We start from the raw sequence: 276581 nt of genomic DNA, 5'->3' as shown, positions 1-276581 counted from the left end.
AAGCTGTGAAGTCCTGTTTGGTGTGCCTGGTCTCTTACTGTGAGCAGCACCTTCAGCCTCATTATGATGTGGCTCTTTTAAAGAAACACAAACTGGCAGACCCCTTCAAGAGGCTCCAGGAGAACATCTGCTCTCGTCACAGTGAGGTGATGAAAATTTTCTGCCGTACTGATCAGCAGAGTATTTGTTATGTCTGCTCTTTAGATGAACATAAAGGCCATGAAACGGTTTCAGCTGTAGCAGAAAGGTCTGAGAGGCAAAGAGCGCTTGAGGTGAGTCGACTACAAATCCAGCAAAGAATCCAGAACCGAGAGAAAGAAGTGAATGTGCTTCAGCTGGAGGTCAGGGCAATGAGTTTTTCCGCTGATAAAGCAGTAGAGGACAGTGAGAAGATATTCACTGAGCTGATTCGTCTCATCTGGAAAAGAAGCTCTGATGTAAAACGGCAGATCAGATCCCAGCAGGAAACTGAAGTGAGTCGAGTCAAAGAGCTTCAGGAGAAGCTGGAGCAGGAGATTGCTGAGCTGAAGAACAAAGATGCTGAGCTGAAGCAGCTCATAGACACAGAGGATCACAATCTGTTTCTGCACAACCACCCCTTACTGTCACCACTCAGACAACCTATAGACTCCTCCAGCATCAATATCCGTCCTCTGAGGTACTTTGAGGATGTGACAGCAGCTGTGTCAGAAACCAGAAATAAGCTACAGGATATCCTGAGTGAGACATGGGCAAACATCTCACTCATAGTCACTCAAGTGGATGTTTTGCTGTCAGTTCCAAAACCAGAGCCAAGGACCAGAGCTGGATTCTTAAACTATTCACGTGCAATCACCTTGGACCCAAACACAGCAAACAAATGGCTGCTCTTATCAGAGGGGAACAGAAAGGCGACATTAATGAAACAACAGCAGTCTTATTCTAATAATCCACATCGATTCACTGCATGGTCTCAGGTCCTGAGCAGAGAGAGTCTGACTGGACGGTGTTACTGGGAGGTGGAGTGGATAGGGATAGGATTTCACATTGCAGTCGCCTACAAAAATATTGGCAGAGCAGGGTGGGGGGATGAATGTAAATTTGGACGCAATGAGAAAAGTTGGGCTTTGAATTGTCACAAAAAAGCATATGAATTTTGGCATAACAACAGCCACACTTCCATCTCAGGTCCTCACTTCTCCAAAATAGGAGTGTACCTGGATCACAGTGCGGGCATCCTGTCCTTCTACAGTGTATCTGAAACTATGACCCTTCTCCACAGAGTCCACACCACGTTCACTCAGCCGCTCTATGCTGGATTTTGGCTTTTCTCAGATGTGAAAACCACTAAATTCTGCAAACTCAAGTAGAGAGGAATCTTTCATGTTGTGGTGGCTTTAAAGCTGTATTTTATCATTACGGGACCTTTCATACTTCATAAAGATCAAACATAAGAGCTCTTGTGTGCAATTAGCCATTAGGCTACTATGGAAGGTTGTTTCTGCCACTGAAAAACAACATCCATAAAATAAAAGATTGGGTCATGTATATTTCCTCAGTGGCAGAAACAACCTCCCATAGACTGCTGCTCTTCATGATGATTTTTATTTACAAAACTATTTCTGCACATGACATTGTAAACTGCTTTGCATATTTGCTAAAAAATTCATTTATGTATTTTTACGTTATTTCACTTTTGCCTTGAAAATAAAAAGCACAGTGTTATATGAGAGCAACACATTTACAAGAATAAAAACACAAATGTTAAGTGAAACTTACTCAAAATCAAAAATGTAACTGGATGTTTGTTGCAATTTTCATTTTTGAATTTGTCTCCACATATGTTGTATTTCTTAATGTTTTTTCAGTCCTGTATACATGTTGTCTTTGTCGCCCTCTTAAAGGTTAACTTAAAACCAAACATAGCCTTTCTATTTTTTTTCTCTAACATTAGTTTGACATAAATGGTAGTGTTTTCTTTATGATCTTTCAGTGCTTACACCACACTGTACATGTCTACTTTAGAGACATTTCTGAGACTGAGCTGCTTGAGAACATTTTAGCCGTGCATGCAAAAGCACATGGACTGTGCTTTTTCATGCACAGACTTTTTCATATGATGGACTGAACACAGGCGGTATCTGCTTTTGACTATGCAGAGATGAATCTGATCCCATTTCTACCTGTGTCTACTGTTTCAAGATTTCACTGACGTTTGCTCAACTTTAATTGTCAGGATATATATTTACTCCAGTTCTCATGGTGCAAAGGAATGAAACAGACTTATCAAATGTGCTTGGATTAGGTGCACAATGTGAAGTTCATCATTTTCTTACAAATAAACGCGTAATGACAAACATGAACAGCTGTGCTTATTTGGGAGACACATAATAATTGTAAACAACTTTATTTTGTATAAAACAATATTGAAGTCATGTCTTGACCCTGTGCAGTGTGTGGACGCTGTGCACACAATCGCCTCATTCACTGTAGTAAACATGCACGCTAGCTCACATGACTTACTCTGTCTCCATGGTTACATCATATTGTATATTATTAGTTATATAAACAGATTCAAAAGAGCCCTCTGCAGCTGTAACAGTTTTAATCTTTGCAAATTATTTCATATTTTTGACAGTTGTGAAGAAAGGACATGTTTTTTAAGGTCATACACTAGGCGGTTGCTATGGTGGTTGCTGTGGACTAGGGTGGACGGCGCGTTCAATTCCTCTTGTTGTCTGCAGTAGGAGGGCTGCGTTCCACTTCAAAGTGGCGACGGTCTGCTGTAACTCAAATTCAAATCCCACTTTGCTCTTTAAGAAAAGGCCTTTCATAGGCATTCACCACACACACACACACACACACACACACATACACACACACACACACACACACACACAGACACACACAAACACAAAAGCACTTTGCCCCACCATGGCAATGCAGCTTTACTAAAACCTTTAAAGTATCTGATATAAAACAACAAAATGAAGCAACCAGAGGTTTAATGATGAAGACTTGGGGTTCTGCAGTTCTCCTTTTACAGTCCTGAATGAGTCTTTGCACATTTATAGAACTGACTCAAGTGGAGTTTAGAATGCACTTCTTAGACTGTTACGGTTTCATTGTTGACCTTGTTACCTTGTTATATCATGAATAAGGTTTACCTGTGTAAGTTTGGTGAGCTTTGTTGGTGAGGGCAAAAAAGCAAAAGAAAAAAGCAAGAAAAGACGGAAAGATTATATTGATGAATAATTGTAAAGCATGCAAAGATTGTGGTGGTGCATTTTTCCAGTGTTAGTTCTGCTCGCTATTGTACAGGTAGAATATAGTAAGTGTTCATAGTAATTCAAAAGCCGGCTCTACCTGAATGCCTTCAATATTTGATAAAGTCACTGAGTCTACAGTTTCTAAAGTTTGTTTTCTTAATTGCAGTCAGAGTGTGGCTGGTACAGGTGAAAACACATACAGAATGTAAACTGTGTGAGATTGGTGACCTTTGTTAATAACAAATGAGGCCAAAAAAGACAAAACAAAAAGAAAAAGAGACAAAACAAACAAACATGATATTCATTAATAATTAGAAACCATCTAAACATTATGGTGGTGTATTTTTATAATCTTAGTTCCGCTCGCTGTCATCTTCATAATCATTATGATCAATACATGACTTGTTGAGGTTCTGAGGAGGCGGGCTGTCTATGGTGATGCTGCCGTGATAGGCAGGAACATCGTCTGGCACGTGTTGGGGAAACATCCCAGTGCATTGGTGTAGTTTCCTTTCCAGCTGTTTTGACACTTCAACATTAAGGGGAAAAAGAAGAGGCAGTGTTAGGTCAGGTGACCACATGGTTTCTAAAATAATTGACAGGAAGTAACCAGGTAGTTAGAACTGGATGGCGGCATGTGTTTAGAGTGACTGCTTTATAGTTACTGTAGTTAGGTAACTATACTTACCAAAAGCAGAAGCACACAGATGAACAAGAATCAGATGCTGAATGTTGCAGGAATATGCTCATGTGTCGTGGTCACTGAATGCTGCTCTATTCTTTTGTCGTTTGTCTCAGTCCTTCTTGAAGTTGGCAGGTTAGACAGTCCAATAGTGATATCCTGCCCATCTGAGGAACACACATGCAATGCTTTGTTTGTCTTACAGTCAAAGGTGGATGTCCTTTAAACATGTTCCTGTATTTAAAAGTACTCTAATTTAAGGCTCAAATGGCTCTCTAAGCCATTTAAGTAAATGTAGTTTGTTTTCTGAGCGCAGAGCTGCTGCAGCTTGTGTTTCCCTCAGAGTGACTGACCTGGGTTCAAGATGACAAACGGTATTTAAACGGAGAGCGATGGACACTTAGAAAACTGCACAGCACTTTATAGGCGAACCCACTTTATGAGCAGCTGATATCCAATCACCGGCACACAGCTTTAAAACCTCTGCTGAGTTTTAGCTCTCAGTAGAGGTTAAACACTGGACATAATTCACTTAGGTTCTGTCTGTCAGGTCACATTTACTTCACTGTTTTATTTACAACTGAGAAAATCAGTTTGGCTCAGATTACAGTTAAGTTTCATAACTGCATAATTTTACTGAAGTTTAATGTCTCACTGGAGCACATGTTAGACTGAGCCATTTTATTTTCCTTATTATGTGGTGCTCATAAGTGTTGGATTTTTTTAACCGTGAATTTTGAGTTAAAACTAAGATTAAAAAAATTTTTTATGCAAGGAGGAAAGAGAAGGCGAAGTTCCACCGAGAGGAGCAGCCTTGGATACTGAAAGACTCCAGTCTGTCCAGAAATATTACATCATCTGTTTGTTAATAGTTATTCAACTGTATTCTAAGCACCAGCTGTCTATTAGAACTTTCAGAGTTTACTAAAATAAAAATAAATGAGGTTAATATATGATTTGTGTGAGGGGTTTTGTTTTGTTTTTTGATGTTGGTGTTTCGGTCATGTTACCTTTAACTCACAAAGGCTTGTCAGAAACTATGAAACACATCGTGCAGACTTCTGGATGTTAGAAGAGAACTAATACTGCTCATGAATGAGACTAAAGGCAGGAAGCTGTCCTTTATAACTAAACATGTTAATCACACCTTCACATGTATATCATAGTTTATTATATAGCAGGTGTATTTCAGTAATAGCTGATTTATTTCAGTATAGTGGTGTACAGTCACACACCTCACATGGGTGTTATGTATGATACTCCGAAACTATAATTTAAACAACAATTTTACATATATGATCTTAAAACAGGACACAGACAGTGTAATTGCTGACCTCATATCAAGTGTGTATGTAGACTGAGTCTATGTTTGACGTTTGTTTTATATCCAATCTTTACTCTCAAACATTTGAACAGCAGCGAGTCTGCAGCTGAGAGAATACAAACTTAAACTTTCTGTTTAAAATCAGCAGGAAGCGCCACATTTTCACTCAGTCTTTTATTTGCTGCATGTTTTAAGTGTTTAAAAGGGGGAATGATGGAAGAATGTGTTGTAAATGAGCATCGTGCTGTAAATCTCTGTGCAAACAGTCTGTTGCATTGTCAGTTTGGTTATTGATTATTCACAAAATCACCAGATGTATAAATGTTATTATACTTGATTCTAATCTGCTGCTGAGTCTCCTACGCTGATGGAAATGCAGATAGCACAGAACACACATCACGAACACCTGTTCAACCAATCACATTCATTCATTCATTCAACCAATCCGAAATCATCAAAGCACTTTTGCAAAGAGGCTCTATCTTGACAATCCGACCAGATATCTGAAGATTAAACCACTACATTCTCGGCTAAAAAAATATTAAAAGTGTATTTGCTGACACACAAACAGTTTTTTTTTTTTTGCAAAGTACAGTTCAGTCAGTTTCTACATGCCAGGGTTGCTGGTGTGGAGAAACGGGGCCACCAAGCCAAGGTTTTGACTCGATCAGCGATAACCCCGCCCCCTGAGTTTGACGATAATTGTCAATAAATGTCAATAATTAATGTGGCATAAATACTTATTCAATTAATTAATTCCAATTTAATTTAATTAATGACACATTTAACTAATTATTTGATGGTGTATCATTTAGTCACTCCTGGCCCTCCATAGAACTCAGTATCGATTTTAAATCTTTCTTATACAATTTCCAGTGGGTAAATTAAATGTAATATTTTTTAAAGAGACTCCCTTTTTAGCTTTCACGACAAATACTGAGCTGCTCATCTTTCCTCCAGCATCCTCCCCGTCGTGCACGCGCACGTCGGGTCGCCGTGTGGTGGTGGGGGGGCGGAGCCAGCGGACTGCTGCACTGTCCATGGTTGTGTAGTGGGAGCCAGAGAGGGTCCGGGTACGTGCGAGGAGATGCGGCCATAGTCACGCTGCACTGTCTAAAATCATAACCTGCTGGGATCGTTAGTTTCGCAGCGCATTAGAGTCGACTGAAAGGTGAGCCTCATGCTACATTTCCATTATTTCCTTTCTTCCTCGACACTCTGGCCCTTGTCCTTGAAAATAACTGCTGACGATCTATTCCTGTCTTGCATCAAGAGCAGGCCGGGGAAGCGAACCAACATGGATGCTGTGCGCTATAGCAGTGCTGCTGATGATGCTTGCACGGAGATTATGCTCCCAGCATCGTACCCAGAGTCTAATCCTTCCTATAGACATCTTTTTGAGCGGGATGCGATTCGTGACTAGGGGAAATTTGACAGCCGCTTGACTGAACATGTAGTTTTTGGTGAAAATGTAAGAAATCAGGCATAAGAGGGCTTTAAACAGAGTAGTAGCTGTTGATTTGTGTCGAGATGACACCCATTTGGAGGCTTCTGTCTTCTTAAAAGAGTAGGTTTTCTGGTCTTCACTTGATAAAGCCTGTGTTGTTGCAGTGCGTTGTCTCTATGGGTGTCAGCTGCTGATTTACTTAAAGCAGCGTATGCATCAGGGGTCCTGCCAAGATGTCACACCTTCAAAAATCAATAAGGAGAATTTATCTCCTGCTGAAAATCTAAAGTTTATATCATCAAAATAAAAAAAAAGGAGAAAAATCCACTATTTTTCCCCCCCCTTTCCTGGACCTATTTTCCATATATTTCCCACACAGCTGGGTGTTTCTAGTAAGTACTGGACATCTGTATTTCATCCAGACAGCACAGAACCAGCTGTTGCCTGCCTGCAGCAGAAAGCACTGAATCACAAGGGCCTCACTTTAGTTGAATGAATGTACGTCCTGGTAAAACAGTCCAAGCAGTGCCTCTTAATTTTGTGCATTTCTGTGTGCAGCCTGTGGACGTGAGGCATCATGAGTGAGCAGCAGAGGCAGCGCTCTCTGTCCACCGCGGGTGAGTCTCTCTACCATGTGTTGGGAGTTGACAAGATGGCCACGACGGATGATATAAAGAGATCTTACAGGTGAGGCTTTACTCTGGTCACCTGGCTTAGCTCACAGAAAGGTCTGATCACCTGTAAAGCTGACTGTGATGCATTCTGCAGGAAACTGGCGTTAAAGTTCCACCCTGACAAGAATCCCGACAATCCAGAGGCCGCAGATAAGTTCAAGGAGATAAACAACGCCCACGCCATCCTGAATGACCCCACGAAGCGTAACATTTACGATAAATATGGCTCTCTAGGGCTATATGTGGCCGAGCAGTTTGGAGAGGAGAATGTTAACACTTACTTTGTCCTTTCTAGCTGGTGGGCAAAGGTAAGACAGGATCGTTTACTGTTTGCTCTTTTACAACCTTTTACACCTCCTGTCTTAACCCTTATTTCATGAATCGGTTTCCTACAGGCTCTGTTTGTATTGTGTGGCCTGGCCACTGGCTGTTACTTCTGTTGCTGCCTGTGTTGCTGCTGTAACTGCTGCTGTGGAAGATGTAAACCACGGCCTCGAGAGGGCCAGGAGCAGGACTTTTATGTGTCCCCTGAGGACCTGGAGGCTCAGCTGCAATCTGATGAGAGAGGTGAGAACGAGCACCATTTTTTTTTTCTTCTCACAAGTACGTTTTTTTGTATAGCACTTATAAAAAACAGTGCTACAAAGAGTGTCACAAAAACACATAAATCACACACTCAGAATCCAAGAATTTAACATTATATGGGTGAAATATATCAACAATTACCATATGAGTGTGAAATAGTTCCTCAGGCATGTTGTTTCAGAAATTGAGGAACCCTAGCTGGAAACAGGTGGGAACAGTCTGCAGTTTCCTGCCTGAGGATCTCAGACTACACTTGGGGTGGTACGGGTACAACAGCTCCAATATGTTTTCTAGATCGAGGCCACAAAGAGCTTTAAATGTAATAAGCAAAATCTTAAAATCTCTTCTAAAGCAAACAGGAAGCCAGTGCAAAGGCATTCAGGCTGGTGTATTATGTTTGCTTTTCCTGTAAGAAGTCTTGCTGCTGGCTTTTGAATCATTTGTATTTAAGTATTTTAATTAATAGCATTGTACATTTTACACCTTGCTAGTATTTGATTGGACCCCTTTTTTGCCTTCAGAACTGCCTTACTTCTCTTTGGTATAGATTCCACAACGTGCCGGAAACATTCCTCAGAGATTTTTGGCCATATTGATATGATAGCATTACATAGTTGCTGCAAATTTGCTGGCTGCACACTGGGTACACTGAACACACTATCATATTCAAGAAAACCATATATTTTGAGATGATTTGGGTTTTGTGATTCCTGGTGAACTAAGCCAGTTGAAGACGAGTTCACTGTGGTCATAGAGTCAGCAGCACTCAGGTAGGCTGAACTACAAGGCAGGATGGAGCTACGCTTTTACATTGTTTATGCCAAATACTGACTCATTAGACCAGACAATGTTTTTCAGTTTTCTATTGTCCAAGCTTGGTGATCTTGTGTGAATTGTAGCCTCAGTTTCCTGTTCTTAGCTGACAGGATTGTAACCCAGTGTGTTCTTTTGCTGCTGTAGCACATCTGCTTCAAGATTCATCATGTTATGCTCTTCTGTATACCTTGTAAAAGTGTTTATTTGAGTTACTGTTGGCTTCCTATCACCTCAAAACAGTCTGACAATTCTTCTTTGACATCAGAGAATACAGAGAACTGCTGCTCACTGGATTTTTTCTCTTTTCAGACTCTTCACTCTAAACTATAGAGATGGTTGTGTGGGGAATCATAGTAGATTAGCAGTTCCTGAAATACACTTAAACAGGTGTACCTAACAATGTGTCCGGTGAGTGATTTTTCATCTGACAAGCACTTGAAATATTCCTTGTGCTTCTCGTACAGAGGCTGGTGGTGAACCTATAGTGCTGCAGCCGTCAGCGACAGAGACAACCCAGTTAACATCAGATGGGCACCACTCCTACCGCACCGACACCGGCTTCAACTAACCCTCCGTTCCCATCGATCCTGGCCTGTGGTCCTGCCTGCTTCCCTGCTCCACCTCAGTGAGATGAACGAAAGGGCCAAAACATCTTTCCACTTCAGAAAGAGAGCCATGTGGAGGTGAAGGGGACTAGTAAGCATGGCCCATGAAAGGAACTAATGAATTCACATCCCTTACACCTCCCTCCCTGATCGGTCCGCTGCGTATTTCCCCGCCAGTACGAGAAGAAATCCCTTTTATTTCTTCTTTTGTATCTCTCAGCCTTTACTCACACAGGTCGCCTGCCCTACCTTACCTTTCCCATAGTTTGCATCATGGTGTAGCATGCACTGTTTGGAAAAAAAGGTCTCCACATTTTCTTTAATCCTTTGCAACATTTTTACTTTGCAAAACCCATCATGCAGGTGCAGTTTTTTCAAATGAGTGCAGTACATGAGGAGGGGGTAAAGTTTACCAGATGTTTTATGCTAAAGGAACAGAGAGCCATGGCTCAGGGAGGTGTTGGTTGGAGAAGTGCTTGCTGGCTTAGGTGGTCGGTGCCATCATTAAACCTCCAAGAACTAAGTTTTCATACATATTTACACTTTTCTCTTGTGATTCGCAATCGATATTCTTTCAGTTGAAAATGCCACCTGCTGTTGTCAGACCTACAGCGTGGTCTTTAGTGTGCCCTCCACCAGAGTGTTTTTAATGTCAATCATGAGGTCATTAAGGCACAGAGCTTTATTTGCAGACAGTTTGCTATAAATTTCTGCTGATATTAGAGTTTCTGCTTTAGTTAGTAATTAGCTTTTGCATTTTCCTTCCTTCTGAAAGCCCCTCATCGCAGGACAGACTACTTCCCCCTGTTTTTCCTGCAGCACTGAGCAGGTTGTTATAATTGTTGTTTTACATTAATGCATATTGTCTTTTAATGTATTTTAAATCAAATATGGCACATTTCAACCCCATGGTACAGTTCACTGTTGTTTCATCATATCACCAGCTACAAATTGACGATGACACTAGATACATAAATTTCAAAAAAATAAAAAATCATACATAACCAAGACGTTCTCATCTCAAGGAGTGATATAATGTTGTTTTGTCAGATGCCATAAATGTTTCCAGGTTAAACATAAAATGTCCTTTGGTGACAGTGCCTTAATGCAGTGGCCATAGTTAGTCCGTGAAAGTTAATAGTCTGGTTTTAGACACCTATGAAGTCTCTGTTAGGAGGCTGAAGCGGTGGTGGTGCATAAGTTGTAGCTTTGTCAGGGAGGAGACCCTGGTTTGATTCTTGTTTGAACTTATGTGTCATGATTTACCAAGTTGAAAACCAAAAAGCAGATTCGGAGAGTTTTAATTTTAACATAAATGTCAGCAGTCCAACAGAGAGCAGCGATTAGAGCACAGGGAGTCAGGTGATGTCCAGCACAGGTAAATCTGCTTATCTCATAGAGACGAGTGCACAGAGAAAGTCTGTAACCAAACTGGAGCACTGGAGAGAGCACTTTGGCAATGAATTCATGTTAAATGGGCTCTTTTATGTGCAGGAGGTCATGAGTTGACGGGAAACAGGTACACCAACCTGCCGCTCAGCAAACAGGGGAGAGGACACACCTCTAGCTTGCTCATGCACGCAATCCTACCAGGGACTGAGAGAGGCCATTGCACTTTGTGTTTTTCCTCTTTTTATTTGTGGTTTCACACGGTTAGGTTTAAGGCCTAAAAACTGCTTGGTTGGCTTGAAGTAAAATGCCTCCCTTTAAAATAGTAGCCTTACATGATGAAGTTGGAAGTGACAGTTCTGTGTCACCAGTGCCATAACCCGGTGCATCATGAGCTGCCACCAAAGGACACCTTGTGCATAAATGAGCCTCGGCTTTGACAAAACAACGTTATCTGACACCCGACTAATGAGAATGGGCAGATGAAACAATAACATTTCAATAGATTTTGTTTATTTTACGGTGACACATCCGGACTCTTCTTCTATTCTGTTTTCCTGTCCTTACTTAAGATTTGTACTAATAGTAAAACTATTTTTTAGAGCTACTGCAGCTCACTAAGACTGAGAGACATTTATTTTATGTTAGTTTTATTTTTCTGCTACATGAAGCCAAGGAGCTCCAGGTAATCCAGCTGGCTCTGATGAGAACTGCTAAAAGGTAGAAATAACAGATATTTATCAGCAGCAGTGCTGGTTAGGAGGGTGACATGTTTTTAACTTTAGATAAGAAGATTTAGGGAAAAAAAAACATGTTACACTCTTCAGAGTTATTATAAAAAAAAAGGTGAGAACAGAATATCAGCATGGAGGATTTTTATTTTCAACTCATTCCTGTGTTTTGAACTGTCCGATGACTTTGATATTTTGTCCGATGCTGTGTGATCGTTCCTCATTGTTGACTTTTCTGAATCCACGTAGAGAAAGATGCTCATCAGGCATATCATCTGTGAGCCAGTGCTACAGGCAGCTCAGAGTAAAAGAATTTTACATACTACTGAATTTGCATATATTGCCACACATTTTTGCCATAAATCGCCATGAACATCTTCGCCACTTTGTCAGTTTCATGACTGCTAATGATGTGTTTTTAATGGTTTACAATTGGTGAGCTCCCGTTGCCCACCCTCTGCTATTAACGGTATGGATGTTGACCTCTGTGGCCCTTGTATGATGTTTCCTGTAACCCTTGATGAAACGTAGATGTTCCTGTCATGGCTTTTTCATTGAGATACTGAAAAATGCTACTGTAAATGTTCTAAGTTGAATGCACTGTGTGTTTAAAAAAATTATAATGGATCAATGATCAGGAAATGACTCCATAAAAAGACAATACAGTATATAGTGTAACTATAGTGAAATGGTTATATGATGCATTTTTGGAATTTTATTTATTTCATACTTGGTCACGTTTTAGATGATGATCGATTATGATTTTAACTGGTATGGTGTTGTAATGTAGCCATTAAATTTAGCAAGGAATGGTTTAATGGTTAAGGTCGCTTGTACATACACTTGGCCCATATAAAGTATAAACCTTAACATTTATGTTGTAGCATGGTAACTGTGTGTCTGGAAGAAAACAAGTGGATCATTGATCTCATTTGCTCTTGTTGAATAAATGTTCCTCAACATTTTGACTCGTGTTTTTATCAAATTAAGTTACATACAGGTTTTTCGTTTTGACTGGGATTTCAGATACTTACAGTAGTAGTAATGATATTACTCAGGTAATGTTTTAAGCCAAGTAATCAACAAATTAATGTCAAGTCTTGAACCACCCTTCATTTCTTTATATTTTGTTTCCAGAGAGCCAGATTTGTAATTTTTTAAGTGGTCTTGAGCCATTGTTGTCCAGGCTTTTGAAGGTATGGCTGCTTTTTCACCAATTTTCCATCCAGTCGGTGTATATGACCATTTTCAGAGGATTTTTTTTTAAACCCAGAAAAGACCAGATACAGGACATGAGGGATGCATCTGGAACTTGGCCACTGGCCCATCTAGCCTCATCAGAAATGGTGTCAGTGGAAGGGAAACAAGAAGAAAAGGCTGAAGTATGCCAAACTGGACTGAAAATTAGCAACAGCAGGTCTTATGGTGCAATGAAATTAAAAAAATTTGGCCCAGATCACTGTCATTTTTTATGAAGGAGGTCAGGAAAGAGGTACAGCTGTGAGTGTCTACAGCCAACTGTAAACTCTGCGGGATCAGTTTGGAGCTGCAGTTCAGCTGATGGTGTCTTGGTGGTTTTTCACAGTTGCTGTAATTATGAACACATGAAAGTACTGTCAAATTTTCAGTCACCATGCAGAAAAGTAAGCATCAGAATGACAACAATAAATAAATAAATGTCATATGAAATATAAAAAATTAAGAAGCATGAACAATGTTGAAATCCTTTACACCACTTTGTCTTGAAAATTATTATTATATTATTGCCTTTTAATTTAAAATATACTGCACATATATAAAAAGAATAATAAATCATTTTAATAATTAATTTTGACAATGAAATGCTAATGCTAAATGCTAACATAACAGCTGTCAGTTATCACATTTTTGCTCACATGCGAAGGTATTTGTTAGATAAACAAATGTATCTAACTTTAATCAAAAATCAAGTTTTTTTTAAGCAAAAGGATATTAACTAAAAAACAAAGTAATCTGACTTCCAAATAAATCATCCTTTACCTTCATAGTGTGGTGGATTGTTTTACCAGCAGATGGAGACAAGTCATTCTTCCAACTTACCTCAGGATCCTTATACTAAAACATCTCTCAACTGTTCAAACTAGCAATTTGAATTGATTTGAAACTTTGATTTGATGTGCATGAGTATAGATTTTATTCATTATTTTACCCATGTTTTTAGAAGCTATACTGTGCAGAGGATAAGGATAGATGCAGCATGTTTTTAGTGAAACTAATTTAAAGGACATAGTAGGCATGTGATGTGAACATCTTGCTCCTCTTCTTTGCATGAGTTTTAATCTGCATGTATGGTTGTCTTGCTCAACCATGTTCACAGATAATGATTTCTGGAAGTGTTCCTGAGCCCAGTGATTTCCATAATAGAATCATGCCTGTTTTAATGCAGTGCCACCTGTGGGCCTGAAGATCTCTGAATCTTTTGATGATATCATGAAGCATAAATGGATATATATTTAAAGTCTTCACAATTTTATGTTGAGGAATATTATCACAAATTGTTCCACAATTTGCAGATGCAGCTTTTGCGGACTGATGATCTTTTTGAGATCATCTGACTGATGATCTTTTTGAGATGTGTTACTGCCATCAAATTCAATAGGAGTTAAATATGAGCTACTATTTTTCTTACAATGGAGCATTTTCTCAGTTTAAATATTTTATATCATCCTGAGAACCAAGGAAAAAAATATATTTCAGTTTAGCTGTTGTCCACTACAGTGAATAGGCTGGGTCTCAGGAGGATAAGCTTTCTATGATCTGTTGATACCATATGGGTTTATGACATTTACACAATGACGCAAGTTATTTTAGAATTGGGGATGTATGTTATTGTACAACATAAGTACTTTTACTTTATAATAATTATCTTTCTCTTTTGTCGTTTTAAGTATGTTTTGATGGTTAAACCTTTGACTTCAGTTAAAAAACTCTAAATACTTGTGTCACCAATTTGCAAGACAACGTTCAATGCTACTTTATGTAATAAAGTCATATTAGATAGGACACTTCTTTGTCCTTTGCGTGAGTTTAAAGAAAGGTTTAATTGTGCTATAAGTTTCTTCATCATTGTTCCTGTGGTGTGTATGTGTGTGGGTGTAAGCCCATTAACAGCCTCGATGATCCTGGCTGCCTGCCTCCTGCTGAGCTCAGTGGGGACAGTTGGCAGCAGCTAGCCAGTCAAACACTTGCGAGGTGAAACTGGCAGCAATGAGCAGACAAGGTAAGACCGTCTCGCCATGTCTGTATGGGACCATGTGTGAAATTAGCACCGACATGCATTTACTTTAAAGGTTTATTCGTTGAAATTGTGCGGTTAATGTTATCAGCTAACAGCAACAAATGTGCAACAGGTGAGGTTAGCTGTTAGCCGAGCAGCTACTTATTAGCAAGTTATTTGTACAGGAAGAGGGAGAGGAGAGTTCAGCACTGAGGACAGCTCCAGTGTCTGTTTATATATGTCTACAAAAAGTGTGTTTAAAAGTATGCAGAAGTTTCATATGTATCCATAAAAGGCTTTTCTGTGGCTTTTTGTACATAGCATCTATATTAGCTGTAGCATTAGCTGTGTATATATGCTATACTGAGTATCTATAACTACATTTTGGTGTATTTTGTTGTTGTTTTATGCATTTTAAAGGCATTTCTAAGTTAGATGAGGTTCAGAAGGCTAATGATATTCATGTCTGGTACGTGCTATGTATTTATCCGTAAAAATAAACAGGAACTAAACAGTTATGTAATAGGTGTTTCCATTTTACATGGCTTTATCTAACAGTTCATTGCCCTCATTGTTCTTGATGGGGGTTTTTTTTATTCTCACTGAATATGTTCTGTTCTGTGTTTTTAATTAAATATGAACACTTAATCCAGTGCGCATTTTGTTGTTAGTTTTCATGTTTTTCAAAGGCCCGTCTACTTCGCAATTAAAGCGTTAAATACTGTGGTTTGTAGCTTTGGTTAATGCAGCATACCTTTCCTATTAAAATATATATTAAATCAGATACAAATACATTATATATATTTAAGAGCCAGCTAAGTTAACTTGGGGTTCAGTTACACCACAATAGCCAATATTTTGTTAATAAAATAGTCAAAGATAATAGGAAAGTATCTATATGATTTTTTTTATTTATCCGGTCTTTTCCTCTTTGCTGTTTCTAAGGTTTTGGTGGAGCTTCTGTGCACTTCTCTCCGATCATACTGGGAAATGGATCTTCACCCACAGATCTAACAGAGGAGGACTTAGATGCTCTACGTTTTGAACTTACCAAGGTAAAGTTATTCATGGGGGGATTTGGGACAATGTGGGATAGAAACCCTGCTCTAAAGAAAAATTGATATGTATAACATCAGCTTGTTCTTTTTCTTTCTTTCTCGCAGACAGAGGATGAAATTCAGGCCTTGAGGCAGGTGCTTTTGGCCAAAGAACAATATGCAGCAGACATCAGAAGGCAACTAGGAATGAGTCCACTCGGTAACATCAAACAGAGCTTATCCAAAGGATGGCAAGAGGTCCAGACCTCAGCCCCGTATGTGCACTTTGGTCCTCACAAACATAGTAATGTTTGCTAATTGTTTGAAAACCATTGATAGTTTAACTGGTTTAAGACACCTAAACCACTGTCGTGATAGATCACTTACCACACATGGTCTTAGTGCACTTCTGTTACGTAACGATGGAAAGTACTCTAATGACTGTCATAGGCTCTCTATTGTGTCAGTGCAATAATCTGTCAACCTGTGCTTGTTCTGTCCGTTCAGATATCTCACAGCCTCTGCAACTCTGGATGACATCAGCCACTCCAGCGTGTGAGTGTTCCTCATTATATGCACAAAATAATAAAGGTTTGTGCTATGTTTTATGACACAGGGATTTTCCAAAGTTTTGTCCTGCACTCACATGCTAAAGAGGGATCTCTTCAAAGAAGCAAGGGATGGGATTTTCCGTGTCAAATAGGATTGGTGCCCCGTTAATAGCCTCACAGCCTGACTTAGCACAAGGAGCAGCAGTATTAACAGGAAACAGGAGGACCAGCCTGAGGTGTTCATTAGAGACAGAGTGAGGGATCTGCTTCAGCCAGATGGACTGTCGCCAGTGACGTCTATGAGCTTATTGTTAACTACGTCTGAATTAATACCTTTGTGCTCCCTGTATGCACCTGCCTGTTATGTAATATATTACAATAGCGAGGGACTTTTCTTAATTCAGATCCTGACTTCTACTGCTAATTTCTCCTTGTAGATATGTGAGGACACGGGACAGTCTCTCTCATGCAGGCCAGGTGACATCTGCTGCAATGTCTAGTGTGGGCGTGGTCATCACCAGGAGGCTGGCACAGATGAGGTACACCCATAGTCAGTTCCTCCACTTAATCTTCAAAATAAAAGGCTATTTTTTTTAACTTTTTAAATTAGCTTTGTTCAAAATTGACTCGGTAGTGAGTCAAAATAAATAGGATAAATGTCATTAAGATTCTACTTCCTGTGAGTCCCCTTTAGCTTAAAAATCAAATGCCAGGCTTTGCTTGCGCATAATGAAAGAGGACTAAGAGTTCACAGTGCAAAGGCTATCATCGGGGTGTTGGAAAAGCTGTCTTTGGCTAGTTCAGCTGGACAGATGGATGGATAGGAGGCCAACAGAGAGGCATGACAAGTGGACAGCATGTCGAAAGGGTGATTTGAAGTGTAAACTGTGGCTTTTTCTTTCAGCTGCTCCCATATTCACGAGATGTCGCCACAGCGGGTGGCTCTGCATATTTGATTTGGCAGATTTACATGTTAGAAAACACTATCAAAGACTGCAAGTTACAAGCATTGCAATTAGGTGTCGAGAGGAGCCAAATGCAGGACACTGAGGCAGACATAGTGAACAGAAAAACAAGCCTTACTCTGATTCTGCAGAAACAAAAATGATAGTAATAATAATAATAACTTTGTTTGTATAGCACTTTTCAAAACACAGGGTAAAACTCGAGAGGAAACACAGGAGAGCAAACAGGAGAATGAAAAATAAGTGGGAAATGATGCACATGTGAAACAAATAAAACACAGCTAAAAACAATCAAAGCAATAAATAAAAGTAGGACTGGAAAATGAAATAAAACTGAAATTAAAAGGCGTAAAAAAAGATCAATACTAACACAAAACATGGAATTAGGCCCCTAATGTAGATCTACAGGAGACAGAATGAGTGAACCAAAGGCAACCCACTCAGTCACACCAATACGCCAAGTCCAAAACAAAATTCATTGTTAAAGTGGCAAAATCCAAAGTGCCGCAGGCATACACAGCCTGAAATACACAAGGAAACAGGACACAATGGGGTAACGAGATGAAGGTGAAGATAATCAAAGACACTTAAGAAAAGTAATTCTAAAAATTAAAAAAGTGAGACCTGTATCTAGACAGGGAAACACGGAGACATAAAGGAGTTCACACAAGAGAATAGGAGAGGAAAGATACCGGGAATAAAATAAACACTAATACAAACTGAAACTATGAGCCCAAAGAGAGGTTAAAGGCTCCTTAATTTGTGATTATGTTAGTTTTATTTTTGTATTCACATCCTAACTCTCGCATTAGGATTCACTATTTTGTCTTTCAGTTTAACAACTAAAACAGCTTGTATAATTTCACAGCAGACATTGGTACTGATAATGTTAAGTGCACATATAAACTTTCAAATTATGGTACCGAGTACTGACTAAACAGACTCAGACGGAAGCAATCCTTATACATGCTGCTAACATGTAAACCTGCATTAGTCACAGTTAAAGCTACTCTAAACTCCACAGGGAAAAAACATCAATACTAACAAAATCCTTCACTGTCGTAACCCTTAGGATTTGCTTTCAAAACCATCCTTTCCAAAAATGACAAGGATTTCTTCTGTTACTAACTTTTCCATTTGAGTCTGTCAGATTTGTAGAAATTCAATAAAAATAGCTGATCGCTAACAGGTTAATGTCAGTTAGACCTTCACTAATCTGGGAGTCTTTCATCAGTCATCTTACAAGCCTCTGGGTGCAGTAGGGAGTATGTCATGGTTTCATGGTGGTTTCATTTATGAGCAAATTGTATTTTATTTTATATCCAAATACCTTTTAATGGCTCTATATGTGTTTCTTATTTATTTTCCTTCATCAGTGGCAGGAATTCACAAATTTTATAATTGTATTAATTATCATTTTAATGCAAAAAATAGTCAAAAATACAAATTATATAAACTAAATTACATTTGCATTGTTACTTTTTGCCAGATAAATTTTCCTTGTTTTATCAATACTAGAAGAAGATTAAAACTTTAAAACTGATGGTATGTTTGAGTGAGGTATGTCTTTACAGTGTGCTGGTATTGGTTTAAAACCCAGATCAGATGAACAAGAGATTGCTTGAGGGATTCTAGTCAGGGTGGGGCTTTTTCATCCTTTGTTACTTCCAAACTTATTTTTGCAACAGAATTTCTACAAACATCTTGTTTTTGAAATATTTTATGCAGAAAAATTCAAAACCAAAGCTTCTCCAGCAGTAGATCTTAAAATTCAAGGTCTGTTAACCGTGGCTCAATGCAAAATAGTTACAATACATTCAAAGCCTGTGATGTTAAAAAAAATACATATAACAATTATATAACATGACCCCATACCACAGCACTGGGCCAGTTCCTGAAGAAAACTATTAAAAGATGTAAAACAAGTAGATTTAGAACTTCCTGACAGGCTCAAAATTTTGGTTGAAGTACCTCTTGTGTTTATGTTCAACCACTAAACAGCTGTAATCCAATCACCGTGGAGCACCTGGCCATCAGCAGCAGTAGCTGATAAGTCTGTTGTTGTAATCCTTGTGGAAACAGAAGCTGATGTGACGCTATCTGTGTCTGTCTGTTTACCTTCATGCTGCGAACTCAACAGAGCTCTGCCTCTTCCAAGCCCACCACGGTAAGATCTGTGAGCGGTAAGACTGAAGTGAGCTGCATGAGAGGGTGTGACCTAAAAAAATAAAGAAAAGTGGAAAGTGGTGATTTAGAGTGTTAGAACATCACACAGTTCACATCATGCAGTAACTGAAATGGAACTGAAATAATCAGCGTGATTTATAGAAGATATTAAATTGTTTTGGGGTTTTCTTCATTTCTATCTTTTTAGATCCAGATGTTTGACATGTCAAGTGTTTTTTAAAGAAAAATTATTGTTTTCCCTCTTTTTTCTCTGAATTTTTGACTAATTCAAGAATTTTAAAAACAAGACTTAAATTAATTTATAGTTTAAGAAGGAGAAATTGTTTGAAAGAAAAGAACAAATTTGTTGCATGCAAAATGTAAGCATTTCTAGCAGTTATTCTATGATGAGAGGCATCATCATGGAGCATCCTGTTGGAGCAGATTCCCAGATAAAGGAGACAGTAACTTCACCACCCAGTGTCTAGACCAGAGATCTGGAGCCTGTGGATCTGTTGCCCAGCTTTAGCAACTCCCTGTGATTTTGACAGAAAAATAAATGAGTATAAAATAATTAATATACTGTTATAAAAATGTGTAATATGTGCCTACATCTAGATATCAACTGGTGCCGTATCTGGTTAATTTTGCTGGATGTCAGTAGCAGTGGTTTCCATGAATGCAGACACATAAACAGCTCATCATTTTCTAAATGTGCTCCAGCTTCTTTCTCATTTCCTAACGAGTCACCACATGAGAAGTATCAGCATGCTTGTGATGCCCCAGAGGCTGGGTTTGGATCCTCTACTAGTCTTAAGCCTCAGATCTTTTAATATAAGGTCAACTCTACCCTCTACACCATGGAGCTACCGAGCTACTGACTCCAAAAATGTGTCATGAACAGATTTGTTTGCTTCCACTGCCCACGCTGATGGTTTACCAGTATACCTCATCTACAGCTGGACTTTCAAATTAAACTAAAACTGGTCTTCTTTTTTATTTTTAAAGCTTTTGAAAGCTGTTAATCTGCTATATGTTAAACTTTATATTATCAAAGTGGTCTCCATAGTGCTGTAGCCACTCACAATGATGGCCTAAACATGCTAATGGATATTTTCTAGACACTTTGGATGAGGTGGAAAACTGGGAGGAGAATGATTGGCTGGGAGATCAGGGGCAGGTAGATTATTGGACAAGAGGTGAATCTGACAAGGTGGAAAGTGATGAAGAGAAAGAATAGCTCATGTGATAAAATGCAGTGAAAAACAGATCTTCCTTACTGAACTTATGTGAAACTTTTATTATAAAAGTTTTAACCCTTAGTATACAAATCTACAAAATCTGCAGCAAAATAAAAAAAAATTTTGTTGTAATTTTAAGGTTTGTTTTTGAAGCTTATTTGTCTTTTTTAATGCTTAAACTTCCTCTTTTCTGTTTCCCAGCACACTGAGCCACACCATAAGTGTGCCGAGTATGAGGTAAAACACCACGTCTCTTTGTCTCTATAGATCTTTTCATATATGCATGGCTTGGACATTAACTTTGCTCATCTTTTAATTTGTCCTTTGTCTCTCCTCAGGCATTCCTCTACATTCAGATCTTTTGAGGAAATGGTTGGCAATATGAAGGTAAACAGCAGGCAGATGGATAAAACAGTTAGCTCTGTGCTTCTTGTTTTGAATACTGTCACTTGTTTCATAGGATAAGGTGACTGGCAGCACATCAACTAATGGAAACACGTCCGGGTTTGAAAGAAGATCCCATCGCCACAGTCAATGAGAAGAACCAGTCTAATGTCAATAATTATTTTCATTACTTCTAAAGCTATGAAAAAAAATAATTTTGCTCCCTGTCTGTGTGAATTTGTTTTTTGACTGTAATCTAAAACTGATTGTCTGATAGAATATGTTAAATTTGTAACTTAAGCTCATTTTGACATAAAACATTTTTAATATTCAATACTCAGTTTCATTAATGTAATTTATTTGGACACGTGTGCAGAGACTCAAGCAGAAATCAGCTGTATTATAAATTATAAGTATTTTTGTTATTGAACATTTTTCAATTAAAGTCAATAGAATGGTGTGCAGTCTTTTGAAATGGATGTTGAAATACATTGTCCATATTTTTTGATCATGGACAATATAAGATGATTTCACTTCACGGGTATGAACCTTTAGGTGGTGGAAGAGATATGCAAGGGATATCAAAGCCATTTTAATTCTAGGGTCTCATACAGCCTCATAGATGGAAATCAAGTGGGACAGACTTTGCTTAAGAAACTATTAAAACATTTATCTAATATTTCTAATAACATAAACAAGTTAAATTATATTTATTATCTGCAATGTTCACACTTAGCAAATTTATTGATACCCCCAGTTTATGCTATGCTGCCTACCTACTTTGTCTCCATTCTACTTTACTTAATCAGCTTTTACTTAAATCAAAAGCTGCAATCCCAAAAATTAAATCCTACAGAGAAGGACCCAATATTTATAGATCATAGATCAATAGGTCATTATAAATATGTATACCTGGCTTATCATAATGGAACATTTATTAAAGTGTTGAAAATAAAAAGCCATAAAAGTGACAACCCCAAATGTTAGCAAGCCTTAATGACATTAACCAAAAGCGTTATTGACTGACCAACGCGTTTCGGCTTGTGGCCTTCATCAGCGTCACAGTAACACATAGTAAAAGTGTGCTTAAATAAAAGGCAGGAAACAGAAAAAAAATCCAAATTAACCAATCACATCTTCATAGATAAACCAGCTGACATATAACAGGTTGATATTGGTTAATTGGTTAAATCACACCCAAGTAAATACTGGACTAGATCATTAATGATGAAGGGGGGGGGGCATAAGTCCCACCTGTCTGAAAATAATACATGCATGAAATACATAAGAAGAATATTACAAATATACAAAAAAAAACTATAAAATGATTACGAAGGAAAACATTTCATTAAAAAAGAAGTCAGTGCAGCAGTTAGATTAAAAAACAAGAGTACATCATAACATGGAACCCCATTTTCGGTAAGGTCCTCAATTATGTCAATAAAATGTAAAATCTCTAAAATGTATACTTAAAATGTAGACTTAAAACGAGATGTCTAGAAAGCTACTCTTTCTTTTGTTGATAAAATTAATTAATCAATTAATTACTAAACATTACTCACGCGAGAATAATTGACAAAATAAAGTAACTGGTAAAAAAAGAATAAAAACATTAAAAAGGGTGCAGTTCACAAAAAGTCATTGATAGAAAAATCCTCATTCATACCTCTAGGGTGCAGACTCTATCCAAAATGCTTCTCTTTTTTTCCGGATAAAATTAATATTACCACCGCTTTGGTTTAGTTTAATGGCTTCAATGCCTAGAAAGAATAAAGGTGAATTTGGATGTTTATCATTGAAGTGTCTTGCAACAGGGCTGGTTAGATCATTCCTCTTGATTGAACTTCTGTGTTCATTAATTCGAGCTTTCAGAGGGCGGGATGTTTCTCCTATATATTTTATTGCATGGGCACTGTATCATGTAAATTACATTTTTAGTTCTGCATGTGATAAAGCCCTCAATGGCAATGGTTTTGTCACTTATAGGATCTTTGAATGATTTAACATTTTTGGTGTATTGACAATTTATGCATGACCCACATTTGAAATTACCTTGTAGATTATGGCTTATCAGGGTTTTATCTGGTGTATTAGGGTCCTGGGGAGCTCTAACAAGCCTATCTTTAATATTTCTTCCTCTCCTATAGGTTATCATTGGTGGTTCTTTAAAGATACCTATTAAGTTTGGGTCATTTTGAAGGATATGCCAGTGTTTTAAAATTATTTCTTTAGTGTTCCTGGTTTTTGGTGTAAAGGTTGTACAAAAGACAAGGTTAGGTTTAAGTTTTGGAGATTTCTTAGTTGCTAAATAGAAATCCCTGCTTATTGAATTCATCTTCTCTTCTGCAGATCTTAACCAGTCCTCTTTGTTGGCTACTTTCTTTCTTTAAATTTGTTCAACATCTCTTCTTTGTTCTTATTATATTCATCCGGAATTTCACAGATACGTTTGAGTCTAATCAACTGGCTTACAGGGAGGCTTAACCAATTAACCAATACCAACTTGTTATATGGGAGCTGGTTTATCTATGAAGATGTGATGTGGTCAATAAAGTTGTTCCTCTTTCCTTGAAGTGTTGCTGGAGTCCGTGCATTGTGAATTTTTTCATCCTCCCCACGCACCTTGGAAGCAGGTGAAGTTGTGCCAAAAATTTTTGCTGTGATTGACCGAAAGCTCAAAAAGTTGTGTTCCCTGACCGGGAATCGAACCCGGGCCGCGGCGGTGAGAGCGCCGAATCCTAACCACTAGACCACCAGGGAGCGGTAGTCACACGGTTGAGTCCAGCCTCTTTGAAAGAGACCGTCAGCCTTACGAACTCAAAGAAATGCTACATTTTAACTGAGACAAATAGTAAAAAATTATGCTGCATTGTTGTCTCATGTGATTTCCACTACGGGAAGGGTAAGCTCAGTTACCATCTCTACTTAGATACATGCTCTGAGTTAAGAACTTTATGAATGAGTCTTTACAAACGAACTGCTTTTACAATGCCTTTCAACTCAATGTAAGGTCGAAAAACCCTTTAAAAACTCGTCCGCTACCTTGTTACTAACTCAAATGTCACCTGCTATTGAAAACGGCTTGGCACTGTCTGCCTGTTCCCATTTCACCTCTAAACTGGCTGGCTAATGTGGATTATCCCACGAGTCTGTGCCAGCAGCGGGTTAACATAAGCCGCTCCAAGCCTGCTTCTCCTCCTTCTCAGTCTGGTGTCACCGATTAGAACGTTCCGCACGTTCAGTGGCCTCGAGTTACCACAGGCCACACCCCGTGGTTCCACAGTGGCACGCGCCAAACCCAGCTCGTATAAAAAGCCCTCAGTGATTCTGCGTGAACCAAAAGCGCAGCAGCGTAGTGACCGAAGTGGTCATCAGGGATAGTTTCTTTACAAATGGGCCATAAAAACAACTAGTACCTTTTCTAGTTCCAGCCATCCGCACCTTACAACCGCACCTGGTGACAACGACACCACCCCACTCTTGCAGGTGAGTCAAATAACATCACTAGAAAAGCGTTAAAATATCAGCAGCTAATTATTTGTATGTTAATTGTAACCTTGATATGTAAACTTAGTGAAAACAAAAAATGTTAATTGAGAAATATAGAATATTAGTTCATTATTTGTAAGTTAAAGGTGGTGTTCTCCAAGTCTTTTCAAGTTGCCTACAAACCATCTCACATCACTGGACATGCACATTTTTATTCTAATTACTCCAGAGCACACTCTGGCTTTCTCTGTGTACAAAGCAACACAAATATGATGGCCATTAAGGCACCAAAGTCAAGAGGAAAAACAAACTAAACTATTGTTGAAGGTATACCCATGATCCTTCAGCTTACCGCAGAAGGCTGTGAAGTTCATAATTACACCAATATTTTTGTGGTATTTTTTAATGTAAATCTGTATCTCGTGCATTTTTGTCTACAAATGCAGTAAATGTTAATATTTACTGCAGAAGGCAGGTGAAACTGCCTTCTGGACTGCTGGTGCGTCTGTGCCTCAGCTCAGGTGTTAATCTGGGTTATCAGGTGCAGACCTGTACCTGGTTCATGAAATCCCCACAGCCATCTGCTGCTCACCTGGTATTAAGCTCTACAGCCTTCAGCTGGTTCTCTGAGCTGTTAATACGTGTTTTTCAAAAGGAGTCATTTTAAATAAATAAATAAATGTAAAACTACAAATATTATTAGTATACTGTATGTAGTAATTAACTACCACTAATAGTAAGTTCATTTGGTGGAATAAAACAAACAGAAACAAAAATGCACTTACAAAATAAACTTAAATGCGAAGAAATATCTTTAGTTAGCCTGCAGATGCTTATTGTGACTGAGCTGCCTCAATCAATGGGAAAGTGTTGCATTTGTCATAATATCATAGTACTTTTACAAAGTTAAACCTTTCAAAGCACTAAAAATGAACTGAAATGTGTAACGGTATGCTGACCTGGCATCTAAAAGTAAAAGATAAATATATATGTATATATATATATATATATATATATATATATATATATATATATATATATATAGATATAGATATATATATATATATATATATATATATATATGTGTATAATATAGGAAGCTATAATAAGTCTGGATGCAGGCCTCTGTTGTGACCTGGCAGAACAACCTGATTTTTCTGTGTCAGTGGTCACGCAGCCAGCTCATGTAGGTCGTGCTGACATGTCCTTACACATGTTTTGGTTATTTGAGTCATGGGAAACCAGACTCCCTGAAGCAGCTGTTTCTGTTTTAGCAACCTGCACTCGAGGCCCTTAAACTAAGCACAGAGGGAAACGTGCAGCGCAGATGTGCAGTATCTCTGTGGTACAACATGAAGAGAATAAAATTATAAAGAAACTTTTTTTTTCTGTGTTTGCCTTTAGGTTACCATTTTCCATCTTTGAGCGGTTTTCCACCTAAGGTCGGCAACAATGGCAGCAATTCCATCAAGTGGCTCCCTCATCGCCACCCATGATTATTACAGAAGTGAGTCCCATGTGGTTTATGTGCATTTCATTTTTGTGAAAGTAAATTTTTTTATGAATTTTTTCCTCGAGAATAAGACTTGAATAAAAAGCCAAACTGTGTTTTCTCCAGGGCGCATCGGGTCCACATCGAGTAACAGCTCTTGCAGCAGTGCCGAGTACACAGGAGAGGCCATTCCACACCATCCAGGTATTCAGCATGACCTGATTTTATATGCAAAATGTTTAAAAAGGAAAATCTTCCTCTCTCCGCATCAGATAACGTTCAGTTTTGCTCCTTGCAGCACTTCCACGGCAAGACTCTGACCACTGGTGGACTTCCTTTTTCTTTGCTAAACAGAACCAGCCCGGCATGCAGAACGGCTCTGAAAATCAAAAGTGAGCATTGTAATATTTGTGGAGGGCAGTTACCTTTGATTTTTTTCCCTTGTAGTTGTTGGTTTTTAAACTGTGGCTTTTTCTGTGTTGCAGGAACAGTACCTACACAGTGGCTAACGGTCAGGTGACCTGCATCGCCAGGCAAATGGTGCTGAACAGACAGATCAGCGAGAGCAGTGAAAACGGGAAGTCTGAACCAATGAGCCCTCCTCCAGTTTCCTCCTAGACCCCATTCGCACCTTCCTCACCCTCAGCTTGACCATCCATCACCATAGTCCAAGCAATGGAGATGGAGATGACGGTGGTGATGGCAACGAGGGTGTTTTTTCTTACTTTTAGTTGGTAGAGTTTGCTTTTCCTGTTTGCCTGTATAAATTATTACATTTTTGTTAAGACCAAAAGTTAAAAAAAAAACAGAATATGTAATATGTTTTTTCATATATTTCTTCTTATGACTTGACAGTGTTATTATTAATACTATTACCAGTACTACTAATAAAATGCTTACAGGGAGCACTTATGTGTCACATTTTCTTTCTGTTATTGACATTTACAGACTGGTTGTCAAAAGAAACTAAGCTTTTATTTAGGAAACATGACAAATCCTCAGATTTGCAGCGGTTCATGGGATGTTTTTCTGTAATGGGAGAGAGAGGCACTCTGCTTACCAAACAACCTTAATCTCTTTAACTTCAATATGATTAGAAACGATTATTACAAGGGGTATTACAGTTTATATAACACTTCACCTTAGCTTGAATGTGGGTCACCAAGCTCCTGAAAGACACACTGCTGTGGAGAGTAACGGTTAGGATGGTCGGGCATGATTAACAGTTAAATAAAAATGCAGAGGGTTTATTCATGTTTTGTTCTGTAGATGCATAAATTCACTGAAAACAAATCACTGTTTAGACACCTACTACAGCAGCCATGCACCCGCTGCTGTTTGCCACCATAAAACCCACTCAGCATGAATGTAAAGCACTCCTGTTAAAGCTCATGCTGCCATTGTTTTCAGAGACGGGCACATTATTGTAAAATATTCAAGCTGTTCATTCTCTAAATGCTGCAACGGGAGAGATTTTAAAGCTCCCCTGTCATCCTTTTAGACTTAAAATTCTACATGTGTTCTCAGTTTGTGAATAAATGTTGATTTCTTTTATATTTGAAAGCACCTAAATACCACATTAAAAGACAAAGATATGTGCTTATAATCAAATAAAATTAACAATCACATTTTATTAGAAATGTGATTGTAGGATTAGTAAGTGATTAGTAAGAGAAGAAGTTCAAGGAGGTGATTAGATCCTGATATGCCGGCAAGGATTTAAGAAAATAATGTTCTGAAGTTTAGTGCAACACATGTTCAAAGGGTGTAATGAGCTGCATTTTAGCTTTTCTTTATTGGTTCTTGTTGAATCCAGAATTGGGTTAAAATTCTGCTTCTCACATGCAGTGCACTGAATGATCCAGGCCTCTTAGTACCACATCCTCCCACCAGAGAACTCATGCTGAGTCCAGGCTTATTTGTGGTTCTTAGAATGGAGACAGACCTCCTCTACTCTTTCAAGATATTAAGATTAAACTTTCCTTTTTGACAAAACATACAGTTTGGGCTGGACTGGGTGACTCTGAACTATCCTTTAAAAATGTAGTCAGCTGGGAGAAATCCTGTGATGCACTCAATATTCCTTCTCCACTCTCCTCTTCCCTTTTATTTCTTTTCTTTTCCTTTCACGTTCATATGTCACTACTGCATTTTATTAACTTTTATCTACTCTCGTATATAGTTGTATAACTGTGCATTTATTCCAGCTGTTTCACAAACATTAGAGTGTTCTGTGAAAGCGAATATTACAGAAATTAATTAATTTGGTCTTAAATATACACAACATTTTTCTGTGCACCACGAGAGGAACATTATTCTTCACAAACAAAATCCTTAATGCATTCATCGTCTACCCAATGACATGTTGTTCCACAGCTCAACCACAAATGTGCTGGACTGTACGCTTTAAAAAGAGCTACTTTGACATCTTGTGTACACATGCTGAACTTGCTTATGCATGCAGTGCTGCACAGCATTATCATCATCACAGAAATCATTCCTGGCAGAGTATCTTTCATAGTCACCGCGTTTAGTAACTGCTCTCCGAAACAGAATGAGGGGAAAATTTGGAATTTGATCCTCATTGGTTGTCGTGTGCATTGTTACATTCTTCTTAGTGTTAATTTAAGAATCAGGGTCAGCTCATGCAACCTGAGCTACACAGTGAAAAGAACAGGTGCCAGTATCCAACCATACTTTAATTGAACTGAACTAATTACTGAACTATCACCACAGCACATTTCCTTTAGAACCATAGTCTTGTGTAGCTCTCTTATTAAGACTATCATCGTAAAATAATTATATAACAGATTAATGATAACAGGAGGATCAATACATTTTCTAGTTCTATGAAAAGGTTTTTCCTTGAACTACAAGTCAGAAAAGCTTTTGCAAACTATAGACTGACAACTAAGAATAAACTGACCAAAGTCTACGTGCAGTACTGTCCTGTTCACAAGATAATCTATCTGGACAAACCAGAAAATCAAACAGTTCCAGAATCTATGCTAATCATTTACAGCCATGTCAGAAATGATTCATGCAGTCAGAACTTTAAGTTATACAACTGATTTAAAAATGGTACAACCTGTTCTTAATGCCCTCCAGAGCTGACCTATTCCTGGTGGCGTGTCAGGGAGGTGCTCAGGTCTAAAAATGTCTCGTGATCCCAGCTGAGTGCAAGCAAACCTGTGGCAATGCACTATCGTGGGACTGTCCCCTCATGCCGGTCTTTTGAGTTTCTCTGTACAAAGTTTACAGACCAGAGTGAAGCTTCGAGCCCTGTGTACAGGAGCTGCATGCAAAAGATTTTTTGTTAAAAGGGTTGGCATAATAAGCAAATGCTTCAGCCAATACCTTTTGATTAGCCTTGTCTCATGATTTTTTGCTTTGTGGTAATCTTTATTTTGTATTCTGTATTCACTGAGATATTTAAATGCTAATCAATAAAATCAATCAATCAAAATCAATCAATCAAAAGGACAAATACAGAGATTAAAGAAAAACAACACAGACCAAAACAAAAAGTGCCGTGAGGCCATCCAGGAGCAGCAAATACAAGAAACACCAGGGTGTCCAGATCCTCTTTTGTCTCCAGTGTGTTCCTACTTGTCTCCAGTGTTTCTCAGACTTTGCCTCTGTCTGTCTTGTCTTTGTTTTAGTGTCTTTGTGCTCCTTATGTCCACTGTCATTTTTATTTTGGTTAATACATTTCCTTGCATGTCTGCTGTGCCTTGAGTTCCCTCCTTTGTGATTGTTTTCCTTACCTTAATTTTCCCTTATCTGGATTCCCTGTTTGGTTTATGCCTATTGAACATTAAACATCTTTAGTTCTAGATCAGCTGAAAAAGGCTGGTTTATTGTTGATAACATTGCCAGCATGAGCTTACTGAACTTGGGTCCTTTCTCCAGTAACCAATAAAAGTATAAACCCAAAGCTTTTGTGCAAATAGATGCAAAACAATTAATTTAAGTTTTGAAAATGCCTCATGGTGGTGGTTTGGTTCCCTGCCTATCCTCTCACTCCTTTAATTTGCAAAGGTGAACTTTGAAGGATGAATGAGAACTGTCTGTTGAAATGGGTCAAAAACATTATGTTAGCTCTTCTTTTCATCCAAAAATCCTAAAGCAGGCTAATTTACAATATAAAATGTGCTGTCATTTTAAAATGGACTCATAACACTTATAATACCTCTGGTTACATGACTTTTTAATATCAAACTATATCATTATTTCTATTTATAAAGATGCTTTTTAATCACAGTTTAGTGTATTATTAACAGTATTTGTGTCATGTTTACCAAAGGAGTCACATGACTAATGACCATTGCTACTGTAGTGGAGCTTCCTGTATATATATGTATATATATATGTATATTTCTGGGTGCTTTCTTTAACTGTGTAGCATTTTGAAGAGTCATTACAGCTTTTAAAGGATCTGTTGTGCGATTCTTTATTTTATTAGGCAGCTTTTTCTCCCTCAGGTACACCTCTCTGGCTGTAAGACCAGAAACTCTACCCACATGCTGTTTAAATCTTCTGTATGTGAAGGGCAGCCAATCAGAAGAAAGCGGGCTTGTTTTGGACAGAGGATGAACTGAGGAGCTGCACCAAAGAATGTGTGAGACACTTTTCTTTACTTCCACCATCAGTAGCATAAAATATATACTCAATATAGTATAAATTTTGTTAATATCGTGACCTTCAGTGCAGCCGCCATATTGTCAGCCAGGTCTTGTGATGCATGTTTAATATTTCCGCTGCAGAGGCCTAACTGGTTTTTGGTTTCCCATTTAAAAAATCCTAAAGATGTCCCTCCATCTAAGGATTTATTACATAAGTACACTACTGCAGGTTTGTGTTATTCTTTAGGGTATGTTGTTATTAGACAAACTTTTTCTCTATATGATGCATGTCAGTGAAATAGTTTAGGAAATCATATCTTTTCTGAATGCTGACTCTGTGCAGTGAAAGAGACTGGCATGGCCACAGAGCTCCCATCCAGATCAGACAGTCTAAAGATAAATGGGGAATGTGGGGCAAAGGTATCTGGCTCATGAATCGATGCATCCCCAAAGTCCAGCCACTGACTCCCACCAAATGTACAACTATACACTGCTTCGATAAGATAACAGGAATAACAGGAATCATCTTTGTTTGACTTTTGAGGTAAAAGGGTTTATACTGTTTGCAGGGGCACTGCTCGCATCCTTTTTTATGTCTATGTTTGACTGGCAGCATGACCTAAGAACGTGGGTTCATCTGTCACTGAGGGACATTTCATGTTGAAATCCAATCCTGATTGATTTTCTCCACAGGCCACGGATGTTTGTTTGTGTTTTTTGTTTGTATTTCTTCACAGGATCAAGTTTAGCAAACTGAAAAAAATCTGTTTTGATTTGAAGCAACACTCAGAAAAATGCATTTCGAAACACTGTGATTTCAAAGGCTTTGCAGTAGCATCTTTTATCTAGCAATGTCTGAGTGAAGTTTATTCTTAACTCTATTAAAAAAAAACCAATAAAGTGTTTGGAAATAAAATTAACATAAAAAAATGGTGGTGAAATAGACCTTGAATCCAAAACGCTCATGTCAGATTGTAGCTTGCACTTCACATGGCCTCTTTTCACTGTCTAAAGCAGTGATGCTACATTCACCTTGATTAGACTATTTCATGCTTTACTTCACCACACTCATTGAACTTCACAGCAGCTACATATCAGCCATCTACAGTGTGTGTGTGTTACCTTTTGATTGGCCCCATTTAAGCAAATAAGACTCAGGTGATGAGGCTATACTATTATGTATGTTTGACTTTACTAGAGGATTTAAATGCCTCATTAACTGTTTTACTGGAGATGATTTGAAATAGTTCAAATGATCAGTTTGATTGTTATAGACTCAACGACCACCATTTTACTTTCAATATTAAAACAAACAAAAACACATTCACGCACTTAGATACGCCAGTTCAGCTGCTACTAGCAGAAACTCAGAAAGTTTAAATGTGGCATAGTTGTTAGTTGGACAGGCTGGTCTGAGTAGTTCAGAAACTGCTTATTTACTGGGATTTTCCCCAAAACAACCATCTGTAGGATTTTCAGAGGATGGTCTGAAAAAGAGAAAAGTGTGCAGCAGTTGTCTGGGTGAAAATGTCTTGTTGATGTCAGAGGTCAAAGAAAAATGATCCGACTAACTCAAGCTGATTAGAAGCGAGGAGTTAGACTGGAAAAATGTTTCCTGGTCTTGTGAGTTCTGTAGGTAGGATCAGAAATCAGAGAAATCAGTGTAAAACAAAATCAGGCTGCTGTGTGTGGGTTAATTATGTGGGGGATATTTTCTTGGCACACTTTGGGTCCCAACTGCAGAAGCCTGCAGCCTACATGAGTATTGCTGCTTGACCATCCTTTTGTACCCACAGTGTTCCCAGCTTCTGATGACTGCTTCCAGCAGGATAACACACCATGTCACAAAATCATCTCAAACTGGTGTCTGGAACATGACGGTGAGTTCACTTCACTCCACAGTCTTCAGATCTCAATCCAATAAAGCACGTTTGCAATGTGATAGAAGACATTTACATCATAATACTGGCTTTCGATTGTTAAATGATTGTTTTTAATTCCTAATTGAACCATTTTAAGCCAGTTAAAGCCTGTAAATACAAATAAGTGTTGAATAAGCTGACATGTATAATGATGTAAACAGACTTTTATTTTGTTTTGTGGGAATATTTACTTGTTCTGAGTCAGTGTACTCACTAGTACAAAGTCAATAACAGAGCGCGTGTGTCAATAGTCTGTCATGTGATTGCTGATTATTGGAACATTCACGCTTTACCCGTGCAGCACTCGCTGCACACTGAGTGTTTCCAGCAGCGAGCACCCTACGTCTCTGACACTCACGATATCCTGATGTCACAGCACTGATTATTTTTCCATTTTCTCGTTGATGTACTTTCACGTTTTTCTGATTTGCAGTCTTTTTCATAAAAATGGTGTTCAAATACAATTCATCAAAGTATCAGCTCCTGCTCTTTGTTTTTTTTTGTGTGTGTGTTTATTTGCCTCAGTGCTTATCTGTTCCTATCTCTGGCTCTCCGTGTTCACTCCTGAATGACTTCATTCAAGTTTAGTATTTGGGTTTTTTTGTGCTTCAGTGTAGGTTGATGGATCATTTCGTTTTTATTTAGATAAAGAAATTTTTTGTGTACTTTTTGGTTTTCCTTCTTCCCACCATGTCTTGTTGTCCTCAACTAGACTGGAGAATATGAGCTTCTGAGTATCTAAAGTCCTTTCCTTCTCTTGTTTCTGCTTGATTGTTGATCCATCTGCTTTCTGTGGTTCTTGCTTGTCCCTTCTATTTCACATTATTAGCTCCTAGAGATGCTGTCATCTTTTCTCAATTGGATTATTGTAGTGAACTGTTTCTTGTCTAACTAAAACATCTGTAAGGTTTCTGTTTGCAATTTCAAAGAAATCTCAAAAAGTCTTGGTTCTCACTTTTACAACCTTAGAAACTGAGGCCCCCACCTGTGTCATGGAACTGCTCCACCTCTTTTCTCCAATCTGGGGTTCTCAGGTCCTCAGATAGAGGCCTTCTCATGATCAGAAGATTAAAAAGGGATTCTGCCTTCTCTGTATTTGCTCCTTTGACTCTTGGCATCCTTTAAAAAGCAGCTCAAAACTCATCTGTTCAAACAGGCATTTAAGTGTTTGTAATTTGTACTGTTATGTTTGGTTCCTGTCCGTCCACTTTGCCTTTGGCATGGGCAGATTTGTATTTGTTTACCTATGAAAAGCACCATAAATAAACTTTAATTATTTACAATTTTGTTTTGTTGTAGTGCATTTTATTGAACTGTTTTGCTTTATTTCTATTTTCCTATAGATTGTGTTTAAACTTTTGCGAAAAAGAAAACATTTACACATTGAACTACTGTCTGTAAGGCTTTGCTACATGCAGGATTTCTTTGGTTCCTTTGCAAACATTAACATTACACAAACATTACTTTTCCATCTGCTTTCTGTGGCTCTGCTGCCCTCTTGTGCACAATACACTTAATACTGAATAAATTGAGTAAGTGTTGAAGCAGCTCTGTGTTTAATTTTTTTTATTTGAGCCTTCAGTTGATTTAAAATGGTGCAGCGAGAGTACTGCCAGGGAGTAGAAAGAGAGAGCATATTTCTCCCATACTGGCTTCTCTTCATTGACTCAGAATTTAAAATCCTTCTCCTTACCCACAAGGTCTTAAATAATCAGGCCCTGTCTTATCTTAATGACCTCATGGTACTATATCACCTCAACAGAGCACTTCACTGTCAGGCTGCTCATTTGCTTGTGGTTCCTAGAGTATTTAAAAGATGAATGGGAGGCAGAGCCTTCAGCTTTCAGGGCCCTTGTTTGTGGAACCAGCTCGAGAGACAGACACCATCTCTACTTTTAAGATAAGGCTTCAAATTTTCCTTTTTGATAAAGAATATATTTAGGATCGGATCAGGTGAGCCTGAATCCACTCTTAGTTACGCTGCAATAGGTGCAGACTGCTGAGTGCTTCTTCCCATGATGCACTGTTTCTTTTTTGCTTGCTATGTGTTTATTCACCACTCCGCATTTAATCATTACTTATTAATAATCTCTGGCTCTCTTCCATAGCATGTCTTTGTTCTGTCTTCCTCCCCTCACTCCGAATCGGTCGCCACAGATGGCTCTCCTCCCTGACCCTGGTTCTGCTGGAGGTTTCTTCCTGTTAAAAGGGAGTTTTTCCTTTCCACTCTTGTCTGGTGCTTGCTCATAGGAGGTCTTTTGATTGTTAGGATTACAACAATCTCACAATATAAATATAATACAATACATTTACAATATAAAGTCCCTTGAGGCAACTGTTCTTGTGATTTGGTGCTATATAAATAAACTGAACTGAGACTCTTTATTTTTGCAGAAATTAAAGAAAAAAAGTAAAACACCACGAGCCGAGGTCTCAGTTTGATAGCTCATCGCACTGTTTTATTCAATTACTGACATCTCAGGAGAAGAGGAGAGCCTTGCAACTCTGCTGTTGGTAAACCACTGGTGTTTTTTTTTTTCATAGCGTTGATGCAACACTGAAAAAGCGCTATTTCCAAACAAACACAGGTCCCTCATTAGTGATATGTAAGAGGCAGAGAGAATCTCACCTGGACAGTTTTGCATGAAACATACAAATGAAACAGGTTCAACCTTTTTCTTTTGTCTTTTTGTAGTTTCACATATAATAATAAATATCCATACCTATAAACACTCCAAAAAATTAAGTCACAGGTACTGGAAAAAGCTCCACTTTTAAATCACAATGATAAATGTACAAAACAATAGACATCTCATATAAATGTTAATGGTTTTCGTTAAGAGATTTAAATCTCATTTCAGAGGAAATCAGCGGATAAAAACTAAACTTGGAGATTCAGTATTACCTGAGGTTTATGGGTTCCCCTTAAAAGGCCAGGAGAGGGGAATGGCTTTTATGTTACCAAGGAGATATTACAACAGGTCAAAGTGTACCTTTCAGGACACCAGTCGGGTTAAGGACAAGGAGTTTTCCCTGACAACGCGGCCGGGATATTAAAAGATTATGAGCACTTCATGTAGCAAAATAAATGTACCTACACTCCATCGTCCTCTGTTTAGGCCACAATAGTAGTTTAAAACAGCTGATTAAAGTAATCGAAATCCTTAATTAATCTTTGCTGGTCCACTTTGAGAAGTTGCGAAGCTCCCGTTTTACTTAATATTAACTTTTATAATGCTGGAAGCCACCACAACGCCGAGCCGACCGCAGCCAGTTGTCACGGCACACTCTGACCATGTGACCAGGTAGTCAAAGAGGTCACGTCTGCACTTGATGCAATGAAACAACAAAAGGAAAATACCTGGGCAAATGTACACAGATTAGAAGGAGAGGAATAAGTGTGAGAGGCAAAAATATGTCGGAATAAAACGCGAAAAACAAACAAAAGCAAAATATTCTGAAAAACTGTACATGTAAACATCACACTTTCACTGAGTCCAAAACCAGAGGGGAAAAATACAAAGCTTCACACAGGTTTACAGTACAACCTCCTGCACAGAGCTACAGTCACTTATCCGTGCAGAAGAGGCAACAATTGAAATAATATAAATAACAATAGAAGTAATACAGACCACCACCAAATGATAAGTTAAAACAGGCAAGGGCTAAACCACTTTGATTTTTTTTAAACAGCGCTGTACCCACAGAAAAAAGAAAAGGTTTAAAACATCTTTTATCACTCTTTGTACAGCTATACAGTACATTTATCAGACCACTTTAGCAATCCACAAGCTACCAGGGCATTTTAATCAACACCAATAGATTACATTGTCCAGTCAATACAAAGAGAAAATCCATTGGGCATTATCAAAAGAAACCAAAACGGAACAAAACAAAAACAACAACATGACAACTAATGGTTGTCGTTGATCACAGTAACTCTAGCACAGCTAAAATGTTGCTCAGCGTAGACTTGAGACAGAATATCGATCTGCAAGCAAATGTTTGGTTGTGAAGATGGGACGAGGTTCAACAAGGCGTCACATGTGGAGGATCTGCTATGGCTACAGTAACAAACAAGCAGGTTGGAGGAGACGAGGAAGACGTGTGTGAGGACTCAGGTCCCGTACATCTATGATTATGTCTGTGTGAGGCCAGAGGGGTGTTTCATAAAGTGAGATGACCAGTTAAACCAAGGCTGTTTCAGCAACATCACAAATTCACCTTTAGGAAAGAGGCTTAAACCATAAACTGCATATAAAAGATGGCTCTCATTTGAATAACTGGTTTGTGAAGCCTCAGTTCAAGCATTTTGGCTGAGATATGTTGGAATTTTTGGAGCTAGAAGTGATCGTATGTGGATAAGAAGGCAGAGTGCTGAGAAATCAGCAAGCCTGGGACACAAACTGCATCCAAATAAGTCCAAGCATAAACACACTTTTCATCTAGTTAATAAAACGCTAGAATTTAACGTGCCAATCAAAAACTTTCTGGATATGTGCACTGCACAGCAAAAAATAAAATGTCTCAGATATTCCCAATAAAAATTCTACAAAAGGCACGAACAGCAAAAACACGGTGGTAACACAAATTAGTCAGGGTGAGGCCTAGCACACTCTGATTATGTCCCCTAACTTTGAGCTTTACAGCCTCAAGTGGTCACTAGAGGAACTGCAGTTTTTGGCACTTCTGCTATTTTTGCCACTTGGTTAAAATGTTTCCATTTCTGCCTGTGCCGGCCAGTCATGACCATCTAATCCGTAAAAAGCAGGTTTAGCTCAGCACTGAAGCTGTAGCCCAGCTTCAGTGCTGTATAACCAATTTCATTGCTCTGGCCAGCTGTAGGTCTAACTAATTAAGTCTGAAAGCTATTTGGCTCCTTGGTTACATGTCTAGGAAAAACCAAAACTAAAGTATATAAAAGTTGAAAACATTATATATAATGTTACATATAAATACATATAAAAGTTGAAGACATTTCTCTGCTAATTTCAGGCTGCTGAGTGTGATTAGCTTTGATGTTTTTTCAGTCATTTTTTAAAGTGTTTGCTATACTTTGGCAAAAGACAGAACAGCTCTTGAACTGCGACTTCATTCTTCAGCCCCAGAGGCCACTGCTAACCTTTTTTTTTTCAACTTTACTGAAATTTTTCTTTTAAATCTCTTTATTATATCTTTCACAGTTATTCAGCCACGAACGTTACAGCTACTTTTCTGTTTTCTTATCTATGAACTAATCAAACTAAAATTTGAAGTCAGACTTTACCAAAGCTAAGACTTTACTAGGTGCAGCACAGTGGTTAGCACTGTATGACACTTCAAACAGGCTCCAGCACCCTGGGGACCTTAACTGAATAAGTGAAAGAAATCTGACTGATCATTATTAGCTATAGGGATGGTCTCCAACAAGGCTTATTCAGGCCGTTCATAACAAGCCCTGCTTCTCTCCTCTGTTATGAAACACCGCTCAGATGGACCAAACACACTGATGAGTTTAAACTCCGATAAAGGAGCTGTCTGCTGTTTTGTTTTTTGATGAAAACTACCTCTGATTGTGAGTTATGTCAGATTATCCTTTGTTATAATCATTTGTCAGAACTGAAGCTAATTATTCAAATGAGGTAAAAACACACTCAAATCATTGTGTTACCTTAATCCTGAGCTATAAAGTGCTTCCAAACTTGCAATAGATAATAGAATTTAAATGTGAATGTAAATGTGAATGCAGCCCAATCATGACATGGTAATAAAGCGCAGGTCCCGAATCACTAGCCAGGCCTGCAGGTGGTGAGAAAGAGGTGAATGACCCCGAAGAGACTGATTAATGATACATGTGATAGGATTTGTGATACATACAGAAATATAGCTCTCTAAACTTTGACAAATCAGTAAGGTGCGAGCCGCTTTCGGCTGCTCGAAGAGTCTTTGTCTGGAATGTTTCAGCCTACTGAATTAAATCGTCACAGATTGATGCTGTTTACAAACTGGGTCACTCCACTTATACACAAACAGGAAATCAACACACTGTCAACATCGACAGAAAGGATTAAAAGAAACGCACACACAAACACACACACACACATACAGAACTGTCTTTGTGCTGAGTGACTCACCATTAAAAGTTGTGAGGCTGTGCTCTTGATCGGCTTTGAGTACTCGTTTGTGTCCTCAGTCCACACACACATGCACAAACATAAACACACACACACACCATAGCAGAGAGCTGGGAGAGTAAACTGTGATGTGATTACATCTTTTTCAAAGATTGTCTCTTGCTTCTTTTCAAACTGTGTGTTTTCAGACGTGTTTTTAATGAGACTGTGATGCAGGGTCAGAGGGGACGATTCAGACGGACGCGCGCCCAGACGAAGGACTTTCTTTTTGTCTGAACATCCCGCCCGCTCGTGCGCTCACACGGCCTCCGCCGCAGTCTCTAATGGATGCGTGTGAGCTCTATGTGCCCTTTCTAAACTTAAGAATAGTCACTGAACACTTCTTCCACGAAACAACCCGACCCTCCCCTGAAAAAGACGTGCAACATAAAGTCCCGTTTTTTTCTGCCAGGTCCCTTTTTTCCTTTTTTGTCACTGACTGATCCCAGTACACGAAAGTGCCTCAGTTATGAGGTTAGCGATAAAGATCAGTAATCACAACAAACAACAACATTGAAATTGGCTACAATGCTGCATGGGATATCATTACTTTTTACAACTTGACAGTTATAGCAAGAGGGAAGGGTAGTTAACCCTCTTAGAACGCCTCATCAAGTCATTTCAGCAACCATTACCGATTATCTTCAATATTGCACCTTTTTCCACTTTTCTGGTTATAACACCAAGAGTCTAAACAATAAATTAATCTCCTTTCTCTCCCTGACAGGAGTCTGTGACCTCAATTTGCATACCCAGGCTTCCGAAAAGCCTCCTTCCCTTTGAGTAATGAGAAACTGCCCGTGATAGAAATATTCATAGTAGGATAAGTGAAAACAAAAAGGTGCGCTGGGTAATGAGTCTTTGTCTCGTAGTCTGGAAATCACTCCGACCGAGCAGAACAGAGGTATAATATTGACCACGCACTGATGGATCTGCTTGTTCTGGTCAAACTTTACAGGTGAAAACTGTCAAACACTGTCACTGCTGATATTTTCGTGCTCTACTTTGTAACATTTTTTAATCTTATTATTTTTTTGGAGTATATATATATATATTTATATATATATGAAAGTCAGCATATCCGACAGTAGCTGTTGAGGTTAACAGGTCAAGTGGCAGGTCGCCACATCTTTTAGCAGCAATTCATCTGTGGACTTTCAGTTATCCGGTTATCATTTAGAAACAACTCGATTCACATGACCCAATCAAATCATGCCACTGTACAGCATATTTTACACACAAATAGAAAGAAATAACGATGCTAATTCACTGCTAGGAAACTATTCATTTGTCCAAACGTCTGCACAAATGAGCTGACTTGGCGTTACGGTGGTTAAGCTGATTCAACACCTCAGTCTGTGCACCACTTTTTCCTTTTTTTCTTTTTTTTTCCACATAGATCATCGCTTCCTGAGACAAATGGAGGTTGAGGTGCTAAGATGAATTGAATGGGATGAATGGCTACAGATAACAGGGCACTATAAGGTCAAAGTGAACCAAATGCATAAATAAACATCTTTCAGCCTGTGATATGTTCTGGCCCGCCCAAAGACATAAACATGTGGGGATAAGTGTCATACCTACAGGGCCCACTGTGCGCTGCAGTATCACTCGTGTACAACTGTGTCTTTGTATGTGAGAGTCTGCCCCGAGACGGACAGGCCGAGGAGGGGGCAGGGAGCTGGCACGGTGTGGCTCGGACTCAGTTCTGCTGCAGGATCAGGTTTTCCAGCTCGTCTGCTGAGCGGAGCAGGAAGGCCGCGGACTCCCGGTACCCCGCGATGAGCTGCCTCACCGCCGTCACCTCTGGAGGGCTGAGCTGAGCCGAAGCGCCGCCTCCGCCACCTCCCTGACCGTGACTGTTGGCGCTGGAGGAGGAGGAGTTTGGGCCGACAGATTTCATACTCAGATCTGTGGGACCTGCGGAGGCAAACGGAATATTTTAGGGAAGTCAGACAATACAGGAAATACATTTAAGTGGCTCTATGTTCATTTCTAGCCTCATCTTTGTATTTTTAAATCGTACTAAAGTGGCTTTGGATGGTTCACAGTCCAAAGAAATCTGTAATCCCCAACTGTTCACGACAGAAAGCGGCCCCTCCCTGAGCATGGTTCTGCTGGAGGTTTCTTCTTGTTAAAAGAAAGTTCTTCCTTCCCACTGTCACCAGTGGGAGGTTGGTCATTTGACTGTGGGGTTTTCTCTGTATTACTGCGGGGTCTTTACCTTACAATATAAATCACTGAAAAAAATCAGTCTATTCTATTATATAAGCAAAAATGATGCTTTAAACGGGCTAACCATGGAAACTGGTGAAGTGGCAGTTAAAGTGTAAAGACGTCGAAGTAAAGTACAGTGAGAGCTGGGGGCGTCAACAAGTGATGATTTGAAGACGTAAAGAAGCCGTCCTCCCCCAGATATAATTGTTTAGTCAGAGGGCTGGTTGAAAGTCACATGTAAGCAAGAAAAAGAAATCTCAGTTAAGGAGATAAGAATAAAATGGATGAATGAAATGATGAAGATGTGGCCTGAGAACTGCTGACAGTGAGTTCTCAAATGGGAAATACTGCAGATTATAGCCTGCGTGATTTGGTGTAAATGTAAGTTTTGTGTGTATGCTTTTGTACTGACACATTATGTCCCAATATAAACCTGTAGATCTAAGGCATGGCTGTCAAAGATAAGGCTCGGGGGCCAGAATCGAACACCCAAAGACTCCAATACGGCCCACAAGATGACTTTGGAAAATATGAAGAAGGGCACAGATTTTGGACTTTTAAGTGTATTTTCATGAATTTTACAGCTTTTCCTACTGATGAAAACCTCCAGAGTCATTCATACTACATCAAAGTAATGAAGTAATACATAAACATTTAAATGACTGAGAAGTTTCATATTTTTCAATACCTACAATAGAAATTTCTATTTTGTGGCTCCACACAATTTAAAAAGAAAAAGAAAAAACAGAGGTTAAAAAAACAAGAAAAAACTTTGTTTCATTATTAGATCCGATCGGGCAGTTATTACTTACAATTTAGTCCCAAAAGTCACGCTGCCAGATTTCATATATACTATAAAAGTATTTCTTTATCATGTAGAAAAACTGAAACATGCTGTTGAAGTACTTTTTTCTTATTTGTCGATAACTGAGGGATTCAATGCACAGTTAAAGTTCTTTATACTGACAAAAAGAGGAGCTTCAATGGTCCAGCTCACTTAAGGTCAAAATGGGCTATATGTGGCCCACAATGTAAAATTAGTTTGACATCGCTGGTCTAAGGGAAGAAGAAGTGACCTTTAGAGTATCAGGGTGGAATCACTTCAGTGTATTTAACAGAGAAATTAAAGAGAAAATTATGGGAGTATGTTATGTATCAATGCATATCAATGCACAGATTATTATTATTAGCTTTTTTAAATGTATCTGAGTCCATGTGACTGGAAGAGGAAGTCTTTATCTAGATATCCTCTGGCTAACTGGAAGCTCCTGGTGAAAGGCGTTATCACCAGAATAACTCACCAGGTCTCAGATTATCTATATGCTAATCTTACCAAGTCACACTGTTTTATTTCAGGCAGGGTGGTGAACATTAAAAGAAGTCACAAAGCAGGCTTCTGAGCTGCTGCTTATTTCACAAAGGACGAAAGTAAAAGTACAAATGTTAGGTAGTTTTGGTAAATCTTAGCAAATGTGTTGCAGAAGTCTTTTTGCCATTGATTACCAAGGATTCCATTAATGACAGAATACAGATAGCCATACAAAAATTCAGCCTCATTACCACAAAGTCTACAAAATGTGGAATATGTGTTTTTCAGTGTGAATGGACCAGCCATGCAGCATATAAAAAAGTTTGTTTTTTTAATTTGTTTTTGGCTGTTTGTTTGTTTGTTTGTTTGTTTGTTTAAAACCTGGTGAGAGAAACCAAAGTCGATGAACTCTTATATGGTAACATTTGATTGTAAGAAGGCCACACCCAAACCACATCAAACTCTATTGTCTATTTTACTGTAAAGTAAACCCCAGTTTACAAAATGAAGATTATGTTTTATCAAACAAGACTTGGAACTAATGATTGAGACTATAAATTTACTGGTAAAGTGTTTATGAGGCTCATAAATAAAGTGAGAAGTAGGGTAATTTTTCCCAAAGGCCTCTATACAATGTGAGCTCCTTTTGCTAACCAGAGGTGATGCCCCCTGCTGGCCATAACAAAGAATACATGTATTTTTACACTAGCTTTTATATCTAGATCAATAAATACAGTCTCTTAAATACTGTGGGTTTCCTTTCGACCCTTTCTTTTACACGTTATCGAGGCAGATGATGTAATCCAATGAAAGCGACTCACCGTTGGTTTGCGCAGCATCAGAGTTCTGCTGGGTGCTGCCGACCGTCCCATATCCCCGCAGGTTATAATTGAGGCCTCCGTTGGTGTAGAGCTGGTCTTGGGCAAAAGCTGCACTGGAAATGGAAAATCCCGAAGGAGCCACGGGGGCTGGGTCCCTCAAGATGGGTTTGTCAATAGAGGCTGGCTCATCCTACAAGAAATTAAATATTTTCAGTTTAGGCAGAACATTGGATTTTGTGTTGTGCAGTCTGCTGTTAATGACGCATGGCCAGCCGAGCACATTCCCAAATCCCTGCTGGGCAGATTCACAAACACCAACTGCCAAGACATTTACCGTCGCTTGGTAGACATCGAGCCGCATCCTCTTGGCAGCATTTCGGGTTTCGCTCTCGCAGGCGGCAGCGAGGATGTTCTCGGCCATGGCAGAGGTGAGGTGGGGAGGTGTTGGTCGTATCTGGCAGTGGGGCGAGTGAGAGGTTTTCATTATGAATGTGAATAGTTATGAGCTGAGTAGAAAACACTTAATCTGGGGGCACTTTGTACCTCAAAACCGCCTTTTTTCATGCGGCGACAGGATTTGAGGTAGGTGCGGATGCGCTTGCGGGAGCGCTCCTGGAATTCTGGGAACTGGCGGCTACAGGACTCAATAATGGCCTGGATCTTCTCCTTGGGCTGTTTGGAGATGGGCACCATGCGGTCCAGATTCTCATCCACGAACAGACGCACAAACATCTGACAGAGAGAGAGATATAGAGAAGGGGGAGGGGAGGCAAGGGATGTAGAGCAGAAAAAATTGTGGGGGTGCAGGGTAGAGAGAGAGAGAGGGGTGTGAGAGTCAAACAAAAGAGGGAAGGAAAGGCAGGGGAGGAGGTTGGGGGGCAGTAGAGGTAGAGTGGAAGAAGAGAGGATAAAGAGGGAGGGGGAGGTGATGACAACAGGAGGGATGGAAATTGAGTCACTGCTCAAATCCAGGGCAATATTTCTGGTTGTGTTGGCATATTTGGAAGTCTACTTTTGCTATTCTACTGGTTTCTTTTCAAACCAGAAATGCACAGAAAATGGATTTCACAGAGTAAATAGGATAGTTTGGAACAAGCTTGTATATGCAAATTCTTCCCATCTAGAAAACTTGTAAATATTATGCCCCACACCCACCTCCACCGCACCAGTAGAAACTGTGGTGTAATGAGCTCCAAACCCTGCAGAGACCCCTCTGTATCACATAAAATTGCATTTCAAAATATCAATTGTCAGTCTATTTCTTCTTTGATACCTTTATCAACCCTTCTTACTACCACCACATTATTATTTACTTAACAAGCTACTTTTAGCTGCTCCCTTATTCACAAGGCATTACCACAGCAGGTAGCTCCACATATTTGAGTTTTTAGAGACTTTTGTCTCCTCCTGAGATCAAACCAGGGGTCTTTTGCTTGTTAAGAAAATGTGAAAAACTACTACACCACGAAGCCACTTAATAAGAGTACTAATACAAATATTTTGGGTCATGATTATCATGATTCATCTTTTGTTATTTGTTTGTTTTCACAATAAAAAGAGCAAATACAGAACATATATTACAAATAAATTTATATAGCTGAAAACAAGATTATTATTGGTAACTAAATCCTCTAAACTCCACCTCTGTCACAAGTGAGATAACAATATCAAGTGAAAGCTTTCAGCATGTAGTTGAAGATAATCAGACCCTCCACACAGAGCCTCTTCCTAAAACTTGATTTGCTGGCAAAAACCCCTAAAAGCAAAAGCCACTGTGTCCATAACACCACCAATCAGAAGACACACACCAGATCACGTGACATTTAAACAGGTCAAATTATCATTATGTTGTTTGTACATACCTGATATGACGAGTACAGTCAAATTATTTATTTCATATTCATCTTTATTTATTCTGAGAACAGTTTATGGTGTAGTTATTGTGTAAGGTCTCCTGTTATTGTTAAGCAATAAGGTGTTCTGTTTTACTGCTGATCAGTTTGTTCCAAGTGCATCTTTGCTGATCTTTGTCCTCAGAGGCAGACTTTGAGGTTTAAAAAGTGCACATGGACCTAATGAGTTTTTGTTGCAAAAGACAAATTTGCTACCAATCAGTGAACTGACGTAAGTTCCATATCTGAAAAATTCATTTAATTACTAAAATCCCTGTCATTTAAATTAAAGAGAAGGTACCGAACCTGAATGTGGGAAATAAAATAAAATATTATTCTTCTGATGTTCTTAAATCTCTGTCTGACAAATACTGCCCATATCACAAAAACAAAAATAAAAAACAATGATTAAAACTAAACATTATTTACCTCACTTCAAACTAAACTAAGCTGAAAGCAAAAATTATTAAACTGAATAAAAATAAAACCTACTGAAAAAAATACAAAAACTAGAACCCGTCGGGCTGGAAACACATCATTAAACCATAGGCTGTCGTCTAGTGAGACTGATTCAATATGTAGCGAAGCAATAAAGAATAGCATGTGCGCAGAGTAATAATACATATGATTTAACATCTGTGCTGACAGGCTGATGAACAGCTCTGCGCTGTATTTTCCGTCTATATTAATTTAGGTCTGCTGCAAATATTACTTACATTGAAGGCTTTAAGTCTCTCAGGGTCCAGCCCCTCAGCGTCATTAATCTTGTCGCTGTCATCATGGTCATCGTGATCGTCGTCATCGTCGTCAATTATCTGTGCTCGACCAGAGGTCAGGTCCTCTGCGCTCATGCTCAGTTCAGTTTTCACAGAGTCATAGCTTCCTGAGCTGTACGGAGGGGACTAAACACAGAGAAACACACAAAGAAATCCATTGTTGTGGATTACACAGACACACAGGAGTTTATCATGATCAGTGCAGATCATGTTTCTGCTGTTACCTTGTTGGTGTACTCTGTTTTTATGGGGTACTTCCTGTTGGGGTCTGCAGGGTAGGAGTTTGGTGGCGAGCTCCCCGCTGGCAGCAGTCTGTCGCTCAGATTCACCGGCTGCTGATCCTCCGAGGAGGATGAAGATGAAGTGGTGCTGAAGTCCAGGGGAGCGCTCACCCCGTTCTCCGCCACCTCCCCATACGATGCCCCACCATCTGGGACGTTCCCACCCATGGCTAGCACCTCCGGGGAGGTCAGAGCCGGCAGCCCGTTGGCGCTGCCGCTCTCTGAGGAGTCGTCATCTGGCAGAGGGGAGGGAAAGGGACACAGACGCAGACACGAAGATGAGCTGTGCAGATGTTTTCATAATTTAGCATTAATGTGGGGCTGTTTACTGGAATAGATTTTAGAGTGGGAGTTGGAGTAGGAGAGGGGACTTCCTGCCTCGTGCTGTGCATAATGAAATTGTGAAGGAAGTGTGTAATGGGGTCAACTGTCACCACAAATGAAAGTTAAGGTAAAAGGAGGGAATCTTAAGAGTTTTGCAGGGGGAAAAAACTGAAAGAGATGAGGACGAGGAGGGACCAATGGGGGGAGGGCGAGCCTTCTCTTCCTGCTGTGTGTGCAGCTTTTAAAGCAAGTTACTGCTAAGATCCCTGCACGTGTCACACCTAGGTTTGGCGAAACACAGAATCAATCCCTTTCAGTGACTTGCCCCAATTTTTTCTCCCTCCTAATCTGTGAAGGTTAACATCGGCCTTTGTCCTACTTCTGTAAGCTCTGAGGGAGAGGGGTGACGAGTGGATTGGGGCTGCGGTGGTGTCCCACCCCCTGTAAAACTGGATTTATGTGGATTAGTCCGCTAAGAACAAGGCAAGCTGTTTCCTGCATAACACCAATCTGTAGCCTTCCAGATGTAAATAAAGCTAAAAGGGAAAAAAATCACAGCGCACAGTATGATGCTGAGATAAGAGAGGACTGTGCTGCGACGGTTTGTAGACACTTACCGTCTTCTTCTTTAATGGTGGCTGCCGGGTTGCTGACCCTGTCTCCATTCGGTGGGCTCGACTCAGGCACTGGGGGCTGCTCAGCTGCGACCCATGTGGGCTCAGCGTTGTTCATGTCCTCGCTGCTCACCGAACTATCATCCTGAAGGGAGGCGGCGTGAAAGAAAGACGGCGTGAGAGTGGAAAAGCGAAGTGAACAGGAGGGAAGAGGGCGTGGAGTGATTCCTCACAGTTCTGACAACTTTGATTACAGTTTTTGCTGCTAAGGGACAGGTTGACACCGACCGAGTTTATCACAAACCGATATGTGCTTCGCCCTGTGTTAGCCCTTCCTTCAGTTTCTATATGAAGCTAATGTTAGGCTTTATATTTATGTTGGGGGGGGGGGGGGTTTCACAGATAATATCCTTGTTTTTGCAAAATGATGGCCATTTAAATTGCTTAATGCTTAATGCTTAAAGCTTAAAGCTTAAAGCGTTGAAAATGACTGAGTGGAGTCATTTATGACCCCATTATATTTTATACAGGAATACCTTTTAATGGCTTTATTTGTGTTTATCATACCTATACCATTTCCTTTATCCAGTACAGAGATCCAAAAATATTCCAGCGTCATTAATCACAGTTTGTAAACATGCTTGTACAAAAGGGAACTGAATGCGGAAAATTATACAAACAAATTATATCTAGTATGTTTAGAGCTTACAAAACAAATGTTTTTTTATTTAATATTATAAAAGCTGCACTTATAGTGTCTCCATAGTGCAGAGGTTAACGCATTCACTTGAGAACAAAAAAGTCTCAGGTTCATTTCCAGCTGGAGGAAAAAAATTCCCATTAGGGTGGCGTTAGGAATTATTTTTGGTGAAATCTAACAGCTAAAAGTAGCTATACTGTGAAAAAAAAGATGCTTAAAGTGTGAATTTATCACAGTATAATTTAATGGGATAAATGGGTGTTATCATGTTACATCATACTGTTTTTGTCATTTGTTGCTTCCATGTTTCTGTTCCAAACTAAATCTGAACAAACGCCTTATTATATTTAAAAAATTCGAAATATTTTTTTGCAGAAATATATCAACAGTGCTTAGGAAGTCTTATTATCAAATAATTACCAACACTTGACTAATTCCAATAACATCAGAGTTGTACGTATGTTAAAATAAAATATACGTACAACATGTATAAATGATCCCACACAACCTTTTATTATCACTGCTGCACCAATTCCTGTAAACATTCCTGTAGGAAGCGTTTTTATGATTAAAAATACTAGAATTGCACATATAAATACATAAATTTGTTCACTTGAAGGATAAATTCTTTCAGCGAGGTCTCACTGAGCCCAGAATATTCAGAGGAAACATCACAGCCACCAGTTTCCAGTTCATACGTTTTTGGTGGATATTTTTTGGCTAAAAAGTGATGACATCAAAGAGAAGAATAAAGCAGGAGACTCTCTCTCTTTTAACTAATATGTTTCTTGGAGCACTGCTATTTTTAACTGTGTTATGCAGAAATCCTGAAGAAGCTTGTTCTAGCGTAAGACAAACATGAGTAAGCCACGAGGGTGAGGATTAAGCGAAGGAGAGCTAAATAATCTCTCAAACTATTCACAGACTGTCCTGAGTTTTGGCTCCAAACTAAATGCATGAATCCTATTTACATTTCATACCAAAGCTGCGCTTCAAAGAGCGACCCAGGCCGGTTTAATTCATGTTCGCATAAATGACCTGCATGCACGCTGTCGTGTGTCTCACTCAGAGGGAGCACAACTACCAATGTGTGTCGTGAACGGAGCAGAAGCGCATCTCGTCATCTCATTCCCCCCCACACGAGTACACAAATAGGCCTAAACTCCTGGGAATACGCAGCCTTCCCTCTGTTAGGGGGTTCGTGGAGGACCAAAATGCTCAGTGACAGCTCTATTAGGCACCAAGTGAGCCGTGGAGCATCAAAGAGAGAGGGGGGGGTGGGAGAAAGGGTTCCTAATTACATGTTTCTAAGTAGCTGAATGTGTAGCATCATTAATGTCTGTGCTTAGAAATAGATACATAATTTAAAGAGAGGCAAGGTTAACTTTTAAAACTGAGGCTCACTTCACGAGTTGTAGATAAGATGCATCACTCTTTGAAGATAGTAAAGCTTACAGTACAGATGAAAGCTTGCAGATATGTTTGTCTTAAGATGGACAGAAATCTGCAGAGATCTGCAAAAAAAAAATCAAAATTGTCTTTGGTGCAAATATCTCAACCTCAATCCAAAATATCTTGTATTTTACCAACTTAACAATTAAGAAACACACCTAGAATACTATTTAATGGCAGACCATTGAGTTTCTGTTTATATTTGGAGGCCTGTGACAAACCAAAATGGCCTCTTTAAGAGCACAACAGTAAGATAAAAAGGGTGGAAAACAAACCAAAGACTCGGGTTTGCCGCATGTTTTTTCACTCATTATGTCTGCCGTTTGTTTCTTTACCAGACAGAAAGTGAGGGATGAATGTTAGCAGCCAACAAAGTTCTGCAAAACAGCGTGCAGGCAGCTGAGAAGTGAAGCTCCAACAGACTAAACACACAGTCGTGAATTTACTTGTGATCTGCTGCATTATGGAACAGCTGCTGCTCTGAGCTCCAAAACCCGTGCTGCACAGATATGGAACAAATTACTACAATGCTGAAATAAACCTCTGTGATGGTTAATAATTAAATTATTGGCCTGCTCACACTCTTGTCTGCGCACAGATGCGACCAACAGTCTGAGCGTTTGTTAATTTGTACTCACCTGCGAATCACAGTCTGGGTCATTGTTCCGGATAATCCTAATTATGCGTGAGTGAGGTCTACATTATCAGCATCAAGTGCCGCTCCCTGCACTTTAGTGGCAGCAGTTCCTGAGTGTTTCTGTCACAGCTACACATGGGAGTGGTCTCTCACATGACGTCACCACAGATTTACTAATCCTCATTTCACACTGGGCTGCTCCCCCCCTCTGATGTTTTGTATTACGTCCCATTTTCCCCATACAGAGCATCTCTCCCTGCAGCCTCTAAAGGAAATAACGAGGTGACTCGTGCAGTCGGCGCAATTATACCTGGGGTGGAAAAGCTTTTATCTCTCCCCACACCTCACAAAGATCCACTTAGAGAGAGAGGCACTTACCCTTTCAGTGGCAGTCATGCACTGCAGTTTCATTTGTTTCAGGTAGGTGGCAGTCAGAGGCATGTTGTAATCGATGAGGTCCGGGACCAGCGAGGTCGGTCTGTCGTTCTCTGGTGAAGGAAAGCATAACAAACATACAGTTTATTGTGTAATTACAGTACAAGCATGAATTAAGGTAACCTAGTCATTATTATAATTGTGTTGCTGCTGTAATGATAATATTGAGGTGCTTTAATATTTATACTATTTAATATTTATACACTAATTATTAGTTATTCCACTACATTTACTTACTTGCTACTTTGAAATATAAAATATGTGATCACACTATAAAATATTCATTAATGAGTTACTACTGAGCCCATATTAATACATCACTCTTACATGGGGTACTTGAAGTATATTTACTTTGCTATTTTAGTTCCCCACTCCTTTAAACTAGCTTTCTTCTGATTGGTTGCCCCTCGCAAAAGTTTGTTTTGAACACTGGGTGGGTGGAGCTTCTGCATTCACAGGCAGACCTGTTGTTGCGTTTCATTTCACTCAGAGGTTTGATTTCAGAGCTGGAAATGACGTTACTCCCTAGTTGAGAGCATTCCAGCAGCAAATTTGAAAAAGCAAATGCTGCTTAGCAAGGTTCAGCCATTCATGCATCACTAGCAAAACAGCACAATGTTTTTTTGTGTTTAAAAACACAGATAAAGTACAGTCATGGGTAGAGCCTTATCAGTGCTCTGTGTATGGCTTATTTAGTGAGTCACAAACACACAACAGTGGCTGTACAGATGACTTCTTTTAGAGTTTTACCGCTGTTCATGTGAATTGCTGCCATCTTACATTTTTGAGTTCGGGTTGGTGGGACTGCTCTGACTTTCTGAGTCGGAAGTCTGACTTAAGGGGTGTTTCAGTTCAAAGCTACAACTGGGAAGTCAGAAATTTGCACCATGTGGCGCTGAGATGACCATATTAGGGATCTTCCCTCTCAATGACATCATAGAGAGCCAAGAGTAGAAAAAACTGTGAGTAACAGAGTGTTTAAAGGAGCCTGAAACCTTAGCTTCTTGCTCACAGAGATTACTTGTGCATACAGCATACTTAATATTTAAAATTTCTGCCATATTTAATATGAACATCTACCATTCTAACTGTATCAGAGAAAAGCGCGATAGATCCATGCTTTTACACTGGGTCAGCTCAGATTCTGTGATTTTATATCTCTGTCTGTGATGCTCTAAGGTGGACGTCAAAGCAGAAAAACCTCACGGTGTAATGCAGTCAGCTGTAACGATACCACATTCTCAAAAACTACAACAGAAATAAGATCAGCACATAAACAACTGCAGTTTGCAGCACTAGCAGTTAGTGTCTGTCTCTTGACAGAATATTTACTTAGCTAAACAACTATAAAACATGGGAAAGAAAAATAAAACACAACAAAACTGCACGGTTTCCAAAAAAACAACTCACCTGCTGGAATTTAGAATATTTTAAAACAGAAAACTACTGTCTTTCTGTACACGAGTTAGTTTTAGCATCATTTGTTATATTCAGTGACAGCTTTCTGGGACTTAAAAAATAAAGTTTATTGGTTTTATTAATATTCATTTTCATTGCAAATATGCTATTCTGGCTAGAAACAGCCTCAGGTCTTGTTGAATTTCTTTTAATACAATTTGTCACCTTTCACTCTGACCCCTTCTTAAAGTCTTTTCATTTTATACACTGTCAAACACAGTGAACCCCCCTCTTTTATCTTTCTATCATCTCTTTTTCTTATAGTTTTGAAGAACTAGCACAAAGACTGGACTGGCTTTTCACCCTTTACTGAATCCCTCTGTGGAGAAGTTCTAAAAGCTCTCAGTTAATCGTGCAGACAAATGCTTTGTGTACAGCAGAGTTGCTTCAATACCCTGCAAAAGAAATCCAAGTCTCTGCTGTGTTTAACACCAGAAACCAAACAATGTGTCTGGCAAGCTGCCTGCAGTCTCCACACCAACCACTAGAGGAACTCTGTGATCATTTTAGAGGCTGTGTATGGTCCCAGAGAGCCGGCCCTCTTGAGTCTTTGTTACATCATGTCAGTGATGGATACACACATATGTTTTATTAATGAGGGTTTGATTCAAAACTCTTCAAAGTACAAATCCCTCAGATCATATCGGCTCATATTTAGTGTCTGACAGGACAATGTAGCATAATTTCTGTCATCCAGATGCCAACCCCCTCTATCTTATCTCTGTCCTATGTGATAAACCACAGTATATCTAAGAATATCATGATCACATGATAGTAATTAGCTCTTTTCCATGTCAGTGTGTCAAAGCGTCTGAGCATTAACAACTCTTAAAGGTTGATCTCAAAAATAGTGCATCAGTTAATGATGTCTCTGGGTTAGTGTGTGCCTTTACCTTTGAACTCAGCAGTGCTGGGGTTAATGTGCATCCTCTTCTGACACTCTCCACAGCTCATTAGGAACCGAGTCACCGCCTCTCTGGGCAGGAAGGCGTAGGTCTCTGCGATCTGTGCCGGGGTAGCGAGCGGAGGAGACCGGGTTAGCAGATTTGGCTCAGGCTGTGGCTGAACTCAAACTGTGTGCAGGTGTTTTTTTTGTTTTTGTTTTTTTAAATTCCTCCGTGCATGTGTGAAAGCATGGGGTCAGTGATTATGTGTTATCTCGACATGGCATGAGGAGGAATCCTCCCTCTAGGCGATCGCTGGTGCTTTTGGATGGCCTAATTCCAGCTGCAGCCCCCCTCCGTACTCCTGCTTTGATACCATAAAACACAAGTGGTGCTCATCTTTTCCGATTCCCTTTCTCTTCTTGTTCTCTGGGGAGCGGCTAACTCATATCTACACCTCTCCTCTCATGTTCAGCCTTCCTTCCCTGTTTGTCCCCACTGCCATGCCACCCTCCCCTCCTCGCCCCCTCTGGCGTTTCCCTGTAAAATGCGACCTTCACGTGACCATGGAGAGGCAGTGGGGGTGCCCACCACCCCTCACGGCCCCTAGAGGCAGCTGAGAGGGAAAGGCCACCCAGAGGAGCGTGCACGTCCCAGAAGGCCACAGTGACAGTTCCATATTATGCCCAGCCCCAGTGATGCTGCCTGCTCAAAAGGGTACACTCTATGAGACATGACAGGACCTCTCTACGGGGCAAGAGGAACTGGCTTTGTGACTTTTTTTTATTCCTGGGGGGGATGGCAGAAGAGGAGGGGTACCAGCGTCCTGCTAACCCCCCATCCACCCACCCAGCCACAAATGCTGCCGCTGCACCTCTATGGCTGCAGACAAAGCCCCTCATTTTGTCAGGACAGCTTACACGGCCCGAGACCACACCTCAGTCTGCAACAGAAACTAACAGAAGCTCTTTGTTCTAAAAGGATGAATAATGTGGTAGAAAAAAAACATTTGTGGTTTGATCCCCGCATCGACTTTGTTTACTTAAAGCCAAAATATATATATATATATTATGATTCCCAAACTCACAAAATTTGGCCTTCTTTGATTCTCCTGCCTTTAGCCATGTGGATGATCAGAGTCTGGGACCCCCTACAAAGACTTCACTTGTTGCCTCTTCTTTTCAAATCCACTAATCACATTGGGATTATTTTAAGCTCTCTGCAACTCTGGGCCACATTTCACACAAAGGAAAAGAGAGGTTGTCAACACGCTTTTTATAGTCTCCCAAAAAAATATGTTTTTAGTTATGCAATATTTCCAAGAGCTTCCACAGGCAAATATTCAGGTGAGAAACAGATGATTCTTCACTTTGGATAAAAATTACAGCTGCTAGAGCTAGCGTAATGCACAATATTTCTGCATTAGGCACAGATTTATTTTGTCCTTTGAAGAAACTTTATTATGAATTGTGCATTTTCATACTTTTCACGCACAAATGAGTTCGCATTACCCAGCACTACATGAAGTGCTCTACATCTTCCCAAGTAGTTTAATCACAATGGTGGAAAAGTTACACTGTACACTTGCAGGCCTCACAGTTTTTCACCAGTGGAGGGAGATTATATCTAGATTTTAGATTTTTATTTGTATTGTTTTCTCAGAATCACAACGGGTTTCAAATGTTAAAAAAACGCTGTGGCTAGCACAACAATCACAGTCAGATATTGCAAACTAAATGCAGGCAGGCTTGAGTGAAAATTTGTGCGTTTCCACTCAGAAATCATGGATGTGCAGTGCATTACGACTACGTCGATGCTATAAAAGAAAAAACAAGTTTGTAACGCTTTACGGACGCCTACTTGGCTACAGTTTAGAGAGTATATCAATCGCTATGCCAGTGCCTGCTAGCTGCAGGTTTTTAGAAGGCACTGATGTTACATGTTGATTGGTTTTATTTAGTATTTTCTTTTACTTTTACTTAGTGTGCTGTACAATGATGCAGAAACAGGAGTGACTCTCTGAAACTACAAATACTTGTACAAAATTTCATGAATTAAAGTGACATTGGATGTATATTGGATATATATCATATAAGCTTCTTTATGTTTTATATGTTCATAAACAACAACATGAAAGGGTCGTTTTAACATGTCCACCCACGGAAACACAAGCAATTTGTTAAGGTAATTATCTCTGACAGCGTTGTGAATAAATTTATGTAAAATGTGCAGTGTCGTCATCTCGCGATGGGTCAAAACCCTCAGAAAACTGAGCTGCTTAATGTGTGTTTAATTCTGCAGAAAAACTCTTTTTTTAAGTGAACAGATTCCTTTTAAACCCTAATCCTGATCAAACAATAAATAAAAACAAAAAGTATACAGGAGACAAAGCAGTGTATCAGTTACATGTAAAAGTGCCTAAATGAATGCACCTCGACCAGCCTCAGCATTAAAATTTGGATTTTTTGGCTCTGCACAGTGGCAAATTCTTCACTTCATGCATTTGCACAAGAACCAGCTGCCATGAGACTCTGTTGTTTGTGCATTTGGTGTAAGGTTCGTTGATGTGGGATCTTTTAGTCCCAGGACATGTTGGAAGATGTAATCTATTACTCCTGTTACAGCTAGTGAAAGGAATGTTGCATGTCTCAGCATAATTTTTCCCCAGAGGATGAATCTTGTTGATGTTGGTGGTCAAAACTTGAATCATCCAAAACTCACTGACCAAATATTTAAAATAAAAACTAAACACACTCACACTGGCCTCAGCTGCACTTTGTCTTTACAGCTTTTAAAATACCTTTAAAGACAAGCACGGGGAATCTGATAAACATATTTCTGTTAATAAAATTTTTTAGGAGCTTGCAAACTTCAACATGTGCACAACCCCTCATTTTTCTGAGCTGAATATGCTCACTCTCCTGTTTCCCACCACCGACAGCAGCACTACTGCTCGTCGTAAGGAAACGGAGGAGACAAGAGGAAATAAAATATGATGTTAATACTGCCGAGTTTATATTGACTTCATATAATATTTGGCTGCTGTTACTGTCAGCCCACACACTATCAGCAAGGAGCAGCATGATTACTTGCACCTTGCAGGCACCTGGTTGTGTTTACTCACCGCTTTGTAGGTCTTCTTTTGGCCTGCATGTTTGGGTGCTCTGCCGGGATCGGCGCCCATCTCCACATGCATGGCATAGATTATGTCAAAGAAGTCTTCAACCACGGCTACGCGCTTCAGGGAGGAGTTCTCCTGGGTTGAATTTCCATCAGAACACTAAAACACAGAGAGACAGGAGTTTATTACGTAGTCTAGCTTCAGGACTTCTTATTTTACATTTTATTGTCTTCACAGCACACAAGGAACTTAAATGAAAGACGGTGTGATTTGAGCATTGTCCAAGGGACAACTAGGGCTGCACTGCACCCTTGTGTTTAACGTCACAGAAAAAGGTGTTTCAAGTCTTCAAAATCCACTTGACAGTTTAATAGCGGGACATGCTGAGCCCTCCTGGATTTAGGAAGAATGCTGAAAGTTTGTGAGTGTGGATATCAGCATTTGACCCATCTACGTCCTTAGATGAAGCATCCACACTGTTGAAACCAGAGCACATGATGAGAATTGCTAGCCGAAGCATGTTTACCCCAATGACCCCAAGAATTTTACATTTATGAACTGCAGCGCCATACAGCCCCATTCCTTCTGGAGAGTCCCCTACATAGCTGGAAGTGTGCAGAGTTGTGGCTATGAACGAGGATACCTTGGGTGGCTCTAAACCTCCTGAAATTTGATAGGCCGACCTAAGGCCCACCACACATTTGTGTTCTTGCATGAAAGCAACCAATTATGGATATTGTTGGAGAAAAAGCGGGTCTGACGCCTATACAGTAGATCCATAAAGTTTAAAGTTCAGTACATTCTCTACGTTCTAAGTCCTCACAAAGCTGAACTTATAACAAAGGAAGTGCGAGACACTGATTTTAAGTCATTGCCATCTCCATCACTCCGAGGTTAAAACCTGTGCTTTAATTTGGCCAAGATATTGTTAACGAGGCAGCCACGTCTCCTAATAAACGGTTATGGAGGCAGGAGGTCTGCCCACAATTAAAACCATCAGAACAATTAAAATGTTTTCGAAGTGTCGCCGGGCTTTGGAAAAGAATATTCATAGGAATTTAATTTAATGAACATGGGTGGGAAGCTTTGAGCAAAGGTGAAAACTGGGATTAAAAGGATTTTTCCTTCTTGTCATCTATAGTTTTGAATAAAAGATAAATTAGGTAAGTTGGCTATAAAATTGTGTGCATACATGTTTTGTTTTGTTTTTTTTAATGCGATACATAGGCTGTTTATAAAAAGATGGGTTTATGACATATGTGCAATAGCACTTAACCGATTTTCTTTTCAGATTTTACTTATTTTCCCACATAACTGTAAATAATGAAAAATCATTCAAACCTACAAATGTTCCATTTTGTTAAACACATTGGTTTGCTATTTATTTCAGATTTCTGATGGGCCCACTCTGACTTGCTTTCTGTCCCCAGTTTAAAAAAAGATCCTGTCCAGCTCACCTCCTGCAGTCTTTAAATGTCTCCGTTAGGTGGAGAAGTCTGGGCCCCGGCTGGGTCTGCAACCATCACCTCATCTCTGCTATGTTTAAAAATAACACTGTACAAGACCAACAGTCCCTCCTACCACCACCTCTGGCAGCCATCCTGCCTCCCGTACTGCTGACCCTGTCGCCATAGAAACTGCCACTGATTTCTCTCGGGCAGGTGTGCTGGGCAAAGGGTCATGTGACACACCATAGAAGTAGGATCGCCAGGACAACGGCCTCCATCCGCAGCACCACATGGGGCTTTCCTCTCCTTCCCACCCCCCACCCCTTCCTCCTTATCTTCCCCTCTAAACAACACCTTCATACAGAACTGTCAACACTTTGCATTTTCACCAGATTTTGTCGTAACAGCCGAGCACCTGCTGATATTTTTGAACGCAAAGTCCTCCAGCGAGCGTAAAATGGAACAAATGGATCTGGACGTTTAATTAGGTTTTTTTTTTTTTCTCCACCTCTTCCAGGCAAATACGAGACGGGCTCTCTGACATTTCCTGGAGATTGGGTTCTAGCTGGGGAGTGATCTTTTCGTGTTTGAGTGAGAGGAGGGTCCCGAGTTCAAAAAGTTGTCCCCCTGGCATCGAGGAATCACACTCCCCCGCACACCCCATCTCCTCCTCCTCCTCCCTCTCTTCTGTGACATTTCTGCACACTTCCTGGGATCTGACATTTCCTCTTTTTTTCTTTTTTTTGTTTTCCCCCAACTGCGTCCTCTCTCCTGCTTGCATCTCTTCATCCCATACCTCCGTCCCGTCTCCCCTCCTCCTCATCCTCTCTCTCCTTGCTCCTGCTCTCCCAAGTGCGAGGTAATGATCGTTGCCATGGCAACTAAAACCAGCTCACAGAGCGGGTTTGTTTTAATCCGGCCCTCCTCTCCCTCTCGCTCTCTCTCTCTCTCCCTCCACTCTCCCCTGTCAGCATGGGCTAAATGTAATGATAATAAATGAAATAATAGCGACCCTCCGCCTCATCATCACAGCTGTAATCTATCGCACTTGGAGGTATCATCATCTTTCCCCTGGTGACATCACCACCACCACCGCCACCACTGAAGCTGCTGCTGCTGCTGCTGTTTGGGACAATGGTGTCGGCCCATTCACGCTGGATTTGGATAATCTCACACAACTGTGGGGTGTGCAGTGCACCCACACCACTGCTGCATCCTGCATTGAATTCTGCTACTGCAAAATATCCACAGCACACACCGGATATTCTGCTGGGAGCGTTTTCTCTGACCTGAAAGAATCACACGCAGAAAATATTGCAGATCATCACTGCTAGACCTGCTGCATGAGCCTGAACCATAAGCAACATTTCTTTTTTGGTTGTTTTTTTGCATCTTTTATTTTCTCTCTTTCTGATCTGTTTGCTAAACTTTGCACTCTAAAATAAATATGGAGACATTTTTAATTTGTTGTGTTTATTTTATATTATATGTTGAGCTAGTTTTATTTGTTTCTTCGCTTTTATTGAAATATTCTACTTTTTACTTTCAAAGCTTTTGTTGTTGTTATTGAAAGTGTGTCTATTTTAAAGCGGCTGTAATGTCGTAATTTACTTAATATTCCCATACATTAAGTCTATCTGTCTATGTATAAAAATAGATAAGTACGAAACTGTACCTGGGGGCCTGTGCTTTCAGCCTCATCATGAAAAACTAGGTGTATTTTTGATATACAGTCCAAAGACTGAATGTCAAAAATACATCAAGTCTGCAAAGTGAAACACATTCTTTTTAATGGCCACCAGGGGGCGACTCATGTAGTAAAAAATAAATAAATGACTGCAGAAGTCTATGAGAAAAATAACCTACTGCTCACATGATCTATGATCTCAGTTGTTGCTTAGTTTGAGTTTATTCATTCTTTCCCGTGTTTAAGTTTACGTGAATGTTCATCTTGTAAAAAGTGGTGTCCATTAGAGTCCAAATGGGAAATAAAGCGGCTGTGCTAGATGGCAGGACTACGTCAGCCCTCGTCATCACCTCTGATTTCAAAGAACCAAAACGGTGACAGCCAAAACGCCAAAATTTAGGCAGAAGGATGAAAAAGAGATTACTTGATAAAAAAAAATCTGCTGGCTCAGACCTGCAGAGATATCCACTGTGAAGAGCTGTTGTGAATAATAGAGCTGCTGAAAGTAACTTTAACTACAAAATGTTAAAAGGTAAAAAAAATAGATTAATGAATAAATGAAATCAACATAAAAACTGCGGTCCCTCTAGTGGCCACTTGAGGCTGGTGTCAACCCTCAAAGAGACCCATGGTAAAACTAAATAAACCAGTTTACAGCCTGGTATCAAAGCATCTCCACAGCTCTATTACTGAGTTTATAACAAATAAAGTAAGGTAACTGTTTTTATATCTCCTGCATTTGACTTGCCTTAAACGTTAAGTTTGCTTAGTTAGTGCTGCGGACATTTTTAGCAGCCTGCTTGGAGTCACCTCTACTAACCTGAATCCCTGAACTGGACTTGTTTACCATCTTTGTGGTTTTGCTGCCTATATATGCCAAATAATCTGGCCTCCTCTATGGTTTATTGTCCCAAAAGCCATTCCAAGAAGTCTGTGCTCCAGTTTGGTGAGTTAAACTGGATTTTTTTTTTTTTTTTTTAATGCTGTTTAGTGTTTATTAGCAGGCATCTGCGTCTCTGCTTTGCATCTGTACAGTTTATGGCTGTTTAATTACTAACCAAGCTGATAACGGCACACTCCACCTTCTTCCCCAAATGTGTCTCATTCGAGTTTTAAAAAAACAACATGACGTTGGCCAAAGTACTAAAACTGAGGCTTCAAAGCTGGGCTTCAGAAACCAAAGGATCCCACAGTGGCTGTGTCTCTCTTTTATATACAGTTTTTGGTGAGAGCACTGAGCTAAAAGTGCATTTCCTGCTTCATGAAGGCCCCTTCTCGGGGCTTCCCTGCGTCAATGAGTTGGGTTTTTTTTAGTCAACAGAGAGTTAAACATTCACCTCTAACCACAGCCTGCTCTCAGTGTGTGTTTAAGCGCAGTATATATGTCTACCGGGCAGAGCTGAAGCATCTCTGAGGAGAACAGCTGTTGAGCAGAGCTGTAGATATTTGGTCTCTTCAGCAACACGCCGCTCTAAAGCGCAAAGGAGACATGTCAGCATCCCTAATCGGCAACAACACAGCAAAACTCTCACCCTCCTTCTTCGCCTTTCCTCCTTCCCTCCATCTTTCTAATCCCATAGGACTTTGCTCTCCCCAGTCACTGTACAACCAGCCCCCATCCCCTGCGCCTCCCCCTGTCCCGCACCAAACCGCTCTGTTGCTAGGAGACTGGAGGGGTTGAGTCGACTGCCCCCACCCCGCTGGCAGTCGCGCGCACACACACACACGCACACACACACACACTGTAGCCTAGAGTCGCCGAGGGGAGAGAGGAGCTGTCCTGCACACAGGCAGGTCAGGAGGAGGAGGAGGAAGAGAGGAGGAGGTGGGGGGAGGTTCACGGGAAGCAGCTGGGTCACAAAGACAGGCCGCCAAAGATAGAAGAGATGTATCACACAAGAAATTAGCTCCATGGCCGACCAGATAAACACGAGTGGGACAGGCCGAAATCTGAAAATCAGAAATCTAATTAACGTGAACCTGCAGGTTTTCAGCTCTGTGCAGCTTTCCATGATTCACAGTTTAAAATAAGGCTTATTCATCTCAGTCCGGGTCCTGGTGTCGCTGGGTTTAACCACTGCCTGAGACAATAGACTGTATATAAAAGACAGATGTAGCTGCTGTGATGTTCTCCACTGTTTTCTCTTCTCTCATGTTATCACTTTGGCAACCACCATGTTGTTTTTCTGAGCTAAAAGTGACCTTGCTTGGATAAAATGGTGGGGTGCTAATTTAACAGACTAATAAAACACAAAAAGAGACTTTGATGATTGTATACACTGCACACTAAGTCATACTATTAGATTTATAATTTGATTAAAATGCTTCAAAAGGCGCCAAAGGTCGCATTCAGTGATTAAACTTGGCTAAAACCTGTTAAAATAGCCAAACAGCCCCTATCTTTAAGGCTTACGACTCTCCAGCTGGCTGACTTTTTTCTTAAAAAAAGGGATAACTATCCACAAAGTCCAAAATATTTTTCACCAGTCTGTAAACATGGGTTTTAATGCTTTAAAGTTGCGTATTTTAACATTGAAGTCTATGCATATTGACTCACTTTTGGAATTAAGCCTCAAGTGGCCACCAGAAGAATTGCAGCTTTTGCCTCTCCACTCCTTTTAAGTCATCTTTCTTCTAATTGGCTGCCCCTCTCAAGCAGAATATTACAGTGTAAACAGCAGGTGGGTGGGGCATCTCTGAAAACTGCCAAAAGCCTGAGTGTTTAAAGCTTTTGGCTCACGGGAGGGTTGCACATACGCTGACCTCCTTATTTAAAACTCATTATTTAAAAAAGAAATCCACTTTAGCGACAGGCAAAAAGGGAACTGCATAATAGGTCCCATTTAAAGTGAAATGCAACTTCTATTTTGCAGGATTGTTGCACAATTAGTAGCGTAAATTGATGGTGCAGGGTTGTCTGCTCAGGTGCTTTTATGTGTGTGTGTGTTTACATGTGTGTACACCCAGAACGCAGGGAGATGGCTGTGTCAACAGTACTCATGACTCAGATGATCTTAAGGCAGATGTGACAACAGGTCATCTTTTAAAGTCCCATCTCCCCTCTGTAAATCTATCAGCTGGCTAATGGGTACGTAAATGGGCCAATCCTTGTTCCTCCTGCGCCTGTATGTGTGTCATGGGGACAACACCGCAAGACAAAGGTTTGTCATGGAAAAAAACTGGGATAAAAGAAACTCTTACCTCAACACTGTCCCCATTTTTATAATATAAAACAACCCCCCCTCCCCTTCTATTTCTTTTCTTTCCACTATCATCTTCTCCTGTCTGCTTCATTTCATAAAGGCCCGTCATTAAATCCACATTAGGTGCACCGAGCTCAACCCCTCTGTCCGACGTCTCCGTGTGTGTGGGTGTGTGTGTGTGTGTCTCCGTGTGTGCTCGTCCCTCTCGGCTGCTCCCATGATGAACATTATTTGATAGAGTGTGTGACATCCCCAATATCCCACCGAGCCGGAGACACAGACGGTCCCTCTGGCCCACAGCAGACTGGCACTGTTGACGTTTCAGTCACTGACTTAAAATGGTATGTAAATGACTCGCACATACATCATCACATCCCAGAGTCCATTTCACCGTTTTCAGGCTATTATCATGCTGTCCCAGTTCGTTAAACGTTGGCCTTGCAAAGGTATTAAAAATGACAGCAACGGTGTGGTAGGGAGATTATTGCCGTCTTTAAGGCTGTGTGTGTGCGCGGAGCACAACTCAGACTATCTCCCACACAGGGGGGAGGCCCCTGGGCCAGTTAAAAATGGTGTTAATTTCTCCTCCTATGGGAAAGCAAAGAACGGTCTCTCCATGGCAACAGAGAGGGTGCTGAAGGGAGGAAACATAGAGCATGCGATCAGCGACCCCCTCTTTGTACGAGCACACACGCTCGCGCACAGTATGGATTTCGTCACCCGTTTACAGTAAGTCACAGTAACACAGCAAAGTCTGAGATGACCACATTAACAAATGCTGACATAAATATATTCTTTATGGATCTTTAATTGACTCCAGTTTAACAAAGAAGACCCCAATGAGACACATCTCCAGCTCTGAGGGCAGCTTTTTTTGTTCAGCCCCTCTTAGGAGCAACACATGGGCTCGGAGGTTCAAATGCTCAGCAGCTAAAAGAAGAATCACCTCAGCTCTTCTCATCTCACTCATCATCAGAGAATTTACCTCTTCACTGGTGATTGACTGGTTCCCATCATTTCTGGAGCTCTTAAAGGGACAGTTCGCTCTGGCCTGTTGTGTTATTTTATGCATGCAGACGATCTGCGTTTTCTTGGCTATAATGGTACTAAATGGGAATCGAAACACTCAGCAGTAACGTCTCTTCCCAGAAATCATGACCCAGTGTGACTATCTTGTACAACAGTTGACTTAAGCGGGTTTACAGCTGATGCATTCGTCATTTCTGGTTCACATTATGACACCGTAACTATAATCTTCCTTTTTTGCCTTGTTATCTTTTCTAAACGTTCAAGCAATTTCCCTCTCCGTCATCTGATTGATATATTGTAGAAATGCCTCCAGCCTGGTGCACAACAATCAAAATGTCACTAAAGTGCACCATGCCAGCAGTTGTGACGTCTCGTTTGGCGCTCCAACAGGAAAGAACAGTGACATGAAATGCTCGGAGGGTCGTCAGCTATTGCAGCTAATGCCTAGGCCTTCCTGGAGTGATAAAATCTGTCCCAGGATCTCTCTCCTCCTTCCACCTTCTACCAACCATCTTTGGTCTTTGTGTTTTGTCAGTTTATTTTTAATAAATCGTTTTTTATTTTCAAAAATCGCCAGTTTGGACTTCCTCCCTGTCTCTTAGCTTGAGCCAGCAGTTTCATGTAGGAACTACTTTCTTTCGAACTTCACCCACGAACAATAGGATGTTTGCAGCCAGCTAATGGGTGCAGGTCTAGCGAGGAGCAACCATGACATCTCGATCAGTGCAATACACAGGGTGTCCTTGGACGTCTGCGCTCTGATTTAGTCATTTTTCAACATGCAGAGATGCATTTTACCCCAAACTTGGATCTTTTACACAACGTAACCAAGTAGTTTCCAGTCTCTAAACATAACCTGTGAGTCAAAGTGAAAGTTCAAGGCTGTGAAAAACAGAACAACAATCACCAAGTGAAAAAAGGAAAAAGTGCAAAACAGAAAGGAGCCGATAGGACAAAAAGCCCAGTCTCCTAATGACTTATGAGACTGCTCCCACCCTCCTATTGCAGACTTTGTGTGTCCCTGCTGCCAATATTGCCCTGGACACCTTGTTTTTAATAATAAGACTCAGGGTGACATGTGACAAAAATGCATTATATTACACCCAGGGAGGAGAACATGTTGCACTTCCTGTCACAAGCAGGAGCCTGTTATCAGTGTTACGATTGGTGGGGATAGTTTAGTACAAAGAAAGTAGTCCCAAAATGAAACTACCCACCTCACAAAGGTTTCTTGATTTTTTTTATTGTTTTTTTGGTTTTTCTTAGTCACCAGGTTGTGATTTCTGAAAAGAGACATTGCTGTTTTTTTATGTATATATTCAAACTGTTTGAACACCACAGAGCAACTGCCATTTCCTTTCATTATATTCAAGACAAGGCAGACATCTATACTGTTCAATATCTCCAATACTGGGCAGATGAGTCTAAAACAGTCTAGATGGATAAATAACAAAACAGGCCACAGGACAAATAATGATATTTGATTTGGGGGTAAACAGCCACTTTAAAACCTTTAAAAAAATAAATAAAAGGAACAGGTCAATCACTATTAGAGGTGCTCGGGTAATTTCTCTGCAGCTCTGATGAAGGACGAGACGTGAACAACTGCGTTGATTCTTGTTTGGGCTGCTGAGCATTTTGCCATTTGAACCCATGAGCGTGAGCCCATGTGTTGCTCCTAATAGGCGCTGCCAGAGAAGGATGAAACAAAAAAGGCTGGACAAAAGCGCTGGAGATTCGCTATGCAAAAAATAGCATTAATGCAAATGCTGCTGAATAATAGGGCCAGTATTCTTTTGACTCCGTGGCCCATCCACAAAAGACGGGCTCTCAGGGGAAACGCGGACTAATTAATCAGATAATAATGATGATGTTCCTCATCCCATCTGACGTGGGCGAGGAGCAAACATTTAGTGCCCATTTTCCGAGACATGGATAAGGACTAACAATGTGGGGACGTCCCGAGACAAACCCTTATTTTAGGAATTAAAGCTTCATTCAGTTCTTCAGTCTGGAAACCTCTTTCTGTGGCAATCATGTCTTCCTTTGATCATGTGCTGTCACTTTGTGGCTGTAACTAATGTTTATTGTCATTGTCAGCTATTGATTGATGTGGGATTTTGTCAATAAAATGTCAGAAGATCCTGAAAGGGGCTCGAGGTTGTGTCCCTTTAAATTCTTTCTTTTATCAGAGCAAAGCCCAACATGAGTGGAATAAGAACAAAAGCAGGAAATTCTCATATTTAAGAAGCCCAAAGCAGAAAAACAAAGACAAGTATTCAATTCTGTAAAAGAAAAGGCGAAAAGGCTGATTGACAGACAATAATCTGTTGCTATATTGATCAGAAGTCAACTGCTTTGGACAAAAAAAAAGAAAGAAGAATCCTGACTATGATGATGTTTCACTGCTTTCTGCTTGTTTAGATGCTGATTTCTGCTGATAGGCTCTTAGTCTTTACATCGTTTGTTTCTCTTTTGTCTAATAAACGGTTAAATGGGCTTAAATGAAGACTTACATGAGCTTATTTTGTCTGGGTTCACAGTCTGTGCCAGCACGTCCTGTGCGCACAGTTCAAGCCCCTTTCATGTGAAGTACTTCTGTGTGTCTCTGTGTGAGAGCATGTCCACCAAAGCCGTGAGACATGAACAGAGATATTTACAGCTTTCAGTAGGCATGGCAACAAAAAGCAACAGCTCGCAGTTTTTCAAAAATTTTCTTCAGTACAATGCTCATGTCAGCTGAAAGGAAATGCACAGGGCGATTAAGCCCCGTTTCTTCACTCGGGAAGACGCTTGTGCTCATGTTGTGTAAAATTCTGTGGTGCATCTCTGTGTCTGTTTCTGGTCCTATCCCCCTCCTCCTCTGTAGCGTCCTCTAATCAGGACATAATGAGAGCTAAACGAGGTTGCATCTCCACACTGAGGGCTGCTGGATTCTCCGAGCAGTGGCAGGGCTCTGAGTTGTGCAGAAAGAGGGCGAGACAACAAGAGCAGGAGGACAGAAAATAATTCTGTGTCCCGGCTTGAAAAGAGGCATCAGCGCTGAGTCTGTGCTACTGTGCCCTGTCTTTCTGTCCTGCCACACACTGAAGCCGCCTTGTATGCTTCGCTGACACACAGAAGAGACCTTCTCTGTCTGCACATCAGCCACCAACCATCCCTACCCCCACCCAGCCTCCCGTCATTTAGCCCCATGCCTGCTCCCACACAGAAACTTGGCACACCCTGGGAGCAGCTGCAGAGGGGCTTCCAGTGCTCGCGCTCCAGAGACACGCCCCCGGCCCTGCAGCCCTGCGAGCAGGCACTGACCATTGTGTGTGCGTGTTTGTACATGTGTGTGCATGTTCCTTTTCCAGTGGCACCGGACAGCCTATTTATAAAGCCCAGCTGAATCAAAAATCGGGCTTTCTATTGCAGTCACATGCACATGAATTGGTTGATTTGTGGCTTCTGACTCATCATCAGAAGCAGCTTTTGTTGGCTGATGTTTTGTTTGTTGTTTAAATTTCCCAAGTGCAGCTGAGTCAGGGGGAGGTTTCCCCCTGCCTTCTGATATTAGCTACAAAAGTGTGCGCACTCCTCTCCAGTAAACATTAAGCTACCCTGTTTTTTTGTTTTTTTTTAAACACACTTTTAAGGCCTTCCTCGGGTTTTATTTCAGCTCATCTGCTTTTCACATGGATTTTTTTTTAAAGCTGATCAGGTTATATTGATCAATATATTGAAATGGTATCAACCAGAAATGGCCAAAAAAAAAGACAGACAAAAGCTCATCAACATCACATTTCAGGCACCATCTGCACCTGCGGAGTCAGATCACACCTGCCCTCCTGCCCAGGGGGGAAACACAATATTGAGCCGAGATTAGAGGAGTTTTGTAGTCTAAATCGTCCATTCACACAGGTAAAACACCTGTAGAGGGATCAGTGCTATTCAGCTAAAAGTCAAAGGACTCTGTCTCTGATTGGGGCCAGAATCTTCTCCGGTTAGTTCGCAGGAAATGTGTTTCTGCTCTTTGAGGTCCGGAGAGACTCTGTCCCAGCAGGCCGGGTGGGGGAGATTATTCCTGAAGGCGCTTATTTAAAATGGTGGTTGTCTCCGTGCTGGCACAGCAGGCCCAAACACCATACATAGACATGGGTGCGCGCGCGTGAGCACAGCCCGCGTGCGTGTTTGTTTTCCGCGTGCACGGGAAAAGCTGCTGGGGCACTGGCTGACAGTTCATCACGCACATGTTTATCTCGCCAGTCCGACAAATAGGCCTAATAAAACTTAACCCTTGAAGCACCTGCAGCTTCACTGACCTGACTACCATTTTACAAGCGAAACATCGCCACACATCATCCAGGAGAACGGAGAAGTGAAGTCTGAGTACTAACTGTGGGCGTATGTCGCTATCAGCCCAGAGCAGACCCTTTTGTTTCCGCCACAGCCCCTCACGTGGTCACCAATTACGCACCGCTTATACTCTCCGCTAAAATGTGGAAATTACCTGCAGTGTGTTTCTCTTGGAGATAATCTTAGACGAGCTTACAGAGCTTAATGTCGGATCGTAGCCTACAGAATAAAATGCGGCAGAGGCAGGCTATCCTGGGCTGCACAGGTGTTGCCAGAGCAACGAGTGCCTACTAGCCGATCCGCATCCTGCCCAGGACAATGAAAAGTGGGGACTAAACACTCGGGCTGTCTGCCACTCCGTGCCATTTCATTACAATGCCCCCTCTTTCAGTACTTTAGAAGCCTATCTTTGCCCTCCCGAAGAAAGAAAAATCAGCCCCGTCGACGCACGGACACAGCGCGTGCTTCTTGGTTTAGATGGGACAGTGAGTGCGTGTGTCCTTTGAATCGCTGACAATGAAACCTGCTGAGCTACTCGGCATGAAAAAAGCTGAACGTGATCATCTTAAGTTTGCATTTAAAAAAAAGAAGCCGTGCAGCTTCTCAGCTGGTAACACCAGTGCAGTCTGACACAGACCCGCCAACATGCCGCTGCATCCACGTGCGCGCGCACAGCATCACCATACCGGGCTACACGAGACCCGAACTGCAAGGTTCACGCAAAATGCTGTCAATAAGTCAATTATCTCGTGCTTTGCACCCGACAGCGCTGACAGGACTTAAACCTCGCTGGTGAGATGCTTTTGCGTGATAGCCTCGACTCACTGATTTTTTATTTTTTTTTTTTTGCAATTGCGATTGCCAGGAGGCACCGGCGTTGCTATGGCAGCAAGGGATGACAGTAGGGCTGTTCTGGTTGGGATGTGGACAAAGTGAAGCTTCATCGGCAGAGATGAGGGCGAGACGGGACGACAAAACATTTCAAGTTAGCGTTTTATCCGTGTGACAGGTGCATGTGTGCACTCTGAAATAATGACAACTTATAGGCGGCGACGGGACACCTCGTGCTCATGTACACGCACGTTCCCTCTCTGTGCCACACACACATATGCACAAGCATGCACACGCGCACACACACACACTTTACCGTTGACTTGACCGGGACGTATAAAACGGGCTTCCCTGGAGCTCCTTTCTTGTTGTGCTCTCCCAAAACGTTGGTCCCGACCTGAAATCCTTTAGACTTCACCCAGAATTTGAATTTGGCGTTGATGTGGCTGTTGTCGACATAAACGCCATCCGACTCGTCGTTCTGCAACAGTGTCTGCATGATTTTGTTGTATTTTCGCCGGGTGACGGTCTTTGTTTTACCGGAGTCTCCATAAGTCCGGAGACACCAGTCCTGAAATTCACTGAACATCTCCGCCTCCAAAACGACCGGACTCCGGCTCCTTTTGGGTGCCTCCACGCACGCCTTTTTCGTTGCCATTGCTCCCCCTCTCCCTCTCTCTCTCTGTCTGAACCCGTTCAAACAGCCCAGGCTAATAAAGAACAGACTTGAACGGGTGGATTTCTTTCTCCTTTGGTTCCCGCTGTCCCGCGTCCAGGAGGCTCGGTTCAGGTTTTGGGACGCTACCTCTCTGTGGCTTCTCAGTCAAACTGACCCGGACAGCAGCACACCTGTTTGCAGAGGAGCAGTGCTGTCCCGAACCGCAGCGGTGAAAAATGTCACTTCCTCACATCATCCGCTGAGGAGCAGAAAGGGGGGCTGTCCTATGCTGAGCGGGTATCTCCCACCTGTGCGTAAAACGCTCCACACAAGGGTAGGCTATGAAAAAAAGCCCACAGTCCTCGCTAAACAACAAAGAACACAGACAAAAGCGTGGAAACAAACGTCTCTCTCAGTTCCTATCGACCTACTTTCTAACAGACAACACTATTTTCGGATGCGGGTTGCTCAACCCCTCGAAAAAAGCGCAAAGATGCTCAGAGTGTACCCCTGTATGGCCATGCATCCGATCAACATGCGCCACCTGGGACTGTTTCTGCTCCTAACACCTGTTTGAATGGGATTAGCTTTTGCATTGTGGGCTTTTTCTACCACGTAAAGAAAAAAAAAAAACAACACACACTCAAATCTGCATTACACTGGTAATTTGCTGCAAAGCCTGCGGTTTACAAGTAGCTTTATGTTGCCCAGGCGCAGAGAAAATGTCCGATTTGGAGACACGGAGGGTGGAAGAGGGTGGAGGCAGAAATCATCCTTTAAAAAAACACCGATGAAGGATTTTAAATAGGAAATACTTTACGCAGAGAGAGATTCCAATAATGTATAAAGTGCTTTTTCTTCTTTCTTTCTTTCTTTTTTTTTAAAAAAAAATGGGCGTTAAATCTGAATAAAATATCAATGTATGCTGGAAGTCATCTTAAGAAGATTATTTATATTCACGATAACATCTTCAAAAACAATAAAAAGAAAGAAAAATGTGTTCCGAACAAAGAATAATGAGATTATTTGTGACTTTTATGTTTAGGGACAGTGTTTGAACAACCCAGCTTGCGTGTGTGTACAGATGTTAGAGGAAAAACAGGCTCATTTAGGATCAGTGGTTTCCTCCTCGGTGCAGTTTTCTACCCGTGTGTCGTGCTCTCTTTGTGTGTGTGTCTGTGTGTGTGCGCTTGTGTGTGACTCCTCCTGGCCTGTGCATTACAGGCCCATGCTGGCGGTGGTGACTGCTGCTGTTGCCATGACAGCAGCGCAGCAGTGTCTCCGGCCGTGCAGAGGGTGAGTGGGATGCCCCGTCCTCATCTTTCCATCCTGACTCAGACAACGGTGTGCTGCATGGGCCGAGAAGCCACACCACGACTGAATGACGAGAAGCTCAGATTGTCAGATACAGGGAAAGAAAGAAAAACGAGCTCACTCACATGTTGTGTGTGTGTGTGTGTGTGTGTGTGTGTGTGTGTGTGTGTGTGTGTGTGTGTGTGTGTGTGTGTGTGTGTGTGTGTGTGTGTTTGTGAGTGAATGCATGCGTGTTGAATGACCAAAGCTTTCGCCAGCTATTTCATTTCGTTTCATCATGTGGTCTCATGCTGTGTCTTCTATCGGGACTGGCCTGCATGCAGGATACGCTCTGGGAGCTGCCCATCCATCCATCCCTCAGGGGAGACGCCACATCTCAACACAGGCTTTTATTTTGAAAGGCTGAGTTTAGGACAGAAACGTTCAGTTTGTTATTACTTAAAACTTGCACTCAGGGAGCAAATTGGTGTTCTCCAGGAGTGGACGTACTTTCAGTGTTCTTATGTGCAACTTTCTGAGAAATTCTGCGGCACTTCTTCAGCACAGTTTTTATGTATATATATAGCACAGGTTCATAGCAACAGTGGCGTGATTGTGCTTTAAGTTGCAAAGGAAAGACCCAGCAACATTAGAGAGAGTTGTGAGAGGGGACACAGGAGTGAAACCTCTCTGTCCCCATCACAAGGAGTGTGTTTTGAGAAACTCCAGCAAAAAGTGTAATTTGTACTTCATCCTAATCAGAACTGAGAGAGTAAAATCTTTATAAATGATCTTATCAGCAGGCTGTGATGTTATTAAACCTGCTTGAAACAGACACAAAAGAAAAGAAGCATAGCAGAGGTATGCTTTTTTCAGTTACCAAGTCAATGAACACCTGGTGGTGTTCTACAGGTGAGTTTAATGTGGAAAACTATGTTATTCCCCATTTTTATGCTGTTTCATGAGACTGCAACAGTCACTTTAATCTGCCACAATCTGATTTTTTTCAATTAATCATTCTGTCTATAAAATAGTCATTTTTTATAGAATAGTGAGACTTTTAGATTTTCACTGTTTAGGTGAAAATCTTCAAATATATTTATTCTGGAGAATCGGAGGTCACAAAGGAAATATTTTTTCCTATCATGAGAGACAAACGAGCACAGGTATTTTTTTTTATTTATCTGCTTAAAAATTACTAAAACAATTACTGAGTTATCAAAATATCAGCATTCATTTTCTTTTGATTCATTTAAACTTAATGTTTTTGCACCACTTTTAATATGGTAATGTTTTATATTTTACCCGAGGTGTTGAGATAAAACACTTTCAAAATGTTTCCCTTCATTTAATGTCAACAAGCAAAGACAAATTCTCACACACTGCTGTCATCACAAAGAAAACTTTTATTTCTGTGTCACATGTCTGGCTTTAGGTAATGTCTGTAAAACTGACAATAATTCAGATCTCTGGCTTTTATGAAAAGAACAAACTGGAAGACAAACCGTCCTTAACTGCAAAATAGAGTGAAAGACAAAAAATTCTCCCCACTTTCCTTTCATCACACTTCACAAAACCATCAGTGGCACAATTTGTCCCTGCAGGCCATGTGTTTGTCTTCTGTTTATGCTATCAAATGTGATGCTTTAGTACATACATTAGTAAGAATCTGGGTCATCTTGATCCCAGTAACATAACTGGTTCCAACACTTCATATTATCATGCATTAGACTAACCTGGGTCGAAAGTGGCTCAGGCAACAAGGCTGGTTTACCTGTGGATAAAAAACAGGGACATGTGGTTGCTTTGCCTGTGTGTTATTCTCTGCTTTATCTCTGAATGTTGTCTTATGTGTCCTTCAAAGATTTTAGTTCCACATCTGCACATATTTGCAGAACTTTATCATAAATTTTATTGTTTTGAGGTTAAACTCGAGCTTCTATTGTAGAAACAGCTGACCGGTTGTTAACCCATAAATCACATTGGTGTTGTGCTAAGCTACACAGGGCATGTTATTACCCTGTGATTTTACCATATTGAATTTTTCTTATCTGAAGGATGTTTTGAGCCCTGGAGAGCTGAAATCATCTAGTATGAAACATACTTTAAAGATTCTTGGAAACTGAAAGGGTGAAAGAGCAAACAGTGACATGTTCCTGTGATAAACACGTAGATTTATCTCACATGAAGTCCAAACGAGTATTTTAACTGTTTATACCTTGAGCTGTTTTGGTAAAACTGTTGGTAGATCTGTACTCATATGTAACATAATGAATGCACAGCTTGTAATTTTACAGCGTGACAAAAAGGACTGCAGAATTCGCACATATTAAAGGATTCAGGACTCAGATTGCCCTCATAGCTTCCTGTGAGCCGAGAACATCTCTCAGCGCCACCATCCGTGCGCGTCAGCTGTTGGACCTCTGGGCAGGGTCACGCCTCCTCACTCCTAATGAGGCAAAACTGCTGTAATTATGCTCACAATCTCCCACTGAGCGCTTTCTGTTCACCATGAGGTGGACTGCTGCTGTCCTGGGGGGCCACAGCAAGGGCTGTCTCGCGCTGAGATACCTCACGTTCAAAAATAAAACCCAAGTTTTCGACACACAGGCAGGATGACAGCATTTTCACACCCTGGCTTGAACCTCAATAACTGCTGCTTCAACTCGACTCTTTTATCGACCTCACTGTCCACACGCAGCGCTGTCTCTATTAAATTAGTCTTTCCTGCTAATGCCCCTCGCGATGTTGTCAGCATGCTATCCGCTGGTGGAGGCAGTATTCACAATCAGAGACATTATAATAGAAAGAAATGGCACTCAAAGAACCATGAATTGAAATCTATGTGAGAGGTATGTAACTGCTGAGGCGGTGGTCGAATTACAGCCTCAATTCCAAAAGTATGGTGGCAGCAACACCAAGTAAAATTCCCTCTTCTTTTAACAACAGTCCGTAGACATCTGGGAACTGAGGAGACCAGCTGCTGGACATTTGGGAGAGGAATGTAGTCCCATTATTGTCTGATAGATAATTCCAGCCTCTCAACAGTCCTGAGTCTTCTTTGTGATGTTTTTGGTTTCCAAATGCTGGTAAGAGGACTAACTGCAGGCAGGCCAGTTGAGCAGCAGTCTTCTAATATGAAGCCATGCTGTAGTAACAGCAGCAGTATGCAGTTTAGCGTTCTTCTGCTCAAACATGGGACACCTTCCCTGAAAAAGACATTGTCTGGATGGGAGCATATGTTGCTCTGAAACCTGTTTATACGTTTCGGCACCTTGCTTTTCTGGTGCAAGTCCAGATGTGCAAGCTAAAGATTTTTTGGGCACTAATGCACCTCCACAGCATCAAAGATGCAGGCTTTTGAACTGAGTGCTGATAACAATCTGAATGGTTGCTGTCCTCTTTATTTGGATGCAGCATCCTTGTTTTCCAAAAGAATGTCAGATTTTGAGTCTTCAAACCCCAAACAGTTTTCCACTTTGCTTTGGCCCAGAGGACTGCGGCATTTCTGGATCATATTCACATATGGATTTTTCTTTGCATCACAGAGATTTAATCTGCATTTGTGAATGAATCATGTTCACAGACAGTGATTTCTGGACATGTTCCTGAGACCATGCAGTGATTAAATGACTGTTTACCATGCAGGGCCACCTCAGGGCCCAAAGATCACAGGCATCCAGTACTGAATTTCACACTTGTCCCTCGCACACAGAGATTTCTCCAGATTGTCTAAATCTTTTGATCATATCATGAACTGTAGGTGATGAAATATTCAAAGTCTTTGCACCTTTATGTAGAGGAAATTGTTCCACAGTTTGCAGATGCATTTTTTTTCCAGATTGGTGAACCTCTGCCCAACTTTACTTCTGAGAAAGTCTGCTTCTCTAAGATTCTGTTTTTATACCCAGCAATGTTACCGACCTGTTGCAAATTAACCTGTTTAGTTGCAAAATACTTCTCCCGCTGTTTCTTTTTAGTACCACTTACTTTTCCAGCCTTTTGTTGCCCCCTATCTTAAATTTCTTAAAAGATTTTGCTGGCATGAAATTTATAATGAGCTAACATTTTTCATGAAATAGTAAAAAGTCTCGATTTGAACATTTGGCATGTCTTTTATGCTCTGTTGTGAATAAACTATGGGTTTATGAAATTTGAAATCCATTGCATCCATGTTTTTTTACACACTTTTTTAAAAATTGGGGTCCTCTAATTTTCAAGGGGAAAAGCTTTTTAAAACCTTATTTTGGAGTAAGGTCAGCAAACTGTTTAAAGCAGTTTTTATCTGATGTGACTGGTGATTCCGTAAATCCAGCTTTTCTGTATCCAGCTGTGTGACCAACATGGCTGTAAGTGGTAAGAACTGATTCTAGAAGACGTTTGTCAGAATTTATAGGAGGGTCATTGGTCTAGTCATTTGTTTTTCATAAGAAAACATAACACTACAGATCCAGTCGATATTGTAATCTCATCATGTCATGAACAGAGCTCCATGGCACTGGTCTGTGAGCACAGGTCCCGCTAAAGTACGTCAGGCCCTTATTCCACCCTCATGGAGTCTGTTCCTGACAGTTTGACTAGAAACATGCACGTTGCCTGCTGGAGGTCATTTAGTATGCTCCTCCTCTTCCTTCTCACACAAAGGAGCAGATCCCGGTCCTGCTGCTGGGTTCATGACCTTTCCAGCTCTCTTCGTGTAATGGCCCCTCTCGTGATATCTCCTCCATATTCTCGAGACTGTGCTGGAAGACACAGCAAGACACATGTAGATGTGCCACCATGGAGGAGCTGGGCTACCTGAGACAAGGACACTAGCAAAAAGTAAAACTAAAGGCAAATTGCTCAAGCGGGATAAGGAGAGAGCAGTTGTCCTTAGCCACCACCTTGTTGCCTCTCCAGTGCACCTGCTCTCATTTTCATTTGCACTAAAAGACGTGAAGATAATTCCTAAAGATTTACTGACTTTGTGTTATACTGTGAGAATTGAGTGTTTCCTTAATTTCTCTGTGCAGAAGTAGAGTTTAAATAAAAAGGTTAAAAAAGTCATAGTTAAGCTATTTCTGGTATGTCAGTCTTGAAGGAGACCATTGATTTTCAAAGAGCAGATATGCTTCAGGTGTAAGTACTTTTAGACTTTCAACAAGCAGATCCTTATTTTTAATAAAAGTGTGTTTACTGTATCCAGGGATTTCTTATCTTTTCTGTTGTTTTCATATAACAAAATGCTTCATCTGGGTTTTTCTTGAGTAAAAACGGGGTATGTGACTGTTGAGGTGTTACAGCTTCTTCAGATGTGCCACTAGATGTATTTAAAAAAGAAGGGAGCCCACTCAGGCAGCCCGGATTTTCACGCTACACCACTCATATAAATATTCAAGTTGAGAACATGAAAACTCTAATTCACTACAACATGTAAGCAGAGGTATCGCAAGCACTGATGGTATCTCTGAATGCTACACTCAAGGTTTTCTCCTCGGGGGTATTTGCACTGCTAACAAGATTTCTTGTGTAGTTGTAGCGTAAACAAACAAAATCTGTCTTGGATGAACCTGAGCAGAGCTTAAGGGAGGACATACAGGGGGCGGCCTCACAGTAAACAGAGACGGGGAGACAGCGGCACAGAGCTGAGAGTGTGAGACTGAATAAGAGGATGAGAGGCAGGCGCACTGAGGGGGAGTGATGGTGAATCAGCCTCAGTTAGGATGACAAGTTTACCCTGCTCCGCCGGTGTTGATCTGCGAGCGTGATTAAGTCTGAGTGACAATTTGATGGCTAGTGCCTCCTGATGGAGGAGCTGAAAACTGCACCTCCTTTGTGTCGCCCATTCTGAAGTGGACCTGTCCTACATAAGACGCATACATTAACTGCATCATTTGTGTGTCTTATATTGTTTTTGTTTTGAAATCCTCTAATGTATGTTTTATGTTCCTTTCAGAATAAATGGTTAGCGTTTCCACTCATACACAATAAACTGAAGGAAATAATTAATATGTTATTTCATTTTTGTCATTTTCGGTGGTTTAAATAGTGAAAATAGCTTGGATTGTGTCAGTTTTACCAAGACTAGTTTATACACATTCCACCTATTTTATTAGGTCAACCTTGCTAATACTGGGTTGGACCCCTTGACCCTTCAGAGCTCACTTTAGTCTTCATGGCACAAATTTATCATTCTTCTAAGATTTTGATCATATTGACATGATTGCATCACACAGTTGCTGGAGATTTGTATTTGCCAGCTCCACATCCATGATGTGAATCTCCCACTCCACCACATCCCAAAGGTGCTCTGTTGGACTGAGATCCGGTGGCTGTGGAGGCCATTTGAGTACAGTGGACTCATTTTCATGTCTGGGAAACCAGCTTGAGATGAACTGAGCTTTGTGATATGGTGTTATTCATCTGAATGTCGCAAAGTCATCAGTTTTTTCAGTCTCCTGTTGTCCAGTTTTGATGAGCTCCTGTGAATTGTAGCCTCACTTTCCTGTTCTCAGCTGATGTTAGTGGCACTCGGTGCAGTCTTCTGCTGCTGTAGGCTGTTTGCACGCTCACAGAAACTCATCTGGTTGTAATGAGGTTGTACCACACCTTGCAGACAGGTTAGTGTAATACAAAGCAAGATTGGTGGTTAACTAAAACTAAACTTCTTCTAACAATAAAAGCTAATGTGAATAGAAACCCCACCCTAGAAAATAAAAAACTAAACCGGAAAGAAAACTAAATTGTAAAACTAAATAGGAAGAAATTTGATGAAAAATAGAAAATAACTCTGATTCAAAGTGCATTAAAAAGTAAGAATAAGCCAGCACAAGAAGAACAGTGAGATAAACGCGCACGAGGAATCACAACGATGAAGCTGTAATAATAAAACCAATAAAACAGGATAAAACTCATATCTATTGTAATGAGGTGGAACAATTAAACTGCATTTTTACATTAGCAGCAAGTGAGAATGTCCCAAATTATTGTGTTGATGATCAAATCAAATTAAACATTTCCAAAATTGTTTGAGATCCACAATACAATATATACCATGAACTTTACAGTTATAGGACTCTAACTGCACAGATGTGATAATCAAATGTTTGGATCATTTATTCCTCTGGATTTAAACATTTGCACTGTAAATGTTTTGTAATTTTATGTTATTGTAAAAATATTTTCTGTTAGATGTATTATGAATATCATGCATGGATATATTTTTAAAGCTCCACCAAAGCTGGTGGAGTCTGAGCCAAAAGAAAATCACTGTCTTTCTTAATTAAAGTTTCCTTTACTCTAGCATAAGATTGATTTCTGATGATCCAACTAAAGCCTGGCACAACACAAACTGAGCTCATAAAACAGGACAACGATCCTAAGCACGGCAGCACATCTACAGCAGAACGTCTCAAAAAGAAATAATCAAGTCTTGCAGTGATCAAGTCAAAGTCTAGAACTCAACCTGACTGTTATTGCTGTGGTGGCACCTGAAGAGAACTGTACATAAACAAACGCCTACAAACCCCAATGAACTGAAGCAACATTGTAAAGAAGAGTGGGCCAAAACTCTGCCAAAATTATGTTAGAGAGCGATAAAATCATACAGAAAACAATGACTTCAGATTATTACTGCTGAAAATGGTTCCATAAGCTTTTGGATCATCGTCTGTACACTTCTTCTAGGCCCACTTACATGATGTACTTGGGGATTTATACTTCTGCATTAAACACTGTAGGGGCATACTTACTTATAATTTCATAGTTTTTAAAATATAAATCTTTTTAACTATTATGCACGCTTTATTATTATAAATAAATCTAACCCAAATTATAAAAGAATCAAAATAATCTCCAAAAGCAACATTAAAGCAATGCATTAACGAATCAATAACTTTGATCTGCATTAAAATAAACAGCTGCTCTCTGGGGTCTTTGCAGTTTCACTGACCACTGCACAGTCTGACCTTGGAGTGAATTTGCTCGGACGTCCACTTCTGGGAAGATTGGCAACTGTCTTGAGTGTTTTCCACTTGTGGATAATTTCTCCCTTTAGAAAGATGAACTTCAAATTGTTTGGAAGTGACCTTATAACCCTTCCCAGACTGATGGACAGCAGCAGCTGCTTTAAGATGCTGTTGATGTCTTTACTCCACAGCACTGTGTTAACACACACCTGAATGCTCCAGACCTGACTACCAGACTTTACTTTTAAAGAGGTACTCGTGCTGGCTGATGATTAGTTAATCAATCATTAGCAGCGCCTGGCTGCTACTTACCCAGTTAATTCCTATGGTAGCAGTAAGAGTGTATGAAGTTTTTCATACACTGCTTCTGAGTTATAATTTTTGTTAAATAACTAATGATATCGCTTATTATACCCTTAAATGTAAAACCTTAGAAATGGAAAATGGTGTACTTTCTCTTTAGACAACTCAATATGACTCTGCATGTGTACTTTTACTGTAAAGTAATTTTAATGTTAGTAAACATGGTTAAAAGATCGATGTTGTTTCACAGTTCATCCTTTTTTCCACATACCACAGAGATCCAGTGAGGCCCTCTCTACAAAGTAAGAAATATTATCACAATTAAGAAGGGAATTGCTCACATATATTTAATGCACTTAATTGACAACTCATTTGATTACGCAATGCTTGTGACCACACAGCCACGTAATATCCTCTCCACATGTCATGGTTCAGTGAGAAACAGGACACAGATGCAGGATTATCAGGCAGAACAGGTAAACATATAACTGATCTTTAATTTAAACTGGAAACCAAAATCCGTAAGGTGAGAAAAAATAATCCACAGAGAAAGCAACTACAATCCACTGAATCAAAGACATAAACTGGGAAACACAAGGGCAGACAAACAGAATCCAGAAACAGGCTGGTAACACACACAAGGAGGGATAACAGACACTCTGACAAAGACTGAAGGAAAAGTAAGGCTATAAATACATGTAAGAGGCAAGCAGGGAAACACCAGGGAAACGAGATGCAGCTGAAATTAATCAGGGCAATGACAAAACGAAGTTAAACTAAACACAAGATTCAAGAAACAAATGATAAAATATAATAAAATAAAACACAAAGTAACTAAACAGGGAAACATCTAACGACTTGACATGGGAGAGTGAAAGGGAGCAAAATCTCACAGATAACTATCTCAAATAAACTCAAATAAACACCAGGGAGTACAAAACCATAGAGAATAATGAATAAAGGAAAAAATAAACACTGAGGAAATCCCAATAATAACCAGAAAACTCAATATAAGCTGATCATGACACCACATACACAGATCATACCAGTCGCTTCCTAAATAAACAGCAGGTTTTTTACTTTACCTATTTTAACTTCAGTCTCATTGTGTGTTGCATGCTGAATGTAATTGTTTGAAATGTCACAGCCATCAGCGCTCTACCCCCCTGCAGTGTTAGCATCATAAACCTGTGGTGCAAACGGTTTATGGAGTAGATTTAAAAGTAAAAAGTAGGGTTGAAACTCTACTGTCATTTTTATTCTTCTCACAACAACTGAGGTAAAAGGATAATATTAAAAAACCCTTGTGCTAGAAAGATGCCCGGGAGCTGTGCAAGACTGATGATTTTGGTGTGGACCTGGTGTGGTCTTCTGCTGCTCTAGCGCATCTTTTTCAGTGTTGTGCAGAGATGCTCTTATGCATACCTTGTGTCTAATGAATGGTTATTTGAGTTACTGTTCCCTTAGTATGAGCCTGAAGCAGTCTGTCAATTCTCCTCTGGCTTTTTCAGACATGCTCATGGGCTTTTTCCAGTGAGTGGCAGTATTTACTGAAATACTCAGACCAGCCATCACTAACAACCATCATGTTTAAAGTCACATAAATTACCTTTCTTTCCCATCCTGATGCTCAGTTTGAACATCAGAATGTCATCTTGACATGCATAGACTGAGCTGCTTCCATATGATTAGCTGATTGGATGTTTCTAATGCTTTCTATTGGTTGCGTTTTTCAAAAAAAGAAAAGAAAGAAAAAAAAGCCTAGACTAAAAGAATGATCAAATGGAAATATTTTCTGGGTGTATTTATTTGAGGGATGGGGGAATCCAGGAAACACACCTGCATGACAAAAATCACAAAACCAAACAAAAAAACCTAAACCAAGTTTCTCACAATATTTTACATTGAGATGGATTCCTGGGACAAGTAGTGCTACTATAAAAAGTATTATTCAAACCAAAAAAATAGGGATCTCAGAAGGGATTTTATTGAAAGCGGATAAGACTAAGATTTATTTATTCCTTCAGTCATTATACTTTTTGAGTGTTTTGTCTCTAATTCTTCTCATACGCTGCTGAGATGGGATGAGATTAAGCTGTGTAAAGGAGAGAGGGAGCCGGCTGTCTGCACATGTACTCGCTATTATATCAATTCCCTCTTTGTCTGCTCAGTGTGCCGCCACATGGAGCAGAAGCCAGAAGTTGCATTACCAGCCTGGCGTGGTGACTGTCACACTGACAGTCCTTATGGGACCATGAGGCGGTGAGGCAGGGAGCTGTGGGTCGGGGGCCCGGGGTGGCGGCGGGCCATCGGACAGCGCAGCCGCGAGGCAGCCAGGAGACGGCAGAACGGGCACCATGGAAACACAGGCGGCCCCGGCAAATCATGGCAACTGGTAACTAAGTAACAGGAAACGATGGGCCATGCGGGGTGGATGATTGTGGCTAATCATGAGGGGAGGAGGGAGGGACAATGACGGGCCCTGGCTCTCTGCAGACCTCTCTGCTCTGAAGTGCGAGCTCGCTCCCTCCCCACGTGCGCCGGGTTGACACGGGATTAGAGAGCTGGAGGGGAGCGGGATGGGGTGGGGGGGTGTCCACACTTTCCTCACTGTCATTTTCTGTGCAAATCCATGAGGGGGTGTGGATGAGCACACTGCACGAGGAGAGGAGAAATGAGGCGAGCAGCAGCCATTAAACTTCCTTTTCTCTGTGTGTGTGTGTGTGTGTGTGTGTGGCGGCGTTCATGTTTAAACAGCTATAGTCAATAACAGGCTAACAGAGAATTGAAAACTCTTGTTCTGCACCAAAACTTATTGTCTTTTCCAGATAGACCCATACGTTTTTGGACAATTATAGTGGGCTTTTAATGTTTCTTTGTAATTTTGTCAGTAGATCAGTCAGGATGGGACTGAATCCAGGCTTTTAGCATTAAATGAGGGTAAACAAAGCCACTGCATAAATAATGTTTAGGAAGAACATCCATTTTTACACACAGGCCACTACATTACAACATGCTACCACCCATCTACGAGCTAAAGAGTCAGATATTTCATCAGGGGGTGGTTGAGACCAAAAACAGACTAAAAGAAGAGTTTGTTCTGGAGTTATTACTCTTTTCTTGTTTCTGCTGCCCCCAAGTGGCCCCACCCAAAATATTCTCACTGCAGGTTTAAATGTGGCAGTTAATAGGAAGTAAAAGTTAACTGTGTATTTATGACTTGCTCCCTTTTACACAACAGTCTTTAAGCTATGTGCCCGCTGTCCCTCCCTTTCAGGCGACTTCCCTGTCTGCTGCGAGGGGCCCCAGAGGAAGCCTGTTATCACCTCACAAAGCCACATTGTGTGCATGACCTAACCACTGCTCATAAACTAAAGCTTTATCTGTGACACAACATCTGCTTACTAAATTGACAGGAACGAACAAAGTGGCTTCAAAGTCTGCAAGTCGAGCCATAAACAAGCACAGGGTGTCAAAAAGCCAACAGTCATCACAGCAAAGCCCCCAAAGCGTGATCTGAACAGTCAAAAACCTCGATTTTCATGTGGCCGAGGCACTCAACCACTACCCTCTAACATGTGTGGGATCCATCAGCACCACCTGGATTTGGTTCCTTGATCACGCTGATACTTCTCAGCTGTAATAGGCTCAATGTGGAGAGGTACAAACACTCCCTGTTGCCCAGACACTCCACAGCTCTTATTCAGCCATCTTGATTGGTTGTGACATGCTTACGGCGGCCCCCTGTAGCTCCACTGACATCCACTTTACAACGGCTGTGTGGCACATCTGATTGCACCTGTCAGGCTCTGTCCTTTTAAGCCTTATCCCCTAAATGCTCCCGCTGACCTTTGTCTCTGTTTTCTTCCCCTTTCAGATTTTTCCTCCTCGTTCTCAGACCACTTGTTACTCCCTGTTCTCTGCCCACATTCTTCTGAGAGATCTTTTGAGCATCACCCCCTGAAACATGTTGATATTAAGTGATTATTATTGTAATGACTGTTGATTGCATGTAATAGTTCATGCGCTCTGTCGGTATTGTTATTTTATTCACGAAACAGCAGGAATCCATTTCTACGGCGCAAATCGTCACAGTATGGTGTCTGAAATTCCTTCACCTACTGTGTTTTTCGCATTGAAATTCAACTATTTAACTACAGATGCTAACAAACTGAAGTAAAAAAATCCAATATAAATTAGCTTAAAGTCAATCTATTACGCTTGCTTGTTTTTTTTCTGCATATGATTACGATGGTAGCTGCTCATGGACAAAATCTGAAATAATGTAGATGGCATAGTAGAGTCATGTGAAAAAGAAAGTGCACACTGTTTTTATTCTGGGGTTTTTCATATCAGGACAAAATGAAAAAAATATCTGGTCATTTGGAAGTCTTCAAATTGTTTAACCTACAAAAGACATATTACACCATGCCGTTATTTTTCTAACAATAACTAAGGCAAAAAAAAAAATGCTTGAGCTAATTGTTTTCTGTATGACTTTATCAGTCTCCCACTTTGTTACAGCTGTTTCAGTTCACTGAGGTTTGTAGGCATTGATCTTAAGGTCCCACCACTGCATTTCAGTCGGGTTAGGGTTTGGACTTTGACACCTTGACTCTTTTCCTTTTCAGCCATTGTGTTACAGATTTACCACTGAGCCCAGTTTGAGCCAAGCTTCAAGTGTCAGACAGACAGCCTTATATCTGACTCTACAATACTTTGGTACACAGAGGTGTTCACGGGCAACTCAGTGCCTGCAAGGTGCCCAAAACAAGCCCAAATCACTGTGCTTCACAGTTTGTACAAGGTGTCTGTACTCATATGATTTGCTCTGTGTTTTATTTGTTGTTGCTTTGGGTTGTTTTTTGGGGGTTTTTTACCAAATATGGTGCTGTATATTAATGGTCAAATTTCCACTTTTTTCCTTTTTGTTTTGTTTTTTAAAACTGGATCATTAAAGAAGTGATCATTTTTTCTGTTATGACTATAAATAATCGGTATGAGCTAAAAGCTCACACTTCAGACTGCTCTAAAAAAGTTTTTTTTTTTTAGACTTCTAACTTTGCATGATGTCAGCGAGATCCCTAATATGCTCATCTCAGACAGTCAGAGCAATGCTGGCTTAAGGGAGGAGCTAAAACATTATGAATTTCCAGCCTGGGTAAAACAGAGAGCAGACCAGACAAGACACCCATTCACTCGCTCTGAATTCTCCAAACAATGATCTGCACTCTTCTCACATGGGACAAATCTTACATTACAGATTTTGTATTAGTCAGGTTAAAGACCCTTTAATGCACTGGTAATGTCTGAAACTCATAGCTACAGTGAATAGGCTTTAGTAAGGTGCTGGGCTCCCATATGCCATCAGAACAGCTCCAGTAATCTTTGGCATTGATTGGGTAGAAATGTTTTACCGTAGGATAAACCAAGAGATAAATTCACTTTGACCCACAGCTATTACTGACTGAATTTAGAATTTTTTTTCAGGGTTCAAAGGCTTTAAATCATTCAGTCCAACAGTTTAACTAGTTTGTCCCACAGTACTGGCCTAGTCCTTTAACCTCATCTGTGGCACTCACACCCAAACTTTCTTTCTAAAGACTCCTTTAAAACAGCTGTATAATTTATCTGTTAATAATTGATCCCATAATTATCTTATATGCATATTAAAGGTGTAACTCTAACAGACTCACAGTAGAGTATTTCTCTAGTTCACTTTTGCTCTACAGAGCTTGTTGCTTTTGGGTTTTCATGTTTTGGTTTTTAATCTCAGTGCATGATTTCCAGATCATTCCTGACAAACCTACTGAATGCTACCTGAAAATTACCTCCACAACTGAAATTTCATCACACAATTTAGCTGCAAATTTAATATTTTGCTGTTATTTTCTCATAGTGTTGTTTTCAGCGGCAGTAGGTGTGATAACATTAGACATAAAGATATTAGGTGACCAGAAACGCAACAGCATTGTAATGCTAATGTTTCTACATGAATGTATACATTTTTAAAAAGATCATGATGTGTTAGTGTTGTGTGTACAGCCTGTACAAAGTGCCCTACCTGGCCAAAATAAAATAATAAAGAGCACAGATTTGTATATTACTATGACAGGATTATGGACATAATGATGTTTGTAAATGTAAAAGGTGATTTAAAGCAATAAAATAAATATAAGATAATTATTTACCACCCTACAATAATCTATATACATGATTAATGACATTAATATGACATGATGTTCCGTATATGTGTGAATATGGGTACAATGTATAGACTGAAGATAAAAAGGGCTGTATTTCCTGGGCCAGTGAAAATTAAATGTGAATTTTAGAAATGTTAGAAATTGAAGTTTTTTAAAGTTTAACTTCATACAGCAGCACTAAAATAAAAAACAACTAAACTCTGTGATTGTATTTACGTGTCATATTAAAATGTTATTTTTTAAAGAAAACATTTTCTTAAATGCAAAAATATATGAACAATCTCAAGTACAGTCAAAGTTCGGCGTAAAATAAAATAAGATGTATATGCAGTCTAAACAAAGGCATAAAAAAGCACATTTACTCTTCTTGGAAGGTTTACTGACATTAATAGGAGGCAAAAAAAGAATTCTGACAGTGTTTTATCTCCTGGATGAGGTACATTTGGTGTGTGTTCATGTTTTTGTGCATGTGTGTGTGTCTGCATGTGTAAGTGTACACATGAATGAGTGAGGTTCTGTCTATAAGCCTTTAAAGGAGTATGTGGTGGCTGCAATGAAGAAAAGCGAGCAGATCAGGATTGTGAAGTTTGCTCTTTTTATTTGGTCAAAAATAGAATAAGTCAGGGAACCTGACCTTTGAGTTATTTCATGGGAAAAAGATACTTTTCAAAAATTAAAACCTATACTGAAAGCGATAACCAATCCTTCTCTTCTTCCGTTCCTACACCACTTCCTTTTTCCACATGTGCTGTTTTGCTTTTTTACAATTACTCTTGTCACGAAACAGTTGCAGCAGGGACATTTTTTCCTTTTGAGGGCCAAAATAAATTAGCTGGAACAGTGTGAAGAAACAGAAATGCCAGAATGTTATTCAGGTAAGAGCTGCTGTTAGCATACATCTGTTATATCATATAAGCGAATCTATCGCCTCTGATCATGCATCCCATGAAATATTTGAGTAGTTTTTGTTGGGTTTGTGGTACGTTTTGCTCCTTTTGTGGGCACGGTTATAATCAACACTCTTGAATTCCTTTGTTTTGACCCAACAAACAGTGAATAATATAAAGAAATCTCCAAATGATCTCATCTTTAACTCACATTTTATCATTCTTCTCATTCAACACATTGCTAAGACATTAACCACACAAAGAAAAGTGAAAATGCCGTGATTTCTTTCTCTCCACTGCGATAACCCCCGACTTTGGGGGGATGGGCTAGCCGTGAGGTTGTAAGACAAACAAAGCCTACCCTGACCCCTGTGACCCCACTGTGGGATACAGCTCACCACAGATGGTGCAACAAAGACCTTCAAAAAAAGCCCTTCAGGGGTAATTTCTTGTTTTCACTTATTAAAACAATATTTCACATTTTAAGAGCGTTTTACATTAGGAGTTTTAATAGATTTTATAGTAGAGAGCCATGGCACTCAAAGAATCATGAATTTAAATCTGTGGGAGAAATATGTAACAGCAAAGGTGGTGCTGGGAGTATTTTAAGGTGGAAAAAATGTGCTTTTTAGCGGAACTATTTCTGCTTTCTTTAAATCTAATTTGACAGGTGACCCTAGACATGGACTTTTTATGTCTCTGTGACCAATGAAATACAAATTAATATAGAAAAAGCCTCAAAATAACTACACAAGTAAGTATTAAGTTAGCTCTCGAGTGGCAAGACATGCTACTAGGAGCATTTTGTTGCTCCACGGAAAACATGGCATGGGCACACTGCCTTAGCTTTATGCCTTTTACTTTATTTATATTTATTGCAACAAAAAATCAGACACAGAAATTAACCTCTGGACAAAATTTCCACCTTAAACAACCTCCAAAAACTCAGTCAGTTACAGTCTAAAAGTCTAAAAAGGCAATACAGAATAAACTATGATCATGGAAGCACCAGATCAACTTTTCATTGACGGAACTATAATGGACATTTTAGAAAAACAATGCATCATGGTAATGATGTGAACGTCCTACTCTACCAGACACCAAGTGGTGTCACCTGACCATTCCACTGACAGCCTTTTTTTAGTCTTTAAGCAGTAAAAATTCTCATTAAATGCAGTTTTTAATCCTAATCCCTATTTTGTTTATTACCTTCTGTCACAATGTGGCTCATAAGGCTTTAACAAAAGGGCAAGACAAATTGTTTTTCCTTTATTTTATCAATAATCAGTTAATAAAAAAGCAAAAGCAACTTACAGGTATGTGAAAAAGAAAATGCTCTCTTTGAAGTATAAGGTTTTAGGTTTTTAAGGGGTTTCGCCCCCTTTTTTATCAGGATAAGGTAAAAAAAAAAAAAAAAAAATCAGCCGGTCCTTAGCAAGTTCTAAAATGATTGGTCTCTCACATTGTTGTGGAGGAAGCCTGGCAGCATTGCTTCAGTTTATTGAGGTTTGCTGACATTTGTTTATGCACTGCTCTCTTGAGGTCTCACCATAGCATTTATGGACTTTGGCTGGGGCATTGCAACACTTTGGTTCTTTTGTTTTTCAGCCATTCTGTTGTAGATTTACTCATCTGCCTGGGATGACCTGAAAACTCAAAGCACTTTATGCAACTTGCCTCATTCACCTATTCATACAAGCACTTTTTTTCTATTCACATGTGTAAGTGCTTTCTATCTAACATTCACACATATTCATACTCTGGTGGATGGATCAGAGAGCAACTTGGGGCTAGTATCTTGACAAAAGCTATTTGACATGCAGCCTGGAGCAGCCGGGGATCAAACCACCAACCTTCCAGTTAGTAGATGACCTGCTCAGCCACCTCGTATAGATGCCCTCACATTTAAGTCTTGAGTACTTAGGTGTTCAAGAAGTCTTGTGGTTTGCTCAGATGCAATGTTGCTAATCTAAGACATGTTGCCATGTTCCCTTTAAGGTGAGGTGGCTTTTTCCTGGCAACCCTTGCAAACAAAGCCACACTTGTTCTGAGTTTTTCTGATTTTACTATCATGGATTTTAACATTTAACATGGTCATTGAGGCCTGTAGACTTTTCTCAGTTTCTCTGAGCATTGCAGTCTAATCTTGGGGTGGAGTTGTTGGGTCATCCACTCCTGGGAAGACTGGAACTGTGGACTTGCAGTTGTTTGGAAATGACCTTATACCTTCTCACATTTATGAGCAGCAACATTTTCTTGTCTTTCATCCTTGTCAAGGTGTTAAGACTCACCTGACTGCTCCAGACCAGCAAACTGACAAAACGTCTTCTTCCTGTTGATCAAGTTCAGCAATGTCTGGCTGCTGCTTACCGTCGTTTGGTATAAGTAAGGGTGTACTTAGTTTTTCACACTCCTATTGCACTTTGCCTCCATATTTTTGTGAAATGAATAATGCCACCTTGTAATATGTCATGTGTTGTAAAACCTTTGTCTGAGGTTTTATTTGCCTAATTTTAGAACCTGCTGAGTTCCAGATTATATTTTGTTTCCTGAGAGCGTGCTTTCTTGTTCACATTATTGTAAATACACGAGCAAAAACAAAACAAAAATAAAACTAATGGTGCAAGGAAACAACATGAAGGAACGAGAAACTAAGAGGTCAAGTGACACAGCAGCAAGAGAGGAAGTGAGGCCAACCGATTTCTCCGGTGGCGCTGATAATTCCTGTTTAACTCACCATGTACCACATGAAGCACACGCACTGGGGTAACTCTGAGATATTTCCTCCTGAGCATTGTTTTAAAATTGTTTGAAATCTATAAGAATCCAACAGTAACATAGTTAAATTGAGATTATTTCCTCAGATTCTCCATCTTTGTTTGGAAGTTGATTTAAATGTGTTAGTTTAGGTTAGACAGTTTGTTCGTAAGAGGGATCTAAAACGCCTCAACCACACATCACAGAGTGGGTGAAAGCACTGTGGATGTGTATTTCTTTGTCATTTAATCACTGTTTAAAAAACAAAGACATTATATTTGTTGACAATATATTTTGTGTAAGAAATAAAGCACTCAAATTGACCAATTTGACATCATTTAAATGCACAATGGTGCATCATGTAGTTAACATACTGGCAGATAATGAGAGAGACATTTGCACTATTACTTAGCATGAACACACTCATTAATCACCACAATATTGTATCCAAACAGTACATACTAGTGTGAGAGTCTATTAAAATTGGGACTTTCATTTCAATTCTACAAAGTGCATTTGTAATATTTAAACTGTGAATATAAGAATAATGTAAGAATAAAAGAACTCTTTCACTCATTATTGTGTCATATCGATGCCTTTTATTATACAATATTCAGTAACAGTGCATCAGTTATAACAGAGGGAAAACTCTATTTTAATCTTAAGTTTTTCATTTAAGCTCTGTTACAAAGCAGGGAAACAGGGTTGTTACATCAACTCATTTGATTGTACTCATGTCCTTTTCTGCTAATTGCTGGGAGTAAAGTGTATTAACATTTTCTGCTTCACCAATATGCAAACTATCCTGGTGATAACAGCAGAATTCAGTGGTTGCATGTGTTTATCCTGGATTTAGAAACCTTGTTTTGTTAGGTGGACACCTTTTCTTCATGCTGTGCTTTAAATGTCAATTACATTTCATCTTAACATAGTTATGTTGAATCTATATGTTTCCATGGTTTGTGTGCCCCAATGGTGGGACATGGGATAAAAACAGAAAAGCTACAACCAAGCTCTCTAAAGTCTCTTACAGTCATTTTAAAATGACGAGGATCATCCTGAGCAGTCTATATTTCTTTGCTCTACTCGTGATGGATACCATGGTCCTTTTGCTCACCTGTCTATAAATGCAACGAAACATATATTGTTATTTTGGAAAGTCTGTTAGCTTTTAGTCTTGTTGTGGCAGACTACACTGTGGTATAACGCAAGTATTACATGTACCAGGACATTTCGGCTGTGAGAAGTAAACAACTGTGCAACTTGATTTAAAAAACAAATAAAAGAGAGAGAGAGAAACTAATATGTAACAGAACAAAAGACCAAATGTGAGCTTAATGCAGCAGAGGTCAGTGTTCATTTTCTTACCTGAGGTCACAGATGACAAATGACAGACACTGCTTTTGTATCATTTTAATTTTTTTACTTGTTTATTTTCTGTAAAGATTTTGCCCATAATAATTATAAATAATGATGACTAAAAGATATCAACATGTACATCAAGCATTGCTTTTGTTTTTAATTAATTTATTATTTTTTACTTTTTGATGCTTTTGCCACTTTTGCCAGAAAGGACAAAAGAGAGATTCTTGTTAGTATCAACCGTTATGTTTGACTGAACAAAACTATGACTAAATATCAGTATGTATCATTTAATATTGGCATCTGTAGCTTTAGCTGGCTATATTTGAATTTATTTTGCATTTGGCATGCTTAGCTTTAGAGTTTAGCATTCGTAACTATAATGGGAATAAACTTGGATTAACAATTATCTGGAGCGCTAATGTTAGCTTCTGACACAATTAATCCCCAAATATGTTAACTAGTATTATTTTATTTGAAGTTGGATAAAATTACAGGCAGGCTTTAGGACCACCTTCAGGCACAAAGGCTTTTTTTTCTTTACACAAAAAAATAGCACAAAGGCTTTTAATTGTAATCCCACAGTCTTCCCCTTTCTCAGATCCTGCAGTGGTTGCTGGTGTGCTGCTCCTGGGAGCTGCAGTCACTCTTGCTGTTAGCTGCTCAGCCTGTGCCTGTTAGCCGGTCAGTTGGAGTCAGCCGTTACTGTTGACTGGTCAGCCAGTACTCTCAGAGGGTTACTCACTGAAAGCTGGGCAGTCAGATGATGCTGTTAGGACTGTATGCCTCTGCTCTATAGAAGGTCTATAACATGTGTTTTGTGATTGAAATAGTTCAGCCACATTATTTATTTTTTTTACCAGGGAAATCATGCAATGACACACTGAATCTGATTCATGTGAAACAATTTATTTTTTAAAGGAATACAGAAAAACAGCTCTCTTTTCCTCTTCAGACATCTTTTAATCAGCTACGAAACTTGCTGGTCTAGTTTGTAGTCGCAAATTATTCAGACATGCAGATTTAATTAATTAACTTTATTTATCATGAAACTGCAACTTGTGTGATGTCATGGTCTGTGAATGTTGTTGTTTTTAGTCCTCATGTTTTCATATTTGAGATTTTCTATAGTTTTTTTTATTGCAGCTAGAGTTAGCTCTTGATATTTTGGAATCCTAATTTCTGTGTAGCATCATTACCTTTGGTAGCATTTGCGTGTGTGCTTGTCATTCTGTCTGTAAACAGGATAGTTTTAAAAGTTTTTAATGAATTCTAATGAATTTTGAATGAACTGTAGAGTGGGGTCATGTTAGCAATCCATTAAAACGTCCACCGGTGTCTTCACCGTCAACTGAATGATTAACTGGTTGAAAGTTGAAAAAAGCCTTATTACTTAGAAACTATGATTATTACAACAAATAGTAAGTACCAAAAAATATTTAAAATATAATTTCATACTTGACCTCCCACCTCTCCTTCAAGGTCAATAGATTCATCTGAAGGCTAAAATGGTAATAATGCTATAAAGGCCGATTAAAAACTATATTAATTAGAAATATCCTGTCTCAGACTGACACTGAAAAACTAGTTTATGCATTTATTACTTCTAAGCTGGACTACTGTAATTCATTATTATCAGGATGCCCTAAAACTCCCTGAAAAGCCTTCAGTTAATTCAAAATGCTGCAGCAAGAGTACAAGGTGCTTGACAAAATAAGATAGGAAAAAGGAGATGGGAGAGGGAAAAGAGAAAGAGAAAGGGCCCGGCACATATTAAATATAAAACCATGACAATCATAATACATAAAAGTAGTTAACAAAGCATAACAGATAAAAATGTGTCAAAACACACCAAATATTAGCTAGATGGAAAAGCAAGATTAAATAAATAAGTCTTTAACCGTGATTTAAACAATGCCATAGAGTCAGACCACCGGATAGCGGGGCGACCGTGGCTCAGGGGGTTGGGAAGCTCATCTGTAACCGGAAGGTTGCCAGTTCGATCCCCCTGCTCTCTCTGTCCTGGTCGTTGCGTCCTTGGCCAAGACACTTCACCCTACCGCCTACTGTTGGCCAGAGGGGCCGATGGCGCGATATGACAGCCTCGCTTCTGTCAGTCTGCCCCAGGACAGCTGTGGATACAACTATAGCTTGCCTCCACCAGTGTGTGAGAGTGAATGAATAGTGGAATTGTAAAGCGCTTTGGGTGCCTAGAAAAGCGCTATATAAATACAATCCATTAATATTATTATTACTATAGCAACAGAAAGATTGTTCCATAAGACTGGGGCAGCTACAGCAAAGGCACGGTCGCCCTGAGACTTCAGCCGAGAACCTGGTTGCTCCAAAAGAAGTTGGGTAGCAGATCTAAGTGCTCTGACAGGAGTGTGTAACCTAAGAAATTCATTGAGATAACTCGGTGCTAAATTATTGATAATTTTGTATGTGAGGATTAGTATTATCCCAGATATACATATCGCGGAATACATCAAGGTGTTCCCAGGCCAGTCGAGAGATAGTATCTTTCCATCTTGTCTTGGTCTATCCTGGGTCCTCCTCCCAGTAGGATGTGCCCGGCCGGAACACCATCCCCAGCCACTATCACCATAGTAAATAAGCACAAAAACAATTGAAACTGCTTAGCTACTCCATACTGTCACCGTCAATTATTATGCTGCTATTCTTACTGTCATTATATTAATGCTGCTATCCTGTATATATTGTACTTACTATTGTTTGTTTTATTGCACCTTTTATATTTTACATTTATATTTATTATTGTATTTTTGCACCAAGGGAGTGGCACTCCAATTTCGTTGTACCCTGTACAATGACAATAAAGGCTATTCTATTCTATTCAGCTGGCTCCTTTTGATGTGGAAAAGCAGCGGCTCAACTCTGAGCCCCTCCCAAATGACTCAACTTTTCACCCTATGGGAAAGCCCATCCACCCCTCAGAGAAAGTTCATTTCCACCACTTGTATCCACGATCTTTAAAAGAACTAATTATAATAGTGTTAACATTATATTTAGATTAACAGATTTATGGTGTTTCTCAACATGGATGCTCGATCTGGTGGCAGTTGGCTGCATAGGATTTAGGACACAACAATTTAGCGGCATTGGATATCAATTAAAATGTAAAACAATCAGATTAAGGGAAAGGCCAAGCAAGCAATTTCATGTAATATTCCGAGTTTCTAGTAGCGGCCTTTGATGGCTTACCACACTCCAATGGACCAAAATAATGAAACAATTTTGACATAGGTTTGATCTTAAGGATCTAATAGTTTGTGTTTGTGCATGACATTGCCGCACAAACATGTATTTGCAAGATAGACTGGAATAAATAATGATGCATCAAACATTACATAGGCTGCAGTGAATTTCTGTTGATGCAGGCTATTGAGCTTTGAGGTTCCCAGTGAAACTTAGCTTTGAAGCACATGTTAAAAGCACTTTTACTCTTGTATTTTTCATAAAAAGATACCATACCCAAAATATTAACTCTAGAAACAAAAACAAAAACAAAAAAAACCCAATCACAGGACATTTTGCAGAGTTCAAACCTGCAGCTGCAGTGCAAACAACAACAAACACTGTTTGTAAACGTGTCCTGGAGTTTATGCAGGTGCAGACAGTGCTACTGCTGTAAGTAAGCCTAACAGCTTCCAGATCATTTATTCTGGCAATATGGCAAGAAGGTCATCACTGCTTCAAGCACTGTCTATATGATCTGGTGAGAGAGCAAGGACAACAAGCAGTCCTCTGAAGAAAAGACATCTGCCCAAGATGAAGAAACTTCCTCTCCAGAAGATGAGGGGACAATCTCCAAAGAAGCTGACTGCATCACCACTGATGAAGGGTACTAGCCAGTGCCTGAATCCTCTTCTTTGGGGGAGGATTGGGGTTGGGGGGCATGGAGGTGGAGGCCGAGCAACTGATGGAAAAGAACATAGGAGCATTTTCTGAGACCGAGGAGCCGGCAACTGAGTAGATCCCTCATGAAAGGAAAACCATGTGGGTCCCACTACTGAAGACAGACTGCTCTACAGTCCAGTACCCACTGGTCTCAAATCAGGGGTCACCCTGTATGCAGTTCCCTGCAATAGCAGCCTGAGATCTACTTTTGACTTTTTTATAACAAAGAGATCTTTTAGCTGCTGTGCACCCTTACAAACCTGCACGGGAGGCGAAGGTGTGAGGATTGGAGGATTATAGATGAAGTGGAGATAAAGCCTACACCAGAATAAAGCAATACATAGCATGTTGGATGACAACACTGGAAGTTCTCAGGAAGTAAAAAATGGCATGGGGTTCAGACTCCAGCTGACGGAGGAGCTCAGAGGACAACGTCTTTCCTTCGGTCACCTTGGCAGAGGAACTTCTCAGATGAAAACTCGCACAGGGGAAACCACCCAGAGCTTCCTCCCCAGCTCCTCCAGTTGCAACAGAGGAAGATTTTGTTGTCTGTCTTTGGCTTCACCAAAACTACCACAGCGATATCCCACATGCCAAAGCAACAGAGGAATGTGCTTCTTTTGACAGCAACACACAGGGAACCAGCAGGCAGTGATGGGGAATAGAGGACGCCTGGAAGCAAGAAGCAATCCTGGACTACAATAGGCACAAATACAGCTTGGATAACTTAGAGAGGATGTTGGCACCTCGAGTTGTAGAAGGAAAACTAACTGATGGCTGCTGGCTCTTTTCTCCAATTTCCTGGATGTCTTGGGAAACGATGCCTTTGTCCCGCCGGAAACAACTTCACTGAAGTGGGGGAGTCCTCTACAACCTACAAATGAAAAGTGATCCTGGGAGAGCTGGGGCACATGCTGGTGACCTCAACAACTGCAAGACACCCTTGTCCCTGATTCTCAGCCACTTCTGCCATTGATCTCAAGATACAGTAGTCTGAACCAGAGTGTGGCCCACACCCCACCAACAAAATGAGAAGAAGGTGCAAAAGGCGCACCTCCAGGATTGGAACAGCAGCCCCTTGCACCAGGTGTAGAAAGTGTGCCTACAAAAACCACTCTACTGTGGTTAGTACATCTTGCTGCTAATGAGGATGCACACAGAAGCACACTGGAATACAAATTTTGATCATTTTATTGGCCATTTCAGTGGTTATTTGGTCATTAAATGGCCTTTCTGGCCACTAACACACCATTTGTGATCTTCTTTCTGGCCATTCACCCCCCCCCCAAAGAAAAAAATTAAAAAAAATAAAGTAAAAATAAATCATTGTTACTGTTACTGACCTGCAATGATGATAAAAAAATATTAGGTTTCATCATTCATATGCTAAAAAATGTGAACTTTATTACTATTTTCCCCCAAAAGTGTAGTAATAATACATAATCTGACTGGTATTCAAAGGGTATAATATCTGAATTTGAATTATATTTTGGTTTTCATGACTAGGACCGGTGCTGATCTAAAAAATCAAGTCAATGAAAGTAGAAAAATGTTTTAATATATATTAATTTTATAGTATTTTGTAAACATAAACAGGGGGTGGCCATTTATGGCCGAGAACAAGCTGAGAGGGATTTTTTTTGGTTTTCTGTCACTGCAAAAAAACCCAAAGATGCATAAAACTCATTGATACTTTTAATTATTGCTACGCATCTAACCTCCATCATGGTTAGAAAATAAATCAGTTTGCATGTATTATTTAGAAAAAAAATGGGGATTTTATGCTTTTATCCCTATGTAAATCATTAAAATTGTGATTTAACTGGTATTTAAAGGGTTAAAATTATGGATTTGATTGAAATTTTGGTCTTGATGAACAGCACTGATGCTAATCTAAAAAATCAAGTCAAAAAAAGTGGAAATTTTTCTTAATATATATGAATTTTATAGCATTTTGTAAACGTAAACAGGGGGTGGCCATTTTTGGCCACGAACAAGCTGAGAGGGAGTTTTTTTGTTTTTCTGTCACTGCACAAAAAAACAAAGATGCATAAAACTCATTGAGACTGTTAATTATTGCTATACATCTAACCTCCATCATGGTTAGAAAATAAATCAGATGGCATGTTTTATTTGGAAAAAATTCAGGTTTTATGATTTTTATCATTCATGAGTTCCGAGGATTATGTGATCTAACTGGTATTTAAAGGGTTAAAATTCTGAATTTGAATGAAATTTTGATTTTCATGAAAAGCACTGATGCTAATCTAAAAAATCAAGTCAAAAAAAGTGGAAATTTTTCTTACTATATATGAATTTTATAGCATTTTGTAAATGTAAGCAAGGGGTGGCCATTTTTGGCCACGAACAAGCTGAGAGGGAGTTTTTATGTTTTTGCTCTACCAGCACAAAAATAACAATGCATTATAATCAATGTTGATGTGAATCAATTACATGCCCCAGACTCTACTATTAATAATACAAGAAATTTCAGTAGCAATGCAATTATATAAAATTGCGAGATTTGAGGTTGTCTTCCAGCTAGTGCAGTGGACAAACAAACTGGTGTTTAAAGGGTTAAAATTTAAAAAGTAATAATTATTTTATATTTATGAAAAGAACTGAAGTTACTTAAAAGCTTTATGCAGAAAAAATGGCAACCCCCCCCATAAAAATAATAAAAACTACAGACCTAATCTGCTGGTGGCCACTTTTGGCCACGAACAAGCTAAAAGGGTAGTGATTTTGAACAAACCCAGGGGGTTAAAGAGTGTTAGAAAGATCAACAACAAAACTGAGCTATTCCCTAAACTGTTTGTGTGGTGTTTGCACACATGAAGGGTTTGGGAACCACTGATGTAGAGGAGAGAGCATGCACAATAGTCATACTGTGTAAATAAGTATATTTATTTTTCATTAATGAAAAATAATTAGCTCTGTCCTATTAACACAAATATGACTTGATGAGGATGAAACAAAACGGCCACTACCATTTTTGTTTTTGGCGTATATACCATCAAACTGGTAATTAGGACTAGCAGAGATGGTGTAATGACTTCACATCTGCCACCGGGAAGAAACAAAATGGCCACACACGTTGTTAGTGGAAGGTATTTTAAGTCTGCTATATCTGTCAAACACAGATACGCCTGGTGATGTTAGACTGCTTTGTACAGGCAGATACTTGCAGAACTCATGTACAGCGTGTCTTATGGCTGATTGTTACATTCTCACTGTGGAGGTTAGGTGAGCCGAGCAGAGCCATATTTAATGTTCCTACCTTTGTGAGTGCAGAAACAAAGCGCCTGTGCCATTATGGTTGGTGTATTAGTATGTCGGGCGGTTAAAATGCGCGTTCGGCTTTTTCCCCCTGGGTTGTTCAGGTTAAAAAAAATGTTTTGGGGGTTAAAATACTTGATTTAAAAAAATGGCTTAACCACATCTCGCAGTGCCTATGCTCTTCCATCTGCTGGGCCGCCATTACTCAGTCATTCAACACGGTGAAAAGAGACCCGATAGGCAAACCGCGATTAAACATCCGCCATTGCTTTATGTTTAGAGTCATATTAGATTCGAACCAACTCGCTGTCGAGCTAGCCCTACCGGCCATGTAGAAGAAAGCACCTTTATCCCAAATTTAGTGTTATGTTTCAGATATTTTTTAAACCTCTGTTACAGTTGTTATTTATTTTAAAAGGAACAATACAAATTTTAAAAGGAGCGTCGTCAAATAGGTACATGTAATAGTTCACGACATTTCCCCGGTCACTGCAGTTATAAATGAAAATAATGAAAACTTCACCGTTGATGTTTGCTAGCATACACATTTTGTCGGTCACATCGACTTTTTCGGACAGCTCGTTGGCTTTTGATCTTGAGGATGGTTATTCCTAAATTGACCTAGAGTTGTATGGAAATTGTGCTACTTTTAAGTAGGGTTCAGTGATGTTGGCCTGAATGCCGGTTACAGTATGTTTGGTTACACTGGCCAGTATAGCTAACGAGCCTTAATTTGACGAAGCAACAAAGGAGATCGAAGAGTCGAGACCAGCAGTTTTGTTTTTTATCTTACTTTATTTTCCTGTGGGGAAGGGTAGGTCTAATTTTTATTTTTATTGTAAGTTTAACTTTAGGTGGGGATAATTATTTTAGCGCACAGGGCGGAGTTCGCTACTTAGAGATATGGCGACCAATTTCGAACAATTATAGTCCTCCGTGCTTTGCTCGGCCTGTGCTAGGCGCTAGTGTTTACGTTAAAGTCGAAAAACACTATCGAGACCCGTTGATAGGGTCTAGCCGGGACTCCTCCCTGTGGCTGGCCAATGGACGACTAACAGGGCAGGTCTACATATGGAGAATATGCTGAAGCAAGCGCTGTGAGTCTGTGCTTACGGGGAACAGTGGAGGTAAGTTACCCATAATTTGTTTTATTTATACAAAAACACGCCGTTTCTGTTCATTTCGGACCTTACCGAACAAAGAGGTTAGGGCTCTTAGTGTCTTTATTGTTTCGGTTTTTGGAAATCCAGCACTCTGGCTCCTCACAACACAAAGACCGGCTTGTGCCATCCCGAGGAAACACCAGCTTGGAGGTTTTTGACTTACTATCAGAGCTCAAATTTCCTTCGATTAGATTTTCTTAATTCCGGTTAATGTAGTCACACTCGGTTGTAATTGCATTTTCCTTACACCTGTGTGTGATTTTAACTTATTTCATAACCATTTGCTATAATGTAACAAAACAATGAGCCAGGCTTTAGGTGCAGTACGATGCATGCTTAGCCAAAATGTTAGAAAACAAATCCAGACTACTGAACGGAAAACCGGTCAGCCTGTTAGTCACTACACGAACATATTTGCTTTCCGAGTGCATAAAGCGAAAGTAAGAGGATTGCACGTTAAAGCTCAAGTTTCTCAGACAGTGAAAGTTTTCTGCACTGGGTCGTTCGCGGGAAAAAAAAATGGATAACAACGCGAGACTTCTATACATTGAAGGAAAGAAGGGGGGTTATCAGCAGCAACATGGCTCAAATATCCAGCAGCACTCAGCTTGTACATCGTTTACCGTTTGAATGTACACACGACAAGATGAAAACAATTAAATGTAAATGTCAGGAAAGCATCAGCTTCTATCTTCCACAGACAGACAAACAATAGATTAGAAAGCTAATCAAGTAGCCTGGTCTCACTCACTGCCCCCTCCTTCCCTGTCTGTCATCAAGGGTTAAACACCAGCTATGGCACTAACATGACATGATGAAAGTTTTCTTTTTTAAAGAAGAACAAACCTGAGATCACTGCACAGACCATATGTTAGTAGTATATAAATAATTTAGCTGAAAAGTATACATGGTGTACAAATACAAATACAAACAAAAACAGTGTTACAAATAATATATTACAGAGTATATACTACAAAGAATCAACGATAAAGAAAATAGGCTGTTGTTCTCTCTGTATTGCTTTGTTGCATTTTTTTATATATGCATTAAAAAGCAGTGGATTAAAACAACAAAGGTGTTACTAGGTTCCGCACTTGTTTAGATAGTAAACAAGGGCCGCATATAACTTTCCAGGAATTTTTATTATGGTATGATAGTTTCAGGTAAAACTAAGCTGCGGCTTGTGAGTTAACATCAGCGATGGATTTACGGTTATTAATTTGAAAAAGGGATTCTGTACTTATATTTACACAATATGTATATTTATATCTTCCAACATGCAGTCAAAACTTATAATTAATGGTAAATGGTATGTCAGTATCACTGTCATTGGTCACTAGTGAGCTTCTGACTCACTGACCTGTGTCTGATTCCTTTCACCAAGTTTTATAGCCTCCTATTGAGTAAATAAGAGTGGAGACCTTTATCCCAACATTGTCAGCTGAGGTAAACAGTGGACTGAGCCCATACTTTAATGGAAACAAGATGGGCATAGACACAGTCTAAAATCATTTTTAAAAAATCTCTTGTCCTACAACAGCCACTGTAGCTAGGATTATGCACTTTAATTTGGAAGGGTAAGAAAAGAGAACTGTTGACTGCAATTTGCAATCTACTGACATCTGGCAGAGTGCTTTCACTCCAGTGTTCTGACATCAGGCCTCCGATTTAACTAGAACCTAGCATGATCTTGGGCTCATGATGTCACCAATGCAGTCCATTATTCAACAGAGAAACTACTTATGCACCAGACAATGAAGTGTCATAGTAAAAAAAATACGGCATTAAAATTACTTAATGTCTGAATCGCTTTTATTTTTTAAGATTCAATGTGTAATTAAGTACAAGGTAGAGCATGCAAGTATATTAATTAAATATTAAATACTGCGTACAACTTTATGCTTTATAAATGTGTATGCAGTGTTATGTTATGAAATAAAAATGTAAACTGATTTACATAACTGAAAGACCAAAATCTTCATAATCTGTTTGCATCTACCTTTGTTTTGGTTTTGCGTGAACAACATCATGGCGGCGGGCGACGTCCCAGAATGCATTGCGATTTCCGAATTCCAGTAGTAGATTGTAGGATCATCACAAGATCATCGTCTTGTGTGCTCAAGTTGTAAAACCACTATCTTGGGCTCAACACATATGCGTAGTTCGTTCATTTTAGTTGAGGTTAGGTTTCGTTCATAACACGTTTGTTCTAATGATGTGTGAAGTGGCCCTAGTTTTTTTGTGTTTTTGTTTTTCCCAAAAGTCTAAGCTCATTAGCGTCAGCGGTCCGTCAAGGTGGGAGTAGGTTATCACTTTTTAGCAATGATTGAAAGCCACCCTGGCACTTGATTGCGCGTGTGGCACCGTCACCCTCTCACCCTTGTGTGTAGATGACGTTGTTGCTCGCTGGCCCAGTATTGTGTGTGATTGTATTGTAGGTAAGAAAACGAGTCAGTTGTATAAAGTGTTATTGTGCATACCTGCTGCTGTCAAAGCACGCGCAGTCTTTTTACATGAATATTAAATATTGTGCGCCGTGTTTCTTGTTATGACCGGGTCATTCAGACTTTCGCCTTGTTGAAAGTGGAGGGTCGGACTTTGAGGGGAAAGTGAGCTCATTCAAACACGAAGCCGACATGTTCAGGTGCAGTCAGATTAAATCAAATGACTGCATCTTCGGAGAGGCTTAAGATTGACTTAACAGTGTGCTCCAACAGACACGTCTCTGCAATCGAGACGTCCTACCGATAAAAACACGGAGAGAAGCAAAGCATTCACGAAACATCTGTGCGGCTTCTGTCGCAGCGGCTACCCCCACTAACGGCTAACTTGCTAATTTAGCTAGCGGCTAAGTTATCCGGTAGCCCAATTGAGGCAAACAGCCTCTAACAAAATAGCTTAAGTAGGATAAAGTGCAATAAATTAAAGTGCAGTCTGACAACACATATATTTTAAAAATTGAAGGTAAAATAAACACGAAATGAAAGAATACATTTAAATAATTATAAAGTAATATAGTTATGATATAATGAAGCAAAATAAATCATAAAGCAATGGAAATTTAAAATAAATATTGTACTTTTGGAATCAACAGTAAAGTCAGAAGATTAAAAAAACACGTCTGTATCACATTGTGCCTATTAATATGTTGTTGTTGTTGTTTTTAAGAAATCTTATTCTCTGGAAGGAATACTTCTGCTAAACTCTCCTGTAGCTTTAAGCTCAAGATTCTTTGAGTTCCATGTCTCTGTTTATGTCTCTGGTTTTACTTATGGTATATGGTAAATGTGTATATAGAAAGAATATAAGTATTATAGCCATGAAATACTATAACAGTTTTAATGTTAATATTTTCTCTGGCGTAATCCAAATGTATTTTGTGTTTTTTGTTTTGTTTTTCTAGAGAGCTGCAAGATGGAGAGCACAGTGGTCAGGACCTCAGACTCCTTCACTGATGAAAATTTTTATTTGAAATGGATCAACAGTCTCCTGAAGACAAACTTCAAAAATGTGGAGGAGATGGGTTCAGGTGATTCATTAGTATGAATAGTCCAATGCATTTCTATGCATTTGGCTTAGCCCACTTTAATAACATTCAACTCGATATCACAGCAAAATGTAATAGACGTGCCGGTCCACCATGTCCATTCCACGCTTTGCCTTTCCAAAAAACATGCATGCAGAAATTGCGTTACCAGCAGGTGGAGAGAAAAGCCTCGAAGTCAGTAATGAGCAAAAAATGTGTTAAGTACATTCCAGGGTCCTTAATCACTGGAAACAATTAAGCTCGGCAGCTTATATATTTACATGTAAGTGTGTTAATAATGGACTGGCATGTCTCCTACACATTTTGCCGCTGTACTGGGTTGTAACATTAATTTTAGACTTTAGTGAGTTGCAAATGAGAGACTGAACAGCTCTGTAACCCCGCCAACCCAAGCTTTTACTGGCCTTAATGTGTCTGTTAAGTTAAACTGTTTATGTCATATTTTGAAGCAGCTCCGGAGAACACAGTGTACATGTATTGGTTACTGAGATGCTGATGATAAAGTGTTGTTCAATAAATAAAAATAGCCTGTTTTTGCTAGAATAACTGGTGTGGACCATGTAGTTTTTTAAAAAAAAAAACAACAACAATGATTCTCCCTCAGTTAACATAACTTGTCTATGTGTGTGATCTGATAGGTGCGTGCCACTGTCAGATGATGGACTGTGTTTTTCCTGGATCTGTTGACATGACCAAGGTGAAGTTTGATGCACAAAGTGAGGACGACTGTAAGCACAATTTCAGTATACTCCATGAGGCCTTCAGCACAAATGGTATCACAAAGGTAGATATGCATTAGTTGTCTACTGGAATAGCATTAAAGTTTCTTAGCTCGTGCATTTGTTTTAATACATTTTGTTATTAATTTCTCATTGTCATTACCTATTAATGTCTTTACACTGTGTCTACAAATCAGCAGGTCATCACTACTTTCTTACCTAAATTTGTTTGCACTCTGCTTACAAATTTAAAATTTATATATGCAGAAATATTGAAGGTCTAACTTTCCAAAAATGTAAAGATACACATTTACTAAATGCTTAGCATGTTATATCAGTAACATAAAATAATTTTTAAAACTGTTTATTTGTTTATGCTTATGCCACAAACATCAATATTTTTAATAATAATAATAATAATAATAATAATTACTAGGTATGAAAGAAAATGTGAATTTCCTTGTAAGTATAACAGTGGATATCCATCTTTTGAAGAAAACTTTATTCAGTAATGAGTTACAATGAGTGTTTATAAATGTTATTTTGTCTTCTTTGTCCTGATACAGAAAATTCCAGTTGAGAAGCTCATAAAAGGGGATTTTAACAGCAACTTTAAGTTCCTCAAGTGGTTCAAGAGCTTCTACACAGAAAATGTGAAAAGTAATGATTACGACCCTGTGAAAGCTCGTGACAGCTGTGATATCAGCCCTATTTTGGTGTCTCCTAAGTCAGGTAATTGTCATGCAAGATTTTCTTTCACTTTGGTAAAGGAATAATTCGCTGTAATGTGTTTTGAGGACCACAGTTATAGCACATCTGCTGTGATGTTTTTGTTTTCTCTTATTTTACCAGAGAGATCTAAAGAGTCTGACACGGAAGAAAACAGCAAAACGACTAAAAGGTTTCCTTACAGCGAGAAGTGGAAAGATGTTTTTGCTTGGGCTGACCGCAGTCCTCGCGGAGACAACTATACCTACTGTTCCTCTTGTGGTACTGACCTTAGCACTATTAACAAAGGCTTTTTTGAACTTAAGCGCCACGTGGAAACAACCAAACACAGGAAAAGGGCTGCGAAGAAAAGATGTGGTCCAAGAACACAGGTCACTGAGTCGCTGCCTTGCAGTGATGAAGCTCTCCAGTTTATTTACAATCACTGTTACACTGGATCTGCTAAAGGTCAGCAGGGATCTAGACATTTTGCACGCTGTAAGCTGGGATCACAGTACCCCAAAGATATCATATCTGCCTGTGAAAACACTCCTTATTGTTTATACATTTATGGAGGGGTACCTGTAGGAAAAGATGAAGCAGTCTCTGTGTTGCTTGTTGGGTTTTTTGATGTTGAAGCCTCTAGTCGCCGCATCAGATTTCTGGATGCTCTTCAGGCAGGGGACAGTGCAGGAGATCAGTATGCAGCAGCAGTTGTGGATAGCTTGAAGAAATTTGGGCTATCCACAGATAATCTCGCTGCCGTTTATCTAACTGGCAATGGTTCAGCCACAGAGGAAATCTGTTCTAAACTCAGGGAATTCAACGCAAACATCGTAGCCTTAGGAGGCCTGTACACCATCGCTGATGCTGCTTGTCGTGCTGCCATCAAGGAGCTCTCCAATCAGGCTCAAGAACTGATGGTAGACCTCCATGAACACTACTCCGCCTGCTCTACAAAGAATGAAAACCTCAAAGATCTTTTTGACTCAGATGTCAGCAATGACAGCGCATCACTTCACACCAACACCAGCTGCTTTAGAGTTTGTCTGTTGGTCACAAAAATATTGGAAATGTGGACCGATCTCACACTGTACTTTAGTTCTTGCAATGAAGATGAGAAGACCAAGTCCATCTGTTCTCAGCTTAAGGATCCCAGAGTTAAGGCAATGTTTATGTTCCTGCAGCAGGCCTTAGAGCCTCTGCACAGTTTTCAAAGGAAAACACAGGAAGCTTCTGGTACTAATATTGAGCTTATTCTAGCAGAAGCCAATAGTCTGATTTCCATTTACACCTCCTACTTCCTCAGTCCACAGGCTGCTGATCGTTTCCTCATTGAACGTGATGTCCAAATTCTTAAGAACAAGAACTTTCACCTGCCAACCTCTGAACTCTGTCTGGGTAAAAAAACTGTGGAAGACTTTCTGAAAACATCTGAAGCTGCTGAGGCACTGCCACTATTACAGGAGGACGTATTATCATTTTATATTGCACTCACTGGTTGTATCGCAGAGGAGCTGCCTTTAAATGACTCAGTGCTGAAGAGCATCGCTCAGCTGCTGAACCCACAGAGCAGGCTGAAAGTGACAGAGGAAACAGTCGGGGAGCTGGGCACCAAGCTGGGAATCTGCAACTCCCCTGAGGAAGTCAAACAGCTCACGAATGAATTCCTTGAGTATCAGAAGGCTCAGGAGAAAGAGGCCGAGGATGGAGGGAAGGACAGCGCAGCTGTGGTTTCACTGGAAAACATAATGAATGACACCAAGCCAGCCTCGATCTTCAGGAAGCTTCTTTTGATCCTTTTGTCTTTCCCATGTCCTCCGCTGGATGCGCAGCAGGTTTTTACTCAGGTATGTGAATGTTTAGTCAGTTAAGTTTGTTCATATAGACATTTAAACACAACAAATGTTAACTGAAGTTCTGCACAACAAGTAAACATTAAACAGTTGAAACAGTATATGTGATTAAGAAAAAATGGTGGATTGCTTCCTCTGGGTTTAGGGTAAGAGTTGGTGTCTCAAGAGATGATTTTGAATATCTCCAGGTCTTGTTTACAGTGACGAGAAAGCGACTGAATGGCACATTGGTGCTGCACCCACTTTACCTGTGCACTGCTGCAGTAATGCGGGTGTTGTACCTATTGTTGTGGTGAAGGTAGAGCTGGCCTGTGATTATAAGCTCTGGGTTGTGACAGAATAAAGTAGCAAATAGAAATGGCTGAAATGAGTTTCACCTCACACTATTTATAGGTACATTTAAAAACAGCAAACACTGACCAGAGATCAGAGTAAAAACTTTTCACATACAGCTGGACTCTCTGGAATTAGTGGATGAGGGACTGATAATGGCATTACTAGTGTTAAATCAAATGTGGGGTGTATGGCAGTTGTTAGAGATGATATTTAATCAAGTTTGATCTTTTTGTTAGAGCTTCCTTTAACATATCAAAGGAAATCTTAATTTCCTATCAGCTCCGCTACAAATCCTTCCAGTAGCCTGAGTGACTTATTTTAAGAGGACAGGATATTTACTCAAGTAGAGTAGGAAAGTAAACAGATGAACAGAAGGCAACTGAGGGAGATACCTGTCCAAAGACAGGGCAAGATTAGTGTTCTGATACGCAATAAAAATGTCCAGTCGTAGCAGAAATAATCATGCGGGATCTACATGCAGGCAAAGAGGTTTGACAGGTTCTCTGGGTGCAGAAGTTTCAATTTTGAAAGGCATATGGTGAGAAGAGTTTAGAGCATAAATTTGAATATCACAGAGATGCAAATGAAACGATAAAACGTCAGTCCAGTGTGTGGCCACATTCATGAGTGGGGCCTTTGACTAAAAAAACTGTTGAAATGGTAAAATCCCCAAGAATTAAAACACTATCAAATCAAACTAGATTCAAAGGTTTGATTCAGAGGAGTAGAATCACTGCTCCTTTGAAACAAAAGGACTCAGCCATGTATCTGATCAGGAGGAAGCCTCCATTTGGAGGTTTCCAGACAAACTGGGAGGAGATCCCAGGGTAGAGCCAGAATTCTGAGGAGACATTATAGCTTGTGTGGCTCTGTCACAACTCTGGATCGCCCAGAAGGAACTGAAAAACATAGCTGTGGAAAAGGATGTCAGCAGTAACCTGCTTAGCCCAGTGGCATCACAACTTTAGGTCAGATAAATTGATAGATTGAAGAGAAATAAATTAGTACTGTCAGCGTTAATTTCTTTAAAATGACATTAACGCCATAACTGCATTAATATAGCAAATGTCAGTTAACGAGTTACCGCGGATCGCCCCGTGCATGGGGCTGTTAACGCATTGCGTTAACGCATTGACGCCGTCCAGCCCCACACACAGGGCAATCCGCGGTAACTCGTTAACTGACATTTGCTGCATTAATGCAGTTATGGCGTTAATGTCATTTTAAAGAGATTAACGCTGACAGCACTAAAATATATAAATAAAAGTTAAGAATTAGGAGGGAAATATCTGGGTTAAAAGGACCTACAAACAAAACCTTTACTATGCCAGCATAACAATGTGACACTGAAATAATAAAGGTGCAAAATCTACTTGTGTTTCCTTTTAATTTTTTTCACTTGATACCATCTTTATGTTGTTTTTAAGGCCTTGCAGAATGATCATGTTCGTGGAGTCTCTGACAGTGAAGCCTTGACAGAAAGTGAGTTGGATGTTACGTCTGACAATTTCTCTGACAGCAGCAAGAACTATCAAGTTCGTACACGAGGTAAGAAGAGCGTGTTAAATTTCCACCTAATTTGAGTTTTAAATGATAACCTCATAAACAAATAACCTTTCATGCATGAGATGATCATAATAATTTGGTATAGCCCTTGATAACATGGAAAAGGTGGTATTACTACTACTGCTTCTTATGCTTAATTTGTGGAGTTTAGAGGGAATTGAAGAGGTCTGAAAATACATCAAAACATACAGTGTGGAAAGTATGGAGAGTGCCTGCAGTGGATACTTTTTCCCCACACTTGGTTTCACTTCAGCTTTTCGTACGTTTAACTTCCCTGTTCTCTCTGGTAGACTGGTAGACATACAAAGAACAAACAAGAGTAACCCACAAACCGGTTTTACAACATATTTCTGATATGGTCTCCAGGAAGCTGGGCGGAGATGTATTATAAGGAAAAAACAAATGAGCATTTCTCCTTATTTTGAACTCTTCTGATCTGGTATCAAAGCAGACTGGACCTTTCTAGCATTTACAAATACAGCTGGTGTCCAGACACGGTCCCTGACTAATAGTTGAAACAATTAAACAACACCAACAACACAAAAGTTTTGATGTGGTTTTTTTCCTCTGCAGCTTTGAGATGATCTGATTTAAATGTAAAAGAAGTTGAGTGAGAGTGATTGCATATTTAACTCTGCGCATTCATGTTCTAGGTCAGAATGGCCTTCCTTTGAAAGTGAAACCATGTGAAGTCCGCCTTACAAAAATAGGTAAAGGGAAAAAACTCTACAGTTATATCTGCCTGATGTACAACATTTTAAAATATCATGTTGTTTATTTTGTAGATTGCAGTGCACTAAAAAAACCAATAATATAATACTGTTTCCAAAGAGCCAGGTGATGGATATGAAAATAAACTTGGAGTGAATGGTGCCTTATGGAAAGAGGTAAAAGATTTTTTTCTCTCTGTTAATCCTCTGCTTTCTGATCTACTGCTCTAAAACATTTTAGACTTATGGGCAGATGATGTGGCTATTCAGCCTTTGAATGGTAAATTATGTGAAGTTTAAAATGTGATATAATAGCTGAACGTTTTATTTTTGCATTTCTCTCTTAAGTCCCTTTCATGTACTAACACCCTGTTGCCCTTCATAGTTTCCATAATGAGGAAGATGAAGTGGAGTTTGCCTATATGAAGGCGTGTGTGTGCGTGTGTTTTGGTTAACATTTGCATGTGCATGTTTTTTGTGTGTAATGACAATGCTGTCTCTCAGGGGACCATTAGGGGAAATTTTGGCTGGGAGAGCAGCTTGCGCCAGAAGCCAAAGGCCCGTACAGTGTTTCAGGCTGGTGATAACACCTGGTCCAAACCCATAGGTCTTGATAAGGACAGCAAAAATGAACTGGGGTCCCAAGATGATGTGGTAGGTGTACTCGAGTATACTACCAAAATACCACTGGGCCATAAAATGCTAGAATTTAAAAATGAACAAAAAAACAAACAATGTTTGAGCTTCTTGATTTTAAAATTTCAAAAGTAATAAAACATCAGACATTAGTTGACAAAAATATCTACTTGAGTAAGAGCGAAATTATCTGAGTATTGATAATACTGAATAAAAAATGTTCTCGCTTGAACAAGGAGTTGATCGTCTTCTAATCTGAAATGTGAGCGTCTTCCTCGTTAATGTGCTGAAGGAATGATAAAAATCTGCTTCAAACTGCATCCTTGAGTACATTTTGCTTGTTTGCTTTCTGCTGGTGTCTTGTAGATGCTTAATTCCCTTAGAGATCTGTGTGTTAGATACATGCGGTGTTACTATTGACAGAGCAGGGGAAGCTGAGCCGGTGGCAGTTTGACTAGCACACTTGTCTCCTGTTAGTCTGCTGTAAGAGTTTACCTACGCTCTGCATGTCAGAACTTGCAAAAAGTGCTGCTTTCCACTTTTAGTTTTCTAAGAATGGGCCTTTGACAACAGGAAACGGGACATGACCACGAAAATTACAGAAACAACAAATTCAAGGTAGCTTCCATCCAGAAACAATAGCCAAAAGATGGCAATAAATTACAGGATGAATGTAAACAGAGAGTATGAGATCCTTTATGGGAAAACCAGTCCCGAGATTCTAGAAAATGGATCCCTTTTCTTATTAGTGCCAGCTAACTAGATGTCTTTTTTTTAGATTTAACCTGTTATGGACCTCCTTACCTTGCTTATAGTGATACACACCCATGATTGGTCTCAAGTTCCTAACTTTGTTCAAATTGCTTAATTCAAAGACATAAATAGGAATTCAGTATGCATGTTATTGTTAGGGGATTTCTGCCAGAAAAGTTTTTAGGCCTGGCTGCTTCAACTATTCTGGTGCATAGTGGGGACAGAAGTAGAGCTGTGTAAATGCAGCTTTTATTACTTCTGTGCGGACACGGCTGATTGTGAGATTACGGTGGGGCACTTGGAAATTCATTTTCCACCTTCAGCATGAAGATATAATTTTCTTCTTTTTTCAGCTGCTACGTTTAGGAGTCACCACAGATCATCTGCTTCCATCTCACTTTATCCCTAGCTTCGTCTGCCATCTTCCGCTTTTCCTCCTGCCTGGCAGCTCCAGCTTTAACATCCTTTTTCCAACATATCCACTATCCCTCCTCTGCATGTGTCCAAACCATTTCAGCCTTGCCTCACTAACATGGTCTCTCCACTAAACATGCTTTTAGCCTCTTCTGCTCCTTTTTCTTTGCCCAACAGTTGCATATTTTCCACATATGTAAAAGCTAAATGTAAAAATGTATCATTTTTGATAAGTTTGATTTTGTCACTCATATCTCATACATTTGATGCAATTCTTTGAAATCCTAAATTACAAAGGTTTTTAAAAGTCTTACTTTTACTTTGGTAAAGTAAAGTTCACATAGACTGAGAGATTTAGCAACGTCAGAGCAGAACAGGAAGACAAAGAAACGTTTGAAAGCGCAGAAGTCCATTATGACTAACTTCAGCACAAAGGAACACCAGCAGTTTCCGATAACTGACAGTGAAACTAGATGTAATTAGTCAGTAGCAGCTAATTTTGGAGAGGACTCTTAATTTGAAAAAGGAAAAAAAAAATCTGTGATTTGGAGTACTAAAAACAAAAACACAGCACTAACAAAGTTGAGGGAGAGAAATTGTTGAGAGGAAAAACTGATCAGAATCTAGTCCCACATCTAACTTCATTTCATTCAGTTTCATCATTCGCTTTGTTCACCTGAGGTCAGTTTAGAGAAAAGGTAAAGGGGAATGATGTTGTCCAGTTATTAAACCTTCCATAATATTGAAATTCAAATTACAGTAAAAGACTCTCAATTTAAATAATCATATTAGAGTGTATTATGACGCATGAAACAAAACGAATGAATGAATCTTAACACTTGTAGCTCTGTACCTTCATTTTAACACATTGTGCCACAAATGCAATTCAAATATGATTACAGTCACAACCTTTGTTTTTCTTTTAAAGACACTGATCATCCTCTAAAAATATATATTACCTTTTACTTCTTTGACTTCTTTTTTTACCTAAATGTGGTTGACTTCCAGTCGGAAGACTCTTCAACGCCCAATAAACACACACCAACCAGAGCACGACGTAAACCGGCCTACCAGGTAATGTTACTGCTGCTTTATTTCAAAGAAACACAAAAAACCAAACAACAGATGCATACAGAGACACTGACAGTTGAATCATATAAAGTGTCTGTGTCTGTTTATAAGAAAATGTGAATAATCTGCTTTTGTTTTTGTATTTTTGCTGCAGGATGGTAAAGGGTTTCTTACAGGAGTGCTGGTGTGGGGTAAGATTAAGGGGTTTAACTGGTGGCCTGGGATGGTGGTGGCATGGAAAACCAAGTGTGCTCCTGTGGGTATGCGGAGGGTGGAGTGGTTTGGAGACGGGATGTTCTCAGAGGTTAGAATTACAATGCACAACCGTAAGCTGAGCATTATTTGCTCATGATGCAGAAACAATTCTCAGATTTTGTTTACATCTGATTTTCTTTCTGTTGCAGGTATACACTGAGGGTCTTACGCCATTTGCTGCCTTCACTAGGTGCTTCTGCAAAAACTCCTTTGCCAGCTTGCCCGTATACAAGAAAGCAATCTACCAAATCCTTGAGGTAGTCTTAAATGTTTTATACTACTTTATATTTTGTGTTGTCTTTCATGTGCCATTTATCTTCATATTATATTCATATTAGTTTGTCTAAGGAGCTTGGAAAGAAAAGCATCTCAACTTCTTTAAGTTGCATGAAGACGTTTCACCTCTCATCCAAGAAGCTTCTTCAGTTCTAGGGTCAAATGGTGGAGAGTCCCAGATTTAAGCCCTGTGGGAGTGTCCACCCAAGAGGGACAACCCCCTAATGATCCTCTACCTAATCACATGAGCCAAGGTATGAAGACGGGTGTATGTCACAATCAGCCAAGGTATCGGGTGAGCTCATTGTGAAACCTTGCCCCACCCAATCATGTGGTTTCCTGAGGTCAAATGGCTCAGGATGTGAGTGGGCATTAAGGCGTCTGGGAAATGATCTCAAAACTGGATTATAGATGGCAGACACTTGGTGTCACAAGCCACCGCCTCTGTTCAAAGACCCTTTTCTTTCCAAGCTCCTTAGACTATGATGACTGAAAAACCTTCACAGACATATTAGTCTGTGTTGCTAAACCAAACTAATGTAGTTCTAATGGTGAATAACTTATGGTAAAAAGTTTAAAAACTCAAGAAATAGTTCACAAATCTTACTTTCATCAGCCATCTCAGGCTGATATGACATTTCAGGTTTAGTTCATCAGATGCTCATGAGCTCCATGAAAGAGCAACCTGGCAACCTCATGTTGCCATGGGTTCAACATTATTTATTCCCTAACCATTTGGTGAGTGATTGCCGGTTGTCACTTGGTGAAAGTGGAAGAGGGTGCTGCACCAAAAACAACTGTTTGCTTTGGTCAGTAGAAGATGGCCATAGTCACCTGTAGTTGCATGGAAGACACCAACTTCTCTTTAAGCACTCGTTAATTAACCACTAAGCTTGGAAAGGCGAAAGTTGTGCCTCCTGAAACCAACACGTTTCAAAAGACGCAGCTTTTACTTGGAAAGTGAAATGTCGTTATTTCTGGCTTGTGTTGTACTCGTCACAGTTCCACTTAGGGAGTAGTTGGACTGTGTTTGCAGACAAGTCAAAATCTTCCACACATAATTATGAATGACTGGATCAACCTGCTAATGACCAAACCAATCAAAGTTGGTGGTTGGTGCAGCACTTTGTACTGACAACAGCATGCACCCTCTTGAAGCCTCTTGCCAGCGGCTCATGGAGCACAGATTTTTACGAAGTGACCAGTGGGTTGCCAAACTGGTGTGACTGGGGCCTTAGGAAAAGACTACATCAAGTCAAGTATAGGTATAAATGGTTATCTATTGAAGTTACTCTTTCAGTAGGTCAATCAAAACCATGGCTTGATTTCAAAACATTTGCTAAATGGAACAAACTGACTGAGCAACCTTTTATTACAAAAACACTGAAGACTTGTGTTTGCTAGACTCAGATATGTGTCCTTACAGATGTTGGTAAAAACAGTTGTGCTGTGTAATCAGTCTTGGTACAAAGTGAGGAATTATCGCTGCTGTGGTGTCATGTTAAGTGTTTGAATCATTTGATTATGCACTTTCAAATGATGTCTGTTTTCACTCTACTTATTTTCAGGTCAGTGAATGTTATGAGGTTAGCAGCAGGATGGTCTATTACAATGGAAATTAAATAACAGAGTGACCGTTTCATGTATCGTAGCATCAAGCTGCTGGACCTTGTTGTACTTGTACCATACTCCAGATTTTGATGACATGTATAATTTGCAGTTGGCAGGTGAGAGGTGTGGAAAGTCTTTTCCTGAGGCTCAAGGCAGTGAAGAAAAAGAGCTGAAGCTGATGTTGGACTGGGCCTTTGAAGGATTTCTGCCAACAGGACCTGATGGATTTATACCTGTTGGTATGTCTGTTTATTTTTAATTCTTTCTTACTTTCTTTATAAAGCACCATATTTTATTTTCCTTCTTCCTTTTTCTTGGTGCCAAAGATGCTTCTTAAAAACATCCAATTTTTTAATCTTTTCTTTGTTTTCTGCCTCTTAAAGACTCTTCTCCACACGGTCATTCCTCTGACTCGACTCTGTCTGACGCCCCGCCTCCGGCGAAAAGAAAATATGTTTTGAAAAATAAGGGAAATGTCCCCGCCATCATCTATAACAAAGGTGCATGTTATTTTTTTATTTTGTACTTGTAAAGAGATATTTGTGAGGAAACTACTAAATGAAGCAACTGATTTTATGTTGCCATCATTATTTTTATTGCGTGTGAATATTTCATTACAGAATCAATAATAGAAGGCGTCAAAGAAAAGGGAAAAACAATTGAAGGTAAGTTCTTTAGCGAATGTGGATTACACTTGATTTAAAACTACTAATATAAACACAACTTTCTTCTCTTTTTTTCCCCTTTAGATTTTTGTTTGTCTTGTGGATCTACTGATATTGACGTCCAGCACCCATTATTTAAAGGTGGTCTTTGTCTAAAATGCAAGGTAATGTAATAGCACAAAGATTCTGTTTCTGCCACAGCCTGCTGTGTCGATATTTAGCCATTAACTGAAGGATGTCCTCTATTAAAATCTGAAAACAACCTTCTGTTTACAGGAGAACTTCACAGAAACCTTGTACCGCTACGATGACGACGGCTACCAGTCATACTGCACCATATGCTGTGCAGGCTTAGAGGTCATTCTGTGTGGCAATCCCAGCTGCTGCAGGTAAAAACTCCACAGGTTTTCTTATTCACACGCAAACATATTGATATTTATGGTTTCTCAATGTGACTTTCACTTAGGTAAAAACATTTCAATAAGCAAAAAAAAAGTTCAGCAATTAATATCAGAATGTTACAGAAATATCTGAGAGAACCTCTTGATGATGGACTCATGAACTTGCTCATGACAAACTCTGACTTTTATAGGCCTGTTCCATGAGACAAATTTGAGATGACTGCACCAGGCTACAGTTTCCATAATCCTTTGAAGGATGCAAGTAGTTTAAAGTCTTCCTCCTGGCATCATTAAACCACTAAAACTTCACATTTGCTCATCAGAATTGTGTTGTTCTTGTTGTTTGATCCTGCTACAGAGACACTGCCAATGTGTTTTGTGGTCTCAGAATTGTTCCTGCAGGGAGGGAAGACAAGAAAGAATTTCACAGAGCCCAAAGCACACTGGATAACCCCTTGTTGCTTCTTCTTAATCAGAAAACTATAATCAGAAGAGAGGCATTTAGACATTGGGAAGCTTTTATAATATTTGCAGTGAAGTCATTAAATTGACCTCTAACATTGGCTTCACTAATGTTTCCTGTGGTCCACTCTGTGTACATCTGTTTACCTACTACAAACACTACACACATTGTACTGTCCTGTCATCATAAAACGAGAGCTGAGCCAAAAGGCAAAGCTTTTGATGTGAAGCCATGACTATTAAAACCTTCATCTATGGTCACATGATCTAAATGACTGAAAGTATATTGTGGCAATGCTCAGCATCAGGGTGAGCAGCTCAGTTATTTGCTGGGTGCTTGGAGGAGAACTGCTGCTCTTGCTGGTCAAATGGATCCAGCTGAGGTGATCTGGGCATCTGGTTAGAGTGGGTGGGATACACACACCAGATACACTGCAGAAGAATAAATACACTTCAAAAAAGTATAGAATGCCATTTTAAGAACATTTATTGTGCAAAACTTTTTTTTTTTTTATTACACTTTGGGCATTACAGTTCGGCTAAAATGTTTGTGACCAGGTACCTCATAACGTGGATCGAGTGTCTTAATCATAAAGCCGCTTTTCTCCACTGTAAGAAACAGCAACACAAGTACACGGTAATGGCATTTGTGATATCCACCGCTGATTCGTTTTCTCGTATGGAGTGACTTTGGAAAAGGCTTGGAAAATATCAGTCTGCTGGTGTGTAGGGTTAGGTGTAGGGCCACTTTTTTTCTTTCCACTTGACTGACTGGGCATTTGTGGAAGGCGCAGTTTTTGACTTTCCTCAGATTCCAAAACGTGCTTTGTTTTAAGGTGATAAAACAAATTACTTGTATATCCTCTCTTCGCTGTTACTGTCACCCGGCATAATTTGCAGATGATATTTTTCTGCTCAACATCCGACTGCTTAAACCCAAACCAGGTGCATATGACCGACGTCGCACCGGTCTTCTTTATGAGCACCTCCTCCTCCCCACCTGTAAGCTCCATGCTTGCAGCCGCTGCCATGCTTTCGACCAAAACAGCCGCAGCATGATGACATCATCAACATGCGCTATCGCAGTAAGATTGTATAGTCAAAATCTCTACCATTGGCTTAACAGGCTTATCTTCTGTGGTTATAAGAGGGAGTTTGATGTCATTTGTAAATCATTTTTATCATATTGTCTGTGGCATAAAGAATGCCAAATCGCTGAATCCAGGAGTATCATCATGTCAGCTTGTTTTTTTTCTTTTGTGATGCACGATAACGTCAGGATGAATTACAAAAGTAATGAGAAACTAGTTTTCATGGAAACTGAGGATATTGGACATGTGTCTTTGGTGGCACTTGTCTGCTGAACTCAGCCTATGCAGACTTTAAATAAAAACTGGGGTGCTTTAAACAAACAACTTACAACAGCTGGTCCGTTGTGTCCACTGCCTTTTAATATGGTGGATGTATATACTATTGAGTAACTCCTGTGAGTCCACCAAATGAGAGAAGATGTACATCAAAGTGTCATTCACTAACCTCTCCCTTTATCTCACAAAGTACCTTTATCTCATGTCCTACCCCCTCACCTCTCTTAAGGTCTTTGTATCAGTTCACAAACCCCTGAGTTTCATATTTATGTTTTGTCAGCCTCTAACAACTTCTTCAGTCTCTCTTCTGTCTTTATCAGTTGGATGAGTGCCGAAAAGTTTCTCACACTGAAAACGCTACATCCAAATAACCAGAATCAACTTTCTGAGATTGATGTTCTTTTTTATTGTCTCCCAGATGCTACTGTAAGGACTGTGTGAACATCCTGGTGGGCCCAGAAACCTTTGATAAGCTGAAAGATGTCGATCCGTGGAGCTGCTACATGTGCAAGCCATCACAGTGTGAAGGAAACCTCAAACTCAGGGCAGACTGGAGTGTGAAGGTCCAAGACTTCTTTGCCAACAACAGCGCAATGGAGTTTGTACGTGCCGCTCTTATCTTTAATTGGAAATGCAGTTTTTGTTTTCATAAGCAAACTGTCTGATCTTATCCCAACATACAGAGATCTTTTTCTTCATTTTAGAGTCAGGTGATGTTAAATTAGTCAATGTACCATTTTTTAAATATATATTTTTATATTAACTGTAATTATAGCATGGTAACATGTGCTATAATTACAGTTAATTTAACATTTAACAGCACTGAGATTTTGTTCCAGATTAGAGGATGACTCATTTTAATGAAAATGACCTTGTGGTGTATGTGTGCGTTCATGATATGATGATATTTGGGGGGAGTGGGGGTTGTTTTTTAATTATTATTATTATTATTTTTAATTTTAACATCATGTCGCATTCAACGAAATGCAAATTGTTAAAGTGTATTTAGGTTAAACTCAGGTTAAAACCTTTTAATCCTGACTTATGTGACTGATTATGAACCAGGCATTGCAGGCTGACGAGTGACTGCAGATTTGGTTTTTTAAGCTGGTAGTTAAAGGTCAGATGTGTCGACGCCTTTGAGGATTTTGCTGGAAGTTAAAATTAATGTTACACGTGACCCAGAAGTCCTAATCATCTTCACCTTGGGAGTTTCTTACTTCTGAGTACTTGGATATTACTGTATGCATGAAGTGGGGCTGGAAGAGGGGCAATTATTTGATGTTAGACAGTTGCCTTTGGCTGTGTGTAAGCATAGTTTATCAAATATTATCAAATATTTAATGAAATTATTTATTAAAAGCTTCTTAGTTTTATTAATAATGGACCTGCTTTCACCTTTAATTACTGAAAGCAGTCTGTTCTTTGAGGGTTTTTAATGATCAGCTCCAGACCCTCAGTGTCGGATACTATTCAGATTTAGTTTTTCTCTGAGGGTGAGAAATTAGTGTTTCTTAAGCTCTGCCAGTCAAAGAAGTTTTAAGTTAAATCTGTGTGTTTATGCCATTTATTTTTTTCTAAATGTTAATCAATTCCATTTTTTTACCACAGGAGCCTCACAGAGTTTACCCTTCAATTCCTGCTGATCAGCGCAGGCCAATCAAGGTGCTCTCGCTTTTTGATGGCATTGCAACAGGTGAGTTTATGACATTGTGTGGAAAACTCAGCCAATACCCATTACACTCTGTCTGTGCATACTAATGAAGAGCCTTGGAAGGTTCAGTTGGCATCTGTATTAATGTAATAGGAGACGGTTTATTTAACATGAATTAAAAATATGGTGGCTGAACAGGTTGTCCACCAATCAGGTCAGTCGTTTGACCTGAATGGGCCAATAATGGTGCTGTCTGGGAGGTGAAAGACTTCTTAGTAGTCAGTTCGTCAAAGTCAACTCAAAGGTGAAAATACTAACGGTAGTCATCCACCATTCTGTTGGTTGTTAATATTTGTTAGTTTCAGAGTCATTGTTTTCAGGTTCTGGGGTGAGGCATTGATCTTTTGGATAACCTAGATTACCGTACATAAATGTGACTGACACCTGTATCCAGGGTGATCTTAGATAATGCAACTGAACAAAATGAGCAGCTCCTCAGCTATCCTCCTGTTTTTGGCTTAAAAACCAGCTGAAAATCTGTCAGGAAGCAGAGGAAAGTGTTAAGTCCTCCAATTAGACATTCCCACAAGTATATGAATCATCTGAATACTGTAAGACTAGAAGAGTGTTGAACTGGCAAAATGTGTGCATTTCTAATTGTTCCCTTGATTTCATTTACTTTAACATCATTTCAGGATATCTGGTGCTCAAAGACCTGGGCCTTAAGATCGAGCGCTACATTGCCTCAGAGATTTGTGATGATTCAATTGCTGTAGGGATGGTCAAGCACGAGGGAAAGATTGAATACGTCAATGACGTTCGCACCATTACAAGGAAACATGTGAGTACAAGCAAGACACACGTGAATGCTCAAAATGTATTTTAACTCCTTCCTGTTTTTTGAGTTCTGTGTATATGATGGTGAGTTTGTGTCTCTTCGTGTGTGAAAGCTGGCCGAATGGGGTCCTTTCGATCTTCTGATTGGAGGCAGTCCATGTAACGACCTGTCCATGGTGAACCCTCTTCGAAAAGGATTATTTGGTATGCAACTTCTAAACTTCTATAAGTAAATAAAGACTCACTAGAGGTTTATTTGTCATCTTTTTAAATAAAATTGTTTCCCTGTTGATCCTGCAGAGGGTACTGGAAGACTCTTTTTTGAGTTCTACCGCATACTGACCTTGTTGAGGCCGAAAGAGGACGACAACCGTCCGTTTTTCTGGTTGTTTGAAAACGTGGTTTTCATGAGTGCCAACGACAAATCGGATATCTGCAGATTCCTAGAGGTGATGTTTCTTTAAGTAAAAGTTGCTACCAGTCTGGTGGAGGGTCAGACTGCATTAAGTTTTAATGCTTAATATATGCTTTCTGCCTTCTATTGCAGTGTAATCCAATTCTTATCGATGCAGTAAAAGTCAGTCCTGCTCATAGAGCACGCTACTTTTGGGGAAACCTGCCTGGCATGAACAGGTATGTACCAATACAGGCTAAAATATTTGTGTTGGCTCACTGCAGATCATAGCAAGGATTTTAATGTCCAACTAGAACCTCAACACAACCACAATAATCAAATAATTTGTATGTCTTTTTAATTCATTTATTTTTCTACCGTTTTGATTGTTTGCTTTTGAGTGGTACTAAAAAGTCCTGAAGCTAACTGGCAAGTTAGCAAGTTTACACTCTTGTCTGGGATTTCTTATAGACCTGTTGCGACATCTCTAGACGACAAGGTGACTCTGCAGGATTGTTTGGAATCCGGACGCCAGGCAAAGGTCAACGTCATTTATTTTTTTATTTTATTTTTTTTATTGGTCATGTTTAGTTTGGGTATAGTTTTAGGTTAATAGTGTGTCAACAATTTAAAATATTAGTTTTTGTGTAATCGTGAGACTATTATTTTGTGTTCAACAATGTTAATTTGACATTTCTCCCTGCAGTTTGACAAAGTCCGTACTATCACAACAAAGTCTAACTCAATAAGGCAGGGGAAGATGGGACCGCTGCCCGTCGACATGAATGGCAAGGAAGACTACCTGTGGTGCACTGAAATGGAACAGTAAGCATAATAAATTATTTACCGATTTGTTCCCAGTGTGACATTATCTCTGTCAGTGTATTATGACTTAATTTCTGTGTGTTTAATGGGTGTCATCTGATAGTATCTGACTGAGGACATGCCTGAATGGTTTCTAAAAGCAAAACAATATAAACCACCACAAAACGTTGATGTGCTGCAGTAGTTTACACAGCTCTTCCCATTCAGCCTCACATGGGTGTAGCTGCTGCTACTAGTACACGCTAGTTACATATAATGTTTATTAAGCTACATGCACTGCAATTGAGTCGCATGTACACATCGCTTTACAGCTGACAGCTGGTCACTTGCAGACGACCGTAGTTGCGAAATAAAGGCCACCAACAGGAAGTGAAATGACCGCCGACTAAGTTTTCAGGGTTTGGGGTTTTGTTTTTTTTGTAATGAAGTTTGTTTTTTTTTTTGTACTGATACTTTCTATGGTCTGGTCACCACATCACTGCGAATAACTTCTAGTTTGTACCTACCTTTAGACCAGATATGATATGCCAATTCTAATATACTCATATTAAAAACCTAAAGCATTAAACATGAAACTTGGGCTTAGTAGTTGGTCCTGAGACAGACAGGTGAGCAATGATGTAAACTTCAAAGAAGGCAGCATCTTTGATTCTGACCCTGAGCTTCAAAGTTGTCAAATTATGCTTTTTTAAAAGTCCGCGTTCCTTTAGTCCGATCAAAGATAAATTAATTCTGGAAGTTTGTTGATGTGACATCAGCAATTGTAAGACCAGGGAGAATTTGATTGGATGAGGGAAACCTGGAAACTACAGCCCTGTTTCACTCTGCACCTTTTTACTGTTAACAGGAAGTGTGCACAGGTCGGCCGACATTAACTGGAAATGGATTCAGCTGTGTTTGCATAGGCCAACCTGTCATCACCTGTGCAGTTGTTTGCATATGACAGGAATCAAACAAGGGTGTCTTATTATTGTGCAGAATGCACAGTGAGTGTTTTCTTCTCTGTTAGTCTGTATTTGCTTTTACAGTCTCTAACAGGAGTGTGATAAAACCAAATCAGAAAAAATTTGCACCAATCTGAGGATTTTTAACATTATGGCTTTGTGTGTGTAAAATATAACATTTTCCATGTGGTCTCCTTTTTTAGGATTTTTGGTTTCCCCAAACACTACACTGACGTGAACAACATGGGCCGGATGCAAAGGCAGAAAGTCCTGGGTCGCTCCTGGAGTGTGCCTGTGATTCGTCACCTGTTTGCCCCGCTGAAGGATTATTTTGAATGTGAATAACCACTGTGAAGCAAATCCTTGCATCAGAGCTGGAGCGGTAAACCTGATGCCTTATCCTGCCCCGCCTTGCTAGTTAGTTTAAACTCTCCGGTCTCTCTTTAGAGGACCGAATGTAGCTTTGACTTTTAGAAATATTTTGTTCATGAATTCATTTCTTTTTTGTTTTATCCTGTCAGTCATCAATGATCCTCCACCACCAGCAGGCACAGACACTTTTTGGTTCTTTTAAGAAATTAGGTTGCTCAGAACACAGGCCTGCATCATGAAGTGAGCTGAGGTGGTTTGCGAGCCATCTTTGGGCTTTTATGGATCAGTGGAGTCTCCTTGCTTACCTTAATCATGAATGGAAAGATCATAGCCGCTTATCAAATCCACATATTGATTTTAATTAGGTTTTTAATTAAATATGACTGCAGTGTTTTTGTATGACAGGCTACAGTCAGGGTTTGGGGGTTTTTTTTTTACTCTGTATGATGTGAAAAGATGCACAGGAAGTGTTCCTGTTATGGTTCAGTGTCAGCGATTTCAAACTGATAACATGCACGGTTAGCGGTAACTTTATGTCCGCAGTGAAGCATACAAGAGCCAGATATTTCCCTCTGGACCCACAGCAGAGCCAAAACACACTAAACGCATCTTTTGCCTCAGCTTTTCTTCCTCTGGCCTTACGTGGCCTAAAATCAGTCACTATAGGATTAATTTGTTCTTTCGTCTGTTTTGCTTATAAAATGAGACAAATATGTAGACCCTGAGCCCGGTCCAAGGTCCCAGAGAGCCGCTGAACTCCCTTCGTGATGCAGGCCTCCTCACTACCTCAGCAATGGTTTCAAATCTGCAGCTACAGGTGAACACAAACCATTATTGCTTTGTGATCTGTATTTTATCATGTTTTTATTGTTTTTATTGTTTAATCCTTCCAGGCCGGGATTTTAAGTCCGACCTAATCCTTACTGTGATGAATTTTATTGCGTTTTACTTACATTTTTTAATCTTTAAACACTGTTTTACTCAGTCTGAAGAATCCCACCATGGTGCTTCTAATAGTGGTGATTTTTACCCCACAAGTGGGCATTTGTGCTACAATTCTGTCTTTTTTTAAGGAGTTTTACTTACACAAGATCAAAAATATTTTGAATCTGCTTACTGACGACAAGCTGAGTATTTTAATAAGCCACACAAGTCAGACTTTGTCAGACTTTGTCAGAACATGCAGTGTTTACTAAAGTGGGAAATAGTTATGGCTAAATGACTGTAACTATGGTTTAATTGCTGTAAAACAAAAAGGGCAGGTATATTTATAACATGAAAAAGGTATATGATGTAGAATATAACTATTAAACATTCAAACCTTCATTTTCAGGTTTCCCCCCTCTAAATGGTTATTTTTTATTTCCAGTGGTTTCTTTTCTGGCCAGTAAAAAAGTTAATTTCTTGTGTTTTAAAGAATAGTTTAATAGGTTCTGAAACTAAATAAAGCCCTTAACATCATTTGAAGAAACAACCTTTGATTTTATGTTCAAAATCTGTATTTTGTTAAAGGGATATCCACTGGAGTTGAAGTGGGGCTGGGCTGTACTTTAATGTAATACCACATTGTACCACAGCATGGTAAACTGGGTCAGTGTAACCCTTATTTAACAATGTAGGCCATTCAAAGTTCACTAATATTTGCAGTCCTGGCCTGGTAATGTTTCTGGGTGTGTACAAAGTACACATCCAGAAACATTTCAACACACCCACTGATAAATGCTGCCCCCTCATGGTGAAAGTTTAAATTCACAGAGGGGAAGTTCTAAAAGTACTTTGAGGCAACTAGCTGCCAAACATTGTTAACAAATTGAATAATTATTAATTTTTAATTAGAAAAATAAAATAAAAACTGTTAATTCATCTGCTGCGTTCATGTGTAAAACTGCTGAACTGTAAAATAAGACTGTCATTGTAGAAAAAAAAATGGGGTACAGTAGTGCAACTTTTCATGCAACATTTAACTGTTTCATAGTTAGATTCAATATTATGTGGCAATTTTTTAAATTTCATAGTGTTTGTGTATGTATTTTGTACTCAGCATCCATATTTTCTGATTTTCATCAAGCAGTAAACACGAAACTGCACCAGGACATAAGTTTTACAAGTTTTATCAAAACTGCAGCCTCAAACAAGGACCTGAAACGTCTGCTAATCTGCTGGTCCATGTCTAATTACATGGCCTAACAGCTGCAGCTATTTGCTAGAGAAAATTACATGATAATCTTTTTTAATTCTATTGTTCAGGTTATGTATCAAGCAAAGAAAAAAGAAATCACCAGTGATTGTTTCAGTTTCTCAAATGTGCTTTTCTATCCCTGAGATCATAATAAATTCATAATAATTAACAATCAAATAATGACAGTTTAGAATTATTTTTATTTTCTTTTAGTTATTTTTTTTAAAGCGAGTTCTCAGTTTCAGGGTCCTAAAATTGCTCTTTTTTTCCCTTTTAACCAAATATAAGCTGAATAGCTCTGGGGAAAATTACTGGTCTGTGGTGTTCATGCTTTGTAACATTTTTCTGTAGTTCAAAATCTACAGTTCATTGTTTTGAAAGTGTAATCAGCAGAATGATTAATTGTTACTTCCAGCACTAATTTTTGGGGATTATGATGATGTTGCTAACTGAGGACGAGGGGGGGGACAACACACTCGTCATGTCGTGCTGCAGAAAATCGTACTGTAATCATGTTTTTCAGTTCTCCAAACTGTTTGTTGATTAATCAGGTAAATGATGGAGAGACTAATAATAGAAATGCACTGTTTCAAAGCGACATCAGGTAACATCAGTGCTGATGCTTCACACAAACCACTGATGCAGACCTGAACATTTGGTGCTGTTTTTAAAATACTGTAAGGTTTAAGTTTTTGTTATGTTAGTTTTACTGAAGATTTAGTACCCTTCATCCTGAGTCACTGTGTTTGATCGCATAATTATTTCGTACTGTCAACATATTCACACAACAGAGGCTGAAAGTTGGATGTTGTTTTTTTACCTCATTTCTTTTGGGATTTCTGATGGTGCTACTGCAACGGTGCTAACTTTGCATGCTTGTTACACTCTTTTTTTTTTTTTTTTCCCCCCATCTTATGCTGACATTAGTTGAAAGTGAACTGTGTAGGTTTTTGTTTTGCAGTGTACTCGGATGTTCAAGTGTTTTTGTTTTAACCAAATGATGTAGAAAAATATTAGCATGATAGTTAATTATCTTTGTGAAGGGGGAAAAATGTTGGGGCATAATGAAAGTGTTCATAGGATTTTACTCAGGCATTACAAAAAAAAAAGGTGCTGTTAAAGGAAAAAGTTTGTCTTTTAGTTTCATTTATGTCTGAACTAATTTAGCCAAAAATGCCTTTCCTTGAGCCAAAATCTGTTTTACTGATAACAAAATAAAGACCAACAAAACTGGGATATCCTGCTCCAGTCTTTTTTTTTTCTTCCCACACAGTGAAATAAAGGAAAGCTGCAAAAGGGAATTCATAACATTTACACTGGGCTCTTTAATAATAACAGATGCTGTTAATGTGGGTCTGAAACCAATATGTCCTCAAGATGAACTTCCAAATCCATGTCTTGAAAACTTTGCCTCACACGTTTTTGTGTTGTTTCATGCCCAATTAAACAACACCACCACCACCCAATTAAAATATAACTTTAATACCAAGGCTGTAATTTTCAAAAGATAAATAATCCTATAAAGTGAATTTAAATATTTGGCACATTGAAATTATTCCATTCATATTTTTTCTCAGAATAATCCATGATAATCTGAAATGCTTGCAGTACACCAACAAACACAACTAATGCAAACTGAATTACAGCAATCTTTAAATCCATCTTCTCCACGTCACCGGTTAACCCAATGAGCAGGTTCTTGGACTATGAGAGAGAACCTGCACAGGCAGATCAGCTGGTTCATTCAAACCCAAAACCACCCAACCAATCCACTTTTATTATTTTTGTTTAGCTAAATTTTAAAAGGTTTTTATAGAGAGAAGCAAGGAAGCAGCATCATTAGAAGCAAACTATCACATTAGCCTGTAATTGATCATTTAAAACCTTTAAAGATTACGGTGTGCAAATGGAAAATATTTACTTGATCTGTGCTACTTCTCACTTTTGATGATTTGCTGGTTTGGTAGTCTTAATCTTAAAAATAGGAGAAAACTAGAAAACTGTCAAGGTGTGATGCAAGAGTATTTTAACTACAGCTGCTGCAGTTACGTGTGCACCCAGTCCTTTTAAAGTAATTAAAGATGCTTGTTGTACAATCATTCAACTCTGAGAAAAAGGACAGTTCAAATATATCATTAAAAGCTACAAAGTAAACTTTTGATGACAGCTGTATATGAAATTTGGCTCCTCTCAGAGCCACAGGCTATCATTCTGACACCTCAGACCACAGATTTCTAGTTACTTCCATTAAATCAAAGTTTAGCTTCTCCAAAGAAAACACCAACAGACACAGATGTCATTTACTCCATCTGTTGTTCTCGTGACGGTGTAGGACATGTAGATCTGTTTTATATGACACGCTGTACGTATGTTTATGTTGGACTGCTGTGGGGACATGACTGTTGCTCTGCAGCAGTTGTAACAACAGCATGCCGTTTGCACTGCAGCCTTTCATACTTTTTATTATGAGCACTGAGTTTTATCTACACAGTGCTGTAAAGAGTCAAAGGTCACTCTGGGGACGATGATGCGGTTTCCCAGGGTTTCAGCATCCGCTCCATTCGAGAGGGAGTAGGATTCTGGTTGCTTGGCTGTATGTCCACTTTTGTCACTCCGGGAACCTCCTTTCCCTCCTGAACCAGTCGCATCACCTCTGCAAAGGAGAGCTGCTTTGTCTCTGTGGGTTCAGAAGTTTCTGCTGTGAGTTCAGAGTCTGAATGTGAAGACGCCGTCCGGTCCAGCTCCTCATCAGGGCAGCCTCTCACACAGGAAGAAGAGCTCCACTGTTTGTAGCCGGTTCGGTCAATGGGCTCGACAAACCTGTGAGGGAACAACAGGAAAAGAGGAGGTTTGTGTTTTATATTTTGTTTCTTTGGAAGGGTGGGATTAAAAAAAAAAAAGGTTTGGGCATGAAGGTAAATATCACAAAATGCTTTAACGCATTCACCGCTGATTATTGATCTTAACAAGGTACAATGGAAAAGCAGTTTATTCACTTGATTACAGTCTTTAAACTTGTAAATGTATCATGTCTGATATGAGTTTTTGAGACATCTACGTCATTAGTGTGATTTTTGTAACCCTAATCTCTTTGTATTTAAAAAAATTGTTTCAGATAAACAAAGCAAGCAATAAACTGCACAAAATTGTAGTAAAAATAATACAAAATCAAACTCATTTGTGCAAATAGATTTTTTTTTTTAAAATTTCTTCTAAATCCAACAAAGGGTTCAATAAACACTCAGGTTAAAATTCTAGCAAATATTTGATGACTCTGGCTTTAGAGGGTCAAGTAGAAACATGAGATCCTCAAAGACACTTCTCCACTAAATCAGTGGAGAGTTGCATTAACAAAACTAAACACACTACTCAGGTAACACCAAATTAATTAGTCTGCAGTTTCTCAAGCACAGATGCAAACACTTCTCAGTTCCAGCTTCTCCAGTGCGAGGACGCCCTGCTTTTCTTTAATTTCTAATAATTCTGACCTCGGAACTGCTGTGAATATTATTTATCTTAACCATGGAAATAATTCTGTGATCATCCACTTTAGTTGTCTCAGGTCTTTTGTTGATGCTGAGCTGGACAGTGCATTCCTTCATTCGTTTTTAAGGAATGGCCCAGATTAATTGGTTTGACCACTTCTACAGTTTTAGCTCTCTGATAGGTTCATTTTGTCTTCCAGCCTAATGATGGCCTCTGTCACTTGGAAACTGACATCTCTTTGGGGCTCGTATTTAAAAATGCAGCTATAAAAATACAAATTGAACACGTTGAATCAATATCAGATATTTTGTCTGCTTCATTTGTCATGAAATAAGACAACAGGCCTCATCAGGGCAAGAGACTGCTTCTTAGTCTGTTGTCCAATTACAAATTGAGCCTCGGAAAATGGGGACTTTTGCATAATTCATTAACAGTTAAAACTATTAAAAAAACAACCTTGAATTAAAGCTGAAAGTCTGCAGTTCAGTCACATCTTGATTGATTGACTTGAAATCCAATGTGAGGCGTACAGAGATAAAAGTAAAGTGCTGTATGTGTGCAGCTGGTTTATTCTGCCATTGATGTAAAATCCTAACAGTAACCATGCAGAAGCTGGGACACGTGATGGAGCGCAAAACACTTTTCATTCTGTAATGTAGTAAACCAGAAAACAACATTTTTAAAGTGAATCTCAAACGCTTTTACTTTATCGTTTTTAATCAATCTAATCAGTGCACACTGGGGTGTAGATAAACACATAAATGATTAACCGGGTGATCCATGTGTTTCCTACCTGTTGTAGAAGAACAGTTTCAGGTCCAGCAGGTCGGTTTCGGTTCTGTTTACGGACTTCAGACCGTCCACAAACCGCTGATCCGCCTCAAAGTCAAACGAGTCGAACCGCGTAAAAACGAGCTCCATATTCACTCACCATAACCGATTCTTCATCCTCAGCTGATCTGAAGTAACACTAAACACCTGCAGCTGCAGACCTGTCCGCCTCCGGTAACAACAAGCGTCCGCAAAGAGGGAACACATCCCGGCCAAAACAACAGGGCTATGAGCTGCAGCGCCCCTGCAGGTGAGGCTCACTACTGCAGCAGAAAGTCAAAATGAGGGCGAAGGAAAGCTGGGAGAGGCGTTCCCATCATTTACTCAGGTACAAATGGTAGCAGTTACACAGTGCACATACAGAAGTGCTGTGAGATTAAAGCATTTTAACTCAACGTGCCAATTTTTACCACTTTATTTGCTGTTAGGATGTTAAATTAGGAATATGTGAACCAAATAGGAAGAAAAAAAAACTTAATACATTTCTTTCACATTTAATCTAGGTAACTAAAAATAATCTGTAGTATAATATATGTAGACTATGATAAAAATGTAAAATGGAGTGGAGGTTGGGCTGGCTGTGGCTCAGAAAGTAAAGCAAGTCATCTACTACTTACTCTGCATGCCAAAGTAACCTTGGACAAGAAAATTACCCTTAAATTGCTCCAGATGCATTCGCTGGATTCTGAATGTTAGCTACAAAGCACTAAAAAGTGCTGCAGGAATATAATGTGTAGTGAAGCAATGTGAATTCCCACAGGAAAAAGGCAAATAATCAAATTAGGCAAAACAAATTGACAGGATATGAAGAATTTCTGAGACAAATCGATTGGAGTTTAGCAGGGTTGTTTTTTTGCACAGCAGGAAATTTGTTTTTTGCATTCTTTAAACCTTTCATGTGTGTTTTTGAGTATTTTGTGTCTGGTGGGTTATGCGTGAACTCTTTTGGGACGTAGCCCACACTGCTGTGTATGTGCTGTGGGTAACAGAGGATGAACACATGTTGTTAGCAGAAATGTGACCCCCGTGTGATTGCGCACCTCCTCCTCCTCCGCCCTGTCCTTGACCACCACCATCATTGGCCGGCTGCCAGCTGAAGGAGGAAGTGCTGCAGCTGATCTGCTCCAGGAAAGCCAGACCTGCTGCCGCTAACACACATTTTTATTTTTAAGTTATCCTTGATGAGCTCAGTTCAGTTTTTTTAATGTGTCGATTAAAGAGAGAGGAACCGAGGTTGGGTCATGGTCCTGACAGGCGAGGAAATCTTATTATCATCTTAGCGGTTTTCTTTTTTGAGCATGTGATGTAACAACCAGCAGCCCTGCCCTGAAAGAGCCGGTTACTGCAGAGGAAACCAGTTTCTGAAGCTCAAATGAAACCAGGGGGAACTCAACACACACATGATCACAATCAACTTGTTAGTTGTTTATTGAATATAACATAAAGTTATTATCTACAAAATACAGTAAAGATATTACAAAAGCAATTATAAGTAACTGAATTAAGGGTTAAGCCCATCTGTGAATGAAGATGAGTGACTTTAATTGCACCAAAAGCTCTATGAGTTTTCTTTAAGCTCTCCTAAACATCCCACAAAAAGCTGAATTTACGTTTTCGAGCCTACAGACTAAATTTGTCTGTGGTGTCAGTGTGAAAGCTGCCGTTTCCCATCATGTTCAGCCGCAGGTGGAGTCTGCAGCTGCTCTGACCGGAGGCGAGTACCTGTGCCGCTGGAGTTTGGTCGGGTTTGATGTTTGTTTCTGCGTGGAGCGAGACGGACGAGCGAAGCAGAAGGTGAGTGTGCTGCTGGAGCTGCACTCGTAGCTCTTCTCCTGGTCAATCAGAGAGAAGAAACGTATTGACTTGGACCTGCTGGCCTTATGTTCTGTCATTAATATGTTTTTATGATGGGGCGGAGGTTGCTAATATCAAGCATGGTCTATGTTTTGTATAATGAGATGAATGTATGTGCAACGGGTGGGAGCCCTGTCTGTATTTGTAATTCCCACTTACCTCTGCTGTGACGGTGCTCAGGCCATTTTTGACACCCTGGTTCAGGCTGCTTCCCTTCTCCTCCTTCTGGGCTTTGGTGGCCTCCTCTCTCTGCTTCATGAACCTCTGGTTAACGATCCTGGTCACGCTGTCGTTCCTCTGGAGCGGGGCAGCGGGAGGCCTTGTTGGAACGCGTTCCAGGTTCCTCGTGCTACTTTTAGCTTTCTGCCCTGACCCCGGCACTGGTTTGTCTGCCCGCCCGCTCACCCTACGCAGGAACTCTGTCACCAAGCCGTACCGGTTGGCTCCGGTGGACTTGGCGGGCAGCTTGGCGTTGCTCAGGGAGCCGTGGCTCTGTCCAGCACCTGCTCGGGAGCTGGTTTGTCGAGTCCACGCAAGGCCGGACTGATTTTGATGTGCCAGGTTCCACAGAGCTCGATCTCTAGAGGTAGATGCAGAGGATGGGGAGCTCAGATTGGAGGGAGAGGGGAGAGACTGTCTTCGGTACAGTTTAGGCGAGGAGGTGGAGTGTCTGGACCTCTCCACTCGGCCTGTTATGCCCTCCAGTGAGGCAGAGATGTGGTGAGAGCGGGCAGAGACCAGAGGGGAGTTCAGGGCTCGAGAAGGACTGCTTCTCGTGGTGCTCGACCCCTGAGTCGCATCTGTCTGCTGACCAACACTCACCATCTGTGGTTTCATGTGGGTCTGAGTACCGGAGCAGGATACATCCACCCAGCCCCGGCCTGCTAATCTTTCTCTCTTTTCCTGTGGGCTGTCTTGACGCTTCTGCCTCCAGCCTGCCGTCATTTCCTTCATGTCATCGCTCAGATTGGCAGATGAGCCCAGACAGAGCTGTGAGAAGGAGGTTGGCGGTGTGCACCAGGGAGAGGGCGCGTCCACCGATCCTCTGTCTGGGCTTTGCTTCAGCTGAGCCAGCTGGACTCTGCGGGCCGACGGGGGGCTGTAGTAGATGCGGACGGTAGACTTCTCTGGAGCAGTATGGCTTCTGTCCAAGGACATCTGCTCAAAGTCAAGATCAGGGAAGCTAAGCGGCATGATTAGATGGTCCCACGTCTTAACCGGGTCCTCTCGGTCAAGCTGGGCAGCCTCTTGGCTCAGATAGCACCAGTTCTTCCTCTGAGAGCTGCACGGAGGAAACTGCCGTCTGAGTCTTTTTCCTGTCGAGCTGCAGGTTCTGATTTTTTTTGTAAAAAAACACAAAGACATCAGGTGATGTATGAGTTACAACTTCAATGAACTTATGAAAAAGATATGAAAGTTTGTGGAACAACACAGACCTGTTAGCTTCACGGTGTCGACCATATTGAAAAACACCACCAACACGATGCTGAGCCAAGAGAGAAAGAAAATATCACCAAACATTACATAAGATACTTCAGATTTAAACTTTCAGTCCACGCTGAAATCTGTCAATAACTATCTAGTGGACTGCACAAAAATGTTTTTGTGCCCCACATATAGTGTCAACATGAGCCTGATATTTGTTGCTTAAATGGGCAGTTTACCACATTTAACAGTTCACGGACCACCACCACATTTTTTGCATCTCAGCAATTTGTCATCAGAAACTAAAACCCAAGAAAAAAAATCTACAAACTTGTTGTAAGCAATTTTGTGTAGGGACTATTTCTTTTTAGTGTGTTCATCCGCCACTGCTTCACTGTACAGAACAAACAGAGCATCTGACAGGATGATTAAAAGAGACAGAAATGTGATATAGTGAAAGTTGCAATTGTCCCGCCCATTCCACCAAATAGCCAATCACCACTGGGAGACAAAAGAGCCAATCATGTTGTTTCACAGATGCATGCACAGTTGAGGTTTACACAGTTTTAACCTTGTGCTGTCAGTCAGATACACTCAATCACTCCAGTCTACTGTTCTATTCATGCTTGCATGGCTAACTGGATGTAATGGTGAACTTTACTTTACTTTTGTTGTTGGTGTTGATCATCTGTCCACTCTCATTATTAAAGCTATATTGTCATCTAATTGCATGTGGTGTAAGAGTAAAACTTGCAAGAAAAAAAAAGCTTTTTAAACCTTTTAGGGAAAAAAACCCAGCAAAACATTTAGTATTTTTGTGCTGATTCGCCACTTTTTAACATTCCACTGATGATTGTAATTAATATAGAGCTTTCTCCACATTTATTTAGATAACATCTAAAAACCACTGCTCACAAGAAGGGTCCTTGATATTTATGAGAAACCAGGTCATGATTTCTGCAAAGAAGTGTTGATGCTTTGTTTTGCCGCGATGTGAGCGTCAGTGCTCCAAAACTGGGCAGCTGACACACAAATATCTAAGCTGTCTCTCTTGGGTGAGCTGTCACTTTAAAGCCCGTTGTCTGCAAAATCAATTATGTTTCCCTCGCATCCCCTTATTTGTTCTTGATAATTTAACACTAACAATTACATTAGGGTTTAATAATTAATATCACGCATCTATAGTTGTTTGTTATTCTGGCACATCTGTGTTATTAACTAACCAAACCTTCAGAAACATTTGAATTTGCAGTTCGTTATCAGGACAAAGCATCATAAACTCATAACAGAGATAACTCCAGAGACATATAGGCTCCAATAAGGCTCCAATAAAGCCTAATAAAGCTGCTGGAGAGCCTGTAGAGTCTTTATTTTTTTCATCACTTCAAACTAAATGTTAAGTAAAAGAGTTAAGAGTAAAATAGGGATTACAGTCCAGTCAGTGGGTTACGAAGGAAAAAAAGCTGTTGAAATAATAAATCTGATCCTAAATCATGCTGTGCATCAAAACTGCTTTTCTTTATTGAATAACAAAGGAGATGGAAATGATCATTCAGAAGAACTTGAATGACTGCAGAGAATCATTTGAGCGTTTTCGTGCTGTATGTTTGAAAATGCCTGTCCTGTTTGGCTGCAGCCCCCTACAAGAGATTAGCCTAAATACTCTGGCATGAGTGTTTTCATGATGCCCGCTGAACCGACTGTCAGGCGGACACGAGGCCAGGGAGACAGATCATCGGCAGGACTTCCCGCTGTATCACGCAGCCTCACACACAGCGGGGCACACATGCCTGAGGCGTAAACACCATCCTTACCTCAGCTGGCTTGCCCGGCGTGGCCTTGGCCTCACTGTCACATTCAATCCGCTCATCCTGAAGCTCTGCAGCGAGGTCTTGCAACAATCCTTTCAGCACTGACATTGCTTTCTCTCTATCCTGAATAAAAAAGCCCAAATATATTTGAATATTCGACAGCTTTGCGTGGTTTTTTTTAGTGTTATAATGAGCACGAGCAGAGTTTATTCACACCATCTGTCACTGTACCTGTTTTCCTTCCATGTCAGGTCCTTTGACTTGACACCACTGATGGAGGATCCAAAGAATCTGCAATGAAAGCTGCGTTTTTGGATCCCTGCACTTCTCACCGAGGCCCCGTTGAACAGAAGGTGCTTTCCTCAATTGTTTTTCTGTCTTCTTCGGCTCTCCACACTCCTGCTTACTCTCTGACTCCACGTCAGGATTTCCACATAGGAAAGGAAAACTGTAGGAGTCCCACACCTCCTTCTTAACTGAGTTTAACTGTGTATCTTTGGCTGTTAGAAGCATCTCTACGCGCCCGATGAAAGCCAACAGCATCGCCTCTAAAAGTTCCAAAGCCTCATTCAGAGAAATCTTCTGTGCCTTTCCGTTACAGTCTACTGGTGAGGCGAACGTGCGCGAGGGAGACGAGCTGTGGCCATTTTTGGGTGATGTAATCAGGAGCTGTATGGCTGAACTCAAAATGCAGGCATGGTCTCTGAGAGCAAGCAGAGCTTCATAGTCCTTCAAAGTCATCTCTTGGAGTTTTTTGTTGTCATCACTCTCTTGAGTGTCTAAGGGATCCCACTCGCCTCCCACAGGACCCTCTCGAGTGATCATCCTTTCAGTCTCCTCATCGCCTTTTCTTTTCTCGGACCCTTCATCCTGACCCCGCTCGTACATCACGGGTCCCTTTTTTATGCTTTTCTCCTTTCCATCGGTGTCCTTCATCGCAACACTCGCTGTCATATTTCCCTCCGAAACATCCCGATTCTCTTCATCCTGCTCTTCCCCTCCTCCTCCTCCTCCACCTCCAATTTTCTCCCTGAGGTCGCTCATTTCTGCTCGCAGACCACGGTTCTCCACCTCCAGTTCAACGATGCGCCGGCTCAGAAGTGTGGCCTCCTCTTCCACCAGTTTAAGATGAACTTTGACCTCCGCCTCCCTGGCGTGGGCGTAGCTTTGCTTGCCTTCAGGTGATTGGGCGGCGTCCACGTCACCGTAGGCTGAGCGGTATTTGGCCAGCTCCTCGCGCATCACCTCACTCTCTGATACCAATTTGGTGAGCTTCTTGCACATGAGAGCTAATTCCTCTTTGGCAAAGTGGAGTTGGCACTTGAGATCGGCGCTGTCATCCTTTTGGCAAATCAAACAGCAGTGACGACAGTCATGATGACATGAAGTAACTCACGGATGCAGCCATGTTTAGAAACAAATATACAAACCTCAATCTGCTGAGAGAGCCTCTTCTCTGCCCTGCTGGCCGTCGATCTGATGCTTTTCCTCTTCAAAGAGCTCTAAGGAATAAAAATAAGAGTTTGATCACACACACAAGACAAACAGTGATAGTTTACTAGGTTAAGATTTTCTGGAGCGAACTTCTTTGTATTTATCCCAAAAAGTCGACTCTGTTCATCTGGACGTAGCTTTTTAGTGGGAGAAATGTTTTGTCCCTCATCCAAGTGACTTCTTCAGTCTGCGAAACTAAATTTCCTTACCTGGATGATTGAGCACGCATCGAGACGTCTTTGTGTTTATGTTTGTTTCTTTCTTTTGGTTTTTCTTTTTAACCACAACTGTGTGAAATTAAATAAAGATATTAATGAAAAAAACTTTTTCTACATTACATTTTTATTCTAAATCTGTGATATAAATGATGAAAGAACACTGATGACGCATAGAGATATTAGTTAGAAACCTGATGAGGACGACTTCTGCTCATTTCCAGTACCATATTTTTGTCCTTTACTCAAAGAGTAGCTTTGCTTGATTTATAATTCATCTAACTCTATTAAATAAGAACTTAAACTATAAACTAAGACCATAAACTCATCAAGAAAGTTATCCAAAGAATCTTTTTTTAAAAATTGTTTTTAGATATTTCTATATAAACAGTCTTATTAAAACCAGGGGAGTCACCTCCTGCTGGACATGAGAAAGAATGCAGGCCAACTTTCCTCTTGACTGACTTGAACAGCAGGTTAGTGGGGGTTGCAATAACTTCATTCAGTAACTTGAAGTAACAGTGTAACGGTGTTTCGCATGTCTCTCACATCATTTTTGGCCCCCTCTTCTTTACAAAGTCGCTTCAGTTCTTTGAGGTTTGCGGGGATTCACTTTTGCACAGCTCCGTTAACGTTCAACAGCATTTCAGTCATGTTGAGGTCTGGACTTTGACTTGGCCATTGTAACCTTGATTCTTTTCTTTTTCAGTCAGTCTGTTGTAGATGTGCTTCTGTGTTTTAGCTGTCTGACAGGTGGCCTCATGTTTGAGGAGTTCATGGTCTTCTGACACATACTAAAAGATGTGAACATATTTCCCCAGTGCTTGCCTCTCTTCATTGGCTCCCTGTTCACTTCAGAATTAATTTTAAAATTTTATTGTTGACTTACAAAGCCCTGAATGGACAGGCTCCCGGGTATTTATCTGACCTCTTGCAGCCTTATGCCCCCTTTAGATCTCTTAGATCAAGTGATCTTTTGCTTTTAGCCATACCAAGGTCGAGGCTGGTTCATAGAGGCGATCGAGCATTTGCAGGCGTAGTGCCTAAGGTATGGAATAATTTACCCCTACACATCAGACAAGCTCCTACTGTCAATCTTTTTAAATCTTATTTTAAAACACATTTGTATTTACTGGCTTTTAATACAGCATGAGAGTTATTTGTTAATTCATATTTGATGTTTGCTATCAATATTATTAGTTATTTTACTAGGTATTTTGTATTCTTGTACAGCACTTTGGTCAACGTTCCTGTTGTAATTAAATGTGCTATATACATAAATAAACTATAAACTATAAACTATAGACAGTTCACAGATCTAGTGACTGCAGAACAAGTTCACGTCATCGCTCCTCACCACTGTGCTGACAGCTGGTATGAGGTTTTTGTGCTGATCTGTTGTGTTTGGCCGTGAATTATGACCAAACATCTCCAAACTGGTCTCATTTGTCCAAAGGACATTGTTGCAGAAGTCTAAGCCATGCTGCTGTGTCCTTTTTACAAAGAAGATGATTTTTCCCAGCAATTCTCGGCCTTTTTCTGATTTTACTGTTACGAACTTGAACATTTGACATACCAACTGAGGTTCGTAGAGTCTGAGATGCAGGTTCTAGGTTTTTTGTAGTTTCATGAACGTTGCTTAGTCTGACCTTGGATGTCCCAGCAAATTCCCTCCAACTGCACAGCAAATTGGCGGAAATTTGCCTACAATACTGTGGCATTTTGTTAACATACCTGAACGGTCCAGAACAGGAAACTATCAAAACCTCTGTTTTTATAGCATGCTGATGATCAATCAATCACTTACATTTGATTAACAGCACCTGGCTGCTACTGTCCCTCTTAATACCTATAGAACCAGTAAGGCTGTACTTAGTTTCTTGCTCTTTACATCACTGAAAACAAGGAAAAGACAAATCTGAAGTTTAATTTAAAAATATAAAGGCAGGTAAAGGAATAGTTCAACATTTGTTTCTGATGATTACATAAGAAAATTTCTAACACACTAAAATTTGTTCAGTGAGAGGGTATAGCATGTTTAAAAATTCTAAATTTACATGATGTTTGTGTAACATGAGTTTATGAGCTGGACACCACGACTTCCTGGAGCCTTGCTAACCGCAACACGTTCATTCTTCTGTTATTTTCTGTGTAAATTAAACAAATTAGATATAAAATGCTAATTAATAAGCTTTAAAAATGTTGTAGAAGGATTTTCAAACCTCTGCAGGCATGAAAGTCGTGCTGATCTTCTCAGCAAGAAAGCAAATAAGCATATTTCCCAAAATGTTTAGCTAATCCTTTAAGTAAATATTCATCATGCTCTTGCACTACTTCTCAGAGATGCCTAAAAGGCGCTAAATGTGACATTTTCTCCCCTCCGAGTCCTTCCCGTCTCTACTTGAGTCAGTTTGTAGGTCTGAGTATGACAGGAATGTAAGCTTCTGTCAGGCAGCATTGTCTTCCTCTTAAACACTCAACAGGATTTCACTGTGTTAATAATAGTCAGGCTAGAAGGAGCAAAAACAGAGAGGGAGTTACACTTTTTGAATTCAAGGCTGGTGGGCCTGGAGGCTCGATGGATTTGGGTTACTGTGACCGGAAATTTGTTGTTCCTAATAAGTAAAGATGGAATTAAATGGTAATATTTCTTTAACTGTAAAATTATTGTCTTTGTTTCAGCTTTTGTCCTCTTACTACAAGTCTATGCTCAGCTTGTGCAGCTACACATTTACGTTTCACTCAAACAGCCTCACAAACATCGAGCAGCAGCAGCGGCAGCAGAGTGAAATTCTGGCATACTCACCCTCCTTCACAATCTATCCACGCTGTGTTTTTTTGCTGGTTAGATTAGGTAATCTAAGTGGATTTCCCTGTTGGGATCAAAGGGACTAGCAGCTGTCTCAGATGAGTGGAGCAGACTGAGCTCGTGCCAAAGCACCGAATCCTGGATTAAACCGCACACGTGTCACCGGAGTGCACACTGGTGCTCAAAGCAGGCAGAAGAAAAGGTGGATGGGGTGTGGAGGCTGAAGTTTGATCAAAGCGTGCTGAGTGATGGCTGTAGGTCAGTATGCCTGTGCACCAACCAACACCCTCCTTTCTGGATGCCCTAATACACACTCATTCAGATTTATCCAAGCTTAATAAGAGCAGTAAGAAAAAGAAAGTGAGTCTATTTTTGTAATCTCTCTACTTTTTTTTCCTGCCCTGTCAGCCGACGATGTCAGCTGTGCCTGGAGTTCAGCATACCAGGCTGCTTCGCCCATCCCCGGCACCAGGCAGCTGCCGGCCGAGCCCTCCGCTCATATAAGTGATCTGCACCGGGATCGTGTGTCACCTGACATCAGGGTGACAGAGGGATGAGGGGGACAGCTGTCTGGATGGGTGCAGCTGTGCAGGGTAATGGAGAGGAGGATGCCTGACCCGAGCGATGAAAGTTTATGTTTCTCTCAAGGTTGACCTAAATACACACATCCCTTAAAGACACGCATTGAGGCATATGAAGAACCCCCTTTTGAGATTATCAGCAGCTCTTGAGAGATTTTAAAGAGTTTTTTTTATTATTATTATTTAATCTATTCGATTAGATTTGTCGTGTCTGATTGGCAGATCTATGCACTCGTTTCATTCTCATTTTCAGCTCCAGGTCACAATAATTTAGTTAACAGTCCAGTCTGTCCCAAGGTCAGTAATGAAACCATAAACAAGAGCTGTTTGTTACTATGTACCTCACCTAAGGCTGAAAATTCCCTCCACACCATCCATGAATTAAGGATCCAGTGTGAAAATTCAAAGCTTTTAGAGAGGATCATGTTTTCTTTTCTTTTTTTCTGTCATATATGCTGTTACAATGTAACAGTATGAAACCAAGCATTTGGTTTCAAGAGATCTCTTTCTATTTTTAACTCTGTATGATGTCACTCAGAATGGATATCCTTAATATGGTCTCATTCACCCAGCCCCACCCACCAACTGTTCAAACCTTCTGTTTTTGAGGGGCAGCCAATCAGAAGAAAGTTGTCTTATAAGGGGAGGAGCAGATAGAGACCGAGTATGAACTGAGAGGCCCAGAATAAGATAATCATCATGTTAAACTTTATCAGCATGCCTTCTGGCATCAAATTCTGCACCATGAACCTCAAACATCTGGTTGCAGTTGCAGCAGTCTAAGATGATCTCCTTCTTCCCATCCACCTCCGCTACGGCTTCCTGGGGGACACCAAGGTATTCCCAATCCAGCCGAGAGATAATCTCTGCAGCCTTATCCTTCGTATACCCTGAGGCTTTCTTTCAGTACCACCTCACCAATTACGCACCCTGGTTGGAGGTCCAAACCACCTCAGCTGGCTCTTTTTGGTGCAGATCTACTCTGAGGCCTGAATGGCTAAGCTCCTCCCTCTAGATTGATACATTTATTTGTCCACGTAGGGAAACTGGATTGTAGCAGAAATCACGTGACATTTTCATGCACACAGACACTTTCACTGCACCTTAGGATGTTTTTCTCAGACCAAAAGGTCATCCAGTGTGTTGCCAATATTGAGAAATGTAATGCATTCAGGAATAAAACCCTATTTTTTGTGAACAGAGGAGAGCAATAGCTCCCTGCAAATATAAATAGTTTAAAAGAGGAGGTAAGTGGAAGGCTCTCGTCATGTACAATAAGGCAGACTCAGCATTTCAGTTCCCAACAGTTTACTGGTTGTTGTTACTGCCTTTCTACCAGAGTTTTTCTGTGTCTTGGAAATATTTCTAAACCAACAAATTGTGTAAAGGAGTTGGTCCCCCCCAAACCCTGAGGGAAGCTCGTGGTCTGCTCATTTTCTCTGAAAGTAAAGTTCCTGCTCTGACCTGCAGTGTTCTGCTGCCAAGAAAATCAACAATCCAAAAAAACCAAACAAGACAGAAGGGAAAATTCTGCTTCCAGCAGTTTTTCTGCTGTCAAATGCTGTCAAACACAAACGAAAAGTTCACCAAAAAAATAAATAAATAAAAATTCAGCTTCAGTCTTTGGTTTTCCTAGAAGAGTATGTAATAAGTATGTCTTCTAACCCCCTAGAGAGTTGGTAGACAAAGTGCAGGGGGGTATGTAAGACGCTGTAATGATACGTGACTCTTCACCAGATGTCATTTCATGACCGTGTAAGAGTGACTGGTCTAAAACCTCTGGGGCCTGAAGGTTTAGGGGACCAGGAACACTTATGGATGCTTTCCAAATATTTGGCATCATGTGACTGTTAAAAGAAGATCTCAAAGGGTGAGTAAAAAGTGGTGCTAGCTGTTTCGAATACTTCCACAGACATTGTCCAGGCCAGGACTTTTCCAAGGTGACAGTCTCTAAAAAACTGCAGGACTTTTGTCTTTTGAGGACTCCTTCGAACATTCTTCATTCAATTTATTTATTTTTACCAAAGGGTCTTTAATGTAAAATGCTCACCTCTCTGGTTTTATCCAGCTCAGTCTGTAAGACCTGCTTGGCCACTTCCAGTTCCTGAGTCTTTTCACGCAGCACCTCGTTTTCCCACTCCAAGTGGGAGTTCTTCTTCTGCACCGCCTCTAGCTCGTTGTACAGGCGGAGTGACACACTCTTTGCAACCTGCAGGTGAAGCACAAAGCAGGTTAAGACAGTAAAAGTGCTGCAAATAAAGGGGTTTTTTTTGATTGTTTGTTTATTTGTTTTCTCATGAGTGTTATTTTCTGAGTGAGTGAGTCTTTAGAGCAGTTGGTTTGGTTAAAGCTGAGAAACTTTTACAAGAAAATTCTTGTGACGGGAACTGAGCCATGAGTCGATGGAGGGGGCGAAGGAGGGTGAGGCTGTAAGGAATCCAACAGTGCGCACACACACTGGCCTGGTTGACAGAAACAGAATCTGGTTGCCTCAGTTCAACAACGGTGATTCTGCTTACGATCACTCTGCTTTTATCGTTCAGTCCTCACGCAGAACAGCCGACCACACGCTGTAATTATGCTACAGAAATATAAACAGGATGCATGATGAAAACTTTTCAGTCTAATGACATTCTTGTGGTGCAGATGAACAGCAGGGAGTACTTTACAGCCATGACTCAGGGTTAAAGCCTGTATGAACAAGACGATCAGCGTTTAGTGCACCGCGATGAAAGTAGGTTTGTGGTTCTGCAGTAAAAGTTCACTTTGATGTTTTAGGTGAGTCGGTTTTCAGAGAAGGAGCTTAATTACAGCCTGTTGGCAGTGAGAGTTTGTGCAAAAAGACCACCCGACTTTCTGACCTTGATGTCGTGCTCCAGGCTCCGGACCAGCTCCCCGTCCACCTGTCCGGTCTGAGCCACTCGGATGCTGCGGCGCTCGGCCTTGCGGAGGCGGTACTGCAGGATGCGACACGTCTTGTTGGCCTGCTCCAACTGCAGCCGCAGCTCCTGCAGCTGGTAAATCTCCTCCTCCTGGAACATGTCGCGCATTTCCAGCATCTCACAGCGCAGCTCCTCCACCTCGTCCTGGGACAGACGACACAGAAATATTTAAACCATGAGTCAAGGCATTTTCTCCTTCCTTTCTTCCCCCTTTCCCTTCTTATTTCATCCAGTCCTTTCCTTCTTCCTTGGCTCCTTCCTCCAACTTCTTCTCTTCCCTCCATCCTTCCTAACTCCCTTTGTTCCTTGTCTATTGATTCTGCTTTCTTTCCTTACCCTTTTTTATTGACCTTCTCCTTTTTGTGGTACCCTTTTTTCTTCCTTCCTGCCCTTCTTCCTTCTATCATTCCTTCCCTCCTTTCTTCCTTTGTTGATTTTTCCTTTCTTATCTATTCCATCCTTCCCTCTTCCATCACTTGTTCCTTTCTTCCCTCCTTTCCACTCTCTTTTCTTCCTTCCTTTCTTACTTTTTCTTTCCTCCCTCTTCTCTTGCTTCATCTTTCTCCCTTGAGTATTCCTTCCTTCCTTCCTTAACCCTTCCCTCATCCCGTCACTCCTACAGTACACCATGCTGAGATGAGCCAAGTTTTAGTTGTTTGGAAATCACCTCGTTAGTGGAAAAATACTATTTTATGTCTGCCAAATTGTTTCATCTTTAGCACAGATTTTTCATAGAATCAACTAAATAATTTGGAACAAATGATGTGCTTGAGTGACAAGCTGCTAGTAACAAAGTGCCTAAATATACAGTTTAAAACGGGTTCTTTGCTATGTGGTCTGTAGACACAATACCGTTTCATCTTTTGAGTTAGGCATGTTTTTCTTGCTTGATCGATTCATAGGTTTGTGTTTAGTAGGTTAACATACAAAAATTAATTAATAAATTTTAAAAAATCCTCTGAAAATACTCAGGTACAAGAACTGGACTAAAATTGACAGAAAAAAGCCGCCAATGTCCAAAGAAAAACGTTACATGAAGGTCTGGCTACTTAGAGGCAAAATATAAATAAATGAGGCTCAAGACTTTTGCACAAAACTGTAAATATCAGAAAGTTATATTTTCCAATTTTTCCCGTTAACTTAAATCCAGGTGTTATGGTGGCATTAGAGACTTATGAAAACAACTAAGTGAAACATGGATTCACTCTTCACTCAGCTGGGATGCTACTCTGCTGCATGTGCTGCAAGCAATGCTTCGAGTGTTATAAACAATAACATCTTATCTACTGGACAAACTACGGGTTGATGCCATGTATAAATTACTCAGAAAATCTTTTTGTAAATATATTCTTTAAAAAAAACATATCAGCTAATATTAAACCAACTAACTGATTTATGACTTAAGCTCTAACTGTTATATTTTCCAATTTGATGCCTAAATGTCCTTTTTCTGCTTTGTACATACCCTTCAAAGTGTCTGATTACTTTAATGAGCACAGTTAGAATCTGCACTTACAAGGTGAAGTTATGTCACAGAAGTGAGCATCTAGGGCAGAAAGAGGGATTTGGGGCTATTTTTTGTACATTTTGTTTCCAGCACATTCTAAGTCATGAAACGTTTTCTCAGAAAGCTTGACTCACACTCAGAAAGTCTGAATATCTTGACATCAGCAGCTTCAATTATGACCTTTCTTTATCAAGGTACAACTCTGAATAAGTGGATCATCCCTTTAAAGGTGAAAATGGAAAATTAAACATTACCACTGGGCTTGTAGATGGACTTGCTCAGCACTACTCCACTAAAAAAACTCTGCAACCACCAATTTATAATCAAACCCCAGTTTCCAGACATATTCCTGCAAACTGGTGACCTGCTGCATCAAGTTACAGAGTAATTTCCTCAGTTGGACCAATAAAATGCCCTTGCAGTCAGGAGTTACTCATCTAATCACCAGCTCAGTCAGCAGTTACTCAGCTACTGTAAAAATCTGAGTAAGTGTGGGTTTGTTCCATAATTTATTTAGGTCAGTAGTGAGTTTTGACTCTTCTATTAGAGCCACTTGCCCTGCGCTCACTAAAGAAGACTGGCCTGATCTAAACATTTGCAGAAAGTCGGCTGTTGAGCTGAGGGTCCTCCCACAGAAACTCGCAGGCTCTCATAAAGAAGCAAAACCTACATGCACGGAGTTTATGCAGAAAGGTAGATGCTGCATTTCGTGAAAACCAAATTGAATTCGCTAATTGCATTAAGCTAATTTAATTAATCAAATTAGATCAAACTTACTTTCAAATACTCGTTCTCTGATCTCAGATCTTCCACTTCCCTGACGAGGTCTTCGGTTGTTTCCCCCATCATAAGATTCATAAACGCCCCCGAGGAGTTGAACAAACTGAAGCCCCCTGCGGCAGCCTCCGCCTGGAGAGCGCAGATATCTCTCGCCGCTTTTGCGCACGGTTTGCCGTCGCCTGCGCCCTCGCTATCCGGGGTCACGTAAGATTTGCCGTCTATCCAGCTTAAGTCAGAGTCGTGCTTGTTACCGTCCGACGGGCAGTCAGAGATTTCCGAGCTGCTGTCCGAGGAGGACAGTTTCCCCGACAGGCAGCCGGAGTCTTTGCTCAAATCCTCTGAAGTGTTGCTGGCGTCGGAGAGTTTCCTCTGTGCGCCGGGGCTCCTCTGGCACTCGGCGCTGACACCTGATGACACTTTCCCTGCTCTCTTTCCCTGCGGTCCCGCAGTTTTCACCTCCTTCACAGGGTCGCACTGACCCGTGAATTGTGCCTCCTTTGAATAGGAGCTATCATTGGAGGATGGATCCTTCTTCTCCTGGTGCGCCCTGGCTTGTTTCTGGCTGCGGAGTGCAGTCTTCAGGCTTTTATCGCCGTCTTTGTTCGTCATTTTCTCTTTAGATTTTAAGCAGAAAATCCAAGATGATCATTACAGTTTTAAACTAGTGTTAAAATATCACAATTCACAGCTCACAGACTCGCAAGACCCGACTGGCTGCTCTGCATCCTCAGCACTGAAACTTTGCCAAAGCGCACTCACAGAAGAAGTCACAGTGTCACGTTACCGCAGCTTAGAACGGACTTCCGGTTGTTTTCTCTACTTTTTTTCTTTTTTTCTCTATTTATCTTGGTCAGAGTACATATTATGTTTATTCTACACACTCTCTCCCAGAACATTCAACTGTGTCTACAAACCAGCATGAATTTGAAAACAAATCCGATATTAAAAATATTGTCTAGGCCTAGGATTATAAATTATTAAGTTTATTTTGTAAATTTCCATACAAAATATAACATTTTAAGTGTTTGTTACCTCTTGTTTTCATATTTCTATCATACTGTCATCATCCCATACGCCTAATGTAGAAAGGCAGTTTGGAGGCTTTTATTTTGACGGTTTTCGGGTCTGGCAGTGATTCTTAAAGCACTTGTTGCAGGCTGCTGAGTTTGCATCTTTTGCTGTGAAGTACAGCATTTTTAATCTGGAGCTCTGCTCTAAAAGAACGTAGGTACCTGGACCCGCCTACTATCCTCAGAAACGTAAAATGATTGCCATAATGGCACCGGATACCGGTACCCATCCCTAGTCATCGTGGCCTGCCCCACTGAATTACAAAGTCTACCCGCAGTGTTTCTATATGTAACTTGTTTGTTTACCGCCACTCACTGCACTATGCTTCCTCTTCCAGAGTCGGATCTGCAGGATGTGGAACGACACAGTTCGGAAGCAGACAGAATCTTCTTTCATGGCGGGAGATATCAACAGCACCCCGACACTCAACCGTGGTGAGACCTCCCTCTCTATATTTCTCCCCCCATTAAATTATACTCGCTGAAATTCTCAGACACACGTGACGCACACACAGATTTACAGCATTTAACACTAGAATTACTGAGCCTTTTTTTTCCTGGTGCAAGTCCCTACCACTACATTTACTAGCCCTGCGCAAATTTAAATTTGCGTAAATTCCCTGAACCTAACACCTCCTAGCACCCCGCTGAGATTTTCACAGGCCTTCAGCGCCATTGTTCTCCTGCTTTTGTTGTGCAAACACACCCTCCCCCAAACCCCAACCAGGAGAGATTCAGGTCTTTCCTTACCTGCAGCATACAATACACCATGGTATGTGCAATATTTCTCATATGCAATATTAGTTCTTGTCAATCCCTGTCACTGCATTGCATGCTTGTTCATAAACATATATACACAATGTTGTACATATATTTATATAGCCTCACCTTACATAATATGCATAGTCTAGTTACACACACACACACACACACACACACACACACACACACATATTTTTCAATACACGTGTCCATATTTATGTTTCCAGATTGTTTGTATAGTGCACTTTCTATACTGTGCTCTTTGTACAGTTTTTATTTTTGCTGCTTATTTCTTGCATTTTCCACTTGTGGGACTAATAAATGCAGATTTGTTGTGTGTGTGTGTGTGTGTGTGTGTGTGTGTGTGTGTGTGTGTGTGTGTGCGCGCAACATTGGCATTTGTTTACTCAGATCCAAGGCAGGCCAAACCTCTGTGTTACAGCCTTCAGAAATTCATGCCATATCGATACAAAAGACACACATTCAAAGTATACTGATACACAAGTCTGTTTTATTTCAAAGTGTTTCAAACTTTACAGCGTTTGCAGACCCAGTGTTCATCATCCCTGCATTTGGCACAGGTGAATTTGTGACATGTTGCACAGGTAAACCTGCTGCGATTCCTGTTGCAGCTCTTTTGCACCTGGCACTGCGTTGTCTTTCCAGTCCCTGGCACAGCAGCTCCAGCAGCCTGTGCGAATATTTCCTTGTGCTGCATGAATCGGCAACGAAGTTCCTGAGCTAGAAGACTCAGAAACAATCTTCTTTTGCCTCTCCACCCTGTACATGCCGTGTACAAAATGTAGGCATTCCCCGCCGCCAGGTCCAGCATATTATAGAAAACTGCTACTGGCCACCTGCGTGTTGCTGCTCTTACAGAATACATCCGTGCAAGTTGAGGAAGTTCATGCCGGACTTTATTCACCGTGCCCAGTAACGTTGTTTTGCGCTGCAGCAGTCTGTGCGACAGTGACAGTGAAGTAAAGAAATTGTCCGTTGTGACGTTTCTCCCATCATCCAAAAACGGCTCCATCAGTTTCATGACCACGTTCTCTGCCAGCCTCTCTTCCTTCTGACGACTGGGGTCCTTTCCCAAGTAAGGAGATGCACTGCAGACATATTTGGTGTCCAAGTCCGTGGCCATCCAGAACTTGATCCCAAATTTTTCTGGCTTGTTTGCGATATACTGTGTGAATGGACAACGAACCTTGGTAGGGAACAGCTGTTCATCTATGGTCATGTGTTCTCCTGGAGTGAAACTCTTAGCACAGTTCTCGTTGAAGCGTGTCCAGATGTCGGAGATCGCTGCAAATTTGTCTGTTTTCACCCGTTCTGCCCGCGTGTCCTTGTCATCAAATCGAAGGTGTTGCATAATTGAAATGAATCTATCTCGGGGCATTGTCTCTTTGATTACTGGCACCAGAAATCTTTCTGACCAGCAATCCACAATGGCACCAACGGGACACATGATTGCTCTTACAAACAGGATTGAAATGAATGCCATCAGTTCATGAACTGACAAATTCCAGTCCTGCTCTGATCTGCGGGCTTGACGGACCGTACACTCCCTGATGGTGTGCATCATTCCCACGTCTAACAGGCAAAGGAAGCTTTGGAGCACACTTGTAATCTTACGCTGTCGGAAGATAAACAAATAGAGAATGGTAAATTTACATGAAGCTCACTGTAAATGGGTTTATATAAATATCATATGTAATATGGCAGTGACAAACCTTAGCAAACTCTGTGGGTCCAGCTCGCGCAGTGAAGCACGAGCGATTTGCTACTGCACTGGGCATTCCAATGTCCTCCTCAATCCACACAGTGCCGTCTTTTGCCGTGTGGCTCTGGCTGGGCTTCCCAGTACCACGGGGCCTCTTCCGTGGAGGCATGTTGGGTTCTTGTTCCATCTCCTTTTCAGATTCTTCTGAGGAGGCATCAGTGGCCTGCTGGACAAATGAAACCCCTCCTCCATCAGAATCCGCTTCGTCCATTTCCTGAAGCAAGGCCAAAGTCTGTTGCGTGGAGAGGTTCTTCCTGCGTGGCAGTGATACGGAGGCCATCCTGTTGTGCGTTCTCAGAAATGCGAAGAAGAAATGGTTCTCCCTCCTGGTCGGTCTGCTTTTATGCACAGCACTGTGCTGTAGTCAAGCAATGCCACTCCTACACATACACAAATCTCTCCTGGTTGGGGGAGGGTGTGTTCTCCAACAAAAGCAGGAGAACAATGGAGCTGAAAGCCTGTGAAAATCTCAGCGGGGTGTTAACACTAGAATTACTGAGCCTTTTTTTTCCTGGTGCAAGTCCCTACTACTAGATTTATTAGCCCTGCGCAAATTTGCGTAAATCCCCTGAACCTAAGACCTCCTAGAATTACTGACTTTTTTATTTTCTGGTGAGAGTCCCGAGGTGTTAATCACCCCTGTTGAAGTTTTCACAAGTCGTCAGCTCGATTCTCGCAAACCACCCATTATCTTTGAGGCCTGGTACATTTGCATTTGTTCACTCAGAGTAGCTCCAATCCAAGCCAAGAGAAAAATCTGTGTTACAACCCTCAAAAATGCTTGCTGTATCTATACAAAATATCCCACACATTGACTGACCTGCAAATATGAAAGATACACATTCACAATATATGGAAAAACAAGTCTGTTTAATTTATAAAAAAATTGTGTGAAAACAGAATCAATAGTTGCTGATACAATGACATGAGTAGCATATGTGATCTCTCCAGCTTTGCATGTTCTCTCCTCTGCCTGTTCATGTAAAAATAGCAAAAATTAAAAAACAAAAAACATAAAAAATAAATTCCGGACCCTCAGTTCTTTTGCCACACGGCAAAAGACGGCACTGTGTGGGTTGAGGAGGACATTGGAATGCCCAGTGCAGTAGCAAATCGCTCGTGCTTCACTGCGCAGCTGGACCCACAGAGTCTGCTAAGGTTTGTCATTGACATATTACATATGATATTTATATAAACCCATTTACAGTGAGCTTCATGTAAATTTACCAGTCTCTAATTATTTTAATTACTCCCCATCAGGGAGTGTACGGTCCGTCAAGCCCGCAGATCAGAGCAGGACTGGAATTTGTCAGTTCATGAACTGATGGCATTCATTTCAATCCTGTTTGTAAGAGCAATCATGTGTCCCGTTGGTGCCATTGTGGATTGCTGGTCAGAAAGATTTCTGGTGCCAGTAATCAAAGAGACAATGCCCCGAGATAGATTCATTTCAATTATGCAACACCTTCGATTTGATGACAAGGACACGCGGGCAGAACGGGTGAAAACAGACAAATTTGCAGCGATCTCCGACATCTGGACACGCTTCAACGAGAACTGTGCTAAGAGTTTCACTCCAGGAGAACACATGACCATAGATGAACAGCTGTTCCCTACCAAGGTTCGTTGTCCATTCACACAGTATATCGCAACCAAGCCAGACAAATTTGGGATCAAGTTCTGGATGGCCACGGATTTGGAGATCAAATATGTCTTCATGCAGTGCAAAACAACGTTACTGGGCACGGTGAATAAAGTCCGGCGAGAACTTCCTCAACTTGCAAAAGACACTACACAGCGAGAGGTATTCTCCACTTCAGTGCTTAGAAGTGTCTCGTGCCAGGCAGTGCCAGGTGCAAGACAGCTGCAACAGGAATCGCAGCAGGTTTACCTGTGTCAGAAATTCGTGACTCAGAGTAAACAAATGCAAATGTTGCACAAACACAAACACAAACGTAGCTAATCTGTCTTTATTAGTCCCACAGGTGGAAAATCTGCATTGTCATTGCAGAAAAGTGGACAGTGCAAGACAAACGCAGCAAAAATAATAATAAAAATAAAAACTGTACCAAGAGCACAGTATAGAAAGTGCACTATACAAACAATCTGGAAACATAAATATGGACACGTGTATTGAAAAATATTGGTGTGTGTGTATTATGTATGTGTGTATGTATGTATGTATGTATAAATAGACTGCATGTATATTATGTACAGAGTGGCTATATAATAATATGTACAACATTGTGTATATATCTTTATGGACAGGCACACAATGTAGTGACAGGGATTGACAAGAACTAATATTGCGTATGAAAAATACTGCACATATAAACTACCGTGGTGTGTTGTAGGCTGCAGGTACTTGTTGTAGAGTCTTAAAATGATTGGAAGGAAAGACCTGAATCTCTCCTGGTTGGGGTTTGGGGGAGGGTGTGTTTGCACAACAAAAGCAGGAGAACAATGGCGCTGAAGGCCTGTGAAAATCTCAGCAGGGTGCTAGGAGGTGTTAGGTTCAGGGGAATTTACGCAAATTTGCGCAGGGCTAGTAAATGTAGTGGTAGGGACTTGCACCAGGAAAAAAAGGCTCAGTAATTCTAGTGTTAAGCTGTTTTCTTGCCCTTGGCTTCCACTTTCTCCTTTTGGAAATCTGACAAGCAATTAACCCAACTAACCAACTACTACTATGAATGAATGATCTTAATTCCCAGTCACATTTTTTATCCGCCTCTACCAGACTACATTTGCATGTTTTATAGCTCAGAATAATCATTTTCTACATATATACATATATATATATATGTATATGTATACCGGGTCTTTTTGCAGCTCCTCACTGATACTGTATTCGCATCAATTCAGTTCAGCTCATCTGCTTTTCAGCCAGCTTTCTTCTGATTGGCTGCACCTTGCATGCCATACACAAGGTTAGAACAGCAGGTGGTGCTGCTGTAATAAAAAAACAAACAAACAGAGCAAGGAGTAGAAAAAAATGCCTGAAATAGAGCATTTAGCTCAAATGAAGCCTGAGTTTTGTGGCTCACAAGGATTGCTTGTACCTCATTGTTTTAAACCTTGCTTAGCATTTCATCTTCCACTGTATATATTACAGAAAATAAGTTCAAACATAACAGGTCTGCCCTTTAAAAGGGTGTTTGCACAATTCCCCTCTGTGTAGTGTTGCTCTAATTTAATACCTGTTTAGTTTTAAACTGAAAATTATTGTTGAAATATTGGCCAGTAATGTTTGTAAATGTTTACAAGGCCATGTCTGCAAAAATAAAAGTGAAGCAGAATGAATAAAGCAAGAGGAATGTTTGTGTAAAACTGCCACCTTGTGGATACTGGAGCTGTGTTTGAAAGGACCACAGCCAGGTCTTTGTGGTTTGTAATGGACATGAGATGTTTTCTCTTCCGGTTAACAACAACCTAAATCTTCATCAGCCAGCTATTATACTATTAACCAGCTGTTATAATAACCAAACAGAGTCCGGTTCCTCTCCCATCATCCTTCCACACCTCTGTCACACCTTTGCTCTCTGGATACAGGAGTGGATGAGTGGAGATGCACAGGGTGGTGATGTCCATGAAGACTCCCATCACAGAACAGAGCAAAGGACAGGCACAATAAAATAAATGGCTCTTAAGATAATGTTGATAATGCTTCCATCGAGTCAAGTGTCAAAACCACCTGCTTTTCAGCTAACTACACAAGCGGCTCTTTTTCTGCCACATTTTTCAATGATAGTTAGTGGGTTATGAATCATTTACTAGTGCTTTATGAACCATTATAAGAACATCTGGGTTGTCAGGTTGTGAAAAATAAAAATTTTCTTTTTTAATCTTCAGTGTTCAGGAAGAGCCGATCTTACCTTCTAAGGAGCTTGTGAAGAAAGCAACTGGACTTCTTTAAATTACTTTTAGATTTTTCACCTCTTATCCAAGCATTTAAGAGGCTTCTTTGGTGCACTGCAATCCATTTACAACAATTTTTATAATAACGACTTAACATGGAGAAGCCTCTTGGATGAGAGGTGAAATATCCTCAATTCAGTCCAAGCTCCTTAGACCACAATGAACTGGATGGCTGAGAAGCTACGCAGACATACTGATCTTACCTCCTGCACAAAAGCTACAGTGCGTCTGCACCACAATGCATTTACAACAATTTATTGTAATAATGACTTAACATTTATGTGCACTTAAAGGCTTATTAAAGAGAATGAACTCCTTGCTATTTATTGATGGGCTTCCGTACTGCCTTACTGCATTTTATCAGCTCAACGTGAATCAATTAAATATCTTAGTGGGTGCTTTATAAAAAAAATCAGTGGCATGTGGAAATGTAGGCTTTATATCACAGAGCTGACACAGTGAAACCATAATCCTTAATGATTTGGTTGAATTAATATAGATTTATAGTCTAATTATTGGATAAATTGTAATATTTCAGCAACTGAAAAATGAAAACTAGCACTTAGTTTGTAGCACAAAAGAACCTTAATTTTCCCTTTTCCTGCTAAAAAATTCAGGCAAGGAAGCTTTAACCTAGAAGAAAATTCCAAAATGTTAAAAACAAATAAAAAACAAAACAAAAGAAACCTCTAAAAATTCTAAACAACCCATTGATATGTCATCTTTGAGATATAATTTTACCTGCATTTCAATGTTACACTATAATAAACCATCCATCTATCATTCCAACCACACAAAATGTACATGAACTAAGATTGCCTGAGGATGTTACCACAAACTCATCAATCCATCATTTATTTCCATGTCAGGGGTGAATTTGCTCCTGTATTAAAAGCTAAAGATCGTATAAAATGTACAAATTAAGGTACAGTTAATGTTACATATTTAAAAATATGGGGGCGATCGTGGCTCAAGAGTTGGGAGTTCGCCTTGTAATCGGAAGGTTGCCAGTTCGAGCCCCGGCTTGGACAGTCTCGGTCGTTGTGTCCTTGGGCAAGACACTTCACCCGTTGCCTACTGGTGGTGGTCAGAGGGCCCGGTGGCGCCAGTGTCCGGCAGCCTCGCCTCTGTCAGTGCGCCCCAGGGTGGCTGTGGCTACAATGTAGCTTGCCATCACCAGTGTGTGAATGGGTGAATGACTGGATATGTAAAGCGCTTTGGGGTCCTTAGGGACTAGTAAAAGCGCTATATAAATACAGGCCATTTACCAAAAATAAAGATTTACTACTTCTAAGTGAGCAAAACAACAGTGATCTCGACATCTAACATTTAAGGGGCTCTGCAGCCTAAATAATTTGCATGCATATAAACAACTGCAGATTTATTTAAATATTTAGTAAGTCTTGGTCAGTTTAAACTCATGATTACAAACCCTTTAGCTTCTATGTGCGCCTGTGTTGCTGGTATAAATAAAATAAAATAATAAACTTATAATAATCACTTAATACATATTAATATTTAAAGAGTCTGGTCCATCCAGCCTGAGCCCAGCGTTGCCTTTTTTAATGTCACATTATTGGTTAGGTGCAAAAATAGCCTTTGGACCCCACGTCTGCTCTTTGCCCTTTATTTCTGGACCTATGCAGCCTGCGCTCTGATTGGCTGACGAACCTGCCAATCGTGGTGTCCTTGCCGCCCACTTCCGCCTACTTCCAGAGGCACCCCAGCCCTCGGTTGTTTATGTTACCGGAGCATTAATTTGACCTGAACTCACAGGTATATGTGACTGAGCTGTGTTTAAATGTCAGTGCCGGCGGTGGTTTGTTGTTGACTGTGTTGATGTTGTTACATCATTTTTTGCCCAGCAGACATTTACACCATCTGCAGCAGCGATGCTAAGGGCTCGTTAGCTAGTCTTAAAGCTAACTACTGGCTTTTTATTTAGAGAAGCACGGCGACTGACAGCCGGAGAGGAAGCTGTTTTTGTTTTGATTACATTACTCATACGGTGAGTAATGTGTGACTGTCCCGCTTGGTGTTGACGCTGCCGGTGTCGTTGTAGGTGGTGGGTGCTGCTGTCTGTGATGCTCGGAGGGAGGCTGGGCTCCAGGGACAGGCCAACGGTGGAAACATGACTTCTGAGTAACCTGCAGCTACTTTGTCTGCTCAGTATGAACAGCGAGGAGGAGTTTTTCGACGCTGAGACAGGTGAGACATGCCGACGAAGGCCCAAATTAGTTAATTATGTATAGTTATTTCTTGTGCCTGTATACTTACTTTGTCTTCTCCTACTACTCCCGCGCTTGCTCATCATCCCCAGGGCTGGAGTCAGATGATTCCTGCGAGGTCAGCTTTAAAGATGCCACACAGGAGAATGGAATGTGGGAGCGCAGGTGAGGGGCCGTGCACACGCGGGGAATAATTACGGAAAAACATAATCACTTCATTGACGCAGAGCTGTTCTGAGTGATCACCTCGATCCTCTGAAAGGTTATCTCATGATGGAAGTGGTCTTTTCTAGGGTTACAGTATCTCCTTTCATAATTTACAGCCTTTACTTCCAGAGAAAGTGTAGGATAGAGTGTCAAGAGGGGAACTGGTGTACTGCATGTGGAAGTAAGGAGAAAAATATGTGAGGGTAGTACAAGATATGTATGATGAGTAGCAGATAGGCTCAAGGTGGGGACTGACACTGAGCCCCTTCTTGTTTGCAGGAGTGATGGAGAGATTGATAAAGGAGTCTCCCTGATGCTATGATGTTTGACGATGATATTGTGATCTATAGTGAGAGTGGGAGCAGGTGGAAAAGAACCTGGAGAGGTGGAGGTATGCTCTAGAGAAAAGAGTAATGAAATTTAGTGAGGCTGCAAGGAGCAAACAGAGTGAAGGTGCACAAGTACCTGGGGTCAACCATTTAAAGCAATGAGCAGTGCATAAGAGAGGTGAAAAGGAGTTTGTAGGTAGTTAGGAGAGGAGACAAGTGTCGGGATGATTTATGACAGAAGAATAGCAGCAAGAGTGAAAGGGTTGGTGTGTGCGAGGAGGGTGCTAGGGATAGAATAAGATGGAGACAGATGATCGATCATGAGTTCTGAACTTAGAGATGTGTGGTGAAGAGTGTCCCGTGCTCCTGCATCATTGTGTGATGTCATGCTTTGTGGTAGAGAGGAAGTCTCCGCAGAGGGTGGTGAAAGCTGCACAGAGCATTCTTGGCAGCAGCCCCCAGACCACCGTCACCACAGACATCTACACTAGCAGGAAAAGGGCCTCTCTGTCTTGAAAGACCCTACTTACCCAGGAAACAGACTGTTTGTCCCACTCCCCTCAGGCTGGATGCTGCGGAGCATCAAGAGCAGAACCACCAGACTGAGGAACAGCTGCTTCTTCAGGCTGCAAGACGGTTGAACTCTGGTGGTGCTCTGTAGTCTCTGCTGCTCCCAGCTAGAGGAAACAGACATATAAAGCCACTTGTCTTTCCACTGCACACAATTTCATTATTTTTAGAAAATGGTCTTATTTGTACTGACACTGTATATACTTTTTCTTTTTCTTTTTTCCTGTATTGCTCTTTTGTGTTCTCTTGGCTTTTACACGGATTACTAGGTGCTCAATTTTGTTTCACCTCATGTGAATACGTGTGTTAGAATGACATCAAACACCTTGGAATCCTTGAATATATACACATTTAGTAATTTTCAAAAGAAAAAAAGAGAAAACCAAGATTCCAATGTTTGCCTGTATTCACAGACTATAATGAGGTGAACTATAACGTGCATCCACCTCCTTATCAGACACTTTTTACACAGTCAAACAAATGTTATTGCTGCCTGTGGTTTACATACTGTGCTCTTTCACAGTAGGCAAAGTCTCTCGCTGAATGGATGCTTGGTTTCCTCTTGCCTCTTTAAATTGCTTGCCACCATGTTAGCATTAGTTGTTCTCTATTAATGGCACACTCGAGCTGAAGGCTGTTGACATCCTGAGTCCAGCTGAAGCCACGACATCGGTGGCTTAAATTGCCTGTTTTCTTTTTCTTTAGATGGTAAAAGTGATCAGTTTCACTTCTTCCCAAATTCTCTTCCCCTCACTATTAGTTAGGGCTGTTGATATGTACTAATATAGTAAATTTAAAAGTTATTCACTATTTTTTTGTGTATTGACAATATTAATGTTTGGGTGCACGATTTGGGAACTACTTTGTATTAAAACACTCTAATTAAATCAGAAAACGAGGGGATATTATTTAAAAGAATAGTGTTGCATCTCTCCATTAAACCAATAACCATATATCATCTGCCAGTTGTGTATTACATAGTCCATGTAATGCATGTTAGTACCAATGTCCACTAATGTTATATTAACATAAAAAGCGTTGTACTGACAACTAATTTACTACTAGATACTCGAACTGGAGTAAAAAATCTGAGTAGTCGGAGGACAGTTATAATCAACCTCAGACGATAAAAGATATTATGTGTGTATTTAAGACTAATTTAAAACTGTGAATTACATTCTTCAAAAAATTAAGCATATTTTAAATTAACTGAAATTTGTGGCATTTTGCATCATGCAGAACATTGGGCATCCTCTGTATCAGCTGACCCAGTGTGAATAATGTTGCCAGAGCTGCTTTATTCGAGTGTAACAGATTAGATTAGACTAGTTTAGAGAAGATCACATCAACCCCAGTGGCTGCAATAGGTTTTGTCTGCTCTTCCAACTCTGCCATCGCTGTCCTCTGCCAGAAGGTCTCTGGACACCTCTGCACTAGACGTTCCAGAGGTGGATGGTCATGTGGAGTTAGGATGCTCTCACCTGATATTTCAGCCTCCTCCCAAAGACATGAATGTTAGGTTTTGCTAATTAGTGATTATAAACTATCTGTTTCCAGTCCCCTCCTCTGAGAACTGCTGTAAATAGCATGATATAAAAAAAACAAGTATTTGACCAGTTCCTTTGCAGGGAGAGAACACTAAAAACATATTTGTCAGGATGTGAGTCTGACTGGCACCTGAGCAATTGCTGTAATGGTAAACATGTTGGCTCAAGACACAGAGTTGTTTTTGTCGCCTGTGTGTGTGTGTGAGTGATACTGTATGCTGGGTCATTTATTTTTCTGTCAGTCCCTTTGAAGGAACGCTCATGGTAGTGACCAGAGAGCATTGCAACCACATTTTTAAACTGTCAGCTTACAAACGCTTCCTCTGCAGAGCATTTGGAGTTACTGCTGGTGCAGCGATGAGGATGGCAATCAAAAAGCAGGCTGCGAGTTGCCTCTATAAATACCTGCATGCTTCACATTAGGAAACAACAGTCAAACTCATTACATCAGAATATTTGCACTCCTCAGTCTCTATCTACTGTGTTCACACTCTGGCAATAAAAGACACGTTGATGCTGAAAAGATTTATAGGCTTATTTTTCCACAAAGAAAATTGTTTAGGAATCAATAAGAGAACTAATGAGAAACATGAGCTCTAAGCAGAATTGATAATAGCCTTGATATCTATTAAAACAGTTTTTGTTGCTTAATATCATTTTTCTTATTCGATCCAGGAAAAAGCTGCCAGCTGAAATGATCTCCAGAAATAACTTCAGTGTTTGGAATATTCTGAAGAAATGCATTGGCATGGTGAGTCCTACCAAACTCATATCTGTCTCCAGTAATATTACTGGGTGCTGATCTTGAATCTATGATTTTCTTTTCTGTGGTCACTGTGACAATAAACTGCACATAACAAAAATCACCTGTTGTGTCTGAATAAAACCTGCTGGGTGAGTTTGATCAAAAATAAACCCAAGTATTACCTTTATTATGAATACACAAAGTTGCGTGATATTATAGCTTCATTAATGGTCTGTCCAGAGTGTCAGTACCTGTAGTTATAATTACTAATTACAACAGCTTTACTGCACTAAGAAGTGGAAATACGTCTCATCACTGTTGTGAACTTCAGCTGTGTGCATGCATCGGTGCAGCAACACGATGTGCTCATATGAATCCTGGTTCAGCTGTCTTTAGGGGCAGGGGCGAGATATCTGATTTAGCCTATAGGTTTCTACTAGTTTCTAGCTGTGTCCCTGTTATGTCATCTCTGGTTTTCACAATCTCCAAATTAAACTGTGAGAAAAGAAAACTACAGCCTAAAAACTGTACACAGCCGCTTCTGAGATTTTCTCCAAACTTGGAGTTCAGTTCATTTCAGTTTTATTTATATAGCGCCAAATCACAACAACAGTTGCCTCAAGGTGCTTTATATTGTAAGGTAGACCCTACAATAATACATTCAGAGAAAAAACTCAACAATCATATGACCCCCTATGAGCAAGCACTTTGGCAACAGTGGGAAAGAAAAACTCCCTTTTAACAGGAAGAAACCTCCGGCAGAACCAGGCTCAGGGAGGGGAGGGGCCATCTGCTACGACCGGTTGGGGTGAGAGAAGGAAGACAGCATGGCAGACATGCTGTGGAAGAGAGACAGAGATTAATAACAAGTGTGATTCAATGCAGAGAGGCCTGTTAACACATAATGAGTGAGAAAGGTGACTGAAAATGAAATACTCAATGCATCATGGGAATCCCCCAGCAGTCTACACCTATTGCAGCATAACTAAGGGAGGATTCAGGGTCACCTGATCCAGCCCTAACTATATGCTTTAGCAAAAAGGAAAATTTCAAGCCTAATCTTGAAAGTAGAGATAGTGTCTGTCTCCCGAATCCAAACTGGAAGCTGGTTCCACAGAAGAGGGGCCTGAAAATTGAAGGCTCTGCCTCCCATTCTACTTTTAAATACTCTAGGAACAACAAGTAAGCCTGCAGTGTGAGAACGAATTGCTCTAATGGGGTGATATGGTACTACAAGGTCATTAAGATAAGATGTGGCCTGATTATTTAAGACCTTGTATGTGAGGAGCAGGATTTGGAATTCAATTCTGGATTTAACAGGAAGCCAATGAAGGGAAGCCAAAACAGGAGAAATATGCTTCTCTTTCTAGTCCCTGTCAGGACTCTTGCTGCAGCATTTTGGATTAACTGAAGGCTTTTCAGGGAGTTTTTAGGACATCCTGATAATAATGAATTACAGTAGTCCAGCCTGGAAGTAATAAATGCATGAACTAGTTTTTCAGCGTCACTCTGAGACAGGATATTTCTAATTTTAGAGATGTTGTGCAAATGGAAGAAAGCAGTCTTACATATTTGTTTAATATGTGCACTGAAGGACATATCCTGGTCAAAAATCACTCCAAGGTTCCTCACAGTGCTACTGGGGACCAAGGTAATGCCATCCAGAGTAAGAATCTGGTTAGATATCATATTTCTAGGATTTTCAGGGCCGAAAGCAATAACCTCAGTTTTATCTGAATTAAGAAGCAGAAAGTTAGAGGACATCCAGGTCTTTATGTCTTTAAGACATTCCTGCAGTTTTAACTAATTGGTGTGTGTTACCTGGCTTCATGGACAGATAGAGTTGGGTGTCATCTCCATAACAGTGAAAAGTATGCAATGTCTTCTGATGATATTGCCTAAGGGAAGCATGTATAATGTAAATAGAATTAGTCCTAGCACTGAACCCTGTGGAACACCATAATTGACCTTAGTGTGTGAAGAGGACTCTCCATTTACATGAACAAATTGGAGTCTATTAGATAGATATGATACAAACCACTCTAATAGAATATTATGGTCAACAGTATCGAACGCTGCACTGAGGTCTAGCAGGACAAGCACAGAGATGAGTCCACTGTCAGAGGCCATAAGAAGATCATTTGTAACCTTCACTAAAGCTGTTTCTGTGCTGTGATGAGCTCTGAAACCTGACTGAAACTCTTCAAATAAGCCATTCCTCTGCAGGTGATCTGTTAGCTGTTTGACAACTACTCTTTCAAGGATTTTTGATATGAAAGGAAGGTTGGAGATTGGCCTATAATTAGCTAAGACAGCTGGGTCTAGAGATGGCTTTTTAAGTAAAGGTTTAACTACAGCCAGCTTGAAGGCCTGCAGTACATAGCCGATTATTAGAGATAGGTTGATCATATTTAAGATTGGAGTGATTATATTTTCCTATTCTGCTCATTTCCAGCTTCACATTTTTATTCTTGGACTATAGTAGAGCTGCTTTGCACAATTAGGTTAGAAATAATCCGTATTTGTCTTATCCCATCCCTCTAATCCAACTGTCTTCTGATTGAATGCTCCTTGTAACCGTGTGGACAGAGCTTTTGTGGTCACACTCGAGCTGCGATGACCATATTAGGGAAATTTACATATTTGCAGACAGCAAGGTGAAAGCATAACAGGTCAACTTTGAATAACTGAGTGCTTTTGGTTACTTAATCTCTCTGTTACAAAATCACTCATGACTGAACTTGTCTCTACATTTGCTTCTGGAAGTCATTTCAAAATAACCAAAATAGATAAATGAACATCTGAACTGTAAATGTGAATGTTGTGCTATTGTTACTCCTGCTTTTTAAAACCAGTGAATGTTTGTTGTAAGTTAAGTAATGTGTTGCATAAGTTGTTTGAAGTGAGGTAGTTTCTGTCAGCCTTTGAGTCTTTGTCACCTTTTTGTTGTAGTTATTTTTCTGAATGAGAGTGATTGATTGTTTTTGTTGTGCTGCCACAGGAGCTGTCCAAAATAGCAATGCCGGTCGTGTTTAACGAACCGCTCAGCTTTCTCCAGAGAATCTCAGAGTACATGGAGCACACTCACCTCATCCACAAAGCCTGCAGTTTATCGGACTCCATAGACCGCATGCAGGTAGAGGCAACACACACACGTGATGTTGTGATGTTTTAAAAATACTGTCAGTGTATTTAAATTTCTCCCAGAAATACATTTCCTCTGAACATTGCTAGGGGAAATAATGAACTGTTTAAAGCTCTTTTTTTTTTTTAAGTGCATGAACCAAAAATAAACCCAAAATAAACACTAGAAAAGCAGGAATAAGGGATTGTTTTCTTATTTTTGCTTGAAAAATGACTTTTCACTTGCTGTCAGTGGCTGCAGCCCGGCTCTGATTCATGTTACGTCTCTGTGACAGGTTGTTGCTGCATTTGCTGTTTCGGCTGTAGCATCTCAATGGGAGAGGACTGGAAAGCCTTTCAATCCTTTACTGGGGGAGACCTATGAACTCACAAGGTATTGGAGAGGATGGGTTGAAGCTTCGTTATGCCTTTACGATGATACTTCAGGTCATCCAGTTATTTCAAATCATCTTTTTTAAGGGAGGACGAAGGCTACAGATTGATCTCGGAGCAGGTGAGCCACCACCCTCCCATCAGTGCCTTCCACGCCGAGTCGCTGAAGAAAGAATTTGAGTTTCATGGCTCTATCTACCCAAAACTCAAGTTCTGGGGCAAAAGTGTGGAGGCTGAACCTAAAGGCACCATGACGCTGGAGTTACTAAAGTGAGATTTCCCTGCAGTTATTGATCTAGCGTTCTGCACGCTCACCCACTTTTCTGCTGGTGCTAGGCTTTTAGCGGCATTATTAAACTTTCATAATGTTGAACTTTGGATGACCTCATGTTCATTCACGTTGAAGAAGCCGCAAGCAGCAGCTGGTTAGATTAGCGTAGTAATGTGAAAGGGTTAAACGACTAATCTGGGTCTGCTCAAAGCTCTCAAAGTTCCTCTGGACTTGGTTCTAATTAACTCATCAAAACTATAAACAAAACCTCAAATGATCCGGATTTAACTTATGGACTGAACAAGCAAGAAATTATGTTAACTAGAGAGCTTTAGATGTGCTGATACATGGAATTTATCTACACACAGTATTATCAGATTGAACATGAGTGCTGTAAACTGACTCTGTTGACGTTTGACACAGAGCAATTTTCCCCAATTTTCCCCTAACTTCAGTCCAGTTAATTATTGGATGTTTGTGACGTTGAAGAAGCTTTCTCTGTGAGGTTTTCAGATCATAGTTTTTTTTACATTTTCAGTTTTACACCTTTTCCTACTGACAAGGACCTTCCTTGTGGTTATTCGTACTACGACAGCATAATTAAGTAATAGATAAACAATTAAAATGAACTAATATAGAAATTTCCCACTTTTTTTTAGAGTGGGTCCACAGGGAATTAATAAAAACTAGAATTACAGAACAGTCTGGGTAATGACAGGCCAGAACTTTTCATGTAATTTTTATTTTATTTATTGCGCCAGGATTTCTTTTTTCACGTACAGAAACTGATACATATTGTTAAACTTGCGCTTCTTTTTTTATGTTGACTTATCTCAGGGATAAAATATGTAGTTAAACTTATGTACACTGACGAAAAGGAGGTTTACAAAGAAGGTGGCGATCATATGAAACTGAGGTTTCAGTTGATTAAGATTCAGTTGGCATCTAATGGGTTAACAAAATCTTCAGAGTTATTGTTATGGATGAGCAGTAAGTGTATTTAATTAAGAACAGTTGTATTTTGAGACTTCTAAATTATATTTAGATGTGAATTGATGAACCATTGATATAAAAATCTGTCTTCCTTAAGCTTGTATTCAGCAGAGTTATTAGTTCAATGAAATGTAATAAGCTGAGTGTTTGACAGATAAAATGTGGGTTTTATTAATATATTCCCTGCTGAAAAATAAGCTTTACTGGTTATTTCCCACTTCTTTTGGGTTGTCGAGTAAAAAGCTAACTTCACAAATTGTGTGAAAATCTTCTCACATGTATATGTCATTTTAGAAAAAAAAACAGAGCATGCTTAACTCGCGTAATACTAAACTTCAGCACTGACAGTTTTGTATTTCATGTATTTGATATATCACGGCAGGGGAAAGCCACGGGCTGATTCATATCTTTTCTTATTTTTTTTCTCACTGCTGTGTTATATTAAACACATTATATACGTAATTGTGAGTGCTGCAGTTTTTATTAATATTTCGAAAATGTCGAACTGTTCGTTTAAGATGTTGTAATTTCGTGACAGACATAAAGAAGCTTACACGTGGACGAATCCAATGTGCTGTGTGCATAACATCATCCTGGGAAAACTCTGGATTGAACAGTATGGAACTGTAGAGATAGTCAACCACAGGTAATGGAAACTTTTATTGAAAACTTACAGCTTTTTGTTGAAACACTGATATTTATTGAACAATAATTTTGCCTTTAATTTTTCAGGACGGGTGATAAGTGTGTCCTAAACTTCAAACCCTGTGGGATGTTTGGAAAGGAACTGCACAAAGTAGAAGGTCATATCCAAGATAAAAGGTAAGAACGTAACCACGTCATCACTGTCTGTGAATTTTAGTTGTGTTGGTTTTCTCTAAATGGAGTTTGTTGTTGTTGAAACAGTAAGAAGAAGCGGCGAGTTATCTATGGGAAATGGACAGAGTGCATGTACAGCGTGGACCCCAAGGTTTACGAAGCGTACAAGAAGTCGGAGAAGAAGAGCGGGGGCGAGTCAAAGAAGCTGAGACAGGTGAGGATCAGCCGACAGGTGTTTCTGCTTTTACTGAAACCTGAGATGAAATGCCTCTGAGTTTGCTCTCACGTTTCTCTTTAACATGTTTGATGTGTGACTTTTTCTGACAACTCTGAAATTCTTCTCTCAAACGGCATCTTTTCCTTTCACAATAACATGCAGTGGCTTTAGTAGAAGGTAAGGTGAAAGTGTATTGATATCTGTAGTGTGCTGCTGCTGTTGTCTAGTTATGTTGAGAGTGTAGTGTTGATTAGATCATTGCCAGCACTGATCCATGATGTCTTGCAATGACATGCATCGTTGCTTGAGAGACGTGTTGAATTTGTGGCGACCGTAGTTCTGTGAATCACCCGTTTGCACATGAACTGTTTGTAATGTAAACCCAAACTCGTTAGACGGGGTTGTTTAACTGGCTGTGTGTCTGTTTCTGTGTGTGTAGGAGCGTAGCTGTGAAGCAGAGGAGGCAGATGAGATGCCAGAAGTTCAAGAGACTGTGACTGTGATACCAGGAAGTGCCTTACTGTGGAGGATAACACCTCGGCCCGCTCACTCAGCACAGGTCGGTGATGGAGTTGGACATTTCCTGCAGAAATATTGTTCAGTTATCACTGGAAAGTATTTGACTGTATAAAATCAGCCATATTATAATAAAAATTCCTACCTCACACTCTCATAATGAGCTTGCTTTAGTATATTTAATGAGGCCATGCAAAATTACACAATCACATGGTGCTTTCTTTGAAATTTCCTGCTTCACGTTGCTCGTCTTTTTGCACAAAGAGTGCCCAAAGTGTAACTTTACTAAGCTTTAAAGGGAAGCACTTCATTGATCTCATGATCATTTGTAACAGAGCTTAAATCTGCTTTTCAGTCCTGAAGATTTCATGCCTCTTTTGAGGGTTTAAAAATCCTGGAAAAAATGAGATGACTTGAGTCTTTTTCACCATTGAACCGAGCAGAGGGCCCGTTTTTATGGCCATAACTCCCTTACTGTTTGTGTTATAGACAAAATTCAAATGGTTTTGAAAAGAAGAGAAGACGAGCTTTATGGGGGTATTTGGTGTATCACAGTAGCAAAAAGCATTCAGGAAAAGTACTGCTGTCTGAACAGACAGAAAAATCAGTTCTGCTTAGATACGCCCTACCATGTGTGCTTCACATTACCATGATTCCTCAACCATTTCTGGTCTAGAGAGAAAATGGTCGAGGTGGTTGAAAGTGGTAGTCGATGTAAATAGGTGAAACAGGGGGCCAGTCGCAGTAAATGGACTGGTTCATATAAACAGCCTTTCTACTCAGTTGAGCACTCAAAGCGGTTTCTACAGGTCTCATTCACCGAGTCACACTGATTCAGTGCTTTTATCTTAGCCTAAGTGCTTTTTAAAATTCACACACAACTACCTAGCCCAAGGACACTTCAGCATGTGAGAGGTGTCACTCTACCTCCTACACTGGTGACCTGTAGGGAAGCACATGTCAGGTTACTGTGCAAGTTACAATGTTGGGTTTCATAAGAGTTTGCCATTACGATGTACCTGTGACGTAGAGGTTATGCTGAAGGTATTGTACAGATGCACGGCTCATTCTGAGGGTCTTGGGTGTCAGGTGGGAGACCTTGGTGATATTTTTCCTATGGAATGACCACACAAACTGCTCTCACATATGTATAACTGTGGAAGACGTGTGACATGCTAGCTTTACCTCATGGAGTTCACACCAAATGTTATTTCATATTTTATTTTCCATTTTTGTATAACTTTTGAAACACATTGTGGCAATAGGAGCGCATAACATTCTGCTAGGTGCCATTAAAAATGATAATAAAATCTATATGTATTGGGACAAAAAAATTGGCCCAAATACTAGAACATATTTTTTTAATTCATTTTTCTTGAATGTTTAAAAATGGTTACCGCCCCTAGTTGGTATTTCATTCATGTAGATAATATAAAAGATGGACATCTGGAAAAGTGAGGTGATGTTGTTCAGTTGTCACTGGACCAGTTCGTGTAAAGTATTGGATAAAAAAATACCTATATTTTGATTATCTGTGACTGACTCAGAGCTGCACTTAAGGTCAAGGTCAAGAATAAAAATGTGCTCTTGAAGCAGAGTATTACTTAAAATTTGTTAAATAATCAAATGTAGCACTTTGTAAACAAAGCCGTTTCTCCCTTTTTATAGATGTATAACTTCACCAGCTTTGCCATAACACTAAACGAGCTGGAGCCCAGCATGGAGAGACTACTGTCACCAACAGACTGCCGGCTGAGGCCTGACATCAGAGCGATGGAGAATGGCGACATAGGTAACGTCAACCTCACATGAACACGAGGGAAAAGAGAACAGCTGAAACTGTACATGTGTACTTTTTAGTGACCAGGACACTATAAGCCTCTAAAACTGTGGAACAGGGGCCCGTCAAGTGCACCGGGATAATTCCTGGTGCCCTGAGGGTCATTTTGGTCTACAGTGAGCTTAACAGGTGATAAAATGACAAGCAGGAATGAGTTGGCAGATTCTGAGAATCAGATTCATCTCACCCAAGTCACCCTCACCCAGTGTTTGTTATGACTGGCATGTCCTGTGTGACTTTATCCTGGTTACCCCTTAGCCATAACATACCTTAAAATTTGTTGGTCCTAAACATATTTTTTGTGATCTGAGTAAAATTCTCTGAGATGAGCATAGTGGATAAGCCTGGTAACCTCCATCAACACTACAGGTGTATTTATACAGGTATTTCTAGTAAAAAATAGTGTTGAGCAGTAAACTTTTCGTGATGTGTCAGCCACCTCATCCAGCCTTTTGAAGGAGGGACACTGAAGCATCCTCAACCCAACAGAGAAAGCAGAACTCTCCAGCATGTCCTGGGTCTGCTGCAGGACCTCCTCCCAGTTGGACATGCCTGAAACACCTTAACAAGGAGGCATCCTAATCAGATGGCCAAACCACATCAACTGACTCCTTTAGATGTGGAGCAGCTTGACTCTGAGCTCTTGGCCCGATTTCTAAGGGAGAGCCCAGACACCCTACAGAGGAAGCTCTTTTCTACTGCTTTTAGCCACCATCTCATTATTTTGGTCAATACTCAGAATTCGTGGCAATAAATGAACATGGATCAACTAGAAAATTTTACAGCTTTGCTTTCATGATCAGCTCTGCCATAAAACTCTGAAACAGAATGGAGTTTGTTTCAGGTTCACAGCTCCTCTGTGGAAACAGTAGAGCTTATTTTTAAACAAATAAGTGGCATGACATCTCAAGTAGTTCTTCAAGTAGTTACTGTATTTTTTCTCTAAAAGAGCTTTTTTTTGTTTAGGGTTTATTTCTTCTTTATGGTGACTTCAAAAATATGTTTCATTCTAAAGATGCCTGACAAAAGAATGAGTCAATATAAAGGCCCATTTACACAAAAGTAAAACTAATAATAATATGATGGTATACTATAAAACTGCTAGAATCTTTGGTCATACCACCCAGGCCTAATATGTTAAAAAGACCATAGGGAAAGATTACAAAATTATCAGCCTCCTAGTTTATACAAACACAGTGGCCAAAGGTGGAGTAGAGTTATCGTTTCAGTCTGACCTGGTTAAAAGAGTTTCTTTTGTATTTGTGTGTTTATAGATTTGGCGAGTTCTGAGAAAGAGCGTTTAGAGGAGAAACAGAGAGCCGCACGCAGGGAACGATCCAAGGACGAGGAGGAGTGGTCAACCAGGTGAAACTTTCTGAGGATTTAAAGAGATTTGGGTTTTTGGTTTTTTTTTTTATAGACCAATTTTATGATTTCATACACTTTTAACATGACAATCTCATGTTTGAGAATATGTCAGTATTATCAGACCAAATCAGATTTACTTTACCTCTAGCATGAAACACAGTGAGCAGAGGTTCAACATGAAGAGAGAGGCCACTTGTAAAATCACTCTTTGTTATTTTATAATGTCCAAACTGTGTAAATTCATCTACCTCCCAAAATTTCATTTTCAAGCAATGCTTGAGTGATATATTTTACAGATGGAAAAAACTAGCTAGATGTTAGAAAATAGACGTTAGTTTGGAACCCATTTGAACCATAGAGCTTTTATTTATTGGAGTCAGGACTTTATAATGCTGAAATTAATAAAGTGGGTGACATCCATTTACCTGATTGAAGCACATAGCTAACATTTGTAGCATCTTCAGTTTATTGTTCCAGTTAATGCTGGGATTGTGTATAAAGGTCATAAAAATTATAAATCGCTAAAAAAATAAACTTTTAATTACTGAAAGATTCTGTCAGATTGACAAATCTAATTAAAATAAGCTAACAGTTTGCAGATGACTCAGTGAATGACTGTCCTGGCCAAACAATTAATCACTCCAGAAATGCACCTCCCTTCTCTTTATTTAAGTTTGAAATATTTTCCCTAAATGCTCAGAAGGAGTGAATTTAGCCAACATCATGGTAATTTGGGAAACTCAATATTGGATATTATTTCAAAGAAACTGGAGCGTTTTGAAATGGAGCTAGTTGGAACAAGCAGAACTACCAGAAAGATGATCATATGATTTCTTTCAGAGTGCATATTGTGCTCTATGTAAAAGGAAACAAAGTATTATCTCTCCATATTTTAGCAGTTGATTGTGTTGGTATTGTTTGCTCCACAGATTGTTTTTCTTGGTGTCTTCACATTTATATCAGATTCACATTTGGTGTCGTAAACACCAAAGTCTGTTTATGCTACAATTAGTTTTAGACCTGCAATGATCTGCTTTGCTGACATTTACAGGTTAAATAAAGACTGAAGAAAACTAAAACAATAATAAGCAAGTGAAGATGACTGTAAAAGGAAGATTGACCAAATTTGCATTCAAATTCTAATTTGTAATGTGTGGAAACTTCCTTTAATGTGTCCCCAATACACTAATTGCTCATGCTGTGTAGCATTTTTCATAACCATGTTATTAAAAACCGATATGGCTTGTTGTCTGCCTCCTCAGGTGGTTCCAGATGGGAACAAACCCTCACACAGGAGCCGAGGACTGGCTGTACACAGGTGGATACTTTGACAGGAACTTCACTGACTGTCCCAACATTTATTGACACAGGAGGTGTTTGGTGTTTAAAACAAAAAATCTTCTCTTTGATAGGTTTCATTTTGTTTCTCTGTGAGTCGTGACAGCCAGACGCTCGCTGGTACTGTCTTTGTTAGGATCGATGAAAGTTGATTTCAAACAGGTTATCAGATCATCTCCAGCTGACTGTGACATTTGTCTGCAGGAGATGTGTAACATTAAGGAGAACTGTAGAGTTTACTTCCTGTAAACATCAAACATCTTCTTTATATGCCCTAAACATGTATGTTACTCACCATTCATTCATCCAAGGGTTTAAAAGCAGCCACCAGTGTGATCTGGGGCGTGGTGAGCTACCTGGTGGAGGATGCAAAGGAAATATTTTCAGTTTTAGTTCAGGTACTCAGGTACCATAATCTCACCTGTAGATGTTCAACGCACTTCTGTCAAGCTGCATTCAAATATCAGGGGTTATTTAATCGCATCTGCTACTTTTATATAACCTATTTGGAAATTAGATGTCTGTTTTAGTTAGCACTTAACGTCAAAGAAAATGTCACAAAGTGTTTCTGTGAATAGAGACTTATAGTAGAAATGAAAGCTGCTTATAACCACGTTTACTGCCTCAGTAAACAGATACGTTGGTACAGTATATTGTTCTCCGCTGTAACATACGTAATGTGTATAATAACTGGTGCATGCATGCTCACCAACATCATAATTTCCACAAGTTAAAGCCATACAAAAAACTTTTTCTGCACTGAGAATAAAAGCATCTATATAAACCTTTAAGGCAAAGGGATGCAGAGACGAGACGTTTTAAAAAGTCTGACACTGTGGCCGCCTCCCTGGCTCCTTCACCGCTCACACACTGTGAAAATGTTCACAATGCACAGTTAATATCTGTGGGCGAACGGACAGAGTGTCAGACCCCGTTTACACTTGGTTTTAAAATGTGTCAGGTCCAAATACACCGCATTAAATACGAATATATAAGCCACTGATATGATCAGTCAAACCATCTCTCAGTGTGGTCTGGGAGGCACTGTGAACAATAAAGTTGGAGCTAGCTACTGTGACACCACCCACTGGTTTCTGGACTTTTTCTGGGTGGTTTCTGTCATATTTCAGGCCTGTATATCTCACTAATTTCTGGGTGTGCATTAGAAGTTAATGAGGGTTTTCTCTGCCTTTGCATCTACCCTACTTTTATCTGATAATTCTATTAAAATGTTCCAAAATAGCAGAAACACAGTGATAAGGTCCAGCTCAGTGACTTGGGTGAGGTGAGGCTGCTGCTGCCTTTGTCTACACACCTGTCACAGCAGCCACGCCCCCAGCCTTACATCTCACCTGCATCCAGTTGTTGTTATGAAGCACAACTGTCCACATGTACTGACAGCACTTTTTCTATAACGAGCTGTAAACAAGTTGTCTCCATAGCTGAAGCTTTAGTTCCACTTGAGGAATTAAGAGTTTTTTTTGGCATCTCTGCGTTGGCCTCATTTTCAGTCCCGGAGCGCAAAGTGCCAAAAACTGCAGCCCCTCTAATAACAACTTGAGACTGGCTCCAAAAACGACTCAGTCCCCACAGGCTCCCATGATAAAATGCCCAACTTTACATCATTAATAAGCGTGTTTACAGCTTCTTCTTTCTTTGATCCCCTCTTATTTTATTTTTATCTTTTAAACTTTCGATGCTAGCGAGGCTAAAAGTTGGGGATAAATTCGTTTGGCAGGTGTCACTACAGGCTGTTGGAGCATTTTTAGTTAGATTATCTGACAAATTATGCAGTTTGCTGTGCTGTTAATTGTTCAAACAATCCTATAAGTCTGTGTTCCTTATTTTCTTTATTTTTATTTGTGCGCCATTCAGCTCTAGTTTGCAGATATGCGTCTCTTGCAGTTAATGTATGCAACTTTCTGACAAAGCTTGCTACCCTTAACTCATCACTCATCACTCGACCCTCTCATCCAGATATCGTGGCGGCTAAAACGCTGATGTTGAGGTTTCTATAACAGCTGCATGACATCAGAGTGGCTACTTTCATCTCTTATAAACCATCAAGCCAGGACGTGGTGGTTTTTCTTTTTGTTTTGTGCACCATTTTTAAAACTTTGCCTGCCAGTCTCTACATCTGGACTCTCCAGACTCTTGACTGATGACAGACAGGTGAATACTTGGGGCACTTTGACCTTCTAATGGAGGTAACACAGATTGTAAGGAAGTCTGAGCACATGTGGTCCGATCCATGGAGGCAACACTGTGATGAATCTTGACTGTTCACTTGTGATCCAATTTCCAGAGTGGCTTTTTAAAACCAAGTGTAAACACTGCATTAAATACATATTTTTAATAATGCTCTGAGCCTCAGTGCTGCCAAACAATATTAAACATCATAGGTAATACTTATAATAATGAACACACTGATTTTCTGCTCTAACTTCACTTTGGAGCTTATAGGACCGTAAACACGTATGATAATGTTTCCATGAAAATGGTTAATAAGCTTTCAACTACAGCTTGAGTCCTGTTTTCTTTTTCTTTTCTTTTTTTTAATTTTTAGCAAATGCCCGCCATCAAAAACTACGCCAAATTAGTTATTCCAAGGTTTTTTGGAGGGTTGTACCCATGGACGTGCAGGCCACTGCGACAGGGATACTTTAATACTGTAGATAATGTAAAAATTCTCAGGCAAGTTCTGCAGTGATAGAGGACATCCTTTGTTCTGAATGGATTGTTGGATATTTACATAATGATATCCTCTGGAAATATAAGTTAAACTAACACTAAAAATGTAAAAAAAAAAAAAAAAAAAAAAAAATTTACAGCCATGTGTTCACATTGTCCTGAGAGAAAGAGTAGAGACATCTATCTCACTGCTCCACCATGAAAGGTTCACTCCATAGTTTGAACACCTCGGCTTTAAAGTGACTGTATTGTGCCCTTTGTTTGTACAATGATCCCTGTGAGCCAAAAGTTCAGACTGCTATAAACACTCATTTTCAGACTTTTTTTTTCTACTCTTCACTTGTGTGATGCTAGTAAGAGTGGATATCCCTAATTTGGTCAACAGCTATGGCCCTAGGCACTAAGGCCCCACCCACCTGCAAGGAGCAGCCAATCAGAAGAACAGTAGTTCTGAGATAAACACTTTGTTCAGATGTAGAAAGTATAAAAGATAGCTGTAGCTTTGTATTTAAACCCTGTAGTCTTTTTAATGGCCACCAGAGGGCGACCTGAATCCTCGCTTACTCAGTAAACAGTTTGCTGGTGTGTTTATAGAGTCATGTACTAGATTCAGATCATGTTTAATAAAGCATTAAGTCATTTTGGTAACTTATGGTCATGTAATCGATAGTCAGAGCTGCGTCTCGTTCCTCACACCTGATTTCAAAACACTAAAGTAATGAAAATGTTCAACTCGAGGCTTCATAGCAGGACTTCATTCAACACTGGGTGACGTCCCTGTTGCTGTGTATGTCTTTTATGTTTTCTGTGATTTAAACACAGAGTGAACTGAATGGGCCATGTGTAAGATGGGATTATTATGAACTGTGAGTCATGCAAAGCTACTCTACTAGAGTCCAAGAAAGAAAACAGGAAGCTGGGAATGAGCATAATCTGTCCCCTTAAAGACAAAGCTGCATCATTTTGACGCCTTTTTCACGTGGCTGAGTAACACTTTGAAGGCATTTTTTTTTTTAAATCACCAATCGGAGCCGTGCTTTCAGACACAGTTAAAAGCAAATAAGATGGGATGCTGTTGGCATCATGAACCTATGCAAACTGATCCTTCTAGTCTACCCTCCTGAAATGTGAAATAAAACACTCTTTAGCTAGCAGCCTGTGTGCTGGAGACACTACAGAGGCAGCAGGTAATGAATATTGTGTGCTGGTAGTAAAATGCTCACAGTAGTTTCTTTTTGTTTCTAAGCACTAGTGTTGCATTAAACTGCACATTTCAAATGCTCACTGTCCTGTGCACATATGTACGGTGAGATATCCCACATCATGTCTTCCCTCTGCTGCTGCTCGTGTCTTTACTCTGAATTCAAAGCACTTTGTGACTCCTGCAGCTGCTCAGAGCTGCAGGATCAATCTGATCCGATCTTGTTTTATCCCCTGCTGTCTCTTTTTCGAGCCTCTATTTGAAAATGTTTACATTGTATGTTTGTCGATCTGTTGTTTCCTTTCCTCTTCATACTGGTATCCACACAGCCATATGCATACAAAGCATATTTAAGAAATAAATTATGGACTACAAAATCCTTGTTGGAAAATCTGGTTATTCTCTCTAGATGTTTTTTTTCTCATAACCACCACACAACACTACTTTTCATTTTTATCTTTTCATTTTTAGGTCATTTTTAGTTGTGTACATAATAATGGAAAAGAAGTGTACTGGTATTGATGTTGGTAGATGATGCTGTGATCTGTAGTAAGAGTAGCAAGCAGGTGGGAGAGACCCTGGAGAGCTATGGATGCTTTATAGAGAAGAGGAATAAACATCAGCAGAAGCAAAAATAGAATACTGCAAGGAGCAGAGTTGGGAAGGTAGATGAGTTTAAATACCTAGGTCAACCATCCAAAGCAACAGACAGTACATGAACAGTGAAGAAATGAGTGCAGGAAGGGTGGAGCACATGGTTTGTGACAGAGGGATAGTGTGAAAGGGAAGGTTTACAAGATGGTAGTGATAAAAGACAGGAGGCAGACCTGAAGAGATTAAGATTTGCACTGGGAGAGTGGACAGGATTAGAAATGAGAACATCAGAGGGACGGTTCAGGTCGAGCAGTTTGGAGACAAAGTTAGAGATGGTTTGGACATGTGCAGAGGAGGCATGGTGAGTATACTAAACAAAGAATGCTGAATATGGAGCTGGTAGACAGGAAGACCTCAGAGAAGATTAGTGGATGTAGTGAAGGAGGAATTCAAAGGGTTGATGCAACGTGGGAGGACGCTACAAATAAGGTGAGATCGAGGCAGATGATCCGCTCCGGCGACCCGTAAAGGAAGCAGCTGAAAGAAGAAAAAAACATTTAATTTTGAGCCTCTGAGACCTCTGGGCTGTGTTTAAAAATTTCAAATTCCTAGACAGATGAGTCAATACATTTTTTAAACCCACCATTTATTGTGCTGTGCAGTGCCAAAAAAATGTGAATCTCTAAGTATTTAGGGACAAAAGAAACAGTTTTACACATTTATTGCATCATGAAAACTAACATTTGTAGCACACCAGCTTTATTAAACAATAATGCACACGGTAGGGCTGCTCACATGAGCCAGTGATACAGGCTCCTATGTGCTGTGTGTAATATTAAAGCAATGAAATGCAAAGGTGATTATTCTTAAGTGGTTCAAAACTTTGCAGCTAATTTCTGTTTTATCCTGTCCCATATTTACTTTTCTGGCTTCTGGCTTTTAGCCCATTAATGTGAAGAAACTGGGCGAAGTGCGAGTTCACCTGCTTCTTAATGCTGACCCTATGCCTAAAAGTTGGACTTCACCACAAAGTCACAGAAAGCTATTTATTTTTTTATTTCACGCAAAGGCAAAGATGGTGTGAAGTGAATTTGAGTGTCAAAACAGAGCTGCAGCTGAACTTGTTGCCTTCATAATAATAATAATATTATTAATAATCATAATTACAGATGTGCAAGAAGACTATCACGTGAGACCATAATTACAGCCTTCATCTTCCTTTTATCCTCTCAAGATTTACTCAGAGGCAGTTGGCAAAGTTGCATCCGAATAATATTATTGTCATCCACTTGCTAAATGCCAAACCTGAAGCCTGCATTTTATTTTAAAGCTGGATATGTGAGAGTTTCTGACCTCCCAGCTCTGGTTTGATGGGATCTGCGCACCTTAGGTTCACTATAGGCAGAAGTGGAAGTTATAGCATGGAGCTCTAATCACTCACAGACTAAAATACTTTCCTTTAACACCTTTTTCCTGCTTTTAGAGTGAGTTTATTCCACAAGATCTTTGTCGATTCATCAGACTGTAACTGGAAAATGTTTTTGCTCAGTAAACGTATGAAAATCTCCAAACCTGCAGGTTTGATGCGTAAAACGAGCGGCTCGTGTTATCTCTACCGAACATGCGCAGCGGATTTAAAGCCCACCTTATTGACACATGCTTCGACCAATCACAGCGAAGCACCGGCACCGCTCAGCCAATCACAGTTGCCGACGCCGAGCCCGACCTTTCTGCGGCTGAACGATATTTCAGAGAGAAGCGTGAGTAAAAACATCTTATTTCTTTACATGTAAATGTTTGAATTTAGTAACGTGGACTACGGGAACAGGTTTATTTTCTCTGTGTGTGAATTTAGAGCTACAGCCCGGGCTCGACCTCACGCAGCTGAGGACGGGCTGCAGGATGCAGAGTCATCTGTGAGGGGCTGGAGGCTGCCCCTGTTATTATTATGGAAGCACTGGTTTAACTCCAGTTACATTATCAAATATGTATCTAAACCACAGTCTTAGTTAGATTTGCAGTGCTCACGATGATGTAGCAGAGCTGTGTTAATCCTTAATGTTTCTAACACAATGACAAGTTTACATTAAATTGGCTGTTAGGCTTCAAAAATTCAAATGCAGACCAGAATGAAGGTCTGCGATGATTGTAAATGCTGGGTAATACTAGTCTCCATCGTGGTTACACAGCGTTTCATCCGGTGCATGAGCAGGGTGTGTGTTATAAAGCTGCTATGATTATACTTAAGAACAAATCCCACAAATTGATTTAGCTGTCAGGTATTGTCTCAGTCAGAACTATCAAACATTTACCTGCTCTAAAATGTGAGAATTTATGCTGATAATATATTGCCAAGAATATTTTATAATTTCAAAGACTCTAAGTAAGGAGAAAAAAAATATCCTGCCTGATGGAAATCAGAATAAGGACAGAAAATTGACTGAAAAGGTTGCCAATCAAAAAAATGAGAGAGGTGTGTTTGTAGGAATAAAGGTGAGACTTTCAGACTATATCAGCTGTCAAGCATGGTGGTGGTAGCATCGTGCTCTGCAGCTTTTTTGCAGTCAGTTCGCCACACAAAGTGGATGGAATAATGAAGAAGTAGGACTATCTCCAAACCTTGCTTTGGTGTAGACTGATCTGTAGCACCTACCAGAGTGGGGAGGTTGGAAGAGGTCATGTGCAGTGGTATGATGGGTCTGCGGTGATGCTGCATTCCCATTTCCTGAATCTGGATTTGTATAAATCCTTACTGGAGGGCAAGTCTGCACCTTTTTTTTTCTACAAACCTGACTGACCGTTGTAGTCTGTTCTTGTACTGTTGGGTGTCTGATACAAACCCTCCAGTGATGGAAGTGCAGAGAACAGACTGGGTTAGTCCTGAACCCCACTGTCATCTCCACAGTTTTTAGGTGATTTCAGCTCTTGGTTGTGTTGACCACACCACAGAACCAGATGTTCAAACTCACATCTGTATGCAGACTCATCAGACTCATGACCATCGTGTCATCGGCAAACATCACAATCTGCAGACAGCCCCTCTGAGGTGCTGTTATTTGTGAACAGGGAGAAGAGGGCTTAGAGGATTCAAAGTAAATAGAGCTGCTACTTGCATATAAAAGCCTCTCACAAAAGGAACGAGTTTGAAGTTTGGTGTCATTTTCATTTTATGATGGACAGATTAGAACTAATATTTTTAGTGTGATGCTAGAAAACAGAGAGCGAAGCTGCTTTCCCTTCTGCTGCGCTTGAATGTGAAGCTTCACTTAAAGTACAAACAAAGTTTATAGAGACTTCTTGTTGTAGCCTGGGTAAGAAGATGGAGTTAGATGGTTGGTGACCAGACCTCGTCGATACAGAGACGCTGGGTTGCTGTGCAGCGTGATGCATCGCCTCAATGTTCGTGATAAACAGAGAAGGTTGAGTTTAGTTTAAATGCAAAGTCACAAAATAGCTAATCAAAAGGATAAAATGTAAAAAGATGAGAAAAAACAAATATATTATGTAATCTGCCCTGCTGTGATCATATTATCTGCTGCAGACAAACAGATGTTACAAAGAAAGAATCACAGAGTCATAAAATCTGAGAAAATTATTATTTGACTCATTATAAGCATAGAGAATAAGATTGTGGACCATGATATAATTATATGTTCTTTTATTGTAATATTTAGGTCACTAAAGCAGCTGTAAACCAGTCAGTGCTTATCATCGTCATCATCATGGCCTCTGGAGCGTTGTTCCCCAGCATGGTGTCTGGATCCCGTGGCTCCTCCAGTAAGTACCTGGTGGAGTTTCGTGCCGGTAAGATGACCATGAAGGGCAGCACGGTGACGCCTGACAAGCGTAAAGGTCAGGTCTACATCCAACAGACGGACGACTCCCTCATCCATTTCTGCTGGAAGGATCGGACCACCGGGAACGTGGACGATGTAGGTAACGCCATCCGGATGAGGTTAACTGGTGTTTGAATTTCTTAATATCACAGCAATCATTTCCATTTCCCAATTTAGGACCTGATCATCTTTCCTGATGACTGCGAGTTCAAACGGGTGAATCAGTGCACCACCGGACGAGTCTATGTGCTGAAATTTAAAGCTGGCTCCAAAAGACTCTTCTTCTGGATGCAGGTATGCAGCTGCTCCAGACTCATCTGTTTGCTAATCCTTTGTTTCACAGCATGTTTTAAGGTTCATCTGTTGTGCTGTCCATATAACTGGCCCCTGGGTCATTACATGGAAAATCAGTTCAATTGTCAATTTTTAAAATTCTGTTTTATTTATTTAGTGCCAAATCACAACAACAACCAACAATCAACAACAGTTGCCTCAACACCCTTTATATTGTATAGATCCTACAATAATACAGAGAAAACCCCAACAGTCAGACTTCTGCCATGACCATTTGAGGGTGAGGGGAGGAAGGCAGGACAGAGACAGGCTGTGGAAGAGAGGCAGAGATTAATGATAACTAACGATTAAATGCAGAGAGGTGTATAAACGCATAGATGAGTGAAAATGAAAGATTTGAAAATCAGATTTGACTGATTTTTACACATAAGAAGCCACCCCGTTTCTGTCACCTTCCTTTCACGTAAGCCGATAACAAATCTTCCTGCTTCTGGTTCAGATCCAGCACTCTTTGGTAGTTGGCCAAGTTTCCCTCGGAAGGGATTTTCAGTTTCCAGCGTGAGCGATATTCCCATTCAAGCCGAAGTCATAGGACAGGTAGCTTTCACAACTCTGTTGACTCCATTTTTTTTTGCTCTTTTATCTTTCCCCATGGTTTGCGCCCGCATTTAGGAACTGCTTAAACAGACCGGGATGCCTTTGACAGAAGTTTAGAGGAAATTAGAGGATACAAAGGATAAAAACAAAACAAAAAGAAAACAACATTCATGATCTTTTGTTTTTGTGTATTGCATTAATAAGGTTTGTTCTGCTTTACACTTCAAAATTTTATTGTTCAGTAACCCCGGCATTTTGTTTTTCTGATCTCAGGAGCCAAAGACTGATAAGGATGACGAGTACTGCCGCAAAGTGAACGAGTATCTGAACAACCCGCCCATGCCCGGTGCTCTCGGCAGCGGCGGCAGCGGAGGACACGATCTGTCTGCTCTCGGAGGTAACAAACTCGCTGTGTCGTAGTTTAAACCTGTCGTGGGCAAGAAGCTGAACTGTCTCACCTTCATGGGTGTCACCTGTCTTCTCTGCTTGCATGTAAAGGTGAGGGTGGCCTGCAGAGCCTTCTGGGTAACATGAGCCACAACCAGCTGATGCAGCTTATTGGACCAACTGGACTGGGAGGGATTGGTGAGTACCTTCATGACTGAGTCCACAAGCTAAAAACGTGAAAACATCTCATTAAAAATATCGGTGAGATGCTGAGCTCTGTTTGTGTGATTGACAGGTGGTCTCGGGACGCTGGCTGGTCCGGGCTTGGCCAACCTTCTTGGAAGCAGCAGCAGCAGCAGCAGCGTTCCTGCAGCCAGCAACTCCTCCACGAGGTGTCTTATTTACATTTCTGTTAAATATATTGAAGGATTCCAGAATATTTTTGAGGTGGAAAACAAGATAAAATGAGAAGTTCCAATAAAAGGGAAGCTATGAAAGAGAAAGCTTTAGCATCAGTACAACAGAGCTCAAATGTTAACTATAACCTTAAAAATAACAGTTTAACCATGAACTGTATATAAAAGATGGACATAGATATGGAGATGTCACCCACTGATTAGCAAGTTCCCCTTTTGAATCCTTAAGGTGAGCATTTTTGCCTTTTCTGACACTGAGATTAAAGTCACTAAGGTACTTCAACTGTAAGTTGCCCCCTGCTGGTCATGAAAAAGAATGCATGTTTATAAGATAAGATAAGATAAGATGGCCTTTATTAGTCCCACAGGTGGGAAATTTGTTTTGTTACAGCAAAAGTGCAAAGTTATGTAGCAGAAATTAGAAAACACTGGAATGCAATAAAATACAATAAAATAAAATAAAATACTATATACAATAGAATAAAATAGAATAGAATAATATATACAATAGAATAAAATAGAAATACAAATACTATATACAACTGAGTAGGAAAATACAAAAACACAACTTCGTCAGAAGAAGAATTGCACGTATAGCAGTCTTATTGCACATGTGTGGGTTTGTGTGTTTGATCAGCTGCAAAAGTCTTTATTGTAGAGTCTGACAGCAGTGGGGAGGAAAGACCTGCGAAATCTCTCCGTCCCACACCGTGGGTGCCGCAGTCTCCCACTGAAGGAGCTGCTCAGTGCCTTCACAGTCTCATGCATGGGGTGGGAGATGTTGTCCAACAGGGATGACAGCTTAGCCACCATTCTCCTGTCACTCACCACCTCCACTGGGTCCAGAGGGCATCCTAGAACAGAGCTGGCCCTTCGGATCAGCCTGTTCAGTCTCTTCCTGTCCCCAGCAGAGATGCTGCCCCCCCAGCAGACCACACCATAAAAGATGGCTGAGGCCACCACAGAGTCATAGAAGGTCTTCAGGAGTGGGCCCTCCACTCCAAACGACCTGAGTCTCCGAAGCAGGTACAGCCTGCTCTGCCCTTTCCTGTAGAGGGCGTCTGAGTTATGAGTCCAGTCCAGTTTGTTGTTCAGATGAACACCAAGGTACCTGTAGCTGTCCACAGCCTCGATGTCCATACCTTGGATGTTCAGTGGTTGCAGTGGAGGATGTTTGTGCCTGCGGAAGTCTACCACCAGCTCCTTGGTTTTACTGGCGTTGATCTGGAGGTAGTTCAGCTGGCACCAGTCCACAAAGTCCTGAGTCAGTCCTCTGTACTCCTTGTCGTCCCCATCAGTGATCAGGCCGACTATTGCAGAGTCATCAGAGAACTTCTGCAGGAAGCACTGGGTGGAGTTGTGGGAGAAGTCTGCAGTGTAGATGGTGAAGAGGAACGGAGCCAGAACCGTTCCCTGTGGGGCCCCCGTACTGCAGACGACCCTGTCCGACACACAGCCCTGAGTCCTCACATACTGTGGTCGGTCGGTGAGGTAGTCCAAAATCCAGGTAGTGAGGTGATGGTCCACTCCAGAGTTCTCCAGCTTGTCCTTCAGAACCGAGGGAAGAATGGTGTTGAAGGCACTGGAGAAATCAAAGAACATGATTCTCACAGTGCTCCCAGCGGTCTCCAGGTGAGCGAGGGAACGATGTAGGAGGTGAATGATGGCATCATCCGCTCCAATGCCAGGCTGATAGGCAAACTGAAGTGGGTCCAGTGATGAGCTCACAAGGCGCCGAAGCTGAGCCAGGACCAGCCGCTCCAGGGTCTTCATCAGGTGGGATGTCAGAGCCACCGGCCTGTAGCTGTTGAGGTCCTTGGGGCGTGAAGTCTTTGGCACTGGAACAACACAGGAGGTTTTCCAGAGCTGTGGGACTCTTCCCAGCCTCAGGCTCAGGTTGAAGAGGTGCTCCATCACACCACACAGTTGGTCCGCGCAGGACCTGACGACCCTCGAGCTGATGCCATCTGGACCCGCTGCCTTCTTGGCTTTAATCCTCCTCAGTTCCCTCCTAACCTGGGTGGTTGAGAGAGACAGGCTGGAGCCTTGTGTTGAGTGTGTATTGGATGCTGTTGTTGGGGGTGGGGAGGAGTGAGCAGGGTGAATAGAGGAGGTGTGAAGTGTCTGAGGTGTCAGAGGTGGAACAGCAGCAGTGGGGGTGGGTGAGTCTGCAGCCGATGTTGGAGACTGCCTCATGGCTGAATCAAATCTGTTGAAGAAATGATTCAGTTCATTTGCCCACCTCACATCCCTCCCAGGCAGAGAGTTCTGATGTTTGTGGCCTGAGATGGTTCTGAGGCCTCTCCAGACTTCACCAACATTGTTTTGCTGAAGCTGGTTCTCCATCTTCTGCCTGTAGCTGTCCTTCTCATTCCTTATCAGTCCCCTAAGCTCTCTCTGCACCCTTTTCAACTCCTCTTTGTCTCTGGATTTGAAGGCCCTCCTCTTCTGCTTGAGGACAGCTTTAATTTCTGAAGTAATCCAGGGTTTGTTGTTGGAGAAACACCGTACAGTCCTGGTAGGTACGGTGTTATCCACACAGAAATTAATATAGTCAGTAATGCATGTAGTAAGGCTGTCGATGTCCTCTCCGTGGTCGTCACAGATCACCTCCCACACAGTCGACTCAAAACAATCCTTAAGAGCCTCCTCGCTCTCCTCCGACCATCTCTGCACTGTGCGGGTGGCTGGTGGCTCCCTGCGCACTAAGGGCTCATACACAGGGACAAGGTGCACCAGGTTGTGATCAGATCTGCCTAGGGGAGGGAGAGGTGATGAACTGTATGCCTCTTCTGCATTGGCATACAGTAAGTCCAGTGTTTTATTGTCTCTGGTTGGGCAGGTCACATACTGGGTGAAGGTGGGCAGTGTGGAGTCCAGTGAGGCATGATTGAAGTCCCCTGATATTATGAGAAGGGCTCTCGGAGATTGTGTTTGCAGTCTGCTGACCACAGAGTGGAGAGAGTCACAGGCTGCATCCGCGTTGGCCGAGGGGGGGGACATACGCTGTTATCGCGATAACATGCGAGAATTCCCGGGGCAGGTAGTATGGACGCATGCTAACGGCTAACAGCTCAATGTCTCTGCTGCAGAGTTGTTCTTTTACAGTGATGTGCCCAGGGTTACACCATCTGTCATTCACAAACACTGCCAGTCCCCCTCCTTTCCTCTTACCGCTCTCTCTTGTCCTGTCCGCTCGCAGCATCTGGAATCCCGGTAGTGTCACGCTCGTGTCCGGAGTTAGCGGTGTTAGCCACGACTCCGTTAGCATCATGATGCTACATTGCCGGTACTCCCTCTGTGACCAGGTTAGCGACGTTAGCTCATCCATCTTATTGGGCAAAGATCGTACATTTCCAATAATTACAGAAGGAAGAGATGGTCGATAACGTCTCCTTCTCGGGCGACGGCGCTCCTTCCCAGCAACTTTTGCTTGCAACCTGAAAGCTAAATTGAGTTTAGTAGAATACTGAGTCAGTTTGTCATGAGTCGTGAGTTTACTTCCAGAGAAGCTCTGAGCTCCAACTGATATGATTATTTCCATAATCCCAAAAAGTTGATTCTGTTCATCTGGACGTAGCCTTTTCAGTGGGAGAAACGTTTCATCACTCATCCAAGTGACTTCTTCAGTCTCTGCTGACTGCAGGTTTTCCCAGCCTTATAAAACAGTACCTTTGCATAATGACTGAAACTAGCACCACTGGCGAACAACGAGCTGTGAGGTCAGTTCCTTGATCATTAATATGCAAATTGTCATGACCACTGATCAACAACCACTGATAAGTAAGAAAGAAAGTAAGTAAAATTTATTTATATAGCACTTTTCAAAGATATAAATCACAAAGTGCTTTACAATAAAAGACCATTGATCAAAATCAAATCCAAGGACGTACCACAATTCACAGATCACATTAACTCAGTGGACCAACACATCGAGTTCACCAGGGAGGATATAAAAAATGGTTAGCCTTCTTATACTGAGATTTCCATCAGTAATGGGGGATATTTAAAAGTTGATGTGTACCATAAACCAACGCAGACGGATCAGTATTTAAGGTTTGACTCTCATCATCCACTGGAGCACAAACTGGGTGTCATCAGGATGCTTCAACACAGAGCGAACACCATCCCCACTGACACAGTGGCCAGGGAGGCAGAAGAACATCACATGAAGAAGACCCTGGGTACATGTAATTATCCCAGCTGGACTTTTGTCAAAGCTGAGAAGGCGCCTAAAGAAAGCTCCAGGCGATCCAGGAAAGAAGCACTGCTGCTGAAGCGAAAGCCCTTAGTGATCCCATATGTGTCAGGAGTATCGGAACAGTTGAGACGCATTTTCTCTAAACACAGCATCTCTGTGGCTTTCAAACCCCAAAACACACTGCACCAAAAATTGGTCCACCCCAAGGATCAGGTCCCCCGACACAAACAGAGTAATATAGTGTACGCTGTTAAGAGCCAGGAGGATTGCCATGATTTATAAATCAGGGAAACCAAACAACCTCTGGCGAAGCGGATGGCACAACACAGAGGAGCTAACTGTCCTGAGCAGAAGAGAATAGATGGAAAAGCTTAGCTACACTTCCACACCTCCTTACTCCTCTTCCTCTGTTGTTCCTGTAAAATGTTCATCTGAACAGTTTAAAAATGTCTAAAAATGCTTTATGAAACTCATAATTCATGATTTACATGTGTAAGATTAGGTGATTTTTGACACTAAATGAATTATTCTGCATGTTATCAGGCAAGAAGGTGTATAACACCGATAACTGTTCAAACTGAGTGGTCTTTCATCATGTGCCTAACAAAAAATGACAAGTACTTTTCCTGTTGTGCAAAAATAGCAAAAAATTGTGATTTTACATGTTTTGCTGAAAATTTCCATCCACAGTCCGTCCACAGCCGTCACCCCAACCTCTACCTCTGCTGCCAGTCGGCTCGGCTCCTCCCAGGTTCCCACCACTCCCATCACTCCCTCCGCCACCTCAGCGGCCTCCCCAACAGCCACCACCCCCTCCACCCCTGCTGCGTCCTCCGTGGCGGCAGCAGCAGCCAACCCCACGCAGCCCATCCAGCTGAGAGACCTGCAGAGCATCCTGGCCACCATGAACGTACCTGCCAGCAGCCAGGGAGGTGAGGATTTGATGGAAGCTTCAGGCAAATTGAACTTTGTTCTCCTCAAAACTGAGAGTTGTTATTTATTTAAAAAAAACAACTCTGAAAGTAAATGAATAATTAGACCTAATTAGTGAAATCTTCACTAATTAAGCGGCAAATAATTAAGACTGTGATCACAACAGTGTCGCTAATTCTGCGTAATTTTTGCATAATAAATTCAGTTTGCTGCAGGAGCACGAATCCCCTGAAAATTCTGCAGGCTGTCGCTGTTTTGATTTAATTTCATTGTGCTGTGCTACATTAGGCACAGCTTCCTGCTGATGTGCTGACAGATTAATATACAAAAAGTAAGATGGCACAGGAAGAAAAGGGACAAAGACAGTGTGTGATATTGAGTTAAGAAAAACTGCACAATATGCCCTCATTAGACATTTTATTGGATACAAATTGCTAGCCCCAGGTTGGTGCTGGAAACATTCCTTAGAGGTTTGGTCCATAATGACATGATAGCATCACCTATTGGGCCTTTCGAAGCTGGGTACACTGTGGTCCTGGTCAGCGCAATGCTTAGATAGGCTGTGTGGGTTAAATGGTTATTAGTTGGTGAATGAACCAACAGAGGTTCTCTCAGATGATGACTTCCTAACTTACTGTTTGATTCACTCCCAGCACATTGGTTCATATTTGTTTTCAACAAAAAGCTCAGAAAAACAGCAACAATCAGCATCCAGGCCTTAAACCTGTATTCTTGTGGACTTCATAAGGACAGTAAAGCAGAATATACTTTAGGGATCAGTCAGATCCACCCTCAGACATAATGTCAAAACCTGACTCGACATACACGTGATCTCACAGCCACTAGACACTAGTCACTAGACATCTCAGACGAAGATTTTATCTGACTTTGTAACTGAGGAACACAAAGAAGTAAAAGTAGTCACGGCCTGAAGCACAGCCTGCTTTAGCTTCCCTTTTAACTTTAATTTCAATCATAATTTTACTAAATTAACAATAATGACTGAGATCATAAAACGCTTTGAGAGCACCACTGTTGGACCGTTTAAGCTCCATTAATAAAGATTTTCTATGCCGCTATGGCACAGATGACTGAATTATCACCCTTAAGTCAGACAGAAACCTCATGATCTAAAGCACCAATAATCTCAGAATTACAGATTACAGATTCACTTGCATCTAATTGTGCTTGAAAAAAGTGATTTTTGTGTCTCATATGTTGTGTTTGTTGCCCGCAGTGGACCTCGCGAGCGTCCTGACGCCTGAGATCATGGCTCCCATCCTGGCCAATCCTGAGGTTCAGCAGAGGTTGATGCCCTATCTGCCCTCCGGAGAGTCCCTGCCTCAGAGCTCAGAGGAGCTGCAAAACACGCTGAGCTCACCTCAGTTTCAGCAGGTGGACGTCCTGTATAGTTTAAACAGAGAGGAACTGACTGTTTCCTTCAAAGTGATACAGTTTCCTCATTTGTCATTTAAAACTGCTGTAGCTTTCTTCTTCTTTTATTATAGTGTTTGGTTTATGCTGTGTCATATTATATCCACATTTGTTGCACCTGTAGCAGTTTCAGGCTGATAAATGCTCAAATTTTCTTACTAAACCTAAATATTTTATTATCCTTGATTCCAGGAATTTCATCTGAACTGAGATACGGTGTGTTTAAGAGGATCCAGGTTGTTGGCATTTAGCATCTTGTAGTGGCATTTGTCCTTATTGTTGGTATTTATGGTCTCTCTGCAGGCTATGAGCATGTTCAGCAGTGCTCTGGCGTCCGGGCAGCTGGGGCCTCTAATGAACCAGTTTGGCTTGCCTGCAGAGGCTGTCGACGCTGCTAACAAAGGAGGTCAGTGTTGGCTCACTGCACGCAGAGACACTGTAGCTGATTGTTTCAGCTGTGCAAAACTTAAAGGTCAACAGCAACATTACATTTTGTCAGCCGTGAAATGTAACAAACATTTAATAATGTGCAGCAGGTGGGAACATTTTTAAAGCGCACTAACACTGAAAAGTTTGAAGAACGGCGTGCAGCTGTCCTAGTGGACTCTTGAGGCACGCTCCGAACCCGTTTCAATCCACACAGACTCGCATGTTGAGATGTTAAAACTTTACAGCATAAAAAGCATGCTCACCGCTGTTTGTGGCCTCGATTGTTTTCACATTGACAAATACTGTCATCTATCTGCTGTGCGACAGAGCTCATCCAATAAGCTTGTGCTTAGTTTTTTTATTTACAAGTCAGGTCAAAGTTTATTTCTACAGCACATTTAAAACAAGCTCAGCTCACCAACGTGCTACACAGACGTTAAAAAAGCCAGAAGCTATTCTAATGGACGCAAATCTACATGTTTTGTTGATGTACTGAGATGTTCAAACTTGACATTAAGGGTACTGGGGAGCTTATGTGGGAGGAAGACCGTGTTTTAAAGTGAATTAGTGACGGAGCAGGTTGTTCTGTTGCATCGATCGCTTTGGAGCTTGGATCTGTGAATTTCTAAGAGCAGTAGGTTTGTAATGTAGCGTCAGGGCTCTGGAAGGATTTTAGCACTGTAAGTGGTCAGTTCGGGAGGGTGGTGCCAAACCAGTGAGACTCTTAAAACAAGTAATAAAAATTTAAACCAGCCTTGAGGCTTAGCAAACCACCTTCTCTACCAAATATGGTCACTTCTGGCTGTGAGGAATCAACGTTGAGTGAAGGGTGGCCAGAATACTAACACTTATGCTTCAAAAGTGAAGTCCAGAAGTCTTCTTTAAGGGTTTTAGTATATCGTTAAAAGCTTCTTTTTTTTTCTCAGAGTTTATTCTTCTTAGGCTGAGTTTCCTTTTCCATGCAGGTGGGCACACATGCAGAAGTAGTTTTTTTTTTTTTTAAATCTGCCTGAATGGCAGACGCATAGTCGGTCCATTTAGGTGTCGCAACAAATCAGAGGGCATGCTGACGTCCGCGCGGGGCCTCCTGCTCGCCCTGTGATGATGAAATGTGCGTCACTCAGCCCCAATAGAAACTGCCACATTCCTGCAAGGCCTAAATTGTAATACTGGAATGAAAGATGAAAGCCTTTCTGTGCAGGAGCGTGCCAAAAAAAATCTCTCTCATGCGTATGATTTAATGAAGCTGCCTGTTGAGCAGCATGTACTCAACGGGTACCTCGGCTTCTGTTCGTACACAGTGTCATATGAAATCTGACGTTTCCTTTGTGTCGAGTCCCCACATGGAACAGTCTCAATTTGTTGGAACAAGAATGCTTCAATTCTGTTTTATTTAAGATTGTCATCGAAATCACTAGTCTGATTTAATCCTGCTTTAACCAGTTCAGCAGCTGTGCTAATGTGATTGATAATTTGAAAAACTTTAACAATCAGCCTTTGATCAACAAAGAAACACAAAGGAGCTGAAACTGGGCCTTAGTACACCAAGGCAAATGTTACATTAGCAATATCCATTAATCACTGTAGGTTTCGTCTTTATTTCAGATCAATTTCATGTGATTTTATTTTTAATAAAAAGTTTAGTTTTAAGTTTAGACCAAACTTTGACAGTTTAATTTTTGCAAATTATGCTACTCTATATATGCTTAACAATATTCCACCTGGGTTGATGTTAGTTGACAGACTCTGCAGGTTGTGATTTGTTACATTGAAATATTTGATTGAATAAAATCAGCTTAATTATGTTTTAATAACACTGTACTTGTTTAAAATCCTTCTTAACGCCACAATATTAAAATGCATCGACACTAACGTTGCAGTAAGAACCAGCAACAGATTAAAATTTTGTAGTAAGCAAATAAAATTATGTTTGCATCTGTGTGAAGCTTTGAAACGAAACATGTTAAATGCTTTCTTTTTTTTTAAAAAACAATCTGCAGTTTAACAGAAATGATTTTCTGTCCAGGTAAAATTTTAAATGTGGAAGTTTTAACTTTAGAGGAGAAAATGTCTTTAAACTGTGGATGACAAATCGCTTCCAGGTTAACCTGCTCAGCTAACTACATGACAACTTAAGCTCCAGCTTTGAATTCTGCTACTTTATTCTTTCCAGATGTGGAGGCTTTTGCCAAAGCCATGGAGACGGAGACAAAGTCTGATCAGGACGGGGACTCCAAAGACAAGAAAGACGACGATGAAGACATGAGTCTGGACTGAGCGCTCTTTTAAGAAATATTATTATTTAATGTATTTATTTAGCTGCTGTTTTATTCCTGCCACACCACAAGGGTAAAGATTGTGGTTGATGTAGTAGAAAGTGTGACTCCCAGCTGATTGTGCTGTGTTGAATTAATATCTACTGATGTAACTGGGCGAACATGTACTCCACCTGCATGTCAGCTACTAGCCTATCCTGTCCAAACATGAGGGAACAGTAAAAATAATAGAAACACTTGTTGTTAGTGTCTGACTGATTTTGTTTTAGTAGCCAAGAAGACAAAAGTCAGACTTCATTTTTCAGTGTCTTAAAATATATTTTAAAAACATTCATTTTACAGAACAGTGTAAACACACAATGATCATCCAACAATTCGACAACAACCGTACGTTTTGTGCACATCGGTTATTTTGAACACTTTTTTAAATTTAATCACATCAGGCAAACACACAATAAAATGAATCACCATCAAGTAAGGAGATCGATTATCTTCCCCAGACAAGACCAACATTTAAAGATCAACCACAGAAAGACAAAGAAATGTCACTTCGATCATTATCAATTTCACTGCTGCTGTGATTTCAGGCACTTTTTGTCCGTACTTGTCCAAATTTGACGCGTTTCTACCGTCCGGTTCACCTATTCATGGAGTCACAATGAAAACACTACAATCTTCCAGTGATGATCGCTACGGCGTCTTTGGGTTTGACTTTACAAAAGATTAACGGCTCAGTCGCACTAGAGTAAAAAGAGGTTGGCAGCCTCCGATGTTCAACTTTTGGAGAGAGGTTTGGCGCGCTACACCCTCAACATCAAGGCCACCACTTTCAACTGCAGGTCACCTTGTCTAAAGCAGCAAGTCTCTAAATTTAGACTCGCTCAAGGTTTGCAAATAATTCCTGCCTCACTGGTAAACACACAGACTGATTGCAACATGTTGGCAGAGTCATTTTGCACCAGTGAGTGGAACAGGACACGCAACTACATCACATCCTTTAACTCTACGCGATCCTGGCTGGACTCTGAATAAAAATAGTTCATGTGAATTTTTGTGTAGATCCAACAGATGGCATCAGATTTGTGATTTTTGCCAATTTAATCACAGTTAATTCCCACATTATCACAAACTGATTGCATGTAATTGACATCATTCATTTGCTAACAGACTGCTTGCAACTCAAAGTTTCTTTGAAGACGGAAACTGAGTGGCTGCAAGCCTGAAAAATGTCTTTGACGCAACGTTCTCAAGGTCATTTTACATAGTTTGTTCCAACCCTTTTTCCATAGTGTGACTGCACCATAAAAGAAAAAGTAAGAATTCCTGAGAATTAAAAGATAACTAACCAGTGCATTTTACAAAACATATCCCTGGGTAATGACACGAAACAAAAACAACAAGAGGAAAAAAAATGTTTACTATAAATAAGAAACTTCCATCATCCTGTTTCTCTGCATGTGACACCACAGCACAGTGGAAATACTGGATACAAGCACGACCAACACCAAAGTCAGAACACAGAGCTGCCACAGGAGTCTCTCGCGGTAAATACGAGAGTTTGGCTGGATAATTGTGAGACATACAGTACAAATATCGAATGGACGTAAACAAATTAAAGGCCACTTCCCCCCGAAAAGATGTTTCTCACTTACGATCTACAGTGTCATGTTTCAGGCTCATTGATAAAAATGCTTCAGCGTCACAGTGGGTTTACAAGGCATTTACCAAAGAAAACAAAAGAAATCAGCAGTATGTCTTTTACAATAAATACTATACAGGCTGTATAGTAACAACAAAGGTGCACATGAGGAGTTTTTTTCTTGTTTACAAACACACACACACACACACACACACACACACACACACACACACACACACACACACACACACACACACACACACACACACACACACACACACACACACACACACTACAGCGTACTTTTAAATAGACGTTAAAACATGGTGGCATCCTAAAAACCCACGAGAAACCAAAATAGAAGCACCATTAATGTGCTCAGTTAACATCTCTAACATAGAGCTCATGACCGGATCAACATGAGAACGTCACACCTACAAAAAGACATTCAGGGAGAGAAACGCATGCCATCAAGTCTGAGTGTAACCTAGTTAATGTACAGTGACAATAAATAGTACCACAAGTATTTATTTCAAACACCACAGCTTATAAACTGGTCGACACGCCGCACGTGTGCACGTCCTACTCCGCCATGTCCGGTCTAACCTTGCTGTACCAGCCTTCGGTAGTGCGGCATGACCTTGCTCTCGGGGAGGTATAGTCCCATCTCCAAGGCAACCAGTACCGGGAACTCCAGAGGAATCAGCTCGCGTCTGTTTATGCGGAAACGCTCCTCCAGCTTCTGCTCGTCCATGGAGGGAAAAAAACAGAGGAAGAAACAGGTGGTGATGATGATTTTTGCCCTGTTGCTTTTTCCATGCCAACAGTTGACTTAAATGATCTGTGACATCTTTTTTTTTGTTTTTAAACAGACCTGCACCATGAAGCAGGACTCCATATTATTAAGCTAACTTCAGGTTCAACCCTGAGTTTTCTTTAGTGTTATGAAGGTGGTTCATTGTCATGGTAACTTATGCTGCAGACCTAACCTGATCTGGAGTATATTTTGTTCAACATAAGAGCTCAGCATGTAAGAAACCACCAATTACTGACCAATCAGATCTCTAACAAACAGTTTGTGGACCTCAGTGCAGCTTTAGATCTCTTTCTGTTGAGCATCAATCAAAAAAACAGATTTATTCCTCGCCTTTCCTCCTGTTGGATGCATATTTTATAAGCATCGACACAGTGATGCGTTCCTAAAACAGTGCAACTAAGACAGTTTCAGCACTGTTCTCTCAGATCAAATAGAAAGACAGGATTCAAACTAGCCTCCTTGAAAAATTCAAATAAAAGGTCAGTAAGTGCAAGATTTAGTTGCCCTATTTCATAGTATCAAGGTTCACAGAAAGATAAAAGTGTTTTAAAATGACCCTCTGCTAACAGGAAAAATGAGACTTTTTTTTAGACCCCCCTATGTTTGAACTGAGGTCTGATCTTCCATGAAAGGTGACACCATTTTCCAAAGAACTTTTTGGTTGGTAGGCGTAGATTTTGTACGTACTGATCTTGGGAATAACAGTAAGACATGAGCCAAACATGTAACACTGAGAACTGGGTTAAACCTAAAGTTATTTCAACAATTCTGCCTCCACAGTCGAGACTTAGTTTGCCGACTTTACACCGAATAAGGTTTTAAAATGTGTTTTTTTTTTTTTTTGAGAGCAGTGCACCTTTCTTCATTTTTTTTTTAGTTTAATGGCACTACATGCCTGTTATTACACCAAACCAGTGAAAAAGTTCTTGGGTCAAGCTGACTGGACCTGCAGGCCCGTTCACCACCTGTGAAGTAAATGTGGTGAACTGAACCTTCACTAATAATTAGTTTCTTCTTACAGTTAAAAATGACAATAAAAGTCATTACACTGATGTTTTCAGCTGCTCCTATCCACAGCTAGTTTACATTAATAAAAAGTTGAACTGAAAGCTGCCAGTATGCAGACCACGATTATTACAGTTGACTTAAAACTCGCTATTATAAAACATTTTAGTTAGCTCAAATAAAAATTAAGAGTTTAGAAAAACTAACTGAAAGAAAATCTACACGTTTGTCTTTTTTGAGACTGCAGATGTTCTGCAGAGCTGAGTTTATATAATTGTAAAAAACTGTTCTGTTTCTCCCAACTGTTGCCCCTGAAGAATACACTGCATTATATTACTGTGGGTCAGTTAAAGTCTGGTTTTAGCATTAAACTGCACACTAGTCCATCAGTTACTGCTCTCGTATGAGTGCGAAGAGAAAGGTAGGTAGTTACATTTAAACACATCCTGTTTTGTTTTCTGAGTGGAAACTTTACTCACATCAATCAGCTGTTTAACTTCTGGCTTTCTCAGATCGCTGCTGATCTTTGCAGCCAGCAGCACGCACGCCGCCGCCACCAGCTTCCTGTTCTGCTTGTTGAGGCGTCCCTGCAGCACCAGCTTCTCAAAGTAAACAAAAGCCATCGCTATGGTCACCGGCTGGAGGCCGCACTCCTCGCTCACGGCCCTCATCTCTCTCTTCAGGCTAGAGGAGGTGAGAAGTCACAGTGACTAATCAGTATTGTGTGTACACGCTGAACCAGATTACAGACCGAGGCCGAATCTTTAAAAGGCTCAAACTCTGAAAATCAGAGAGGAATGTGAGAAATCTGCACCTTCTTATCTTGCTCAGTGTCAGTTTAATGTGCGGAAACTTCTCCTTGAAAGTCTCATTCATGTCCTTCTTCAGGTCAGATGGTTTCACGTATTCAATGACCGTCGTCTGCAGAGATGGAAAAACAAAACCGCCATGTCAATACGGAACTGCTGGGAATCACAGCTGCAGTAAAGTGTTTCAGCTTTGCTCGTGTTGATAAGGACTGCTTCACCAGCACACTCATGCTGGAGGTCAGAGACGAGTGACGCAGTCAGCTGAGGAACAATAAAATCATGTGGACTGGAGATAAAGGGTTTATTTACTCTTCAACATGACTGCAGAACTGCTTTACAACAATTTACAAGGCAAATGAAACTGGCCTGTCCTGATTTCTGAAACAAAGGAGGACAGACGGGGTGAGACAAAGAACCAGGGAAACTCGGTCACAGAGAACACATTTAGAAAAGCACAGTACTGTAAGCCTGAGGACACATAACAGAGCAGAGAGTGAGAGGACGGGAGCTTTTCCATCACAGTCATCTACACTTTGAGCTTCTGTAAGACTCAACAAGCTCATTTTAAGACTATCAAAGAAGCCCTGTTGTGCTTTTTTTGACTGTCTGTCATACATTTACCGTCATATTAAACTTCCAGCAGCCAAGCTACTTTAGAGACTAAAATGAAAGGGTGGGGTTTATTTATGACCTGTGTGTGTTTATCATCATGCCTCCAGTCACATGAAAAAAAAAAGCTTTCACATGAATCTGTGCAGTCCTGTCAGTATAACATCTGCCCTTATATATAAAATTAAATGTGGGTCATTCAATTAAAAAAACAGAATAAAATGAAAATCAGCTGATTCCCTCTGTGTCGGTATAATTAGACAAAATTACAACATGATTGGTTTTTTTCTGCTTTGAAATTTTTCGTGTAGTTATCTACTGTACTTATGAAGTCATGGGGCTCAAATATACTTTAAAAAAAAGGTAAATAAAAAAAAATGCCAAATCTTAACATTCTGTGTCTAATCTGAGGGCCTGTAATACTGTAACTATATTATGAAGATAGAGTTTTGCATGCTTTCATTGAATACATTAACTCTATTAAAACATCAGAGGTTTTTTTCCCAGACATGACTTTTTTTTTTTTTTTTTAAATATGTAAGATCGTGTAAAATCACAGCCCACAGCGTCATGGAAAAAAAGAGAGGAACAGCCATGCCTTGAATCATTTCTCATTGTATATATTTTTCATTACTTTCCAGCAAAGATTAATAACAAATTCAACAACTGAGCCCCACCTGGATCCAAGTTTATTTATGTAGCTATTTGCAGAAGTCATCTCTTGTTAGAAACTAACATGTGGGTTAGCTTCTATAGCTACCAGCATGTACAGTGTTTGTTTTGGGTGTGGCGGTGCTGAATGAAACTGCACAAAAACATATTGAGCAGCTTCCTGCAAACACAATCCACTGCTGCAATAATCCCATTTCAAGTTTGTGGGTGTGAAACGACTTGTGGCAGCCTGGAATCTGATACAAAAACACGAGGGAAACTATTTTGGATTTTTTTATATCCTCTGATGCTTTTTTAAGTAAGAAATGCTTTTGGAGGCTTCTGCAGACATCTGGGAGTTTTGGATTAAGTCATAAAAACAAACGCGCACACAAACATTTACTTTTCTGTGTTGTCATTCTGTGTTTGCTCCACCGTTACGTTCCCTGTCTGCAGTCTTTTGTATTGCATTTGTGGAAAGGTTCATTAGTAACCTGGTTATCCATTCACATGGCAGAGAAAGCACCTCCTTTGAGGACAAACCTCACTGTAAAATCAGGTTTCTCTCATCCCCAACAATACAGATACAGAGTTAAACATTTAACAGCCTCAGCTCCAGTCAGCATTTGCTCTCGTTTGTAACTGCTATGAGGTAATCAACTGAACATCTTTAGATTTTGGACCTTTTAATTTCTGTCACAAGCTGCAGATGATTTAATTGAACAAGGCGGCGTATGCTCAAAAGGTTTTTTATATGATGTCAAAGGGAGAGAATATCTCTAGTTTGCTCATCTCAGGCACCCGCTCAGGCTGTGAGCACAGAAGCCACACCAAGGCCATTTTATCCATCTTGGAACTCCTCTGGGAACTTACTTTTAAGCATTATCTAAACTTCCTATAATTTCAGTGGGGATAGGGACATAAAAAATGCAATTATAACTATCACAGGTCTAAGCTGATTAAAAAAAGAAACACTTAAAAAGTTTTTATAAGCGTTTCTTTCCTCCTGGGACTCCTACAGCCAAGTTTGCAGAGAATTCTCCATAGATTTCCAATATTAACACCTCTGGCCCACCCACCAGAGGAAGGACAGCCAATGAGAATGAAGATGGCTTAAAGGGAAGCAGGAGGGGTGGTAAATGCCTTATTTCAGAGTGGATGAACTGGTGGGTTGCACTGAGGTCTGGTATAAAACAGAAAATGTGAATGAAACATGGATGCCATTTCCTCAGTTAAAATTGGTCGAGTTTTGATGGCAAAAACAACACCGCAGACAAACCGATGATGAACGAACACCACCTCTATTATAAACCTGTGTTTCAGTGTTTATAAGTTAGCTGGTAAGATGAGAAAAAAACCCAGAGTTTCTTTTTGTTTTGCTTGGTTTCCTCTGCTGTAATCTGATAAATAACTCCCCGACTAGCTGATAATGAAAGTCAGAGCTGCAGCCCCGCTCACCACGTATGATGCAAATATGAGAACACGCTTGTGTCTCCCGCAGGGCCACTGAGGGTCACTGAGCAGGTTGGGGTCATATTCCGCCACCTCCTCCACATCTGAAATCAAACACACACACACACACACACACACACACACAAACGAGTGAATAATTACGGCTCTGGTCAGTTAGGATCAAGATGCAGGCACACATCTGTAAGCTTCATACATGGGTCCTGTGCCACGCTGTTGTTCAGACGAGCAGGGGTGAAGCCCTTCTGCCCGTTGCCTCGGAAACGTGACTGAGGGGTCTGGGCTGTGCAGTTATCTGGTGGACCACCGCTGCTGCCGCCAGCGCTCTTTTGTCTCACCAAGGCATTGGTCGGATAAAGAAACTGAGCGTAGGACACCGTCTGAGGAATAATGAGACAGTCAGTCAAGTATTTACCTTTTCATCAGTATATTTAGTTACAATAAAAACAAACACAAAGAAACCAAACAACAATCTGCTCGTCCAATTCCCCCCCAAAAAAGTGCGATCCAGTTTTTTACAAACTCTGAATATACTGCACAGATGAACAAAATACAGCTCGAAGGACAGAAGCTGCCTGCAAATCATCACAGTTTGGTCCCCGACGTCCACCCCCAGTCCCAAAAATACATAAATAAATTAAAAATCAATAAAAGGCAACACTATGTTCATGAATCTCGAGGCAACTGACTGTAATGACTCTGACCTGCTATTTATTCAGGTTTAACAAGCTAGAGTGCTCATTTACTCGAGCATAAAACAGATTTTATGTTTATCAAATATCCAAAAATAGCAATAAACATGCACTGTGCATATAAGCACAGTGCATGTTTATTGCTATCCACTATAAGCTCATTTTGAGTCAGGTAAAATCTACAGATTAAAACACAAAGTTGCAGCCCTTTTTTCCATATGGAGGCAAAAAATGCTGTTTACTTAACAGAAATCTATCAAACAGAGAACAAAAGTGAGTAAATGGTTGAGTAAATTATACTCTAGCATGAAAGCAATGGTAAAAATATTTTTATCACAGCCTTAGTTACGGTCCTTTGGGAGAAGTCCAAAATTCTTTATGTGCAGGAAACACTTTGACCCAGAAAAAATAACCTGATATGTCTACCAGTTTTAATGGAGTTTAACATAAAAGTCATTAAGTTGTTATCTTAATGACTTCATCGTAGTTAATAAAGTGTTCTGGAAAATAAAAATGTGTCCACCTCTGATCTAGTGATCTACTGAATGTCTGGAATGTTTTTAATATAGTGCTCAAGTCTTCAGTGGTAAGTTACAGTGTGCTAGTCTCAGATGAGTATGAGTCACAGCACAAGCAGAGCTTCAATCGTGTGTATACTGTAGGTATTGCAGTACATCAGGCTGGCACTCACCTTTCCACAGGCACCCATCTCCACACCTTCCAGAGAAGGAAGCAGATCAGCAGCCACCACCGAGGAGAGTCTTTGCCTCTGAGCCTCCAGCTTAGGGTCACTGTTCACGAAAAGACACATTTATGTGACAGTTCCACCCACTCCTGCACACTCGCTGCCCTTTTGAGAATGATATGGATCAAACAGGAGGAGGATGGAAACATAAAAGTGAAGGGTGGGTGCTCTCTGCTTGGGATGGTGCTTTCTTTGTACCTGATATTTGAACTCTCTCCATAGGGCAGCACTGAGAAAGCAGCGTATAGCGACCGCTTGGCACAAATCAGCATGATCCTGCAGGACACAGCAAGTACAGGCAGACAAAACAGATGGTGTGTCAGTCTACAAGCAACAGCTACAGTCACCACTACTCTGCAGCTACACGAACACTCATCAGCTGCAGCGACGGCGAAATCAGTCACACAGCCGCTTCTGTGCTTGTCAGTACTAAAGCTACACAGCTCTCAACAACAACCTAAAGCAGGAGGAGGGAACCATTACATTCAAGTCACAGAGGTATTCATAAAATCTGGATCACAGACCGTTTTTTCAGGGCATATAAACCACAAGTATGCCAATACTGTGAGCGTTTTCTTTGCTTTAATAACATCAACTCTGCAAATATTCAATTAATATTTTAAAGAGGAGGTGTTCTGCTCATTTCTAGTTCCATATTTTTTTCTTGGGCTCTACTAGAGCGCTTTGTGTGATTCACAGTTCAAAATAATCCTTATTTATCTTACTGAAACAAGCTGATTTAGCTCCCTGTGAGACAGCATTCTTCTGAATGGTTGCCCCTTGTAAATGAGAGTGTTTGAAAGGCCAGATCCATGTGAGTAGAGAGATATCTGCTCTCAGTGACATCACATAGAACCAGCATTGGGAAAAAAATGACTGAAATATGTATTAGTAGTCTGAAGCCTAAGCTTTTGGCTAATAGACCCACACTTATATACTTTGCGAGTCCATAACTCTGAATATTTTCAAAGTATGAAGGTGATTTTTTTCTATTTTACAGCTGGTTATGAGGGAGTCAGGTGGGAGCCACTGATTGATTTTCAGTGGAATGATTTTCAGCTGCCACCTTTCCCGCATGATGATTTGACCTTTGATAGTTCACCCTAAAAACAGTTTCTAAAGTTTTCTCCAGTGAAATATGAGAAAACAGATAAAACATCCAACACACTGCTTGTTTTTGTTATTCTACTTTACACAAATCTTTATATTTATACATATAACTAGTGCAGTTCTGCTCTTGACATTATAATATCCCAAGATATCGACGCTCAAACTTTAACAGACCTTAAATGTGTTTTTCAACCATCTCTGGTACAATATGAGGGTTGCAGAAAAATGAAGGCGACCTAAAAAGTGCCATTTTGATTAACTTCTATGTATTTTGGGGCTTGTAGCTTGGATTAGCTGATTCTGTGTTTCTTCTTATATATAGTGCATAAACCTCTGTGCAACTCGAATGTATTGGTAATACACAAGAGGCTGAAACTAGAGCGAGATTCATTCAAACCAGGAACAGGCAACTAGCAAACACAGTAAACACTCACAAGGACTCCTGTGTGCTGACAGAAATGCGGACAAACAGACTGATCTACTCAGCAGCACCACAACCAGTACGTACTAAAAACAGCTCCCCACAAAAAAAACATCAATAACATACAGTCAGCAGCCACTGCCAACACTCAGCTGTAAACACGCAGCCCGGCTGACCCTCGGAGAGATACCAAATCTCTTGTGGGGGGGACAGTATTACAACACTGACTTCTATTAGTGCTAATTACCTTATGGTATAAACTCTAAATGAGAGCTTCCCTTCAGCTCAGGAAGTAACACGCAATGTGTTGCTGCCTCAAACAGAAACAGAAAGCCAAACCTGTGGAACAGTTTGGGATTGTCATTGGTTTGCACGCACCAGCAGAAAACACTGAACACACATATATATGCATGTGGGGATGGATATGAAGTAGACAGTGGATGTTGGATGGCAAATGGGGAGTAAGATAATCGATTAAAAAAATTATTATTTGACATGTTTGTGCCAAAGTTTACAGATAGAATATTTCTTTTGCTGTTGTGGTCAACCAGCTGCCAGCAGTGTGGCATTTCAGCCCTGGCCCCCTCTGGGTTACCTTACTGTTGGTGCAATGGGGTGTTAAATTTCCACACTGCGCCTCTTTTGGCTTTTGCTAAGCTTCCAGGGGTGATTAAATTCACTGTAGCAATCGCAACTCTGCAGCTGTATCCCTGTTATTCCTCTGCAGCCTGTGCACCAGATAAGCAGCTTATTACAGAGGAGTACAACACTGCTATATTTAAGGCCTATTTAAAAATTCAACAGCCAGATTTTTCTGTATTTTTTTTTTACATTCCTCTGCTAAAATCTGGGTGGAAATGTGTGTACAAACACTGCTCGGAGACTCACCTGGATCCTCGTGTATCGTACTGCCTCATACTCTTGATGAAGTGGACTTTCTTTGGCACTTTGGGTCCCGGAGAGCCAGAGACATTCCTCAGCCTGATTAAAACACCACTTTAATTAATAATGCTTTCACAACATTACCCAAACAAAGACCGTGCACGTGTTAGGACTTTCACTGTAATCACAAATCTCTTTGCCTTACAGGTTTGGAGGTAAAGCCGAATTATTTGGAGTATTTTCACCAGAGAGTGATAACAAATGTGCTTTATTTCATGTACTGAGCTATTTCACGTTATTTGTTTAATTGAAATTATTAAAAAATTACTTTTAGACTTTTACTTATTCTGTTCCTCTTTGTATTACATATAGCTTTTAATGCAGACTTCTGTTGCGATTATGATTATATTATATTCACACTTTTATTATTATATTTTATATACATACATTTAAAAAATAATGGGCTCCTTTATTTTACTTTCAGCTTCTGTTTTGTCATGTCATATGTTGTGTTGATTGTTTTTGTCTGGCGTAACAAAGGAATTCCCCAACTTCTGACATAAATACAGAACATGTTACATTATCGTTTTAATTCAGGACACAAATGAGCAGTTTTGACCAGATTACAGGGACATAACCCTGATTTAAGAGCTCGTGTTTAACATTTAGACCTACTGATAGCTAATACTACCGAAAATGCTGGAACCCATTAAAATCAAAGTGACTTCCCCTGAAGATACCTGCTGGTGCCGTCTCTTACGGAAGTCAGTAGCCCCGTTAAAAGGCCCAAAGTACCGTTTTTTGACACATAAATCACTAATGTGCTCACCTCTGCCGTGAATCCAGAGAATTACCGGGACCGACGGGGCTGAGCGCGGCGGGCGTTGACTTGACACGGGAGCAGTGCGGGTGTCCGGTCGGGACGGGAGAAAGAGGAGTGTCTGGGGTTAGCGTCTCGGCCGCACTGGCACTATCCAAAAATACCTCGTTGGCTCCAACAGCACCTGGCCCGGACATTACCAAAGAAGGTCCACCCGGACCGACCACCCCTGGGAAACTGGAGGATGAGCCACTACCGCTTGCGGCGAGGTCTGTCACCTGGGCGACCGGTCCTTGACTATCCGAAGGCTGGGGCACAAGAGCGGCACCGCAGTCTCTGTCCCTGGGTCGGGGCTCCTCGGCGGCTTTCTGGTCGGCATTTTCATCGCTAGGTTGACACTGGGGTCGTCCGTCGAGTGAGATATTACTGAGAAACAGAAGAGCAGCCTGTCTTCGCCGGGAGTCCTTCGCTTTCCTGCGCTGGTCTTGGTGAGTCTTTGCTGATTTACTGCCGGTGGACTGTAGACCGCAGAGAGCGGTCGCCATTCTAGTTTGAAATGTGGCAGTTGGACGAAAAGGCAAAGCGAAACCGGTAAGGACATATTTGCCCCACCTCCCTGTTTGCTGATTGGCTTTGAGGGTGATTATGCAAATTAAATCGTGTAAATACTGGTAGGGGATTGGATATAATCACCAAAATATTCTAGTTTCTTGTACATGATTGGCTGTAATGTTATAGTGGGAAAGGCGCTAGTAACAAAGGAAATATTCAATGGCTTTTAAATTTGACAACTAATCAGTCATATATGATTAAAGTTCTTCCAGTCTTCTTAGCAAATCAGAAAATGCATAAATATTTTTTTTAGTCCAAGGGCATCAAGGTCTAAAAACTAATGAATTGATCTAACAATCCTCTTTTTTTTTCTTTTTTCTTTTTTTTTTTTTTACCTTATTTACCCGTGTTTATGATTTCTTTCTTGGAAAAAAAATATGCAGTTTTAATTTTTATCTATTCATGAATGCTCAAGGGTTAAACGTGTTCAATGTAATCAAAGGTGGGTGAGTGTTTTTTTCAATCAAAACATGGTAACAAATGTCATTAATAATATTACCGGCAAAAACGAAGGGCCTGATTAGAATCGCCAAATCCACCTAAAGGCTCAAGTTGCATTTAAATTAATTTAAATTTGTCTAGTTGTCGGATATGCAGCACTGCATAGGTCTCTGATGAAATGCACTGCAGTTTAAATGAGTTAAAGAACTTTGCAGTCAATTACTTCTGTGTGTTTGGCATAGCGCTGCATCTTACTGATTTGGGAGTTTTATTTACTTTTTACTATGTTGTTGTCTAGTTTGAGAGTCCATAGGCCATTTATGGCCTTTAGGCTGTACTTTGGACATGCGATTCCTTAAAACATTCAGTCAAGTTGGTGTAATCTACAAATGTTGATAATGTACTTATTGACATTTATTTAGCAATTTTCCACTCTTATTGAGCATTCAGTCTCTATGAATGTTTTGGTGTTTTATCATAAAAGAAAGTCTGAAAATCAACAAGCAAACAAACATTTTTTCTAGACATGTTATGTTCAAGCAGCAGTCTCTGGAGCTGAAAGAAGCCAATGCAACAGTGCCAAAAAAACTGCACTTCCTCTAGGGTTCAACTTGAGGCTGACTCCAAAAGTGAATCAGTCTCCAGAGACTGCCATCTTAAAATGTCCAACTTTATAGCATTAAAAAGCACGTTGACAGCCTTGCACAAAACACTTTTGTTCTCTTTGGATAATTTTCCTATTGATAACAACCACACAGTTATTTATAACTCATCCACTTGAATGCTAGTAAGCCCTAAAGTCCTGCTTTGATTGATAGGTAAACAAATGCCTCCCTTTGGGGGGTTTTCCAGGCACACCCAACTGGAAGGGATCCCAGGGTAAAGCCAGAACTCACTGGAGACATTACATATCTCATCTGGCCTGGGAATGACTCAAGATGTGTGGGTGAATGAATGATGACCCAGGTAACTGTAGCTGGGAGCTGTCTGCTAGGACTCACTTCTTAACTGGATCTCTCCTTTGTGTTTGAATTATTTAACAAACATTATGACTTCCTGTGTGGGGCGGACCATCTAAGAAGTTTGTGTTTCACTCTTGGTGAATAAAATTCAAGTATTTCATTATTCTTTTACTTAATTATTTTGTCTGTCTGTATTGGGTCAAAACTCCTGACCCAATACAGGAGTTTTGAAGACTGATACTGATACCAGTGCCGATATTTTCTGATTTAACATATGATATATTTGTCAATATTTTTCCATCCAGATTCACAAAAATAAACAGATTTTCCTAATACATGTTACGTGTAATTATTTATGAGTCCTTACTAAGATAATATGACCACCCATCCATCCATTTTTTCATGCTTATCTAATTCAGGGTTCCAGGGGTGCCTATCCCAGCTGTCAAAGGATGACCCCTGGACAGGTTGACTGTCTGTTGCAGAGTTAATACAGAAAGACAATTAACCTAACCTCACTAACTGCAAGGTTTTCTGGAGAAGGCTGGAGTACCCAGAGACAATAAGTGACATGGGGAAAACATGCAAAAGTCACAAAGAAAAGCCCCAGCCCGATAAGCCCCTTTTCCATTAGTACCTACTTGGATCGACTCGCCACAGATCAGCCATGTATCGCAACAGATCGCCACGACTCAACTCAGATCGGCTGGTTTTTCATTACAATCCAGTACCACCTAGTGTGTGTGGTTGTCGTCATAGTAATGCTGCAGAGGATCCTGTGCCATAATTAGTATGCTGATGACCCTGATGAAGGCCACAAGCCGAAACGCGTTGGTCAATTATTAAAGCTGTTCTTCGTTTCTCAAGTGTTGCTGGAGTACTGCTTTTTTAATTCTTTCATCTTCTCCATGCACCTTGGAAGCAGGTGAAGTTGTGCCAGGATTTTTTGCTGTGATTTACCATAATTAGTATGCGACATGAACGCTACAACAAAGGACGTTGATGCAAGAATATGCCTGCTGCTCGATCTGTGGTTTTTGTTAGACTCGGCGGACCATGGCTTTGTTTTTTGTAGCCATTTCCCTTGTTCCCTCAAAAATGATGGTTTTGATTTTCATGAACGAGATCCTCTCAAGACTCATCGCTACTGACCAGCAAATCGGTGGCATGGAGTCTGACGATGTCACATTTTAGTACCTGCTCAGTATGCTTGGAACCCCAGCCAAGCAGGTACTAAAAAGGCACCTGGTACCAGGTACTATGACTTAATGGAAAACCCTGAAAACTGTGGTGAACTGTGTCGAGTTGATGCGAGTAGGTACTAATGGAAAAGGGGCTATAGTGGAGTCAAACCCCGTTGCTGTGGGAAAATTGTTCATTTTAACACTTCATTTAAAACTGGTAACCATGTAATAATTTGCTTTATTGTCACGAGGCGTGGATTACTCATTTATGCTCTGCTCAGATCAGCTGTTTCTTGTGTTTGTCATGTTCTAAACATATGGCGCCAAGTTGCACAGTGCCCTCTGGTGGACAAACTATTGAACATTAACGCTTGTAACATGGTTGGAGGGTGTTTCTGCCGTCTCTTCTTTACTTTTTAAATTTTAATTTATGATAGATCAGATATCAGTTGATATATCAGCTCTCGTCATCACTTTAGAACTCCACCTTCTCATCCAAATATGGTAACTTCTGACTCAAAAAACCAAACCCAGCAGTAGCCAAGACTTCAAAATGGGAGTAGAGAAACCAGTGGGCTATGTCTATCTTTTATATACAGTCTGTGGTAATGTTTCCATTATTTTGTTCACACCCCAGATAGCTTTCCTCAGGATGTTGTTGACAGCTGTGAAAAAAATTCCTCGTCTTCGTATGGTTGCTTGTGATTTTACAGTTGTGACTCATTAGAAGAAATAAATCTTGAAGTGATATTTTCACACCATTGTTTTGCTTTTGAGAAAATTACAGCAGCACCTATTTAGCATTTGTGAACAAGTCAGTGGGAGCGTGAGACTGTAATTGTGAGATCAAAGACAGCTCGGCTGCTTGTTATCTCATTGTACTGCAGCAATCACAGTTAATGGGACGGTTAGCACAATATTTGCATTTTGGTTCCACACTTATAGTCTCGTAGTGAGTGTTTCTCCGAGACAGAAACTGAAGTGTGAAAGCTTTTCCATCTCCTGAGTGGGAGCAATCAATAGGTCCTTTCCTTCCTTCACCATTTAAGGGAATTACACTGCGAGCAGCGTGCCAAAGAGGGGGCAGATTGTGTTGTGCTGATGTTTGGAGATGTGGGTAGTACTGACAAGTTCAGAACTGATAATCCACTGATCCCCTGCAGACATGGGATTAAGACTCAATTTAATCAGAACAATCTGTCGATCTGCCTCTGAAGTATCTATCTACAGCTGTGGTCAGAAGTTTGCATACACTCATCATGGGCATGAATTTTGTGGTAATTTGGGGCTTTTGCTGATTTCTTTAAAGTGTGTGTTTTTTTTTTTTTATCTATAATGACTTAAAAAAACAAGAATTGGGTGTTCTCTAGAACAGGTTTTCTCGAATCCAAACAGGCTTAAAAGTAAACATACAGGTTCAATTTATGCACTCACCTCCACTAACATTTGATCAAATATCTCTTAGGAAGTTGCAAATCGAACAAAACTTTTTGTAACCTGCTTCTGCCATAATTCTGGCTGGATAATTGACCCTTTTTCTTAGTAGAATTCATTCAAATTACTGTGACATTGATGCCCATGACAAGCGTATGTAAACTTCTGACCACCAACTGTAAGACTGAAGTATAAAAATCAATATAAAAGAAAAAAAATCTTGATAATATCAACCTCTGTCGACATGCTGCAGGTTTAAACATGCACATGGATAGAATTTTATCTGTCATCATGATGTTTTAGTTGACTAAAATCAATGTGTGTTTCCCTACATCTAGCCTGTTGTTCCAACTCATTACAGTCATTCACCCTCTATCTATGCAAAAAGATAGTAACAGCAAAGGTCAGGTAAACACACTGCTCTTTATTTTAGCAACAACAACATCATGAAATCATCTCCACCTTCTTGTTCCATCTTTTTTTTTCTTGCTCTGAACAGCAACAGTCTGGCATGACCAGCTTAAGGCTTTTAGATTCTAGCTTTTGTGTTTGAGGTACAGCCCCACCCAACTCCTGCCACAAGAAACTCATTTTATGGTACATTGTGTGGTTGTTGTTGATGGATTGAGTTAGCACCATAATCAAAGCCTCTCTGGCTTTTTTTTCTTTGACTGCAGCAGGCGTGGTAAAGGTGCTCTGTGGGCTTTTTTTTCTCTTTTGTTTCTGCCATCTGGGAAAAACGAGCTTAAAGGACGGTGTTTACAACAAAACTGTCATAGACACAGCTTCAAATTAATTTAAATGCACACGGCAGGACTCTCCCACATACACCCATACACATGCTGGTATGTGAGCTCGTACACACACACAGATACACACACACGCTAGCACACACAAAAGTCAGAAAATCTCTCCTGTATGACTATTCTATAGAAAAACAACCCTGATAAAAGAAAGGAAGGTAAAACTTCATTTTATGAGTCAATTAATTTCTAATAATTTCCTCAAAAGATTCATGTAAAATGACTTTAATTCAGTGTAATTTGTCACTAATTATAGTTAAAAATGAACTGCGTCGAACTGATGAAACATACAATTATTAAATTCGGGTGGTGCTACTTTCGGCTGCTCCCTTATTCACGGGGTCATGACAGGAGGTAGCGCCGCATGTTTGATTTGGCAGATTCTATATGCTGGATGCCCTGCTTGTGGCATCCACAAGGGTCCAAACTGGAAAGCTTTAATTTGTTAGGTGAATTTGTAAACTGCTATTACACTGGCGTAAATTGTAATAAAAAAGGGATATCTGGGCCAAGAGTTCCAGTGACATGCACTGATCAATGTTTTACGCAGGTGACTTTAAAATAAAAGCTTCTAAAAAGCTAAATCCTCTTCAGGTGATAGTTGACTGCAAACCCAGTCCTTCTTTTGGTCTCCACATGGACTGTTTAAAAGAATGCATCCAAAACCTTCAGGAGGTCAACAAAACGTGTAAAACTGTTGGCAATGTGTCTACAAATACGAAAACACTGTTTACAATAATCAGCGTCGAATGAATGAATTATATATACTAAAAAAAACTGTAAAAAACTGTAACAGGTGGACTGGAATTCACGTGGATGTAACTTTGGCTTTACTCAAAAGAATAAAGTCACTTTTTCAAATATCTGCCCCTTACAGACAAAAGGAGAACGACTTCTTTCAAAGTAGAATCTGGATTTAAGTAACAAGTACAATATTTCCACAATTTACAAGAGTTGTGTAATTTTGCTTAGTTTTCTCCAAGTGCTCTCTTTCTTTCCTCTTTATATAAAAGTGAAGTTGAAGATTCTCAGCTGCCCACGAATGGCACCAAAAAGCTTTGTCATCACTTTCTGATTGTCGTCAGCAGAATTAATTCTTTGGGAGACTCTTGGCCAATAGGCTTTCACAATACAGCGCAAAAGGAGTTGGGGGGTAAATGTTTTCAACAGTCTGTTTGCCTCTGTTCACATCTCTGCTACTGTAGCAGTGATTTCCTCAAACCAGACTATGCACCATGCACCAAACATGGCCTTTCTCATTTTCAAGGAACACAATAAACAGCCCTAGGAGGAGCACCAGCATCCAAATTTTCCAGATCCTAATAGGATTGTGCTCTAGAGTGATGTGTCAACACACACCCAATTAACAGGGGGTATGTCACACCCCATAAGACCCAAAATATCTGTATATGTTGTTAATCTGCTTGTGCCAAACTACAAAATTAGTCCTAAAAAGCTTTTGAGGAAATTATTAGGAAATCACAGACTGGCAAAATAAAGGGCTACCAAAAGTACTACATGCCTGTACCATCAGTAATATCAAAGCTATTCTGTTAGGAGTCTGGAGTCTGCAGCTATTTTTTAAACACTGTTCAGACAACAAAATATGAATACAGTACAAATACAGACAGTGCTGTCCCTCTGCAACAACTTCTTCATTTTACAGTATTTTACATGTAAATTATCATCTGTCCTGTTTTGTTTTGGTTGTGGAAGATGGATGCAGTATGAAAATACAGCTGTTGAGTCCTGTAAAATGCAGTGTTCAGTACATACACATTCTAGAGGAAGGTGCGTCTTGTTATAATAGTGATGGCATGTCCCCAAAATAACAGATTGCTTGTAAACACGCACATAGCTTACCTTAAAAAAACAAACAAAAAAACCAAATATAGTATCACAGGAATGATGACAATCCCACTAACAGCATGAAAATGCTCAAAGCCTTGTCACAAATAATCACATTTTCAACTGTTTTTACATTCAACTCAAATGTTGCTTTTGATGTGCCCTTCGGATTAGAAACAGCATTTTCAGAGACTCCTTCAACATGAGTGAATAGCTATGGAAAAGTGTGATTCGGGAGACCACTACCTCTGCTGCGTGTACATAAGATGGTGTTTAAAACTGCAGTGCGAGTCTACCTACTCACTCGGTGATGTTTGAGTTTTAGCTGCCATAAATAATCATGCATGTTGAAGGCTTGTCTCTGTTGTCGACCACCTGGTGAGGATTTGCTGAAGCACCTTCGCCGAGGAGGACTTTCTGCCTCTGACTGATAACAGCTCCACTTCTCTCCCTGCCTGTGATCCCCTCTACCTTCCACATCTTTCTGTAACACATCCTGACCTGAGAAATGATACAGAAACCAAAATATGCACCGTCACCAGACAATATCGCAGAATCTTGCCCCATGTAGAAAGTAAACACACAACACTCCATCCCCTGCTGTGGCTGTTTGTGGCCAGAACAGAGAGCCATTAAGTAAGTGTGGAGCTAAAACTGACCACTCAGTGAGAGTCATCCTCCTGCCATTTTTATTTAAGGCAGGATGTCCACACAGGAACAGGCTGAGTCACAGCACCATCGGCGCATTACACGGTGGTTTCATACTCCATCACTTCTTTGGGAGTGCCCAGGCAGCGGTACTGAATCCTCGGTGGAACAGGGGCAGCACTCTCGAGCACCAGGATGGTTTTACGCAGCCGACGGTCAATGAAGTGAGCATCCCAGGCGGGGTACTTCTTCCTGGGCAGGTCTATCCGGATGACGGGCCCCTCTGTCCTGGGTGTGAGGTGAGGCACCGGGGTCTGAGCTCCCCGAGGTGGCCGCACCTTAAACACATCCCCATCTATCCCATGCCCCGGCTCTCTGTCTGACCCTTTAGTTCTCTGAAGGGTCCTGGGAGGGCTGCTTACCAGGTCAGGAGGGAGGCTGGAGGCTGGCGAGGCCAGAGCCTCCACGGGCACCTCCTTCTCCACTATGTAACCCCACCCTGAGACTGCGCCGTCAGGGTGCAGCAGGCAGTAATACACAAACATGAAGAAGGTGCCCAGAGCGTAGCTGCTGGCCACCACGCACACCATGGCGACGGCGTAAAATTCTGAGGTACTCTGGCGCTCGCCAGTGCTGCGGTACAGGTACCAGAAGGTGGTGAGCGCCACATTCTCAACAAACACACTCAGACTGTAGATGAGCATCCTGCAGCAGGTGCGCCCCTCTCTGACGCTGAACCAGCAGAAGATATAGACAATGCCCACCATCATGTTATAGATGATTTCCTCCCATTTGGACATGCAGAAGTCCGTTTCGCCTTGAATGATCCAAAACGTCATGATGCACCAGTGGGCCACGATGAAGATGCCAAAGTAAAGCTGGAACACGGAGGCAAAGAGGGCAAAGGCCAGCGTGCGAGCTCCGATGGTAAATAAGTGCCACAGAATCTGAACTATCACTGCATTGTAGGTCATGGGTAGCTTATCGTCTCGGGAGTCCCTCAGGACTTTCTGGTAGGAGGAGATCATCCAGGCGAGGGATATCAGTGAGGCAGAAGCTGAAAGCCCTGGGGAGAGAGCGGAGAAGAGGGAGGGAGAGAGACAGAGATTTGGCAAGAGGAGTAAGATGGGATGGAAATGGCTGTGAGTTAACTGTCTCACCATGTAGCACAGAAAGAAAATGCACTTCCCTCATCTCAGTGGGAGCCTGATTGAGGCGAGCTCAAGTGACTCATCGCTCACAGCGTGCGTACAGTGTGGGCTGCAGACTCATGACTGACTGATGTGATGATGTGCATGATGGCTGTGGTGATTGGTCGTTTTGGGGGCACTTACCCTGAAGGGGCAGCACCTGATTGGCCCGGATCATGATGGTGAGCTGCAGCACAAGCTGAGGGGCGCTCTTCAGGAAGGACTCCAGGAGACGAAGCATGCTGATATCAGCGCTCTCAAACATCATGCGCCAATAGTAGTGACGCCGCTCTGGGTCTCCGTGCCAGCGGCTCTGCACGCCCAAATACAAGGCGTGGACATACCTAAGTATCAGAGGCAGATATATTTCAGAAACTTTCAGCAGTGCATTAGTTTTTGTGAGATGGAAAATGGAGATTAGGCTTTAATACTGTGCTTCAAAAACTTTTGGACATCAAACACAGACTCTCAGAAGTCATAACTCATTATTCCAAACTCTGGGAGCCGTCAGTACTTCTTGCCAGAAAGCTGGTTACTTGCCCCACTGGGATTTAGATTAAACTGAAACTGAACTAAGCAGCTCTGTGGTTATAATTTTAGTACAGACATCAGAGGGGGGTATGTGTGAAGCTTGTCTCCAGTCTCTCTTCAAATAAAATAAGTCCAAGGAGTTCAGAAAAAAGTAAAATACGAGGAGCTGCGGAGAGAAAAGAAATCCAAATAAATGCTCTCAATCCAACCTTCAAGGCTGAAGGTTAGAAGGGAGAAAAGAGCTCGCTGCAAATCCTTTGTTGAACTCTTGAGCTTTGCTGACATGTAGTTCCACCTCCATTCGTTCTGCAGTGACCTTGTATAGGTACCAAACAGGACGCTGGAGAAAAGCACACATATTTCTGCACAAATGTGTTTGCACTATGCAAATATACAGAGTGTAAACGATTATCGCTACAGAGCATCTACATGTTGGAAAAACACCGGTGGTTGTCACGGAGGACTGATGCTATAATCGCCTCAGTAATTGCCTCGGGGAGAAGGGTCAGAGAAGCCCTATGTCAACAAGCCCACTGAACCACAGGGGAGATTGTGTAACCCTTTTTTTGTTCTGGTCCCTGCTACACAAAGCGTGCCTTGGGATGGAACAGACTGGGAAAATAGAGCATATGTGCAATAATGAGGGTCAAAGACTCAGCCACACAAGAGGACGCACACACACATACACAAACAGTGTCATCGCAAGCCCTATGTGTGACACAAGCCCATATCACATCTCAAGCGCACTGACATTCAATTCTGGTAGCCGGCCCAAATTGATCCCGGTTCACCTGACTAATTGTGTATCAGTGACGGCTCATTCCTGAGTTAACAGCTGAGGGTAAAACACACAGCGGTAATCCTCTTAATGTGCAGACACGCTGGTCTGAGAGCAGCAGCAGCAGAACGGCAATGAACGGGGCACGCACCACAGCTTTAATGGCATTACCAGTAATTCTGTGCCGCCACAATGTTTTAATGTGATCCAGGACACGCTCTCTCACACTAGTCTCCAGGAGGAAATAAGGAATCAATATATGTTATTACCCATAGGGCTGTCTAAAGAGGCAGGAAGAGCGAGAGCGAGAGAGGACAGAGATTATGCAGGCCTACGGATAAATCAAACAACTGATTTGCATCTTTCTTTCTACAACAGCCCGACATGTCTGCAAAACACAACTTGTTTTTGAATGTAATTTTGTCTAACCGTCCACCTACTACAGTTTAGATGAATGCCTCCTCCTGGCTGGCAGCAGCTCAAACCTGTCAAAGCCTATCAGGGCACTCCAAGCTTGAGCACCGACTCACCATCACTGCTTGAGTAGCTGACCTACAGACCTACTGCCATCCATTTGAGAGCAATGCCAGAGTGTACACTGGTTTGTTTTTAGCGCCCAGTAATTAAACATGTTTGGGTATGAACATGGCTCGAAGGAAAAAAACTGTTGGGAGGTTTGAGAATATGGATTTTGCAAACATAAGAGCCAGAGCCTCAAGGTAGGAACTAAAAATACACCAAACAGTGATAGAGAGGCAAGTATCACTGTAAATGTGAAGCAACTCTCCTGACATTTATGACTATTATCCTTCCTCTTGAGCAGTCAGGCTCCCTCCTCCTACTGAACAGACAAGAGGATTTTTCTTCCTTCTTGTTTCCCCCCCATTTTTACTTCATTTGAAGGCGATTGATGTGGATGAGTTGGTGATTTTCAGACAAATGATTGACCTAGAAGCCAGCCAGGGGTTTGGGGGAGTGGATGGGTGGAGTCTAATTCTGCCTTTCCATGCTCGTGAAAGACGTCAAACAATACAAAAAGATATTCTGGCATTTTGTGCGCAGACCTCCCTGAATGATTAGGTTTCATAACTACAGGGAGTGATGCTGGGCTTTGAAAGACACACACACACACAGCCACAATGTGTAGTCCCCCCTCGGCTCAGATCACGCTTTGAGTATTCTGACTTACCTCCAGACCTGTGCCAGCTGAAAGATGTGAATGAGAGCCTGGAAGAGCCAGACGAAGACTCTGCAGCACCCCCGGGCTCCTCCCCCGGTGCCCGGCCCTGGCAGCACCCCGGCCGCGGCAGAGCGGCCAGCGCCCCGCTCGCCGCTGTCCTTGGTGCTGATGTCTTGCTCCGCAGCTCCCGACGCTGCCACCACGGCGGCCGCGGCCGTGCCGCTCTCCACGGTTTCCGAGAAATCGTAGGCGAACCATCGGAAGCTCAACACTTGTACAACCACGGACGGGACTATCACAAAGACCAGAGTCAGTACAAACTGCGGGTAGTACTTCCTTAGGTAGTAGTCCGCGGCCAGCCACAGGTCTGAGGCCCCGTCCGCGAAGAACACCAGAAGGGCGCACAGCGTCCAGCAGCAGTCCGAGAGGGTGTAGCGCTGCTCGGTGGGACGGCGCTGGGGAGGCCGTGGGTCCGACCTGGAGGGGCACTCGGGTGGGATTGCGTTTCGGAGAGAGACGGGTGCACCGTCAGATTTCGCGGCCATATTTGTTGTAGGGAAGCGAGTAAGGGATGGGAAAATGATGGAAGGGGGGGAGGGGGTCGCCCAGCCTGTCGGTCTGTAGACTATGAATGCGTGTGGGAGAGAGGGAGGGGAAAGGAGGCAGGGAGGAGGGCCAGAGTAGGAGAGAGAGAGGGACAGAGGGGGGGAAGTTATTGCCGCTCCTCAATCATCGGAGATCATATAGGAAAATGAGATTTTAAGCGGTCTGAGCGGAGATTTCTCTCCATCCAAGGGAACTGAGCTGCTCGGTTACAGCGGGTAGGCTACTTTGGGTTTGTCCGTCCACAAATCCAGGAATTTATTAAAAGACAGAAGTGGGAGAACTACTGAAACAGTTTACTCGACACAAAGTAAAAATAATAAAGCTGAAGAATAAATATTACAAATAGAAGTTTCACATTTTAAAAAACTGTAATCTGTAACATTATAAATTAGTAGCTGAATGATTCCTAATCAGGGTCCCCTAGAAGGTCAAATAGGTCTCATAGCATTCACAAAAAGAATACAGAGGTCTGCCTTAATTTTTTTAAACAATGCTTTTATGTGTGTGTAAAGTGCATTAACTGTATACAAATGATGGTCATATCCTGGGTCTAAGAAGGTAAGAGAGTGCAGAAGTGCCTTAACCTGCATTCCTTTAAATGGCCAGCAGGGGGCTTCTGCTTCCAAAAAAAAGTCCAGTTAAATAGAAGTCTGTGAGTTTTCTGTTGAGTTTATGTTCTCAATCGCTGCTTTCAAGTCATATTTAATGCAAAGTGAGGTTTATTTTGCAAATTATGGTTATTTTTAGAGTCAAAAAGGATGATAAAGCAGAGAAGCTGGCAGCGTATCTTGTGTGATGTCCCTGGGGTTCTTAGATCCACTCTCAACATGTCTGCTTTAAAAACACCTAAATGGTGAGGACAAAAACACTTCACTCAAGGCTACATTCACCCTTTTATAAACAGTCTGAACTAAAAATAACGGCTCAAACTTACCCAGTGTATACGGTGTGGGAAATAATTATTTGATCCCCTACTGAATTTGTACAGTAGTGGCCAAACGTTTTGAGAATGACACAGTTTTTCACAAAGTTTGCTGCTTGAGTGTTTTTATACCTTTGTGTAAGTTGTTTCTGTGATGTTTTGAAGTATAATTACAAACACTATGTAAGTTTCAAAGGCTTTCATCGATATGTTTATGCAAAGAGTCAATATTTGTAGTGTTGGCCCTTCTTTTCCAAGAACTCTGCAGTTTGCCCTGGCATGCTTTCAATCAACTTCTGGGCCAAATCCTGACCGATGGCAACCCATTCTTTCATAATCAATGCTTTGAGTTTGCCAGAATGTTTTGTTCCCCAAGCCACTTAATCACTTTGGTCACTTATCACTTTGGTCTTATGGCACGGTGCTCCATTATGCTGGATAAGGCATTGTTCTTCACCAAACTGCTTTTGGATGGTTAGAAGAAGTTGCTGTTAGAGGATGTTTTGTTTCTATTCTTTATTCAGGGCTGTGATATTTGGCCAAATTGTGAGTGAGCTAACTCCCTTGGACAAGAAGCAGCCCCACAGATGAATGGTCTCAGGATGTTTTACTGTTGGCATGAGACAGGACTGATGGTGGTGCTCACCTTTTCCTCTCCAGATAATCCTTTTTCCAGATGCCCCAAACAATCAGAAAGGGGCTTCATCAGATAAAATGACTTTACGCCAGTTCTCAGCAGTCCACTTCCTGCACTTTTTGCAGAATATCAATCTGTCCTGACATTTTATTTGGGAGGAGTGGCTTCTTTGCTGCCCTTCTTGACACCAGGCCATCTTCCAAAAGTCTTTGTCTCACTGTGCATGCAGATGCACTCACACCTGCCTGCTACCTTTCCTGAGCAAGGTCTGCACTGGTGGCACTCCCGCAGCTGAATCATCTTTAGGAGACCGCCCTGGCGCTTGTTGGACTTTCTTGGGTGCCCTGAAACCTTCAATTTCGGTGCAGTCTTGATGGTCAAAACCATCCTTGCCTGTGAAGCCTTTTTTATGCAATGCAATGATGGCTGTGTTTCTTTGCAGGTAACCAAGGTTAACAGGAAGAACAATGATTTCAAACATCATGCTCCTTTCATCACCTCCAGTCTGGTATTCTAAACCAGTCAGCATGACATAATGATCTCCAGCCTTGTGCTCGTCAACACTCTCACCTGAGTTAACTGCAAGATTATTGAAATGATCTCAGCAGGCTTTTTGGGGATTAAGTTCACTGTCATGGCAAAGAAGGACTTCGCAATTCATCTGATCACTCTTTATAACACTCTGGAGTATATGCAAATTGCTATCATAAAATTTGAAGCAGCAAACTTCGTGAAAACAAATATTTGTGTCATTCTTAAAACTTTGGGCAACAACTGCAAGTTTGCTCACATACAAAGAAATGAACAGTCTCTAATTTTTATGGAGAGAAACAGAAAATCAACTGAAAATCCAGAAAAACACATGACACAAAAGTTATAAATGAATTAGCATGTCATTGAGTGAAATAAGCATGTGATCCCCTACAACCCAGCCACAATTCTGGCTTCCACGGGTTGGCTGTATGCCCACACAGATTAATATCAATCAATCAATCCATTACAGATATTCCTGATCTTATCTTTTTATGTGTATAAAGCACACCTGTCCACAGAATACATTTCTTCCATTTGAACCTCTCCACTACCTCCAAGGCCAAAGAGCAAGTCTGTAGACCTACACAGGGCTGGAGTGGACTACAAGACTGTCAGCAAGAACCTTGGTAAGACAGTAACAGTTGTTGGAGCAATTGGGAGCTTGTTTATGATCTGGAGGCAGTCGGGACCATAGTCACCAAGAACATCACTGGCAACTCTAATGGATTGAAATCTTGCAGTGCCCACAAGGTCTCCCTGCACAAGAAACCACATGTACAGTGTGTAAGTTTGCCATTGAACATCTAAACCAGGGGTGCCCAATCCCAGTCCTCGAGAGCTACTGCCCTGCAGCTTTTAGATGCGTCCTTGTTCCAGCACACCTGAATCAAATGAATGGCTCGTTATCAGGCCTTTGCCAGACTTGATGGCATGCCGAATTGGTAATCCAACTATTTGATTCAGCTGTGTTGGAGTAGGGATGCATCTAAAAGCTGCAGGACAGTAGCTCTCGAGGACTGGGATTGGGCACCCCTGATCTAAACGATTCAGAGGCTTGACCTCTAGGATTTTCTCCAGGAGAACTGCTGCTCACTGGATATTTTTTTTTCAGACCATTCTCTTTAAACACTGGAGATGTTTGTGTGGGAAAGTACTGGATCAGCAGTTTTTGAAATACTCGGCCCAGCGCATCTGGCACCAACAACCATGCCGCATTCATTTAGGCATGTGGATGTGCTCACGTCTACATGCCTAAGTGGATTGGGTTGCTGATTGGGTTGCTGATTGGCTGATTAGATATTTGTTAACGAGCTGCTGCAAAGGGTACGTAAGAACTGGCCCGTGATTGCATCATGGTGGTCATGTACGGTTTTTGTTACTTAATTATTAAAGCCACTGTGTCTCACCACCAACCCAAGGTGGAGCAGCTGAGCTCCGTCTGCTCATCATCTTAGTCAGTCTCTATTCTGCTTTTTGCTGCTTTCAATTCATAGCCTGTCTGTCTGTACGAGTTCCTCTTTCTCTGCAGCTTCCGCTCAGCTCAGACCTCTTCTGGTGACTCAGTCTGAGGCCGTCATTTCTGCTGACAGGAAACACTCAAGTTACTCTTTTAGCTCTCTGGGAGATATCGATCTTCACACTGCTCTACTCGTGACATCGAAAACCAGAACTTAACGAAACACTGTCAACTCATGCTGCTGTGGATAAAACATATTTGTTCATACAATGTGAGTTTGATCAAATCAATCATTTTAAAAAGTGATTTCATAATCAATTTCCCACAGCTCATTTGGGTCCAGAGGGCAGCAGTATAAGCAGATGTCACTCCCAATTTTTTTGTTAAACACCAAAAACATGCTAAAAGGACAAAAACCAAGACCAAAACTAATGAAAATGTACTAAAATTTAATCATTCATAAAAGCTGGAAAATCATCTGTGACAGGGTAACACAAGAAGCGATATTAGAGTTGGTTTAGTACAATATATTTTCAGCCTCAAGACAAATCAGAACGCACCATTTCCCCATCAGTCTATAAAATACTAATTTCCTTAGCTTTATTATGCAAAAATGGAAGTATAATATATTATGGGAAATATGGAAGGCTTGCAGCTTTCGATATAAAACAAAGTCACTTAGGAAAGATGTTATTTCATCAATACACATCCTTGTAAGTAGGAGCGAGTAATTTATGGACAATGATGCATCTTCATTGACACTGTTAGTGCAGAAATGTACAAGAAGACCAACATTTCACATGGATACCTTTGCGAACGCATTGTCACAATGTGTCAAATATCTGATGTTACTTTTAATAAAACATTTTAGTTCCCATAGATGGATATAAATCCAAGGTCTCCTCTTATATATTGATATTTCCAAAAAGAAAGACACCTTGGAGAAGAGGACAAAAACAAAACAGTTGTCATCAGGCTGACAGTAAAAAAGAAGAGGTGGATATCTTTGCCATTAAAGAGCAGAAAGAAAGAGTTTCTTGAGAGTATGTGCCGTCTCCTGCCATTTTGCGAGTGGTGAAATTTCTCTGTCAGCCTTTTTCAAAATGCTTCGGAGAGGACTTGGAATGCTGGCACGATCCACTGGGAAATAGTTAATCATTACAAGTTTCTGAAAGCAAGAAGAAAGAAAGAATAAAGTCAGAAGATTCAATGTAAACGACGTGGACACAACTTGTTCCTGAAACATTTTAAAAAGTCAAGACGGTGTCTCGACACTGCAGGCCATTTGCCCACCTTCAGTAGTTCCCTGTGGCTTTGAAAAACCTGTATGATTATCAAGATGGAAATGAACAACCAGGGTTATTTTTTAAGACTTGAATTCTTATTAGTTGTGATGCTAGCCCAGCTACAAGGTGGGCTGCAAGCCGTGTATTCCTTGTGCCAGTGTGAGTCCTGGATAAATGGGGAGGGCTGCACTGATGTGAAATAACTGATGTGGGGGTGGCTGTAGCTCAGGTGGCAGCGCAGGTCAGCCACTAGCTAGAAGGTCGGTGGTTCGATCCCAGGCTGCTCCAGTCTGCATGCCAAATATCCTTGGGCAAGATACTAACCCCATGTTGCTCTCCGATGCATCCATCGGAGTATGAATGTGTATGAATGTTAGACAATTAGCACTTAACCTTAGAAGTGCTTGTGTGAATGGGTGTGATTGGGTGAATGAATTAGCTGTATAAAGCGCTTTGAGTGCTCGGACAGAGTAGAAAAGCGCTATATAAGAACCAGTCCAAATATATACTGAATCAAATATGCAAATCAAAATAATTCCACACCAAATTGGTCAAGCCCTGGATGGAGGCTGATGACCCACTGTGGTGACTAACAGCTAGAAGGAGGATTGTTACAAGGGATTCTTTTTCATTTTAAACTGTAAAAACATGCAGTTTATGGATGTAAACACCTAAATAGCTACTACATATAGACACACACATACACACACACGTACGTACATATATATTAGTGCGTTTCCTTTGCTTTTATAAAATATAAACTATAAAATGAAAACCATTAGCGAATCCACAAGGGCACAAGATGTTCACTTGCTTAATTTTCGGCTGTTGCAGGATAGAGACCTCACATGGAGGCTGTTCAGTTTTTCTCCATAAATCTTTTCCTCTTCTACCTTCTATCTTTTGAGAATCCAAAAACCGATGTGAAAATTAGGCAAGACTTCACCAAAGCGCTCTCACTGCTGCAGCTGTTCATGTTTCATTTGAACTGTAGCACATTTCCTGTAGAAGGCCATCCCATCTGCACTCATGTCAGCGATTCAAACTTTGGCAGCATCAGTTCTTTGGTACTCTACCCATTTTTTGACAGCTGACATTGGCTGAGTGTAGTGCTGCCCCCCCCCCCCCCCCCCTCCTTTTTGTACTTGTCATTTTACTTAATTCTCTAACTCCTTGGGTATTTAACTCATGAAATCACTTTCCTATAAAAGCATAATTCAGCTGTCCAATAGGCACTGGCAGTTGGAGTCAGTCCACATAAGGGATGTTCTTGTTGCAGTGAAAACTTTTACTTTTCAGCTGCTCTGAATCAGTAAAGTGAAGCAGCTATATTGAAACCATACAAAATATTGACTTTCTTCTGCTGATGAGGCGAGACGCTTTGAAACAACTCATAAATGTTCAGCCTCCACCTCTCTGGAAACCATCTGTCCTCTTGGTGAACCTTTGTTTCCAGTTTACAAAGAGATTTACTGTGGTACCAAAATGTCAGAGTGCTGCTTATCCCAGTTTATGTTTTTGTTGCAGCTCCCCAAAAATGTCACATGAAACATAAAAATGTCAACTTTGTTATGCTTCATATTTGCTGCTTTGTAAGACAAAACAATCACAGTATAAACTGTTTTTCTGCATTCACAAAAAAGATCCATCAGGCAGGGAGGATTATGACATCATTTCCCTAGTTCATGAGTTTGTGAGCCACACTTCAGAGACTGTCTTTTGGGATTTTAGCCCAGTGAGGAAGCTGGGAATTAACAGCATGTAGTGGCTAAAGCACCTTGATTTGACTCAGAGTGTCGCATGCTTAACTCACAAACATTTCCTGAACGGCAAGTACAAGTGTGGACAAGTCATAACTGCCTCAGAAGCAAATCATAGTAGTAGGGAAAAAGAAAGACTCAAACTTTTGAGACACTATCTGAAACACTTCCAGTGTGATAAGGAGAAAATCTACAGTCCTATTGTGCAATAAACATAATTCCCAATGTGTCTCTGAGGCCTTAGCTGCCTGAGCTGAGCCAGCTTGAGCATGTGTGACGCATGTCTATGATAAGATGATCGCTGTCAGGAAACTAGGAGGTAAACAACAATGGTGCTGCGAAAGATGCACAAAAACCTTAAAGAGGAAGAAAAACATTCGAATCGTCAAAGTGTTGCACCAAAAGGACAGTTTGGGTTCTTCAGCCTTTCCTTCACTTTGCTTGCATGTATGAGGAGGAGTGCTTTTGGTGAATATCATCAGCACACTGCAGAAGCTGTTGCAAGATGGAAGAGAAAGTAGCAGAACTGATGAGACTTCCAGAAGTCCAGAGACTGTTGTTTGCTCCCTTATCATTTACAGTGGAAATGCCTTGTTTTGCTTGATGACCAGTATAAACAGGAGCTCTCACTATTTCTATAGTCATTACCTGCAGAGTGGTTTAAAACATGGAAAAACAGGGAGCACTATATCTGTGTTTACTGACATGAAGATTATATTCAGTGTTTGCAACACAGCAGGCGTCATTTAAGAAGCTAGAGCAAAACGATGTCCACAGCATCTCAACCAAACCTCAAGTCTCCAGAGGCAGATTTTCATATCAAAGCAAGGAGACTGGAAACCAAAGATTTATATTGACAAACAAACATCAGACAATAACACAGTGGTGTAATTAAAAAAAAAGAAAAAAAAGCAGCTGGTAATTCTGTGAATTTGTTGTAGGAACAATAAGGCCAGAGAAGCTCCAACAGTGCCCTCTATAATTAGATTTCATTACAGTTGCACTGCTGCAGCAGCAGGTGGAGCCACCACAATTCACCAAAATTCATATAAGCACACTGTAAACCCGCTTTGATCCAATTAAAATGGAGGATGGTGTAACAGAAGACACAAGAAGAGGACTTGAGAGGCCTCTGGTTAATTAAAGTCCACATTAAACATTCACTATTAAACCGACAAGGATCTTGTTATTTGCAACACACCAATCCCCCCCCCACACACACACAAAAAAAAAAAAAAAAAAAATCATCATAATTATTGCAGTAGGTTTCTAAATGCTCTGTGATAACCCAGAGCTCAGAGCACAGCTGGAGCCTTGCAAATGTCTGGAATAAATTTTGCTTTTACACCCACTCACCTGGCCTGGAGCTATCGTGGGATGGCAATTTAGAGCAGTGTGCAACTTGACTTCTTTTTTGTCTTCTTCTTTTCCATCGGCGTTTTTCTGTTGATCTGTCGCACCAGATCATAGAAAATCTACAACAGAGAAGATTTGATGTGTTTCAGCACTTTGCTTCAGTATATTATGGGATGTATGGAGAGAGCTACAGCTCAGGAACGATGTTATCAGTACAAATTCCTGTTGACAGACAACACTAAAATGCATGAAATGGTGGACAGTGAACACAGTTTCTCTTGTTTCATTTGCCGGTCTAGCCAATCAAGCAGCTTCTGTCTTTAAAATGACAACCATACAATTAGAAATGTATTTTCAAAAGATAACTAGAAACACAAAGTTACTAAGTTAAGATATTCTTAAAAGAATTCAGTGTTAAGAAGGTTGTGTGCATTTATGGGAAACTCTCAGGTGTGTTAGTGTAAATCTGCAGCTGATCAACTAAAACTCAATATTTACATTTTTAAAAGCCCAGTTTTAGTCTGTTGTTACAGCGATGAGTGCAACTAGTCAACCAGACATTTAAACATGGATTCCCACTCATGCTTCCAAAGAAATAAGTCTGGTAAACATATTATTCATGTTTTATTCATGTAGAACTGCAGGTAAGTGTTGGGTTTAGGATGTGAAGACACCACCTGCCACTACACCCACAGCAGATTTGAGCCCCCCCACTGAGCTGACTGACACACTTAATGGCTGACTAAAGTAAGATGAGGATGACTATTACTCTGACTTGGTGAGTTTGTTGTGGGAAGTGAGAGAAGCAGCTGCAACAACAGAAAACAGTCACTCAGACAGGTGCAGGTTATGCTGGTACTGCACTGCTGAGTGAAGGACCGAAGGCTGGTGAACTATCAATTTTATTCTCTGATTTGTTTTCCGCTATTCCTCCAGTTAATTTGCTCCTTTAGTTAACTGTTTAAAGCTAGCTACTCCATTAACCTGTGCCTCATCTGTCAAGTGTGTGTACCCTTTTTGGCTGGCCTGGCTGAGTCACTGAGGTCTGGTGCTCCATTTTAACTTCTCTATAATTTGTCTCAGTATATCATTTATAATGCTGGTTTAGTCGAGTATGTTTCCCCCACACTTAAATAAAATGAACTTTAAAGTCTTTCAGGATATTTTAATGTTGAGTTGTTAAGTTTTGGTAATAGGCTTTACATTTATTACAGTGTTTCCAAGACAGACTTTACTAGTGCTGTCAAAACTTGCCTAAAGTCCATCTGACTATGCAATCTGTCCCCACCAAGTTGCAACTGTTCCGCTGCCTCGCATATGTAATTATTTTACTGTAATACAGATTTAACAGATATTACCACCATTTACTTTCAGTTGGTAAATGTCTGCTTATTTTTCCTGTTTAAAGGAGCCTAAACCTTCCTTGCTGCCTTTGCAGGTGAACAACAGAAATACTAGCCTGTTGAACCAACTATTCATATTTTATCAATGTTCAACATCGGGTAGCTTACAATACCCCCCATCAATCTCCCTATTTGTGATGGGAAGTTGTAAACGAGCAAAGCAGAAAGTAAAATAGATGACAACCGTGTGAACCAGCACAGTTCTGCAGTGCTTTGGCTATGCCCGAGTAAACCTGCATGTAACCGCTTGACTGGAGCGATGTATCACCACATTCTGTCGACGTTAACCTGTGAGGAAGGAAAGCTGCTGGTGATAGCACTGTTAATGTTTACCTACTGGGCAGGGTAATTTGAGCTGTGCACAACACAATGTCAAAGTGCCTCGAATTTCAAAGTCATATAGCATAAAATACGATTTAATGACTGAAGGCTGTCGAACAGTTTTGGACAGCTGTGGCTCAGGATACTAAACGCCAGATTTCCTCGTTCATCAATCCGACTGTGAGAGTGATAGATAAAAGGCATTTAATCGATGTTTAATTTGTGACAGTTCATTCACTGTTAGCCAGCTAGCTCCAGTACTGTTTTTATTTTTTTTTAACTGTTTGTTAATGGCAGGGTGATGAGGGTACTGCTGTCCTGAATCCCTCATCTAGTGGCTGGACATTCTTCAAATCCATATCTTGGAATCTAAACTGGAACTTGTCAGTTGTCATCCTTCTGCGCTGAAGATGTGCAAACTGCAAACTAAAGGGGTTGTTCTAAGCAGGAAGAAGAGAACAGGTGCTGCTACTCTAGACATAAATGGGCATCCACACAGGAAGCAACTAGCAGCAATGTGGCAAACACTTAAAGAGCACTTAAAATCAGGGTGAAATAACCACTGAGTGATGACACTGAGTGAGCGGTCACGGAGCTCAACTTTATTAACTTAAAGGCACGCGACTGACACAACTACAAATTAGAGTGAAGGATACCTTTGACTGACAAATGAGGAGGCAAGAAATACATCTGAGGGTTACCTAGGCAACCTGAGACTTGAATGTCCACAGTGACTGACTGTCAGCAACAAAGCGGTACGTAACAAGCAAATTGCTTCCTGTGGACACTCCTTCAGAGAAGGCTGTAGGGAAAAGTCCAAGATGGTGGAGCTCAAGTCCCTACACAGGATGGGAAACTTGCTAGAAAGGGAGCTGATTACTGGGAAGGGAGCTGATTACTGCTCGGTTATTTATTGTCAAAAAGTTTATATGTTATTAGTTATGAACTCATTCAGTGAACACCCCCCCCAAACCTCTCGATCTAAGCACCACAGCAATAAAAGTTTAGGCTTATTCTAACCGACATTAATTTTATTTATCATTTATTTTGGCCATGATAATTATGTAGGGATTTTCTTTTACAGTATTATAATTGCATGGTGAAGTTTAAGATATGACATTTCATAAACGTCAAAGTTCATTGCTACAGTCCTTTCAGACAGTTGTGACATTTTGACATAATTGGCGTATGAAGGCATGCAGTCACTGGTGCAGAAGCATAATGAAGAGAGACCATATGTGCAGTGTGTAGTATTAGCACTTACCTCATTAACGTTGATCTTTGATTTAGCTGAAGTCTCTAAAAAGGCACAGTTGTTCCACTGACGGGCCAGGTTCTGACCCTGCTCCTTCCCAACCACACGCTCATCCTCCAGGTCACACTTGTTTCCCACCAGGATCATGGGAACCTGATGGATTAGTGGACATGCGACATGTTAAAAAAAATAATAATAACTTTAGTTTTATTTTTGTGCAGATGTAAAATGACACAAAAGCAATGAAAGAAACAAATACATAAAAATGCCGCCTTCTTCATGTTTATCACAAGTTTCAGGAATCTGATCAGAGGGTGGATTTTAATTAAAACTATCCACATGATCATTATCATCATTATTAATTACAATGGTGACTCCCAATGATTAAGAAAACAAGACAACAAATATTTGAATATATTAAAAATGCTCAAAAATGTTGACCAAATTCATGTTTGAAAACAGATTTCATCTCAAGACTAAACAGTGGTTAGAAAGCTTATGTGCATATTAAGGAGCAGAAAGGCTTCAGCAAAAAGAGACCTTAACCAAGACACACAGACCAGCTGAGCAACCTGCTATGAATAAATAAAGAGCGCACACTCAGCATGCTCCATCTCCTCTCTCTAAATCAAGAGAGAAGGCAGCAGATCGCAACCAACAGCAGCTCTGACATTTCCACCCCGTCACAAAGTTCCTGCCCCCCTGCGCTCTGCCCTCTTCTCCCACAGTGCTGACTTTAATGAAGGAGAGGTGACGAGGGCAGATTATACAGTGAGAGGCCGCCAGTTTTCCCTCTGCAGACTGAGGAGGAGCCTCAGAGAATTACAGCATTCGGATGTTTATTAGACTCTTCCAACATATCATCACTGGTCGGTGAAAACAGACATCAGGTGTTCCTTCCAAAAAACCAACCAACCAAAATTTAAAAAAAAGGAAAAAAAAAAAAAAAGAAACAAGTGTAAAAGATCCTATTTTTTGGTAAGAGAAATTATCATTTCTCTTTGTCTGACAGTGTTACAAAGACTGAATGCAGATGGAACAAAAATGTTAACTTGCTCTCTCTGCAGATGTGCACCAATGGTGTCTGTAGAAATGTCTGGCCAATGATCTATCCAGTGCTTGCTACTCGTTTGTTTGTTCAAGACAAACATAATAAAGGTTTATAATATAATAAATATATATAAATAAACATGATAAAGTTGTTACTTTTGTTAAAGCATTATGACATTTTGGGCCAACAGTAATATTTGCAACAGTCTGGCTCATGATCAGTGGTTATATTTTTTGTTTATTTAGTATTTAACTTCTGTTTTCCACTTAAATAAAAATGTGATAAATATATACATAGATATACATATATATGATACAAACTTTAACTTTGTATCACTTTAGTGTTGAACATTTTAGGGATATGAATGAATACTGTAAATTTAATTATGCAATAGAATATTTCAAAGACATCTGAATGTGACATTTAGCTCTATTGTGGGGGAAAGGAAAAAAAACAACAACCATGCTGTATGTGCAAAAGCTATAAGAGCTTCTTAATGTATGCCTAGTTACAACTCTTGCTGCTATAGACTTCAGACATACTGCTGCCAGTGTGAGGAAAGAAAGAGAAAGTGAGGGCATTAATTACTGTAATTAGTGAACAGAGGTAAGTGGGCAGATACCAGGTGAGCAACTGATGGTAAAAAGCGTTAACATTTTATAGGCTGGATTTTTTTTTAACCTGGTATCTTGTGCTGCTGGCTTGAAAATACAAGTGTATGATCATGTCACTTTTTACCACCATTTTAATGATATACCAGTACAGAAGCTCAGAGATTCGCATATTACACAGAGGAAGATGTCGCAACAGTTTGGAAAAACAGGACTCTGTAGAAAGTGTGTGTGTTTGTGGGGGGGGTGGTTTTTTTTGCTTTCAGTTTTCACTTCTTCTTCTCCTACATCAGGACTGATGTGGAGGTACGGTCTGAGTGGCAATCCTTCAGGAGAATACTACAGCGGGCCTTAATGATGGGCATTAATGGATGCAGCTATGTGATGATGTCAGCAGTGGCACATATACCGGGTCCCCACTACAGAGTGAAAGCCATTCACACTCGCATATAGAAATGCCAATTAACCATTAACAAGCACAAAAGAGGAAACCAGAGTATCCAAAGAGAGCTCACACGGGCACAGGGAGCAGTAAAAAACGTACGCTAAGCAAATTGATTGGACAGGTGTACTGATGGTGTTTCTACTAGCTAATTCAAATGTGTGAAACTCATTAACTAATTTCCAACACTGTGCTACTATGCTGCACAGTGTTGGAGTGGTTAGTGCTGTCACTTCACAGTAAGAAAGTTCTTGGTTGAAATGAGGGTTAAAGTAAACAGCTGATAGTTGTGGTAACCGGTGTTGCAGTACGGTGACATAAAAAGAGGTAAGTGGCTGCATGTCGGCTGTCTCTGAATAAACTGGAATATAACCAAACAACCAAAATACAGGTGTAATCACATTTTGCATCGGTATGTGGACGCCAGCACAGAAGAGAACATAGCTCTGGCCGACCAAACTCTGCAAACCACAGTTTGTATGTCTGCCATGTTATATGCAGCATAAAGCCAATCACTATTCAGCAACATTTCAAACATGATTTGACTAATGAGGTCCAAAAATTCATGCTCAATATTTGTTTGGACAGCGTTTACTTTTACTAGTAATTATTTTTTTTGCCTCGTCAGCTGTCAGCAAGTTTGACCAATTAATTGCTGGATCCCTTTCTTTTTCTGTTAATTAATCGTTCGTGTCATTGCTGAAGTAGACATTAAAGGTTTGATGCTTTTCTTGACCTTCTATAAAAAACTTGTTCGAAAGAAGAGATGCTTGGGTTCTAGAAAGTTATGAACCCTTAAAGTTAAAAACCGTTTTGCTTGTGATGTGTCAAATAATTAAAGAAAAAAATTAAGAGGTTTTGTTTGGGAATTTTCATTGAACAATGAGGACAAACATTTTTAATGGGGACCTCTTACATGACAGCGCTTTATAATCAAAACAAGTGTGAAAGTGTGTTAAACTCACATCCTCTGTGTCCTTTACTCGCAGGATCTGCTCCCGGAGGTCCTGCAGGTCGTTAAATGTCGACTGCGCTGTAATGGAGTACACCAAAGCAAAGCCCTGGCCATTCTTCATGTACAGGTCCCTCATAGCCGTGAACTGTTCCTAAAGAACGATAACAGACGGCATCAGCGGCCGGTCCACAATTTCCTCGAAACACCCCTGCATCCTGCTCATGTTTGACTTACAGTTCCAGCTGTGTCCAGGATTTCAAGCATACATTGCTGCCCATCGACCTCGACTTGCTGTTGAAAAAACACAACAAAAAACGGGTGCATTTTTACAAGAAATGTTTACAAAGTCATGTGAAGCAATGAATGTATGTGCAGGTTAGGTCATACCTTTCTGTAGGAGTCTTCTATTGTGGGGTCATACTTCTCCACAAAAATGCCTTGCACAAATTGGACTGTCTGTAATGAAGAAAAGAAAAGGGAAAGAACACAGGACATCATTACCAATCCGAAACTACTACACTCCTCTTTTTTTCCTTCTTCTCACCTCCTCCCTTATTTTCTAGGCGTGTTGGGTGGAGTGTTGATGGATTCTTCTGCTCTTATTTAAAGGAAGCTGGCCCAGAACAAGCCACTCTTCAGCATTCCAAGATCCTTGCTTTATTTTGTCAGGGTTTATTTTTATTACTTTAGGGAAGATGGTACAAGCCCCCCCCCTCAGCCAGTACTTCAGCCCTTTATTTCATTTCTTGTTTAAATAAAAGAACTTACTCTAATAAATCTCGGGCGTGGCACTCTTTTTGTATGCTTAGCCACAGCTGAGCCTTAATGTTTTATTGATGTGGTCATAACAAGCTTATTACAAAGACAATCTGACAAACATTTAATCCAACTTCAAGTCCTTAAATAATGAGACATAATTGTAGCTCACGTTTTTTATATTCTTAAAGTTTGAATTGATCTACAGTCCTATGTAGATATTTTCATTTAAAGCAGGATGCCAATTTGTTAAGAGGTGAGAGATTTTCTTGCACATATGGATGTTTGATCGCTCCCGAAAGCCATTTTAGAGAGCACCAAACGTAAAATTAACTCCCTGCTTTCAAATAATAACTCTTTTTATAACCATTTTCATAAAGGGTCTCTTGTGGCTTGAAATAAGCCTGTGTGAATGACACACCACCGGTCTGTTACCTTACTGAAATATCTTCACATTTCCCTGTTATTTCTGGTCATCTGGCATGTCTGAGTAAATTAAACCCTGCTTTAAAAACGGTTTCAAAATATTTGTTTAAACAATGGGCATTCTTGGGTGAAAAAATGTCAATGTGTGATCTTTTACTTTTTATAGTCTGAAATCATACAAGGAAAAGTTTAAGATTTCTGCTGAGTGATGTAACAGACCGACTGCTGTTCCTGTGTCAGACTTCTAACAACAGATGTACAGTAAATCCTACCTTATTAAGCTCTTAATGTTCAGGGGGTTTTTTTTCCTGCTTTACAGGATTTTATCTCAGGATGATTTTGAGTTTTTACAGGTGACCGGTTGTGCTTAATCCTTGGACTCTACAAAAATAGCTTTACAGGACTTACAGTTCAAAGTAATTTTATTTATATTTCCTCTGCCTCGGTGCGCAGAACCTTGTCATTTTAGCTCCTCTGGCTTTACCGTTATTGGCTGCCCCTCGTAAGACGGAAAGTCAGAACAGCAGGTGGCTGAAACTTCTGTGCTTTCATTGTTACGGATTCAAGAGTGGGAGGAAAAAGAGCTTTTGGATCACAGAGATTACGTCTACGCACACACACTTCACTACTTGAAACTTTGGACATGCTTAATGCGATCATCCGCTACTGTAACAGTCTATGAAAAAAAACAGTAAGACCTGTTCAAGGAATTAGTTTTGCATTTAAGGATATATGCGTGCTTGCTTTCTTTGCAAGTTCTGTTGCTGGTGAATTTAAGGGGTAGTTAAATATGTAAAGTATCCTCATAATTATAAAATATGAAAAACACCTCTTGTTATTGAGAGAAATAGCTCAACAGCTCTGTAAACCTCACTGAGAAAAGAAAACATTAATTTCAGCTATGTGTAAATAAAAACTTTGCAACTGTGTGTGTTGTAATATTTTTTATATATATATATATATATATATATATATATATATATATATATATATATATATATATATATATATATATATATATATTTTGTTTTAATTAACAGCAAAATCATAATTATTTAGCAGTACTAGACTTTGAAAACATAGTGGATTTATAAAGTCTGTAAACGAAGAATGAATGCCCTTTAACCTTAATTATAACTCAGCTCTATGCTTTATAACTACTATATAACCCAACTATAATAAACTGTATAAATAAATATGAACCTTCCTCTGTCTAATGGGAAGTAATTTAGGACTTTAAGGGGCGCATTTTACACTTGTCGTTCTTGCCCTTGAACACCAACAAGTGATGTCACTGCCACTGAATCGAGCCACGCTTTGGTGTCATTTTGGCTGTCTCTCAATTTTTAATTTTCTAATCAAACATGGGTGCTGTGGCAAGTGATGTGTGCGATTGTACACTCCCAGAGTACTGCAGCAATTACTCGTGGAGCTGTGGCGACATCACTGTTTGCACTCAACATGATGTGACGAGTATAATGGACCCATTACTCTGTGTCAAAAGTAAAGGAAAAGGATGTGCTTAAAAGGAAACTGAGCACATAATAAATACTTTAACGATTATTGATTAATGGAAGCTAAAACTGTGATTAAATTTAGGATTGGATTCATTTACAGCCTTGTATAAACTCATTAAAAAAAATACCCTCTGCTTTCAAGCTTTAGTAGCAGCCATCACTCACCAGTGCAGACTTTCCCACGCCTCCCGACCCCAGCACCACAAGCTTGTACTCGCGCATGGTAGGCAACTTCACTGGACAGCGCAAGAATCTGTGAAAATAGAGAAGACAGATGCTAAATATCAGACAGACAATCAATGTGTTACTTTCACTGAACTGTGTGAGATTATTCTGAATAAGCAAAACATTTTCTGTCACTAGTTTTCTTTATGTTCTCATCTCCCCTGAAAGAAGCCTTTAAATAAATAAATAAATAACAAAATAATAATAGTTAAAAATTTATATACGCTGACTGAATAGTTGTATCAAAGTTTTTAGAGCTGTGGATGACGTGTGTAGATCCAGCCAAACGGGTAAGGTAAGGTTTTTAAAAGACTACAAGTAATAAGTAATGACCCTAACACTGGTGCTGGGAGCCAAACAACCTACTGTGGCAGAGCACTGGATCTAAACCAGAGCCTGCTGTCATGAAAAATGTCTGATGGAACAACAGATGCCATAAATGTGCTATCAGCAGTGCCTCTGCCTGACAATACAAGCAAAAGAAGTCCTGACAACTGAGATAGACTGGAGTCTTCATTTTCAGTGTGCCTGGAGGGCAATAAGCTCTTAGGATAAGCCCTGATGCATTTCGAATAGTGAATCTACTGACTAGACACTGATGTCAGTGTGAACACCCCCGTATCCACAACAATGAGAAGTCACTGTTGACCTCAGAGGATTGAAACCTAATCATCCCTCTGCCAAAAATTTTTTGCTCGACTTCCCACCCACTATCAAGAGACTTCATGATGATATGGGCGTCACCTCTTTACATAAAAAAAGAATTTTAAAAAAGTTTTAAAAAGATGGGCTTACTCTCCAGGAATTCAAACCAGTATTTTTCCTGGTAAAACTCAAGAAAGAACTACATCTGCAATACAAACATGCAAACTTTAATCTGAAGCACACTGTGAGGCAGATTCTGACAGTGACACTGCAGTCAGCAGGTAAGCCACAAATAACTTCATCTCATTATAATACAGAGGAGAAAGGCCACAGAGAATGACCCGTCATTAACTCCATCAGCCTGACACATTTCTGTAAGCGTGACCTAGAAAATATTGGCAGAGGAGACAGGAGATGTCAAAGGCATGAAAATATTTAGGATGAAGGCAGGCATTTTAACTGAAATCTGCCCGTTGTTCTCCAGAAACCCTTCAGTGAATGTAAAGTGAGATTATACTAATTGCCAAGTTAAATTACCGCCTCTCATTTTATCATCACACTCATCAATGCTGTGGGTTTTCATCTACTACCTGTTTGATTATTTAAGAGGAAACTTCAGTAGAGCTGAACTTCCTGTGTGCTTTGAGTGTTGACTGATTGAAGAATTTTCATTTTAACTTGAAAGTGCAGAAATAATAACCAGTAACAACAATGACAAAGTTTCAAAGTAGTATTAAAAGAGAGGCGTATTTTAAATGTTATTCTGAAATGCAAATGTAATGTTCATTTGATGTATAAATGTCAAAGAGGGGGTGATGCAGGCTAAAATCTCATTTGAGAGCCTCTTTGAATCTACTAATTATGCTAGGTCTGTGGGACCTTTGTCAAATGTTGAGCCAAACAATACAAAAACCACTCTGTCACACTCGAACAGCATTTGCAATTCTAACGACGACGTATGAAGCATCACCAGAAACCCACAGTGTGAGGCAGGCACACGAGGCCCTCTACAAAGCGCCATTGTAATGACCCTCATCTACTCGAGTAGGCCATACAAACAGAAAACAGAGATCAGAGCGAGCATGCATGACCACTGCACTGAAATCATTATTGTGGCGAGGAGGGTAGGTGTGCATGTTGAGACGCCAGCATGTGCCTGATGCATTTGTTGATGCATAAAAATGAAGGTTGCGGAAAATGAAACTGTGTTTAAAATGTAAATTTATGTAAGTGTCACAAAACTTTGTTCAAAGCGTTGGTATCAGATAAGAAACCTAAGCCTTCCGGTGATTAGATATGAGCCTGGATTCAAACAGTGGCCCTATCGAGCATGCGAACTGTGACCACCTTCACTAATCCCACTCATTAATTTTTGCTGGCTTTGGTAATGAGAGTATGTGCCTGTGAATGCTAGCAGCATTGACAACTAAATATTCAACTCCATTTACAAATGAACAAAGACCCTTAAAATCCATTTTTAAAAATGACACATTAGCCATTTCCAGGTCCAAAGGCAAATACACACCCAGGCACTGCGAGTTAAAAAGGTCTAAATTATTCTTCAATAAAATGCTCAGTGTGGCTGTTTTCCCAGATGTTGCAAAAAAGGTTAGTGTCCTGGCATCAATGAAAGAGAGAATTTCCAAAACTGAGCAAGAAGAAGCTAACTACTTACAAGATGATATACCATGTCCAGACTTCAGTAGACACTAGGACATGGACATATTTTCATTCTGTAAAAAAACCCAAAAAACTGCTCAACTTACTGTGTACACGGCTGCTGAAGATTACAACTCCCTCTACATCTGGGGAGGAGGGGCTGGCAGATCCTCAGGTACAGGGATGTCAACAAGAAGGGTCCAAGGGTCGCTCAGGTGCCAGCAAGGCCACGCCAAACTTTGTCGAGAATGACACTAATGGAAAGAGTGGTGCTGAATTATGGTTCTATTGCTTAGTGTTTCTTGCACTGAAAGAAATTCGACTTCTGAACTGACAGCACAGGCGTCAACCCATCAAATGCTCTGGTGCAACCATTAGCCAATTAGATGACATTATACAAATATCCTGAGCGTGAGATGTGGCTGCCTGTGCAAACCAGCATCAAAATGTAGACAAAGCTGATCATTGCAGTGAATAATTAAACTGTTATAAAGTCCTATATAAGAGTTACTAACAGGCAGCTAGCTTGACTTTTAACAAATGTCAATACGCAATAATAACCTATCACACCAGCAAAGATACCACCCACCAATGTTAGGAATCTCCTCCCATTAAGCACTGAAGCAGAGCACCTGTTAAGTTTGTGCTGAGGGACAATGATTTCAGGCATTTACAATGAACAAGTTGCACTTTACAACTTGTTCTCCAATGTGTGCCTTTCTCTTATTTTTGTATATTTCTCCTGTTTTCTATTTATTCCTGCTGCCTACTATTTAGGCATGAATTTGGCACAGTTGGTGTGGAGCACTCACAATTTCGTTGTACAAGTGCAAAGACAATAAAGGGCTATTCTATTCTAGGTGACAGGCAACAGTTACCCACTCAAGGCAATTTTTATCCAGTTTCCTCATTGATGCATTATATAAATATTTTCATTATTCTGAGAATAACTAATTAAATCTGTCACAGTTTCTAAGTGTGGATGGGCGCAGCACATGTTCACGCCTGGACTTCCACATGCTTTGAAGTTAATGTGCACATGTGGCAGCTATACTGATGGATCATAATCATCATCAAATGAGAGAAAAAGGGAGGAGGATACTTCTAACAGGTCTGGAGCCAATTACAGTTGGCTAAATCAGTCAGCGTATATCATAGCTTGTATATCAACCTGCAAAGATTTGACATGTTGAAACCAAGAAATTATGGAAACTAAAACAGGCCAAATTCTAGCGGCCAGCTGTTCCGCTACTACAAAACAACTTTTTTTGGGGGGGACAGTCATAAGTCAAAATTTAACTCACTAAACTCAAACACCTGAGATGTTAATTCAAAATTTCAACTTAGCTCTGTCAGTCAGGAAGCTCCCCCCCATCTGTGCATTCTATGCCACACATTGTACATTATGGAGGGTAGATGGGCTCTTCTGTCGCCTGCCAGCCATGCTATCAGTCATTATAAATGAAATGCTGCTTCATTTGTTTTACACTGCTGAAACTTCAGTTAATAGAACTGAAAAATGATTGGTCCTATTAGAGGTTTTTTTTTTTTTTTTTTTTTTTTTTTTTTTAGAATCACAGAAAACATTAAATGAGTGGAAACTTTTCACTTAATTACGGTTAAAACAAACAAACAAAAAATAACTTAAATATGATTTATTACAAACTCTTAACACCTGATAGGGAAAAAGCCATTTCATTCAAAGCAAATATTACACCAGTCACACAAAAGGTGATCAGAAGCACTGTAAAACTCTACTGTGCTGCGTTTGTGCAGTCACATGGAGAGCTTGATGGACGACTTTTTATGGCTATTTAAATAAGCTAAGGTCAGCTGTCATGTTACATAACAAACGCAAAGTTACTCACTGTTTACAGGACCTGTTGCTGATCAACAAACAGACAGTAAAATATGCTGTTCTGAACTATTTAATCACACAGTAATTTTTTCGACCCCTGTATCTAACCCTGAGAGATACTAGTATCATGTGTCGGAGCCAGAGGGGGGGGGGGATTTAAACTTAAAAGCATAAAAAATTACTCAAGTTAACTTCCCTAAATAAATAAAACATGTTTTTGAATTAGTCTTTAAAGTAAAACTTTATACATTAAAACAGAAGGCTTGAATTCGACAATTAAATGACAACTTGTTTTCGGGATAACTTTTGTAACGTAGTTAGTTTCGAAAGGAAGGGTGTGGCTTTTAGTTTCTCAGCGCAGCAGACCTTCACTGTCAAGTTTATTAAAACAACCAGTCACAGAGAGAAGTATCACCAATTAAACGCGAAACAAATGTGAGCCGAATGCCAAGTCTGGGAGTCTAAGATGCCCCAAAAGTAGTCACACTTCGACAACTCAAATGTTAGCATTCTGCTAGCACATTCCGGTGAAGGCTAGCTAACGTCCTAGCCCGGAAAAGACATGGCGAGGCTGTACGGGACAAACGCCGCGTTAAGTAATGTCGGTTCCGCGGAAGAAATTCCATCGAGTTCACGGTTTAATATTAGTTCCAGTTTGACAAACTGTATTTTAAGTTGCGCTACGGGTAAAAGAACTGTTTAGCAAACACCGGGGCTAATAAGTTAGCTAGCCGCGTTAGCACAAGAGTGAACTCTTAAAAATAGCTTTTTCTGTTTCATCTGAGGCTAAAGACTCTGGTTACGCACAAGTTAGCAAACAGACATGCCACTAAACATGTTAGGGTAAATGTTTAAAAAATATAATTGGATGTTAAAGGATATATACCGCAAATCACATTTGTACCGATAACTCGTTAGTTAGTTGTTAGCACCTCAATCTTAAGTTAGCTTCGAAGCTAAGCTATTTTACCACCACTATTATTTAATTACGGCGGAGCTAGAAGTAACTCCAGTGTCTCATTAGAGACAAACAAATGCTTAGGGACTAATTATCAAACCAATGAAGACACGGCCTCAATAATTACTCACTGAAATAGCAGTTTTACTTAGAGATAGAAGCTGCAGAGGGCACTCACCGTGTTCCGCTATGTGTGCGCTAACTGAAGCTGTGGATTTACGGAAGGGTCGGGGGGGGGGGCAGAGAGAACGTCGTATTTTGATTGGACCAGGATCAGCCAATCACTGCAATCCAGGTTACGGTTCAATTACAACCTCTTCACTTTGAAAACAAGCTCCAGTTACATACAAGAAGTGGGATAAAGCTTAAGAAAAATAACATTACACAATTTGGCATTTATCATATAATCTTGTGTACAGACTTAAACTCTTCTACTTCGGACTCGATGAGTAAATATTATATGTAATGGTGTAAATGGAAAATAGCCTTCATTTATTCAGTTTATGAACCACTTTTAAGTTATTCTTCATTTAACTCTAACAAACTATTCATATTCTATATGCCTTAACTTATGGTTTAGATCACATTGGACCAGGGCCAGTGAATTCTTACATGTCTGCAACAAATTTTGAACTACAGATCAATTTTGAGTGTATAAAAGCTTATCTGACATTAATAAATGGTCGATTAATTCTTTTTTAATGTTTCACAGAGCTTTGAGAGTGTATTTTTATGGGTTTGACAAGAATCGTTTTTTAGAGAAAAACAAATGTCTCATTTTACCAAAGAAATGAAAACAAAGCACTTATAAAGATATTTTATTGAAAGTTGGCAAGAACCTTTGGCGCTAATGGGATTTATTATATAACCATGTCTAAACACTATAACTGGTAAACACTGTCCTCCCTTCTTTGTCATAAAACAATACTCATAACTACCCTTAATAATTATCAATATTAGTTAAACATTAATTAACACTTAATTAATGCTTATTGCAAACTTCTCTGTACATTTAAAGCAGTGGTAGGAAACGTGGAATGTGTGGGATTTCAGGTGCTGGTGCGTTTATGATCCCCCACTTTTGAGCTCTGTTTTAGTCACACTTCAGAGTAAATGGATTTGTTTGTTTTTGCATTATGTCTTACATTGTGGGTCCTTGTGCTTGCAAGTGTAAAGGACAGAAAGATTCACAGTTTACTTTTCTCATCTTACTGATCATTCAAAGCACTTTTAACTACATCACTTTATTATATACACTTCGAACATTTTATCTACCTCACATCCCTGACCAATTTAGAATTACCAGGTACCATAATATTCATGAATTTGGACTGAGCGAGTACCTGAAAAACAAACCCCACTCCACGTATTGTGAAGTGGATCTCATGTCTGTTCCAAGGCACCACCTCTTAAGGCACCCTCTGACCTCTGTATGACCCATGTTCTGTATGTGCACCATATATGATCACTCCTATGCCTTTTTACTGTTACAATCTCCAGAGATTCTCCCATGACCTTTCAGAGACCAGGGCTGCCTGTCTCTGCAGGAACCTGAGGCAGTCCTCATGACAGTGTCAATGCCCTCCTTGAACTCTGTCGCTACTGTCGCATGAAAAATACATACAGACACGACATGACATGTGCGGTTCCACAGTTTCAAGATTCCTTAAAACCACTACTACCCTTGATTTGACCCACACAGCTGGATATAAAACCAACATGTCCAGATACAGGTCAAATCAGCCACAGTGTACAAAATTTGTAGCAGTGTAACATTTTAAAATTTTCAAATTTTTGTTTATCTTGGGTCACTTTAGATAAAGTCATCAAATTTCAGGCTAAAAGAATAAAACTTAAGTGTTTTGTTGCTGCTGTCAGATTTGATTCAAACAGTAGGTAAGGGTTAAAAATGAACACAAGCAGAAAGATTAGTGACACATCTACACAGAGTTAGGATCCATACCAACCCTGCACCTCCACTCCACTTTTCATTATTTTTTATTGTTAGTAGAAAATGTTTTATAATGTAGAGCCATCTTGCTTTGTTTCTTCAGTAATGAGACATTTATATACAGAGTCGTTCTAAATTATTAGAGTACTAATGGTGAAAATGAAAAATAACTATCCATCCATTCGCTTCCACTTATCCTTTTCAGGGTCACGGGGGGCGCTGGAGCCTATCCCAGCTGTCATAGGGCGAGAGGCAGCGTACACCCTGGACAGGTCGCCATTCTGTCGCAGGGCTAACACACAGAGACAGATTGCATTCACATTCACTCCCGCATTCACACCTATGGGCAATTTAGATTGATCAATTAACCTATCCCCACTAACTGCATGTCGGGGTACCCGGGGAGAACCCACGCAAACACGGGGAGAACATGCAAACTCCACACAGAAAGACCCCAGGTTGATGGTGGAATTGAACTCAGGACCTTCTTGCAGTGCTAACAGTGCTAACCACCGTGCTGCCCTGAAAAAATAACTATTTCAGTTTAACTTAACCTTTAAAGTATTTGATATTAAATGGAAAATATAGCAGCAAGAACGTTTTAACACGTAACTATCTGCTTTCCTGTTTTCTGTGTCTGTCTGCATGCCTCCTCCTCCTTTAACTCCTTTCATATTCAACACATACATATATTCCATATATATAAGCCTATCATTATGTTGCGATAAAAATATATACATCTCTACATATCATTTTTGTGTTTCTCATGGATGGACCCTCAGGGCCCCTGCCCAGGATGCACTCTGACTGCAAAGTTTACTCCAATAACTGTAAATTTGCCACCTTGTCACCTTGTACATTCATTCAGCTGCACTTTATACGCAGGGACTGTTGAATATATGCAGACTGTAATTAATTTACCATTTTATTTGCTTCCTACCTTCTCTGTACATTAAAGGCAGTATGTCTGGTTTACTTATTTGACATAAATCTGTGCATTTTTCTTTTATTTCTGGGTAAAGGTTCAACAGAAATGCCTGTAATTGTAGAGTTAATCCTAAACAATGAAAGTGTTTTCACCATTTTGGCTCTGGCGGGGAAACCCCCTGATAATATAATATAAATAGCACTCACCGTGGCATCTGTTCTGCTTTAAGTGCCTTCAGTACATTTATGCTATGATTAGCAGTAGTTTTCCTTCGTATTTACATCAATTCAGCATAACTAACTTTATGCTCATGCTGCTGGGAAACTGTAACAGACATACGAAAACTATATTTACAGTAACCAATAAGGAAACACATTTAATATTAAAAGATGATTAATTTAACGTATGATGGACATCTTTGTTTTTGAGAGTCTCTGTATGTATAGAAATGGCTGATAAGCATTTCTCATGCTTTCTAGAGCATACAAATAAACAGCAGAGGATGAACATCCACCGTTTTCTCCTTAAAGCATCAGATTTTCACGGTTAAGGCTGCAGACAGTGGTCTCTTATCTGTTTATATTCGCAGATCTTGAGCAGCTCATAACTTCTCAGAAAACAGATTTGGCTCCCTGGAAGAGAAGAGAAAGCACAGCAGAGGGAAAGACTCCAGATTATAAAAAGTAGCACAGCTGCACTGAGGACGGATGTCTGGCAGGTGATTTTTGAGGTGACGTTTGAAGCTGAATCCAATAACGTGTTCTTTGATGTATATAATGCACAGTGATGTGATATAAAAAGCCATTCATGTTGCTGTGCTTCCTCATTTTGGAGTGCCAGATTTGAAGCGACAGGGACGGCATGTTTTCTGACAGCTATACAGTTTTTTTGTCAGATAAACATTATTTAAAGTGTCACATTGGTTCTGTTCCTGTTTTTGTATTTTTGGCAGCCAATCACATGCTGTTAGTTGCCTGTTGCCTGAGGGATTCGACTATATAAAGTGGCTGTGTATATAACATGTTTAATGTGACCTTTTAGTGCAGAATCTCTCCTCAGCTAATATACATGTACTTGCAGTATGAACAGACATCAGATAAGGCAGTGCATATTTAACTTTTGATCACAGCCTCTGATATGATTTTTTTTTCTCCAGGAGAGCTGAGCTGGCGCCCACCATGCCTTTCTCTTTCTGTTTACTTACCTGAGAGGTTTGGGTGCAAACAGTGCAGCCATTTTAGCAGGGCTGAGGCCAAAGTCACCACAGAGAGAAGTCTGGCCACCTAAGTGGCTAACCAGTGGTGCAGGTGAGGGTGAGGGGGCACAAAAAACTGCAGCTACATCCAGGAAGTACATTCATGAAGTATTTTTCTCTAGCTGAACTTTTTTTTTATTAGCTGTTGTTCCCATATTTAAACTGCAGCGTTTTCAACAATTCCATTTTTTTTTTAAATAGGTTTTTATTTGATTTTTTTTCCCAGTCAGAGCTCATTAACTTGTATATGACTTCCTCATCGCAGCCTGCATAGACAAACAACAGAAAAACTGATTTTGGGTATACAGCTATAGAGAGCTGCAGGAATGAATCCAAAACCCCGGAAATGAGTTAGCACTTCTTCTACTTCTAGTTCCCTGTGGTAGGCGTGTGGTTTATACAGGCTTAAGACGTTTTCACATGTTGTTCCACTGCAGCTATTCCTCAATTCAGACTGTTTAAAATGTGAAAATCTTCTGCAGCTCACACGGACCTTCAGTCACAGCTTCTGCTTTTGTGTGCTTTGGGTGCTCAGTTATCTGTCCATTTACTACTCTCACAAGTGGAAAATTAAATATTTCCTTTATGGTTTCACGGATTTATTTTAATCTTTTGATCATTTATTTGGCGAACTTGATTCTCCATCAACAGCTTTAAATCCTTTCTTAAGTTTAGCAATGATGATACATCAGAGTGAGACATTTTTAAACACCATTTCTTTGTTTCATTTGTTCTGTTTCTTTTTATAATGTAAAGATTTCATGAAAAAAATAATAATTTTATTTTGAAGCAAAGGTTTCACCACCAACTTGCAAACCAGGGGTGTCAAATGTAAGACTGTAGGCCAGAATCAGCCCACCAAATACTCCAATCCAGCCTTCTCGATGGATTTGGAAAATGTAAAGAGGGGCATAGATTTTGTTTTAACTGCATTTTCGAAGTTTTTTTTTTATACCTTTTTTTTTTTAATAGCATCAAAGTATCTAAGTAATAGATAAACAAAGAAATGATGGAAAAGTTCCTCTTTTTTCACTATCTGCAATAGATTTGTTTTTTATTATATGAAGATATTTGAGGAATTCAATGGTTAAACTTCTGTATACTGACAGAAAGAGGAGTTTCACTGGTCTGGCCCACTTAAGGTCAAAGTGAGTTGCATGTGGCTAACAATGTAAAATGAGTTTTACATCCCTGTTATAAACCTTTCACTTCACTCTCCATTTGATTGACCCTAGTAGTGCATTCTATCCTGTCAGATTATCCTATAAGATTTTAAAAGTTCAAAAGATGTGACTTTTAAACTGGCGTCACTCAAAAGACCTAAGATCTAAGACGAACCCAACCTCAGGGAGTCAAAAGCCTGGATAAAGTGCAGGGTTGTGCTGGGAAGGCGTGCAGGCTAAAATCTGTGCCAAATCCACCTGCTGTGGTGACATCTCGGGGAAAAAAGAAGTAGCAAGAATTTCACTTAACTAAAAAAAACCCCATGTATTTATAGTAAATGGCCTCTTATGGTCCACCAGGGGGCTGTGGACCATACACTGGGAATCACTGCTCTGCAACATAAGCATGTAAAATACTCCAGCTGTGAATTCTGATGCTAGAGGGTGTTTATCAAAAAGTGGCTAGACCTCAGAAGCTGTCGGGGACCTTTAGTGGTGATGATGTTAAAGTCATTTCACCATTGTGTATTTCATTTACAGCCTGACATTAGCATTTTGGTTCTGGCCATTGATTTACATTTCAATTTGGCGTCGGTTTGTGGAGATAATGTGTAAGCATCATGAACTCTTTGTTTTCTGCAATAATCCAGAAGTCTGTGGAAAAACTGGTTGCTTGTCGAGGGGATCAGGGTGATGTTAGCTTCCAGGTTGGACTATAAAAAAAGAGTAATCCCTGCAGGATCCACCCAGGAAAACAAAAATGAGAGACATCAGTTTTTGTGCCACCCTGGTGTTCACACCCCGGCCACTCCTGCAAAATATTGTCTTGTCTTGCCACTTCATTTTAAAGCCTTATATCACTTAGGAAGTACCAACAGTTTGAATGTGTATTTTTTAAAAATTTCAAGCAGTTTATTAATGTATCTGCGGTATTTTTAGAATTTAAAGGGCTCCAAAGGTGATCTGAGTGACTGATCAGTTAGTCTAGACTCCAACAAACAGTTGGATGGATTGGTATGATGAAGTTATTCGGGTAATCACGGTCCCCAGAGGATGGATCCTATCTATTTTCCTGAGCCCTGCCCTCTCCTCTCTCAGCTTCCCAAACATTTCTGACTTCTCCCACTTGTAGAGCCAAAAATATCCATGTCACACAATTACTAGAATCAGGAAATCAGACTGGAGACAAAGACAGGACTTACAAAGAGACGAACAAATGAAAGCAAGTACCAAAACAAACCAGGAAGACAAAGGCACAAACACGGAGACAAGGCAGCGGGAGAACAATAATAAAAAAACCAAACAATATCACAAAACTGAAGCTCATCAATAGAATAACCGAAAAAAATTAAAAGCTGGAACTAAAAATCTAATAAAATAATAAAACCTTGGTGACACAGACACCTGATGTGTTTGTCAGTCTGTTTGTCCTTCACTCAAGTGGTTAGCTGCTGCTTTTGTTTGTCACACACACGTAATTACTCTGGGTGTGTCGCATTATTGGGAGTACATATCTAGATATTTCTTTTATTTGATCATCGACTGCTATATTTGGACATGTCCTTGGTCACTCGATGTGTTTCTCCCTATATGACAAAGACCCACATGAAAAAGCCAGAAGACACCCGGCTGGTCACGATCCAGGGCCCGAATGGATCAGATGAGTTGCTCTTACTGCATATCTTCCTCATTACGCTGGCTAAATATGGATTTCATGACAGACAAAAGGCCGCTCATCATCGGATGACTTATGGCTGCAAATATCATTTGATGGGCTCAATGCCGAGAACAGCGTTTCCATGTTGCTCAAGCAGAATACGCCTTTATTCAAACAAACAAATTAAGGAGTTATTACCACACTCTCAGTCATAAACTGGAGGCATGGAAGTTATAAAGGACAGGCCTAAAATTAGATTGTGACTAAAGTAAACAGAATTACCTGTAAACAACAGACCCTGGGAGCACTGGTATATTGTCATTTGAACTCATTAAACACAGACTTAACTGGGAATTACATGTATAATCAGCTTTGCTGCTTTGAGGTTGTACTTTTATGGACTTTGTTGATCACTGTACTCTGACTGATGTGCTGGCCCTGAGGTGCAAAACAACAGCAACAGTAAAAACGTTTCAACTTAAGGACAAGGTAGAGGCAACATTTCTTGTTTTTGGATGGAGGCAATGTGGCGGCAGGTCAATTTCACTTCCTGTCTAGAAGGCGCAAGAGAGCAAGTATGTCACGAGTCTCTGCCTTCACTCTCTGAGGTAACAAAAGAGAAGAGCAGGAGACTCCCTGATGCAGAAATATTATGCGGAGACTATAAATAAGCTGATGACTATCAGCTCATCTCTTATTCCACACAGAACAAATGCTTCTGTTTATTGCAGAGAAACCCGTTCTAGAGAAGATAAATAAACTTTTAGATAAATGAAGTATGAAAAAGTTGAAAGTTTAAATAAGTGTCAGGATTCAGGAGAAAGAAGGAAGCCTGTTACACAACAAAAAAGCCAGTCTCTGATTGGCTCATTTAAAAAAACCACAAACATCTAAAACAGAAAGTGTGGGCCATACTGGAACATTTCTATATGGATTTATATAAAGATAAATTCACTTTCTAATAAAGTTTGAAAGAGATTTATGATTAAATATTAAGAAAGCAGAAGTCTTAAAATAAAAGCACACTCTAGAGTTACATGTTATTCTTATTATATTTGACCTCATGTGCAGTTTATATGCTGTCGCTGACAGGAAAATGGGTAAAATGGAATAATGGCCTTCAGCTGGCAAAAAGAAAGCTTTAAGAAAAAAAATAGAAGTGGAACACAAAATTAAAAAATGAACAAAATGTATTGAGAGAAAACAAAAAGGAGGAAACGCTGAGTCGTAAAAAGCATTTATGTGGCCCACATAAACTGATTTTCATTTCAGACTGTCTTTGTGAATATCTGATCCAAAGAAAACCGAATCCACTAAAGTTAAAGTGACCTTATTGTCATTCAGGACATACAACCCGGAGGCAGGCATCCTAGCTCAATGTGCAGTAAAGACAAAGGACAGACAATATGCAAATACTTAACTAGCATTAAAAAAGAAAAAGAATAATAATTATATAATAATCTAATCCGTAACCCTGAACTCCAGATTACTTACCTGTTCCTCTCTGCTTTGCAGAAAAACTGTCATTTTCCTGGTGGGAGAGTGAGAGAGAGGTCGAAGAGAGATTGGAGCTCATCGATAGACTTTTTTCTCCAAAGACCTTGTAAATAGAGATTGGAGATTTGTGGCTTCATCCGCATTTTGTAAATAGTTAACTTCCAGGAGCACTGTAAATAAACTCACTGAATCTGAGTACCACGTTTTGAATCCGGTCTGCTTCATTGGTTATGAAAGGTGCTTTGAAAAAAGGCAAAGATATGACCACACACACACTTGACTCCAGAATGAGAGAAAAAGGGTGCCTTCTTCATGTGGCCTCAGCTCAAAAACAGTGCATAGGGAGCTTCCTGGAACGAGTTTCTATGGCGAGCAGCTGCATCCAAGCCTTGCATGACTAAACGCAATGCAAAGCTCGCTGCTGCTGGACTATAGAGCTGTGGAGACATGTCCACTTCTCTGTCTGTCAATCCAGTGGACGAGTCTGGGTTTGGTGGTTGCCATGAGAACAGTACTTGTCTGACTCCATTGTCCCAAGTGTAAAGTTTGGTGGAGGGGGGATTATGGTGTGAAAGGAACACCTCAACATGATATAACACCTTTGGGATGAATTAGAGCGGAGACTTCGAGAACACACTCCTAAACTTTGTCTGTGAAGGTTCTCAGTCATCCAGGTCATCGTTGTGGAAAGCCTTCACAGGAGATTTGAAGCTGTAATAGCTGCAAAGGGTGGGTCAACATCATATTAAACTCTATGGATTAACAATGGGATGTTACTTTCACCTTCTGCATCCTTCAGCAGATTTCCAGATGACAACGAGGCACAAAGTAGAGAAATGAAAAGTGAAAAAGAATGAGACACAGGTGGGAACAATCAGAGAAACAGATGGCAGACACAGACAACGAGGCCAAAACACTGAAAACAAAACACCAAATAACAGAAAGACATCGCAGAGAGAGGAAGGAAAATATGAATATAGAAACACGAGAATGGATATCAAAATAGGAACCAAAACTACAAAATAAATAAATAAATTTTTAAAAATCCCAGGACGTGACAATGAGAGAAAGCTTCTAAGACCTGTGTACAACACAGTGTGAAAAAGGAAGTGAAAATGGTACATTCTAGACTTGTGTTAATTCTTGTGGCTTGTGGGATGTGCTTGGCAGACACTTCAGACTGTTGTGATAAGCAGGTTACAGTTTCCCACAACCGAGCAAAAGCAAGAACAAACTATTGGTACTTGCAGACAAGTATGCAGCTTAAATGTTATGCAGATTTCTAGACACAAAACAGTAAAGCCCTGTAAGCAATAACGTGAAAATTAGTCAAAAATTATCTCAAATCTGCGCAAACATAAATCAACATTTCACTTTGAGCAACAAAAACAAAATCAAACATATATAAAAAAAAAATATATGTTACTTTAGTTTCTGTTAGTTTCCAGAGCGGTTTGCACATATGAGTGTAGGTTTTATTTAGAAAGGTTTAGTTTTACTTCAGCTTTTTTTTTAAGTTCCAGATTTATTTTTAGTCGCTGTTGTTATGACATGGGTGGCAATGGTCAGCTTGCAACATCAAACAGGTTCAGATCAGTACCTGACTTACAGTGATGCAGGCATCCCACTTTCAATAAACATTTGCATCAAAGTCTCTTCAGGCTGGATATTTTGACAAATTTTACCTGATTAAAAAAAAGATATTCCCTACTTTTAGTTTTAAGTAATGTATATTTTTAATTTTTATTTTGTAAGCACATCAGAAAACCAGATCATTTTCAGTTAACTAAAATTGTTACATCAAGCTGGAGAGAGGAAACAAAAAAGGTCACAAAGGCAGCAAAAGCTGAGATTATTGGACAATTCAAACCTAAGAAACACTAAAGGAGACAACTAGATGATCTCTCTCTCTCTCTCACACACACACACACACACACACACACACACACACACACACACGTCTAAAAATAGTTAAACACAGGTAAAAACTATTGTGGGCGGGGCTTAGAATCACAAAGCAAGGAATGGGATGAGGCCAGTCTGTAAAACCACAACAAGACATATGAAAAAGCTAACCATCAACCAAAACCAAGTCAAACCGAAAGAACAGTCAACACTAACAGTCACCAGCACAGGCTGGTGCTTAACCGTTTTGGGGTTTTTTTGCAGTGGTGGTGCCAGAGGGTAGAAGAGTTACAGGAGACATGCACAGGATCCAGGGAACAGGCAAGCTGAATAACTGCAAGGGACGCAGAAACTACAGATAAGTAAGCAAAGACTTCCTAAACAGATTCCAGGCAATGATTGTCACCATATTGATGGGGACAGTCTCACAGAGAACTGTGGCACCACTTGTCCTTGATATACTCACAGCCTGATGAGTCTGTGGCAAACAGGTGTGTGAAGAATGACTCACATTGAAGAACTCCGCCCCAGGTTGGAGATTACACAAAGTGCCAGCCCAGCAACTCCGCCTCAGAAATAATTATTAGGGAAGGGTAGAAAAGGGGAGAGAGAAAAGACAAACCAAACCAAACCAAACCAATCCTGCTGAACCACATCCATCCATCCATAGGTCTGTCTGTCTATCTTCCAACATCTATCCATCAGCCCAACCAACCAGTCATCAATATATCTAACCAAACCTCCAATCAACCGATCATCCAACCATCCATCCATTCATCCATCCACCCACATTTCCCTTCCTGAGTAGAAGCTTAGAGGCTAGACTAGACACAACCTCACTAATAACCGGCCTTTCTTTGCTGTACTAATGACATGTTTCTATCTTTCAGCTCCATGTTTTATTCTTCTGACAGTTTTGTTGCTTTGCCTGATGATGCTTTTCGGATATATTTGATCTTGGTCCGTCGGAGTCCTGTCTCACTAGAAACCTTCAGTCTGTTTTCCACAATCACAGTGCTGCTTAATAAGCATTGTTCTGCTGGAAGAAAGCTCAGCCAGATCTATAGCAGCTAAACAATGGCTGCAAGCTGATTCAATTGAACAAACCTCTGATGGGCAGATCAAATATCTGAATCCCGCTTCACTGGAAGGATACAACTCGGGGAAACCCGACCCCTTAAACAAAGGAGCTAATGTAGTTAGCACTACTAATCTGCTTCAGTTTGACAGTTGGTCTATAAATAGTGCACATCCTTCAATATTCATTCTTTATTTTACATGTCAGGATGTTACTAAATAACTTCCTCAGACTTTCTGGTTACTTCCTTTTAGTGCATTTTTAGACCTCCGAATCTCAATGTGTATTTTCTCTCCTCTTATCAAGTTTTTTTAAAAAATCTTTGTTAACATCACTTTCATTTATGTCTTTTTTTTGCGTGTGCATTTTGTTGCATTATTATTTAGTTTCGTCATTTTTGTAAGACTACTTTGTTTCTCTTAGCTGGTTTTTGGCTCCCCCTTCAGGATAAACCAGTAAAGAGCTTAGAGATGTCACTGAGAAAGACACTGATCAGATGTAGCTTGGGTCGGTGAACGTATTGTGTTTCCTTGTGGCTAAAGCTGCTGTCTTTGTCCCAGCTGCTTCCCGTTAATGAATTCAATTTACCTTCACATAAGGAGCTGCTTCTATCACCAAGCTTCTCCCCCTGCTGTGAGAGGAGGAAATGTCCCCCAAACACAAAGACTTCAGACAGGCGTCTATAGGAAATGCGTGCACGATTATAAAGCAGGGCTTAGTCGCATTTCATGTCTTTGTTCAGTAGTCTGATAAAATACCTAAAAATAATCATCATGTCACTGTGTAGGTCCACGTGTTTGCTTTGTGCTTGGAGGTCTGGACAAGTATTTAGCAGATTTAGAAGGATTAAACATAATCTGAAGTATGGACTTTGGAGTATAAAAGCGAGTGTAAACAAATAGATACTTTTATCAAGGGAATTAATCAGGCTCAGGACAAAGAGTGACTCTCAAATGATCACATTCATGCCACCAGTTAGAAAGCTACTGCGAGACCAACAATGGTGGCATCTTATAGGGTTTTATAAAGTCCTTGCAGGTTTTTCAGCAGTACGTAATTCTGCAAAGATATGTATTTGTGTGGACTCTTCAAATTTCTTAATTATTGTTAATTTTAGCAAATGACAATAATAATAGATTTAGATATGCTGTTCCTGTATCAGACTAGAGGAAATTGGCTGAATGGAAAACACATTCTGAAAAAGTTTGGATGCTGTGTACCATTTAAGAAAAATATTAGCTCATTCTGAGTTTAATGGCAGCATAACATTTCAAAAAAGTTAGAACATGGCCATGTTTACCACTGTGTGGCATCCAGTCTTCTTTTAACAACACTCTGTAAACATCTGGGAACTGAGCTGCTGGACTTTTAAGAGAGGAATAGTCTCATTCTTGGCTGATAGAGGATTCTAGCAGCTCATTCTACTCTTATACTAAAAAAACAAGCTGTTGTAATAACTAAAATATGAAATATGCAAGGCCTTCCCTGAAAAATATGTCATCTGGATCGGAGCGTATGTTGCTCTGAAACCTGTATATACCTTTCCAGATGTTCGAGCTGCTAATTGCATGGGCACTAATGCACCTCCATACCATCACAGATGCAGGCTTTTGAACTGAGCAATGATATCAAGCTGGATGGTCCCTCTCATCTTTAGGGATGTCAGATTTCAAGTTGTCTAACCCCAGAACAGATTTCCACGTTGCTCATTTTAAATGAGCCTTGGCCCAGAGAGAGTTTCTGGATCATATTCACATATGGCTCCTTCTTTGCATCATAGAGCTTTAACCTGCACTGGATGAACCATGTTCACAGACAGTGACTTTTGGAAGTGTTCCTGAGCCCATCCAATGATTAAATGACAGAATCATGTGTTTTTAATGCAGGGCATGGCTTTTGTCGCTCACACACAGAGATTTCTTTGGATCTCTGAATATTTTGATCATATTTTGATCTATAAATGATGAGATATTCATAGTCTTCGCAGTTTTACATCGACCAAAATTGTCTTGAAATTGTTCCACAGTTTTTTTATTTACATTTTACGCAGTTATCCCGATTTTTTTGAAAGTGAGGGTGTAATTTAAAGATTAGCATCCTATTAAATTATTAAACACTAACAATAACTGAAATTTTATTCAGCATTACACAGAATGAAAAATTGGGTTCTCAAACTTGTTTTGACAGGCACGACTTCAGAAGATGAAAATGTTGATCAATTATTGATAATTAAAAGGTTTCAAAATTGAATTTTTGTAAAAATAAAACATAAATATAAGCTCTGTAGATTCAGATTTTATGTTTTCCTCCAGGTTGTCCACACCCCACCATCTCTGTCACCTACCAATGAGATCTGAGAACCACTGAATGTTATCATTACTGTCAGACAGAAAACTGAGGCAATCTCGCCTGTTTCCGCACTGCGATCATTCAGCACAATATTTTTTTTGGTAGAGGATTCAGACCCTTTGATAAACAATAAATACTACTAAATAAACAGTAAAAATACTCTAATTTACACTGTTTCTTATGTAATGTAACCACAATCCGGAAAATGATATTAAATTATTGACATCAGCATCCGGTTAGACTCTGTGTTTACGGATCATTCAGGTCTTTATGGTCTGGCTTCAAAGATAAATATAACGGGGGATCATAAATGTTTATTGTAAAATTTATTTCATGATGAAACAATAAAAATCAGTGTTATCAGGGTTTAATGATTATTACATTTTAAAAATCAGGTTTTTAGAATAGTTAGTCACTGTGATCTCTGATGGGTAAACTTGTATGACCACAGTCTGAACAACATATTTAAATCCTGTTTTGGAGGACAGGCAGTGTTTTTTTATATACTACATTGAAGTGAAAGGACAAGGCGTATCCATAGAACAAAAGGGCTTTATTCCACAATATAAACTTGTAACATCTTCAGCTACTCCAGGTCCTTCCTGCTGTTTCCCGTGACGGGTTACAAGGCGAGGATCTGCCCAGCCAGCAGCCTCTTTTTCCTTTGGCGTGCCGCAGTGTTTCTCCGTAACCCAGACACGTAACCCAGTAGCTTTCTGTACATCACACCATCATCGCTAAAACACAACTCAGCCGAGATCAAAGCCATTTAAGTCGATTCAGACAAAAATTATTGCTCAGATAAATAAAACTATTCTACAAAACAAAAAAATGGGAATAATTATATTAAGATGCATGTACTAAACACTGGATTTCAAAGAAAAAAAAAAGTCATTTTTTGGGGGGTGAAAACCTCGACTTCTGTCCCCTTAGCTCTGGTTTAACATGCAAGAAAGTTTTAAAGAAGATAATATTAACCCTTGATTAATTCTCTTTACCGGGGGGAGGGGGGTTCATGGTGTAAGACTCCTTTGCGCCGATGTAACGGGATGCCATGCAGCACACTTCACATCCTGTGTTTTTCTTTTTTTCATTTAGACAACCACAAACAATTCATAAGAAGGAGGAAATATATATAATATATATATGTAAAAATACAAAAAAATAACTAAACATTATAGTTCTGGACAACATGTCAAAGAGGAGATAGCACCGTTGTTACAAAAGGGTTGGACAGACGGGACGAGGGGGTGAAGAGGGGTACGGGGTCAGTGACCCTCCAGACTGAGGACACGCCTCCCTTCAGAACGACTTCTTCACTTTCTTACGCGCCCGTCGTTCAGTGTACACGTGACGCAAATGTAGTCCTCCTTCTCTGCCATTTCTGCCGTAACGCCGACGCACACTTGGTGAAACCACTGATTGCAGCTGCCGTCACACTGGACCCAATTCACCTGCAAAACACACAAGTCAGTCCACACCACAGCTAAACAACTGGTCTACACTTCCAAAAGCTTTATGCTTCACGATGTTCATCAGCTCCACCTGTGTTTTCATGGAGGGCAGCAAAACAATTCACTAGCTTGACCAAACAAGGTGCCACCTATGCCGTCAATTGGACAAATCTAATAAATATTTAGTCTACAGTCGGATATTCATAGAAAAATCCTGTTAATCCGGAGGAAAGTTTTATTTTGCGTTTATCCTGAAAAATACCCTCAGTCCTGTTTGTGATAGACCAGTCAAACATATTCAATCAATATTTAATCAACAGGAGAACTTAACATATATTTAAAGTTAAATGTGTCCTCCAAGAGATGATGGCTATGTTCTACGTCATGATGTTGTTGTTATTTAGTTTGCTGTCTTCAAAGAACAGAAATCCTTGAAACTAAAAGTCAAGGGAACAGCATACCTGGAGGGGGAGGATAGTTTCCACCGTCATTAAAGCACCCCCTGTGTTTTTTATTACTCATCCACCTGCAAACTGGAGTTTGAGGTTTGGCCAGTTTGACTGACAGGTGTCCCGACACAGACAGCTTTAGCTGATCAACCCTCCTTGGGCTTGCCTCTGCTAAGTTGAATGACTGAATTGAATATCTCCGCTGTGGGGGGTGCCTTTTTTTGTTAATTATCTGACTAATATTAATGTCTGCTGTAAGGTACAGACCCCCTCAGAAGTCTGTGACTTTGTTAACGGGTCACTTCTGGCTCCAAAAATCTCACCCATAACCTGCCAACACGTTTATGTGAAGGCTTTATGTTGATAAAATGAAATATTAGAATGTCATCCACTAGAAATCTACAGCACAGGGTTTTTGCACAGGTTTGTCTGGGAGCGCTGGCGTTTGCTGTTCACGATCAATTCTTTAGATAAAAATAAAGATTACGGCTCGTCTTGTTTTTGAAGCAGCAGTTTCCTGACCGGAGATAAGTTCCTCATACGGGAGACAGTAAAGTAACCTTAGCATGTCCTCTGCAGACTAAATCCATTTATGTGGCTCCTGTCAGAGGTCTTTCTCACCTCATCTCCCTCTGGCAGCTGACACCTCTCAGCTGGACACACAGCCATTTCCTCATCAGATTCGTCAGACTGGGAGAAGTTGGAGCGTGGGGAGGACGAGGTCGAGGTTTGCCTGCGCTGCGGATTCTTTTTATTCATCTTTTGTCTCTTGTGAGAATGCTTTTTGTCCTTCCCTCTGCGCTCTCCATCTGAACTGTCTCTCTCCAGATGCCGCTTCACCTTCTTTTCTGAGCTGCTTGCGCCTTCCCTCATGCCTTTGGCACCATCCTAAAAATAAAATCAGCACGATGAAACTGGCACTGCAGTGTTCAGGATGTGAATTGGTTCCTTTATTGGTTTGGGCTTATACCTGGTTCAGTGGCAGATTTGTTCCCTGAGAGTTAAACTGCATGTGTTTCTCACAGTCTGTGGGCTCCTCCTGTGGTGGTGACATGCATGGGTTTGTTTGCTGGCTGCTGGCTCTGTCCAATAAGACATGGTAGAGGCTCTGCACCTCTGGCAAAGACACCTGCAGAAGGAGCCCCTCTACCATCAGCTCCTCCAGGTCCCGACTCAAACCTGCAACATAAACACGCAAAACCTAAAATATAGCAATCTGAAACGACAGAAAAACTGCGAGTCATGTCTTCATGAAGTCGATCAGGACACTGACCGTGCAGCGGTATGCATCTCTGCTCGGTGTAGAAGACGGTCTGAGCATGGCTTGTCCTATTCCACTCTGGAGTCAAACAAGGAGCCTGTATCAAAACGATCAAACCCCGATGTTAACACGTGCAGGTAATTTTTAGGTGATAATAAAAACAACTCTTTAAGCTTTTCTATCAGGAAAAACCAGGGCCTTAAAGACAGACCGAAAAAGTCAAAAATATCACTGTAAATAAAGCGGGCTGGAACTGAGCTCTACATATGAATCAGATTTGTGTCATTTCTGCAGCTTCTGAGACACCTATGAACTTTTTATTACATCTCACAGCACCCTTTAATGGTGCATTTCCCCTCCTTCATTATTTTATTTATTTTTTTACACCTGCCAGATGGTTTATACTAATTTACTAATATATCTCCTTCTGTTAGCTCCTTCTGTTTTATACGAAATGCTTGGAAAAGCTGTAAAAACCTGATCCTGAACCTAAATATTTTGTAAGGGAATTGGTTTATCGTGTCGTGTGGAGAAAATCTAACTTTCTATCGCACACGTACATTTTCATTTAGCAGAGGTGGAGGGAGAACTGTTCCCCATCATTACCAATTAACATTTGCAGATAATTAACTGCTTAAAAAGTGGCACAAAGAGATGAGGAGTGACCTGAGTGTTGCTCTGAGTGTTGTCACTGCCTGAAACCCAGCGGGTGAGAGTGGGAGGAGTTCCTGGCCTCTCTTCGAGTTCTGGTAGGTTACATGCCTGTGAAACCTCCTGCGCTCGCTGCTGCCAGTTTACTGTCCTCTCCACCAGATAGTGCAGTGCATCACCCTCCGGGAGGCGCACCCCGACATGCCGCAGTGACGCCAGCAGAGAGAGGACTTTGCTCAAGGGGGGCTTTTCTGACTGCTGGCACTGCGGACAGAGCCATGGCTGTGTTTTGCAGGGGTCTGACGGGTCTCTGACACACACGCTGTGGAAGGCATCCCTGCAGAGTTCGCACTGTAGCATCGCACCCATGGGCGCCCTCTGACAGAAACACACCCTCAGGTCCATGCAGTCTGCCGTGGGAAGGAGCTTTGACTCATTTGCTGCCCTGAGATTAGAGAAAGCCTCCATCTCCCTCACCCGCAGCTCCTCAAGAGTTGCCATCTGTTGAATAAAACATAGATTCAGTATTTTTCCTGATGAATTTCAGCAGTCAGCTCTCTACCGCAGTGTTTAAGCAAATAATCACTGTGTTATCATCACAGTTGTTTGAATAAAAGTTTGTTTTTTTTCTTAAATTGACTGTTATCACCCTGTTCAGCATTGTGCCCCATATCAAGTTTGACTGCTTAACACATGTCCCAAGCACCCTTCTATATGCAGTTAAGCAACAACTTGAAAAGACAAGACTTTCCTTCCGCTCAAAACTGCTTCTCCTCATCAGGATCTGACCACCAAAACTTCAAAATCAGGTAACTCAGCAAACTTTATTCTTTTGAAGCATGCATGTCTCAGGGAACAGGTCTTTGAATACTTACTGCAGAGGTAGAATCCTTGGTCTCTGAAAGCGCTTTTTCCACATCGCTGAGAGTGTTGAACCTCAAAGTTTTCTTTTTGTTACTTTTAGGCGATTCCTTTCCTTTCTTTGCCTTCCTCTTTGGAGAACCGACATTTCCAACTTCACATCGGGGACAAAGAACCTACAGAGAACAAAAGCCCTGTGAGTCTCCTGGACTAACAGGACCTAAAACTAACAACTTCTGCCTATGACGCAGGGATTTTATCTGCACCGAGCCTTAAAATAAAGGAAACTGTGCTCCTGTTTACACTTAACCCTGCATGCTATTATTGTGCCAGACACCGCACTGAAGCCTGAATTTGATGGAAATAAACGATTTTCACTTAGAAGTTTGGCAATAGTTTTGGTGACTAATTGTTTTATCTAATGCAGTTTTTTGGGTAAGATCCCATAAAGATCCCATTCAAATGTTTTCTTTGTTTCCAGAGGATCCAATACAGTATACGTATACATACATATTCAGTATTCAAATTCATTAAACACAAGCTCAACTCTCTCCACACAAAGAGAAGTAGAAACAGGAAGGATTGGACAAGTCAAACATTTTCTGCTGAGGTTAAAACCTGGCAGGCAGGTTTTAACCTCAGCAGAAAATATTTGAAAATGTCCTAAAAATCCTTTTAAATCTGCAGGATTTTACCTCCAATAAGGTGAGGCTTGAGTCTTTCTGAAGGAAAGTTGCTGCTGCTGAGTCTTTCCATTCCTGCACTTGTGCCATGAGAGACTCCAGCCTGTCTAAAGGCTCCAGGTGGACTTGAATGGCTTGTCCTCGTAGCACCATGTCAGAGAGGGTGTCCACCATCGGGATGCAGCCACTGACCTGAATCAAGAAGATTATTTTAGTGTAACACACTTTTTTTGCCCCACTGATACCCTGAACCAGCTGACCAGTTATATTGGCCCCGTGTACATTTTACTGGTCCTTAAAAAAACAACTAATAATTTTCATTAAGTTATATACTACTGAATAGCTTAATAGTTATAATAACACAAAGAATTAATTATTCTAAAAAAATATTCTGAAGGATAATTACAACTAAAGCCTTAAAATAAAGGAAGTTGTGCTCCTGTTTACACTCAACCCTGCATGTTATTATTGTGCCAGACACTGAAAGGCACGGAAAAACATACAATACCTAAGCCAGCACTTTTTTTTCAGTATACTGGATAGGATCAGGCAAAAAGATGCTTTTCTACACCTTTGAGTGTGTTGAACAGGTGGTTTAATACATGAGTCTTTTTGGACTTTTCCACTCAGAGATTTCGATTGCAGTTACAGTAATTGTTGACTTTCTTTACTCCGTTTTTGCCGCACCGCCTCTTTCCTCTCACTGTGTGTGTGGGTCAGAGTGGAGAGGCTCCAGCCTCAAAATAACTACGACAGCGTCATCTTCACTGCTGCTGTGAAACACGGAGGCTGAATCTAAAAATAGTTTTTACTCACACACCCCTTCACACTTTTTACACCCCAGACGCCTCTATTTTTGGTCACAAATGTGAGTGACACAGTTTCACTGCCTTCCTGCTGTCTTTTATACGCCTCTAAGAACAGCCTCTTTGTTGCAGTAACCTCACGCACTTTCTTTAATCTGACAATAGGTTACTAGCCAGTTTTCATGACAGGAGAACTCTCAATCGTTATTAGTGGAAACACAATTGTTTTTAAGTCACACCCTATCAAAATAATATATAATAATATTATATTTCCTGATAGTCCAACCGTTCTTAAAATTTCTGCTAACCTGAAGCTCCTCAGCTTCTTGCAGCCACTCTCGGGCTTTTCTGATGGTGTCTTTCAGGAGAAGACAGTTTGGGAGGTAGGCAGGGATGCTAGATGTCTTCTCAGCAGCAGCACTAAGGGTCTCTATGGAGTGTGGTGGTCTGGTGGGTAGAAAAACACAAATGATGCACCAAAGGTTGTAAACAGTGGCACAATATTTGCATCAGGTCCATGTTATCTATATTATCAATACCAAGAAATGCCATGACACTTTATTCACAAGCTTTCTAAATATTTATTTTACCACAAACACTTTCAAAAATGTTCTGTACATACAGGTTTTATTGTATAAAATTGCATAAAACATAAAGCTTATGTTATTTTGAAAACCAAACTTATTTACATTAAATATTATTTTAATTGTCAAACATCTGAAATATTTTTCAAACACTATCTCATTTTCTGTGAAAACCCCAAATTCAAAGCTGCAGTGGACTAAGCATGATGAAGAAACACAAAACATTTTTTTTTGAATGCTGATATTTAAGTCCTGATTGGAGATTAGTTTGCCTGATAATGGTGAGAGTAAATGCGCATTCCTGACAGCCATGCCATTAAAAGCTTCTGAAAAGCACTTATGACAGTTAATACTGGACAGCACTGAGTACCAATGGAATGAGGGCAGAACTAAACATGATGCTCACTTTTTGTTGGTCTTGTTGAATATTCTAGCAGCAGCATTTTGCACTAGCTGTAATTAAAATGAAGCAAAATCAGGAGCACTGACGTAATATTACATTATTCAGTTACAATCAGTGCAAATACCTGGACACAGAGTTAAAGCTAAGAAGCAGAATAACATCTTAGAAATCATCTGGTTTTCTTTTGGATTAAACTCAGAGCATGACAAGCTACCATAATATGTCCTTGTTGCTGTTTTGGAAGCTCTTCTATCCTGTGCCTACGATGCAAACTTTATTATGGATTAATCAGTGCTGCCCTCACCTGGCTTTAAGAAGACTGCTCGCCTTGTCCTCCCAGTGCTCGGACAAAGTGAGCTGCTCTTGAAGTCGTGCCATGGCTTTCTCCACTGACGGATGAGGTGCTAATCCGACTCCCTGGTCGATGAGCCTCCTCATGGTCTCCAGAGTCAGGGCAGCAGGCTGAGCGCTGGCCTGTTGCACCCCCTCCAGCCATCGTGCTTGCTCCAGCCTCACTCTCAGGCGGGGCAGCTCTGGCAGGTCTACGTCGAAGTCGAAACTGACGTCCAAAAGGCTCTGGATCTCAGCAACACTGGGAAGTTCATCTGCCAGGACCTTCTCGCTGTGCTGCTGGAAGTCTTCAATGCGATTTAAGAGTTCCTGAACATGGAAAATACAAGAAGTTCAGATGTCTTCAAATCAGATCAAGTAGTGCATTTTTATTTATTTAACAGGGAAAGTGCCTGTTAATGGACACTGATGTAAAAAATAAGACGTAAACATGTAACACTAATTTACATCTTTAGTCCTCAGGCAGGTCACATCAAACTATGCGATATAGAAAAGACATAACACAAAACACATAAAAACACTCAAATAAAAACAATACATCACATAAAGTTCAGTTAAAACTGATTACAGACCTAATGTGCTACTCAAAGGTCTACTTTATTGCCATTAGTAAGCTATTCCAACATTTACTTCCCTTAACTGACGCCACACCTGTGAGGCATAAAACTGTCTCATTTAGCAGTGGCCTTAGTGCCAATCACACTGACACTTTTTTAAATACAAGGAACACAGGGCAGAAACTGTACAAATAAAAAAAGCTGCACAATGTGACATAAAATTAAAGAAATAAAATTTTACTTTGGTAACAGCAAATTTCTTTTCCTCAGCTTACCTTCAACAGGGGCGCCTGAGGGAGACTGCAGGAGAGGTTGTACAGCTGCCGCACAAATGAACTCAGCTCCTCCACAGTCAGCTGGCTCCGTGATTTCCCGCTTCCACACCGATACCTGTGTCCATGAGTGAAGAAATCAACCTCATTAAGGCGCTATTGCTATTCAACAAGAAGAATGCGTGAGAACAAGTAATTCATAAGCCTGGGTGACATCGCATATTAATGTTACCTGGTCTGCTTCTTGCCATTCAACAGCTGCTGTGCCACAGACGCGCACTTCTCAGCATCTTGTGTGACCAAACGAAGCCGACGCAGCAGGTCGTTGTCAGGGAACAGCTTGGAGTCTGACTCAGCAAGGAGGGTGCGAAAGACTGGCAGGCCTGAGGAGACAAAAGCAGCTTAATCATAGTCTAACACATTTGCAGCTTAAATAACCCAACATGTTGCTGAGCAACTGATGACTTAGTGCAGCAACCTTTTTTTAATGTTTTTGCTGAACATACCACTGATGCTGCAAAGAGTAATAAATACTTTTATCTTATAACTTACAGCACTATTGACTTAACTGAGTCTTAGGTTAATTGCTTCCAGGAGCTCTTTGAGGGATTACTTTGCTGACAGTGACAATGGAGTGGAGTCATTGGTAGAAGGATTTTAGGATTTCTTTTCTTTATTGACTTTATTTAGAATCACTCTGTCAAACAGCTGATTATTATTATTATGATTATCGAGTGTGATTCTAATATCTTCTAATCTAATATCAAAAACAGGAACAAAACTCGGGGTGGTTCTTTTTGTGTGTTATGTTATACCGGCCCTTTAAGGCTGGGTCCGGACTGCGATGAGGCACTCACGATATAATAGCGATATGTGCTTTGTGTAGCATGAATGACTGGTTAAAAGGTTGGGGCAAGATAGAAAGGGAACTCAGCAAAGAGGAAGAAAGGGGAACAGAAGCACCATGAAAGGCAAAAACAAAGGTGGCAGTGAAGCGTTTTCATTGTTTTTAGCACATTGACTCACTTCATCATATACAAGTTCTTTCCCTGTTGTGACTTTTGTGTTCTCTGTCCCATTGGCTTAACTAAAGGACTTATAACAGCGCAAACAAACTGCCCCAGAATGAAGGTAAATACCTCTAACACCTGATCCTAGGTCTGCAAACCACTGTATGCACAGGGGATGCCACTATAGCTCACCTGGTTGAGCTGTAACACATGTATTGTGTCTTTACTGTGGTAGGTTGTTTCAGTGTGCCAGCCCCCCTCACTGTCTCCCTACTACTGTGTACTCTATACTGGACCATCCAATAAAGGCCAAAAACATTCTGAATGCACAGATACTCACACAGGAAATGCTGACCTTGACTCTGAGCTCGGAACACATTATTTCTAATCGCAGTGCAGCTGCAGAGCAACTTAATATTAGAGCACTGTATGCTGTGATGAATCCCCACTTGGCCAATAGTAAGGGGGCTGTCAATATCCAACATCATTCATACAAGATGTCTCACCCAGTGTGTGTTTTAACAGTGTGTGCAAACACAGCTTTGTTAGCCAAAATGCAAACGCAGTGGCACACGTTTGTTTTGAGCTTTTTCAAATCAGAAGTGAGCATATTTGGATGAGCTAACTGTACGACTGCAATGCACAAACTCAGATATCTTCTAATTGGTACTAAGTAACAGACTAATAAAGTAGTCTGACAAATTTCTATTTACCTGATTAAAATGCTTCAAAAGACACAAACGGCAGTTTTGCACAAGTGAACTCTAGCAGACTGTAGTTGGCTACAGCTGCCTGTGTTGGTACACCTAACTCAAAAATTCATCTACCAACAGTTTTTAATCACTGGAGAATCCCAAACAAACAATTCCCAAATAATTATTTTTATAAAAAGCTGTAAACATTTACTTTAATTTTTAAGTCTTTTCATTGGTCATTTTAATGTGGGAGTTTTGGGGGATTGGGGGCAGTTTTGGCTCTCATGCACTGGCTTCTTTTTTCAGCCCTTCAGGTTACCGCTTTGATTTGCTACATGTTTCTCCCACTAAAATTTACAGAACTATTAAAGCGTCTTAATTAAGATAACGAGAAAAGGCTGTAGAGCTCTCATTTGCAAGTTTCGTAAACTATTTTGCTCCGCTGTCTATAGCTCCCAAGAACAGTGTGACACCCTCTTCAGTAAACGAAATTTAATTAAACTAGTGGCACTTTTAAAAATAAACATCAGACAGTTAACACCATGCTGAGGAGTCTAAACAGGACGTCGATTACACTTCCTACAGAGTGACACTTTTCCCAGTTTGAGCCTAAAATACACGGAAAGGAGGGATGCTGAGGCAGGCAGAGTGATGAAGAGGGGATCCTGCTGCTGTGCCATAATAAACAAGAACACCAAACTCACAGTACACAGACTGCAGCTGGTGGTTGACACGTCACACATGACAAACTGTGCAGTTTGTCAAGTATGCAACAGCTGTATTAATTTGATGAGTAGGAAATTTTGGATCTGCTACTGAAGTAGTCAATAAGGTTTGGATACGTGTGTGAGTAAAAGGAACTGATTTCTCACATCTACTCAGGAAAGCTGACAAACATCTACTTACAAGGTTTTCATCAGTGCTCTACTTTCTGAGATAAAAGACGAGCAAAGTTATATTACTGACTGTTTACAGATATATGTCTTTGGCAGGCAAAGCAATCCTTTTTAATACGAGTCTAAAACATGCATCCATCACCTCTTTTACATTCTTTGCTGGCTTGTTTTCAGCTCAGCACCTGCCCTGTTTTGGTGTAGATGTGTATTTTTCTACTTTTGCAAAACATAGTAACTACAGAATAAATGAAACCACCTGCATTTACATGGGCTGTCCATAAACGTTACTTTAACTGTGCCATCGTCTTTTCCAGCAGGTAGGAAATCTCCTCGGCAAATGATGACTTGTTTGCTAAACTGAAGATAGTGCTTTTGTTTTGGGCTGCAATGATCCATAGCTGTGCCCAGATAACTGAAACGATTGATGCTGGAACAACCACATTAAATGCGGAAATGGAAAAGGAAAAAGGAAGAGGACCGCAGAGGAGGCTAAAAAGATGATAGAAAGCGAGATTCAGATGCTATAATTACTGCTTACTCCGTTGAATATAAGCCAGTGTTTTAAAATGGAAAGTAGTGCAGTCTTTGTTACAGCACCATGGAAGGAGGTTGTCTACTGCAACTTCAAAACATTGGTTTTAAATTTGAATATAGTTTCATTTTATGAAATTAGGTGCAAGGAAACGGTGGTTATTTTACTTAAACACCTGAAACCATCTGTTTGGTCCTTTTGCTGCTTACCTTTCTTTTTTTCGAGCTTGGCCTCTAGAGTCTCTGTTACACGGGAGGCCCATTCATCATACAGCTCAGATCGTTGCTTCACAGAATTCATCATCAAAACCAGGTCGTCCAGTGTGTATCTGTAACTGTAGCAGCAAAGCAAAACAATGAATTTTTTAATAAGATGCACAAATCAGAAGAACCACAGTTTTCTGTAGTTTAATACTAAAAAAGAATCAGTGGGACTTACTTCAGTGTGTAGTTGGTGACGGGACAGGAGCAGAGGTTGCTGATGTGGTAAAGACAGACCAATACTCCAGGGGTACAGGGACAGGTGATGGCAGACAGGTAGCACGTGGTCTTGCACTTGAAACACTGTCGCTCGTCATCCTGGAGGTGATCGTACTTTGCCTCCTGGCGGTGCATCACTCCCTGAAGGTGTGAGATAGCAACAAATGCATTAGGTGATGCATTGTGTGTTTAAACACAACACCTCTTTGCACTTTTTTTAACATGTATGCCACTTTCACTGCTGGCCAATAAAGCTTAGTGGCACATTTTTACACATTTCTGCGAAGCCAAAACAAAAAAGCAATTTAAAAGAAGTGACATGAAAAATAAACCCGCGTTTATTTATAAAAAATAGTCTACGCACTATGCAACTCTGTCATTATATCTACACGAGATATTTGAAAGATGCTGTACCATTTTCTTCACTTTCTCCCTCAGCTGCTCCTCTTCTCGGATCATGGCGACCATGTCCTTGTGCACGGCTGAAGCCAGAACCACGCTGAGTGTATCTGCTTTTGTGGCCATGTTGCACACCATCTCATCATGCGAAAACACATTGTACCGATGCAGTGTGCGGTAGTGGTCAACACACTGCCTGCCAAGAGGCATCTGGTAGAAGAGAAAGGAGCAAAAGAAAGTTAATTAAGTGTGTAATCGGTGATGGAGCAATGGCATTAGAGAAATTAGTCAGCAGTAGTTTCAAGTAAGTGAGTAAAGAAGAACAAAAAAATGTCAGCCTAATGTAAATATTTTCAGCTTTTCTTACTCTCCTGTGATAGTAAAATGATTTTACTTCAACTTGTGGCTACTCTACAAAAGAAAACTAATTTTAAAAAAGCAACATGATCTTTTTTAGGAGAACAGATATAATATAATTTATTCATAACATAAACTGCCGCTCCACATTTCTCTCCAGTTCATAGTAACAGCCTTTGCATAACACTGTATGAAAATACTGGAGGTAATCTAAATACTGATGCATGACCCGATAAAGCAGCTTAAGCTTTATTTATAGTCCTGCACCGAATCCCAAAGAGCCTGTGGCATAGGCTGTTGTTGGTATTTGTGCCTGCTTTTCTCTGCCCTCAGCATGATTTTCTTTCTACCTGCTTCATGGGGAAGTCATGGGAAAATTTCTCACAGAAACTTGACCAAAAGCTACCAAAAGTCTTCTCTGCACATTGCGCTGGTGTTCCTGGACTCTACAGCTGTCACTGGTGCTTCATTCTTTCTTGTGGTTGTCTTTCTTTTTCCTGCATGCCAGCATGCCACATAGCCTTCTAGATAGTCTACATATTCTGTGAGAACTCACTTCACAGAGAGGAAATCCCACAATACGTGATCCTTCTGCAGCTACTGATAACCGGTGCCCTGGAATACCATCATGAAGGATTCTACTGTGTTTGTTTGAATTTAGAAACAGACCAGTGCTCCCAGTACCATTTTACAGTTTCACCATCAGTGTTTTAACCTGTTAAAGGGATGGGCAGCTTTCAGATTTCACATATTCAGTTAACGCGACCTCTGTTTTTATAGGACATAAAGCAGTTGTTATAACAGTGGTTAAAAATGTGTGTTGCTGTGACGCGTAGTTACTTTTCTGGGAAGCTGCAGATCAGGTAAAGTGTAGATTTTATACAGAACTATAAATCAAGCTGTACAGCAGTACCACTAAAATAGGCTGGCATTTTTTTTGTACTCTATCATTGAAAATCTTTCATATTAAAAATAAAAAATAAATTACCTTGTTATTCATTCACATCTGCTACTTTCACATAAAATTATACTGGAAAAAGTGTTTTAAATACTTTTACCAAACAAAAAAGAGATGTTGTTTAGAACAGCGAAAATAAAGGGATTGAATACCCAGTCCACTGTGCAGAAGTTGACCGCCTCAGCGAAGTTGAAGCCCTGATTGAAGCCACTGTGATAAGCTCTAGGAAATGTGATGACAAACTCACCAGCGCACTGGTTTGTTCTGTAAATCTGAAACAAAGTGGAGAGCAGAGAAGATCCTGTGAGAAAAGTTTTATCTGTATATCCACTTCATAACAGACACTGACAAATTCAACCAACATAACAAAATACTACATATACAGATAAAGACCACACAGGATATGAAAAAGACTACGAACTGGGACTCCATGGTCCATCAGGGTGTTGGGGTTCATGATGGTGACCAGCTGGTGGAGCAGGTCAGGTTGAGACTCAAAAAGCTCTGGGGCCAGTTTCCTCATCACATCCTCCAGCTGCTCGGCAGCAAAACCAGGAGCACCATACCAGGTTTTGGGTTCCCCCCTTGAAATGAACAAGATAAAAAAGACTTCACTCCTGCTGGCCAAAAGTGAGGTGCAAACAAAATATATTTGATTTTAGGAGCTCAAGCAATAATAAACCTATACAAGAGACTTTTTTTGTATACCAGTGCAGGTAATTGATGGAGTAGCTCCAGTGATCCTCGATGTGCCAGCAGAAAGAGGAGAAGCACATGCCAACATAAAGCCACGGCAGCGTCATCCCACAGATGTCAGCTGTTACATGAGTCAGTACAGACGGGTTCATCATCGCCAGGTTGTTGAGGTTCCAGCCACATTTGAGGTATTTCTGCGTGGGGAGCGGTATACTCAGGTCAATAGCAGGAATTAGAGTGCAATGCTTGTACCTCTTAGTTTGCAAAACATGATTCCACAGATATATACAAGGTTTTATATGGCTTATTTAGACATTTACCTCATCTGCTGGAGAAACCTTAAATTTTCCATTTGGAATAGGGAATCCACTCCCAAACTCCTTCGAGGCGATATCTGCTCCATACTCTACAGTAACGTCCTCATCGATGGCTCCAACCAAACGCCAAAACTCTTTCTCTACCAGCTCTGTGGGCACCATCTGTAACAGAAGTGAAGTGAAGTGAAGAAGTGAGAGGTAATTGAATTTAAAATACTCAGACTGACATAGAGCAGTATGTTTATGTTTGGACCTTATCTACTTACATGAACTGGCATGTTGAAGTAATCAGATTTAAAGGCATCTGCCATTTGGCCAAACGCACGCAGGGAATAGTCTCTGTATGCCTGTTCAAACCCGAACGCCTCATGAGGCTTGTTGCATTCCTGTGGGCGAATTTAAAAAAGCCTTTCAAAGATATTGACACGCTTAGCTTTTTTTTGTGTGTGGTTTTTAATTTATGCACAATTATTTATGGAATTATGATGCCAAAAACCTATGACTACATAATTAAAAACATATAGGTAAAACTCTGAGAATCCTGAACTTAAATCTGTGGGAGAATGGATGAACTTCCAGGAGGAAAAAAATTATCTTGGAGAAAAAGTGAGCAAACCTTTTAAAGAATTTTTTTTTTCCAATCAGACTTTTCTATACATGCAGTTCTCTTTCAAACCTCACTCAGTATCTCACTATTGAAAGTGGCCTCTGGCATGACCAATCAAGCAAGCTCCAGTATTACCACGTCTGTCCAAAAACGACTAATCACGTCAACAACACAGGGTCCCCAAAACCCTTATAATAGCCCCTGGCACCACACCAGATATAATCACTTATGTGACAATTAATTTAAATAATGATTGTGATTAAAGAATGTCCGCTGTTCAAATCTAACAGCCTCTGTCTCCTAGAGTCTGTTGTCTAGAGAGCCAAATTGGAAGCTTCAAAGACTCAGAACTTTCAGCAACAGTAGAGGAAAGTGAAAGCTACAGATGAGCAATGGGGCACAGGTGGAAGCATCCCCACTTGGTTTCAGATTTGATATTTCGCTCAGTGGTAAAGGGATTCAAGGGTGGCACTCAGGTTGCAGACTGTTATAATGCCAACACCTGAGGAGATAGATCTCCAACCTTCAGCACGTACATATCTTAAAAGCCATTTCCAACTGCATTGGGTGTTTTATGATTTTAATTTTCCTCTTACTCTGACATTTTGACAAACCTCACACTACATTTACGACTTACACCTGGAGAGATGATGCGACCGTGAATAGTCTAGGCCAGATTTAAACAGCCATTAACTTCAAAGGCAACAAAACATTGGAGTAACTGCAATTTAGAGGTATTTTCACCTGTACGTTATGTCTGAAACTCACTTACTATGTACACTGCTGCAGCTGTTATATATCTAAAACTCAAACTAAACACCATTTTATATCAGTGAAGCAGCAGGCTATATGAGTCAGCCCCCAGCAGAGCATCCTGCCTGAGGTCTCCTCTGGGTATCAGATGCTTAATGGTGTAAGCAGTGTTTCAAAATTAGATCACAAAGAATTAAAAATATTTTTTCTATTTCTTTGGCACCCCTCTGGTGGCCTGTGGTAAAAGCCAGCCCTGCCTCCTAAAGGTGTGAAGTTCACACATGATTTCTTTTTCTAGGAAAGAGTCCCTCAGATTATCTCAGGATCAAGAATGAATAGCAGCCCTTTGTCATGACTGACATACTGTCTACTGGAAGTTGGTGAACAAGAATGAATAATTTTGCTGAAGTGAAAGAACTATGATCTAAAAGAATGATTTCATCACAAACGTCTTATGTAATGCCAAGTGTTGTAGTTTCCTGGTGTGTTTGGGTCTAAGTAAAGTCTTGATTATATTTAAACATCCGTGAGTTTGTTATGTTCTACTTGGGTCTGAGTGACATAAACTTTGTCATCAGATAGTGAGAGTGAGTGTACACAAGGCAATTTGAATGACTACAAGTTTTGTTTTTTCGTGATGGTTTAAAGCATCACAGTATTTACACATGTCTGAAAACCACCATCCAGAAGATTGTTTAGTTTCACCATATTTTGGTTCTGACTTGGCATTAAAAATACATGGGTGTATTTAAAAGGTCCATACTAAAGTAAAGAGTGACAAAGAGAAGTGAAATCAAATTATTCTGAGCTTTGTAGGTGGCAAAAGTCTGCCAGACATTAGAGCTGGCTCCTGGAAGAAGAACCTTTAAAACTGACCCAGGGAATACACTGGCTGCAACAGACTCATGTTCTTTTTGCGATTTGGCTATGGAAGCTGTTCGAGCCCACTCACTCCTTACGTTGCTTAAACTAGCAGAAGTTATACAACTTTTTTTGAGCTGTTAATTCTGCTAAACATGCCAGTAAAAGCCCAAAACAAAATACAGATGTAGAACTACACATTTTAGTTCCCTTTTAATGTTAGCATTAATCTATACAGACTTTGAGTAACAGTTTAAGATAACCATACCTAAGAAACTTCAAATTGTAGTTACAGTATTAGTGTAGTTTTGTAACACATTTTCATTAGTGATGAGAGATTCTTGTATTTAGTCCAGTTACACTTGTTGCAGAACTAGTGACACTGATCTAACTTCTTACTTGTTGTACTGTAACCCAACCCAGTACTTTTTTTCTAAGCCAAACAAACAGATAGCAAAAGTGAAAGTAAACTACATGTTCAGAGTCTTTACGTCACTGATAACATACCTGCTTATACGTTCCTTTAAAAACAAACACTATAAAACCTAGCAACAGCTTAAAAAACAAATACATTCACAATAAACAAAAGTAAACAATAATGTTTATAGATTGACTACACAGTATTTATGCACTACTTAGAAGCTTTATAAAATTCATTCCACCTTAACAACTATCAAGATAATTATTAAGTAATAATATTATTTAGTATTTTTTTCAGTATTTGCTAACAGTGAAAACCTATTTAGCTCATTTTTCTATGTATTAACGATAGTAATTATAAAGTGTTACCAGACTGTGCTGTTTAATCTCACCTGAGCCAGACACTTGGGGCACCTCCAGTCTCCTTTGGGAACGTCGTGCAGAGGAGGGATCAAACAGAAGGTGTGGTAGCTGTCGTCACAGCCGTCACACAGCAACAGGCGGTCTTCATCTCCCCCACTGCCACACATCAGACACACAACCAGATCCACCTGGGCAATAACAACAGGAGCAGTTTGTAGTGAGATGATAATAAACAGATAGAAATGAAAAACATTTTTTACACAGACTGAAATCTTCCAGTACTCACTATATTTATTATAAAAATGAAGCATTTTAACATGCATACTTTGAAATGCTGTCAGATTTAAATGATCAGTTATGGGGCATGATATTTTAAATCTTTATTTCTGCTCATTCCCTCTGCCTTCCTTTCTTGCGCTATTTTATCTTTTAGTTTATGTAATTACATTCAGCATTAAAATGTCACATTTTTTTGTTATGTGTTATTTGTGGGCTTCTAAAAATTATACATATTTAATGGACAAAGGAAGCAAGTTTCTCAGCACACTTAGTCAAACGATAAAAGCTGAGGGTGGATTTCTCATCATGTTGAATTAAACTGAACAGACTCTTTTGGTGTCTACTTACTGGACTCGGAGGAACTGGAGGCATGACTTTCTTGTACCGTGACTTGGGAACTTTGTCAGCTTCAAATATTAGTTCCTTGGTTTCAACTGGTTCCTGTTTCACCAGAATTGGGATCTCTTTCTCTGCAAGGCCACAAGAAATGTTACTAAGACCAAGAAGAGGTTTATCCTTTACGGGAAAATTTTAAAAATACACGGACTCCATATTTGGTACTTTTAAGTTACTATAAAAACATTATTTTCTTGGCTAAAGGAGAATTTGTAACTGCTGAATATATGTTTAATTACCACTTATTTCTGCTTATCGCTACTTTACACTCTTGTTACAACATTCATACATGTTTATTAATGCTTAATGATTCCAAACAAGGTGTGCTGAAGTGTTTGCATTAATGCTATGGATATCAACAGAGTAACTGTTTCTTCGCTCTGGGGTGTGGGTCTGACCTGGTTCTGTCTTGACAACAAAAGACCCCATCCTCCGCCTCAGGTTTGGCTTGCTATCACCAGGCTCACCTGGTTCAGTCTTCACACAGACAGCCTACAGACAAAGCGAGAACTGAAACTTCGAACTATGCAAATCTTCAAATAACTGTTGAATAGTGAAGCCCTGGTTTTGTGGCTCCCACCTCACACTTCATGCGCTTGGCTCTGCGAGCACTTGGACAAGCATCAGGTATCTGGACTGGTGTCCTCTGAGCCTGGTCCTGCAGCTTCTGCTCCTTGATGTCTGTGCCCTCCTCTGCACTGTCGACCGGCTGGACAGGCGTCTGAACACACTGAAAGAGCCAGCAAGGGAGAACTATATGACAAAGGCTATTAGAAAGAACCTAAGCGACTAACTGGAAATACCTGTAAATCAGATACAGTAATCAGGAAGATATAAACTGACTACCAGGTAGTATAATACAGTTAACTAAAACTAAAAGTAAGAGTAGAAGAAATATTTTAGTTAACTGAAATTTTAAAAAAAAATAGACTTCAGGAAAAAATGGAAACTACCTGAAACAAAATTAACTAAAATAATAAAAAAAAAACATATAAGAATATAAAAAATATCTTTTAGTCTTTTTCACTTTTATGAAGTTTGTTAACCACTCTCAGGCACTGGTGTGAATGTTTAATAAGATACCTGGTGGGGAAAAAAATAATTTACTCTACCCTTTTTGTATTTTTTCATTAGTTTTTATCTTGTTTAATTTTTGCATTTTCTTCTTTCTCTTTCCAGAGAAAGTTTATATTCTTTATACAGATGTTTATATTGTTTGAAAATATTGTGTTTTTATTAGATTCAGCGTTAGTTTTAATCTGTAAATTATAATCGCATGTGTGGTACTTCCCATGGACGTGTTTTAAGAAGTTCAGAGTACAACAATACAAACACAATATTTCACATCATGTACACATTCCAGTCTTAGACAAACACATGCAATAAGGACTTAATAATGTATCTGGTATTCAGAGTTATTTTAGTTTCGTTATTATAGTTTTAAGAGTGAATTTTATTGTTAAAATATCCAGATGTGGTCTACTTTTTTTAGTTTGATATCATTTGGTATTTAAGAGTGTTTATAGTGAAACAGTCAAAGAAGAAACGTCCATGAGGAGGATGTGGTTAGTTTGTCACCTCAAACAGGGAGCAAAGAAACACGCCAAATTAAACAGAAGGACATGTGTGAGTTGAGACAGTTTGTGTGTACAGGTAAGGTATCTCAGACTCTCAGGAGTTTGACTTTTTAGTCTAACTAATTACCAACAGCAGGTTATTGTGTGGATAACACATTACAGCTGCAAAAAGTAGGTCAAGGTGAAGATACCGTGAACTGATACTAAGATTAACTGTTTTATGAAGAGTTTTAAATGTTGTGTCTGCAAATATAGCCCCACAAATCTGGAAACACTTTATGCTGCTGAGCCACAGATAAACATGCATTTTGTTAGATGTGAGGCCGAGTAGCTTCTTAAACGTGACACAAACGTACCTCTTGAAGTTCGGGATCAGCCTCCAAACCCATCAGTTTGGAAGCTGGATCTGGTGCCTAAGGCAGGAGAGAGCTTTGGTAATTACAGAGTTTAAAGTGACCTGTGTAAGAGGTCACAAATGACCAATTAAATCAGCTCTCTTGCAAAATGTCATGAAAAATTAGAGCCAAAATCAATAAAAGACTAGACACCAGATGATAAAATCTAACTCAATATATCAGTAAGAAAACAGAGCTAACTTAAAAATACTGCAAAAATCAGACAGATCTTAAAAACTCAAAACATACAACCCAACATAGAACAAACGATCCTAATAATGCATTTGTTTAATCTTGCTCCTTCCATATTACATTCAACTTGCATTCAACAACATTTAGTTTCAATGGAAACATTAATGAAGTGCATTATTAGAGATTTGTTTACAGATGAGGGTCCGTCCATAAACTATGAGTCATTCTCATTTGCTGAACAAATGAGAAATACCAGTTCAGTGGGTATTTCCTGCTTTCATTGTCCTACTTACACTAATGCAAATGGGTACCCACGCCTAAGTTTGTTTTCCAAACAGCCACCTGCTGTGTCCTAAACCATGTTCAAACTTCACCAGTTTTATTGTGACTTTGAATGAAGGCACACATTTGTTGATTTTACTGCCTGAGCTCCTTACTGTATTATATTTAGGTTTCAATCTATTGAGCTTTTCACTTTTACTATTTTCTATTTAACTGCACTCCTTTTGTGTACATTTAAATATTTACCTTCCTAAGCTATTTTGTTTTTGATATTGTCTTCATTATACTGAGTTTGGTTGTTGTCCATGTTTTGGTTGCAGGAACTGTAATGTCCCAACTAAATGCACCTTATCTTTTGTTGTTCTCTATTCAGGTGTCATTCTGTCACTGCTTGGTGGAAGGAAACCGGTCTAAAAAGCTGTGGTTTGGGCGTTAATTGCCATATGCAAGCAAGACCACAAACTGCCTATAATGGCTTCCTCACATTGGCAGGCTGTTAAACTTGATTTTAAGATTTTATTGTTTGTTTTTGAGCAACTTGGGTTTCAGTATCGTGTCCAAGAAAGTTTTGTCAAACACACTAATGGAGCCAGGAATCAACCAATCTTCTGGTTTAGTACATGACGTGCTCTACCTCCTGAGCCACAGCCACCCAGGAAGTGCATCTATGAACCGTTATGAACTGTGGGAATTATTTAGGAAAATTGAACATTTCTGTGGTTTAGCTCTTAAATGTTAGCGCTGGAGTCAACATGTTTCAAACTGGGCTGGATAATCCAATGAGCATTCTGTGGATAATCCCTGGGGCTAACACTCACACACATTTCATACATATATATGTAGTAATAAGACTACTATATTACTAAGAATGTTTTTTAATCATAAAAAACAATTTAATCAGTGTATTACAACACAGTACTCCGTGCTACATGTGCGCCTTTCACTCCTACACTGCTGAGGCTGTTAGTCTCTCTAAACTCAGCTGGGTATTGATGCTGCAGTACTTCCAAAATTAATGAAACAAGAAGAAATTTTAAAAAAAAAAGAAGAAGAAGAAGAAAACAACAAAAAGAGGATGGCAACCGTGACCCATCATCTTTATGGAAACTGCCAGATGATAATTGCTTTAGTCAACAAGATCAGACAGAAACATTTGCTGTTAAAATTAAAGTTGAAAATATATTCCGCTAAATGACACGCAAGCTAATCTAGAGTCTCACTAAAGCAGCGGCTCCCAAATTTATGAAAAAGCTCTGGCTGCTTCATTTGTGCCTTAATATCTGCTGCTTTAAAGCTGGATTTGTATTGGGATGGTTGCTTTTTATTTTACAGTAAGGTACAGCGCTGCTTGTATACGTTGCATTAGCACAAGTAGGGCAATGAAAGTAGAAAACACCCCCTAAATGGACATTTCTCATTATAGTTTGTGCACGGACCAGATGAGTCACACACTGCTGGGAAAAAAGATATGTTGTCAGGCTGATGCATGCGTCTAACTCACCAGCAGGTTTGCTCCACTCTGAAACAGATTGTAGGGATAGAGGATTCGCTCGTAATGCCCTCGCAGGTGTGAGCCCACGGCTTTGCCAGGGGCGAAGCCCATTTGCAGCGCAATCTTGGTCCATCGCCTGTCCCGGCAGACGATGTCAAACCCACCTTCCTCTGCTACCAGCTGAAGTGACACATAGTTCGTTATAAGAGTGGTTTAATAACTAGATTATTACATATATATTGACAGTTCTTCCTGCATATAAAAAGGTTTTGATCTTCTACTAAAGGAAATTTCCAGGACTCTGATCTCTTAGCAAGTACTTTTTGAAGACGGGTTTAATTTACTCAAATTTGAAATACATTTTTACTTAGCAAATTACCACAAAAATAAGAGTCTTAACTAATCGTGTTTATGTGAGTAGTCACCCATCCAAAAGGCCTGTTTTTTCAGTCAGCTAAAACCCCTGGGTATTTGATTTAAAAATGATGTAAAGTGCAAGCAAATATCAACCTTATTTAGCTTATACAAATCCAAAATCTTCCTCTCCACATGAGGAATCTTCAGGCTACATCCCTGCAAGTCCCAAAATTTCGCAATCTGGTCCAAGAAGTTGAGTTTGACTCTGGTTTGTGCCTAAACAAAGAGACAAGCAATTCAAAGTCAGCTAAAGACCAAGAACACCAAGAAGATTACTGAGGGACATGACAGCAAAACCAAAAAAAATGAATATTAGGTGCTGTTCTGCTGTTTTTGTGAAACATAAATAATTGCACTTTCAGTTTTAAATCCAGTAATCCTGTTTTTTGTAACATTATTCCAAAGCAGTAATAACATTACTGGTCTTTGTTTCATTGTAGCCTCCGTGGGTTTAGTGGCTACGTGAATGAGTTAAAAATAGCACAACATTTCAGAGTACTGATCCACAGAAAGATAAAAGAGTCAAATGAGGGCTGGTATGATCTGACTAGCAAAACTCACCTCCAGTTCATTGAGCCTTTGGATCCGAGGAACAAAGTGAAGCTTGTCGATATCGCAAGCAAATGGAGGCTGCCAACCCTAAACAGCAACAAAAATACAAGTGAAGGTCATTTAATCACGTAGTCTTCTTTGACTTTCATTTTTGCAATAGTATGCCATGTGACTGAGGCTACTGGTTTTTTTTGAAAGTTTTTCCCAGTTGTGTTTGGACCCAAATTTGCCAAACTTTTTTTTTTTTTTTTTTTTTTAAACACTGGCGGCTTATCTAAAGTGAAATTAGCCAGGTAAAGAGGCATAGGACTACATATTTGCAGGTTAGGCAAGGCCTACTGATAGCTGAGAGAACAACAATCAATAACCTCTTCAATACCACACACAGACTGGGCTATACAATGAAAACACCCATTCAACACCCATGCTGGGCCCCTAAAGTTCTTGTTTTAAGTCTGAAGCCAACATCCCCCCCTCACCACTGGCACACAAAATGGCCAGATGGAAGACTCACTCACCAGCACAGCTTACCACAAAGCCAACATGGAGGACAACACCCTACAACACAGGCATATACATGAAGAGTGGCTCACTCTTAACAAACTCATATTCTTATAACATCCACGCCAGGGTGTAGATGGCCGTAATATGGCGGATTTAACAATAACTTTTCAGAAAGAAACCCCAGTTGAGTCTAGGGCCCACAATGGGGGTAAATATCAGACACTTGGAAATGAAGAGTTAATTCTGGACTTGGACAGGCGGAATAAAAACACCTAAAAAAGTGACGGGGCGCTCACTGGAGGGCGATGACTACTTCAGGATGCTCTTGAGAAAATAATCCCTAATTAATACCAACTTTAGGTATGCGAGGACACTCGGGGACAAGCTGAGTAAAAGCATTGTCCCTCATATGATCACATCATGATCATCCTCTTCTTCTACGGAGCCTAATGGCTTCCGCATAGCCACCTATGTCAAAGCTGTGTGTTGAATTATGACAGGTTGAGCTGTTAGCCTGCGCTAGCCTAGCCAAGCAAAAGTGGCTCAATGACTGAGACCACCGACGCTTTGTTGACACACGGCGAATCACGACTTTAACCCACTCAAAACACTGACAAGTCTAAGAGACTGCTGTCGGTCAAAAGCAGCGCGGCTACGTTGTGAATAGTCACGAATGAGAGGCAGCTAGCAGTGGCAGCACAAAGAATGAAACAACCGTTTATCCGCCATGTTGAGCAGTCCCTTTAAATCCCCAGCTCTCCGTCTTTAACGATGAACTAATTCAGCATCCGCGTCTCCGTAACGCTTTTTTCACCTTTAATGACACTCACCGGGGGCGGCCGCACTTTACAAATGCCCGTTTTTTCAGCGATGGGACGGATCTTATTGATGAAGGCGTACGGGTCTCGAAATTCTTCCCAGCTGGGCTCGAAGACCGGGCACTCCGGAGGAGGCTTGAACTCGTCCGGCCGAGGCTGGCTCATCGTTTCGGACGACCCGGTGGAAGCTCGGACAGGACAGGTCACCGTTCGAAGAATGCTTTTTCAATTTAATAATTATTTTTTATTTCCCGTCTATTCACCACTAGAGTGGGTGGCAGCCAGTCGACATCAACATGAGAGGAGGCAGCTTACACACACACATACACACACACTCAAATACACACATAACCTACACACTCTTCCACTTACACACACACATTCACTCACAGTGAGGAGAATGTTCCAAGGCAGAGCAGTGAGCACTTCCGCTCGAAAAACTAGACACCACGCAGCTCTTATCTATGCATGTGTAAATTATCTGTTTCTGCGGTTAAATTGACGTATTAATCAGTAACTACAGATGGAATACAGTTTACAGCGTGTCCTGTAATGTGATATCTTAAATTACGCAAGACTTTACAGACAGAAATCATAGTTTTATTTATTTATTTATTTATTTCCATATCCCCATGTTTTGTAACTATACCCTGGAACAGGATATACTCCACTTTAACGTGGGGCTGATTCGAAATTAGGCCATTTCGTTTTAATTCAGTTTTCACAACACCACGCTCTCTTTTTTAGTGTAAGATAAACCCCTGCAATATCAGAAACACAACCCCAACAATCAAAGTATCCCCTAAGAGCAAGCATTTGGCAACTGCGGGGAGGAAGAAAACTCTTTTTAACAGAAAAAGACCCCCAGAAGACTGGCCTTAGCCAGGGGCAACATCTGCCATGACTGTTTGCAGTATGAGGTATGATATTTTTTTTTTAAATCAATAAAGTTCACAACCACCCTACAATTCTTGCCACTCACAAACAACAGATAAGTACTCATGTTAAATTTCTCATACACAAAGATGCATATCAATGCAACAGCATCGGCAAATCCTTTAAGCTGCTGGCTCTGTCAACACTAACAGAAAACAGGGGAAAAAAACTACAGATGAAACTATAAGGCTCATCAGAAAGAAATGTTTAGGCTTATTCTTAAAAGTAGAAAGGCTGTCTGTCTCCTGAACCCAAAGTTGGAGCTCTGTGGGAATAATCTGGTAATAATATTTCAGACTTTGTATTTAAGGTGAAGGATTTTAAATTAAATTCAAAATTGTACAAAAAGCTAGTGAAGAGAAGCTAACACAGGAGAACTATGTAGATATGAAGTGTATGCCACCTTATGAAAAAGATAATTCATTAAATAGTAACAATTATATAACTAGATGGGGATTCACAGTGTAGGTATATGAAAATGTTAAATTCATTTCTAGAATAAGGAAGTAACTAACTTCAGTATTTTGTAAGTGTGATGTGTTTTAGGCTTACTAAAATCCAGAGGTACTGTCTTATTAATTATTTTATTACTTGCAGACCAAATTACAATATAATCATCAAATAAAATGCCATACATGCATTCATAGAATGAGTAAAAACTAATGATTTAACTCATTTAAGGAGCTTGCAAAGAAGCCCAGTCACCTTCTTTCCAGTCTTCTTAGACTACCATGACCTGGATGACTGAGAACTACACAGTCAATGATTCAACTCCTAACCATAAGTAAAAACATGTTCCTTTGTCATTGTGGCATTTGAATATCTTTAATTCCTCTTTTGAATGTTTTCTCATTAATTATGTAAAAAGAAATTTCAGAAAAAACTTAACTGACTGCATTACCTTTTGCCTTTTAATTAAAAATGTTACACAATTTTGAATGCAAATTCAGTATAATGAAAGTTTACTGTCATGTGAAGCTTTAAGCTTGCCACATTTTAATATCTACACTTTTACTTTATGGACACGAACACACATTTTTACTCGCCTAATTCTACATAGTTTAGTTTTATATATAAATACAGAACCAGGTTCAGGGAGGGGCAGCCAGTTGAACACAGGACAAAAGAAACTTTGGAGGACTGGACCCCGCCCACATCATGGCATAATGGCCTACTGCCGGAGTGGCCAACACGTGGCCCGGGGACCACAAACTGCTCACCAAAGGCACCAATTTGGCAGTGAAGTCAATATTTAGATAAATAAAGTGTTTTCTATTCCTTGTGCAATATCAGTATTATACAGGTGAAAACAGATGAAGCAGGCTGTTTAAATCATAAAGGCGTAAAAACACTGTTGTAATTAAGAGTAGGGCTTTGTCAATAAATAACTCAGAGGACGTTTTGTTCCACGATGGGGTAAGATATTTGGCACTAAAACATAAAATAAATACATAATCTATGCCGGTCAGCCAAAAGTTAAGGTTAAAAGTATTTCTCAATACAGCTGAGACATCTCAGGCTGCACGTCATTTGTTTTGTACATGGATTGCATGGAAAACTTGTGTTTTTGCCACTAATGAGTCAAACCTCTCAGTGTTGACAAGAAATATCACCATCTGATTTCTGTGGATTTCTCCAAAGGGAGTTTAAGCTTTTAAGGTTAATATTTCACAATGTCCTTTTTTGTTTGCAACTTATATCTATTTAAAATGGACATTATTATGTCATGGTCTTGTCTGACCCAACTGAGATTAATTTAAATGGCTTTTGATGCCTCTAGCTCGCAGCCACCATGCATCTGCTCCACAGGCTCAAAATCTTAGCTAACGCCAAAAAGTGAAACGACTCTTTACTTTTTCCACTTCAGCGTCAGCCTGCAACAGATGGCAGCGAATTGCGGGTAATATCAAACGAATATCATGCTTCCAAATATATTAAAAACATAATTTAATGAAGTTGTGCGTTAAACGCCTTTCTTCTTTACTGAGTGACTTATGTTTACGCTTGCGCGGAGGGATACGTGCAGGTGACACTTTTAACGGCTGCCGGGACTCGTTGTTTAAATAGACACTGAGCGCAGTTTGATTGGATGTATCTCATAAAACATCTGCTTCTTTCTTTCTATCTTTCTTTGCCATGAATAGTAGTTATTATCAGTTAACTTCCACACAAAGTGGAGAAAACAGTTAAATAAATAAATAAATGCAATTAATATTTTGTGTTACCAAACAATAGTAAAACTTGCCCCAGTTTTTCTGTGGATTTGTCTCATAATCCCAAACTGACTCCATGATGTTGGGATCACAGCTCTGTGGGGACCGGTGCCATCTGTGGCTCTTTGTCTTTCAGTTTACTGATTATTCATTCTGGATCTGGCTGTGTGCGTTGGAGTAATGGCAGCTTTAATTTTGCCCACCTCCCTCACTGTACTGTTAGTCAGATAAGAATCTAAACATCCAATAGTGCATTTACACAGCACTGTGTGTACTAATGAGGGGCAGCTGCTGTAATAAACCGTGTAACAGCTGCTACCTTACACTTAACTCTAACCCTTCCTAAGAAGATGAAACTGCTGGTTTTAATAGAGGAAACTGGTGGTTTGCATACTTTAGGCCAGGGGTGTCCAAACCTTTTGTCCAGTATGTGTGCTATATTCATTAATGGAAAATCACCCAGGGGCCAACAATCTTTCTCAATCTTTTTTTTTTTTTTTTGAGGTATAAACATAATGCTTTTAAAAAAAACAAGCATTTTTATTAACACAAGAATTATGGTGACAAAATAAAACTACTTTTCATTCACATATGGACAGTAAAATAACACAAAGGTCAAGCTGTCTGAAATACATGAAACTTCAGTGAAGCTGCTGAATATCAGCATCTCAGGTTAATTTTAATCGATATGTACAATTGTGTGTGTTGTGTGAGTGTATAAAAGTTTTATACACCCATTGGTTGCATCTCATGGTTCTGACAACATGAGGTAAACAAAGAAATTGCACTTTATTAATTCTGTTTGTGGTGGCGGGCCATAAATAATGCATTTAAGGTAGGCGCCGGACTTTGGACATGTCTGCTCTAGGCTTTGAATTTAACAACAAGTCAAAAAAGGGAGCATGCAGGATATCAATTTCTGTGGATGTGATATAAGGCCATGAATAGAAGTTTTAAGAAGAAGTAAGATGAAACAAAGAGAAATAGTGATATTTTTACTAAGCACATCTGAATGGAGATTAAAAGACAGTTTGCTTTCATGTTAACACTCTTTTCAATTATTTAATTAATATATTTTTGCCTAATTCTGAAATTATTATGTATTAAAAGTGTTTGTATATGCATTACAGTATTACAAAACAAGCAACAACACCGAGACCCGTGTAAACATATCCAGGCTATAGTTACCTGTTAACCCTATTTATGTGAAAATTAACACATTTAATTAGATTCAATAGCTGTACATCAAAATAAAAAAACAAACACTTATTAACATGCACCAGGCCACCGGTAAGCCACTTAGGGGGGGTAGATGTTAGATTAATGCTGAATTGAAAATGCATGTGTGAAAATTCACTTAAAATTACTTAAAACGTGCTTGTGAGGAATGGCTGAGCAGTGAATACAAAAGATGTAGTGGCATCTTTTTATTTCCCTTTTTCCTGATTAGTGCAGTGTGGTTATGTAAAGAAAACGTGAAGCTAATAAAAATAAAAATAACTGAGAATCTCAAACAAGGATCTGAAACAAAATAACTCAGGAAATACATCTGCACCCGATTACATCCTATTTCAGTTGATTCCTTGGAAGTACAGCCGCCGTGGCCTACTTACCAACATCACCTGACACAGTGAATCTGGAGAGGAGCTGCAGGTCCAGCCTGTGCTCACGGTAACCCATTCCAACCCAGAAAATGCCATTTAATTACTAAATCGACTTACAGCAGTGTTTACATGATTATTCAGAGATAATTGTAATAAGTAAAGAGTGGAGAAATATATCTGAAGAGAAACCTCACAGAATATCTTTCCCTCCTTCATAACAAAGCTGACACATTTTCACAGGAACCAGACCAATAAAGACTCCAGATGAGGTCCAAAAGGATCCAGGACCTGTCAAAGCAGAGACTGGTTGGGGTCCAAAGCAAAAGAAGTTCATTTTTAATTTGATCCTCGAAATTTCAGTTAACTTGGTGACAGTACAGAAACAACAAAGCTAGGTTACAGGTACTGGGTGTGAAGTATGGAATTGCATTCATTGCATTCTTTTAAATGTCCACCAGGAGGTGATATCTTTGGCTGCAAAAAGCCTTCCAGTCCTATGGAAGTCTATGGGAAAATTGGGACAGGATCAGAAAAGGAGTACATCAGAGGGAAAGCTCAGGCCGAGCAGTTTGGAGACAAAGTTTGGGAAGCAAGGCTTGGACATGTGCAGAGGAGGGATAGTGGATTTATGGGACAAAGGAGGCTGAACATGAAGCTACCAGGCAGGAAGACCGTAGAGAAGATTCACAGATGTAGTGAAGGAGAACAAGCAGAGGTGTGACAGAGGATGATACTGTCGCAGATCAGTTCAGCAGCCGAAAGAAGAAGCTTCCCTGATACATCTGACTTTACTGTCTTGTCTTTGTTTTACTTCCTGTTCTGAAATCTTGTTTCTGCCCATAGAAACTTTAACTAAGGAATCCGATTATTCAGTCCAGTGTTTAACACTGAAAATTGTCCAAGATTTGAGCACTTTCACAATTTAAAGCTGTTCCACCTCCCGCCTTTGTCCCATCATGACTAGATCACTGTGAGAGTGTTTTAACAGAAATGTAGACAAGAATTTAGTCGTCAACACCTGTGGAGCAACCCATGGCATCACTGCATGGGCCACCTATGTATTTATTTTCAATGGTAATTATTATATAGTTTCTCATTTTCTGTTATCCTGTTACAATGGTGAATGCCTATATTAACATGGCTGAAGTTTGGAATAATGATGTCATTGTATAAATAACTGTAATCAAGCTTCACACTACTGTAAACACTATTTTGTAAATTTTTTTTCAGTTTTTGGCTCTCCATGATATCACTGAGAGGCAATAGTTCTAATATGGTATGTAAGCACGCATCTTTCCTTCAAAGCTTCTATTTAACAAGGATCCGCACATGAGTTAAATTCAATTTTACTTATATAGCACCAAATTCCAACAAATGCCCCAGAGCACTTAATGTAATGAAAACACCAGAAAGTAGTTGCTTTTAAGGGATAGAGGAGGGAAAAGTTTTAAATAAGGATTATTTTGGTCTGTGAACAATACAAAGCTACTCTAGTAGGTTAAAATAAAAATATGTTGATAGAATTGAGCATAACACTTGGTGAAAACTCATGCAAGACAGACTGGAGATGAGGGTGACATGTCCCAGTGATCTTCACTCATATTTTTGTATGCTGTTCAGTTTCCGGAACACCACAACACTTTATCTGTTGACCATTTTGCTGCATGTTGCTCTGCACGGTGTTTGATTGGCTGCTATTCACAGTCAAACGACACATCTCAGGAGGACATGCAGCCAAACGAGAGGAAGCTGTTATTTTTAGTGGGTGGTGAAGCGGTTAGCAAAGGTGCTTCAAAGCAAGAAGGTTCTGGGTTCAAACCTGGGGGACGGCTGAGTTTGTTTGCGTATGCATGTTCTATATGTGCCTGCGTGGGTTTCCTTTGGGTACTCCTGCTTCCTCCAACAGTCTAAAGACTT

At 40.3% G+C, this 276581-nt stretch overlaps 14 protein-coding genes, 2 long non-coding RNA genes and 1 other non-coding gene across 30 annotated transcripts in view; 8 read left to right on the top strand and 9 right to left on the bottom strand.

The window, feature by feature from the left end:
* LOC100696853 (tripartite motif-containing protein 16) overlaps positions 1-2342 on the top strand; it is a 2757-nt gene extending 415 nt beyond the window's left edge. Inside the window, exon 1 of the mRNA XM_005448483.4 lies at positions 1-2342. This exon is cut by the window's left edge and continues 415 nt beyond it. Coding sequence (XP_005448540.1) covers positions 1-1349 — 1349 coding nt within the window. The 3' untranslated portion in view covers positions 1350-2342.
* A 3926-nt stretch (positions 2343-6268) lies between these two features.
* On the top strand, positions 6269-12466 carry dnajc5aa (DnaJ (Hsp40) homolog, subfamily C, member 5aa). Its single transcript, XM_003438920.5, has 5 exons — positions 6269-6425; positions 7260-7388; positions 7470-7683; positions 7771-7942; positions 9241-12466. The coding sequence occupies exons 2-5, from the start codon at positions 7279-7281 to the stop codon at positions 9342-9344; spliced, it is 600 nt and encodes a 199-aa protein (XP_003438968.1). The 5' UTR covers positions 6269-6425; positions 7260-7278; the 3' UTR covers positions 9345-12466.
* A 2012-nt stretch (positions 12467-14478) lies between these two features.
* On the top strand, positions 14479-33772 carry LOC100691058 (tumor protein D54). Of its 5 annotated transcripts, none has more exons than XM_003438918.4 (9): positions 14479-14760; positions 15703-15812; positions 15921-16069; positions 16302-16349; positions 16783-16884; positions 19451-19477; positions 20919-20954; positions 21056-21104; positions 21178-21561. In XM_003438918.4, the coding sequence occupies exons 1-9, from the start codon at positions 14748-14750 to the stop codon at positions 21253-21255; spliced, it is 612 nt and encodes a 203-aa protein (XP_003438966.1). In that variant the 5' UTR covers positions 14479-14747; the 3' UTR covers positions 21256-21561. The 5 variants fall into 5 exon arrangements, 3 of the variants coding, with proteins under 3 accessions (XP_003438966.1, XP_019205237.1, XP_019205236.1); XM_019349691.2 differs by lacking the exon at positions 14479-14760 and adding an exon at positions 14935-15020; XR_003215570.1 differs by lacking the exons at positions 19451-19477; positions 20919-20954; positions 21056-21104; positions 21178-21561 and adding exons at positions 30567-30703; positions 32504-32587; positions 33599-33772.
* On the bottom strand, positions 19412-24291 carry LOC112843308 (uncharacterized). The gene is made up of 2 exons (XR_003215571.1): positions 23605-24291; positions 19412-19528 (listed from the first exon to the last, which is right to left on the bottom strand). It is a non-coding gene; the product is annotated as an uncharacterized LOC112843308 (long non-coding RNA).
* On the bottom strand, positions 23790-23861 carry trnae-cuc (transfer RNA glutamic acid (anticodon CUC)). Its single transcript has one exon. It is a non-coding gene; the product is annotated as a tRNA-Glu (tRNA).
* ppdpfa (pancreatic progenitor cell differentiation and proliferation factor a) lies at positions 24435-26888 on the top strand. The gene is made up of 5 exons (XM_003438919.5): positions 24435-24587; positions 25995-26097; positions 26209-26286; positions 26381-26474; positions 26568-26888. The coding sequence occupies exons 2-5, from the start codon at positions 26043-26045 to the stop codon at positions 26698-26700; spliced, it is 360 nt and encodes a 119-aa protein (XP_003438967.1). The 5' UTR covers positions 24435-24587; positions 25995-26042; the 3' UTR covers positions 26701-26888.
* A 1288-nt stretch (positions 33773-35060) lies between the features above and the next one.
* nol4la (nucleolar protein 4-like a) lies at positions 35061-69490 on the bottom strand. Of its 2 annotated transcripts, none has more exons than XM_003439107.5 (11): positions 68555-69490; positions 55706-55861; positions 52591-52702; positions 50183-50292; positions 47019-47160; positions 46021-46313; positions 45737-45922; positions 43672-43860; positions 43463-43582; positions 43129-43318; positions 35061-40701 (listed from the first exon to the last, which is right to left on the bottom strand). In XM_003439107.5, the coding sequence occupies exons 1-11, from the start codon at positions 68894-68896 to the stop codon at positions 40484-40486; spliced, it is 2058 nt and encodes a 685-aa protein (XP_003439155.1). In that variant the 5' UTR covers positions 68897-69490; the 3' UTR covers positions 35061-40483. The 2 variants fall into 2 exon arrangements, with proteins under 2 accessions (XP_003439155.1, XP_005448536.1); XM_005448479.4 differs by lacking the exon at positions 68555-69490 and adding an exon at positions 57947-58576.
* Positions 69491-96509: 27019 nt separating this feature from the next.
* dnmt3ba (DNA (cytosine-5-)-methyltransferase 3 beta, duplicate a) lies at positions 96510-123807 on the top strand. 4 transcript variants are annotated; one of them, XM_025901732.1, is made up of 26 exons: positions 96510-96681; positions 101417-101542; positions 102199-102344; positions 102846-103011; positions 103132-104837; positions 106607-106727; positions 107399-107455; positions 107577-107632; positions 107960-108109; positions 110267-110332; positions 110484-110633; positions 110734-110841; positions 112581-112710; positions 112855-112971; positions 113092-113136; positions 113221-113300; positions 113413-113525; positions 115785-115968; positions 116978-117062; positions 117716-117861; positions 117971-118061; positions 118158-118306; positions 118405-118490; positions 118723-118792; positions 118958-119076; positions 120224-123807. In XM_025901732.1, the coding sequence occupies exons 2-26, from the start codon at positions 101428-101430 to the stop codon at positions 120363-120365; spliced, it is 4398 nt and encodes a 1465-aa protein (XP_025757517.1). In that variant the 5' UTR covers positions 96510-96681; positions 101417-101427; the 3' UTR covers positions 120366-123807. The 4 variants fall into 4 exon arrangements, with proteins under 4 accessions (XP_025757517.1, XP_025757518.1, XP_005448535.1 ...); XM_005448478.4 differs by lacking the exon at positions 96510-96681 and adding an exon at positions 96699-97977; XM_025901731.1 differs by lacking the exon at positions 96510-96681 and adding an exon at positions 100068-100451.
* A 537-nt stretch (positions 123808-124344) lies between these two features.
* LOC102083108 (uncharacterized protein C6orf226 homolog) lies at positions 124345-127087 on the bottom strand. The gene is made up of 2 exons (XM_005448477.4): positions 126851-127087; positions 124345-125391 (listed from the first exon to the last, which is right to left on the bottom strand). Exons 1-2 carry the CDS (start codon positions 126976-126978, stop codon positions 125082-125084), a joined length of 438 nt encoding a protein of 145 aa, XP_005448534.1. The 5' UTR covers positions 126979-127087; the 3' UTR covers positions 124345-125081.
* Positions 127088-128298: 1211 nt separating this feature from the next.
* On the bottom strand, positions 128299-143975 carry si:ch211-197l9.2 (uncharacterized). 2 transcript variants are annotated; one of them, XM_019349651.2, is made up of 10 exons: positions 143693-143975; positions 142304-142920; positions 139939-140163; positions 139128-139286; positions 133409-133480; positions 132210-133319; positions 131982-132101; positions 130179-130228; positions 128902-130075; positions 128299-128720 (listed from the first exon to the last, which is right to left on the bottom strand). In XM_019349651.2, the coding sequence occupies exons 2-10, from the start codon at positions 142913-142915 to the stop codon at positions 128565-128567; spliced, it is 3678 nt and encodes a 1225-aa protein (XP_019205196.1). In that variant the 5' UTR covers positions 142916-142920; positions 143693-143975; the 3' UTR covers positions 128299-128564. The 2 variants fall into 2 exon arrangements, with proteins under 2 accessions (XP_019205196.1, XP_005448530.1); XM_005448473.4 differs by lacking the exon at positions 143693-143975 and having other exon boundaries at positions 142304-143071.
* Positions 143976-151473: 7498 nt separating this feature from the next.
* Positions 151474-170609, top strand: LOC100690792 (oxysterol-binding protein-related protein 2). Its single transcript, XM_025901706.1, has 14 exons — positions 151474-151612; positions 151899-152044; positions 152157-152229; positions 155393-155468; positions 158464-158598; positions 158882-158979; positions 159066-159248; positions 160781-160888; positions 160975-161064; positions 161149-161275; positions 161718-161837; positions 163463-163586; positions 164909-164999; positions 166265-170609. Exons 2-14 carry the CDS (start codon positions 152008-152010, stop codon positions 166365-166367), a joined length of 1365 nt encoding a protein of 454 aa, XP_025757491.1. The 5' UTR covers positions 151474-151612; positions 151899-152007; the 3' UTR covers positions 166368-170609.
* A 1853-nt stretch (positions 170610-172462) lies between these two features.
* On the top strand, positions 172463-185868 carry LOC112843250 (proteasomal ubiquitin receptor ADRM1). Its single transcript, XM_025901499.1, has 10 exons — positions 172463-172586; positions 174501-174758; positions 174840-174956; positions 175827-175950; positions 176052-176138; positions 176236-176332; positions 181248-181489; positions 182728-182885; positions 183228-183330; positions 185527-185868. The coding sequence occupies exons 2-10, from the start codon at positions 174549-174551 to the stop codon at positions 185628-185630; spliced, it is 1242 nt and encodes a 413-aa protein (XP_025757284.1). The 5' UTR covers positions 172463-172586; positions 174501-174548; the 3' UTR covers positions 185631-185868.
* Positions 185869-187525: 1657 nt separating this feature from the next.
* On the bottom strand, positions 187526-197920 carry cables2a (Cdk5 and Abl enzyme substrate 2a). 3 transcript variants are annotated; one of them, XM_003439104.5, is made up of 9 exons: positions 197309-197919; positions 196486-196578; positions 194265-194342; positions 194013-194112; positions 192826-193009; positions 192618-192715; positions 189905-190011; positions 189570-189774; positions 187526-188010 (listed from the first exon to the last, which is right to left on the bottom strand). In XM_003439104.5, the coding sequence occupies exons 1-9, from the start codon at positions 197842-197844 to the stop codon at positions 187870-187872; spliced, it is 1542 nt and encodes a 513-aa protein (XP_003439152.1). In that variant the 5' UTR covers positions 197845-197919; the 3' UTR covers positions 187526-187869. The 3 variants fall into 3 exon arrangements, with proteins under 3 accessions (XP_003439152.1, XP_019205198.1, XP_019205197.1); XM_019349653.2 differs by lacking the exon at positions 196486-196578 and having other exon boundaries at positions 197309-197920; XM_019349652.2 differs by lacking the exon at positions 194265-194342.
* A 4416-nt stretch (positions 197921-202336) lies between these two features.
* xkr7a (XK related 7a) lies at positions 202337-209546 on the bottom strand. The gene is made up of 3 exons (XM_003438916.5): positions 208920-209546; positions 206566-206765; positions 202337-206297 (listed from the first exon to the last, which is right to left on the bottom strand). The coding sequence occupies exons 1-3, from the start codon at positions 209453-209455 to the stop codon at positions 205330-205332; spliced, it is 1704 nt and encodes a 567-aa protein (XP_003438964.1). The 5' UTR covers positions 209456-209546; the 3' UTR covers positions 202337-205329.
* A 98-nt stretch (positions 209547-209644) lies between these two features.
* On the top strand, positions 209645-213859 carry LOC112843251 (uncharacterized). Its single transcript, XR_003215465.1, has 2 exons — positions 209645-212932; positions 213138-213859. It is a non-coding gene; the product is annotated as an uncharacterized LOC112843251 (long non-coding RNA).
* Positions 213495-231810, bottom strand: rap1aa (RAP1A, member of RAS oncogene family a). 2 transcript variants are annotated; one of them, XM_003438915.5, is made up of 9 exons: positions 231728-231810; positions 228841-228987; positions 226370-226457; positions 223893-223961; positions 223740-223796; positions 223516-223656; positions 220456-220599; positions 217468-217586; positions 213495-214233 (listed from the first exon to the last, which is right to left on the bottom strand). In XM_003438915.5, exons 3-8 carry the CDS (start codon positions 226424-226426, stop codon positions 217497-217499), a joined length of 558 nt encoding a protein of 185 aa, XP_003438963.1. In that variant the 5' UTR covers positions 226427-226457; positions 228841-228987; positions 231728-231810; the 3' UTR covers positions 213495-214233; positions 217468-217496. The 2 variants fall into 2 exon arrangements, with proteins under 2 accessions (XP_003438963.1, XP_005448529.1); XM_005448472.4 differs by having other exon boundaries at positions 231681-231734.
* Positions 231811-245866: 14056 nt separating this feature from the next.
* kdm5bb (lysine demethylase 5Bb) lies at positions 245867-270325 on the bottom strand. 2 transcript variants are annotated; one of them, XM_003439103.5, is made up of 28 exons: positions 269924-270324; positions 268599-268676; positions 268131-268253; positions 267630-267800; positions 265616-265672; positions 264263-264412; positions 264081-264174; positions 263635-263756; positions 263037-263195; positions 260270-260389; positions 260007-260165; positions 259699-259880; positions 259412-259574; positions 259143-259262; positions 257691-257885; positions 257236-257417; positions 257007-257131; positions 253897-254047; positions 253668-253782; positions 252789-253144; positions 251806-251944; positions 250704-250883; positions 250023-250184; positions 249163-249648; positions 248509-248593; positions 248206-248414; positions 247857-248123; positions 245867-246786 (listed from the first exon to the last, which is right to left on the bottom strand). In XM_003439103.5, exons 1-28 carry the CDS (start codon positions 270074-270076, stop codon positions 246649-246651), a joined length of 4641 nt encoding a protein of 1546 aa, XP_003439151.1. In that variant the 5' UTR covers positions 270077-270324; the 3' UTR covers positions 245867-246648. The 2 variants fall into 2 exon arrangements, with proteins under 2 accessions (XP_003439151.1, XP_013130026.1); XM_013274572.3 differs by lacking the exon at positions 265616-265672 and having other exon boundaries at positions 269924-270325.
* Positions 270326-276581: the final 6256 nt, after the last annotated feature.

This window comes from Oreochromis niloticus, linkage group LG20 (assembly GCF_001858045.2).
Source record: "Oreochromis niloticus isolate F11D_XX linkage group LG20, O_niloticus_UMD_NMBU, whole genome shotgun sequence".
Lineage (NCBI taxonomy): Eukaryota > Metazoa > Chordata > Actinopteri > Cichliformes > Cichlidae > Oreochromis > Oreochromis niloticus.
Note: the sequence above shows the minus strand (reverse complement) of the source record. Positions and strands in the feature narration are given on the sequence as shown.

What these genes read in the sequence shown, in the direction of transcription:
- cables2a (XM_003439104.5), bottom strand. Translation starts at nt 197,844, where the DNA reads ATGGCGACCGCTCTCTGCGGTCTACAGTCCACCGGCAGTAAATCAGCA. An exon ending in TACGATACACGAGGATCCAG is followed by an intron (nt 194,343 to 196,485) that starts GTGAGTCTCCGA and finishes TGTGTCCTGCAG; the next exon opens with GATCATGCTGATTTGTGCCA. An exon ending in AAGTTAAACAGCTGATTGAT is followed by an intron (nt 188,011 to 189,569) that starts GTGAGTAAAGTT and finishes ATGGACGAGCAG; the next exon opens with AAGCTGGAGGAGCGTTTCCG.
- dnajc5aa (XM_003438920.5), top strand. Translation starts at nt 7,279, where the DNA reads ATGAGTGAGCAGCAGAGGCAGCGCTCTCTGTCCACCGCGGGTGAGTCT. An exon ending in TTTCTAGCTGGTGGGCAAAG is followed by an intron (nt 7,684 to 7,770) that starts GTAAGACAGGAT and finishes GGTTTCCTACAG; the next exon opens with GCTCTGTTTGTATTGTGTGG. An exon ending in GCTGCAATCTGATGAGAGAG is followed by an intron (nt 7,943 to 9,240) that starts GTGAGAACGAGC and finishes CTTCTCGTACAG; the next exon opens with AGGCTGGTGGTGAACCTATA.
- kdm5bb (XM_003439103.5), bottom strand. Translation starts at nt 270,076, where the DNA reads ATGAGCCAGCCTCGGCCGGACGAGTTCAAGCCTCCTCCGGAGTGCCCG. An exon ending in GGGAGAAAGTGAAGAAAATG is followed by an intron (nt 257,418 to 257,690) that starts GTACAGCATCTT and finishes TCACACCTTCAG; the next exon opens with GGAGTGATGCACCGCCAGGA. An exon ending in CAAGCCTCACCTTATTGGAG is followed by an intron (nt 250,185 to 250,703) that starts GTAAAATCCTGC and finishes TGTTCTCTGTAG; the next exon opens with GTTCTTTGTCCCCGATGTGA.
- LOC100691058 (XM_019349691.2), top strand. Translation starts at nt 14,996, where the DNA reads ATGTCTACAAAAAGTGTGTTTAAAA. An exon ending in TACAAAAAGTGTGTTTAAAA is followed by an intron (nt 15,021 to 15,702) that starts GTATGCAGAAGT and finishes GCTGTTTCTAAG; the next exon opens with GTTTTGGTGGAGCTTCTGTG. An exon ending in ATAAGTGTGCCGAGTATGAG is followed by an intron (nt 20,955 to 21,055) that starts GTAAAACACCAC and finishes GTCTCTCCTCAG; the next exon opens with GCATTCCTCTACATTCAGAT.
- LOC102083108 (XM_005448477.4), bottom strand. Translation starts at nt 126,978, where the DNA reads ATGGAGCTCGTTTTTACGCGGTTCGACTCGTTTGACTTTGAGGCGGAT. An exon ending in AAACTGTTCTTCTACAACAG is followed by an intron (nt 125,392 to 126,850) that starts GTAGGAAACACA and finishes GTTCCCTCACAG; the next exon opens with GTTTGTCGAGCCCATTGACC.
- rap1aa (XM_003438915.5), bottom strand. Translation starts at nt 226,426, where the DNA reads ATGCGCGAGTACAAGCTTGTGGTGCTGGGGTCGGGAGGCGTGGGAAAG. An exon ending in TAGAAGACTCCTACAGAAAG is followed by an intron (nt 223,797 to 223,892) that starts GTATGACCTAAC and finishes TTTTTTCAACAG; the next exon opens with CAAGTCGAGGTCGATGGGCA. An exon ending in TCCTGGACACAGCTGGAACT is followed by an intron (nt 223,657 to 223,739) that starts GTAAGTCAAACA and finishes ATCGTTCTTTAG; the next exon opens with GAACAGTTCACGGCTATGAG.
- LOC112843250 (XM_025901499.1), top strand. Translation starts at nt 174,549, where the DNA reads ATGGCCTCTGGAGCGTTGTTCCCCAGCATGGTGTCTGGATCCCGTGGC. An exon ending in GACTCTTCTTCTGGATGCAG is followed by an intron (nt 174,957 to 175,826) that starts GTATGCAGCTGC and finishes TTCTGATCTCAG; the next exon opens with GAGCCAAAGACTGATAAGGA. An exon ending in GCTCACCTCAGTTTCAGCAG is followed by an intron (nt 182,886 to 183,227) that starts GTGGACGTCCTG and finishes GTCTCTCTGCAG; the next exon opens with GCTATGAGCATGTTCAGCAG.
- si:ch211-197l9.2 (XM_019349651.2), bottom strand. Translation starts at nt 142,915, where the DNA reads ATGACGAACAAAGACGGCGATAAAAGCCTGAAGACTGCACTCCGCAGC. An exon ending in AGCTGGATAAAACCAGAGAG is followed by an intron (nt 133,481 to 139,127) that starts GTGAGCATTTTA and finishes TTTATTCCTTAG; the next exon opens with AGCTCTTTGAAGAGGAAAAG. An exon ending in TGAGCACCGTCACAGCAGAG is followed by an intron (nt 128,721 to 128,901) that starts GTAAGTGGGAAT and finishes CTGATTGACCAG; the next exon opens with GAGAAGAGCTACGAGTGCAG.
- nol4la (XM_003439107.5), bottom strand. Translation starts at nt 68,896, where the DNA reads ATGGCAACGAAAAAGGCGTGCGTGGAGGCACCCAAAAGGAGCCGGAGT. An exon ending in CAGCACTGCTGAGTTCAAAG is followed by an intron (nt 50,293 to 52,590) that starts GTAAAGGCACAC and finishes TTCCTTCACCAG; the next exon opens with AGAACGACAGACCGACCTCG. An exon ending in TGAAAAAAGGCGGTTTTGAG is followed by an intron (nt 43,583 to 43,671) that starts GTACAAAGTGCC and finishes CCCCACTGCCAG; the next exon opens with ATACGACCAACACCTCCCCA.
- xkr7a (XM_003438916.5), bottom strand. Translation starts at nt 209,455, where the DNA reads ATGGCCGCGAAATCTGACGGTGCACCCGTCTCTCTCCGAAACGCAATC. An exon ending in CAGCTGGCACAGGTCTGGAG is followed by an intron (nt 206,766 to 208,919) that starts GTAAGTCAGAAT and finishes TCTGATACTTAG; the next exon opens with GTATGTCCACGCCTTGTATT. An exon ending in TCAGGTGCTGCCCCTTCAGG is followed by an intron (nt 206,298 to 206,565) that starts GTAAGTGCCCCC and finishes CTCTCTCCCCAG; the next exon opens with GGCTTTCAGCTTCTGCCTCA.
- LOC100690792 (XM_025901706.1), top strand. Translation starts at nt 152,008, where the DNA reads ATGAACAGCGAGGAGGAGTTTTTCGACGCTGAGACAG. An exon ending in ATGACGCTGGAGTTACTAAA is followed by an intron (nt 159,249 to 160,780) that starts GTGAGATTTCCC and finishes ATTTCGTGACAG; the next exon opens with ACATAAAGAAGCTTACACGT. An exon ending in AGTCAAAGAAGCTGAGACAG is followed by an intron (nt 161,276 to 161,717) that starts GTGAGGATCAGC and finishes CTGTGTGTGTAG; the next exon opens with GAGCGTAGCTGTGAAGCAGA.
- dnmt3ba (XM_025901732.1), top strand. Translation starts at nt 101,428, where the DNA reads ATGGAGAGCACAGTGGTCAGGACCTCAGACTCCTTCACTGATGAAAAT. An exon ending in GGCAATCCCAGCTGCTGCAG is followed by an intron (nt 113,526 to 115,784) that starts GTAAAAACTCCA and finishes ATTGTCTCCCAG; the next exon opens with ATGCTACTGTAAGGACTGTG. An exon ending in AACCTGCCTGGCATGAACAG is followed by an intron (nt 118,491 to 118,722) that starts GTATGTACCAAT and finishes GATTTCTTATAG; the next exon opens with ACCTGTTGCGACATCTCTAG.
- ppdpfa (XM_003438919.5), top strand. Translation starts at nt 26,043, where the DNA reads ATGGCAGCAATTCCATCAAGTGGCTCCCTCATCGCCACCCATGATTAT. An exon ending in CACCCATGATTATTACAGAA is followed by an intron (nt 26,098 to 26,208) that starts GTGAGTCCCATG and finishes TGTTTTCTCCAG; the next exon opens with GGCGCATCGGGTCCACATCG. An exon ending in AACGGCTCTGAAAATCAAAA is followed by an intron (nt 26,475 to 26,567) that starts GTGAGCATTGTA and finishes TCTGTGTTGCAG; the next exon opens with GAACAGTACCTACACAGTGG.